Source organism: Topomyia yanbarensis, chromosome 1 (assembly GCF_030247195.1).
Source record: "Topomyia yanbarensis strain Yona2022 chromosome 1, ASM3024719v1, whole genome shotgun sequence".
In the NCBI taxonomy this organism is placed as follows: Eukaryota; Metazoa; Arthropoda; class Insecta; order Diptera; family Culicidae; genus Topomyia; species Topomyia yanbarensis.
This window is the reverse complement of record NC_080670.1, coordinates 181,585,584-181,843,197: the sequence shown is the minus strand read 5'-3', so window position 1 is coordinate 181,843,197 and position 257,614 is coordinate 181,585,584. Positions and strand designations below refer to the sequence as shown.

General features: G+C 40.1%; 5 protein-coding genes and 1 long non-coding RNA gene across 8 annotated transcripts; 3 read left to right on the top strand and 3 right to left on the bottom strand.

Moving 5' to 3' along the window:
* The first annotated feature begins 2,860 nt into the window (after nucleotides 1-2,860).
* Nucleotides 2,861-4,188, top strand: LOC131683649 (epimerase family protein SDR39U1). Its single transcript, XM_058965805.1, has 3 exons — nucleotides 2,861-3,097; nucleotides 3,166-3,842; nucleotides 3,910-4,188. The coding sequence occupies exons 1-3, from the start codon at nucleotides 3,073-3,075 to the stop codon at nucleotides 4,105-4,107; spliced, it is 900 nt and encodes a 299-aa protein (XP_058821788.1). The 5' UTR covers nucleotides 2,861-3,072; the 3' UTR covers nucleotides 4,108-4,188.
* On the bottom strand, nucleotides 4,178-5,981 carry LOC131683644 (nudC domain-containing protein 1). The gene has a single exon (XM_058965791.1). The coding sequence runs from the start codon at nucleotides 5,897-5,899 to the stop codon at nucleotides 4,211-4,213; it is 1,689 nt and encodes a 562-aa protein (XP_058821774.1). The 5' UTR covers nucleotides 5,900-5,981; the 3' UTR covers nucleotides 4,178-4,210.
* Nucleotides 5,982-16,137: 10,156 nt separating this feature from the next.
* On the bottom strand, nucleotides 16,138-20,844 carry LOC131683639 (NCK-interacting protein with SH3 domain). The gene is made up of 8 exons (XM_058965776.1): nucleotides 20,561-20,844; nucleotides 20,304-20,488; nucleotides 19,823-19,972; nucleotides 19,645-19,741; nucleotides 18,433-19,584; nucleotides 18,154-18,375; nucleotides 17,922-18,094; nucleotides 16,138-17,859 (listed from the first exon to the last, which is right to left on the bottom strand). The coding sequence occupies exons 1-8, from the start codon at nucleotides 20,586-20,588 to the stop codon at nucleotides 17,668-17,670; spliced, it is 2,199 nt and encodes a 732-aa protein (XP_058821759.1). The 5' UTR covers nucleotides 20,589-20,844; the 3' UTR covers nucleotides 16,138-17,667.
* A 12,105-nt stretch (nucleotides 20,845-32,949) lies between these two features.
* On the bottom strand, nucleotides 32,950-241,944 carry LOC131683611 (netrin-B-like). Of its 2 annotated transcripts, none has more exons than XM_058965732.1 (7): nucleotides 239,871-241,943; nucleotides 155,644-155,832; nucleotides 74,067-74,216; nucleotides 73,707-73,808; nucleotides 54,185-54,250; nucleotides 33,810-34,047; nucleotides 32,950-33,732 (listed from the first exon to the last, which is right to left on the bottom strand). In XM_058965732.1, exons 1-7 carry the CDS (start codon nucleotides 241,015-241,017, stop codon nucleotides 33,588-33,590), a joined length of 2,037 nt encoding a protein of 678 aa, XP_058821715.1. In that variant the 5' UTR covers nucleotides 241,018-241,943; the 3' UTR covers nucleotides 32,950-33,587. The 2 variants fall into 2 exon arrangements, with proteins under 2 accessions (XP_058821715.1, XP_058821724.1); XM_058965741.1 differs by having other exon boundaries at nucleotides 33,595-33,732; nucleotides 73,703-73,808; nucleotides 239,871-241,944.
* Nucleotides 178,244-180,120, top strand: LOC131683629 (uncharacterized). 2 transcript variants are annotated; one of them, XR_009304543.1, is made up of 3 exons: nucleotides 178,244-178,337; nucleotides 178,391-178,650; nucleotides 179,580-180,120. It is a non-coding gene; the product is annotated as an uncharacterized LOC131683629 (long non-coding RNA). The 2 variants fall into 2 exon arrangements; XR_009304541.1 differs by having other exon boundaries at nucleotides 178,391-179,519.
* On the top strand, nucleotides 196,209-197,233 carry LOC131683623 (uncharacterized). Its single transcript, XM_058965755.1, has 2 exons — nucleotides 196,209-196,410; nucleotides 196,469-197,233. The coding sequence occupies exons 1-2, from the start codon at nucleotides 196,317-196,319 to the stop codon at nucleotides 197,164-197,166; spliced, it is 792 nt and encodes a 263-aa protein (XP_058821738.1). The 5' UTR covers nucleotides 196,209-196,316; the 3' UTR covers nucleotides 197,167-197,233.
* Nucleotides 241,945-257,614: the final 15,670 nt, after the last annotated feature.

Genomic DNA, 257,614 nt, shown 5'->3' with positions numbered 1-257,614 from the left:
CGATACCGGTGAACGTAACAGCTAGCTAGTCGATTTGTTCTTACAGCAGTTTTGCGACCCCTTGGCAGTCGACGGCAGATGAATTAACGAATACATTTGATGCAGGATTTTGTAGATAGTGGTGAGTGACTTCAACGCGTGAACTGACCATTGATCATTTCTCCTTGCTCCTGTTAGCAGCCTAAAGGAACTAATGTGAACGGCCGCGCGAAGGATACCATCTTATCGTGTGGTAGCGGCACTATTCTGGGAACCTTTGGTGAAGCTTTATATATTCGATACTATTTACAAGCATTTGTTGGTCTTTTTACCGCTATCCCAAGTATCGGAATGTACTACCATCACTGGCCCATCTTGTTAACGATGGTTTCCGGGGTACAGTGTTCTTCGGGGGTAGCAGAACAGTAAACGGATTCTTACTCGGGAGGATCACTGGGAACTTCGCCTCATTCGTCACGTTTGGAGCTTCTCCGATCCTACCGTCAACAGGAAGAATGCCGTTTTCGTCCAAGGTTAAACATAACTAATAAATGTTGCTACTATTTCCAGTAGAAATCTGCTTGTCCAGCGGCATTGACTTGTTACGAAAAAACACCATCTCGACCGAAAAGCTTTGCCACTGTGTCTGTTGGATAAGGTTCAACTTTCTGTAATTCCGCAGACATCAAGAGTAGACCTCTCCACGGTTTGAAAAGGTTTTAAAATATACATGGGTCAGCTCAAATATTTGTTCTAGGCGTGAATTTAAAAACTATCAAAAATGACTTAATTTGGACGTGATTTAGAGGTATCTCCAATCAAAAATCGTGTTTTTACTATGTTTCCATGGTAAGATCATTTACACTCTGATTTAATAGGCCCTACATGTCTACAAATCATAAAAGGTTGTTCCTTACACATACCTTAAGAAGTTTTAACATGTGAACATAGCTCAAGTCGCAATAGAAAATTTATTAACTGGATTTTTATGTAGAAAAATCAAACCCAAGGAAAATTAGAAGTATTTTTTCCTGCTTTTGATAACTAACGTAGCGCGATGGGCACAACCCTTTTGTTGATAGTTTTCGATTTGCTTGTGTAAAGTTTGCTTCAACTCTGGATTACGGCTGATTTATCTTATCGAGCATTTAAGTCGTGGAAGAACCATATCGTGGCTATCAGGAAGCTCTACGTAATCATGCTTCTATGAATGACCGATTTAATACTGAGCACCGACACGGAAAACTGTTTCTTTTCTTTCAGTATGCCAACAGTGCGCTTCTCTTGATCCGAAATTAGCGACCTAATTACTTGCACCCGACATCCTCCCTAATGAAAAAATACCCATGAAGAGCTTAATCTAATGCGCAGCCACGATCAGCACAGTTGATTGAAGAATGCAGACCACAGGCTTTCGCTCCTCCGTAGATGTACAAGTGCAGTGATTTTCACGTTTGAGAACCTTCTTTATTTTCAGAGGCAGCATCAAACTCCAATTGTTGACTCCTATCAGTATCTTCGGAACCGCATTCATATAACTCGTAATTGAAAGTACTTTCGGAAAGCGTACCGCTCAGTCCGAATGACAGCGTCAGCTCCTTCGCAGTTTGCACTTCCTCTAATGAATACTTTTTTCTCTCAGCTGCTGAAACGACTAAAGAAAGCTGTTTAGAATCTTTCACTACTCTTGTTACGTTCACAGTCACAGTAAACACAACGGTTTATGTATTCCATGAACACCTAGCTGCTCGACTGAACTGAAGCAATGCGACAAATGCAAAAGTTAAAGAGCATTCACTTTAGACACGATATTTACAACAGCCTGTAAAGTCGTGTCGGTATTGGTACGCGATGAATATAGGAGCGGATGACGACGGAATTGTCAGCCATTCGTTCCGCAGTAGCTAATTTTAATTTGCTGTCCTTGTTTCACTGCCGAAAAACAAGCCCGGTCAGCGTGGCAAGCAGAAAGTTAGCAAAAGTTGAGCAAAGCGAAATTGATACTGGCAGAGTTTCTGCCAAACCAAGACTTACAGAAATCTAGCAGAGCGGTCTCTGTAAGAAAATTTGCTCACTGGGAGGGAGAGGGTATGATTTTTTTTTACTTAAAATTAATGGGATGAAGTTTAGTCAGCTTTGGGCTACCCACTGAAACGTCCAAAAAATTGTTTCAAAATCGTTCAACACGGGTCCAACGATGGACGTTCGTTGAACGGTTATTTGGACGTTGTCCAAATTGGTCCAACGAACGTCCGTCATTGGACGATTTTGAAACCAACCGTTCTTAGAGGGTAGGGGCAGATCACTTGTGATGCATTTTTAAAAATCAGCGAAATTAAATGCATTTATTTCCATCAAAATAGAAATTCATAATGTATTTTGCGTTGCGTGCAATGTTTTTGCGTGTCGTGCAATGTTGTTTGCGTTGCGTGTAAGACGTCAAAACCATGCAGAAAAACCAGCCCTACATTTAACAAAACATCGAAAAAAGTGGATCAGCATAGGATGTTTGTTAAACAAACTTTTCTGCGGGGCAGTGCAAAGCTGATGCAAAAATGGAAATTAAATGCATTTTTTCAATTTGATGCAAATTTGTTATACATTCGTAGAGTGATCTGCCCGTAAGCTTTGGGGAATATTTCATTATTTTTGGATAAATTTGGACTCCCTCTCTTTCGTTTTCTTTGGAGGAAGTAGGATGCACAGATTTAAGATTACCTACTGCTAGGTAATGCAAGTTTTCTGTGTACACGAACAGATAGAAAAATGAACCATTGCGCCATCTGCGCGCCAATATGTGCGGGGTTCCTTCAACAATATCCTCTACTGTACTGGAGAGGCAGTTGGGTAACTTTTCTTTCGAAAATGTCGATCCCAGTATAAGCGTGTACTAGTCAAAACCGGGATATTTGCAGCAAAACAAACAAAAATTTAAAATTATTTATAAATCTAATACAAGTCTACCTGTGCGACGAATCGTAGTGAGTTTCAAGTTAGTAATTCAAGACAATTTGTTTTATTCGTTGCCGTTTTCAAGGCAAGTGTAAATCTTGTTATTTATCGTGTGTTTACTGGATAAGCTTTTGAATCTCGATGGCGCATAAGCATGTTGTGCTAGGTAAGTATTTTCTCGCCAAACATTTTATCGAAATCGGTTAAGTTATATAACGTGCATACACATTTCAGGCGGCGGTACCGGTTTTATTGGCAAACGACTGTGCAAAACTCTTCTCGCCGATGGTTACGAGGTCACCACAATCTCGCGAATGCCTGCTGTGAAAAGTATGACCTGGCATGATCTCGAGAAAGATGGTCTCCCGGAGGGTACTACTGCCGTTGTGAACATAGCAGGACAGAACGTACTGGATCCAACGAGACGATGGACACCGGGTTTTAAGCAAAATGTATGGAACTCTCGAATAAACACAACCGCCGCCTGTGTGCGCGCGATTGAAAGGGCAACGGTGAGACCACGCGTTTTAGTCAGTATTTCCGGTGTTAGTCACTACGCAATGGGGATGAAGCCTAACACGGAAGATTCAAAAACGATTGAATTTGATTTTATGTCCCGGTTGTGCCATGAGTGGGAAAAGGCGGCAAATTTGTCGGACAATTCAATATGTCGATCGGTGAAAATTCGAAGTGGAGTGGTGATCGGGCGGAACGGTGGCATGATTCAGTCGTTAATTTTGCCATTCTGGCTTGGACTCGGTGGTCCCATCGGCGATGGGAAACATGATTTGCCGTGGATACACATTGACGATCTTTGCAACCTAATAAAGTTTGCTATCGAGAAACCGGAGGTCACTGGAGTGCTGAATGGAGTTGCTCCCGAGCTGATAACGAATTATGATTTTACGAAGGTAATACTTGACATATTCGCGACCTGCGTCAGACGTTTGTCACTAAAAATATGATTGTATATTTCAGGCATTCGCATCCGCTCTGGTGCGCCCGGCAATCTTTCCGCTACCCGAATTTGTACTTAATCTTATCTTTGGCAACGAACGCGCCGTTCTGCTAACGAAAGGTGCAAAGGTGATCCCGAAGCGAACGATGGAGGTTGGTTTTCAGTATCAGTATCCAGACATCCGATCTGCATGCAAAAATGTCGCTAGGCTGTTTTAGTAAGTAACGCACATTAGCACTTATAATTAATTATTCGTTTCACAATATACAGGAATAATACAGCGTTAAATAATTGTAAAAGTCGTCAATAATAGTTTTGTATTTATTCTTCGATTCGCAACTGTAACACCAGAATTTGTTTCTCCGTTAGCAAAACGGTATAATCATTCTCACAACAGATACCCAGTATCTCACCGCTTCCCTCAAGGGCGACCAGTTGTTGCTGGCCAATTGTAACTTGAGGACCGTTGCGATTCCGCAAGCCGCTGGCCGTTCCGTAACTAGCTTTATAAATGAAAACATGTCGCTCGGCTTCACAGATCACCGCATAATCTAAATCCGGCGAACAAGTTAAAAATTTTCTTTGCTGTTTAGAAGCTTGAACATAACCAAATGCGTGTAGGGTCCCTTCGTGCCGCAAGGACCAATCTGTTCCCGCTTGCTGCAACCAGAGACACGCATCTACGTCGTGACGCAAAGCCAATGCCGCAGGGAATCCCGGTCTTAGACACACCGTGAAAAGAGGTGCGTTGCTGCCGAGGAAAACTTTGTGAGTTGTTTCATGGCTGGCAAGACTTAATCTTTCAATTGTGTATTCCGCATCCTGACCAGTAATACCAAAATCGCAATCTTCTAATTGAGAAGCAAGATTCGAAACCGGAGGCATCTCATCGACTGCGCCATCACGAGTTTCTTCGGCGCTTCCGGGAAACAGAAAGGGCCACATAACTCCGGATTGTTGCTTGAACAAGGAAACTACAAGTTCGCTAGATTCATTAGTCCAGGATGTCAATTCCGAATCAACAAGTGCGAAAAAACATTCTCCATCAATTACCAGTTCCTCATTGCGGAAAATCTTCAATTTGCCGTCATCATTTGTTATCTTATAGTTAACGCCTTCCTCTTTCGGGATTTTAATGGTAATATCATCCATAGTTTGTGTCCAATCGAACGGGAATGTTTCGTTATTTGTGTCTGATTCTCCGTTAACTTCAGCTGTGACAATTTCTGGTTCAATCGGGTTTTCAGTGTCCAAGATAAATTTAAATGGGTTATCACTAACCAACACTAGGGATCCACCCTTTGGTTCCAATGCGCAATAACTTGGAAATCCTTTTCCACTTAAAACCCGCTGAGAATGATATTTCCATTCTTGACTAGGTTCAACTTGAACCGCCTTTAGCCAATGAATAACAATTTCAAAAGCAGGTTCTTTATGCTGGACACAAACACAAATTGCATGAATTTGACGCTCGCCACTAATTATTTCGAATCTGCCATCCGCCAGAACAAACCCTCCATCCAATCCATCAACATCCGGAAAAGAAAATTTTCCCTTCCATTCATCACCTCTCTGGCGGTCCCCTGTTTCTACCAGCAGTAATCCACCTTGACCATCCGCAATCAAGGCAAACTTTTCCGACAAAAATACCAACGAGCAATTATAATCACCGTCGCGACGAGCTCCTCGATTCCGACCGATCTTAAACACCGAACTGACCGGTTTCAATCGACCGCTTGCCTCGTCGTACTGAACTCGCCGGACAATCCAGGACTGATCGACGAAATAACTGCTTCCGGCAGCCCACGGGTCTCGAACCAGATGGTTCTGCAGTCCGAAAAGTTGCGCATGTAAACACGAATACTGCTGCTCACCCGGTCGTACATGATCCGGTCGAGATGGTTCGGTTAGCTCCGTTCGAAGTACCGGAATGGGTTCCAGCGATAGCTTGTACCCATCGAAGTTGGGTTTAAGCAGGGCGCGGTCCGGTCGTAGTTCTAATAGTTTCATTTTTCGACGTGAATGAGCGATTGAATAAAAACACCGGGTTCGAAAGAAAGCTGTTGTTGGGGGAGTTTTGACGTTTGTTTGTTTTGTGTGCACGGTTTTTCAAAACTATTCATCCACGGGTAGCAGAATTTACTCAAATGCAGGTATAGAGAAAAACAGGGCTGGGCAGTGGGCATTAATCCCGGTCAGCGTGGCAAGCAGAAAGTTAGCAAAAGTTGAGCAAATCGAAATCGATGCTGGCAGAGTTTCTGTGAGCATTTTGCGCGATTTGTGCGAGAATTCTGGCAACGAATTCGCTCAAATGCAACAACCGTTTCTGACAGAAGCGGTTAAACCAACCGATGCTGCTCACTTTTATCCAGAATTCAGCCAGAAATGTACGGCCAAGATCTCTGCACACTTCCTGCAACATCTTTGTCAGATGTTTTGCTCGCTTCGTGCTAAATTCTATCAGGTAGGAATTGCCAGGATCTTTGCACAGTTTATGTCCGAATCATACCAGGGGTTTGCTCGGTTCCTGTCAAAATTTGCCAGAAAACGCGAGCGAAACTGAGTTCGCCCTAGCTCAACTAACCCGACAGGATACGCGCAGAAATCTGACAGGGCTGCCAAACCAAGACTTACAGAAATCTAGCAGAGCGAATTTGCTCACTGGGTTGGATGGTGTTTATGTCAAATAAAAATAACCCTGCGGGAAAACCGAGAAAACATGTATTTATTTTTTCTGACAGGGCATCATTTGTCGTGGAATTCGATATGTCAAATGCTGTCAACATATTTCTTTATTTTAAATTTAAATTTTATTTTCACGTTTCCTGAGTTGGAAAAAACATTGTTGTGATCACGAAAATCAGTTTTATCGATGTATGTAATAAAAAAAGATTTTTTTTTCTCGTTTAATGACCCAATTGGCTTTACACGATCAATATATTGTTCAATAATTGATTTATTGACAATATTTCTACTCGCGTAGGGTACGCTTTACACGTTCAATATTCTTGCCAATAACAGAGAGTATTGACGAAAGTATTGTACGTGTGAAGCGGACCCTACAAGAGATAGAAATATTGTCAATAAATATAGTGACAAGACTGCTTCAATCCATCAATCCCATTTAAATTCTACAGAATCAATATTTTCAAGAGACCTTACACCATCAATATATTGATCAATATATGATTTATTGTCAATATTTATGCTCGTGTAAGGTCCGCTTGTAAGCGGCTGCGAATGTTGGCGTTTCCGACCTTGATGAGTGTGTTGGGTTTGGAGCTGTTGCTTCGCCTCCCGGACATCTTGATTATGTTTAGTTTCGCTGCAGCCAGGGTTGCCAAAATTAAATATGTATTTTTTACCTAAAAATCTTTTCATCTGTATTTACTTTTCGAAAAATCTGTGTCAATATCTGTAGCGAATCAGTTGAGTCGTTTAACCTTTTGATGGATTATCTATCGAAGATATTAATTCCTGTTGTTTAAGTCAGTCAAGCAAGGACCTGTTTATATTTTCGTAAAAAAACACTACAAATCGTTCTGATACTTTACATCCAGAAACTTGAACTTTATCGATGTACACAATGGAAAAATAATTTTCTTCTTCAGTAAATGACATTTGTTGATATATAATGTTATATACATTAAGTTGACCAATGTAGCAGTCGAATTTTGAAACAAAAGATTGAGAATTAACAAAGTCACAGAACTTTACAATTAACGTTTCTGGAAGTAGCCTTCAGCAAGGCGTTTGCTGAGTGCTAACCTGAGAGTATTCAAACCTTTTGATTTCAGAGTGAGCGACCATATTTTAATATAGAGGGCTAAGCTGAAAGAGACAGAGAGGAAGTATTGCGGAAACTGAAAAAAATATTTCTAAAAATAGTTTTTCTAACATCATTTCACAAAAATCTGTATATCTGTAGATACATGCAAAAATCTGTTTATCTGTACATACAGATTCTTGATCTGAATATAGCCAAAAAATCTGTATAAACACAGATTATTCTGTATTTTTGGCTATATTTGGCTAGTACCAATCACCATCACGGCAATGTCGTTAGCAAACTGGACGAGTTAGAATCTATCGAAAATGATCTGAAGTAGATTAGAGGTGTAGAAGTTGAAAAGTATTGGAGATAGTGGGCATCCTTGGCTGATCTCTCTATAGGAGACTTCTTGTGTTTTGAGGATGACTCGTCGATCGTTGAGGTAGGTGTGGAGCCAGGAAATAAGCTTATTTGGAATCTGCAGGGATTGCAGGTTGACACAGTCGAAAGCCTGCGAGAGATCTAGGAATGGTATGGTATGCTTCTTTTCTAGTTGGGCGTCTTTTACTTTGTTGATGACATAGTTGACACAGCGCTGAGCTGAGCATTGTTTCTGAAAGCCGAACGATCGGGCGGAGTGCAGGTTTCCTATTTCTGCTATCTCATTCAGCCTGCTGTTGATCACCGAGTTGATGAGCTTGAGGTTGACATTCATGAGGGCGATGGGCCGGCTAGATCCTGGGCTTAGTGGATCACCGTTGTTTTTGGGGATTTGTTTTATTTGGGTGGTTCTCTATCTTTCGGGAATATCTTCGAAAACAAAGACTTCGTGTAGCATCTCGCATACTTTTAGCAGCATGCCGTAGAACATTCCGTCTTCTCCTGGAGCAGAGTGGGCCTTCTTTTTTTTAGTGCACCTAGCATTCCCTCGGCCTGTAGTGCTATTTCGTATCCATTCCAGTCAAAGAGGGTCTCTGAGGTAGGTTTCCGGACCGCTCTGAGTTTGCCATCGTAGTAGTGTATAAGAAACTGTTCAGCCTCCTCCAGAGTTGTTTCCGGTATCCTGTTTACTGGTTGTGTGAGCGCTGTGTCCAGGCCCTTGATCATGTTCCTTAGCTGCCTTGGGGAAGTGTTTTCGTCCACGGCCTCGGAGAGTTCCTGACAGTACGCTCGCGTTACCCTTCTGATGAGTCTCTAGTATTACTCTTGCTTTTTGCAGCCTAATGTGATTTGTCATAGTTTTGAGTTGGTTGTAGTTTCGCAACATTTCTCGTGTGGTCTTATAGGCGTGGCTTATTTCCTCGGACCATCAGTGCTTGAGGTAGTTCCCCTCTTTGTCATTGACAATGAAGCTAGCTTTATTGATGCTCTTTTCGAAGATTGTTTGCATTTCCGCCGGCTTGTGGATATATTGCGGTTTTAGCTGATTGATCAGATCCGCTGCTTTGTTTTTGTTCACACGTTTTACTGTTCCTGGTACCAGCGGGATGTCGTGGGATCACTTCCCAGGATGTTTTTGATGCAAAGACTCCTGTCGCTAGTGTGAGGTCGATTGCTGTGCTATTTCTGCTGATCGTGGACATTCACGTTGGCGTGCCATCGTTGAGCGGTACGAGTTAGGAGGGTTCCAGGACGCTGTTGAGCAGGTTTCCTTTGGGGTAGTTGGACGAACTAGGCTCTTAGCTTTGGTGATGGCTATTGAAGTCGCCCCCGATGAGGATTTCTCCTTGTGTGTTTTGAAGAGTCGCGAAGAACTCCAGAAATTTCCTTCCGATTGCTCCGCAAAGGTTTGGCCGCGGAGTTATGTACACCGAGATAAAAGATGGAACCTTTTGTAAGCTTTCATAGTCTAGATTCTCGTGTACCAGAATGCCTACTCCCCCGTAGCCTTGATTCCATCTGGCGGATACCAGGCTAAAGTGTGCCAATCTGAACGGTTTCCTGCAGCAGTGCCACGGTTACTGGTCCGATTCCACCTGTTGTATCCTTTGTGCAATCTTTGCTGAAGGTTTCTTAGGTCGCTTACCCAGTGTTTGGCTCTCATTTCTGTGAGGTTTTCTCGCAGCCATGCTATGAACCATTCACAATCGGTTGCTCTGAATGGGTTCTCTTAGCATCTCGGGCAAGCTGTGCTGGGTTGTCTCTCTCTCTCTCATTGTTTTCCGTATTTAAATGTGTCTTTATCTCTCCGGGCACTTGGGCTGCTTTGCTTTGTGTTGGAGCTTGCAGTTCGGGAACTTGGTGTCTGCGCTGCAATCCACGGTAGAGTGGTTGCCTCCACATGTGGCACATCTTGTTCGGGCTGTGCAGAACTTGGACATTGGCCATGGCCGAATCTCCAGCAGTTTTTGCATTGGCGTAAAGATGGTCGGGTCTGAAGTAGCAGCCGGAAATCCTGACGGATTTTGGTATCTGTGCTTCTTCGCGAGTCATCTTGATGTTCATGGTGTTCTGCAGTTCTCCATTGCTCTCTCGTCTCTTGATTCGCTGAATCTTCATTATCCGTTGCTCTGCTTCTGTGTTCTGTAACATTTCCTCTTCCTCGAAGTTGGTGTGGATCCCCCTAATGAATATTATTGTGTTGTTTTTGGGATCATACAGTCTCATGTTGGCTTCTGTCAGCTTATAAAGTCTTAGTTCTGTCTCGAACTCAGTATCAACTATGAAACGGAACTTCCCCAGTTTGGTGATTTCTGAGAATTCGGAAAAACCTTTCCCTTTCAAAAACTTCCCAAGCAGAGTCGGGTGGCTTGGGACGTTCTTCTCCGTGTCGATCATCTCTAGGATCAGCGTGCTTTCGTTTGGCCATCCTCTAGTTCCGAGATGTTTACTGCTTTCTTTTTTGTTTGTTGCCCGGTGACACGGCCGCTTCCTGTTCTCTACAATTCATTTGATCCTTTCGGCAGCCTCCGCACTCGCTACCGCCATGTCCAAGCCGGGTGCAGATTTTCACCCGAACCCTTCTTTTTCGACCGACGAAAGATTCTCGGTAGTTTCCGTGGGTACGAGGGTTGTCCGCACTTTTGTTTTTTATCCTGACCGGACTCTCCGCGACATGGTTTCGAATCCGAATTTTTCGCGTGGTTTAATACACTGTCGATTTAACCGGGACATTCGATCGACGATTCGTGTCCGACTTGTTCGTGACGGGAGCTGTATGCACTTTTTCCGATTCCCCCCTATTGCACCGACACCATGTGAAGGGATTCTACCTAATAGGACTTCCTGGGAAATTGTAATTTTGCACTCATATTCGCGCTCGTTACTAAACGGTGTAGGGTTGCTTCTTGTTGCCACTGTTTTGCCTTTCCGTCTGAGTTTTAAGTTATGGCACTCCATCACCATAATTTGACATTTTTGGGCTCCGTTCCTTTACACATCAGCTCTTCACATTGTACCTTGAAATAAATTAATACATTTGAAAGTACATCTCCCTGCTTCTCATACAGCGTCATGCGAATTAGCTTAATCAGTTTTGTCGGAAATCCAACCACACTACTTTTACAGTAAACGGCAAGTTACGGCGGGTAGCTTAGAACAAAGTTTAAATAGCCTAGCGATCGCCAGCATCTAGTCCTCGCTGTCTTCGGGTATTCTCAAGTATCATCTGGCAGGTGGCCAGAGTTCGTTGCGTTTCACAAAATTGTACACTGCCTTGAAATCTACAAACAGATGATGAATTCACAAGTTGTATTCCCGGAGCTTATCCATGATTTGTCGCAGGGTAAATATCTGATCAGTTGTTGATCATCTCGAAACCTGCTTTAATATTCGCCGGTAAAGGAACGGGCGCAGTCTGCTAAACAGAACACGGAAGAGCATTTTATATGCGTCTTTCAGGATTCTTATCTAGATCCTTGATGATTTGGGACACTTCAAAGAAATGACTAAAAAGACAAATGAAACTTTAGTTGGAGCGAAAGAATAATGCTACTGTCCTATCTGCTTCACTCTTTTTGGCTGTTAACTGGAGAAGAGAGCAATGCTCAATCGGCTTATCTTCCACAGCAAGGGTGGCGGGTATTTTTGGATTTCTTGTGATAAGCCGGGGAAACAGAAATCTGAAACTAATTCAACAGAGGAAACGCGAAAACGAAAACAAACAAAATTTACAGCTAAATGTTGACGGAAGGGAACAGTAATGAGCGTTGTTCGCTTCGCTAAAACATTGCGCTGTACGGTGAACGTAAACAAAATTGGGTAATTTTCTACCCTGTGCTAAAATGTTATTCTGGCGGGATTCAGGAATTATGAAACAGAATAAAATTGTTTCTTTTTAACTCTAATGTAATAAATGCCAAGTAATTGGAGTATCTTCGTCGCGAGCGGTTGACTCTCGTAGAGCTCCCTTCGAGTTGGTTAATTTTCTTTATTTTCGACACAGTGTACTGCCTCCTGCTTATCGAAAGTGTGAATAACGGTGTAATTTAACGATTATACAAATTGAAGTGGTTGACAAACGCATTTTTCGGTATATTTTTGACTGACGTGAGTGGTGATAGTTTGTGAAAATCGAATTTCGGCAAATGAAAAAAAAATCTTTTCGCATTACGGGCCGTCGATTCCCGATGCAAGGACAATAAAAGTGCACAGAAAACATCTAGAAACACAGTGTACATTCTAAAAATAGTGGAAAATGGTTTTTCAAAGAAAAAAATTCGATCCGAAAAGTGAAAAAATACGACGCTAAGAAAAATTGGCACATTCAAATAATTGGCGTTTTACCGGCAACTAGCGACTACCAGGTGTCGCCCCAAAATTCTTCGCCCGAAAAATAGCTGGCAAACCAGCCGGTCGGTGCTCAGCTATTTTCGTCCGCGTCCCATGTCACCTATTTTTTATTGGGTGTTTCATCGGCGGTGCTATCTTTGAAAATAAGCGGCCTTGGATATTCAACTTTTTTTGCTTATTTTATTGCAAATGAGTAGAGGTTTTGATTCTTTTATATTCGGGATTGCAGATATTTTGTCGCATACAAATTTTGGGTGTTCGTTGGTGTGATGGCACTGTAAGGGAACACGTATCCGCCGGTCGGCCAACTTTTCTTTGGACTGAGCAAACTAAATTCTATGTTTGGGGTTTGTTTTACCAACGGGGGAACTGATCCATGGAACATTCAATGTGCATAGGGAAAACGCATGGCCTTATTTGAGTGGAATGATGACTTCAATCTTTATAAGGTTTGAGAATTGACAATTCGCGAGAGGGATCGGGGACCGGTTGGCAATTACCTTCAGTTATGTCAGCACGAAGAATAAGTGTGTTGCTGTCATGTTCATTGGTTAGCTTTCAATTCTATCTCATGCCCTCACGCGAGTCTAGGTCACAGACTAACAGACATAACACTCAAAAACAAAACTTCGTCCGCTGCAACGGTCATTTCAAATATATTCGTAGTTGGGACTGTGGCCACATTTGAAATTATGGCGCCACTGACATATGAACAAGCATATGGGGGATAGACCACTAGTGAAAAATTGTTCCCAAACCTGAGGGGTAACCCACCAGTAACTGAGTGTTTGGGACCGTGAATAAAAGGTGGAGCTAGTGTTCTGGGAAAATTGTCGGATCGATGTTTTTTGAGGGAATTTCCTCATAGTGTTATGTCTGTTAGTCTGTGTCTAGGTCTATTGATGACATTTGGTCCTTAGACCGGCGGCGACAGGGTGCTGTCGGCCTTCTGTCGATAGTGGCAGAATGAGAGGGTGCGAACAGATCTAGCCGAGAAGACAATACCTTAAAAATGATTAGTTGTTCGGAGGTTTGCTCCAATGGTACTTTGATTTGACTGGTATCGATGATCGCGGGTCAATACGTACTGAAAATTCGCAGCGTCTGTTTTAGTGAATCTAATTTCAAGTTCCGTTATTGGTAACAAGCCCGTGCATCAGTTTAACGATCCTTTGTATTTCCCTTCAATGTTCGATATAATCGTTCATATACGCGTATTCCACAAACAATCCGATATGGAAAATAGGAAATACTTTCGTTGCTTTATAACATCTCGAGCTATCATAACTCTTTGTCTGTATAACGTGTTATTACTCGGTAGTATGCCAAATATATCGTAGACAAGGAATAGCGAAATTAGTCTAAATAATGTCGAAATAAATAGTGATCCGGCCTAGGAACAGATCACTCTAGGAATGTATAAAAAATTTGCATCAAATTAGAAGAAATGCATTTAATTTCCATTTTTGCATCAACTTTGCACTAACTTTCCCTCGCAGAAAAGTTTGTCCAAAAAACGTCCTACGCTGATCCACTTTATTCGACGTTTTGTGGAATGTAGGGCTAGTTTTTTCGTAGGGTTTTGACGTCTTACACGCAACTCAAAAGACATTGCACGCAACGCAAAATGCATTATGAATTTCTGTTTTGATGGAAATAAATGCATTTAATTTCGCTAATTTTTAAAAATGCATCACAAGTGATCTGCCCCTAGGATCTGGCCTTTTACGCAGATAAGATTAGCTTGAAATTGCTTTTGTTTAGAAAACATAGGATACTCTCGTTAGCCGGTACCCAGAGTTTAAAAAGAACCAAAAACTAAACAAGATCTTTTTCGAGCGATCGTGTTCTTGAAACATGATGAAGTCAGTGTGCATTCGCCAAAATCATCTTCACAGCGCAACCCAACGCAACGCAACAACGGAAATAGCTCAGTTTGCATTCTTGTTTTCACACTTCTTAATAAAGTTTAACCTTTTCATGCCCAACTTTTTTCTAGTACATGTAGGGTTTCAAAACAAATTTTCCTTGAAAACAGTGAGATTAAGAATCACGAAAAGTTTTTTTTTCATAAAAATAGGTGCTTCCCTTGCAGTGCTAGGAGCTGCTCAATACAGTTCTCCTAGAATATTTGCAATAGTCCAATAGGGATCTTTAATTTGGAAAAATTGTGCCAGTTTTTCATATGTATTGGTAGCGGGTGTCCTTACGAGTACACTCATATCATTCTTAAACCTTAATTATTCTTTTATGATTTTTAAATTTAAAAAAACCAAATTAAACTCAACCAGCAAACTGACAGTTGTCCTACTAAATGACGTATCTGCAAATATCTCGTTCGCCTCATTGTTAACCGGGACAGCACCCCACACAGCATGATCTGGTACTTTGTCAATCCGCTAGCAACCTGCCATCTCAAGTTTCATCTGCAAACTATGGTAGATCTGATAAGGCAACCTATAGGGTCGTGCAAGTCGCATGGGTTTGGATGTGTTATTGTCCTAAAAGGAAACAAACTAAAAAATGTTTTTTTCAATAGTTTCGGGCCAAAAAATTGAAAAAGGACTGAGATATTAACTCACGGTACTAATCTGCATCAGAATATGCCTTAACCCGCACACCCCTAAAGATCCCTATTGAATGGAAAACGTAGCCAACGACAGTCAAAATTGATGAATTTAATCAGCTTTCAAAAATATTGCACTATAACGAAGATATATGAAAAATTCATTTTCCGTCGTAAACGTGAACTGTTCCTGGCAGCACTGCTCCATTGGAGTCCAATCAGTTTAATGACAATAACTTCAGTTCTAGAGCTGATTCTTGTAATTGTTAATGCTCAAATGAAAGGCAATAGTCACATTTATTAGCCTTACTTGTTTTTGTGAGCAAATTTTGCTTCAATCAAAAGTTATATCTGTTGAAAAACGTTGTTGTCCACAAACAACATGGGCATGAATGGGTTAATAAAAGCCCCTCTTACTACGAAATCATTATACATGTGCAATTCCAACTATCTACAAGAATAGTACTCGACACAAGAAAAAAAAATCGTAGCTAAATACCTTCTGCATAAGATTCCACATTTTATTCAAACGATCGCCGGGTAGAATCAGCACCGACACGATAGAAACCACGAGAAAATTCGTCGCGTGATTGAATATTATTAAAAAAATATTAGCAGTGCTCCCAATAGCCGGCTATCCGGAGTTCAAGTTGCTTATTTTGCTAATCGTATTAATACAACAAATGATAAATTTCCCAAATTCTCGGCAGCCGGCTGCTCAGAGCAATTATTATATGATAACGCTACTGGCACACTTACTAACAACTCTCCCTTTCCCGTGATACATGTGGAGATGCAGAGGATTCCTCGGTTTCTAGTAGCAACAAGTATCGGACTAACATTCCTTCCTTTCCCAGAAGATCTGCATTCGGATGTGGCCGGCGTCGGTATTGATCAGCATGCAGGGATCAATGTAGATTGCACAATGTGGCTCATCATGTTATTCCCAAGCATGTTGTTCCAATCAACATTTTGCAACCTAATTTGGTTCTGGTCAATAACGGAGTAGCAACTACGGGCGATCTCTTATGCTTACTAGTGTAATAAATACCAAGTAATTGCTTTGATTAGAAATCTCTTATCTGGTGTCAGTGCATTTGTCATGAATGTTCTTGAAGTCAGTAAAAAATTTCGTGTCAAAGTCTGAATAACGATGAGTAAAAGACAACGACCTGGTGTTTGAAGATTATATTATTTATTTCGCAACTAGTCTTATTCACTTAGTTCACAATTTATCTGTGCCAACATACCAATCAGCCGTTAGTAGGTATCTAGCATAACAGAAGGAAACGTTTCTGTTTCCTAAAAAATCTAAGCCACATGTTGCACGTGTTGTGTGTTCAACATTCGATCGATTAGTATTATTCGTTATTCTGCTTTTAATTTTTTTTTTCTTCAATCTGGGTTTTGTTGTTCTGCTTCATAAACTTTAAATGCAATTTTAACCTACCAAAATATAACTAGCCTGTCTATCTTCTTCCATCATTTAAATATCTATTTTTTAATCAGTTTGTTCGGTTTGTAGGTTTGAGTTTCATTAAAAATGTTTTTCTTGTTGTAACGTTTTACACTTGCTTGTTTGTGTGCTGCTCGGCCAGTGCTTGTTTTGCATCTGAAGGTGTTTGTTTTAATATTCGTGTTTCTGATCTAGGTCAAGTAGTGGTAGAAAATCTTGGATTAAATTTGGCATTTTGGGATGTCCGATCTCAATGTTTGGCATGGTTTGGAAATTTACCAAAAATCTAATCTAAACACTGGCTTCGCCTTTTTCTCCATCAAGTAAAAACACAAAAGTTAAAGATTTAAACGTCTATGAGTCGTTTATCATAATATTTGGTTTTTGATTAGTGTTTTCTTAGGTACTAATTCAACGACACTACGGTTGGGATAAAATTGCCAATTTGAGTTTTTTTTCTTCTTGTTCAAACGAGTATTATAAACTATGATTCAATTATTAACGAGCCAATAATTTATATGAATAACACATTTTTGACGCCACACAAATTTAATACAATTAATAAGCTCTGCGTAATTTTCGAGTTTAATTATTGTTTACTTTAGAAAAACGGTCGCAAATTATCGGGAATAATTGCATGGAGGCTGGGGTTTGTTTGTTTGTCTAACTGCAAGAATCTGTCTTGAATCGAATACCCGACTGTTTGTCGTATACTTGAGTGTTAGAGAGAATAAGTTTGAAAGTTGTGACAATTTGTTTACTGCTTTGTAGAAATATTTTGCTTTACTGTATTTCCGTTCTGACCGCTTAGATTCAGACTATCTACATCTGCTTGGTATTTACTGAAAGTTTTGTATTTCAAAATGGCTATTATTTTTAAAATAATTTGTTATCTCTAAGGGTAAAAATGCGCACTGTTTAATTGCTATGACAAACTTTTTTCTTTGTAGATAAAATTGAACTGACTCTGTCATGCCGCTTTGTGGAAAAACATTTTTGAAAACGTTTTTGTTGTTATTTTTGTATTCGATACTGTTTTTCCTACTGTTGTTATTGACACACTGGATTTAGCGGCGATAAAAAGCCAAGGATTGATGTAAGAGTTTTCCGACTGTTTAAATTTTGGTTATTTTTGTCAACAATAACATAGGTAAAAACTTGAACGAATGGCATTGGAAAGAAATTGCACCGCGTTGCTGCTTCCTTCGATTTGAAGTGCTATTGCTGAGGTGATTTCTGCTTCCGGAAACTGTTCACGCTTTGAAGATCTGCGGAAACTCGTTTGCGATTTCCCGCACTACCTGCTGATCTCCGGCACTGCACTCAGTTTCTTCGCAGAAAATTCGCGTGAATATCTTCATCAAATCTTGCTTCCGGTGTTGGTGTTCCGCGTAGCCGGTGTTCCGAACAATCCGGCGGCACAGTTCCAAGTACCATTTGCGGATCTGTAAGTGCGAAAGCGTGCTGAGCACATAAATCTTCCGAGAAATAGATTGAGTGTACTTACAGGTTCTCCCGCGGAGAGATCCGACAACTGTCGTACTAGAATGTCAATCAGCACGCTTTGATCGTTTGTGTAAAAAATGGAAGCTGTTTCCGGCCTACTAAACAAATCAACCAACATTTTTAGAACCGGATTAATGTGCGCTGGAGTGTGTTTTAGCGTGTGAACTGGATCTTCTGCAAAAAATAGTATTTCTTTTAAATGTTTTACTCATTTTTCGCGTTTGGTACTTCACCTTCACGATTTATTAGAACTAGAATCTTCTCGGTGAAGGTTTTTGCGGTCCGAATTTGTTCCATCGCTTCCAGCACAATGTTGTCGGTAAAGTTCTCGAACTGCAAATTGAACGAAAGAATCAAATTGATCATGGTGTCCGGAAGGACATTGTGCACATCAGTTTCCGGTGGAGTTTCTATTAGATTTAACAGGAAGATAACGAAATCCGCACGAAGATGCTCTGAAAAGGAAATGGGTTAATTTCTCGGCTAATAATTCGAAACAAAAATCGTTCTACCTTGCTGGTTGATGGGCATCTTTCTGCCGATGGAAAACACAATGATCAACATATTCGCCAGCTCCTGTAGCTTCTCGACGTTCCTCGCATTGGAAATCATATCCTGAACTATTTCCAAAGGAAGAACCGACCCAAGCAAAATGTCTACCGTAGTGTAATCGAGGTGACACATCGCTTTAAAGGCCTTCAACAGCAGCTTTCGTATGGACCAGCGAGTTTCCATCTGATAATACAAGACTAGATTAATGACACTCTGATAGTGATCGACGGCCATTTCGTTGCGACAGATCTTCGGATCCGCATCGGTGAGAATACCGATCAGTTCGCTCAGATAGCGACTGATGTCCGCTTCGTCCTCGTGCAACATCCAGGTGCGTTGTTCGGAATCGTTTTTACACTCCGACAAACCGGCAAAGATGACGCGTAACCGTTGCGCATCGTGCGTTTGAGCTAGAAACGCATCCGCTACATCCAGAGGGGTCGTTAGATGTAACGCGACCGGTTCCAGATGTTTCACCACCGGCGGAGGCAGTAGCGGTTCCAGTTCACTGAGCATTACGCGAAACGCCACACATGCCATCTCGTGACTTAGATTCGTGTTGGTGCGGATTGCGTCTACCACCTGATAGACGTCCTGGGGTTCGATGTTCATTAGAGGGATTTCGTTTAAATTTTGGCTCTCAGCGATCGTTTCCGGATCACTGGTTGGTTCTTTGGCAGAGGACTCCTTCGGCTGTGGCTCATTTTCACTGGCAGTCATATCGTCGTTGTTGGTGGTTTCCAGCTCCATCTCGTGATCGGTTTGAGCTTCCGGTTCTGCTGTTGGCTCTGTTTTTGGGATTTCTTCGTCACCTCGAGAGATTGCGGTAATGTCGTCACTCGTGGTGGTAGTTGTAGTGGTTGTAGCCGTGTTCGTCGTCTCCGTTTCGGATACCTCCGACACGATACTATTTTCTTGAGCGGTCGGTGTTAGTGGCTCTTCTTGGTTTAGCTTCGAAGAAAGCACGCTCATACTAGGACTTTCCTGGACAAATTGGGGAACACTGGCAGCTGTGCACACGGCTGAACTAGATAGCGATTTTTTGGTAAGTTTCTCGTGCTTCGCTGGCACCGGAGATCGACGGTGTTCGCCTTTGTGTTTGGGGGTCGAATCTGAAATGTAATGATAAAGTAAGCTTCACACTAATCAAATTGCATAATTCAAGGATTTACCTATACAATTGTTATAAGCATATTTCTCCATCGTTGGAATACTTCCGTTGCCGATTCTCGCCGGTGGTTCTTCTTCATCATCATCGGAGAAATCACTCTACGAATAAACGCACATGTTAACTTCACAATTAGGTCAATAGTCCTACTTTTGCTTCCCACAGAACTCGAACATAATTACCTTCAGTATTTTCTCGATTTTATTTTGCTTCTCCACCAACCGATCGATGAGTTCATCTCGGTTAATGATGCCGTTTATTTCCTTCTCCGTCGACATTCGCAACGATTCAATGCTGGATTCGAGAAATCCATTCAGGAAGTTTGGATCGACCTGCAATGCAGCGTAACACAAGTGAATGAAAGGAGTGGAAAAGTAGACGAAATATAAGTATGTGACAAGCCAATGAAAGAGCGCTTGCAAATATATGTACACATGCCGGCTACATGAGGCAATTATATGCACTGTCATTACGATACAGGAAGCAGGTTCGGTAACAGAATAGAGTGCATGCTTCAAACAGCCTATCATCACTGCTCATCGTCCTATCTGAAGATGCTGAAGCTTATTTAAAATGCAGTAAAATATCGATTTTTCTTTCGCCATGCAAGTATCCTTACGGCCTTGTACGTACGTGCTGTCACAAACACTCATCGGTTCCTACCTTCAGTTTCATGACATAATTCGACGGAACGAAACCGATATTGCCCTTCATGCTAACCACTTGCCACCAGTTCCGCTGCCGGGCACTGGTCTGATGCAGAATAAAGTATTCGCCCTCGTCGAAGCTGATGGTTTTCGGGTAAACAGCCGTGAAATCGTACAATGCTTTCAGCATCTCGAAACTCTCTGCGGAAGGATGCAAAAGAAATAATTGATTTTTCCGATCAACTCGGTTTTTCCCCGGACTACGAAACTTACCCGAATCGTTCAGCAAATGTTCCCCCATTGTTTAGTCCAAGCCAGAATTAACTGCCTGCAGCCAGATGAGCACTACAAATTATCTCTATTCACATTTGTCGCAGCAATTTCTTCAATTTAAAATCTTTTTCACGCAAAAAAAGGTAGGGTGCAAGGAAAACTCACACACCCTCTTCACGGGTGATCCATTGGCAGAAAAATCGTCCGTACTCTTTGGAGGTCTCACATACATTGTAGCGCGAATGTCGCTCTCGCGCTGTCGTGGAAAGTATATTATGTTGTGTTGTTATGGTTCATCCCGCGTCGAATACAACACAGCATCCATGCTCTCTCTCTCTGTCATCTCTCACCTCGTTGTTTTGATGTTGCGAGAGAATAGTATGCTCTCTGTTTATTTTTGTACCTAGAAAACGAGCATAAAACGTGCGAATACCGCAAGTACCCATATGTTCTGAGAGAGGAATGGCAAATGTCAACGTGATTTTGTTGCATTCCACATTCATTCTCTTCTCTTTTGGATTCGAATAGTGTTGTCCCTGTTGTTCTGCTGGGTCTGAGAAGGGTAGGGAATAGATTTTCTTGAAAACAGCCAAGTTAATTTTAATTTTCTTCTATTGGAGTTGTACTGACATCTAGCAGCGAGCTTTTGGTAGAGAAACAAAACGACGGTTGCCTTGAAAAAAAGAGGAACATACATTACAAGTTTAGAAGTCGTCAAATCGCCAGCATACATATTTGTTATGAAATCTGTCTCTGGACATTGCAATCCGATAAAAGTCAACACGCCATGTTTTGTCGGATGTCCTTGCCCACACATTGATGTTCAAGCGGTTTTGCTTATTTCTTCCAGAAGCAATAAGAACTGCTATGAAGTTCCTCATTTCGGATATGGTGGCAGGTTTCCATTTTTTATATTTTTTGCGAATAAGCGTAACTGTAGATATTCATGCCCTGAACTATCTATTCGAAAATTTCATTGGCGAAAAACGCGAAAAAACATCACAAAGCGTTGATATATTTCGACACTGCTCTGAAACTCCGTAGTTTTGTCGAAATTTATCACATGATACTCGAGTTGATGTATTTAATCAACGCATATCGGATAACTAATACAGAAAAGATGAAGAATAATCGTCATCAGATTCGATGTTACTTGTGCAGTCGTCACCTTCAGATGAAAGATCAAAACTCACATCACTATTTGTATCGTTATCACTCAATTCTTATTTATAAAACGATTGTTGAAATATCTCGATTCAAATTTGAAATGAAAATTGACTTCCAGCTCAGAGATGCCAGGTACTTTTTTCAAATGTCTCCAATAATAATTTTAAAAGTCTGGGAAGAACAAAAAATGTCAGGAAAGCTAGTGTAACCAAAAGCCTTTATATTCAAAAATCTGTAAATATCTGCAACCAAACTAAAAAATCTGCAAATATCTGCGTCATCGAAAAAATCTGCAGCTTAAATTAAAAGTCTACGAATTTGCAGACTTGTCTGCAAATCTGGCATCTCTGTTCCAGCTTGAAATAAACAGGATCTACACGCTAATACGAAAATATGCACAATATATGAACAATGCGCCAACTCAAAATTAGAATTTTACACAAAATTACACTATTGTATTTGTAAACATTTTGTTACCCACACTCAAAAAAATCGTCACGTTCATTTTACGTGAAAAGTCCTGTAGATTGATCATAAATGTCAACTTCAATGTTTCATATGACAACGATGAGTATTATTTGAATATGCTCTGAAATTAATTAGATCCACACTTACGATTTACGTGATTTTTGCAAACGTCAAACAGACGTAAATGTCCGGTGTAAAAAATTTATGACGGTGGATACCGCGAGTCATAATGTAAGTAACGTAAGAAATTGCATCAAATTGTTTTAACAATTCGAAGGTTCATTTAGAGCAGCGGTTCTCAACCTTTTTCGTACCACGGACCCCCGCGGATCAACATCGATTTTTGCATGCTATAAATATGTTATTTTCAGTTTGTTAGGAAACAAGACTTGAAATTTCAATATGCACTCGGAAAATATATTTTCCTTCGCAACATGGCTTGTTTCGTATTGGTTGCAAATAGTCAGGGTAATGAAAGCACTAATTCTGTATTCTGCTATGGTGTACTTTTTTCAGACTTGCAACAGGTGTTCATTATTTCCAGTGCTTCGCCGGAGTTGTCATTTCTAATCCTAGACCACCCTCGACAGATGACAGTGCAACTTTTCTTTAAACATACTTGGCAGCGAGTGAAATCTCCATTCAGCGTTTGGATCTTATGGTATTAAAAAATCAACTCCCATGGTGTTAATTTAGAATACAATTCACCGAAGAAAACAGTTAATAAATCGGCTAATCTGCAGGTAAAATGATCGGTATTAAGTCAGACTGGACTTAGTGACAATATATTGATTTCGAGAAAAACGCGTTTAAAGTTTGAATCGCAGCAAAGAATCTGTTTTACGGACCGTTATTCAAATGTGTTTATAGCATGATGATACGTAAAAGTTTTTCTCCGTTTGCTCCGAGGACCGAGTATTTTATGTTTCCCCTGGTAGTCTAAAAATGCTCTGTAAACTCGTAAATAAACTTTCCGAAGTAACTCGTATCATATCATCAACAAAAATCATAATGTTAGAATCCAATAAGCCAACACCATCTCCTTTACACAACCAAAGAACCAGTACGCACTACGGCTGGCCAGAGGAAACACACAGATAAATTCACCACGATGCACTCTGGAACGCGCGCCGTGGTGAATTTATCTGTACGCGTACCTGACGCCACATATAATTTAAAGAAGAGAGCGCGGTTCTCGCACTAAACCACCCCATCGCCAACCCATTTATTCAGCTCTGCAAAAAAGCTTTCTGCTTAATCTGTGATGTGTCATCATTGTATCTTTCGTGTATGCATAAAACTGGGTCGTCATTTCATGATGAGAATGAAATGCTATCAGCGCCTGGCGGCAGTCATGGTATCTATTACCTACCATCGAAGAATGCGAGCTGACATGGAACGCAGCAGCTGCTATGCTTACAACGTCAGAACACAAACTAACCAATTTTTCTTGTGTTCCCTTTTTATACGCGCCGCAGTTCATTCGATGAAAAAGAGGTAGTCTCAGCAACGCTTGCTTTTTGAGCGAATTGTACCGACCAGATGGATCAGATAATTACTACTTTCATAAAATCCATTATTTCCGCTATTTTTAGTAATTGTACATACTACCGAATTGGATACAAAATAACAATACAATTGGATACAACGGCTGGTATTACCTTTTAAAAAATCGGGTCAATTTCCGGCAGAAAATTTTGAAACGGGACCCCTATATTGAAACCAAATACAAATTAAATACGCCAAGGTCCCATACAAAAGGGTCATCATTTTTTGACTCTCTGAAAACTAGATTTAAAGAACCCTATGCATGAATTTTGTTTGACAAGTAACAAATACTGAAAAGTAATATGAAATGGCAACGCGTTTCGATAGATCTGATCCAAGCATGTCGTGCTTAGATCAGTTTTTTCGACATTTGTTTGTTTTCGTCGTCAATTTTTGTAGGCTCGGCATTAGGTTTTACACCAACCGACATAACCCAACAAAATGAGCCGGATGAACTTCGTTTGACAATTCTCGGTGGTTTGTTTACATGGGAGTTACGTGAGTGCAAATGCAACAGATGAGCACCCGTTGCACTCGAACTCACGCAACTGACAGAGTAAACAAACCACCGAGAATTGTCAAACATGAACTTCATTCATCATGAGTTCATTCGTGTCGTCATCTTGTAGAACTTAATAGGTAAGGAAACATTACCTCACTAACTTATCTTAACGGTAATATTTTTTATTTACAGCAGAGCAAAATTAAATAGAGAAGAAATTCATCGGTAGCTTTACTACCCAAAGTAGCACTTATTTGTACGACAGGTGCTGATTCTAACTTGCGTATATTGAACAGTGATCTGAGGTAATAATACGGATCAAATGCTGCAGGGTCATCGCAGCTACATACATCATGTCAGCTGGGATGGTGAATACCTGGAATCTTGTGGAAAATTATTAGAATTTAATCTTTTTAGTCGTGTTGGCTGTATAGTGTCCGCGAAGTAGCACTCGGACGAGACAGATAAGGTGATTAATTCTAAGAAGTCCAGAATAGTGCACTCGTACAATGTGGATCAAAAAACTTTCGTGACGATTGAGAGTAACAAATATCCGCACAATAACACGGGCGCCTAAAGCTCGATTCAGACGATTGATTGAGTTGAAACATCAGCTCCCGTCAACAACAAAGAACATCATCACGCCACCGCTTCGTAAAGAGAAGTTAACTGCTTTTCTCGTGCATCCGTTCACACGTTCCCTACGTCAAAACGTACCGTGCCGTTGATGTTGTGTGTGACTGCCTCCATTTAACTGTAGTTAAAGGGAGTAGCATTAGGGGATGGCGAGGTGGCGTTGATACTTATTTGACAAATAATAATCCGGCAGAGCCTACGTCCAACACGAATGTTCAGGATAGCGGTATGTAATCAGGATCGATGACAAACACTGTAAATTGACAATGAGATCAAAGAAAATATATAACCAATGCTCATCTATAGCGGGTCGATCTGCTGATGAAAGTTTGAATCGAAGTGATGCTTTATTATGCGCAACACCTATATGGTCCATCTAATATGCATGCTGCAAAGATCGGATATCGTTACGGCATGACCCATAGTATGACGATGGGTTCAGGGACGGGGTTCCTGTGGACATTTTCCGGCTGCCCATGGGAAAATCATTACACCTGATTAATGTTTCTTCAACTGTGCCTCCAAAAGTGGAATGAAAATAGTCCGTAATCAGGACCAACCTGCAAAATTCTACAATTGTATCATTCCATTGTTAGCAGTTAGTCGAACAGTTCCTGACGTGAAGAGTTTCAAGCTTTTAATCAGAAAAAATGCATTCCGTTTTTTTGGATTTATTGACAATTATTTGCAGTATCATGGTTAACCAGTCTACAAAATAATACTTTTTTATGACTTAACCTACGTATTATTTGAATTTTTGTTAGATATCTTGCACATTAATGCTACCTCAACGCGCACGATACTTTGTATATTTCAAGCATAATTTTCGAAAACAGCGTAGCTAACAAAAGTAAACAAACTGAGATTATTACTTTTCCGCATTCTAAGCCTCTTAATGGGCATATTAACAAACTTTTGTTTCATTATTCGGTAATGCTGTTGAAAAATGCACGTTCGAAATAATAACGAACAAGCAACTGACACACCAGCAGTGCATAAATACTGTTTCGTCATATTAGTTTCGTTAGTTTTGGTACTGCTGAAACAATTACGTTATTTTAATTTAATCTATTTTTGCAACTAAATTTTTAAATTATGCTACAATTATTCTACTAAAATTCTCAATATGCGTAATGTTTCTATGAGGGGATAAAGAGCGCGCAGTTTCGTAATCCAACAACAATAAAATATAGAAAAAGAGTACAAGTTACCTTAGTCTAAGTACCACTGACACATTTTCAGCACATTTTCTTTTCAGTTCTTAAAATCTATCCTACAGTAGATCAAACCTAAATACTTGTGACAATGAGATTACAATTGAGATACTAAAATCGATTAATTGAAAAATGTCGAAAGTGTAAGAATGGTGATTAGAATAACGTAACACAGATTCTTCAAGGTTTTTCGGAATGAAAATTCACCTTTTTATTGGACACGCTGGGAAAAGATATGTCCTCAAGCAGGAATCGATTGATTTGAATCGAGCGATTTCCCAGTCTCTAGTTGGGTGCGTTAACTACTCCGCCATCGAGGAACTGTGATGATGTCATCACAGATTCCCAACAGTGGAGATTCTAACTCCAATGCCTCTCATGAGCCTCGCTGTTTTCAAAAATTTTGCTTGATTTTTTCGTTCCTTGGCACACTGCTTGTCTGCTCCTCGACTTAGAGAATCCTAGGATACTCTTTATTTACGCAGTTTATAATGCAAACCGAAATTTTTCCTTATTTGTGCGAAGGTCGCTGTGCTGGAACAGGCAACAATGAACGCTTGAAAGGCTTTCTTTTGAGGCCATGCAACGAGGCTCATCATGAGATAAAAAAACAGAGGAGCACCAAGTGAGGCTTAGCTGATTCTTTGCAAATATGGCAAACCAAAGTATAAAATTTTGTATCGTTTTGTCCCCTTTCGATATTTTTAAGCATCCGTGGCACGAATCTATTGCACTTTTGTTGATAACAGGATGTATAATATTCGTGTTTTTGTGTGTTCCTCCAAGCTCAAATCGCATAAAAACATCTATTTGAAAATTTTTGATTGAGTTGAAACTGAAACGTTAATCCGTTAGTAAAAACAAATAGATTTTTTCAGTTCTATTGTAACTTACATCTGAGGGAATAAACTTCATGAATACTATTATTCGGTTCTTTTAAACAGATGCAAGCACATTTCAAAAAATATAACTGATATTTTCTTAGCTCTTTCATAAGTAATAAATAGTTTCTATGGATACAATTTTTTAAATGTCTAGCTCCAGCAATGCCAGTTTTAGCAAAATTTCATCAAAGTACACTGTCACTTTGACAGTGTACCTTTTCCAGGTACAGGGTAGCGTAAAACGCGTCCTCGAAAAATCATGAGAGCATTCCGTATTAACATATTTGTATTTGATTGAAACGTTAGAAATATTCTACTTCAAAAATTACATATGTGCTCAAGAGTTGTATCTTCATCACAGCACAAACCGGTTTTCAAAAAGTCTAACCAGAATGAGTACAGAAATTCCGAATGCAAAACTCGACTAACCAGCCCCGGTCTCCCCTACTGTTAATATTTCAATACATTTAAAAAAATATCACATTAATCCTTATAACATATCAATTTATGTAAATATTAGCAAGTAATCCGAAAAAAAAAACTCATTCACTGAAATGTAGGCACTAGAAAAACTCTAGAAAGACAACTGCGGAGACTCCATTTTGGATCGATTGGATTCGGGTTTAGCTTTCAGAAAACGAATCCAATCGAACATTGCCTATCCTTATAACATTGGATATGTTGCTGAGGCATACGTTGCCAAAAACGCCGTTTTCTGTAGTTTCTCTAGTAGACATTAACAGATATTTCAATTATAATTACCTAAAAGCTAGGTGAATTTTACGTGAAACTCCACTGATTATTTTATACACCGTTAAGTAAATTGTAACAAGATAACCAATTGGAATTGAGTGACAGAATACCTCAATATAGAATCAATCAGACTTTCCAACTATAACCACCTATTCATCAGGTGACAGTTACATAAAAACCCGATGTAAATTATATTAAAATACACATATTTTGCATGATTACGTATTAGATACAGATTATATGGTTGTCATGTATAATTTACGGGAAAAGTAGGGTGGAAAATATTCACATTACTTTTTACGTAATTTCAACGTAAAATATTTTTGAGTGCACCACACCACCCAGTCAAGCTATAGTAGAAAAACTCTAGAAAGAGAACTTCGAAGAGAAAAACAGCATTTTTGGCAACGTATGCCCCGGCATTGTACGGCAACACGTCTAATGTTATAAGGATAGGCAATGCACAATTGGATTCGTTTTTTGACAGCTGAATGCGAATCCAATCGATCCGAAATGGAATCTCCGCAGTTCTCTTTCTAGAGTTTTTCTAGGCTATAGTTGCTGGCTAACGGGGGGTTATTAGCTAACTCGGATGCGCTACTTGCCCTTCAATTTGCCAGCAAATTGAGGGCAAATAGGGGGCGATCCGAGGGACAAGCACTAAATCTTCAATACGACGCAGTGCCAAAAATCTTACATAATTAGTTACTTTAATTACCATTAAGTACCATAAAGTACATTAAGTACCGCAAAGATTCCAAAAAGTACGTGTCATATTCATTGTACTTGAATTACTGAAACGATTTTAAGTACAGCACCTTCGTACTTTAAATACGCAAAATATTTTAATTACCATCAACATGTACTTTAAATACTTTAAGTACGTACACATCGATATTAATTACATTAAGTACCTTATTAAGTACAGCAGCAGAATTTTTAAATACTTTCATTATTTTCATTAATTATATTCAATATGCGCTGGTATTTTCAATACGACGCACTCAAACCAGCTAGTGCTTGCCCCTCGGGGCGATCTCAATTGCAACAATTGGGCGATTTACCGCAGTCATTTTTTGCCGCCCTACTCGCCCAAAAAATGACGGCGAAACATGGTCAGGCGATTTAAAAAGTTTGACGTTTGACTCAACTCGCCTGTGCTAATTGCCCCTAGGAACAAATGCAATTTGCGAATGCGATTTAAAGGCAATTTCAATACTTAGACAAATTTTCTGGCGGCTGAAATGGACTTGGTTGTTTTTCGCGTTTTGCAAACATGGCGGTTCATGTTTGGCTTAAGTTTACAATAGTTTTTTAAACAATAGGCGTGTTCTCGCTTGTATTTTGTTTGTCTAGTGCACTGAATTTAGCCAACGAATGTGGGAAATTATGGAATCGTGTGTAAGTATTGTGGAACAAGATCTCTGACCTAAAGTCTAAATGAAAGTCAGATTGTGGTAAGTTTTGGTGTGCAATACGAATTTCACCATCGATTCTTCCTATTGTTTGGTGGTGATTACCTAGTGTAGTGATAAGTTTATGTGAGTACATAATGAATCCGAAAATAAGTATTATTTGTAATTTTAATATTAGGCAATTAAGGGCGATTAAATGGCGCGTTCCGTGGACGATTTAAGGGCGGGTTGGGCGGCAAAAATATGACGGCGGCAAATCGCCCAAATGTTGCATTTGAAATAGCCCCCTAATTGCCAGCAATTTGCTGGCAAATTGAAGGGCAATTAGCGCGTCCGAGTTGGCAAATAGCCCCGCGTTAGCCAGCAACTTGCCCTTTTTGACTGGGAATAGCCTACCGCTCGCCGACATGTATTTTGCTTTACATACTAAATTTTGATTTTGATTGCCCAATATCAGTAAAATTTTGCTGAATTTTCACGAGCTCAAATATCAGCAATACTGACAATAAAAAATATTTCGTTGAAATTACTACAATTCAAAGCTGTCAAAATTTGCAAAACTTTCAGTTTAATATTCAACCAAATTGCCATTCTTTCAGTGATTGTTTCAGCAATCAAATTCTATAGATTTGCTAATGTTCGGCAAATAATGGGCTTTACAGAAAATCGGCGAAAAAAAATTTGCGAAGGTGAACTCTTAGCAAATCCTGTTTTGCTTGAAAAGTTTCAGCAAAATATTTTGTTGAAACGAAATATAAAAATGTGTGTGTAGTTTCAGGCAGATGAGCAAAACATATTTGCGTAGGTTAGATTTCAGGAACGCCGAATCGGCTGTCCGTCAACCATGCTACTGGTGTGTGGGCATTTACGTAAAAATCACGGCAGGTCGAGCGATATTCCCATAAGCGAGAATTATTGTAGCGTCGAATTGGGGTAATGCGATGCCTATGCCTGCGTCCGGTGTCCTTTGCCAGTCACTCGATTACTTTTCCCGCGGATAGATGTGACAGTGTATAGTTGTCATCAACCAGCGATTGATCACGACACAAGGCTCTTTCAGTTTCACCAGCTTCGGAACATCGCGAGGAAAACTGTTGACGTAGCTAAATCGGCCAGACGAAACTTTGGCCTGTACATTAAACCTTTATTTTTCTGAAACCGCATGTTGTGGGTCTGAGTCGGTGGTAGTCGGTTTTTGCGATCACCCTGTTCTCCTTAAGTATGGAATCAACCATCTCCACTCTTCCCAAGAGGATCTACAACTTCGTGTACGCTGACGACATTAAGCTCGCTGTAATGGGGAAGACAAAGAGCTGGACTCGGATCAAACTCCAAGCAGCAGTCAATACCGTCTTCAAGTAACGGTTAACAAAAGCTTCTATTTCCACTCCTGCTCTTCCCTGCATCGAACAACCGACACGGATCAACAGTACGCCAATAGCAAACAGCAAAGAACTCAAAATTGTCGGCATCACGATGAAACTACCTTTGTTCCCCGCTTTCAAAAACTCAAAACTGAATGTACCAACGGAAAAAAGGATAGTTTACACGGTATGCGCTCGGCACGTCAAGTGCATCCGAAACGTCGCACTTAACAGTGTTGATCCATAGCATATCGACCGAAAGTGCCAGTTTTGAAGCCGGTTCACTCCCGTTCCAATGGATAATCGCCCTAGTGACCTTTCGGTGTAGATTAAGTGTTCTCGAATGGACAACCGTGTAGAATCGGTTGGGGATCGAAAGGTGGGTTCTATTCGGCCAGATTAAAGAACTTCAAACACCACTCTTAATATACTAACACTGTTGGCTCGCTTGTTCTCTATCGTGTGATGTGTCTCCCCGTTAGCTCGACACGGTTGGCATGTGAGGTTAAATAGTTCGACTCTACAAACTGGAGATGAAGAATCGGTAGCAATGGAAATCGCCAAGGCTATTCAATCTCCTCTACATCCACTTTATCGTCTCCAACAAGTATGGCCCCACTCCAGAAAGCAAGCGCACCTCGATTCGTCACATCTTTCTCCCAGATGATTCGGGCGGGAGTAATCTTCGGAATCACATTAATAGCATACGCATCTATAAAAGACTCATCGAAGTCGGGATTGAGGTAAGCTGTAGCGGGATAGACTACCCTCTCTGTGTTCCCTCCAGTTTCTATCTACGAATCCCGCAGACACAGAAACAGTCATTGTCTCTGATTCGCTTTCCGCGTTCCTAGCACTAGAAGCTGGCCAGTTTCGGCATCCATTCGAACGAAACCTCGAGGTATACGACAATCCTCTTGCTGAATCCCCAGGGCATTGTACTATCTCGGGAAACGTCAACGTAAATTGTCTTGCGGCGCAGGGAGGTTCCATCAGCGGACATCATCTGAGTATTCTCGCAGCAACTGGCCGAAAATTTTACCTTCCACTGGTAATCCTCCCAAGGCCACCCCTACAAAATTAACAGTCACACTGACATGAGGGTGGACCATGGAGATTGGAAGGTATCGAAAAGACTTGGTGATCGAGTATATTCAAGTCTCCCAAACCCATTCCATCTCCAGTGTCCAACCAGCAGTATGCACAATCCGTCGCACGGTTGAACACATATTGTCTAACTGTCGGAAGTGCGAGGATCTTCAGAAAAGACATTATTTAGCGTACTCCATCGGGGACAATTTTGGACCTCATAAAGATGCAGACCTCAACGGTTTTTACCGTGTTTATTGTCCTTTACTTCTTTCCAACTGCTGCTGCTGCTTGATGCTGTCGCTGGTGGAAAGACGGGTGGTCTCTACTGCATCCGACCGACCGTGATTCGAGAAGGACAGCAAGGCTCGTTCGGCTTATCGTCCCCAGCGAGGGCGGATCGGTGCGTCTGGACCATTGGCGGTTAGCTGGGGAAGCGAAAGCTCTTTGGTAATTAACTACCCCCAAAAAGGCGATCCGGCACTGCACGAATTTGTCAAGAACCACGAATGGCACTAGTAGGTGTACTTTCTTCCGTTCGACAGAATGCGTGCCTTCGCGGGAGGAATTGTCTTTAAGAAGACGCTTCCTAAAAGAAACGGGTCACGATGAACACAACACGCCGCACCGGTGGTCTCACACTATCTAAAAAACAAATCGATGACTGCCTTCCACGAGGTTCCAACAAACCGCCTGCCTATCGCCACTGACGTCGCTGTCCTCCACCGTTCTGCGAATTCAGCACACTTTTCGGCAGCACAAGAGAATTGTGGTCTACCTTACCCTATGTTAATTATTCACAAACATTATACAAAAATTTTCTAACCTAGCTGCACGAACAAAACCGTCCACAAACCCGAAAATGAATAAAAATGTACAACTAAATGTGAACGGTTCAGAACTGCGGTGAACATAATGTTGTCAAAACAAATACACTCTTCGGAGAGAGTACGCAAAAAGAGGTAAATCCCCATCCAAGCGGGTTAAAAATGTGTACTTTTAATGAACGTGTAAGGCGAGTAATGACTTTACTTAGTAACGGTTAAAGCTGTAAACTTAGCTTAGCTGACGAACTCGTGATGCTGAATTGTATTTTTCATCTATATTTATTCTCTATTTTATGCGACGAGATGATGGTTAGTGCTCCACTTTGGAAGCCATATTTTCTTACTAATATTTCTTCTCTAATTGAATAATGTAAGAATTGTATTAGCCCGTCTTTCACTGACAGTGATTATCCATCGCGTTCGGAAATAGGTTGATGATTAATTTCTTCAGAGATTATATGACAATTTACGGGAAACCTTTTTAAGGATGGTCATCATGTTAATAGCATATTTACGGTACCATCAGCTCAAAATTATTTATTTTCGTCACATGTGGTTTCTACCAGTTAGTTTGTCTCACCAGTTGAGTTCATTTTTAAGTAGGTTTGATGATCACACGAATTACATAACTGTTTAAAATACTGCTTTGATATGGCGACACTTGAGTCAGGAATAGGAGCTAGAGTAGCATCTACGATCTAAGGAACTTTCAACGATCAACAAATTACATAAATATGCAATGATATAGGGTACTAACTTACATCTACTGGTAGGAGTAACGATTTGCAAAGATATACATGCATAGATGTGTAGATTTACAACGTCATGATTGCTTGTGGTGCTGCATATAGCTAGACTGGACTGTTCTTGGGATATGAAAATATGCATGAAGGTATGTATCACGTCGGAAAACAGAGTTAATGCATAAATCTTGCGTACGTCTTGTCATAAATCTATACGAGGAAACCCGACTGTTATTAGCATTGCGCGATGGATTGCCCCACTGTATCATGCAAACGGTAGCGTCTTCAATCCCAGAATGATCGAACCGATCATACAATAATTTAGCGATAATTTATGACTTTAATCAATAAATATATATCTTAATCGGCTATTGTTACAAAATCTCGTTGTTGCCAGTCGAACCGAACCGAGACTGATCAGTGGCATGTGCGTGCAGCTTGTCGTTGAAACTTCCTTAACCGTCGATGCCATTCGTCGCGCCATTCGATGACGATCGATCGAGGTCCGATACCAAGCGCTCCTGGTGGTCCCTCGGTATCCCGTCCGAGGATCAGATAGGATCTGAGAGCAAAAAGAAAACAAACAGTGCGTGCGGTAAACATCAATACCCGCCGGCATCGAACAGAGGACAGATTTACCTATTGACTTTGACTCGCGGGCAGCGACACTCGAGATCTTTGACGTCCACGACGAGTGCTATGTGGCTGGACCTTCTCAGTGCTACCGCCAGGGGGCTGCTTGGGCTGGGACTCTTTTTGAACACCTTTTGGACGCTTAGTGTGAACTTGGCCACGTCGCTGTTGTTTTGATTGGCGGTGTTTTTTAGGTTTCCGTTGTCGGTCTTCGTGTCCTTTGCTATCACTTTCGCCATTATTACTGAAAAGCGATAAAAACAAATATACGAATAATGTAGTGTTTATATACGTCAATATATGAGAGCGTAAAGTCACGACAATGACACTTTTACGTAAAACTTTATTCCAGCCTTCGGAAGTCTGTTTCCACTGTTCCCAAGGATACCATTAATAATCATAATCCTTCCAGCATCCGCCTACTCTGACTGACAGCGACGTTAAATTCAAGCATTTCTATTGAGAAAGCACAGAGAGAGCTACTGAATGATGGATGCTGGTACGAATGAACATTTTATTAAATTTTAACCCATCCGCATAAGTAGCTATATGTTCCGTTAACGAATTGCTTTCACAGATCCCCATCGGATGTCTCACTCCCAGCTCTTCATTTGCCACAGCCGCTTGGGATATAGTCAAGTGGGCGGTGGAGCTTGAAACTGAAATTAATTTTTGATGCTGCCTGCCTGCGGACTTTCGATACTCGTCGTAGAAAGCTCGGAATTCCAAAACGGACCCCCGTCCGACGGATGGCATCAGGACATCCATGAAAACGGGATCAGAAAACCAACCAGCACCGCAGTGTAGTTGGATGGCCGGAAAATGAACGCTTAGGGACGTTTTGGTTGTTTACACGATGGAAAGTGGAGGACAAAGTCGAGACTAGGCAGCACTCTACATTTTTAACTATGGCAACATGTGAAAATGAAATGAAAAATGAATTTTCCTTGCCTTCCGTGTATGCCTGTGCCGGTGGCGAAACGGCGAGGATTCAGAGTAAATTAAGGCTAAGAAGCGTTTCTGTTTAGAAATGTGTGTTCAGGCTTCTAGCTTCTAGTTTGGATATCTATTCGTGAAATAGAGATGTGTTCTAGTTCATAAACTAATGAAAAAATATATGCTAGAACAATATGGGTTTTACAAACAAGGCTGCCAGTGTCATGCAGGATGATGATCCAAATTTCGTTATTTTCCTATTTTCATTCTATCAATTTGAATATGTGAGTTAGAGCAATCGCCCTTCTGACTATCCTCGAAATCGCATCGGTTTCGATTGAAGATGTTATTCGATAACATTCGATATTTTCCCTGAAGCATCTACAGTTAGCTTTTCAAATGAAGCGAGTGAATTAAACCCATTAAATAAACTGGTATAGGTGGCGCATCGATCGACACTGTGCAGCTGTCAAACTACGTGAAACCTACACGCCACCGAAAAACTACCCAAAAATTCAGTACTTTTGACTCAATCTCGTGGTATCGTGCAGGAAGGTAAAATTAGGTAAATCGTGTTGAAGGTAGTTTCCATTTAACTACGGCAAAAATAATAACTCAACCTTGAGTTTAATTTACTTAAATATAAGTTGAATTTACCAAATTTTGAGTATACTTCAAACAACTCAAAAGTACCTTACTACACGGAAGACCTCTACTGAGTCGAATCTCTCGTTTTGTTTTTGACAACACTAATAAGTGCGAAAGTGACGCCGCATAGTTCAAAAGTACCTAAATTTAAGTTAAACGAACTTATTCTGTAGGTTATTTTATTGTTGCGTGTACAGTATAGTAGAGTCGAAAGTTTTAACAGGTTTTTACTAGAGTTTTTAAATAAATTTTATTCTTTCCTGGATGTATGATACATGGAGTTCTCACCAGTCCCTTTAAAAACAATTTTTGGTTTTTGTCTTCCAGATTATTATTCCAGATTCAATGCAATACATTCCACTCATTAAAATTATACCCCAGCGTATACGTATAGAACAAACCTACAAATTTGACAGAATCCGTGTGCAAATAATATTAAAAAGCATTAAATCATGTTACACTTCCCGGTTCTCCGTTAAACTCAAACGACACCGTAAATCGATTAGGACAGAACGTGTGCTATAAATTAAGCTCAGTGATAGATAGTGCAGTGCAGCAAGTCTTGGGCCAACGTGTGACCAACGCAACAACAACAACAACAACTGAATGGGAGTTGTAGAGGCGCGCATTGATGTGATTGAGAAATGAAAAGTTGCTTATTTATTCGATTAAGCCGCTTTGCAAAATAGCCCGTGACTAATATGCACCGTCGTCGTTTCTCAGCAGGCATCGATTATTATTGCGGCGGTTTAGAGTGGGAGACGGGAAGTGAATGAATCCTTTTGAGTAATGGGAGGCTAACGCAAATTAGTTAAATTCATAATGGTTTGTATGTCTAGATACATTGTGGTAGTGAGGTGCGAATCGATAGTTAGTAGCGGCTTAGTAGGAGAGAACTAGTGTGATCGCATTTGCATCTGTTTACCGGGTGATAATATATATGTAATGTTTTTCAAACAAAAATATCTGTGAATAAATTTACACCATGACTGCAACTATTGTTTATATTGTCCGGGCTTTTCCAAAGGAGACGTGTCGATTATTTTTTGTCGCAGCCTAAAAGAAGAGCCTAACCTCAATATTGAACCAGCTCCTGATTGTTTGTTTTGCCAACCGAGGGCGTTTACAATGAATAGCAATATCCTTATATGTTTATGTAAAGTAGGGTGACCATACGTCCTGGTTTTCCAGGACATGTCCTGGTTTTTCAATGACTGTCCTGGTGTCCTGGGAAGTCGAGGAAAACGGTTGAATTGTCCTGGTTTTTGCCCTGTAAGCCTAAAATATTTTTCTTTATTGAGTCTTCGCTTTATTTGCTCAGGTTCAGATCGCAGTCTTTTTTAATCTCACAACTTTCTTCTCTTACGTGGAAATTGAAAAGGAAAAGATCAAGCCGTTACATAGCATATTAATGACCTGTAGTCCGTTTACAAGGAAACTTGACAGTCGAACAAATCGAATTGATTCCAGTTGTGGACCAAACTGGCCGCTATCAATGGCGAAGAAACAGTTTGTCTTCACATCCCGCACAAGTGAAACAGTCAAATCTACCTACAAGCCGATTGGTGCCTATCGCACAATCAGTCCATATCGTATCAGTGCACAAACAATACTGTATTGTTGCGGAGTGAAATGAGTTTGCCAAATGAAACAAAAGTGCCCGTGCTACGGGATAACACGATTTCGATCAACTTTAATAAAACTCGTGTTAGACCCACAGTTCAGGAAGTGGAGCAATTAGTAAAAGTGTAAATGAAGCCTAATCTCGCTGAAGTTACGTACATTCAGCTACATCACGTAATAAACTGTGTTTCGATCACGTTTAGAAGCTTAGCACAGGCCGAAAACTTAATTACAAAGAACAACATGCAACACGAGGTCAAATTTAATAACACAAGAATAAAGATCCCCGTGCATATGGAAAACGGCATGGTGGACGTGCGTATCCATCATTTCTCCCCGCGCACTAAGAAAGATGACATCAAACAAATCATGTCGCAATGTGGAGAAGTAGAATCTATTACGATTTTCACCGGCATTCCAAACGCCGTTCGTATTGTGAGGATGCGAGTGACTAAACCAATACCTTCTTACATGACTATCGAATGCAAATCACCGAGGGACGGCGTTACCTATAAGCAAACAACGCTAATCACATATCCCAGGCAGACCCCAATATGCCAATTCTGTAACCATACAGCCCACTACGGAAAAACATGCGCCGAAGCAACTAGTCAAAACTCCTCTACTACAGCCAACTCTAACAAGCAGCCACCGACACCTTCAGATAAACCAAAAACAACGATCCAATTAACCAATAATGCAGGTATAACGACCACGACAACCGCTCCCAAACCAACAACTAACATCGCCAATAAAGAAGAAAATACCGATGAAGACGGATTTACAACAGCGAGCCGCAAGAACAAGAAACAAATAAGCACCTCTGATCGTGAACAGCAACAAAGCAGTACCGATGATGACATGGACGGGAACGATAACGCGAGAGAAGGCAGACTGAATGACCCCCAAGCGGCTTCACCGCCAAGGAAAAGGATCTCAACACGCAGCAGCAAACTGCGTTAACAAGATCTGAAAGACCGACATTCTTAGCATTTTATTTTTTTATTTTTACTTATTGTAAAAAATTGAAAGACCCGCGGCTTTTAAAATGCACTGGTGAACATGGCTTAAAAGTTAAGCGAGGGTGAACAAATCGGTCCCAAGTGCTCTCTCTCTCTCTCTCTCTCTCTCTCTCTCTCTCTAACTGGTGATTGAGGAACCAATTCAGGGTCAATGGAAACAGTACCTAAACCACGATTAACATGGCTTCACGCCTGGACGCTGAACGGCGACTAACCTGCTGAATTTAGCATCATACATAACAGGGAGTATGGAAGGTCGCGCTCAAACTGATATTATTTACACCAGCCGATCCGCTGTTTTTTCTTATAATAAGTGATAAAATGGAGAAATTTGTAATCAACGGTAGTTTTTGCAGATGTTTCGATCCTTAATTTCAAATCGAGATATAATGATTGTCAATGGAGATTGCCATGTACTTATTTTTAAATCAGGAATAGCGTAGGGAGTTATCTGGGACCGTTTACGTTTCTAGCTTACTTCAATGACGTGTGTTTAGTGCTGATAACTCCTCGCCTGTCATGCACAGATGATTTCGTTTCATCCGCTAAATTCATAATTGCCGATTTCCCCAACAACATCATGTGGCCTTCACTGATGGCTATGAAGCAAAAACTGTGTGCGTACAAATCTGAAGAAAAGAGCTCGGTGATCGAATTCTCATGAGACTTTTTGGCTGAGCTATGCCTGCCCGACCCCAGAAATGTATTACTGCAGTAGCTCTGCCTGCCAGAACCTGGAACTTTTTACCTGTCGAAAATCTAGGGAGCAGGCACAATCGACTAAGAGGTGATGGATATAGGTAGTTCCCTTTGAACTGTCCTGGTTTTTTACTCGCTTGATATGGTCACCCTATGTAAAGAATCTAGAATAAATCTAGCTATACTTTTATATCTGAGTGTATACAGTCGTGATTCGTTGGTTGCACCACTGACAAATGTCAAAAACTATCCAAAGAAGACATTAGTAGTGTAAAAGATTGTTAGATAGATTGTCAAAGCCAATTTGACATGAGAATTTGACGTTCAGATGCTTATTATTTGGACAATGGTCCAACTAGCAGAGGTCCAACTAAAAAGCGGTCCACCCTCTAAGAACGGTTGGTTTCAAAATTGTCCAATGAAGGACGTTCGTTGGACCAATTTGGACAACGTACAAATAACCGTTCAACAAACGTCCATCGTTGGACCCGTGTTGAACGATTTTGAAACAATTTTTTGGACGTCTCAGTGGGCAGTAAAAGAGTTCAATCAGCGAATCACAACTGTATAAGGAGAGTGACGACAATTGTCAAAAATGTTGACGGCAGGATTGCAGAGTCAGTGAAATCAGCGTATGGATTCGGATCAGTTATAAAGAAAGGACACACGCGGTTATTCACTTTACAGGTCAGGTCAAGTAAGCTGGCAATATGAACGCGGTAGCGGTACTTACACGAGTGATGATTCGAACTATTTGTTTCTCTCTTATACCGTATTGTTCACGCTAGGTAGGTGGTCCTTGCACACGGGGGGCTACTAAAGTGGTAAACGCTGCACTGTTCCACACTCCTCAACGTTTTGCCACCTCATCACAACTACTCTAGACCCAAAAACATGCAGAAACGTTCATGTTTCTCCGGACCCAGCGGCTTCGTCATGACGTTAGCAATCGCAATGTCAGTAGGACAGCATTCCAAAATAATATCACCTTTTTCACTTAGCTCTTGAATGAAGTTCTCTTTTTCGTACTGATATGTTTGGAACGCCGGCTTGATCTCTCCGTTTTGACGAAAGCCAAACATCCTTGGTTGTCCTCTTGACAAGCCTCTGATAGCGCAACATATTCAGCCTCCATAGATGATAGTGTTACACATTGTTGTTGGCGGCTAGCCCACGAGATTAAAGCACAACGGTAGAAAACACGGATGCCGAAGTTGATTTCCTGCTAACATGATCACCTGCCCAATCAGCGCCGGAGTACCGCCTAAGCAAAGATAATAATCTTTTGATGCCTTTCAATATCTTAAAACTCGTTTGGCAGCTGTCCAATCTGCTTCGAGGAGAGCCGAAATACTTCAACCCAAAACCGCCGTAGAGATAGCCACATCCGGTTGGGACCGCCAGCAAGGCTCCTATATTCAGTTGCATCTGTAAACACTGCACTGTTGTCTTTCACTTTTAGGAATCCATACTCCATTGGCGATCTGGCGGTTTTAACTTCTTCCATTCCGTTTTTCGTCAGCAATTTTTCGATATAATTCTTTAAGTGGACCTTATAACACTTTTCTTCAACTTGTTACTTCTAGTCCCAAAAAATGACGAACTTCTCGGCAACTGACGGTTGCCGCATAAAAATCTCTTCTTTTAGAACGCCGTTGAGATACACGGTCTTAACGTCGAGGTGCCTCACGACGAGACTCTAACTTGCAGCAATGGCCAGAATCAATCTCAGGCTAGTCACCGGGGCAAAAATCAAGAATCTTTCGCATCGTCATCTGATGCATCGAAATACTCGTTATTGATATGAGTTTCGTTTTCCACATCTTCGTCGCTGTCTTCTTTGGACGGCCGTAATTCAATCACGTCTTCAGGTTCTTTCTGTTTTACAGACACCGGAAATTCCAATGATGATGTTCCATTCTGGAGTTCAATAAATCGGGCGTCCCGACTGTAGAGTTGCAGAGAGCAAGGTCAAAATATTATATGTAAAATAAAAGAAACAATAATTATACGAAATAAAAAATAATTCGTTGTACTGGTCGCACTGGAAATCTTGCTTATATATCACACATTCCTCTCCCTACTCAGTGAAAATAAGATCGAAGAAACTAAAGTGGCCAGCTATGAAACAGTGAGTCTCTGTGTAAGCATAGCAGAGGAAACGAACGGATTCGCAATGCTATCTCGTCAGTCGTATGGTCTAAGCTTGAAACGGAAGGTTTGCTCATCACTTTGCGAACCCAGCAAGATGGCTGAGGAAGGCAAGAGAAATCACGACACCGACTAATAGTGATAACATCACGAATGTGAGCCTATGTGCCTTTCCGTCCAGTTTGCTTCTCTTTACATCGGGCACATGAACATACGCAACGCTTCCAAATATTCTCAGGTGTCCTGGATCAGGTTTTCGTCCCCACCAAAGTTCATAGGGATTCTTCTGCACTGACCAAAATGGTAATCTATTCTGAAGATACGTGGCGGTAAGAACAGCTTCATCCCAGTATCGTTTTTCCAAACCAACATCAAGAAGACATGCATGATTGCTATTTCTGTGATCGACCTATTCTTTCTTTCTACAACGCCGTTGGATTGAGCGGTAGTGAACTGCGAAGTGATACCTTCTTCCTAATAAAATATCCGCATTATTGGCGAACGATAGGCAGAGAAACAAACTACCGGTATTCGGATAAAACGCGAAGAGAAAACCGCGCCGGAGAAGAATGTTTTACAACACGTTTATTCGGTTCAATGTTAGGTTAGTTATATATTGCGTAGTAACGAAAAAAATAGAAATGTCACTTGCAGACATCGACGATGATGGTCTACGTGCACAAAGGGTGTAATCGCGCATTAAGTATGACGTAATGTAATGATGACGTCAACACTCCTCCTCGCGAATTCAACCTTTACCTCCTACAGTCAGGCCCAAATCCATAGCGAACCTCTTGACCTTCGTTGCACCGAGCGGTTTTGTCAAGACATCCGCCACCATCTCCTCCGACGGACAGTACCTTAACTCGATAACTCCAGATGACGAAAGTTCACGAGTATAGTGATAACGCGTATCAATATGCTTCGTTTTCTTCTTTTGTTGATCTAGTGCCACAAAGTCTAGGCAGCTTCTATTGTCCTCGAACACTACAGTCGGCTTGACCTGTTCCTCATTCAGCTCTTTCAACAAATTACGCAACCAGACCACTTCATGTGCTGCCTCCGAGAGCGCGACGTACTCCGCCTCCATTGTTGACAGAGTCACGCAACCTTGCTTCCTGCTGGCCCAGCTGACGGTAGCTCCTCCTATACGAAACACATAGCCACTACAAGACTTTCTGTCGCTAGCATCACCTGCCCAGTCGGCGTCACAGTAACCAACCAGCTCAAATTCCTCATCTGTTTTACCCAACTTCAATCTATACTCCACTGTATGAACCAGGTAGCGTATTACCCTTTGACTCTCAGTCCAATCAACCTCCGATGGACAACTAATCTTACGGCTCAAGATTCCGACGCAAGCCGCAATGTCTGGTCGACTGTTCGTTGCGAGATATAACAAAGAACCAATCACACTACGGTATTCTTCATTGTCTTCAAGGTTGTTTCCGTCCTTGCTCAGCTTGAAATAACCCGGGTCCATTGGATACTTGCATCCCTTTGCTCTGTCCTTTCCGAGGCGCTTCGCTAGTTTTCTAATGAAACTCTCCTGGCTGAGACTGTAGAAGCCACTCTCATCCTTTTGGACGCGAATTCCTAAAAAACAAGATATTTCACCCAGTGTCGTAATTTGTATCTTCTCTTGCAGTGCTCTTTCGATATTATTGATTTCAGTTTCCTGCACACAAACCACCAAAATATCGTCTACGTACAACAACAGATATATCCATTCTCCATTTGATAGCTGCTTCCGGTACAGACACGAATCACTTTTACATTGACGAAATCCTAGCTCAATCAGGATTTGGGTTATGGTTTGATGCCAAATCCTGGCCGCCTGCTTCAGGCCATATATGCTCTTCCGCAATCTACAAACTTGATGAGCCTTCTTCTGTATAATAAATCCCGGTGGTTGCCGCATGTAGATTTCCTCGCTTAGTTTCCCATAAAGGTACGCCGACTTTACGTCTAGGTGCTTGACTGTCATTTTTTGCCTTCCTGCAACAGCCAACAACACGCGAAACGTCGACTGCATAGCAACCGGGGCGAAGATTTCGTCGTAATCTGAACCGAAGCGCTGTGTGAACCCCTGCGCAACGAGCCGTGCTTTGAACCTCTCAACATCGCCCTCGGCGTTCAACTTCTTTCGATAGACCCATTTGCTACCAATAATGTTGCGATTGGCCGGTGGATCTACTAGCTCCCACGTACCGTTCGAGATCAAGGATTGATACTCTTCCCTCATGGCTTTCAACCACTCCTCCTTTTCTGGTCCACCAACTGCTTCTTTGAAGGTGGCGGGCTCGTTATGTTCCATCGCAACGAGTCCCAATTCATAATCCCTGAAACGAACTGGTAATACATTCCGCGTCGACCTTTGGCGCTCTTCCGTACGCTCGCCGCTCATCACTTCACTTTCTTGCACTGTTCCCCTTTCAGCGGGTTCTTCTTCTTCGGAATACATTTCTTCAGCACTTTCGTATTCGAACATATCGTTTTCTTGATCAGGTGCTTCGTCGTTCTTAATCATCGGTAAAAGTTCCACATTGGGTTCAACAGGCCCAACGATAGCTTCATGGTTCACTTTTTCGTTCGGATTTTTATTCATTTGCAAGTCCTCCACAAATTTCACATCACGACTAATTGTAATACGTTCACTTCCCGTATCAAGAAAACGATACGCTTTATGCTGGTTTGAGTAACCAATAAAAACCATTTTTCGAGATTTCACTTCCATTTTCTTTCTTTTCTCCGCTGGGATCTGCACCCACGCTTCGCACCCGAAGATTCTGAAATGCTCTAATGACGGTTTCCTTTCGTACCAACGCTCGAACGGACTCATGCCAATGGACCTAGACGGCAAGCGGTTCTGGATATAGGTTGCCGTCAAAACTGCTTCACCCCAGAAGCGTTCGTCTAAGCCTGCCTCTAGCAACATACACATCGTCATCTCCTTCAGAGAACGATTTTTCCTCTCTGCCACCCCGTTTTGTTTGGGTGAATACGGGGCTGTAAATTGACTCACGATACCCTCACCCCGAAGAAAAGACTGTAGTTCTTTCCCGGTGTACTCGCCACCCCCATCAGACTGCAAAATGCGCGGGGTCTTCCCGATCTGCGTCTTGCAAAAATACACGAACTGTTTAATCTTCTCCGCAGCTTCGGATTTGCATCGCAGAAGATACACGAAAGTCATACGAGTGTGATCATCGATCAAAGAGAGAAAATACTTATTTCCGCTAGGCGTACTGATCATTGGCCCACTCAGATCGGTATGCACTAGATCAAGCTTATCTTTAGCACCGCGGTCGACTTGCTTAGGGAACGGAATACGTGCCATTTTTCCTTCCAAACAGCATTTGCAAATCGACTTGTCACCACAATCAACCAACTTCATTCCTTTCGCATAACCGTTCGTTGGAATCGCTCGCACTACATCGAGATCGCGATGGCCTAGCCGACGATGCCAGGTGTGCTGGCAGTTCGTAGTATGGGGTGATTGAACACTCAGCAACGCTTGCTCTGAGGTGAACAACCTGTACAGGCTACCATGGCGTAGCGCTATCACCACAATTTTTCCTTGCTGGTTTCGAACCTCACAACGATTATCACAAAAAACCACATTGAAACCTTTGCTTGCAAGAATACTTACAGAGATTAAACCACTTGCCAATTTCGGTACATATAGCACATCGTGCAGTACAATATCGATAAGCTCGTTATCGCTATTCATACCAACGATTTTTCCTTGGCCGATTCCGGATGCTTCGACCCTTTCTCCATCGGCCAACATCACGCTTACTCCCTTGGTCTCATTAAATACCTCAAAGAATTTCCTGTCGCCAGTCATGTGGCGAGATGCTCCGCTGTCAATAAACCACCATGACGGCTCGCCGTGACCAACCATCCAAGCAAGGGGTCCATCCGTAACACTTGCTTTCTTCGCTTTAGCCACGTCGTCTTTCTTTGGTTGATTTGATCCATCCTGCTTGCTTCCGGAACTCTCAGAAACCTCTTTCTTCCAAGCGCGACAGTTTCGCTTCAAGTGACCGCTCTTTTTGCAGTGAAAACAGGCGCGGATCTCTTTATTTCCGTTACTCGAACCACCGCGTTGCTTTCGGAAATCCGCCCTCAAAGCTTTGTCGGTACCTCCACTACCTGCAGCAGATCCGCTTCTTTCTCGCCGTTTTTCAGCCTCGGCGAGCAGTTTCGACTTTACTAAATCGATGGTCAATTCATCAGCCGGCCGCTGCTCCAGCGCAGTCGCTAGTGGGTCATAAGAATCGGGCAGCGAACATAATAACATCGCCACCTGCCATTTCTTCGGGATCTCTTCCCCGGCATCCGCAATACGCTGGAGCAAATCAGTGAATTGCTGCAGATGTTGCTCCATATCGCCGTCTTCTCTGAGCTCCAAACGCGTCAGTTTCTTGAGAAGGTACACTTCCGATCCCTTGTCGTGGTAATCTTTTAATGCTTGCCATACATCCTTTGCGCTAACGCAGTTCCGGACGATACTCGTTTGGCTATCGTCAACACACAAACAAATCGTGGCTCGGGCTTTCATGTCTGCTTTAGTCCACTCAGGCGTCACGGGTTCCGGTTTCTGGTCCATAATCACGTTCCATAGCTCATCTCGAATCAGCATCATTTCGATCTTGAATTTCCATGACTGGTAATTCTGGTTGTTCAGTCTCGGAAGCGAGAAACGAGGGTGCTCCGCCATCTTTCTAAGATGCTCTTTTGTTCACGGGATAATGCTGAACGCAATTGAATAACCACTACTTTCCGACGAATTCAAAAAAACTCTTTCTTCGCGACGACCACCCTGGGCCCATAACCTATTGGCGAACGATAGGCAGAGAAACAAACTACCGGTATTCGGATAAAACGCGAAGAGAAAACCGCGCCGGAGAAGAATGTTTTACAACACGTTTATTCGGTTCAATGTTAGGTTAGTTATATATTGCGTAGTAACGAAAAAAATAGAAATGTCACTTGCAGACATCGACGATGATGGTCTACGTGCACAAAGGGTGTAATCGCGCATTAAGTATGACGTAATGTAATGATGACGTCAACACGCATTCCCTTGTCGAACTCTCCTCCTCCATCGGAGCGCACAATCCGTGGCCACTGTCAATCATCCAATGTTGACCTTTTATACTCGAAACAACAAACGCAATTGCTTTGTTGTCAGTTTGTGCCGTTTTAGCTTTCACATTTTCACTGTATGTACTCCTTCTTGAAGGTGCTTTCTTCTTCTTTCTTCAACAACCGACAATTTCTTCGGAGATGCTCTGCCTTTTTGCAGTGATGGCAAGTTCGGGTCTCCTTGGCACTAAACTTGTGCTCGGTGGAACGCACAGCCTTCTCTGATTTCACAGAACTTTTTCTCGCTCTAAGCGACGGTGAAATTCATCCATAATTTTCGATTCGTCAATCGTATCATCGCCCCCAGCGCGACTATCAAGAGCGGTAACCAGCCCATCAAAGGCTGGCGGGAGAATACGTAAAAGCAAACAAATCTTTGTGTCTGTGTCAAGCGTCGCTTTGCTTTCCGATCACTCGTCTGCCACACGGCGAATAGCGAAGCGGGTTTCTATGTTCACGCTGTGACTAGATATACTATCTGTGTATTTCAAGGCTATGTACGGTTCAGTGAAGCGAAATCTATAGTGAGCTGAACAAAAAAAAAACATTGTATCCATTCTTCCAATCGTGAATGAAGTTTACAAAAAAGCCTTACTACAACTGAGCGATCATAGACTTCAAATTTTGTTATAACGCTTGCATTAAAAAAATAAAACGATTTTTCATGTGATTATATCACTGAAAAACATGTGAGCAGCTGTTCAGCTAAGTAAACAAAGAGCGCAGCAAATGCTCGCAAACGCCATTCCATCCCAATGTAGTATATACAGGTGGGGCGAAGATGGCGCTTTGGTATTCGTAGGATGAACCTTACATGAGTGGTTATATGTTGTTTATTACCTTCACCAACAGGCCCCTTGGCCCCAATGGTGGTTGCTTAAACTAATTACATTTTAGTATTGACAACATTTTCACTTTTATCGCATTCCGCGTCCTGTTGAAGTCAAAGGCCGTCGCCACACTGTTAAAAATTCGTTGGAGTCCGGTAACAGCGCTCTGGTAACCATAGTTGGTTCTCCTGAACGGAACTCACAGAAGGGAGTTATTGCGTAGAGCTCTAACGCGGGCTTGAAGATCCAGACGTCCGAGGATTGTAGGGCAATCCACTCTGGCAGAGAGTAAGTCCGAGACGAACAGGGCTCGAGAGCAGTCCCTCCGAATGCTGAGTTTATCGAGGTGTATTAGCTGGCAACGGTTTTCATAGCTCGGCAGCTGAAATCTGTTTCGCCATGGGAGATGACGAAGGGCGAAGCGTATGAACCTGCGTTGGACAGCCTCGATTCTGTCAATCCCGTTCTGGTAGTACGGATTCCAAACAGCTGAACAATATTTTAACGTTGAGCGGACCAACGCGCAGTAAAGCGATGTAAGACAATATACGTCCCTGAAGTTTTTCGCTATTCGGAAAATGAACCCAAGCTGTCGTGATGCCTTATCCACGATGTATGAAGTATGTGGTTTGAATGTTAGTGCCGAATCCATGATGACTCCGAGATCTTTGATGTGAGCGTGTCTTCGAATGCTCGAGCCGAAGAAATGGTAGTTAAACTGAGTCGGATGGCGTTTCCGCGTGAACGTGACGATTGAGCATTTGCGGGTTCAAAACCATTCTGTTTAGATCACAACACGTACTAAAGCTGTCCAGTTCCCTCTGAAAAAGCTCGGCATCGGTTTTATCCCGTATTTGTTGAAAAAATTTCATGTCGTCGGCGAAAGAAAGGCGGGGTCCTTGTAATGTGAAATTGACGTCATTAAAGTAGAGGAGGAATATTACTGGACCGAGATGGCTTCCTTGTGGTATGCCGGATGTAGCGAAGAATGGTGCAGATAGATAGTCCTTAATGCTGATTTGGAGTTGCCTTCCATCGAGGTAGGAACGAAACCAGCGCAGAAGTTGTCCATGAATGCCGAGTTTGTCCAATTTCGCTATTGCGATATCATGGTTGATTTTGTCGAAGGCCGCAGATAGATCCATATAAATAGCATCGGTTTGCAATCCGTCAGCGAATCCATCCATTACATATGTTGTGAACGAGAGCAGTTTTGTCGTTGTCGATCGTTTAGGCATGAAACCGTGTTGGTCATCTGCAATGTAGTGTTTGCAGTGAAAGAAAATAGGATCTAACACAACCAACTCGAACAGTTTTGATACAGCACTTAAACACGAGATTCCCCGATAATTGTTAATGTTCGATTTGTTTCCTTTTTTATGAACTGGAAACATGTGCGCTGCTTTCCGGCAGGAAGGGAATGTACCAGTAGTGAGTGATAGCTCGAAGACTCGCCGAAGTGGTTCAAGAAGCCCGCTGATGCACTTTTTGACAAAAATCGAGGGAACACCATCTGGACCCGGGGAACAAGATGCTTTCAGTTTGGCATTTGCTGCAAGAATGGCAGCATTATCGACACAAATACGGTTGATGGTGTGAGTATTATCAGAATAAATCTTCTTGCTTACGTCATTACGTCGTTTGTTCAGCTCCCATTGAACCGTATGAACGCTATCACGTCGACCGGTTGTGCTTCTGGATTGTTTGCATATTTTTGGTTGCCAAAATTAAATAAACCGTGTGTTCTGCTATACCTTTATATTCTAAATTGATCACGGCCGAGCTTGGGCTCGAGCTCGAAACATAACGCTAGGTAACACAGCGTATTTTGCTGCATGTCAAGCCATTAGAGCGAATCATTCGAATGCGTTTCTGTTGGTCGAATCATTGTTTCTCTCGCTTGTATATTTTCGGATCAAATTTAAAACGATACAGCTCAGTTGAGTTGTAAATGTGATCGCGGTTGATTGTTATTTTCGTACTGCCGAGTAAAACTTTCTAGAGGCCAGGCAGTATTTTAAAATCTTCGGGAATTCGGCAAATCATATACAGAAATTATTTAAGATGTTCCTAAAGGAAGCCACTAAGGACTACTCGTATCTGTGTTGTTCATTAATGATATTCTGGTTGCGGTTGAAAATCGAAATAGTATACTTGCACCTTTCGATTTTTCTCCTATTTTCAGCGTTCCGAACTAAAGCGCAACTGGTGCAGATGATGCGCAAGTTGATTCTCTACAGCCCGGGGACAACTTGACAGTTCCCATATATTGAACTCATAAGCAAATTTTGTAGTGATTTGGTGATGTCATGGCGGCTCGAATGGAGCAAAATTTGAAAAAGGCGCATCCCATTTACTATTTTCCATATCTAAAAACTAAACAATTTAAGCATTTCTATCATCAAATTTATTTCGCTGTTCATATTAGAAACTGTCCTTATTCCCCCATACTTAAACAGAAACATAGATTCCATTTGAAGTTTGAAAAATCCAAAAGAAAATGAATCGATTTTCGGAATTACAAGAAGATGACTTTCAAAATCAAGCCACAACCACTTATATTGGAATTTCCGAAAATCTTCCGAAACTAACCAAGTCATGAAATCCTCCGGTAGAGCCGTGTAACATGCCAGAATAATTCTGAAGGGATCCATACCAAAACCATCGCAACATCTTCCGGACAAAATTATTGCCAAAGTTGAACAAGCCTGACAGGAGCTGAACAAAATTATACATTCCTGGCAGCATTTTTGACGTTCTTTATGAACTTGAAACAAGATGTCGCAGGTTCACGAATTGTTAAGCTTGGTGATTTATTTTCATTGGCCAAAATGTTTTTCATTTATAGCACCAATGATTTACCGATTACAAACTTCACACAAGAAAACCAAAAACTTTTTAGAAAGGAAGAAAGCCGGTTGTTAAAAACAACGACTGCCAGCTAAATTTATAATAAGATTTATGTAACTTTGCTGACGGTTTCCAATCAGAGATAAATTTATTCTCTTATAATAGTTTTCTTTATCCACATTTTGGAATACGCTTTTTCTAAATGTTGTTCTAGCCGCATTGTCGGCGTTCATAACACACGTAACGGAGCACGCTTTTCTCTTGAAACTTTTTCGTTTCGTTGTTTGTGGTACTCGTACAGAGAAGGCATACTAGCGCCACCATCACATCGGCGGCACATATATGAAACAAGCACTATCTGTCAAGTTGTCCCTGGGTTGATTCTCTAACATGTACACAAGATGCGCTTTAGTTGCCCACTCTGCAAATAGGGAAAAACTAAAGGCTCAAGTCAATTTTAAGATTTTCAACTGCAATCAGAATATTGATTCAATGAGCTACAATGTACAGTGTCTCAAAAAATTGTCCGTACAGGGATTGCTCGCATGCGCAGTTGTACATTAAACACATTAAGTTAAAAACCTTAAATTTGTTTATTTATGAACTAAAATAACTCCTTAATTCTATCAAGACATAAATATAAGAGAAATTCATTCAACTGTAAAAAAATGAATAAAATAAACATCTCTTCCAAAATCAATGTCAAAGAATTGTCCGTACACGATAAGAAATGTTATTGAACTGACTTAAAATACAAAATTAATACTTTGTATGACCACCTTTTGCTGCATTTACGCTCTGCAAACGTCTTTTCATCGAGGAAGCCAGTTTTTGGGTTGTTTCAGGTGAAATTTTCTGCCATTCTTCAACTAGAACCTTCTTCAGCTGGTTCTTATTTTGAATCGGATGTTCCCGGATTTTTCATTCAAGATGATCCCACAAATTTTCTATGGGATTTAGGTCCGGTTATTGGGGAGGATGTGGGAGCGTCGATTTTACATTGTAGATCAACCATTCCTTGACAATCTTCGAGGAATGCTTGGGGTCATTATCCTGAACAAAGCGAAAATTATCTCCATGGCCCAATTTCCGCGCGCTTGCTTTTAAATTATTTTTTAAAATGTCAAGATACATGAATCTATCCATGGTAGATTCGATAAATGTCAAGTTTCCTGGACCACTTGCACTGAAGGCACCCCACACCATAACATGACCACCGCCGTGCTTTACTGTCGGCCGCAGATTTTTCGGATTTAACTCAGTATTCGGTTTACGCCACACTCTAACCAATCCGTCAGTCCCGAAAATATTAAATTTGCTCTCATCCGTGAATAGAACGTTGTTCCAAAAATCCTCTGGTTCTACTACATATTTTTGAGCGTATTCCAACCGCTTTTTGATATTTTTAGCAGAAATGAACGGTTTTTTACGCGCTACGCATCCTCGATATCCTTTATCGTGGAGGGCATTGCGTATTGTTTGTGGGTTAACTTTAATGTTGTCGTACTGCAACAGGCTATCTGCTTAGGAGCACTCTGTTTAGGATGTTCCTTGATTTCACGTAAAAGTATGCGAACGTGACGATCTGTAAGCTTCGGTTTGCGACCTCTTCCCGGAGGCAGTCTCAAGAGATTTTGTTTTCTTGAAGCTCTGAAGTACATACTGCACCGAACATCGTGGGCGATTCACAGTTCCTGCAATTTCGGACAGGCTTTTACCATCTTCCTTCAAATCAACGATCAATTTTCGGATGGCCAGCGGAATTTTAGTGCGAGAATCGGCCATTATACGGACAAAATTATCTAACACCTTTAAATTGCACGAAAAAACTAAAAAAAAAAAATTGATTTTATCGAATATGCTGTAAAAATCACCAGAAACTTATTCTACAGGACACGACGCGGGTGCTTGTTTCTACCTATTTGACACATACTTGTTTACTTCACAAAGTTTTGAAACGGTCGTAAGTGTACGGGCAATTTTTTGACGTCGGTTTCGTTGCTTTTTTGAAACTCGCAAATATTTTAACAAAGTTATTGGTTTTCAGCATAATTTGACATGGCCTAAACTATCAATTGAGGAGAGTCCTCTTAATACATTTTTCTAATGATTTATTATTGGAGTAAATGCTGTACGGGCAATTTTTTGATACAGTGTACTACATAAACAGCTTAACACTTCATAATGATTTACAAAAACAAACACACATTGTTACGCCGTTCTGCTAGATGCTAGCACAGAGAACAGACGTCCATCTTCAGCATTCAACTTGTGTAAAATCTCTAACGGTTTCGAAGGTAGTTTGGATATCTAAACCAGGTGCGCTACTGTCGTCATGTTTTTTGTGGCTGAGTTCGACAGAATTGACAGCGGTTATTCCTCTACCCAGTCAAACTAGTCCGGAACCGATTCGGACTTCCAGCCTGAATTCCAGCTCAAATGCGTCAACCGATAGAGTCGGAATCGGTTGTTTTCTTTGAGCTAGATTCCATGCTGAATCCATCCAGGATTTCGAACCGGTTCCGGAATGGATTTGACGGATGGTTGGGATAGGTTGGTGTGGCGGCGCTAGTGTTTATCGTATATTAATTCAAATGTTTACACACGTTTTTTAAATATTTTTGTTCGATCATGGATGTCTGTTCTCTGTGATGCTAGCAGAGATGCCAGATTTGTAGACAAGTCTGCAAATTCGCAGACTTTTAATTTAAGCTGCAGATTTTTTCGATGATGCAGATATTTGCAGATTTTCTAGTTTGGTTGCAGATATTTGCAGATTTTTTAGTTTTGTTGCAGATATTTGCAGATTTTTGAACATAAAGGCTTTTGGTTACACTAGCTTTCCTGACATTTTTTGTTCTTCCCAGACTTTAAAAATTATTATTGCAGACATTTGAAAAAAGTACCTGGCATCTCTGGATGCTAGTGATGAGACGAAATCCAACTTTATTATAAGTAGGTATGTATTGTGACCTTCGTGCACACATTGAATTTACCCTATTTTTTTCCTTTGGGCGAAATTTGCATAGTCATCCTAAATAATCATTTTTGAAAAAAATAAATCATTAGCGAAACATCTAAGCCCCATTGATAAGGTCGTACTACTAGCTCTTAGCCTGTGCCGTTCAGTGACCTCAAATTTGACTATAAAACAACTTTATTGCATCGGCGAGACGACACGACACGACGATAATAGCATTAAACTATGAACTGAGTGCTGGATTGCAGTTTCATCGGTTACGGCGGCGGCGGTGGCGCAGCGGCAGAGTCGGTGTCGACGGGAGCAAGCTTTTCTCAATTACCGAGTAAAAGAGCCAAGCCAAAACTTACCGACGCTGTTAACCTCGTCCTAATAGGATTAAGCGCGGCATGAAGCTCAACTAACCTCCGACCCTAATTGAATAAGGATGTTCGGCTGGATAGGTGAGATTACTTTTACTCGTACACGCATAGGTCGGCGAATGGTGGTGCGTACTGAACGTTGCTGAAACACTTGATTGTAATCTGTGTTTAAGATCGAAATCAGAAAGGTAAACTCTTCATGCTCATGACGTTTACGATCAACATCGTTTGAATTGTGCTAGCCTTGCTCACAAAAACTATCAAGACTAATACTTGGGACCATTACCTTTCCTTTGAGCGTTAACAGTTATTGATATTATACGTAGAACTAAGATATTTGCATTTAATCTGATTGGATTCCACTGTACCAGTGCTGCCAGAAACAGTTTCAGCTAACGATGAAAATCAAGACTGGGATATAGCTTCGTAAAAATATTATTACTTGAACTTAGTCTAACTTCGAGTACCTTTTTCATGCCACAGGACTTGTTACGTTTTCATTTCTACTGAGTTCTCTCTGAATGGTTTTCTTGGTTATTTTGCTGTCTTTTGATAATGTGTAAATATGATGTGCACCTTGCATCAAAATCAACATAATTATTGATAATTTTTGTTTGAGAATCTAATTAAAATTAAAACTAATGCATATTTTATCTTTCTATTAAAATTCACTAAATAGCAAAATAAGAATTTATGTTATTTTTTTGGCTTTGATTGTGTGACAATCTGAGATTCAGACTGATTTGCTAAATTAGAACGGATTCCCATTAAAAAAAAGCTCCAAAAATCGCTAGTACGTTTCATTTTAAGAGGCAACACTGCCATAAAAAAAATCAATCCTCTACAAACCCTTACCGAAGATTATAATCGACGGCTCAATCCGTGAAATCACACAGAAAATTGCATTCATAAAAAGTTGATCTTCCGCGAAATGACATAGAGTGGCAGGAATAAAAGTGGTAAAGTCATCCCGAGGAAGGAGTGGTGTTGTGGAAGGGGCGGAATGTAAGCAACTCTTCCTATCATCGCGGGCGGGTGTATCAATCTCTAGTCGCAGGTCGTATAAGAGGCAAATGTACGTAAATATCTATATCCAATACTATATAGGACCGAGTCAGGCACTTACCGTAATCTCTTTTGCAGAACTTGTTTAGATTTAGCCGTTTGGTGCCGATCTTGCACTTTCCGCATTCTGGAACGAAAAAAAGAGAGGAAAACAAAGTTTACTGATTTGACTTTTTAATCGTACATGGCAGTTTCTCCGTGATTTATCTGTTTGAATGTATTGGCGACGAAGAAGGAAATAATACGCTGCAGTCCCATCTAAATGCCTTTTTATGTTGATTGAATGCTTAAGCAGAATTAATTTAAGGGGGAGGGAGCAAAGTTAATTCGATAAAAAAGACACATGGCGATACAGAAAGTGCTAGCATATTCACTCAATTTCCATGTAATAATGACACATTTGAACAATATTTTCTCAAATTTTCATGGCAAAGTACTGAAAATTGAGTGAGTGACAGTGAATCTCCAGAGACTCTTCTTCGAAAACTTGTTTTGCGGTGTACATCATAACTCAAAATCAACTGGACTAATCGTCTTGCAATTTGGCACAGTTCTTCTTCACATCATTCCGCAGGTAGTGACAGAAACATTCAACATTTTTTCTCGATTATTTAAATTTTTTAGCACTTTGAAGTCAAACATACGATTTTCGATAAAAAAAACACGGAAAACATGTTTTTGTAAAAAAATGATAAGAATTTTATAAAACGCTTCTTTAGTTAACTGGGCAACGATGTGAAGAAGAACTATGCGAAATTTCAAAACTATTGGTCCAAATACCTCCTGAAGATTCACCGTCACTCGCCCAATTTTCAAATATTTTGCAATACAAATTTGGGACAATATTGCTCAAATAATACAATATTACGCATAGAAATTGACCGAATAGACTAACTTTTCTGTAAAGCCAAAGAAAAATTGTAAAAGGTATTGATTTTCTTTTCTTTTACGATTTTGATGTTTTTGTGGTGTTGAAGACAGTTTATTAAGGGGGCCCTCAACTCTCGAGACCTGAAAATGAGCTGTTTTTTTTGGGGAATAAATTGCAAGGTATCCTCGGAATAGATTTTAATTTTTTTATTTTGAAGCTATAAGCGTTGATTTTTAAATTAGAATTTTGAAGACCAGAAAAAAACATTAGCACGAAAATTAAAAAAAATGATGAGTTGATGCATAAATTTTACAAACTTGCAAAATAAAAAAAACCCTCCACGAGAAAACACAGCAATATGTTTATTGAATAATTTTTAAAAAGTATTGAAATTATACCAATACTTTTACGAAAAGTACTACTCGGCATCAGTTTCAATAGCAATGTAATCGATGACGTTTCAAGGTCGCCAATGTTTTGCCTTTCTCATATAAAGAAAGACTGTGCAATCACTCTTAAAACGAACTTCTTAACAGCGTCGTGCAGGACCGAGTCTCATATACTTTTCGACTCAGGTCGTCGAGATCGGAAAATGTCGGTGTGTATGTGCCAAATAATGCCTTTTTTCTCATAGATGACTGCGTCGATGTAAACAAATTTATACTCAAATAAAAGGTTTAGTCTCACCATAGGCTGCCATTAAATATTATTTGGATCGGTGTTCTGGTTCCGGAGTTGCGGGTGGAAGAGTGCGATCACACATTAAATCCACATATGAACCAGTTTTTCCTTGGCTGATTCGATTTTGACAAACTCGATTTCAAATGAAAGGAATAGTATGTTTATTAACTGCTGTCGCATTTATTTTGGATCGGAGTTCTGGTTATGAGTTAAAGATTATTGACTAGAATATATCTTCTAGATTTTGACAGGGGCGTAACTATGGGTGTCCGGCGTGGGATCCCCTCGCGTATCACACCCCCCCTACAATTCGCATCAGATCGAACAATCGAAGGCACCCACTCACATACAAAACAATCGAAGGTCACATACAAAAAGACTTTGTTAGACTTTGCTGTATCAATTTGCTGCTTCCGAAGCTCACAAAGATTTTCTTTCTTCACTCCTTACATTTCCACCCACCCTAGTCACGAAATCTTTTAATTGCTGCACAGCCTTTTTGTTTTGCTTAATTTTCTTCACCGCTGCTATAAATTTAAACACTATCCGTGCTAAGACGACACACACTCGTAAAGTCGAAAAATGGCATGTATAAGCTTCATACTCATGAGTGTGATGATTTCATTTGCCTCTCTGCTGCCGGGTTTTCAACATCGTCATTGACGCATTGTGCTTTGTACCATTTTCCTACTGTGCTTAATATCCCTTTTGTTTGTGTTGGTACTAAACCTAGAAAAACAAGACTAGTGGGTAGCATCAGAACTAGAACCGACAAATATCTACTAGTTAAAACGTCTCTTCACTCACGAGGTTATAAAGACACATGATTACTAGCTTTTCGGATGAGCTGTATAAATTTCTCATCTTTACAACAGCGATTTCAAGTAGACCAGCATGGAGACGTTGGTATGTGTTATTAATGTTATGTCTGCACTGTATAGCTATGAGGTTCAATATTGTATTGTACAAGTATGAGGTTGGGCCAACACTAATGAATCCTTTGGGAACTTTTTGCTTACAGTTCGAGACCGAGAAAAAAAATATATGCATTTACGCTCCCGATGATTCATTTTTGGGGTGCAAAAGATTTAAAATACCATGTCATTGTACATATACCTACTTTATGAGCTAGAAATATTTTAAGACAAACAAGTTATTCACAGAAACAGTTCAATAATTCTACATCGGTTGAGATGGTATGTGTTGAACGATTTTCCCCTAATTTGATCGTCTATCACCCCTTCGAGAGGATCTTAACCATGAACCAAACACCCTTTATATGAGGAATTCCAGGGGGAATCTGACAGAAATTGCAAAAATTAGGCATGATCCTTTTCGATTTAGACCAAATTTGGCACATGTATTGGATATGGAACAACATGTACATTGCCGTAAGACAAGCTTTTGAAGAGGGTGTTTGAACAAAATCGTAACTCGAAATACGTTGGCTGAATTGAAATTATGTCTGAGAAGTAGTTGATGAAACTTTATAAAGAAAATATACAAATCTTTTCTCAACAATCTTGTATCCTGACATTGGAATGAAGTAGTGTAATGTTTGTGAGCCCGGAATCATTTTTGCTTTTTGATGAACGTCTTCCCATTTTGCAGCAACCCTCTTCATATTCCTTCTATGACATATTTCAAAATGAAATTGATATACATATATTCCTTGTTTTGACATGGGTATTGTTTTTCCTTTTGTCAAGGTTTTTAGGAACGTGTCCAATGGAAGTTCAAGTTAAAGTTAAAAATAATCGAAGCTCTTTTTGAGCATAATACGACGCGTGGTGAATAGAAAAAATATTCATTCAAAAATCCATGTTATTCATTCAGTTGAATATTGAATATTTTACACTGACGTCACGAATGAACTGAGTGTTCATTTTTGACAGTTCGCTTGTACTGCTTACACGGACTTAGAAAAATTCTTTACGATTTGCGAACGAATCTAGTCGTCCACAAATTTTTCTAAGTCCATGTGAACAGTACAAGTGAACTGTCAAGAAAAGTGAGGTCAGCTGTGTCAGTAAAGAACCTAGTTGTACAATAATATTCATTACGTTAATTATCTAGGCAAATGTTTTCAAATGTCGGTAAAGCATGTAAAATAACAGTTATCATCGCTTGCATTGTGGCAGGGCCTGCTTTGTTGCGTTTGATTCGATGCTGCTCGTTCGCTTCGTGTAATACTCGAAGACGAATGCATGGATGAATGGGCGATTTGTTCTTTCGACGTTTTCAGCTGCGTCACTGAACATGTCACTATACATTACGCGGACACGTCTGAATAGGTTGATCGTCAATTTATTACTAATTACTATTCTATGTACAAAGCCTGATCGACACTAGAGTAGGGTGACCATACGTCCTGGTTTCCCAGGACATGTCCTGGTTTTTAAATGACTGTCCTGGTGTCCTGGTAAGTCGAGGAAAAAGCTTGATTTGCCCTGGCTTTTCTCCTGTAAGCCTAATAACAGGTGTTCAATAAAAATGAGAGTTTTTTCAGTCATGTAGTTGAAAAACAAAAAAAAAATCTTCAACGAATTCAGTATTTTTTATTAAAAACATAATGTTTATTCTACAAAAAAAAAATGTCAATTAATATTAGAGAAGGGGCCCTGGTCAGCAGTACGACGCAACTTAGTCGTGATGTTCTCGCAAGAGCACTGGACGGCACTGACGTCCTTCTTCCGGATACAATTCCAGATCCTGGTGGTCAACTGCTTCGTATCCTTGACTCGTCAATTATTTTTATACACTAAAGCACTTAGGGAGCCGAAAAAACCCCAATGGGACGGCACTGGGGCAAGTTAGTGGGGTTTCTTTCTTTCGGCACGTAACGCATCATTTTCTGCTCAAGATACTACAGCGTCTTCTTGGCGTAATGGGAAGACGTCTTGTCCGGCCAGAAGACGTACTTCCCAACCGCATGATGCTCCTTTAAAAACGGCAGAAGAATAAACTCAAGACTTCCTCCGCTGTCATTTCCTGGAATGTGGGTGTTCAAGAGCAGCAATGTCTCGCGGTAGTTGTTCGTCATCCACCGGCACTGCGATTTCCCGATCGCTATCTACTCGTCCGTGTCGTCGGGGGACCGAGTCTTCTTCCGAAAGATGATGTCCTCCATCTTGAGGGCCGGCATCACGCAAACTCGTTTCGTCCTTGTTATCGAACAGCTTTTTCAACGCTTCCTTCTTCTTCTTCGTCATCATCTTCGCCGGCGGCCGATATCGGCCTTCCGCTCCACGCTCATGGATGCCAGGATTTGGTAAACTGTGCTCACGGGCACGTTTTCGTCTCGAAAGTGGTTTACCGTAAACTTTTTTCCACAATGGCCAAGTGTTTCGTAAAATCGCACAACACGCTCGCAGAGTACTTGCTGTTTCGACGCCATCTTTGATTCAACTGACAGCACCTGAGCGAAATGAACCATGTCTCCCATTTATACGAAGTTCAGAGAGCAATTGTGTTGGAGAGAAAAAAAATTACGCTCTTTTCATTAATTACAGAAAGGTATTGAAGTCATTCTCATTTTTTATTGAACACCCGTTATGTTTCTAATTGTTGAGTTTTCGCTTTATTCACTCTGCTCCAGAGTACGACAAACAAAACTTAATACACTCGAATCTCTCAATTGTACCATCCGATGCATTTTTGAAGCTCTCGATAGTACCTCGTTATTTCTTTTTCCAACTTACCTTTTTACATGGAAATTGAAAAGAGAAAAAGGCGTTCGTATGTACGTACCATATGAATGAGCTGTAGTCTGTCTGCAACAACATTTGGCAATCGAACAAATCGAACCGATTCCAGTTGTGGACTAAACTCTGGCCGCTAACAATGTCGATGAAACAATGATTCCGGGATCCGAAAAATTTCATCTAGTGCCTACCTCTAAGAAGACACATCGAAGTTTTGGCGATTCTCCTTCTTCTAGAGTTCTCTTGCAAGTGGCTGTTTTTCGTTTTACTGGAAATCCATTTCATAAAAAGGAAAATGGCGAAACAACAATAACTGTCGTGGAATAACCTTATTGAGCGCTCTCTCGAGCTGGTAATTATGGAATCCCTTTAGGATCAATACCATTTCCTAATCAGTCTACTTTTCCATCTCAATCGGATGGGAAGCTACAATCGCGCTAACAGTGCAGTGAATCAAACGAACGCTTCTACATAGAGTCTGCCGTCTATATGTACCGCGCCAGCAAAGCAATCGAAAAATAACAGTTGTCCCAGTGTGGAAAATAATGCACCGTTACTTTTATTGATGCGGTATCGATCGTTTATTTAAAAAAAATGTTTGAAACTCATCAGCAAAATTTGAACAATCTTCGATCCAATACAGTGGTCGTTTGTCCAATCCGCCCATGTGTTCGCGAAATGGAACAATTAATAAAGGCGCATACTCGAAATGCGGTACTGATAGCATTTAAAACTTTGGCCATGGCGAAAAGTTTGGCTATGGGAAACAACATGCAACACGTCGTTGCGCATGTCAATGTTAGAATCAAGATACCCGTTTAGATTGACGAAGATAAGACTGGTGTGAGTCTGCACGATCTATCCCCGCGTATAACCAATAAATTCACTATTGATGTCGAAGTACGTAACGGTGAAACCTGGAGAAACTTTTTTCCAGGTATATCCAATGGTGTTCGTATCGTGAGAAGCAAATCTCAAATCACGCTGCGCACATATGAAGAACAGATCCCTATGTGCCAAACCATGTGTGAAAGCCTTTAATGAAACAACATCAACTGCGAGCAAACCCAACAACATTAACTAAATCACCAACAACCGGAGTTGCAACTCAGCCACCGACGAATGCTGGAACAACAGAATCTACGCACAGCGTGTCCGATCATTGTGATACTGCTTACCAATGGTTGTCATTCGAGATTGCCAGATATAGCGCAGGGAAGCTACTTGGGACCGTTGATGTTTTTGCTTTGCTTCAATGACGTGTATTTAGTTCTGAAAATTTCGCCTGTTCCTGCACAGACTATCTCATAATAATTCGTCTCATTTGCTCAATTCAGGATTTCCGATTTCTCCAACAACAGCATGAAACTTTCGCTGGTGGTGGTGTAGCAAGAACTTCGCATGTGTGCGTGTATAAATCCTAAAAAGCACGGTGATCGAATTCCCACAAAAAAATTCTGGTAGAGCTCTTCCTTTCAGACCCATAGGACTTTTTTACTGACGAAGCTGCCTGCCCGACCTAAGATCTTTGTAACTGCCGAAAACCTGTGGAGAAAGGATAGTCGATTGATAGGTAACGGGGGAGGTAGTCCCCTTTCGACTGTCCTGGTTTTTTACTCGCCTCATATGGTCACCCTACACTAGAGTGTATGGGAATGAGTGACCCAGCAAATCATCATACGTATAGCGATGTAAAGATATCTACAAAAAGTAAAAATCGTTATGAAAGTCGATTTTAGCCTGCAGAAATTTATTTATAATGGCATATTACTAGAAACATGATTGAAATACGACCTTTGATTCGAAGTCCCATTGATGTTCTAGTTAAATCGTGTTCGGTCGGAGTTTGTCGTAGAGCACTGACAACCGATTTTCATATAGCTACAAATATTGAAATTATTGAAAATCGTATTTTTGCTCACAGTTGATCATATTTTACTACGATCAATGTCAGATTAACAACTTAATGAAGTCATTGTGGTCGTTCCTATGTGTGGGAATAGTCAATCAGCAACATGAACATATGTACGACTTCAACATAAATCGCAATGACTCCAAAAAGTTAGATACGACTTAATATATCACAACATAATAAAACCGCTTTCGCGAAAGTACTTATGACTTATCTCATATCTTTGAAATGAGATTGTTGCATATATGGTGAATGTTAATCGGAAGTGCTTGCTTACTTGAAGATAAGATATCATTAAGAAGTCACACTAATTATAATTAAAATAGTTCTGATCAGTCAGCAATGTTCGACAATCCAAACGTCGCCGGTTCGAATCCGATCTTAATAATAGGTACCTGTGGATTGTTTGGCATCGGTTCACAATCAGCATATGCGCGTTTTCTCCCACAGACCCCGCTTTTTACGTATTTTGTTATGCAGGAGATGATTGATGTGTCAATTACTGTTTTTTTTATAATTTGATCATATTTACCGACCAATCAGTGTTGATCGTATATAGTGTTTCGGAATCGTATACTAGTTATGGATATCGTATATAATCTGAGATTCTTTCGCATATCCAATCGTACATACATCCTCTAAAATCCCTTTCATACTAGAAATGATCGCACTTAACGTATATATTGTTGTCAGAAATCGTCAATTTCAATAGCGATGTATGTATATCACCTCCAGCACAGAGAACAGACGTCCATCTTCAGCATTACACTTGTGTAAAAATCCCTAACGTTTTCGAAGATAGTTTGGATATCTCCACCAAGTGCGCTACTATCGTCCCGTTTTTTGTGGCTGATTTCGACTGAATTGACCGGCGGTTATACCTCTACCCAGTCAAACCATTCCAGAACCGGTCAGTATGGATTCCAGCACAAATGCATCAACCGATTGAGTCGGAATTGGTTGTTTCCTTTGAGCCAGATTCCATACTGAATCCATTCAGGATTTCGAACCGGTTCCGGAATGGATTTGACTGACAGTTGGGATAAGTTCATGTGGCGGCACTAGTGTTTTAACGGATATTCGTTCAAAAATTTACACTAATTTTATTAATATATTTGTTCGATCTTGGATGTCTGTTCTCTGTGCCTCCAGTTTGGTACGCATATGCCGATTTTTTGCATTTAGTGTGACTTTTTTGGTGGTATATAAACACGTAGTATTCAGTTGCAACTTGGATATTCGATCGAAAAAGCTGGCTGGGGAATGCGATATAATATCGCGTGTGTGATCGGATGATTCCGTAGGTACATTTGGATGATCAAGTGTGTGTTTGGTATGTAGGTACAATTAGGTGATACGTATGGATTACAGTGTGTGTATTAATTAGGGTAAGTTAACTGTTGTCGCCATAATGTCATTACAGATTTCCAACAGCATCGTGATCCCCGCCACAGTCCCCATACCTTCCAGTCGACCCATTCAAAAGTGTAAATTGTGGAAGGGATTGGTTGCTCCTCGGATTTGTGCATTATTATTAGTATGGGAAAATGCACTTTTTAGCATATCCACGCATACATTATTTCACTCAAATTGAAAAACCTATGCAATAAAAGAGTAGGGTCATATGAGCAAGCATAGAGTTTCTCGGCTACTTAACTGCTTGTCTTTTGCAACGCAGGGTTTCAGATTTTTTGGCATTAAATGCGAATCACCTGGGTCTGCGGCATGGCCGGACAAGCGTAAAGTCACTTAATGACTTATGTTGTCGGAATCTTTTTGTATAGGATTCTAGCCGCCATTTCAAATCGAAATGTTCATAACAAAAATTTCGTGAAATGTAGCATTTCTCAAGATAATATAAATTTTGTTTTAACAACCCAATTATTTTGTTTTTCTCTTTAGGTTTACAAAAATTTAAAAAATAGGTTTTTTAAATTTGTTGTTCCTTTCACCACAAGCAACACATTTTTACCTTAATATCCTCTGATTCGTTTGTCAATTTCCCATATTTCCTGTATTTTTTGTCGTTTCCTTAGTATTTTTAATGTTTTTATTTTGCGCTCAAGTGATGGCAATATGAATGAACAAAAATCGTTTAAAATTATACTCATTGATCTAAGTTGGGCCATATATTCTTTTCTATCTGATCGCAGTATTCTAAAGATTTCGGAAAAACTGACGCAGAGATATTCAACCGTAACAGATATCTCGAAAGACCGCCCAGATAAGCTAGAATTGTTAGATCCTGTCTAAAGCAAGCAAATGACATTACTGGCGACAAGTGTTCAATGAAGGGCTACGGCGTCTACATGCTCATTCCACAAAGTTGAGATAGATGGTGTGGTCACCGAGTCGAGTTTGTCATGCGCGGATCTACTGGAGATAGGAGTTGGGTATTTCAACAACTCCTTGCTTCAGTGAGTTGCGATTTTGAATGGAAATCGCACAGGATGGGTCAAAATAAGCCTCTTCAAACCCATATTTGTGCCGCGCAAATTGTAGCAATAAGACACGATGTGTCAAGTGCGCAAAGATTTATTAGGATGACTCTTGGGTTGTGGATGCTGAAAAGCGTGCTTTTATTGTGGGTAGAGTTCATATGACAAGAAGAGTGCGACTCTGACGATCCCCTTGTTGAGACATCTGTTACTGCTTCATAGGGTCACGATTCGCTGCCTGTATCATTGGGTATTTCGCCAAGGTGTAACCGAAGTTAGTTGTAGTTAGAAACTGCAGTGTGCTATATATCTCCTCATCGGAGAAAAATTTTGGTAAAAACTAATTTTTCTCAACTAAGGAGATAATTGCTGTTGTGAAGCCGAAATAAGAACAATTCAAATTTAATAAAATGTTTTATTTGTGAAATGAATTTTGATATAGCCAGTTAGAAATAAGAGTGTAAATAAAATAGGAATATGCGATTTGGTTGGTAGCAGGAAATGGCAAACGCAGGTTTCTACCTATACACTCAAATGCTACGAAGGCAAGCAAATGAATTGTATTGTTTAGTCTAAATATAAATGCGTAAGAGACATCACGTTTTTTTTCTTCCCATCAAGAATTCGAAGGCCCATTAGTACATGCGAACCTCTCGAAATCCCGCGAACAAGCCTCTCGAATTCCCGCGAACAAAATCGACACCGTAAGCTAACGTCGCGAGTGTTGGATTTGTTGCAAGTGCAACCCATCAAGGATTTAGTTCACAACACCACATTTGCGCGTGAAGAGATCAAAATCTATAACTAAATTAGTTATTTTGCGGTTCGATTTCTTCTCATCAGAATGCGACACTAACTTCGTGACAGTACTAAGCTAGGGCCGGATAGACGCTAGCTCCAAAAACAAATACACGATTTGTGTTTCTGAGCAATACAACACACAATTTGTGAACATAATTAGTGTCTCCGTTTTTGGAGCTAGCGTTAATCCGGCGCTAGCTTAGTAAGTACTGTCACTAAGTTAGTGTCAAATTCTGATGAGACGAAGTTGAAACGCAAATTCCACAACTAATTTAATTAAAAACATGGAGAACATCTCGTGGTCGGACGAGATGAAGGTGTAGCATGATTAGTTTTTATGGGAAACGATTGGTTCGTAGTCGAGAAAATTGTTACGACATGCAAACATGAAAGAGATAATATAATGGTCGATAATTGATTTTCTTGGTACGAATTTGGTCCAATTTGCCGGATCAAGGATATCATGAGCCAATATCTTTATGGAGAGATCTTTGAGATTTCGTATTTCCTTATGCTGATAAATATTATTTCCAAACATGCAAGCTCTAGAAGGACCCAACGCAAGCCGCAGAACAATAAACCCTCAGATTTTACGACTGCTGCAGAGCATCCAATCCAACGCGACGCACCAGCTAATTGTAACACTCCATCATCAAACTAAACTGCCGATGCTGCCGCTACCACTTTAAGGCCCATTTCTGGCGGATTCGGCAAACAAGTGATAAAATTGTCAACCCGTATTAGCTGTTGTGATTCGGTGGTACCCTTTTGTTTTATATCTCTGTCCCTTTATTGTTTGTTTTGGTTTTATCTGGTCACATGGGGAAGGAAGAATCGCACCCAAAGGAACCAATTATATCGCTGTAACAAATCGTGCCCGTACGGGGTTGTTTCGTTGGATCATTGAATTTTAAGTAGCCCGGATATGTTGTAGTGTTTTATGTGATGTATTTTGCTGCATAGCTTGAGGAGGAATTATGTGCTTGTTTGTTGAATTCAATTATGAACACCTTTTTAGGATATTTTTGCTAAATCATGCACTCGTTATTAAAAATACCATCTTAGAATCAACGCAGAATAGAACGGAACAAAGTATCACAAAGAAACGTAGGATACTCGATTCCCAAACTATCTACCCTTATCATCAACCTTTTTCGGAAAGTGGGTCAGCGCCAGAGCTTGAAATGTTTGTTCTTTGATGTTTGTACAACGAGCTGATGAATGATCATTAACGTGTAGCAAATACAAACGTTTCGTGAGTTGTCAGCTTCAACCGATCTAGTTTACAACCTCTAAAATCACGTACATCATGGTCGTTCCGAACAAAACAAACATGTAGCACTAATTCTTGTAGCTCAAAATCACCCCACAAGATCTTTTACTATTCAGCATTTCTTCTCATAGAGACAAAAACCTTTTGCACTTTTCCCACCGACTCTGGTACATTTGAAGTACTTTCCTAGAGAAGATATAATCAACGTTTTGCCTCCCAAGCGTCCCCTCGTCGGAGACCCATACGCGGAAGAACTCTTGCCTGCTTTAGAATTTATAGGCCACAACCATCAACATATTAGTGCTAGATAATCGTGAAGCGATTATAAACTTCCATTCCTCCCTGCGCCCCCTCCCCCCTTGCTTAACCATACGACTTTTACGAGAAAAGTCAGACCGAAAAACTTGTTTCATTATCTCAACTATGTGCCTGGTGCACTCTGAAATCTTCGGCAACGACGACGACGGCGGCACCACCATCATCCTCGTGTATGGTCCATTTTCGCAATGCATTGCATTGGCTGGGGCTTTCGCTCGCTCGCTCTCTCTCTCCCCGGGAGGTACCTCGTGTGTGTTACCGTTTTCCTTTCCAAAGTGGAGCTAGATTTGGATCTTACCAGCGCTTACCAGCACCGCCCTTTGCTGATAGTGTGTTGGAGCGTGCGAAGTCACCGTGTCTTACTTACATTTTTAGGGGTAGGATGGGGTGTAATGCTCAGCGGGAGTGAAAGATGTTACGTTTTTAAAAGTGATAATTAAAATAAAAAGCTTGTTTTTGAATCGTTCATATTGTTTCAACTACTTAACCACAGAGAACAGATCCATGATCGAACAAAAATATTTTAAAAACGTGTGTAAACATTTGAATTAATATAGGATAAACACTAGCGCCGCCAAACCAACTTATCCCAACTATCCGTCAAATCCATTCCGGAACCGGTTCGAAATTCTGCATGAATTCAATATGGAATCTTGCTCAAAGAAAACCGATTCCGACTCTATCGGTTCATGCATTTGAGCTGGAATTCATACTGGAAGTCCGAACCGCTTCCGGACTAGTTTGACTGAGTAGAGGAATAACCGCTGTGAATTCAGTCGAACTCAGCCACAAAAAACATGACGACAGTAGCGCTCCTGGTTTGGATATCCCAACTTCTTTCGAAACCGTTAGAAATTTTTACACAAGTTGAATGCTGAAGATGGACGTCTGTTCTCTGTGACTTAACTATCAAAATTTTGTTACTATTCTCATATCATTACCTATTTTGACAATTTTTTTTACTTCTTTATTGGAGGCTAGGTGTCATTCCAAAATCTAAAATATGTAACGAAACTATGTAAGATTTGTGCGCCTAAATTTTTTTTTATTACTAGAAGGATTGTAATCATTCCTACACCAGCCTATTCAGAAATGCCTAACTTGAATATTGGTAATAATTTAATACCAGCGCATCTAGTGAGAACCGGTAAAATTGAAAAGTGCACGAAAAAGGGGAAAAAATTCCATCAGCTAGGCAAGATTTTTTAAGTAGAGCCGTCAATAGGAGGCACCTAAGTGGTCCAAACAAATACGGAGAGGTTACAAATAGAGGTGCCACGTGTCCGTTTGAATATTTACTCCAAACTGGTAAGCAGTTAAGCAATTTTAAGCAAACCATTCTAAACTAAAAAACATAAATAGGCAGATAAAAATTAAAGATGAAAAGCATGTAGATACTGTATCAATAAAACTTGAACGTCAAACATCTGTTTGTATCATTCGATACTCGCATGCTAAATGAGCAACACCATGGCTATAGCGTCCGGACGCTACAATAGGCAGTAGACGCCATGGGTTTTCGCACACAGTTAAATCGTGTACGAATTTTTCTGGTGCCAGACTCACACTACCAGCACGGCGTATACACGATGATTTGCAAAGTAGGCGGCCAGGGTGGTTTTGGATTAAGTTCAATATTCCAGGATGTAATGTGTGTCTGCTGCTTGTGAGTTAGCGTTTGAAAAAAATAATTTATTTTTATGATTTCCTGTTGCGTTGGCACACATGTTTCATGTGATGTTTTTTTTATAACTAAGATATCTGACAACAAGCTTCTGTAGTTATTTCTAAAGCACGGGCGGACTCAATTAGATTTGCGCTTACAGAATGGCGGGGGTTGGTTTGAGATTTTGTTGAACGAAGGGACTGAGTTATGTTAGAGCAGTTTTACTTTTGATTTGTTTTCAAAAAGTTAATCTATGGCGATACTTGGTAGTCAACCCAAAAGTAATACCATCTGCAACCCAAAAGTAATGCCATCTGACCAAGACAAAGCACTGATTGGATGTTATCACAGATACACGTTAGTATTTTATATCGTTCGAATTCCTTAGGGCATGTTCAGCAGTACAATATTCTAGATGGCAGTTTCAAAGTGGAATTGGAACGGAAACAATCACATTCCCAGCAAAGAACCATCGCCAAATTCTGACTATTGGCAGCGCTGTTAATGTTACGCATTTCGATGTGTAGCAATGTTCGAGGGCAAAGAACTCGGGTTGGGGCGTAGAGGTCGATTTGTCCAAGGAATTCATGCCAGTTGCTTATGCATGCAAGACGTATGACTTTTTGGATTTGGGATTGAGCGTCTAACTAGTGCTAATTTTGGTGCTCGTTTAGATTTATCATTTAATTGGCACCAAGATGGGGCTAGTTACTGATGAGGAATATCCGAAACGCTAAAAACTATTCTTTTGGATATTTTGGCTAACTAGATTTGTCTCAACTGATCGACCCGGGAAGAAACCGTACTGGCAAGTACTTACTTACATACGACGAGTTAGTTTTCCGTATTGCAGAAAGAACCGATTGTTCTGAAATGGGAATACATCCATATCCACCGCATCAATGAGAATATCGCGGGCCACGTTTCGTGCTCAATAGCAGTTGTGAAGAATCTCGAGAAGTAGCTGGCAAATAGGGAGCATTTTGCTGCCGTCGTAGTCGCTACCTCGCTATTGTTAACCATCCTAGACGGATGTCCCGTTTCCTTTCTCTTGGTACTAACAAAAGTGCAGAAGCCCTTGTGGGATGAATGGTTTTCTTGACGTCGAAAAAAGGGATTAGCTAGCATATTAAATTTAAACTAATAATTCATTTATTTGGTTTTTCACGTAAGTGTTAATGCCTTATTTAAGACTTTTTGATATCCAACGGAAAAACGAACGAAATGGTGAGTGAAGCGAAAGCACTTATGTAAAAAAAAATCCCCCAAAGGCGAGATTCGAACCCGCAACCTTCGAGACTCCGGCCCAATGCACTAACCCTTATGCTATCCCTGGGGATAATGACGTCCCAGAAAGAACACATGATTATCGCATTGGCGACGGTGATCGTATCCTGTCTGCCAATGCGAGAGCACACACAACATTTGATCTATTTAATTCCCCGCTAGATAGGAAGGCACGGATTTTTTATTATCGTCTGGTGTCTAATTTTTAGTTCATTGCCCATCGTACTTCGGTGGGTGACAGCTAATGAAGTCTGTCAATTTCTGGTCCCTTGCCCAGTTACTAAATTTAGATTTAGATTCACCAAAAGAACGTTTTCGAATATTTTGCGCTGTCAGTACCAGAGTTAAAAATATTCAAAAGAGTTAAAAATATTCAGTCGCGCAGCTGAAAACGTCAAACGAATAAACCGCCCATTCATCCATGCAGATTTTCATTCGTCTCCGATTATTACACGAAGCGACCGTGCAGCCACGAATCAAACGCATAAAAGAAGGCCCTGGCACAATGTAAGCGATGATGATTGTTGTTTCATATGCTTTACAGGCATTTAAAAACATTTTCCTAAATAATTGTACGATATTCAACGCAATAAATAACATGGATATTTGAATGAATATTTTTTTCTATTCACCGCGAGTCGCACTAGGTTCATTTTCAGCCGTCAAAAAAGAACTTCGATTATTTTTTGTCAGTACCACCCTATAGACAATTTGACAGTTGTAATATTTTCCAGTCGACCGATGAAATCGGGGGTGGACAATTTTCGTCTCTGTATTAATCACAAAATTTAATCTCTGTAAATCCGGTTCCAGTTTTAAAGACCGACTAAAGGGTGATCAGAATCAAATTGCATCACCTTCAAATTGTTGTAACTTTGATTCCATTGGGTATTATCTATTGAAATTTTAGGTGAATTTAGTTCAGTGCGTATTGTTTATATTCTGAAAGTAGCTTTTGTGCAACCGTTGCGAAAATAGAGTCGGAAAAACATCAGCGGCGTAAACAATGTTTACGCAGGAACCTAGAAAATCCAAATCTCTTTCACCGTACTGTTAGAAAGAAGCTGGGACTGGTCAAATCTAGGGTAAGTCGTATTTAAAACGACGCAACGAACATATGACCGTCGATAGACCAAAATAAATATCCGTAGAGTTTGTAACCCGCCAGGGTAACAATTTAGTGGAAATATACCCTTTTTTGCGTATACACTCCGTAGAGTGTATTGTTTACGTAAAATTATGCTCACCGCTGTTCGGTACCGTTCACATTTAGTTGTAAATTTTTGTTCATTTTCGCGTTTGTGAACGGTTTTATTCGTACAGATAGGTTAGATAATTTTTGTTTTATGTTTGTGAATTAGTAACATAGATTTTAGGTAGGCTACCGCACTTCTCTTGCGAAAATTCGTGTGCACTGGTTATGCTGCTCATCGTTGACAGCTGTGCGACAAGGCGGTTGGCAGTTTGTTTTGTTTGAGTGAGGAAGGCGGCCATCGGAAAAAAGCAGAAAGTGACGGACCACAGCCAGGAACAGACGTTCCAGATTTATTCCTTTTTTTCGGGACAGTTTCCCGCCACCGTAACAAAAGTTCAGTGCGCGCGTGTGACGGCAAGTGAAATCCGCCAGTGTATCGGTGTGTGGTCCGGGCATACGAAAAAGTCCTGGTGTAGGGTCGCCGAGACGGGAAGCTAATCGCTAAGGAGCTACTCGCTTCCCCGGCTAAATAAAAAGGACCCAAGTGACACCAGTGCCGTTCTCACTGTGGAGGATCAGTCGAACGAGCCAAGCTCTCCTCCACAGTTAATTGCCAAGGAGAACGAAGCAGAGCGGACAAAGGTTCCCCCTGGGAAGTTTACTGCGGTAACTTCCGGGATCGTTTACGGCGAGTAGACGATCCGGCGATTCGTCGCTAGGGAGGTTCCAACAAGGGAGCCAAGCTCACCTCCCTAGCTAAAAGCCAAGGACCGCTGCCGGAGCAGCCAACGACACCAGCAGGAGAACGCGGCCGTTGTGTTCCCGGCCGGTCGGAAGAAACCGCCCGCCTTCCCGCCATCGTCAGAAGCAGCTAATCCACTTCATTGACAGAGTGCAGCAAAGAGGAGATTTGGTGGAATAAAAGTCGGCAAATCTATTAATTTATTTGTTTGTTTACACTTTTTTCTTGTGAAACGAAAATCCGAAATTCTGTAGAAGCACCTAGGCCGCCCTGAAAAGAAGGGTACGCCGGGCAAATAAGAACCCGAGTAGCGGGCAAACCCCTACTTACAAGTTGGAAGGATCAGAAGCGGGTAGTCGAAGCTTTCAAGAGACGTCCAAATAGTTCAGTGAGAACTACGTGGAGATAAAACTGCATAACAAAACTTTTGCGCAAAACGAAAAAAAAGGTGAAAGACTTTACACATACAGCGTCCAAAAGACGCCAAATCGCGATAAATGGCAGAAAACAGTAGGGAAATCACATACGCAGAAGCTTTACACTCCACAGTTGACGAAACCGCATTTTTTCGTAAGCGATGACGAAACTCATGGGAAAGTAGCTTGCAAGCACCTTTCAGGGCTCCTTTGCTTCACTCTCTTAAGTCAGCATCCCTGAGAAGGTTAGAAAGGTTAGTTAGAAGTTTTCCAAAAAATACATGATTTGGCAAGCAAGCTGTTCGTATGGCCTGCGTTAAGTCAAACCGAACTGAGTGCCATATTTTTTTTCTATTATTGTTCATGTTCAAATGCATTTTTAGATATTTTTTACCATTGACATAGCATGTTAAGAAACATTTATTTGCTTTCGTCTATTATTTGTGTTCCCAAAAATAAATAGATGTGGGTGTTGATAGTACTATGTTGGATGCGATAGTGTTTTTAGAGCATTTATCTCAAAATGGCGCTTGGTTCTCTATGGCTTAACACAGGTTATATGAAAGACAGAGCACCCGGTTCGTGACAACTGGAACGGTCAATGGGATGGGGCACTTTAATGAATGCCTTAAAAAGCGTCTACTTCTGAGGTCTCACGATGGCCCTACGCTTTTCTGGCTAGATTCAGTCTGGTGCCATTAGTTGGAATATGTTCTGAAATGGTAAAAGATTAAACAGGTCAATTTCTTGCCGAAGCATCTTAATCCCCCGAACTTAAACTTCCATAAGCGATCGTTTTACACCGTTGTACCATCGCAACATTTCCAAGGAGCTCCACAAGAAAGGGCTATTAATGTTGCTCCGAAATGTTCCGGGCTGATGATAGTGGTGAACGTGATGCCGAAATGCAATAAAATTTCATCTTATTCCCGCAAACCCTGTGTAGTGGTAGCGGGTGAAGTACGGGCTAAACTTTTCGTGAATGATTGCGGAAATTTATTGTAGTAGTTTGGCGAACATTTTCCAATGGGTATTCGCTGTTCTGTTTGAATGGAACAATTTAAGTGTAATTTTATTGTTGAATGAGTTACAATCAGTACATGATAGGATGGAAATCGGGCATCAATTATTTGTATTTGATGCAACTTCTCTCTTGTATTAGGTTCTTTACTGGCACAGTTAACCTCACTTTTCTTGACAGTTCGCTTGTACTGTTTACATGGACTTGGAAAAATTTGTGAACGACTAGATTCGTTCGAAGAAAATCGTAAATAATTTTTCTAAGTCCATGTAAACAGTACAAGCGAACTGTCAAAAATGAACACTCAGTTCATTTGTGAAGTCAGCGTAAATTATTCAATTGAGTTCTACAAGATGACGACACGAATGAACTCAAGATGAATACAGTTCATGTTTGACAATTCTCGGTGGTTTGTTTACTTTGTCAGTTGCATGAGAGTGAGTGCAACGGGTGCTCATCCGTTACATTCGAACTCACGTAACCCACATGCAAACAAACCACCGAGAATTGTCAAACGAAGTTCATCCGGCTCAATTTGCGGGGTTATGTCGGTTGGTGTAAAACCTTATTGTCAATCTCTAGGTAAATGAAAAGGTAGCTATTTGAGATTTCAACTAGAATTCCGAAATAAACACAGCAACCGAGGTTGGCTTCAAAGTCGTCCAATAGAGGACGCTCGTTGCACCAACGTTGGACGACTTCCAAATAATCGTTTAACAGACGTCCATCGTTAGACCCCCGTGGAACGATTTTGAAACAATTTTTTTGATCTCAGTGCCCAGTAAAGTTCAGAACGGAAATGAACTGGACTTCTGGCTGGTTCCAGTTCGTTCACGGGCTCCAGTGACACAACCGATTCTAACTAGAATCGGTTATGTCACTGGAGCCGGAATACGGGCTGGAACCAGCCAGAATTCCGGTTCGTTTCCGGCTGAGCTTAACTGGGTGGGAGTACGGGCGAACTTCGCTCTAAACCGGTTGCGCCTGAATGCAGTCCGGATCCTGACACTGTTACTAAAATCAAATGAGATACACGCTATACACGGGTAGGTGGCTTTAGTGTGCCTCAATTTTTTTCGATTTTGTTCGTTGTAGAAATCATTTTCAATCTAGATTTTAGTAAAAGCCCTGGAATCCTGGGCTGGAATGTTGAGCATGCAGTACAACAACGGTAGGGGTAGTTAATTTCGGACACCATTGCATAAACGTAGTGTTAGCCACATCCGGTAAAATAAAAAGCAAAAGGGCACTTACTTACCCCTTCCGGCGTCCGTCCGATAGGAAGGCGCCTCCGGATCATGTCGCTGCGGATCGGGTGCCGTGTTCTGGGGATGAACGATGCTGATGACGCGTGGGATCTCTGTGAAAAAATAGAACAAATGTTAAAGTTACTGAATGTTTAAATATCGATATTAACTTTTCAAAAGATTTGTAAACAAACTAAATTGAAAGAAATAAAGAAATTGCTTCTATGAAGGGTAAAGAAGTGGATTAACGTGATATTTTTCTTAACATTCAACTCTGCAGCGGAATAATGACTGAAACAAGCTTGCTTACAACCATTTTGAAGAATTAATATTGATATGTTGTCTACAAAATGCGTAAGTGTACAACTTACTTATGCAGGGAGCAATGTGCGACCGACTCTGCTGGTAACCACGGGCGCAGCGATTGCAGGTTAATCCCGTAACCCCATCCTTACAGGGGCACTGTCCTGTTGTATGGTTGCAAGTTTTGCCGGATGAACCGATCGGATGACAGTCGCATGCTGGAAGAGATAAGAGAAATATATCAGATGCAACAGTAATTATTGGGGGCATCAAAACATATGTTATTCTTGGTCTTTTCCAACGCAGCCAGGGATGCCAACCTTCCAGATTTCTCTGGATTCCTCCAGATTTTTAAGCGTCGTCTAGACATACAGATTTATTTTTGTCTGATCCAGATTTCAGAGATTTTGTCCAGATTTATCCAGACAATATGAAAAATAACTAAATAAAATACAAGAAGGCTTCGTTGATTCTTAAACCACTATTTGAAAATAGTTGGGAACAGTTTTTTCGCTGAAAGTCACCTAAATTTTCCGAATTTTCGTCAACTGGAAGTTCCGGCAATCCACAATGCTGAATCCCTAGAAATTCAAATTTAATCTATTTCACGGATTCTCTATGTTGAAAATTAAGCATTTGAAATATAAAAGCGAGCGCAACTATAGAATTTTCAGTATGTCGAGACATATTTGTTTGACAACCAAGCATATTCCATCAATAAAATGTACAAATACAGCTCATAGATGGAGCTTCCTAAAAAATAGCCCATCCAGACAATTCCAGACTTTTTCAAAAAATATTACAGATTTTTTGGAAAAACACTTGGCATCCCTGAACGCAGCTGGCGTTAAAGATGCGCTGTCGAGCTTTTTGTATTTTAAAGGTGTACGCACACGAGGCGACAGGACACACGCTTCAAAAAATATTCACTATGGATGTGGTTCTATCTATATTCTTACGCTATTGCTGTCGCTACGTGCGAAAAGGTAGAACAAAATCCATGGAGAAATTTTTTGTGGTGTGTCCTGTTGCCTCGTGTGTGGGCAATATAAATGATAAATAAAAACTATTTAGAGAAATAGATGAACAGATCAGCATCCTTCTATTCAACCATCTTGATCCCTACTATCACTTTGCTTGGTTAACTGTCAAAAATGTTAACCCATGTGGCGGAAACTATTTTACAACCGATAGTGTCAAACAAAGAACCATTTACATTTTCGTCCGACATCAATTTAAATCATTCTTTAAGTTTTAATAATCCAGCTCTGAATTATCTGTTTGGATAAAACAACACTAATATTTGTACAAAAAATAATTTGAACACTGTTTTAATCTTAAGTTGATTACGTATTATTTTAAAACCTCTTAAGTGCTTACCTATAAACACTTAAATTATCTACATCTAAACAATGGAACCGCATGCCAAGTGCAATCTTATTTCCATTTTCTTGGAAATCCGAATTGAGATTGCCTTCGGGCAAAATTCAACGAAAGCAAATTTGAAAATTGAAAAAAAAATGTTAGCCTTTTACACCGACCTTGCGAACGAGATCCATCGAACGAGTATAGCAATTTTCCACTAAGGCCATATCTTTTTCGGCCAGATTTTTGAATAAATTATTAATAAATAGTTTGTTAATTTCAATCTGCTTGAAGCCTCCGGATGGTGTCCACAAAACACGAACATTCAACAACGCAAGTGATGTTTTTTGGCAAATCTTCATTTAATGGGTGCTACAGCATTCACTCCACATAACCTTATATTATTAATTTTATCAACATGCGAAAATCACCAGCCTTCGAGGCTGCGAGAAAAGTCACGGCGAGAAAAAAAAGCATAAAAATATGCATGGCACATCGGAAAGCAGAATGTGAACATGATTTCCCGGGAGGGATTTTCTTCGGCTGAAGCGAACAGAACAAAATCTCGTTCCAGTGACTTGCGATGATTGAGGACATATTTTGCGCGATCCGAGCAGGCGGAGAAAAAATTGCACACACCAGCAGGTGCAAACATTCGCATGATGCTTTTCCCTCGGTGCTACTTGAGGGAGGTATCAAATTTCAGACATAAACGCATTATTAAATTATAGCAGGCAGTGGAGATCACTCAACGTGAATAGCGTGCCGTTTGCGAACATTCCAATCTAATAAGCTGTGTTTGTGTGTATTAGGGTGGTGGTTATTTTTTGCAAATTTGGCATTTTGTCCATCGCCGGCAATAAAACCACTGAGAACTGACATCCAAGTCAAGTTTTCAATGGGTGTGAAAAATAAAACTCACTTTGAAATGCTATCGGCAAGTAGAAACTTGTCACTGGCCGGCGCTACGATCGCCCAGCAATCGTTATGCGGACCTTGCATGCAAACTTTGGTACAGTGGTGGTTCATACACGTAAACCTGTGTGCGATGGTGACTTTCAACGTATTTTCAATCAAATGTTTATACAGGTTTTTTGGAAAAAATGTTCTAGCTTCTATTACTGAGAACTGACTCTCTGTGATTAAATTAATCAAGGTAAGTGTAATTAAAATCATTGTGTAAAATTTTAGTGAAATTGGACGAATTAATAGGTGAAATTAGGCATATGCTGTAATATTGCACGTCCATCGTCAGCATTCAACTTGTGTAAAATCTCTAACGGTTTCGAAGGTAGTTGGGATATCCAAACCAGGCGCTACTGTCGTCGTGTTTTTTTTTGTGGCAGAGTTCGACAGAATTGACAGCAGTTATTCCTCTACCCAGTCAAACTAGTCCGGAACCGGTTCGGACTTCCAGCATGAATCCCAGCTCAAACGCATCAACCGATAGAGTCGGAATCGGTTGTTTTCTTTGAGCAAGATTCCATACTGAATCCATTCAGGATTTTGAACCGGTTCCGGAATTGATTTGACGGATAGTTGGGATAGGTTGGTGTGGCGGCGCTAGTGTTTATCGTATATTAATTCAAATGTTTACACACGTTTTTTAAATATTTTTCTTCGATCATGGATGTCTGTTCTCTGGGCTATTGATTTAAATCGTAATAAGTCGCAATTGAAATCCGTAACAAAGTTACTCTGGCATTTAAAACCGTTTGGCGTACTGTGTACATCATATCGGAAGCATTGTTCCGAATATCAAAAAGAAAATCAAGCTAACGCCACCACCGCGATTCTAGCAACCAATTCATCCATCAAAACGTGGCTGCTTCCGCGGCGCCTCTGGATTCTTTCTGCCGCCCCCCCCCCGGTGCATGCTGTGATAGTCTGCTTGGTAAATAACACCTATCTTTCACTTTGTTTTCCTTTCGGTTTGACGTTCGTCAGTTCAGGAACTACAGGCCCTGAAATACGGGATGATTTATGGGTTCTAAAGCTTGTGTACATCTACATGTAGTAGAACCAACGGGCAGCCGCGGGAATTGGTCTGACAGACAGTATGTTGCGCATTGCCCGGGAGAACTCAACATCCTGCTGACTGACGATATTGTTCTGTGCCCAGACGGCAGCCCGGCGATGGTAGTCAGCGAAAAAATGATTTAATGATAATTTGATAGTAAACGACGTGTTATGATTAATGTTATACGGTTCGTAGTGGTCATGAATTTAGTGATTTATCACGAGCTGTTACAGTAGTGCGTAGGTGATCGTGTAGAATGATAAGAGGCAGCATCTGACACGTTGTTGAGATGCTAGGGATACTCTTTTCTGTAATTTCGTTGCTTAAGAATCCCAGACATTCGCAACATTGCTAATATCAAAAAAGATTTCCTTCTAGGTATCTCTTGTACTTTGCCTTGGCCGAGTTTATAGTCGGTGGTTATTCCCGTTTTAGTCGATCGACTGGGAAATTTCACAACTGTCAAATTTTCTATTAGCATGTGCACGCAGACGAAGTCGACCAGCAAGTCGACATAAATTGACTTTTACTGTGAGCCGTGTTTACAAACATTGCTTCACAGCTTAATGACAGTGTTGCTAAACATGTCGCACAGTAAACGTTATTTTTATGTCGACTTCGTCGGCGTGCACAGCCTAATGGGGTAAGTCCATATAAAATTTGACAGTTCATAAATTTGCCAGTCGACCGACGAAATCGGGCGCTTCGAGGTCGACAGATTAATTAACCGACTAAGCTGTATTTCGTCACCATATTAATCGCCAGATTTAATCTGTGTGAATCTGGTTCCAGTTTTAAACTGCCAACTAATCGATCGATTTAATTGGTTGAAATACACCGATTGCAACAGACCTCGTCGGTCATATTTAATCGGTTGTCACGTCGGCAGACGTCCATGTCCAACACCTATAACAGTTGGTGCAACAACCGACCGATTAATTGGTGGCATATTCGGCCGATTGTACCGACGCAAGCCGATTTTGTCGGTGGGAAAATCGGGAGGATTTTCTATGGGGATCTTATTATTACACGCAAAACTAAAACAACCCAAAGAATAAGTTCTTTTAACTTACCCCATAGAAAATCCTCCCGATTTTCCCACCGACTCCATCGGCTTGCGTCTGCACAATCGGCCGACTATGCCAGCTATTAATCGGTCGATTGTTGCACCGACTCTTATGGTGGTTTAACATGGACGTCTGCCGACGCGACAACCGATTAAATATGACCGACGAGATCTGTTGCAATCGGTGTATTTCAACCAATTAAATCGATCGATTAGTTGGCAGTTTAAAACTGGAACCAGATTCACACATATTAAATCTGGCGGGTAATATTCGCGCGTGTTTTCTCCGAGAAACTGGCACCGACCCAGGTGTCACGCACGGGGCACTCAATGTACCTCAATCATACCAATCTTTGAGCTCTATCAATATCGACAATAATATGGTACAACTTGCGATTGGCAAAATGAAGGCTTGAACCTCGGCAGGCCCAGATGGTATACCAACTATTATTCTTAAAACATGCTCTGCCGATCCAATTGCACAACCGGAGTATTTCCCGGAACTCTGGAAATCCTCCTTCATGTTTCCAGTTCACAAAAAAGGTGATAAAAAGGAAGTTGACAACTACCGCGGTATTACAATGCTAGGCGCAGTTCCTAAGCTTCCTTTGAAATGACTGTATTGGAACCCATCCTCAGCCACTGCAAACGGTATATCTCCGAGACTCAGCATGGATTTATGCCGAAACGTTCAACATCTACGAATCTTCTGTCACAGAGAACAGACATCCATGATCGAACAAAAATATTTAAAAAACGTGTGTAAACATTTGAATTAATATACTAAAAACACTAGCGCCGCCACACCAACCTATCCCAACTATCCGTCAAATCGATTCCGGAACCGGTTCGAAATCCTGGATGGATTCTGCATGGAATCTAGCTCAAAGAAAACAACCGATTCCGACTCTATCGGTTGACGCATTTGAGCTGGAATTCATGCTGGAAGTCCGAATCGGTTCCGGACTAGTTTGACTGGGTAGAGGAATAACCGCTGTCAATTCTGTCGAACTCAGCCACAAAAAAACATGACGACAGTAGCGCACCTGGTTTAGATATCCAAACTACCTTCGAAACCGTTAGAGATTTTACACAAGTTGAATGCTGAAGATGGACGTCTGTTCTCTGTGCTTCTGTTGTTCACAACATGTGTTGCTCCTGACGGCCTTCAAACTAACGTTATTTACACGACACCTTTCAGCTGCATTTGACAAGATTAATCACGCTATTGCAGTGGCAAAGTTGGATAGACTTGGCCTTGGTACTAATATTCTCCGTTGGATGCAATCGTATCTCAGTAATCGTCGTCTAGCAGTCAAGATAGGTGATTGTGTATCCGAAGAGTTCTTCACTTTATCTGGAATTCCGCAAGGCAGCCATCTCGGTCCATTGATTTTTCTTCTGTCTTTCAACGACGTCAACTTTTGTTTAGAAGGACCACGGTTGTTTTTCTCTGACCTGGAAATCTTTGCGGAATCAACGGAATGACCCTAAATCCCATGAAATGCACGGACATTACGTTCTCGAGGAAAATAAACGCCATTTCGTTTCGAATACTGTCTAGCAGAATCCACGACTGACAGAGCAAATTGTGTTAAAGATCTTGGAGTTTTTCCCGATGAGCAACTGACGTTTAAGCAGCATATCAGCTATATCGTCGCAAAGGCATCACGCTACTTGGGGTTCATTATGAGAATATCTAAGCACTTTTCAGATATTTACTGCTTGAAATCTCTTTCCCAGTCACCAAATTTTTTGGCAGAGACCGCTCTGATAGATTTCTGTCAGTCTTGGTTTGGCAGCCCTGTCAGATTTCTGCACGTATCCTGTCGGGTTAGTTAAACTAGGGCGAGCTCGGTTTCGCTCGCGTTTTCTGGCAAATTTTGACAGGAACCGAGAAAGACCCAGACATACCATACATTCCTGGCTGGATTCTGGATAAAAGTGAACAGCATCGGTTGGTTTAACCGCTTCTGTCAGAAACGGTTGTTGCATTTGAGCGAATTCTTTGCCAGAATTCTCACACAAATCGCGCAAAATGCTCGCAGAAACTCTGCCAGCATCAATTTCGCTCAAAGTTTGCTAACATTCTGCTTGCCACGGTTACTGGGTTACTGCTCACTCGTTCGTTCAACACTGGAATATTGTTCAGTTGTGTGGAATCCTCATTATCTCAACGGTGTCCATCGAATTGAAATATGAACGTTCGCCCTCGTTCTCTTCGCAATAATATATTCCACCTCTTCGCCAGACTAACTATGGAGTAAATGGTGCCATCATTCGTTTGCAGCGGACTTTCAACAGTGTCATCCGAATTTGACCTTCACATTCCACGTTGCAGATTACAATCTGATTTTTTAAATATATTAAGAAATTATCATTATCAAATCATCACACTGTGTCTGTTGACATTAACTATAAATAAATAGATAACTTTCATTTATAAAATGTTACGAAATCAAAGAATATACGCTTTTAGCACAGAGAACAGACGTCCATCTTCAGGATTCAACTTGTGTAAAATCTCTAACGGTTTCGAAGGTAGTTGGGATATCCAAACCAGGTGCGCTACTGTCGTCATGTTTTTTGTGGCTGAGTTCGACAGAATTGACAGCGGTTATTCCTCTACCCAGTCAAACTTGTCCGGAACCGGTTCGGGCTTCTAGCATGAATTCCAGCTCAACCCTATCAACCGATAGAGTCGGAATCGGTTGTTTTCTTTGAGCAAGATTCCATACTGAATCCATTCAGGATTTCGAACCGTTCCGGAATGGATTTGACGGATAGTTGGGATAGGTTGGTGTGGTGGCGCCAGTGTTTATCGTATATTAATTCAAATGTTTTCACACGTTTTTTAAATATTTTTGTTCGATCATGGATGTCTATTCTCTGTGCTTTTAGAGTGGAATATAGGCTCGACGAATATTTTCTAGTGTTCACAAGCTCTTATCTCATGCTTCTCTGTGCGTCTATTGAAGACATTTAATCCGTAGACCGGCATCGACTAGATATTACCGTCTTCTGCAGTAGAAGTGAAATGAGAAGGTGCGAGCGCACATGGGTGCTATAGCCCTACCGTATACAGAACTGAATACGTAAGGTAGCAAAGAAATCCCGCACGGATGTCCTTCGACGTGACGGAAGGTTGAGTCCAGCTCAACAAGCCGCCCAGAAAATACCACGTTACAAAGAATCGGTGAAAGCCCACGTAACGAAAAAGGGACTACGATGGGAAACATGGCACATCGAACTGCAAGTTACTTTGCTTCCCTGGATTCGAACGAATTCTACAAGATGAACTGAAAACTCACAATTTCAAAGCCGGAGCATTGTATAGGAACTTTGCGGGACAGAACGCGTGGAAAAGCGGGCATCTGGCGGTTATATTCTACTAGACCGACGGCACAACAAATGAGTTGGGATTCAGCTTTGTAGTACTGGGCAAGATGCGTCAACGCGTAATCAAGTAGCAGACGATCAGCGAAAGGATTTGGGTGTGGATCAAATGCCTTTTCTACAACTACAGCATCGTCAACGTGCACGCATTTGGAGCCTGCGGCAGAATGTGAAGCTCATCATCAGCGACATAAGCGCCACTCTTGAGATCACCTGATTAATAAACCGAGAACCAAATCGGCCACGTTCTAATGAACGGAAATTTCTTCTCCGCTATCACAGAGTTAGAGCACTTTACTGAGTGGTTTTGAAGATCTGGGAGGAACAGATTTTACCGGAGGAATGGATAGAGAAAGTAGTGTTCCATATTTCATCCATAAAAAGGGTGTTAAGCGAGATCACATTGCTGAAGGTGTTCTCTCAAATTCATTGCCACCACCAATCACCGTTAGCAAGCGAGTTCATTGAGTAAATTAGCATATAATGGCCAAATACGGATTTCCGGACAAATTCCGGAGCGAATTGAACTGGTCACAAATGCGTCATACCTAGTATTTTTTGCTTATTGGGGCTTTAACCAATTGGTCATTCATCCGTGAGGCAGACATAGTACATGAGAATAAAAACTCGGTAAAATGGTTTTAGAAACTAATCCGCCAGCTACAAGGAGGAGAGAACGGCCAAGATGAAGGAGACCTGAGGAGTCTTCGTGCCCTGTGAGGTGACAAACAGCCATGGACAGAGTGAACTGGAGACGACCTCTTGATACAGCAAATGACAACATGGCCTTAGACTGATTGGTAAGTAAGGTATTTAATCGAAAGTTTAGCAACAAGTTTCCCAACATAAAAAAACATCTTCTGATATAATAATTTTAGTGACAAATTCTCCTTGAAATCACAGAGAACAGACATCCATGATCGAACAAAAATATTTAAAAAACGTGTGTAAACATTTGAATTAATATACGAAAAACACTAGCGCCGCCACACCAACCTATCCCAACTATCCGTCAAATCCATTCCGGAACCGGTTCGAAATCCTGAATGGATTCAGTATGGAATCTTGCTCAGAGAAAACAACCGATTCCGACTGTATCGGTTGATGAATTTGAGCTGGAAGTCCGAACCGGTTCCGGACTAGTTTGACTGGGTAGAGGAATAACCGCTGTCAATTTGGTAGAACTCAGCCACAAAAAAAACAGTAGCGCACCTGGTTTAGATATCCAAACTACCTTCGAAACCGTTAGAGATTTTACACAAGTTGAATCCTGAAGATGGACGTCTGTTCTCTGTGTTGAAATAATCATGGAAAATCAACTCTTCAAAAAGTAGTAAGAGACTTGGTGTCTTCAGCAAAGTTGTTCGGAATTTAATTTGAAACATATCTATTGAAGACATGAAAGCTCTATGTATGTACGACAAAAACAGCTTCCTCTTGTCCTCTTTGAAACCCTCATACTCATTTGGCTGCACTTTTTGACACTTCGCTAGTCTGTGTATAAAGTGCCTGTAGCCTGTAGCGTCCCTCTAAGAACGGTTGGTTTCAAAATTGTCCAATGAAGGACGTTCGTTGGGCCAATTTTGACAACGTCCAAATAACCGTGCAACAAACGTCCATCGTTGGACCCGTGTTGAACGATTTTGAAACAATTTTTTGGACGTCTCAGTGGGGTTTTTTTTTATTCATTTCGTTTATTTGATAGGCACAAATGCGTTAGCTTGGCGGTGCCAAATGCTTATGTTTTTACATTTTGGATATCTTAAAACTAGGAGGTTACAATGTTGAAATATTTTTTTTACAAAGGAAAAAAAAATTTACAGCTATCTTAAGACTAGAAATAAGATTCAATATACAAGAGAGGGCCAAAAGATTTTTTTATGAAAAAATTTAAAACAAGGGATTCACTTTGATATACAAGAGAGGGAGTAATAGTATTTTACGAAATATTTTACGGTTATCTTAAGACTAACAATATAGTTTAGTACACAAAAGGGGGAACAAATATTTATGAGAAGTTTCACAGAAATTTTAAAACTAGGGATTCAATTCTATTTACAAAATGGAGGACAAGAGTTTCAATAAAGAGTAAAAATTATAGCTATCTTAAAACTAGGAATACAGAATACTAATTTGAATTTTTTAACTAAAACTTATGCTTGGTCAAGATATTCAGAGGGTGGCTTATTTCCGCATCAGTGTAGCAGCAGTTGTATCAAGGACAGGGGAGAGACAGGGAAAGAAGAGCAAAACTTGCAACTTTCGCTCGAAGGGGGGGGGGAGGGGGATCAGCGAAATAAATTTGCACCTCAGTCTAGTAAGTCGTCGAGTACCGGATTGGCGGATGGTATTCTTCGGACCCGCGGGGAATCCTTCAAAAGTCATTGGACCTCGAGTCGCTCTCGCTTCAGTTTCCTTCTATGCAGGCGTAGTGGTAAGGGCGACGGCGGTTACATAGTGGCACTCTGGAGCTGATCGGTTCCACAAGGCAGGAGGAAACTCTAAAAACGAGAAATAAAAGAGAGGGGCTAAATTGGGATATTTATCGTTTTTATGAAGGTATAAATAAGGGACATATAGGGGAAATCACGAGTTGCCAGCATATCTCGGACTGGTACATTGGGTGGTCTACCTCGGGCCCGAAGGGATTCCTTTAACTGAGACCTGGCGTCACAATACCCGGCGCATACCCAGACAACGTGTTCGATGTCGTGATAGCCCTCGTCACAAGCGCACAGACTACTCTCCGCAAGCCCAATACGCCGCAAATGCGCATCCATGGTGTAGTGATTGAACATAAGTCGGGACATTACGCGAATAAAATCCCGACCCACATCCATCCCCCCGAACCAAGGCTTCGTTGATACCTTTGGGATAATCGAATGTAGCCAGTAAAATATATTGGGGATCACCTGCGGGCGTATATGGTCCGGGATTCCACGAATCTCTTCCTTCATGGATGTGTCGAAGAATACAGTAGAATCAGAAGTATCTAGGAAACGGACACGGTTGGGATTGTACGAAGAAGGATTGATGCTCTGTGCCATGTAGTCGAAGTACAAGGACATAAAACGGGTTTGAGAATTAAGCTCGACGAGCCTCTCGAAATTTTGAATTACCAACGGGTTCAGAATGTCGCATCGGATGAGCAATCGATATGAGAGTTCCCAAAATCGATTTTTTAGCGGAAGAACGCCCGCCAGCACTTCGAGACTCGTCGTATGGGTCGAGTGCATGCAACCCAAGGCAATGCGCAAGCAACGATACTGGATTCTCTCCAGTTTGATGAAGTGTATGTTCGCAGCGGAGCGGAAACAGAAACACCCGTACTCCATCACCGACAATATCGTTGTTTGGTACAACCTGATCAGGTCTCCTGGGTGAGCACCCCACCATGTTCCAGTTATTGTTCGGAGAAAATTGATCCTTTGTTGGCATTTCTGTTTCAGATACCTAATGTGACATCCCCAGGTACCTTTAGAGTCGAACCAGACCCCGAGATATTTAAATGTGAAAACCTGGTTGATCGTTGCACCCATTAATAGAAGCTGGAGTTGCGCCGGCTCACGCTTCCTAGAAAAAACAACCAACTCAGTTTTCTCCGTGGAGAACTCAATACCCAGCTGAAGAGCCCAAGCAGACAAATTGTCCAAGGTATTTTGTAATGGTCCTTGCAAGTCGGCAGCTTTGGGCCCTGTAACAGAGACCACCCCGTCGTCTGCAAGTTGCCTTAGGGTGCATGAATTGGCAAGACAATCGTCAATGTCATTCACGTAGAAATTGTAGAGCAGGGGACTTAGACATGAGCCCTGGGGAAGACCCATGTAGCTAAATCGCGATGTTGTTAAATCGCCATGCGAAAAATGCATGTGCTTTTCAGACAACAGGTTTAGCAAAAAGTTATTTAAAATTGGCGAAAGACCATGCTGGTGCAGCTTCTCTGACAGAATGTTGATAGAAACTGAGTCAAAAGCCCCCTTAATATCCAAGAAGACTGATGCCATCTGCTCTTTGTTAGCATAGGCCATTTGGATTTCTGTAGAAAGCAACGCAAGGCAATCGTTCGTCCTTTTACCTTTGCGGAAGCCAAATTGTGTATCTGACAGTAAGCCATTTGCTTCAACCCAATTGTCGAGGCGAAACAAGATCATTTTCTCGAATAACTTCCGAATACAGGACAGCATTGCAATCGGCCGATACGAGTTGTGGTCGGAGGCTGGTTTTCCTGGTTTTTGGATGGCGATGACCTTCACTTGCCTCCATTCATAAGGGACAATGTTACCCTCAAGAAACTTGTTAAATAAATTCAACAGGCGCCTTTTTGCAGTGTCAGGCAGATTCTTCAGCAAGTTGAATTTGATTCTGTCTAACCCTGGGGCGTTATTGTTGCACGATAAGAGAGCAAGTGAGAACTCCACCATCGAAAACGGTGTTTCGTTCGCGGTATCGTGAGAAGACGCGGCGCGGTACGTTTTCTGTACCGGGACAGAGTCCGGACAGATCTTCTTGGCGAAAGCGAATATCCAACGGTTTGAATATTCCACGTTCTCGTTGGTACTATTATGATTACGCATACGTCGAGCCGTACCCCAAAGAGTGCTCATCGCTGTTTCTCTCGTTAACCCGTCGACGAACCGGCGCCAATAACTGCGTTTTTTGGCTTTCATTAGACTCTTCATTCGCCTTTCTAACGACGCGTACTGTTGATAGCTAGCGGGTAACCCGTCTTCCCGGAAGGCCTTATATGCAGTGGACTTTTCCGCGTACAGCTCTGAGCACTCTTTATCCCACCACAGGGTGGGAGACCGTCCATGGGTATTCGCGCTGGGTACTGGTTTAGTCTGAGCTTGATTCGCAATGTCGAGAATCAAGCCAGCCAAAAACCTGTACTCTTCCTCCGGAGGAAGTTCTTGAGTGGATTCGATTTTAACGGATATCGCGGTCGCGTAACTCTTCCAATCAATGTTCCGTGTGAGGTCATATGAGACATTGATTGTTTCTGATGGTCTTGAACCGTTGGCAATTGAAATTACGATAGGCAAATGGTCGCTACCGTGGGGATCAGGGATCACCTTCCACGTGCAATCTAACTGTAGCGAAGTCGAGCATAGAGATAAATCCAACGCGCTTGCGCGTGCTGGTGGTGTAGGAATCCGCGTCATTTCTCCCGTGTTTAAGATGGTCATGTTGAAATTATCGCAAAGATCTTGGATTAATGTTGATCTATTATCATCATGAAGACAGCCCCATACCGTACCGTGCGAGTTAAAGTCTCCCAGAACTAGCCGCGGTGCCGGTAAGGATTCCGTGATATTACAAAGCGTTCGGTGCCCTACCGAGGCTCTAGGAGGAATGTAGATGGAAGCAATGCAAAGGTCTTTACCTTTGATTAAAACTTGACAAGCGACAATTTCAATGCCTGGTGTCGAAGTGAGGTTAATTCGGTTGAAAGAATAGCATTTTTTGATCCCCAAAAGTACTCCTCCATAGGGGTTTTCTCGATCCAGACGAATTATATTAAAGTCGTGGAAGTTGAGATTTATATCGGAAGTTAACCAAGTTTCACATAATGCGAAAACATCACATTTTAAACTATTTAGTAAAAATTTAAAGGAATCAATTTTCGGGAGGATACTTCTGCTGTTCCACTGTAGAACAGTGATCGAATCAGTGACCTCGTTCGATGACTTAGCCATCGAAGGATACGATCGCTGCAAGGAGGGGCCATTTAGTAGTCAACTGCTTCAAAAATGTTTGCACTATAGGGAGAAAACGTATCAGAAGGCTTTTAAGAGGATCAGTAACATTGAAAGCTGTGAAAATTAAGTCCACTATGTCAGAAAATTTCATTAGTCCGCTACTGGACTGAGTATCTGTTTGAAAAAAGGGGACACTTGGGGTTTTGGATGTCCCTGGAAGTGGTGGGTACTCCTTGTTAGAATTAATATTTCCAAGTCCTGGAGCAAATTGCTTCGGCTTTTGTGCATCACTTCCGTTGGATTTATTGGTTGTAGATGGCGCACTCTGAGTGGACGACACCTTGGCACCCTTACGAGGCAATGTAGGGGAGGCTGGATTTCTCCTCTTCCTGGATTCCCCTGGGTTAACCAAAGATGTTCCCTCTCGTGGGTCGTCAGATTCTTGCTCAACGTTAGCCAAACCAGCATAGGGATTTTCGGACAGGACAGATGGCGAAGCATTCTTTAGCATTTCTGCATAAGAACGCCTTGAGCGTTCCTTAAGGGAGCGCTTAATTTTATCCCCGCGCTGCTTGTACGCAGGACATGATTTAAGAGCATGTGAAGGGCCCCCGCAGCAAATACACTTTTCAGTTTCTTTGTCGCAAGAGTCATCCTCATGCTCTCCTTCGCATTTGCCGCATCGTTTCTTATTTCCACAATATGTGGCTGTGTGGCCCAACTGCTTGCAATTGCTGCAGTTCATGACCCGCGGTACGAACAGGCGAACTGGTAGGCGAACCTTGTCAAGGAGGATGTAGTTGGGAAGAGAGGACCCGGCGAATGTCACCCGAATCGAGCCTGATAGAGAGTAGGTAGTCTTACCTCCCTCGGTGTTTGCGGTATATAATTGTTTGCATTCCAAGATCTTAATCTGTTCAAGTGAGGGGTCCTTAAAGCAGCCAACCCCGTGCTCCAACAGTTCTTCGCATTTCAGGCCCGGTTCGGACACTACCCCATCAATTTCACAGGCCACACAAGGCACGTACGCTTTAAATTCCCGCGTAAAGCGCTCACAGCAAGCAATCGCGTTTGCCTGGCCGAGATCACTCACTAGAACACGTATCTTGTTTGCCCGAACACGTGTTATCTGAGTTACGGCCGGGTAATTAGCAGTCAGATCTCGAGAAAGTTTTAATATATTAACCGGTTTCTCTCCGGTCCGAAAATATACCACCCATGGCCCAGAGGAACCTTCTGGGTACTGCTTTATACGGGGAGCAATGCGAGTATTAGGGGGATCAGGGACTTCCATGATTACATCAGATGGTATTTCGCCCTCGGCCATTTAAGCACGAGGGCAGAGCGTTATATACACGGGATTGTGTCTTATTATTTGATTACAAGGTAGAGTAAAAGTAGGGAAAAGGAAAGAAAGCAAACGAGGAAAAAAAATAAAGCAAAACTTATCTGCAAACAACGTCGATTGTTCCGCACCAGCGAAAACAATGTACTGGATTTACTGCCGGCACCAGCAGAATGGCAGCTAACGAACGAACAAAGGATGACCTTGAATCACTGAAATTTACACACCGAACACCACTGTGAAATATAACGATCCGTTCCGTTCAAAGGTTGGGAGACGTATGACCCATCTCAGTGGGGTTGACCCGGTGTTCGCGAATAAATATAAACAAACAACCCAAAAACGAATCAACGGTATGTACAAACGGAGAAAGAATCTGAATCCCATCATATTGAATAAACTGGCCTGAATAGAGATAAAAGAAGGAATAATGGTACACGTATACAGGGCAAACAACGCTCGGTGAAATTGATAGGTAATGAAGAATTATTGAAAAACCCGTAATTTTTGCAAATGACTGTACTTGACATATATTCCTTGTTATTTTCCTTTTTCGAAGGTTTTAGGAACGTGTCCAATGGGAAAAAGGCAGAGAAAGAAAGAATGACCGGAACGGCGAGAATGACGATATGGTGAAATTTCACCTTTCTATTGGACACACTGAGAAAAGATATGTTCTCAAGGAGGTATCGAACCTGTGATCTCCCAGTCTCTAGATGGGTGCGTTAACCACACCGCTATCGAGGAACTGTGATGTCATCACAAATTTCTGCTTGAGTTTTTGGAAGCGAAGCAAAAAATTGGGCAGTAGACTGACTGCGGGACGCTTATTTTCCTGTGGCCTCTGTCCACACTAATTGCCTATGCTGACGTCAGAGAGGTGACTCCACCATCTTGACCCTGCATATCGGCCCACCAACACACCAACACGGTACCAAAGGCATTACTTCCGAAAGAAGTCGTGACCACAGATTTTCACCTCAGAAAATCTTAACGACCTTGGCTGGGATTGAGCCCAGACCCAATGGGTTAAGAAACGGTTACACTTATTACTCAACCACCGGCGCCGTCTCCGCACGTTTGGTATATTTCTTTATGATAAATATTAAATTATTAGCAAGCCTTTTCCTGGCTTCGATTCGCATAATACCATTCAATTAATAGCCATTGCCATATAACGATCAAAATAATCCGTGAAAATATGTATCGCACAACAATGTATCAAAGCGTGGACTATTCATCCAACCACTCGTCGCAACTTTCAAACCAATTGACTTCCCACTACCGGGCTTAACATTGTTCAATTACCCCGTTTTAAAGCAACGAGATTTTCGCTGAGACCCCCACGCCCTCCCCGCAGGACATCCTCCAGAAGCCAATATCCGATCGATTCGAACCATAAATCGAACGACCAAGCAGAAGACTCCGAGAGCTGTCCGTTAATGTCGCCCATAAAAATGACCATTAAGTTGAAAAATTTATCGGTCTGTTTGTTTTTCCTCGGCTTGAGTCGATACGCTCTCGTGCAGTTTATTTGCATCTTGCTTGGTAAAGTTTCAACGAGTTCGCGGCGCGAGAAAAAAAAATGGGTGGGTGTCTCCGCTGAACGTCTTTCCGCGAGGTATCAAGATCTGCCGGATCAAAACGAAAGAAAAAAACCGAGCAGAAACTTACGTCCCACATTTCACTGTTCGCCGTCGATTTTTTTTTATCTGGAATCTGTCAGCCGGCATCACCATTCGAAAGATATCAGGACTTCTGTTGAATGGGACGGGGATCAGTTCGGTTAAGCGCCAATTTGGTGAAATTCTGTTTTTGCTTTCAACTCAAACCGACACTTTCGGAACGGGTTGAACACGTGCTTCGGGGAGATTGCCTTCGAGATACGATTGGTTGGGGATGGTTGTATGGCCGAGTGATGGGGACAGTACGAAACGTAACGAGTCAAAGATTAATCTTTTCGATATGTATGGACGAGCAAATTTGTCACATGATTTTACTGTCCGACGGAAAAGAGAAATAACTGAATTTAGAGTTCTTGCGCAAGTTTTATTTCCATTTCGACTTGAGGTAAACGATTTAGCGTGTGCGAAGCGGTGCTGCCGTGTGGGAGTTTGCTAAATTTGGAATCTTTTATGTGGATTGACCTTAAGAAAGATGAGAATTGTGGAGAAGCTTCATTAATATGTTGGTGAAAATGGATGATAAATACTTAAAAAAGTAAACGGATTTTCTCATTTGAAAATTCGTTGTCGCAACTGCTCGTTGCATTGCACCGTACGTACACACAGAATAATTAGGTTCTTTACTGACACATTTAACCTCACTTTACTTGACAGTTCAATAGTACTGTTTACATCGATTTGCTCGAAGCAAAACGCAAAAATTTTTCAAGTTCATGTAAACAGTAAAAGCGAACTGTCAAAAATGAACACGAGCTCATTTGTGACGTCAGCGTGAAGTATTGAATACTTTAAGGTGACGTCACAAATGAACTCAGTGTTCATTTTTGACAGTTCGCTTGTACTGTTTACATGGACTAAGAAGAATCAGGTTACCTGTGTCAATAAAGAACCCTATTCTAAATTAATCAAATGGAGGATTCTCCTCTGTCTCTGTTAGGTGCCCTGCTTGTATAGCCTTGCACCATTTTCACACTCATATCAGAAAACTCATCGATACTTTGCAAGTCAAAAAATAATGCTTCGAACATCGTCCCTTCCACCGCACTCATTTGGCTCTACACACCAAGTTTTTGTATTTTGTTTCAGAAAAATATTTTTCTGAAACTTTTCAGCAAAACTGGATTTGCTAAGAGTTCAGCTTTGCAATTTTTGTTTCGCTGATTTTTAGTAAAACCCATTATTTTGACGAAAACCAGCAAATCTATAGAATTTGATTGCTGAAACAATCAGTGAAAGAATGGTAATTTTGCTGAGTTCCAGCAAATCAAACTGACAGTTCAGCGAATTTTGACAGTTTTGAATTGCTGTAATTTCAGCGCACTATTTTTTGCTGGAATTATTGCTGGTATTTCAGCAAGGCAAAATTCAGCAAAATTTTGCTGATATTGGGCAATCAAAATTTAGTGTGTATCATTCAGATCTGCACTCAGGTAGGAAGACGGTTCAATTCCCTAGCATCTGTCCAGACATTTACACCCGCCTCCACGCTGCCACAAAACGGAAGACTAACTGGCGGTTCTGAGTCGGCCAAGTGGAACCATTTTTCACAACATTCAAACACCAGACATTCTGCTGGTGTTTTTCCGTCTCCTGTGGCCGTCTAGAGTGCATTCGAGCATTTTTGTTATGCTCTGGCTGGTACATGAGCGCTTACGAGAGTGTTCCACTCGACTGAAAGGACGAACAATTTATTGATGCCGGAGATATTCCGATAATTGGTGTAATTTATCATCTGGCGAGGGGGCTGCCCACTTTATTCCGATGGTAGCCGGAAGACGGACGAGAAATCCCGGACCAACCTGATATGGCTGTTTGATTGTGATAATACACCAGCTGAGACATATCAAACATTGGATGTGCTATTTTGTGGTTTATCTTCGTCAGTGTTTGAGACTGATCGGAATAGATTTATTTTAGATTTTATTCAAACAGTTTATATTTGGCCAAGTCGACTGCCGGATACTGATGAGACGAAGTCGAAACATTAATCTATGTCTTACAAACATTATTGGTATTGTACCTCTCATGCATAAAATTATTTCAAACCAATTGGCTTAAAAGAATCAATCCATTGTTCAATTTCGATTTTACAAACAACATGTTCTCACGGAACATCATTTGTATCTAGATGTTAGCTTGTGAACACAAATAGTACTGTTTTTTATGTTTAGCTTATATCTGTGTTGCCAAGTCACCGGTCAGATACTAACGAGACGACACCTTAAATCTTTAATTTATAACTTACTAAAAATAGTTCACATAGAACAAAACTTTTTATAACTAACTTTAAAATCTTATGGAAGTATATAAAGCATAAGGATACAACTTCCCGTTGGAATCGTTAATCCAGTGCCAATAATCCACAGCGTAAATGAAAACATAACCACCCCTCAAATCGTCAGCAAAACCGAAGTTCAAATAGAATCAAACTTCAAATGAAATCCCGACTGTGACGGGGACAGAGCAAACAACTGCGGACGATGCGTGTTGTTTTTTTTCGTTTTTTTTTTTGCGAAAACATGCACGCTGTACAGAGACCACACTTCAGGATACGTTTCCGAGCTTTGATATGCTCACTTGAAATTAAAATGTTTCAATTCCGTTTTCGGTTTTGATTCGGAACGTTTCAATCTGTGTTGAGTAAGCTGTCAACGTGAACAAATGGCCAACTGGTACGGCCTATCGGTCGTTTTAGTTCAAACCGAATGGTACGTGTGAATTTATAGCATGAATCAAATGCTGTTCTTGCTGAAACCGAGTAGGCATTGGAAAAAACACGATATGTTGCCCCTGCGAAATGGTTCTAACAATCGGCATGACATTTTCCTAACTATGTGCTGCGAATGGTTTTTAGTGTAGCGATGGTCCGGTTTAATGGTGGCACATTTGCAGCTATGCCGAAAGTCTTTTCCGTATATTGTTTTGCAAAAAAAAGACACTGCGCTTCAATCCGCATTATCATCATCGTCATCGTTACTTCACGGCTGTCAAGATGGCGTAAGTAATTATAGTCAAAATGGAGGGTTAGCTATTTCTAACCCAAGAGGGATGTAAAGGGCAAAACCTCCACAATTTAAAAAAAAATGTTGTCATAAAAACGTATTACAAACAAGATAATGCAGGCCGCTAGTATGAAACGTAAGTAGCTGGATATTCACTACACTACAGAAAAACAACAAATGTAATCATGACAACGCCGAAGTTTAGAAACCACAAATCTGGAGTAGGACGTAAGTAACATTGAGAGCCTCTCTTTGTTGACTTTCTCTTTCGATTATTCCAACGTTACTATAACACTTTGCGCTAATTTTACAGTGGCTGGTTCCAGTTCGTATTAGGTTCTTTACTGAATCAGTTAACCTCACTTTTCTTGACAGTTCACTTGTACTGTTTACATGGACTTAGAAAATTTTTGTGGACGACTATATTCACTCCAAGCAAATCTCAAAGCATTTTTCCTTAGACAAGACATGACAGTAGAGGGGGTCGTTTGTGTTCCAATTTTGTCAGAATGTTCCAGCTCCTGATTGGTTGATTCTGACTTTTTGCACCGTACGCAATGTTACTGCAGGGATAGCAAAATGATGTCTGGCAGTGTTGCTATATTTATAGGAAAATAATGTAATTACTTTTCACAAATAATATTATTATCGTTAAAAGAATAAAAATGAATAAATGAAGCAGAAATTTTGCGACAAACTAGAACAAGTATCTACCACACGTTTGCCGTATACGTGGTTAATTATTTTAAACAAAAATAAGACAGCAACCAAACCGTAATCTAAAATTTGTCAGAGAATGGTTTCATCAAACCTTACTAAACACCCATGACATGGAAAAACGGTGCCCTTTATTAATATAATGGATTCAAGATACAAAATATTGCAGGCATAAAATAAATTAACACGGATCCATTTTCATTTTAAAAAATAGCAACACTGTTCGGAAGATTTCGGCAGGGTGAAAATCTGCGAAAAGAAGAATGGCGAATGAAAAATAAGAAGCCGATTGTCACCAAGATGGGAGAAAGGTGGGAACATTTGACACTTTTGAGTGTATTGGTTCAATACTTGCAAAATTAAGCATGGCGGCCGGGGCCCTTAAAGTGAACGAACGAGCATTCTGATTCGCATGGCGCACGACGAAAAGTGAGAAAAGGCTGAGCTTCACCTAGGATCTACCTATTAGAACACTTAGGGACACTTTTTACTTCGAAAAAAAAACCGATTAAATTAACTATGACCGAACCGAAAGAAAACTTATGGCAACAGAAAGGCCCACTACGTCATTTGTTTGTGCTTTTCTTCTTCATATCCTCTTGTTTTTCGGCTTCATCAAAGAAAAATGACAACCGCACTCACACACAGAAAAAATGTGCGCACCTGTATCCGTCTTGGATTGTCACGTCTTGTCTTAGTCCATGTAAACAGTACAAGGGAACTGTCAAAAACGAGTACCCGAGTTCATTTGTTACGTCAGCGTAAAGTATTCAAAACCGGTTCCAGTGACACAACCGATTCTAGTTAGAACCGGTAGTGTCACTGGAGGCGGAATACGAACTGGATCCAGTTAGAATTCCAATTCATTTCCGGCTGAACTTTACTGGGCTTCTTTGGCCCATTATTGGCTCGAATCAAAACTCGTCGAAATGTCAATTGACGATAGGTTCACCTGTAGTGTTCATTTGTGTTTACATTTTGCTAGCGTAGCCAATTTTTGACATTAAAAATGTCTTACTCCACTATCTGGGGCTAGGTGTCATTCTAAAATCTAAACTATCTCCCATGTAACGAAACTATGTAAGATTTGCACGCTTATAACTCCGATATTACTAGATGGATTTTAATCATTCATACACCAACCGATTCAGAAACACCTAACTTAAAGTAAATAATAATTTAATATCTCCCCAATAAAAGTAGACTTTTGGAAATTGGTAAAATTAAAAAGTTCACGAAAAACGGGAAAAATACCATTCGTGAGGCAGATTTCTCAGACACAGCCGTCAAAAGAGGGCAGCTTAGTTGCTCAATGAAACACGAAAAGTCATAAATAGAAGCAACGCATGTCTGTTTAAATCAGTTGTTGCTCTTATCCCATAGGAGCAACATCGTCTCCGGGCGATGCAATAAGCGCTATCGATTTTCGGTAACGTTGGCATTCGCACACACTCGCACCTAAGTCACTAAATCATATACGGTTAGTTTATAAATAGAGGTGACGCGTACCCGTTTGAATCAGTTTTTGTTCTTATGTCGAACGGGTAAGATCATGGCTGCAGCGTCTGGGCACTACAATAAGCGGTAGACGCTATGCATTTTCGGCAGCGGTGGCCGTGTGCGGATTTGTCGGGTACCAGCATGGTGTCACAGAATGATTTGCAAAGTGGGTGGGCGGGGTGGTTTGGATTTAATTCAATACGGTGTGTGCTGCTTAAGAGTGTTGCGTTTGAAAAAAATATATTTATTTTTATGCATGCGTGTGCGTTGTAACTTGTTAATCCATGTTTACGGCGCTTTGTAGCTGCGTAGGGTAAAGAGCCAATTGGCTTTCATGTTTCATATTTCGGTTATATGTTTTTTATCAGTAAGGCATCTGACAACGTGCTTCTGTAGTTATTGCACTGTTCAGCAGCGTAGTATTTTATATAGGAGAGTACACTCAGGTTTTTTACGCGGATTTTGAAATTTACGCGGTTTTCATTAACGCGTTTTTTTAAATTTACGCGGTTTTCATTTACACGGCCTGTATCCCCTGCGTGAAAAATCTGAGTGTAATTGCATCGGAAACAATCACATTCCCAGCAGAACTTTTTGTTTTCTAATTTCAAACACTTTTGTTTCGTACTGCACACAACGGAAAATTTTAAAACAGAACTTACCGTCCCAGCAGCAGTTGAAGCGGGTGTTCTTTTTCGATTCAAATTCAAGCCATGTCTTAAGCGTTACTGGACTTAAAATTGTTTTCCCAGTTTAACCAGTCAGAATATCTGTCCTACCCTATGTATTTAAAACACAGTTCTAATTGCGTTTTAAGGTATACAACAAATACGGTTGGGTATACTAATTTAAATTTTAAAATAAATCTGTTTTAAATTATGAAACAAACCGCTGTACTGAAGATATAATTATGTCAGTCCTATTACCACATAAAACACCTATATAACATAAAACGCTGCAGAATTGGTTTAATAATACAATGTTTACACTACAGAGTTATAACACGTTTTAATAATTAGCAACAAGAAAAATGTCACCAATATAGCATAAAAACCCGTTTTAACTGGTAGTGCGAACGTTGCATAACAATGTAATTTATCAAATAATTTCATTTTTCCACCACTAATCGATCAAGAAATACTTACACTTAAGATTGTTTACTTAAGTTCATTAGTACATTATTGAAAATTTAAATGGAAAATGAAATTTCATATTTTATGGAGAATCTGTATATTTCCGTTGGCGGGCGTGGGTTTCCTCATCACACCTCTCAATATGGAACTTTTCTTTTGAATATATTTTCTGGACAGACCAGCCTATTTTTACTAGATGGATCAGCCAAATAATGCCAATCACCTAGTGAGATACTTGATTAATTAATAGATTACCGTTAAAAGACCTTCAATAAATTATGTTTTAATGGGGAGGGTATATAGCAAATTGTAACATATGAAAACAGGCGAGTGAACAAGAACGTGTGTCGATATGTGTGATAGATAAAAAAGCTATATTTTTAATGTCACCGTGGTCGTGTCCTGTACACAACCCTTTAATTTTTTGAAGTAGAATACTTCTAACGTTTCAATATGGGGTCCCGTTTCAAAAATTTCAGTTGAGAAATTTTCCCAGGTTTGAAATGCGAGTATCTTCCGTTCTACTGGACGAAATCGCAATATTTTTGCACTATCTGATCGGCAATTTGTGCACGTATTTCGTATTAAATTTCGGAATTACTGCGACTACTATAAATAAACCAAAACAAGGATTTTCAGAAAATCCTTCGGAAACAGCGAGGAAAATGCGCAATTTGTCAGCATATCCCACGCAGAGCCGTCAAAAAGGAGCATGTAAGCGTTTCATTACATACGGGAATGTTATATATACAGGTCACGCGAGCTTGTTTTGTATCAGTGGGTGCTCGCTTACCACACGAGCAACATGCTCGTCCGGACGGTACAATGAGCGGTATCATGTTTGCGTTCCCGTACCAAGCGTCATCGCCAGGTTCTTCGTGATAAAATCCAGGGAATCACCAAATCTGCCAGTCGGCGTCTGGCTCGTCGTGGTGATGTAAAATGCATCTCCAATTTAATCTACGAATGCTGATGGTGTGCAGAAAAATGTCATCCGAGATGCCGTGACCTACACTGAACACGCCAAGCGCAAAACCGCAATGAATGTCGTCTATACTCTGAAGCGGCAGGGACGCACTTTGTATGGATTTGGAAGTTGAAAAGGTAGAACTCACTTGTATCATTATAAAAAGGCCCTTTTCAGGGCCACCAAAATCATTTCAAAGAATGAGTTTGCATTTTCTGTTTCATGGACTGTTTCTCCCTGGAGAGCTATTTGGGTTAAACCCTAAATTATGATTTATTTCAGTACGCAAATTGCAAATAATATCAAAAATATGTGGTCGACCAACCAAGGGGTGGAGCTACGACGAACACATATTGAGGACAACACAAAAAAGGACGAGCTTACGTTGTGCTGTAGTCAGGTATAAAAACTCAGCATGCTGTTGCTCACGCTCAGTTAGGGACGTTTCGATATTAAAATACATCGATACTTAGAATCGATACTGGTATCGAATGCAGGTACTGATACTTTCGATATAATCGTAGTCGTAGTATCGATACTTGAAAGTATCGCCATTCGATTCCAAACTTTTACAGTAGCTTTTCCTGAATTAGGTAATCTACAAACCGTTGTTTGGCAATTCAGCAGTGGGTTTTGTCAGTCAACGTTTTACTCTGCTCCTGCAAAAAGAAAAAATCTTTCGACAATTCGACGATTCTGTCAGACGTCGAATGTCAGAAAAGATAGACAATAAATAGTTGGCTGATCAGAAAGTCTCATGGACTGTCAAATAATGGGCAATATTCGGAATCGATTTTTTTTTTATCAAGCGCGATCGGTGCTCCAGTTATTTAGCAACTCAAATACAACAACCGATTCCGTAACGGTTCAGCCTGAATAGGTAATTACATTTCACACGGAAATCATTTCAAAATCGTTCAGAATTCCGAATCGAATACTTCCAACTACTGGTTCCTTCGATTCTTTTCGATATCGTAAAGATTGTATCGATATCAGTAAAGTATCGTGCTTGAAGTATCGATACCAAAAAATCGAGTATCGAAAACAGAAGTATCGATTCCGTACTAGTATCGAAAATATCGCAACGTCCCTACGCTCAGTTCGTTTTCAGCATCAGCGTGCAGCAGTTCGTTTGCAGCATGTTCCGCGAAATTCAAACCGCCGTCCATTTGCTGCTGTCACAGAAGAGTTGGCCAAGCACGCCGTCTTCGATGGCACCAAAACTGTTACCATATACACCAGCACCAAGTAAATTTCGAAAACTGCCCAAAGAAAAGGCCCTTTTCAGGGCCATCAATTTATCGACAAAGAATGAAATTGAAGTTTTGTTATTACAAGCATCAGCTTGTCAAGAGCGTTGGATGGTAAGTGAGCCACTTGTGAACAATACCGTCGCTTTCACGAGAATGGCACAAAATGAAAAGTTATTTGTGACAGTTTAGTGTAATGATTCAATTTACAAAAATCGAACGTTTCGATATAGGGGCTCCGTTTCAAAATTTTCGGCCAGAATGCTGCCTGTTTTTTCAAACGTGAAAATCTGCTGTTGTATTGAATGAAAACCTTCGATTTTTGCGCTGATTGGAAATAGTTGTGACTAATTCTGTAGAATGTACAATTACTGAAAATAACGGATTTTGTGAAAGCATACAATTCGATTCCAAGCCAGACTAGTTTTCGTTGGAAGGTCCACCTCTGACAATAGAAGTAAACTTTTTTACTATGAATTCAACTACAACTTCCTTGAAAACAGCACAGCTAAAAAACTTTTGGGAAAAACGCGCAAACCTAAATTTTTCACTATAATGGAAACTGCCTGTGCCCAGCCGAACAGCATCATCAAGATTGATAGTAATTCAAGCCGGGAGGAAAGAGGTTGTAAGGCAATGGAAAACGAAAATTTCATTTATATCTTACTGGAATATAATTGGCTGGTCCTGAAAAGAACTTGTTGGTTTGTGGTTTATATTGGGTCACAATTTAGGCCTGCTCGATTGCTGATAGCTGTGAATTTCTCGCAGGGCGACAGTTTCTGTTCAGTAGTGATGAGGCTTCCTAACGCCAACCGTGACTGGGGTACTTTTACACGACCTTCGTTGCTTACTGCTTGCGGGGAGGCTTTCCTCTGGTGGACTTACGAGCGGTATGTTTGGTACGGGCCATTTATCAACAAAGAATCGAATTAAAGTTTTGTTATTACAAGCATCCGAAAGTAGCTTGCCAAGAGCGTTCGATGGCAAGTGAGCTACTTGTGAACAATATCGTCGATTTCACGTAGAATGACACAAACGAAAAAGTTATCTTTTGTTTGTTTGTTTACAGTTTCGTGTTTACTAGGCGCATTCAAAAAAGGTTTCAATTCTCAAACATTTTACCAAGGTGCCGTATTACATTACTCTTTTTACCCTGAGTGTTCGATAACCTCCGTATTGGAAACACAATTTCAATTTTGTTCTTTATCAAAAATATGTGGTCGACCAACGAAGGGGTGGAGCTACGACGAACACATATTGAGGACAACACAAAAAAGGACGAGCTTACATTATTGTGCTGTAGTCAGGTATAAAAACTCAGCATGCTGTTGTTCACGATCAGTTCGTTTGCAGCATCAGCATGCAGCAGTTCGTTTGCAGCATTTCCCGCAAAATTCGAACCACCGTCCATTTGCTGCTGTCAGAAGAGTTGGCCAAGCACGCCGTCTTCGATGGCACCAAAACTGTTACCATATACACCAGCACCAAGTAAATTTCGAAAACTGCCCAAAGAAAAGGCCCTTTTCAGGGCCATCAATTTATCGACAATGAATCGAATTGAAATTTTATTACAAGCATCAGAAAGTGGCTTGCCAAGAGCGTTGGATGATAAGTGAGCCACTTGTGAACAATATCGTCGCTTTCAAGTAGAATGGCACAAAATAAAAAAGTTATTTGTGTGATTTGTAGACAGGTTAGTGTAATGATTCAATTTACAAAAATCGAACGTTTTCTAACATTTCGATATAGGTGCTCCGTTTCAAAATTTTCGGCCAGAATGTTGCCTGTTTTTCTAAAAGTGAAAATCTGCTATTGTACTGAATGAATATCTTCGATTTTTGCGCTGATTGAAAATAGTTGTGACTAGTTGTGTAGAATGTTCAATTACTGAAAATAACAGATTTTGTGAAAGCAGTGGTTGGTCCATACAATTCGATTCCAAGCGAGCCAGACTAGTTTTCGTTGGAAGGTCCATCTCTGACAACAGAAATAAACTATTTTATTTTGAATTCAACTACAACTTCCTTGAAAACAGCACAGCTAAAAAACTTTAGGGAAAAACGCGTAAACCTAAATTTTCCACTATAATAAAAACTAGTGCCCCCGCCGCACAGCATCATCAAGATTGATAGTTATTCAAGCCGGGTGGAAAGGGGGTGGGAGGTTTTAAGGCAATGGAAAATTTCATTTATAATAATAATACTTTATAATTGGCTGGTCCTGAAAACAACTTGTTGGTTTGTGGTTTATTTTGGGTCACAATTTAGGCCCGCTCGATTTCTGATAGCTGTGAATTTTTCGCAGGGCGACTGTTTCTGTTCGGTAGCGATGAGGCTTCTTAACGCTAACCGTGACTGGGGCACTTTTACATGGCCTTCGTTGCCAACCAGCCCCTGTCAAGGACGACGTCTCTGTACAGCCAGCATCACTGCCATGAAAGGCAAAACATTGATTTTGAGCCGAATGATTAGAAGCTGTATTTAGTTACAAAATGTCGATTAAATTAAATTATTAAATCATCCCACAAGATGCAAAACGTCGTGTGAAATGCTTGAATATCGAGCATAGTGCCGAACATAATTCTTTGTTTGGGGCTTTATAGCTATAACGCCCCATATATGTCGGTCGCTGTCAAACTCCATATGATGGTATAGGGTTGCCAGGGAGTTGTTGCCAACTGCTTGCGGGGAGCCTTTCCTCCGGTGGACTTACGAGCGGTTTGTTTGGTACAGGCCATGTAGCGAAAAATGCTGATCTGCTACTTCTCTGATGCTGGTAGTAGGACGACGGTCAAACGCTCGTTTGCGTGCCTTCATTCATAAAAGTTCAACAATATTTTCAAAGAATGTTGCAAATTGTCAACTTGATAATTCCAAAAATACTCCAAATAAACTATGAATGTGCTAAAGTCGACAAAATCGCATAGAAATTGCTTATTCCAGAGCAGAATTTACCGGTCTAAAGTGTATTCTACTTCACTCCGGTTATGTCTCTGACATTACCCACCCATCTTTTTTAAGAAACATTCCATGATACTGGAAAGCTTGAAAGTTGGTGAAAATATGCATTCATAGATATTATTCCAAAATTATGCTGTGCATGTTTGGCTTCGTACCAGAATTTCGCGACACGTAAGTTTAAACCGAAACGATACTAGGTCTTCGTGAGACTTCAAGATAGGCTGGAACAACTTCTGGATGCATTCCTCCTAGCAGATTTGTTGTGTGCTCATTTAACCAGGTCCACAAATCGCTTGCCAGACTAGAGATTTTTTTGAAAATGTTTATGGTAAATTGTGAGAATTACAGTTCATATTTCAACCTCTCCTTTCTCTATTACCAGAGCAATACGAATTTTCAAACGTCTTTGTTCCAGAGTACATTGCCTTTCGATAGCAGAAAAAAAGTTTAAATTAAATTCTAAATATAGTAGAACTTTGAGAGAAAAAAAAACCCTTTCCTATTGTATCCATTTTTCAGCTTCGCTCCCGTTGGGGCCCGTCAGTGTAGCAGCGCAACAAAGAACGATGCCCATTTCCACTACACAATATCAAAACCAAGCATCTCCATATGCATCCATTTGGGTACAATAACATTAGCCAGAACCAGACAATTGGTTCTATCATCTGTCGGTCGTTTGTATCCGGGTTTTTCGCCATTTCCTCGCCTCCGCAATTTCGACACTGCTCCCAGGGTACACATAACCGAACTGTTTGGTATTGTTTTTTTTTCATCCCTGCCACATGCTGAACGGGGGAAACTTCAAAAAAAAGGAAGATATGTAGCACCAATTTTCAAACGTACCGATAAGTGTCCGAGAAAAAAAAACTGCTGACTTGATATGTATGCACGTTTCCAGTCCAGCCCGGGCAGCAGCACGAGCGACGACGCCACGCTCTCGAACCGAGCAGATCAAAACATTCGACCAGACAGGGGTGGGGCACAGACTGACAGACGTGCTCGTAGCAAAGTTGAAGATAAATTTTTGTTTATTTGAGACATTATTTATCACCCGAGTGCTGCATTCTTCAATTACTTTGATAAGCGTTTCCATGTATCGCTGTCAAAATGATCGACGCTTTGTGCACCGTTGGTCGAACGAAGCGTTGCGTTTCGAGTGTTACGTTTGTTATGCTGTGAAATTCGGTTGGAGCACAGAGCGCAGAGAAAAATATTATTCTAATCGGGGAATCGATTAAAATTTATTGTCAGCGCCGTGCGCCGGATGTTTCTAACTGCTATCGAGAGGTGAAGTTGGTTCGGAAGTTTTCGGATGTAATATACGAATGCAACTAACACAAATTGTTTTTTTTGCGGCATATTCATACTATCTTTGTTTTGTTAGAAGAACAAATTAAATAGGTTTGTCACAGTACTTGAAACAAATCTTAAAGCACAGGATAGTGAAGATTCGTTTTATGCAGTTGGATTTTTGTATTTGGAACTCCTCTCTTCAGACACTTCACACTTCACATACCTACTGGGCCAATTCGTTGGACGAATTTTTGCGTGTACAGCTAGATGCTGGCAGAAATTTCCCAGTAAAGTTCAGCCGGAAATGAACTGGAATTCTGGCTGGTTTCAGTTCGCATTCCGGCTCCAGTGACACAACCGATTCTAACTAGAATCGGTTGTGTCACTGGAGCCGGAATGCGAACTGGAACCAGCAAGAATTCCGGTTAATTTCAGGCTGAGCTTAACTGGGATTTTGACATTTTACACGCAACGCAAAATAGATACGGTTTTGATGGATAGGAATGCATTTAATTTTGTTGATTAAAAAAATGCATTACAAGTGAGCACCCCCTAGGCCAATGCCTACTATGATTATGTGCTAAAGGCAGGAACGTTTATCCGCTTATTCGTGGTCTCATTTCCAAACCAATTTGTCACCAGATAGCGCTTTAAGTGCCTTGGTTCTTTAGCCTACATTTTCGCAGACCCCAATTGTGGAACCATTTAATAAAGCAACAAAACTTGCAAACGTTTCGAAGCAACTTTTTCCCCGCTGCGGTTTCCAGTATTCCACTTCACCGGTGCGTTAGTAATCGGAATGGAAAGAAAAAATATCCTTGCTGACATTTTTATAACTCGATTATTATTTCCTTTTCCTTTTTTTCCGGGCATTGTCTGCGTCCTACAGATTTATATGTGGAGTTGTCCATTCCCAAGTCATTCTGGATCCTCTCCGGAATTTTTTATTTCTATTTTCACCCCCGCACTCTCCTCGAGTGGTCTGAGCAACCTGAACGAGAAACCAGGCCGACATGATGATGTGCACATAGTATAAATCTTCCATGTGCCAGTCCCTTGGAGTCGTCCAATTACTCGCCCTTGGCACCGTCATCATTCAGAATCAGTCTCCACTGAACCCATCCTAATCCAGCGCAACAGTCTTGTTATCCTTTTATCCCTTTTTGTTTATTCACTTTCGTCGTTCTGTCCCCGCCCGTGTCCCGCCATGCCTGACCAGGAGAAGATAGCGCGTTATGTATGGAAGCTACACACGCGTATCCCGTTTGCGAAAATAAGCCTACGGCTTGGTATCCTCTTGTCCAAAGTCCCTCGTGAATTGTAAGTGAGTTCTCCCCTTATGCTTCGAGTGAGTGGATGTTTCCTATTTTTCAACATATGCCAACATGCTCTTCAGCCAAGCACTCTGCAAGCCAGGGAAGTACAGTTGTACACCGTAAGTACATATATCACGAGGTCAATCTCTTTAAATTGTCGGATTTATGGTCCCTCGTTAGAAATATGCACCCCGAAATAGATTGGCATAATTTTTTTACGGGTTTGATGTTGGCACTATAATTGGCTATAGAGGAATAACTTTTTTACCGAGAAAGAAGGATAATCTAAAAAAGTAACTTTACTGCAAATAGAAAAAAAATCTTCTTGATGTGAGATGTGAAAATCCTTCCGGGAAATTCTCAAACAGCTTAAGGTTGAGAACGTAAAAGGCACCTCTCGTTGCTTCCCGTTTTTGTTTACCACTTCCCCGCTCCGGTTTTTTGGGGGAGTAAAACCCATAGAATAATAAAAGAATAAACCCTAGGTGATATAAACATATCACACAATTTCACCGGAGGCTGCATACCGAACCGACGGGTGATGATGCCAGCACACGGAACCGATAAGAAAATCCTAAACAAAGCAAGACGAGAGGGAACGGATTGTCCCGCCTGCAGGCCAATGTTGCATGGAACAAAGGAAAATGATTGTGCAATATGTATATGTAGGTATGGTATTACTTCTTCCGGATGTTGCCACAGGAGCCAAAATATTCTGCTCTTTCAAGGGTTTTCTCGTATATTAAAATGGCTACACATGGTCTTTCATTCAGTGGACTATATTGATTTTATCGATTTGAAAAAAAAAATTCTTTGGAACTGTTGTGAGTCAACAACACAGAAATTAATAATGTAAAAGCAAGGCCTACTGTTAGTTTATTTATTCGCGGTTGGTGCATTTGCCGATGGAATTGCATTCTACAAGATGACGACATGAACGAACTCATGATGACCGAAGAAATGAACTCAAGTGTTCAGTTTTGACAGTTCGCTTGTACTGTTTACATGGAATTAGGCTGTGAACCATTTGGCGATTTTTTTAACCTTTAGTTAAAATTTGACAGTTCGAAAGTTATTTTCGCTTGAATGGAAAAATTTAACCGAGAGAGCGAACCAACATAACATATAACATTTTTCATACATTACTTTATATTAAATTTGACGAGATCTACAACCTATCCAGCTTTTTACGTGCCATAATGGCGGTCTAAATTGTTCATTTCGTAATACGTTTAATTGTCCTTTTTTGACAATAATTGTTTACGCCAGCTTGACAGCAATGCCTAGTTGAAGATATCGGGCGTTCATTGAATAAACATCCGACGCATTGGACTAACGTAGGATTACTTAATCTCACTGGGCGGTTGACGTAAACGTTTATTGTCAAAAAAGGGCCATTAAACGTATTGCGAACTGAACAATTTAGACCGCCATTATGACACGTAAAAAGCTGGATACTTAGAGCCATTGCGTGCGATTGGCCCCCGCCAAGAGCGCCAAGCTGAGGGGGCGCTGAAATCGTGATCTATTTTATAAAATAAGTGAGGATAAGTCATAAGATAAGGCATGAAATGGAATGCCATTTCCAAGCACACACTAACTTATTATTCGAAAGTCGAACTGAAAAAGAAAGCCAACGTAAAGTAGTGCACAACTGGGACCTCACCAAAGGCGCTAAAAGATTACGCTACGCTGAAGTCTTCCTGATGCTAGGAAGAGTTCCGCAATATCACAAAGTTTGCACTAAGTTGAATTTCTGGTTGGAATTGCATGAGACTTTTGGATTTTCTAGAAGCGTTAGAAATTCCTTGTTTTATTTCCAAGACTTTGTGTCAGCGCCTCCTCGAGCTGATATATTTGACGGCCTCTCAAGAGAAAAATTTAAACCTTTATAAGAAATATCACCTGACTATAGTTTTCGGAGTAGTAAAAGATGCCCACACATGGAGATAATCAGAGTCAAGCTCCTCCCAAGTAGCATTTAAAGTTTTATAGTATTATTATTATTATTCAGATCCTATAATTTATCTTAAATGTAAACGTCGAATTCATCGAGCACCGCTGAATATACCTGAAAATGCAATGCATCTACTTTTGAATTAATTGGCATTGAATAAATTCTCCTTATATAAATCATAAATTGTTTTTATAGCCAAATTATTTTTAATGAACACATTTTGTATTGTTGATATGTAAGCAAAACAGAAAAGGAAATACAAAGGCTTTAGGCAATTTCTTTTATGTCGCTATGCGACAAAATTTAAAACTTTAGTAAATAAATTTAAAATTACATGTTTAAAAAAATAATATTTTCCAATTTTTGCTCAAATATACTTAAAAGTATGTTCTTTTCTATGGTTCAATCCGAACTTACTTGTATTTGCCCCAATCAGAGATAATAACATTTGAAAAAGGGCTATTTAAGTTTCCATAACTTTTAAAGTATAAAGTTAGACTTTCAGAGTTATGAAAAAACGTGGATTGAAGTTTTCTAAAAGCTGTTCACAGGTTGTTTTAACAAAATGTAAAATTTCTGTCGAACATTAACAAGTCTCAATTTTACATTTGTATTACTACTTGTAATGAACTTAAGCAGTTCATCTGTCTTTTTACCAGTGATAAGCAAATTCGCCAACTCTCTTCGACTAATATCCATATTTACTAGTTTTATTTAAAACGAATAAAATCAGAAACCTTTTTTTGACAGTCGTTTCACTTATGCAAAGCTTGCTGCGATGAGAGAATGACATTTGAAAGTGGCTTTTTTTCGTAATACAACGATATGTGTGTAAACGCGTTAATGCGTTGAACCTGCAAAACTACAAACTTTAAATCTAAATTGCAAATTTTAAATAAATAACGTATTCGCCAATTTTTGCTCAAATATACTAAAAAGTATGGTCTTTCATGTGGTTGGCAGTATTCAATTTTAGGTGCCCGCATCAGCGATATTGAGCCTTGAAATAGGCTATTTTTTAACGAAAAGTATCCATAACTTTTTAAAGAAAAAAGTTAGACCTTCGGTGTCTTGGAGAAAAATACTCGGCTTGAAGTTTTCAATAAGCTGTTCAAAGGTTGTGTTAACAAAAAGTGAAAGATACGAAAGTTATACTAAAAAAAACCTTTTTTTCAGGAACACTCTAATGTTTTTTTTAAATTTCTTGTATAACAAAAACTAAAAGAGATAGAGCTTTAATATATTCAACAAATTTATTCAAAATAAGCTACTTTACAACTTTGTGCAAGACTGTGGAGCTCTATCTTTCATCAGTAAAAAGTTTATTTTCGTATTTTAGATAAATTAGAACAACCCTAATAACTATTCCAATAAAAAGAAGCATCTTCTGATGCACACAAATTCATCCTAAGACATGATACGGCTAAATTATACAGGTTTATCAGAAAGTAAAAATTCTTCCTAAATTAGCGATCTGGACCACTGTGGAATGGTCTCTCACGAATGAAAAAAGCGCATACCTTGCACCTTCATATGCGCTCTCTTTCTTTCTCGTCATATACCTATATCAAACAGGCTTCATCTCACTCTATCCACTCTTTTTTCCGGAAATAGTTCTTTTCTCCATTTCACTTTTTTTCGACTTCCGTAACTTGTCCCTTTTCATTCATCGACCATAGCGTTTAGTCAAGACTTCAACCAAATAGTCCACTGTGACATATTTTCCATCTGGCATATATTTTTTTCAGTGGGACGAGAAACGTCAGTGGTTTGTTTTTCACTTTGGTCAGTTAGAACCGGTCAGGGATGCCAGATATACTTATTTATCTGTATTTCTCGACAAACATATGATTACGGCCTAAAAGCCAACTGTCAAAATCCACTTTGAATGGAAATTCCAGACAAACCGTTACCAGTCGAACACAGTTCACAACGGTTTATGAAAGAGAAAACTTTTCTCTTTCGTTTACTACTAACATCTGTAATTGGCGTGTAACGGTTTGTCCGGAATTTCCATTCAAAGTGGATTTTGACAGGTGGCTTTTAGGCCGTAATCATATGTTTGTCGAGATTTATTCTAATTTTTTATTCAATTATCGACAAAGCCTAAAGAATACCGTTTTTTGTACCGATAAAGAATTGAGTTCTAATTCTGCCCGGCCTTATCGCTAATAACTTGCACATTATAGTTTGCATACAAAATCTGAGAATTAAAACAATCGGTATTTATCTACCGATTGTTTTAATTCAAGTTTTACCGATTTCATATGAAAGCATCTGACAACGCTGGAGCCAATTTTCTTGGTTCCATTCGTAAACAAATGTATTCGTACGGTAATGATATAATCACAGAAAGGTTAAATTTATATTTTATATTCTGTTTGAAATCAAATGTGAGTATTTATTTTTTTGTAGTCGTAGTTTATTTTATCTATTTTTACAGTCTCTACACTTATCTGGTACCAGCTTGGGTTTTCACGTCATTTGCAGTTCGACAAGACTAAAATTGACAAGACCATAATTTGATATTGGAACGCTCTATCCCTAAGAGTGATAATACGAAGGGCAATCCCTCGGTGCCGACACAAGCCGATTTAGTCGGTGTGAAAGTCGGAAGATTTTTATAGGGTAAATGTACCGCGTAAGCGGATCAGTTTGGTAAAATCTAACTATGATGGATCATTTGAGTCTCGACGTGTACGGGACAGCGTAAGTAAAGATCGGGAATGCTACTTCTAAAACAGAAACCCCGAAAACAGAGAAAACCCTGTTTTACGAGAAACGACGGTTCGCCTGTTACATAAACTGTATCCCAGTGAAAAGACACGGACTCCTCCCTACCAGCACGCGCAAGCGCATTGGAATAAGGCCTACCGTGACGACGGGTTAGCCGCTAGCTATCGACAGTACGCGACGCTAGAAATGCGAATGAGCCAAGAAATGTGGTTACTGGTACCGGTTCGTTGACGAACTAACTAAGGAAGCATCGATGACCACTCTTTGGGACACAGCCCGACGTATGCGAAACCGAAGTGGTACTAATGACAGCGTGGAATATTCAAGCCATTTGATATTTGATTTCGCTAAGAAAGTATGTCCGAATTTAACCTCGGCAGAGAGGATCTACTGCAACGCGTTTCCTCACGATGCCACGAACGCAACACTTTTTTGATGGTGGCGTTCTCACTCTCTTATCATGTAAAATTATAGCACCAGGGTAAGACAGAATCAAATTTAGCTTGTAGAAGAATCTACCAGACTGCCCACTGAGACGTCCAAAAAATTGTTTCAAAATCGTTCAACACGGGTCCAACGATGGACGTTTGTTGAGCGGTTATTTGGACGTTGACCAAATTGGTCCAACGAACGTCCTTTATTGGACTATTTTGAAACCAACCGTTCTTAGAGGGTGCCAGAAGACTATAGTTGTGTTTATTTAAGGGGGGCGTCTGGTGTAGTGGGTAAAAAATCGACTTCTTTTTTATCCGCTTAATTGTTAGTTTGAATCTCTAGAATAATCTCCCGCAATCTCGGTGGCGACGCTGAATATATTTTGTTTTAAACAGCCATGCATTCCTCGCTCGTATTTGCTATAACACTCGCAGATTTCAATCTATAGGCAAAAATTTTCGAAAAACTTACTGGGATAAAAATACAGTGTAAACAATACACCCTAAACTAGTTCTACCCAAATTTTCAAGAGAAATCTCGAGTACTTTTTCAAATGGACGTAAGTAACATTGAGAGCCTCTCTTTGTTTACTTTCTCTTTCGTTTATTACGACGTCATTACAACACTTTGTACTAATTTTCCAGTACATATCGAAAGCCGACGGTTTTTACTACAGTATTATGCAAAGAGTAGAGTAGTAAATGTTGAAATGGCCAAGTAATGAACAGAAGAGAAAGACCTCAAAGAGAATCTCTCATTGTTACTTACGTCCATTTGAAAAAGTACTCGAGAAATATCCAATGAGTCATTTTCTACAGCATTTTTTCCGTGAATCAATTTAAATAGCGTTTTTCTCGAAACCGAGTTTTTCAAATTGGCGTACACGATAACTCAGAAACTAATCAACGAATTGACTTAATTTTTTTTATGGGAATGCACAATATGTGTAGCCCATCGATGAACCACAGAAAGCTGAATAAATTTTTTTCTTCCTATTATTTTTGAGAAAAGTAAGCAAATGTTACAATAGAATATGAGATTTTTCGGTTTTCATGAAGTTTTTTTTTTCTAATTTTTTGGTTCAGCGAGCAACTACAAGCCTGAGCTTTACAATTATTATTGAATTTCCTGTGTCAGCCAATTTTATCAAGAGTTATCGGGTTCGCCGCGACGCTCCTTGAAATGGAACTGGTAGGACGTCTACTCTTGGAACGCTCGAACGTGTAGCTCTGCATGACTGAAAATATTCTTTTTTCGTGCACTATGAATGTATAAATATATTTTAACATTGCCTTGCCTTCAAAATCGTACGATAAAATAACTTTCGCTTTGAACACTTTACACCAGACGTCCCCACACAATTGGAGATTGAATGTCATCGTCATCCAAAAACTAGGAAAATCAGCCTCCGATCACAACTCGTATCGGCCGATTGTATTGCTGTATCCGAAAGTTGTTCGAGAAAGTGATCGTGCTCCATCTCGACATTTGAACCGAAGCAAAAACGTTGTTGTCCACTAACAACATGGGCATGAATGGGTTAAACTAACGCAAAGCTGCCTTGCCAAATAAACGAATTGAATAAAAATATATGAATTAAATGAGAAATCTAATATCTCACTACTAGATGGATTACTTGGTGATCTGTGAATTCATATACCATCCAACATCTACCTCACGGCTAAGTGCAACGCTTAATCCAAGGGGTAAATACATCAACTTTGGAAAATTGGCACTTTGAACTGAACTTGCACATTATTTTGTCTTTGAAGTGAACTTACATATTATTTTTGAGAAATTTGTTTTTTCTTCTTCAAATAAATTGACAAAATGTTTTCGGTATTGAGTTTCTCGAATTACGTAATGGCAAGATGCCATTTCCAAATGTTCTTTCCAGGTTCTCTTGTACATAAATTACTTAGTTGATGGGTGTTAATGTCGCTCTATAAGCCACAAGAACAGATGACCCGCCACACGAGATATTTCTTTGCGAATTTCGATGGCTTAATGTGTTTGCTAATCTACGTATAATATTACCGTTCGGGAAACTATTTAAAGTCTGCATTTGCATTTTCAGCTTCCGCGGCTTGGATTTTAGCTGGATTTCACAGTTTTAGACGACACTCTCAGCTTGCTGGCGACATCTAGGACGGAGAGGTTGGTTGGCATTCCGCTTGAAACAGCTGGCCTCTCCCTTTATCATTTTTAACGGCCCCATCAAACAAATTGAAAACAGTTAGAGATGTGAAGAGATGGATTTAACACTACTAACATCCTCTTTGGCTAGTTTTTAACGTCTGTTCCAGCAAACGAATCAAATTCAACTGTTGGACCGAGGTGTTGGTCTAACCAGCGAATAACGACTGTAGTAACTGAACCCCCGTCATCAAGGATTCCCCCTTTTCACGACTGCGGTCACTCATCGACGCTTTTGCACTTTGCCGCCGCGCTTTGCTTTTTTGTAGCCGGTGGGTCAGCAGCCCACGACGGACCTACTACTATAATGAGTGAACCCTCGTAAAAATAGAGCCGGTGCGTTGCCCTGTGGTTAGTAGTGTGAAACTGCCATTTGGACGATCTTTACGACTCAATAATATTATCACCCTCCCCATTTTTTTTCGGGGTCGCCCGCGATGCACGATGGCGCGCAGATCGGAGATGTGAAGGGCTTTCGTTTTCCACCAGCTCGTGTGAAAAGAAGCTGACCCGCAGCTACAGTAAAACCAGACAAATAACGGGCACTGATTTATGGCCGAAAGCTAATCGCTCTGCCGCGAAATTGAGTACTGAATGAACATGATGCACCTTATGCACGGTTCGCGAAGCGTATAATTGCAAACGACTCGTCGTCGACGGGATCGTAAAATTTGTCTTTGGCTCAGCTGATGGGTTGGGTGTGTGTGAGTGTGTGGTTTCGGTGGAAAATTGACGAGGTATTGCGGCGATGCGAAACAATGTTACTTTAGTAATGCGCAGCTCATGGTGCGTCACCTGTTACGTGATGACGATAATTCTTTGTGATGGTCCCTGGATCCTGTATGCCAAAGAATGCCTCGTAAGTTCCGCAGCGTCATGCCGAAATTGATAAATTGCCCATGGATGCATATTCTCAGAAAAGTGAGATCATAAAGAATTCGTTGCAGCCCTGTTTAATTCAGTTGGCTGGTTCTGTCCAAAAATTTATTTAATGTGACAACCATATAGAAAACAATTCCTCTTAAATTAAATTTTCCCCTATTTTTCAATCGCGCTTCCACTCTTCCCATCAGATCCCGCAGATATATCTATCATTTGTGGAAATTAGCCGCATTCATCGCACACATTTTGGAACCCCTCTCAAACCAGGTCACCGCCGACCCTGTTGCACACCGATCAACCACCCCCGCCCGCAGCTCTCGTCGCAGTGCATGGTGATGATGGCAACTGGCGGCAGCACGGATTCAAATCGAAAATTTAATCATCGGCAAGCCAGCCTGTATTTTATTTATCGTCGACACATGTACCGAACTACCTCTCCCCCCGTGTGCAAACGTGATCTGCGAAAAACAAACCAAGGGAGAGAGAGAGAGAGCGAGAGGGTGAAGGTTCCCTGACGTCAAAGGCCACGGCTTTTATTAGCTCCGCAGGCTGTTTGCGATTATTGAATTTTAATTGTTTACCTTGGTTCAATTAATCCGAAGGGCTCGTCTAGGCTTCCCAAATATTGTGCAGATCTGCAGAATGAGATGGGGTGGTGTCCAGCGAACCGTACGCGTGCCGGGCTGTCTGCTGAAATTTAGGAGGCATACGAGAAGAGTGAGTTTTGACCGGTTTCGTTTGATTAGCCGAATCTTTGTTCTGAATTTCTCTAACTCAATCCTGTTAGAAGCGATTGTTTCTTTATGTTCAGGGGCCTTTTGAATTTGCATAAACCGAGAGCTTCACGAAATCGTAGTTAATTAGCAAATATGTTTTGATCTCGTCTCATCAGTATCTGGCACTAACTTAGCACTAGATTGACGTTAGATTCAAAACGAAACACTACTGGTGTTCCAACATAAAAAAAACTGGTCACGTGTGATAGTCCGCTGAAACAGAAGCTTTGATTTGGTGATTGGATCAGCTCCTTAGGACATAATATAGCATATTTACTAAATCTTTTGTTCAAAAACAGTTTTTAAGCAGAATAATAATTTGGACTTGTCAGGCTGACGATTCATCCACATTAAAAATACATACGAGCAGCTGTTAAAGATATGCTAAATAGTTGGGCCCGGATAGAGCCCCAATCAATCTTAAAAAATCGGGAGTGACTGGTTGACCAAAGCAATATACCACGCAAATTTGATTATTGGATAAAATACATACCAGACCCAATAAACAACAAAAGCTGAACAAGCATTTGGAACGAGAAAATAAGCTGAACAAGAACTGTTCAAGCTATTGTCCAGCTAAATTGTTTGTTGGCTTGACTGTAATAATTATCAAACCATAGAACCGTCTACCAAACAGAAGGTACTCTACTGTCACGTTTAAACTTAACTTGCCCTAAAAATAAATTGGCTTGTAAGGGTTAATTAAAACGACCGAAACGTATCGTCGCGTCGTCAGGCTTACTGTCAACACCGAAACATCTGCACTCTGCATCGGCTTGACGAAGGAACATATACACATAATGGCATCAATACGAGCGGACGAGATTATCCGTGGCAAACGAGTGCAGCAGTGATTAATTCCTTTCATCGCCTCACCCACGACTCTGTTTCCGTTTTTTTCTATTCTCTCTATACATATTCCGCCTTGTATTTACTTTCCATTCTCTTTCGCCCAGGGTTCGGTATAAGTACCTACACCGATTCTGGCGCGATGCCTTCTAATGATCCAAATTCGTAATGCATACAGCCAATTAAACGGATTAAATTTAATTCAATTTGATCCCCAACACCTCTGCGCTATTGCTTCACTCTCTATACGGTGGACAGACGTAGGACGGTTCGGTTTCAGTTCGTTTTCTTTCATTTGTTATGAATGGATTTATCTTTTGTTCCAACTGGCAGTAGCTACACCCAAAACAGCAAGCTCTTGCATAATGTAAACAATCAATCTCTGCAAGCGTCTCTTGCATTATTCTGTGCCACAGCACTTTGCATTTTTGCAGTTGTGTTTTTAATCCACTTCTGACCAATATCATACATTTTGGTCCGACGACGTTGGCTTTTGTTCGATATTTTTATATTTTCTTTCGATATTTTATTTGCTTACATTTCATGAAAGGAAAAAGTCTCATTTTTCTTGAATTTGTAGCGCATTCAGGGGGTGTCACTCCTGTCATCCACTATGGAGATATACAGACTTTGACAGTAGTCATCATATGATGGGCCTTGCCGCTCTAGGTCCATCCCGGTCAAAAAAATGCGGGCGAACATGGTCAGGCGATTTAAACAGTTTAACGTTTAACTCAACTCGCCTGTGCTAATTGCCCCTACGAACAAATGGAATTTGCGAATGCGATTTATGGGCGATTTCAACACTTAGACAAATTTTCTTGCGGCTGAAAAGGACTTGGTTGTTTTTGCGTTTTTCAAACATGGCGGTTCATGTTTGGCTTAAGCTTAAAATAGTTTTTTAAACAATTGGCGTGTTCTCGCTTGTATTTTGTTTGTCTAGTGCACTTCATTTAACTAACGAATGTGAGAAATTGTGGAATCGTGTGTAAATATAGTGGATCAAGATCTCTGACCTAAACTCTTAATAATAGTCAGATTGTGGTAAGTTTTGATGTGCAATTCCAATTTCACCTTTGATTCTTCCTATAATTTGGTGGTGATTACCTAGTTTAGTGATAAGTTTATGTGAGTACATAATGAATCCGAAAATAAGTATTATTTGTAATTTTCATAGTAGGCAATTAAGGGCGATTTAATGGCGCGTTCCCTGGGCGATTTGGGGGCGATTTAACGGCGGGTAGCGCGGCTTAAAAATGACGGCGGCAAATCGCCCAAATGTTGCATTTGAAATAGCCCCCTAATTGCCAGCAATTTGCTGGCAAAAAGAGGGGCAATTAGCGCATCCGAGTTGGCAAATAGCCCCCCGTTAGCCAGCAACTTGCCCTTTTTGACTGGGATGTCGCTCGTGCAATAGCATTGGGTTGCTTTGATTTTAATAAAGGCAGATGTTGGCTAGGACAAAATGGCTGCCAAGCAGGGGCCTGAGCGCATCACACGAAAACTTTTTGTAGTTTTTTAAAGAGACTGTTACGCTACTGCAAGCAATTCTTGCAATAACGCACGTTGTTCTTACTGAGCTAGTTTATGGGTGTACATTCTCAAAGCAGTAACCTTGTATTACTAACCGTGGATCGCTTCCCACTAATCCGAACTTCGAATGCTTTTGGTAGTCCTACAGAAGATAATCTTCTTTTCTTTTGCCGTTGATGTGTTTATTAAATACCAACATATTCATTAGACAGATGGTGAGAGAGAGAGAGAGACGGAGCTACCTGATCAATTTGACCAAAATGTTAGTTTTTTGACTGGAATATTATAAATTGGGTCATTAAATGAGAAAAAATCTTGTTTTATTACATACATCGATAAAGCTGATTTTCGTGATTGCAACAATGTTTTTTTCCAATTTCCAACTGAAAATAAGATTTAAATTTAAAATAAAGAAATATGTTGACAGTCTGGATTTGACACTATCAGAATCATTTGACATATCGAATTTCACGACAAATGATGCCCTGTCAGAAAAAATGAATGCATGTTTTCCCGGTTTTCCCGCAGGGTTATTTTAATTTGACATAAACTCCATTCAATCTAAATCAACGCTTTTTCTTGAAAAGGGCGATACTAGCAGTGATACCATTCAAAGAAAATCAACAGTGAATATTTCCAGACTTGGTTTTATTTCCTATTTAAGAACTATTGTGTTTTTTACATCCTAGATTGCATGATTCAGTGATAGAAACCCAAAACTTCATAAAGTATTTGAAATTATTAAATTAAAATTTGTTTTTGCTATTGAAATTGACAAAATGATAGTATCGCCCCTTTGGCGATTGTTTACTTTTTCGGTCCCACCTATCAGCATTGAAGTATCGCCCTTACGTTTTTTTACAATAACTACCGTTCTACACCACCGATTTCGTCCGTATTTTTTCAATAGCGATCATTGTTACTATTTACAGCTGGTATTAGCTTGATAATCCTAAAAAAATACGAAAATAACAGTTTCGCCTCAAAACTGCTAGCAAAGAAAGTATCGCCCTGTTTGTTTGCATGGAGCGTGGAGGGCGAAACTTTAAATAAACAAACAAAAATACAGTTTCGCCCGTTGTATTTTTTGCTGTAGTTTAAGAAAGCAATATCGTAGAATCAAAATTTTTAGGTTAATTTGTTGCGTTTAAAAGCCCTCATTCGCATGTATGAAAAAAAAACCTTATGTTTACATTTGTAAGTATCGCCCTTTTCACAAAAAAGCGTTGAAATAGTTTTTTTTTTCATTTTGGGTGTTGTCTTGATAGGCCAGATGTAAACAATCGCAGTTTTCCTATGTATGGTTGCCAAGTTTACATAAGATTTATTTTAAAAAACAAAAAAAATCGTTTTTACGTATAATAACGAATTTTTTTTTGAAGTAATGTTATATTATGTATATTGGACCTAAAATTTATCGAATGGAACTGAAAACTATATATAGCTTAATGACCCAATTAGGAATATTAGGGATATTAAAGAACCTTACTCTTTGTGTCGTTTCAATTTACTGTGTAGTGTATGATCTGTGCACTTTCATGGCACATACTGTAACACATAAGACGAATTTCGTGCCAACTCGAACAAATGTTGGCTGCACCCTCTCCGATTTTAATGAAACTTTCTGTACATGAGAACTTTGTCACAAAAAGCCACTTTGCATACTTTGTTTTTCCAAAAATGATCTAGACTGTCTTTTGAAAAGAGTTAAACTTTTTTTCCATTTTTTTTTTCAAATGGCTTTAGTCTAAAAATGACAAATCCTACAAAAAAAATATTGTAGGAAATGATTTTCACAAAATTAATCAAATCGTTGATTAAAAATATTGAAAAAAATCGTCATTGACTTCTACACTGAAAAAAATCGATTTCAAAAATTTAAATTACAAAGAAACCCATCTTTGATTTGGATGAAATTTTGTTCCGAGATGGGTAATTATGTTCCCTACCTATCGTCAAAAAATCCAGTTGGGCACTTTTAAGCAAAAAATGTTGTTTGAAAAAAACTTTTCCTTGCTCAAACTGATTTTTTTCAGTGTATTTTTATCGAAAACTAAACCAATGAAAGTCATAATCATCTCAGAATCCAATTTACCAACTGATAGTTGCCTGTTACATGCAAAAAGTATCAGTAACGAATTTGGTAGGGCATCGCGGACTGGACTGAAACGAAGCCGAAGGGATTCGTTCAACGGAGATCTGGTACTAGAACACTTAGCGCACGACCAGACAACATGTTTAATATTGCGATAACCGCCACCACAAGCGCAGAGACCGCTCTCCACGACCTCAATACGCCGGAGATGGCCCTTCTACGTATAGTGATTGTACATGACCCGAGATATCACCCGAATGATGTCATGACCTTCATCCATTCTCTTGGACCAAGGTTTGTTGATACCTTTGGGATGCCAATTTTCGAGCGTCCTCTGAGAAGAAATATTTAAAAACTTCTAATTCCAAAATGTGCACCTTCTCGTTAGCATTCTAATCCAAGTGCCCCCTTCTCATTACCTGGAATGGAGCACTGCGAAAAAATTCAATTTTTCAGATAAAGTATTCAAAAACTCCCATGTTTTCCCTAGGAAATAAACAGAGTGCTTTCCATGCTCCATCAAACGGAGAGCCTCCTGCAATTGTAACGATGTGGGCATGGTCGTTGGTAGGTAAATAAAAAACATCAATTTTGTGGGGAGAATGTTGGCAGCATAGCCTCTTATATGATTGCACTCACCACTACTGTCATAGTAGTTAGCATAAAAGCGATGCATAGTTCGTCATCATATGACGAACGTTCCGTGTATTCCAATCACAGGATGATTACACGAATACACAACGTAGGCCCTAGCCGCCAGACGAAACATTGTTTCTCTGATGATCTGTCTGTTAATTCGTCGACGAACCGGTGCCAATAATAGCGTTTTTCAGCTTTCATCAAGTTTTTCATTTGCATTTGTAGCGTCGCGTATATTGGGAAAAATTCTGACGTTCAAAAGTCCCTTTCGCGTATAATTCTAAGCAATCTCTGCCCATCACGAGGTAGGAGACTGTTCACGGTTGTTCGCGTCGGATACTCGTGTCGTCTGACCTTTAATCGTAGTGTATTAAATGCATTGTGTAAAACCTGGGAGAAAATGTAGGGACTGAAATATAAGGACAGTTTTTGAAGTCCCATGTAGAAAACTAGCATCTAAGATTACCGAGACCAGGAACCACTTACTTCGGTTTTGTAACAGCACCCTTCAAGGGAAACTCTCAGGCCTTTGCGAGGAAGCTTAGGAAAGAAAACCGATTTTCCTTTTTCGGAAATTCATAGGCACATTAGAAGATGTTCCCACAATAGGATGGTTAGACTCTCGCTCTTTAGTGTGCAAAGAAACGTAGAAATTAGTCGTTGTCGGTAGCGTAGCGCTCTTTTGCATTATCGGAGCGTTCCTTAAAAGAATGTTTCATTTTGTTCCCACATAATTTATATGAATTTTCCCAACTGTTTGCAACAACGGAAGTTCATGCCTCGTGGCACAAAAAGGCGAACAGGTAGACTAGCCCAGCCCAAAAGAACAATGTTTGGAAGAGCAGATTCGGCGAAAGATACGACATGAGGCTGATGGAAAATAAGTTGTTTTCAAATACTCCTTGATTTTTTCTTGAACGCAATTCCTTGCGAACCAGAATTTTCACTGGCTGAAAAAAAGGGTTCTTGAAGGAGTGAACCCCATACTTCGCAATTAAGGCCCTGTTGGAGACTACACCATCAATCTCTACTTCCCGGGCGGGTACATAGACAAGATACTAATTCGTACACGACCAAGTGGTATTTAGATAAATCGCATATATCGATGATGTTAAATTGCTTATATTTGCCCTCATTCAAGTTTGTTATGAATATATAGGGGAGCCCGGGGCTATTCGGACCTACTTAAGCAAATCGGCCTTTTAGGTGGATAGATGTGAAAAAAATCCGGTTAAAAGTCCTAATTGTTAGTTTGAAACCTAAACTACATTTTGGTGCCATAAAAAGTTCACTTGCACCACTCAATGGCAGCGCTAGGCGACAATTTGCAAATTTCTTCGTTTTCCCATCCTTTTATAATATCGTCGCTGTTGTGCTATCTTATGACAAACGCCATTTTGGGGTAAACTGAGTTAGATATGCCACATTACTTGTTTGAAAAATTTCTACAAAGTGGCGTTTTCAGAATTTAGAAATTCTACTTGGTTACTTAGATATAGCTAGAAACATGATGAGAAATTGTGAGTTTTTTGCTTCAAATCACTATATCTAGGGATTGGCTCAAGTTATATTGAAGTTTTAGACGGTTTTATGTGTGAAAATGTCTGAGGAACACAATGGCATAAACATTTTTGAAAGAAAATTATACGAGTGAGAAAAAAACAGTTTTAGTTTTGAACTGGAAATAAAAGATATTTGGCAACACTGTAATCAATAATAACAATTTTTTCTAGATTCCCTGACTCATTTCCTTTAAAATGCATTTCACCGAATGTTCATAGACCATATGAATCCAAAGATATGAATAAAAGTTAAAAAGTGATGATTTTTTCTATGGAAAATTTTCCATGCACGATTATGACACGTCATACAAATTTTGTCATCAATACACGCCTATGACACGTGTGAGTGCGACTTTTGTTTACATTCATAGTAAAAACTCGCAACATAGTCAACCGATCTTCGTAATATTTGAGAGATTAATGCAGAATAGATAGAAGCATCAATTGTCTTCTTTGGATTGATTATACCATTTATAAGTTTCAAGATATTCAATCTCAAACTTTCAAAATCGTTTTTCTCGAAATGTGCTAAATGGCGCTTGTCATAAGATAGCACAACAGCGACGATATAGGGGTAATTCGGATCTCCCTACGGGGTAATTCAGATCGTCATTTTTTTTTAATTTTTTCCAAATGGAATAATGTTTACCTATGAAATATTTATAAGAGACGCTACTTAAGAAGCAAAAAAAAATTGCTTTACAAAAACTTAATCTGGTAAGTCACAGCTTTCGATTGGCGGCCCATGTATTTTCTTTGCTGCGGCGTGTGCAATGGTGTGCGCAGCCGCAAGCCGCTGAACGGTGGTTGACGGTATAGGGGGTCCGAATAGCCCCGTGCGCTCATTTCGCACAAAAGTGGTGCGCTTCTCTAAAGCATCTGTGTATTCACCCAAACGAAAATCATTCCATAAAATAGGAGCCTCAAGCTTTCCAAAACACTTACTTTTTATTTTTTCCCATTTTGTTTGTTGCTTTAATCACGGTTTTTTCCATTATGATGATTTTTGTTTTGAGAATGCCAAAAAAAACGAAGCACGTTTTATCTCATTTCTACAAAGATCAAAAAATCAAATTCAGCTATTAAAATTAATGTTGCAGAATAGCGGTTTCACGAATATATACGATAGTCAGAAAGTCTTGCTATTTTCTGAGAAATTGAGGTGGTCTGAATTACCCTCACTGTCTTAATAGTCCCGGGTCCCCCTACCAAATTCGTTACTAATATTTTTTGCATGTATCAGTTGGGAAATTGAATTCTGAGATGATTGTGACTTTCATTGGTTCAGTTTTAGATAAAAATACACTGAAAAAATTCAGCTTAGATAAGGAAAAGTTTTTTTTTAATAACTTTTTTTCTTGAAAGTGCCTAACTTGAATTTTTGACGGTAGGTAGGGAACATAATTGCCTATTTTGGAACAAAATTTCGTCCAAATCAAAGGTAGTTTTTTTGTAAATCGACTTTAAATTTTCAAAATCGATTTTTTTTCAGTGTCGATGAAGAATTTTTTCAATATTTTTATTCAAAAATTTTACTAATTTTGTAAAAATCAGTTTTACAACATTTTTGTAGGATTTATCACTTTCGGACTAAAGCCATTTGAAAAAAAAATGGTTAAAAAAGTTTGGCCCTTTTCAAAAGACAGTCTAGATCATTTTTGAAAAAAAAAAACGAAATATGCAAAGTGGATTTTTGTGACAAAGTTCTCACGTACAGAAAATTTCATTTAAATCTGAGAGGGTGCTGCCAACTCTGAATACGATTTGGCGCGAAATTCGTCCTTAATAAATAACTCAAAATCATCATGGCTGGATACATGTGAATTTTTTCTCATTTATAATGTTAGCTTTTTATAACATCTATCTTCGGTGAAAAGATAAAAGTGGTTTGAATAACGAGCAATTTTTGTAGAAATGTTTTAAGCACACAAGATAGTGTTAAAATGAAATGGAAACATAGAGCCTAGTAGACAACGTCTGTGTTAAACCACCGATTTCCAAAGATTTCATTCAATACACTAAGTATATATGAATATGATGCAACTTTAAAAGGCAGGGTTCAGTTTCGAAACTAGTAAAAACTAAATGCTTATCTTACAGGACATTAAATTTTCGCAAAAAAAGCAAAATTAGCTGCCAGAAAACCTTTTCCATACCGACACATCAGAAATACTCAGCGGTTAGGCCACACTCGTTGAAAGACATATCTCTTTTCGACTATAAATCTATAAGCGACCTCAAGGTACCCTCGCCAGCACTCGGTTTCTGCGGATTCCGCGCTTCAGGTCGTTATTTTTCGTCGTCCGGCAATTAGAGATGAAAAAGCTGCGCGCTGGCAATAATTATTACTCAGGTTTGGAAAAATAACCGACTGATTTATTGACTAGAATAATTAGCCTCTTTGCTGCGCTCCTTTGAACTTGGAGACTCTAGCTAGGGTTGGCACGATACCTACCTATGCATATTATCTCGCTCGGTATAACGAGTGAGTACGCGGGAATCAGCATTGCAACGGCTATGACGACATAATCGCGCAAGGTGTGGAGTCCCAAATGGTTTGCCCCGAAGCGATACGGGCCATGGTGTTGTGGTTTGACTTCAGTCTGTTAGACGTTGCGTGGCATTATGACTAATTTAGTAATTGTAGAATGCGATCGATTTATTATCGGAAATTACAGGACAATTATTCCGATGACAGTTATGAACGTGTTGAACTACATTCTGAATGCAGATTTTTCAAGCATCTAACACAAAGAACCATTCGAATTGTAATGCCGACTGAATTTACGACCTGCACTGTACCGACCTTGCCAATACGTTCTTGCCGTTAGACGGAATTGTACGTGACTAGAGAGAGTCATCGAACAGGATTATGTGCCAAACGTTTGCCGAAATGGTACACCATCCTTTACAGTATCTATCTTACTGCTGATCGGAGTAGGCGAGGTTCCTTACTCGAGGGCAGACAGACAGACAGACAGTTGCCGAAAAACGGAGAAAATTTAGTTACAGAGCTTGCAACAACAGTACCTACCCACCGACAACGGTTCATTATTTGATAGATTTGCTCGAGGAAGATAAACTATTTTCGTTTCCGGTGAAATCGTCCTTCGCTTTTCCAACCTCCGTTGCCAGTCATGTACGTACATTGATTCAGTTGTAATTCCAGACGACCGCGGCGGTTGATTGAAAACGTGGCTGGAATGACAATGGGAGCGTCTTCGGCAGGACGTGATGCTTCAAGGTCCTTTTTCCCGTTTCCATTCGAATCAGACGCTGTCCTCTCTGGGTAGCACCGTATATCAACGAGTTCCATCTATTTGGTTCATGAATAAATAATACCGTTCAAGTTCGATTAATTTCGACTGGTGGGACGGTTTCCAATCACAACATCGAATCAACAACTCATAGGAGATGATATTGAGTTATAAATAATGAAGAATGTCACATCATCTGCTCCGGCTCTGCTGTAAGCTAAACGGGTTGATTTCAGTGTAGAACTCATGCTGTTTCCGAAAATCCTCATATGTCAACCACTGAATGGTTGCATTATGCAACACGCGGCCGCTTATTGATTTCAACCTGTTGACGGGCGCCGTCCCCTTCTCCCGGTTCAAAAATGTGTGTGTGTACTTCATTTAAATGATGCTGGAGGAGACGTGTTTAATGGCTTCACCAAATGTCTTTCCGATGCTAACGAGCATCATCAGGCTGTCGAGCCTCATCTAGCCGCAGCGTATTTATCGTTTCGTAGAGAACCCGCGGTTATTTGCCTTGCCTTTGCTGTTGGTGACATGTCTGTTTGTGGAGTGACGGTTATTGAAAAAGCGCAGTTTGTGTTTGATATTGGATGGGGCTAGCTATTCTGACGGGACGACGGGTTGTAGTTGAGGTGTTCGTCGATAGAGCGAGTTTGTGAATTACAGGGTGTGCGATTAATTTTTGTGGTAGTTTTTTAAAAGTAAGTTATCATGCTTGTCGAACATAATTCAAAAAAAATTTGGTAGCACTGGATCTGTCAGGTATCACAGGTAAACGAACAGTGTAAGATGTCGAAAAAAGTATTGCGCACTTCCCACCAACCTGGACTCCGCACTTTCGAAGTGCAAGTGATCAAACTGCTACTGAAAACTGCGAGCTGTCAAATCACATGTATTTCAAGTGATAGAGATGGTACTTTCATAGACAGACCAGTCGAACTAACCAGTCTATGAGAAGAATTCAATAGAAGAATAGTAAGTACGCAGTGTGGTTAGAATCCAGTTTTTAGTGCCACAAGCAATAATTAGTCGGTCAGTCGTTGTCGTTTTATTGCGTGCCGGATGAATTGGAATACTAAAAAAATAATGTTCGTTAGGCACACGATGTAATTTTGGAATAAATAAACTTTAGCCCTTGATGTGATGGAATATTTTTAAATCATTTTAAAATGAGTCAAAATTTGAACATGCGTTTATAATTTAAGCTTTACACATTTAATAATGTATTAGCACATCATGTGATTAGAACCATCTCTTGAAGAATTGACCAAAATATCTGGATTTCCCATCGGTGGGCTAAAAAACAAGTCGCACTGTCGACTTATAAGAAGGTAGTGACTTTAAATCCTGACGATATGCAAAACAAGCTATGCAGCTATACGGGCAGCAAATTTTGACAACAACCGATAGAGGAAAGAGGGGAAACATTTCAAGCATATGAAGCAGTCGAAGTTCACTAAAAATATATTTGGTTTAGCAACCTATCTGTAGCTATGACTTGTGAAGTGACATTTTCATTGCAACTGGATTGTCAACGCAGAAATTTGCGTGAATGCGTCTCTGAAAAAAAAGCTACTGCCTTTTTTGAAGTAAACCAATAGTTATAAGCTGTGGGCTGAGTGTTCGTAGGGACATTTGCCATATGAAAAATTAGGAGAGACTGTTTTTCAAAAACTAGATCACTATCAATTGTGACGATGAAATGTACAGTGCTCTAATCGAAATGGTTAAATCTGCCAGCATTTGCACAATCTAGAAAAAAGAGGTGTTCGACATAACTTTCTGCTCCGACACTATAACACATGACTTGGCGAGCTGGTTATTGCTTAAGAGGCTAGTTAGTTGTCGTTGTTTGGTCATTACAACATTTTGCTAGATATCGGTACAAATGTACGAAGCAAAGCCTCTACAGAGAGCATTTGACTATTGAGGTCTATGGGCTTTTTCCAACTTTTTGGTAGAGATTGTGGATATGATTAATAGTAGTATACGAAGAGGTTTATCTACTTCATACTATGCCCCATATAACCATAATAACATTATTGTTAGCTTTATAACCGTATATAAAACATACAAGCCGCAAGGACCTTTGAAATATACATGCTTTACATATGCATTTAGTGCTACTGCAGGGCAAATATAAGGCCAACATAATGCTAATGTGATGCGGTTTTCTGCCGCTATGCCATTTCCTCTTGATAATTATACACCAAACATGCAATAGAGCCTAGGAAGCATTGAGTGATTGACGTGGAAAGGAACCTCTGTTCGAGACACACTTAAGGTAATTTTCGTAAAACAATATTCATACTACGTGCGAACCATATTCCGTTGGGATTAAATATTCATCAAATATCATAAGAGGGCCAAATTAGTTCTGTTAGTAGCGCGAAGATAAAAAAAACACAATTATCAGATAACCAATAAATTCAGCTCGTGCGATTACTCCGGGTTGCAACTGCGTTATTGATCGAGACTAACTGAAATTGCACAAAAAATCAACAGACGATAATACCTAGGAGTAACAAATCATCATTCAATGTGCAACTCCTGGTAATCCAAAGTTCAATACCGGCGCCTGTGAAGCCCGTACATAGATCGCAGCAGGAAAGAGAAGGAATGTTAGTTCGACACGTGTTATAACTAGAGTCTTACTACATAAGTGTCATGGAAAAAGGGAGATTGTAAGTAGGGATAGGTATTCGATAAAAAATTCTGCCGGAATGCGGAGACTCATTAGTTGCCTAACAATAGGTTTTGGGAATATAACGACAAATAGCGAGAAAATGTCTAAGAATATACTAGTTCAAATATTTTTCTTATAGAAGACAAACAAGCAAAAAGAGAAGCTTTGATTACTCTAAAAAAATTAAAAAATAGTAATCAAACTGAGCCCACAATTTAAAAGGTAATTGTATTCGCGACAAGAATATGAAATAATTTTGAGCGGCCCAAAATAAGCATAACTGTTAGTGAAAACCTTACTTTGCATGACGGACATACTAGCAATTTCACGCGAGCGTTGTTTTATTATTATAGAAATAGAAAAAAAGTAAGTAATTTACTAATTTAATACACAAAATAGAAAAGTCTAAAAGATGCAAGAAATGAAGAAAAGGTTTCTGTTTTGTCGCTTCTTACGACATCGGAGTAGGAACCCAGTTGATCAACTCTTTGTTTCTGCAGCCGGATGCTACTATTATCGGATATCTAATAAAAGATAAATAGTTATCGAAGTACCCAACAAACAACGAAAGCTGAAAAAGCCTTTGATCCGAGAGAATAAGCTGAACAAGAGCTGTTTAAGCCAATATCCAGCTAAATTGTTACTTGGGTATTTATTGCATCGTGGAAAAATGATTTCAAAAATAGAATTGTTTGGTGACAACCCGACGCAAACCACGAGCCATTCGAAAAGATCCATCCATGCTGGAAGGGGATGGAACAAAAAAGCAATTGATTTGCTTCCTTATTTGTTGCTGCAGCTTCAGCTCGGGTGCGTTTACTGCGCCAGGCTGCTTTGCTTCATTTTCTCTGTAAGCAGAATACTTGTGAAGGGTGAACGAACGGTTCGGGATGCGATTTTCCCCATCCTTGCAAGCAACAAAATTGTTCCGTTCGTTCTCGAGTGAGCATGTGAAGAAAGTACTGGATTATTCAGAAGTCAGAAAGCGTACCGCTTGTTAACAGTAAACAAACTAATTACCCGTGCCGCTATGCTATGTATACACTTCGGAAACAGCAAAGACCTCCATTTGTGAGTGAACTGAGTAATTTACAAAATAAATTGCGTTCATTACTGGTCGCCAGTAATCCAATCACCAATCAGGATTAGTTTTACGCAGACCCTTCTTAGATCAACAGTGTGCGGTGTAGTTGATAATGGTGTAAAAGGAGCTTGTGTTGTTTACAAAAGTGTTACGCATACAACTACATCATACAAGGATCGTAGTACTGATAAGGTTAAATTCTTAAGCCGATGCAGGAAGCAAGCTACGTAGCATGCAACAATAAAAATCTCAAAACCAAAATCCAATTTAAATGGACACTGATATGACGGAAATTCGCTTCCACGATTTGGCACCGTGACCTGGCACAGATTACATTAAAAGATTCATGTCGATGAATAGAGAAGTGGAATCTGTTATAAACGATACTTGGACATATTTTTCTGTGAGATACTCAACGGTATCCGGATGGTGCAAATGCGACTGGAACAACCTATACCTTCTTGATACTTGATTTCGAGGGCAGATTATCTCAAGGTATTAACTACATCCAAAGAATTCTCTGCACATACTCTGAATAGACGCCCACAAGCTAGTTCTGTAAACAGACGGTACAATACGGTAAGCCATGTGCCAAAACAAATAAAGAAAATTTATCTACTACAAGCAACTCTAACATACAGCCTTTGACATCTGGGGATACACAAGAACTGGCCAAAAAATAATTTCCGAGCAAACAATATTCTACGGTGTCCCCAAACTAATAATTAACATACCTAGGGAAGCTTTAAACGATAAAGAAGCAGACTTCCCAAATGAACATCGAACACCATGTTCGCTCTAGTTGTGCTCATCTTAAACCCACATTTCGTGTGCAAACTCGAACGCGCTAATGCGTAGCAAAACATGTACATATGTTCGTCTGTACAACCGAACCCCATGTACGTACGCGGTGTTCGTACACACAGTTTCTTGACACTAGTTTTCTCTTTCTATCACTCATCATCACTAGTGTTGACTCATTCTGTTTTGTGTGTGCCTTTCTTGTGTACGCACACGGTGTACGTACACGGTGTTTAGGCCTAAGTTTGCACATCGTTCGCTTGGATTCGGTGTTCGAGGCGAACCTGTACACAAATGCAGTGAAAGTTTGAGGTTGAGCGCGTGCACGAAATTTTGTACACAGCTGCAAACTTATCGATGTTCATGGGAAGACTGTAAAGGAGACGGCTATACCAAAGCCACTCGAAAACACAAAAAGCTCAATGGAGGTCGATGTGAATATTTCTCCGGATGGCAACCATAATGCTGATAAGTGTTTTTTTTTCGATACCATCCATCTAACACAACCGGACGCTGGATGATTTATTTCTGCACCAAGGATGCGCCATTTAAAATCATCGATGTATCGCGTGATCTAACTAAACAATGCTGAGCTTTTTGCAAATAAGTAGCTTGTCTGCGTCCCCGCCCGGGAAGTAAAGATTGATGGTGTAGTCTCCGACGTGGGTCTTAGTTGTGGAAATCCTCTGAAGTATGGGGTTTACTCCGTCAAGAACCCTTTGCTTCAGTTAGTGAAAAATTCTGGATTGTAAGCGTTCAGCAGAAATCGAAGAGTATAAGAGCACTTAATAACTTATTTTCCTTCAGCCTCATTTCGAGCCTTTTGCCGGATCTGCTCTTCGAAACTTTGTTCTTTTGAACTGAGCTCGTCTACCGGTTCACCTTTTTGGGCCGCGGGGCATGAGCTAACGTCACTGCAAATAATCGGGCCGTACAGTTATCCGTTGTAGAAGCAATGCACGGTGTGGAAAATATGGAGAGCATCATGAAAATGATTCTTGCAAATGGGGATGCTGAAAAGTTTTTCTACTGTGGGGAGACTCCGCATGATCTCTCAACATATCCCGCGAGCAAATTATGCGGAGAAAAACCGAAGCATTATTTTAAGGAACGCTCAGAAAAGAAATGCTAAAGATGTTAAAGGGCGAACACGAAATTATTGCGACACCGAAAATGTCATGCCAATTTTCTTATAATGTTTAAAATCAAACCAAAATTTTAGGGTAGTTTTATACATATATTTACTTCAAAAATCAAAAGAAAAGTTAATCGATGGAGCCTTGAGTGTAAAATTGAACGCATTTTCGCTTGATGCCCTCCATCAAAGTCTATACACTGTCATCCGGTACCAGTTTCTCAGTTTTTTTTCCATTTTCTTAACATGTCCTTCTCGTCTTTGACTGTCTTCTTGCTCTTCCGAAGTTCCCGCTTCATTATTGCCCAGTACTGCTCCACCGGGCGCAGCTCCGGACAGTTTGACGGATTCATGTCCTTTGGAATAAAATGGACAGAATTGGCCTCACACCACTCCAGGACACTTTTAGAATAGTGGCATGATGCCAAATCTGGTCAAAATAGCGGAGCTTCGTCGTGCTGCTGCAAGAACGGCAAAGGCGCTTCTCGAGGCACTCAGATTTGCAGATCTCGCCATTTACTGTGCCCTTTGTCACGAAAGGCTCACTCCTCAGTCCGCAAGAGCAGATGACCTGCCAAATGAGATGTTTGGAGGCGAACTTTGACATTTTCTTCTTCTTAAATTTGTCGTCCACATAGAACTTGCTCTTGCCGGTGATAAACTCCAACCGCGGAATTTGCTTAAAGTCGGCTTTTATATACGTTTCGTCGTCCATCACACAGCAGCCATATTTTGTCAGCATCTTCTCGTAGAGCTTCCGTGTCCGAGTTTTAGCCGTCGATTGTTGCCGCTCATCGCGGTTTGGGAAATTCTGTACCTTGTATGTATGTAGTCCAGCTCTCTTCTTTGCATTTGGGACGTAGCTCTGCGACATGCCGATCTTTTTAGCCAAATCACGGATTGAGACGTTGGGATTTGCTTTAGTCATCCGCTTCACCTTTCCCTCCGTCTTTTTGTTCTCCGGTCCCGGTTTTCCTCCAGCTCCTTTGCCGTGGTCCAACGTCAACTGCTCCTGGAACCGCTTCAACACTCTGGAGACGGTTGAATGGTGAATGTTCAACATTTTTCCCAACTGCCGGTGCGACAGGTCAGGAAATTCCAGGTGTTTGGAAAGAATTTGTTCTCTCGACTCGCGTTGGTTCACCTCCATTTTCGTTGAATCGAAAAACACGACTTCGAGTTTGACAGCATGTAAACAATACACATCAATGAGAAAGTGTGCAAAATTTGGTTGATTTTAACCCAATGGTAAAAAAGTTATGCCCTGTTGAATGTGTCGCAATAATTTCGTGTTCGCCCTTTACGCTACCAGCTACGACTAGTGTCTACGATCCCTTGTTCACTAGACGCTAAAATCTGACAATCCGATTGATGGAACATCTTCTAACGAGCCAAAAGAGGACAAAACCGAAGCAAGTAGTTTCTGTACTCGGAAACCTTAGAAACTAGCATGGTATTAGAAATTAGGAAATCTTATAAAATGCATGATATGATATGATGACAATTCCAATATGACCATTTTGAGTACGATAAAAATGACATGAATTCCTACTCCACCAGCGCACCCAAGCGTGTTTTTTTTATCAATGTGCTGACCTCGCTACAATTTGAGTGTATCCATCGATTGAAAGAGCTACACATCCGCTATATCCGTTGATGGTCTTCCACTCTGTTGTGGGATAGAACAAGCTCAAAATCGCAAAAAACAATCTTTAAAACGTGAGATCGCCCGAATATTCCTGAATATACACGACGTTTGAAACGTAAATGGAAAGCTTAATGAAAGCTGAAAAACGCGAATATTGGCACCGATTTGTCGACAGATTAACGAAAGAAACAATGTTTCATCTGGTGACTGGCTCTATGTTGTTTATTCGATTTAACTTTCGATTGGAATACACGGAACCAAGGCTCCTTTATCGGTGGCAGCATCATTCCCAATGAGTACTAGTCGGCAATCCGGTTCCTGATATCAAATCATTTTTCGGTATTGACGCAGGTCTATAAACACCGAATTTTAGTACAAATTTCGATAATCCAAAATGATTAAATATATTCCTTTCCTTCTCGTTTTTCTAATCAGGAAAGAATCTTTCATCGATTCCTTGATTTAAGAAACGCTGCACTCTTTCTGCACTCCAATTTTTTATCAGTTATCACCGGCAAATTAATTGTGCTCCATAACAGCAAGCAATCCAACTCCGATCAAAGCTTTAATCAGTTAGATGGTAGAAGTTTTGTAATACAGACAATCGCTTGGTCTAAAATAAGTCCGACGGCTAAGAGCACCTTTCAGAATGTAGATAAAATTAACTTTCGCGTAAGTCACACCCATGTTCACTTTGTTGCTAACAAGGCGTCCGCGCCATGCGATCTTCCGTAGCACCTCTGTTATGATCAAAACACAAGTAAAGCAAAACGAGCCAAAATCGAATTGAATGTAGGTGTAGTTTGCGTGATGAGATCATTTCATCGACTAAACCGTCGATATTGTTCGGAAATAAATAATCGCATAATACGTTTGCGATGTATACTCGAAGGATCTCCAGGGTGCTGTTGTACTGTGAATGAAGAAGGTTGTTAATGGCCGCTGTTATCTTCCATCAAGGCGTATTACCTGCTTATAATGGTAAGAAAACGTAAAAATGGCTTTCGGAAAATTTAACCCTTCGGACTGGTTTGTGTGAGGCATCGTCGATACCCATTAAAACTTTTCATCCCACACTTAGATCGCTGTGATGTAAAATCAAAACAATTCCGAATGAAAATACCGACAGAAAATAAACCACAAAATGTTATTTGCAAATATGATTAACTGGTTTAATTTTTATAAAACATGTCATTTAGTACCATAATTCACCACGCACCCTGTATTCTAAAGTAGTGTCGCACGGATTGAAGCGATTTCATGATGGGGTCATTAGTGAAATGCTAATTTTCTAACGCAGTCAATCAAATCGATGAAGCGTTCTAGTTTCATAAGTTTAATTACTTTTCAGGTTTTTGTGCTGGTCAGCTTCAAAAGGTCATTTCAGATTTAATATTTATGGCTGACCGACGTGAAATGTCTCATCCAATCCTAGGGTTGCGATCCCATTTTCGCATTATATCTGTCGTTATCCTAACCATTTGAAGCAGCGTTACAATTCTGCAGAGTTAAGCTTGACTGGTTTGTTTTGCTTACTCACTTTAGAAACTAAACCATAAATTTTACTTATCATCAACCCATACATGTAAGAGCAAAACACAAAATAAAACACACGAACGACAAACTTTCATCGCAAAAATTCACACAATAGACCACAGCGCACAAACGCCAGTAAACAGGATGTTAGCACATTAGGAAACTTTCGCAACTTCAGGACGAAGAATTTTATTTCTCTTCTAGGACAAACTCTGCTAACATTTCAGACAAAGAAGTGCTGCTGGGGAACAACGGCCAAAAAAAAAAGTTCCAAATTAAATCACGTCCCAAATCCCAGAGAGCACCGGATCGAGGGGTCGAACCGAAAACTTTCGCCGAGAACACGAAAATGGCGTTTTTTGCTCAACTTAGTTACGGGAACATGATATAATGCATTTGACTCCGTCGTCGTCCTCGCTGCACTTGGAGTAATTGATGTTGTTTTTTTTTCTCCACAAACTATCACTTTGATGCCGCACAATTTACTAAATTATTGGGGGCGGCCCCGTGCGTCGTTCGTGGTAGTAGGTAGTAGGCCAACCGAAACTAATTTGTTCACACTTGAATTATTTATATTTAATTAAAATCACCGCACACTAGTATTAAAAATTCATCGCATTTTCCACACCATATAGCATCAGTTTCGATTGTAACTTTGCCGGGGCACGCCTCTACCGAGTCCTCGCGCAAACCGCTTCGGAATCCAAGCAAGCGTGCAACATTTATCCATGGCTATGCCTAGATGTGTATGTGTATAGCGACAAATATACGAGCGGTGTGGGAAACAAATCATTCCATAATTAATAGGTGATTTAAGTGTGAATAAAATTTGTGCTATTTGCCTGCTTTGAATGACTATTGGTCAGCGTGAGCGAACGTTGGACCACCTGGCGCGAGTGGTAGGTACTAAAACCCGAGGCATGGTTGGTTGGTTGGTAGGTACAGTTTGCTGGTTGGAAGTGTTAAATTATTCAATTCCAATTGTGCGATGAAAAGTTTGGTTGCGAAGAGGATTATTGGTATTTTCTGTTCTTGATGATTAAACATAACATTTATGCTGTTATGTATGTTTACACATATCAAATTTGTATGAAAATAAGCTTGCTATATATTCGAAAAAAAAAAAATTTACGTACGTAACGTGTTTTTTTTAAATTTTATTATTAAGTATAGTTTATCTATAACGCACTATTCTCATTTGCTTACAAACCGTATTTCACACTCCGAATTCATTATTTAACACGACTGATTTTTTTAAAGAAAAAATCATTAACTTCTATCAATTCACTAGACTTTGGTATTCATTTTGAATTTTGAATCTGCCACCTTATCCTGTTTACGCTATTTTTATGTAGATGTCGTAGCAGGTAAAGATGTATCTCAATACAGACACAGGCTTGTGGAGACAAAAGCAGTAAAACTAGCAACCATGAATGCAAACTGGCACCACGGAAGCTTCCATAAGCTTTGCATGGGCTTCCTCTTGTACTTCCCCTCTCAGAATCATCATGCTCGTTTGGCTACACTTTTTGACACTTCGCTAGTCTGTGTAAAGTGCATGTAGATCTCAATCAAGACGGATACAGGTGTGCACATATTTTTCTGTGTGTGGGCGAGGTTGTCATTTTTCTTTGATGAATCCGAAAAAAACAAGAGGATATGAAGAAGCAAAGCACAAACAAATGACGTAGTTGCCATAAGTTTTGTTTCGGTTCGGTCATAGTAAATTTAATCGTTTTTTTTCGAGGTAAAAAGTGTCGCTAAGTTTTCTAATCGGTAGATCCGAGGTGAAACTCGGCCTTTTTTTCACTTTTCATCGCCCGCCAAAAAATCCGGATGCTCGTTCGGATGTTTATGTTTACTTCAAGGGCCCCAGCCGCCATGCTTAATTCTTGAGCGTTTTTTCAAAACGTCATATCTGCAATGAGTTACTCTCTTACTCTTTGTTTACTTTCTCTTTCGATTTTTACGGTGTCACTATAACACTTTTCACTTATTTTACAGTACAGATCGAAAGACGGTGGTTTTAACTAGCTTATTATGCAAAGAGCTGAGGGATAAATGTTAAAGTGACCGAATTATTAACAGAAGAGAAAGTAAACAAAGAGAGTAACTCATTGCAGATATGACGTTTTGAAAAAACGCTCAAGAATTTTTCAAGTATAAAATTAATACACTCAAAAGTATCAAATGTTCCCAACTTTCTCTCCATCTTGGATCTCAATGATCTGCTGCGACATCTACAGCAAATAGCGTGAATTATAAGGTTGATGTTTATGTATTTTTCATATCTGCTCTAAGTGATTTGATATAAGATTTCGATTTTTTTTTTCTTAAAATACATGCTGTACAAAGGACTAGGAGCGGAAGAAAAACGATTTGGTAGTTAATGATAATTGTTTTCAAAAAGAACAAAAGAAATCTCCGAAAATGTGTATTAGACTGGCTCGAGGTTGAATGGAACAAATTAAAATGATCTTAATTAGGGAGCACAACACTTTTGAGTTATTTGTGTGGCCCCAATTACTGTGTACATTATGGAGGCGATTGCTCGCTCCCTGGTGTTACGCATTGTGTTTAAAGTTTGTATGGAAATTAGTATAGGAATCACTACCTTATTGCATCTCCGTACGTTCAGATCGCTATTTTACTTAAACCGAAAACCCAATCCTTGGAAAAGTTTGTCCGGAATCAGTGGCGGATCCAGGGGGAGGGTCCTGGAGGTCCAGATCCCCCCGCCCGAAATTTTGATTGAGAAATTTTAAAATAGTTTCTATTTTAAATTCATTCTAAATTCAACTTAATTCAAAACCAGATTGACCACCAAAACAAATTTTAAATAAATGAGGGTATTACATATTACGTATTGTACAATGAAAATTTCAAAATCGAAATTTTGGACCCTCTCCGAAATTTTTTTTTGGATCCGCTCCTGTACGGAATTTTTCTAAGAATATACAAATATAAAGTTGAATAAACTTTAACTTGTAAATATATTATTTGTTTACGATCCAAAAATGATATTTCCATGAAACGAATGCATTTCGTAACTCAATCTACAGAACTTACAATAGTTAAATTACTTGCTTCGTTCCGTTTTTTTCTCAATTTTTTGATGTTCCCAATATGATGCAACTGGACAAAGTCGATTTCTAACTTTGGAAAAAGCCAAATTTTTTGTTTCAAACGTTATTCCACTTCGTTTACAGATGGCCGAATATTGCAGTCTTTGAAATCAATCGATATTATGTTGAGTCTAAGCGCGGGAGTCGCCATGAGATTCGTTTTCGTTCTTTTACAACTAGAAATTCTTTGAAGTATTAGTGCGGTAGATATTTGTTATATATTCTGAAAGACGTTTTATGCATTCGTTTGTTGTGACCGGTTTGGTGAGACGTACAACGCAAACACATAGGATAAGGTGGGGCAAATCCGACCGTTGGGTAAACACGACCCCCCTCTGTTACCGAAAATCAGAAGCACTACGCGAACTAATGTTAATGTTGTCGTGTAGAGCATCGAAAATAATCATAATGGTGGTATGACAGCATTTTATTAGTCTACATTGAGATGCTCATACCACAAAAAGTGTGTTTTTACAACATTTGATTTGACTTTTGTGCATCATTGACTACAGGATACTTCTGATTGTTAAAGTGATTGCATAATAAATGTAAGTGGATTTAAATTCTTTGATTAAAGTCCTACAAAGTGCATAGAAGAATTTAATTCAACCTTTTTCATATTTTTTTTTAATTGCATCGTAATGAAAAATGACGCCATGGGGCAAATCCGACCACTAAATATTGGGGTAAATCCTTTTTTGCTATGAAAATTTTTATTTTTCAAATTAAAACATATTTTTATTTTTATTATTTTCTATTTTTATGCAAAATGGATCATAATTACAAACGCAAGACACAAAAACGTGATGATTATAGTATTGCTCCGATGCAAATGGAAATATCACAACGTGCTACTGCTTGTGATTTTAGCATTCCAAGATTGACATTGAACTCCATTTTCTGCATGGTGCAATTCAATAACACAACATTCATTGATTTATCATTGAAAAACCATAAAATTTGGATAATATATGCACTAAATCTACCAAAAACATAGGGGGTCGGGTTTACCCCACCATTTTTGAAAATAGCAAAAATGAACACTTTTGTAAAACGCTTGTATCACAGGATATTCCCAAGATTCAAATAATTTTCTATATATATATAGAAAGTTGCCCAGGAGTCTAACCTTTAATTTGGTATATAAAACGACTTGATCCGATGTAAAATGAGCATGTAACAGTAACTCCAGAAGCAAGTAAAATTGCTGTATTTAATAAAGGAATTTGAAAAGGATTAAATGGAATAATTCCTATAGGTGGTCAGTTTATACCTAGTTCAATAGTTGGTGATAGCCAAAACCATTTACTAGGTCGGATTTGCCCCACCTTACCCTACTTCTCAAGGTTGGGAGGGGGTGTATACAAGGTGAAAAATATCGCTTTTAAAAAGATTTTTTTAGCATATAGAGATTGATAGTCTATACAATCAATTTCCACAAAATAGTGCCCAAATTATCATTGCAAAATGTTGAAAATTGGTCGAACGACAATAAATCTTCAGCAGGCGCATCCCGTTGTTACCTGGGAACGATGTGAAGAAGAATTGTGCAAAATTTAAAAACACCTTAATTGTTACATTTACATCGTTCAAAAAATGCTTTCAAAATGAAACATCGAAATTACTCGAACCTATTAATATGAGCGACACCCCGACAATTTGTTTCAATGCCAGTCATGTAAAACAGTTGGAGTAGCAAACACATCAAGTGCTTTGGCATTCGTCATTTTGCTATAAACTGAGATTTTACATACAGCCAAGAAAAGCTGAATTTTAAAATTAAAACTATTTAATTTCAACAGCACAAGAATATTTTGCTTGTGCTAACAATACTTTGATTGGGGCCAATCGAAATAAAAATTGCTCACGCAATCCTCAAAGGTTAAAAGTGCATTTGCCGTAACTCTTTTTTATCAGATTCAGGATAAAAGCAGGGTCAAATGGACTGCTAAGTCATATGCTGTTTTTGGTTTTTTCTCGGTGCAGTTGACAATACAGATACGTAGTAATTTTTTCTTCATTTTATTGTACGCAAAATGATAAAAAATTAATTTCATCAATTTGAATTAATAGGACCACATTTTCCATTCATCTACTTTCATTCCTATTCTTTTGCTGGTATAACTGTCAAAAATACTAACCCATGTGGCTAAATTAACTGTCAAGGGAGACCAATAGTTCCAAACGAGGACGTGTTTACTTTTTCGTAGAAAATCAATAAAAAATTCTTTCTGAAGCTTTAAGGGTTTAGCATACATATATGTAGCTATAATTAGACAGTTGGTCGCCATCGGTTTATGTAATACAAGAAGAATTTTTTCTTCATTTAATGACCTTATTTAATCACAGTAACATTTGTAAACATTTAGGGACATTGCGAAAGTTTGCCTTCATGATGGTCTAAAATTTTTTCAATAGGACTGAAAGATACAAAAATGCCATCATTGGCTTTGTGCCAGTCTAAGACGGTATAATAAAAGATACCAAGTCGAAAGAAGAAAGTATCAAGCCTTCGTAAGATCTCAAGAAGTACAGAAACCAGCTTTTCCGCATATCCAATGCAAGAGTCATCCTAAAGATTCTCTGTGCACTTGCCGCACCCGGCCTTTACTATACAAAATATACGCCCACTGTGATCCTTGAAACAACTAACCCCGTGCTTCAGTAGATCTACTTCAAACATACTTGAGTCGATGAGCACACTGTTGATCTCAACTTTCTAGGTCGGCATGTATACCCGGTAGTCTTTTGTAAGATTCTTATCGCCAGTATTCTCCATGTCTCATGGAAAAATGATCTGTCCGTCACTTTCAACTGATATCACAAAGTCTCCCGAGAAAATTCTGCTCCCGTCTTCAAACACCGCAATTATAGCATTACGACAAATGTTACTTTTATTTCAAATTTTACAAAACTTAGTATTCATTTACTGCTTTGGATTGATGGTTTTGCCCGAAATGGGGTGGAAAAATATCGATTTTCCGCGTTATTTTCGAAAAATTATCTGAGAACTATTGCCCGAATATTATTTATTGCAGGTCAACAATAATGAAGATAACCCAAGTAAAAATTTAAATCACTGTGAGATCATACAGCAGGTGCATGGTTGCGATACAAGTTATGAGAAGATTCTCCACCCAATAATTAGTCGAGTGCTTCTTTGAAGGCTTCGTGAAATTAACGATGCATTTGTTATTAGTTGTTACGCAACGCCAAGTTGGACAAAAAAGGCAATGCTGGATGTATTAACCAGCTAGCTTATTGGACGATTTCCGATGATCATCGGAGGAGATATCAATGCGTGGTGACCGAGTGCTACTAATCGAGGAAAACGAGAGGTGGGAGCCCTAGTAACAATTGAGGTTTTATGACACTCTTGAAGACTTTCTTAAAACTTTGAATGCCCTTGTAGTGTGCTATAAAACTAAAAATGCTACTTGGGAGGAGTATGGCGAGAGATGACTCTATAGCCAAGCGGCAACAGGATTGGAATAATTGCAAAAAGAAGGCGAACCGGTTACGTCTGGAATATAGCATCCTAACCTATTTATGGCATTTGCGTTTCGACTTAGTCTCATCAGAATGCAACACCAACTTAGTGACCGGACTAGGCTAGCGCCAGATTGACACTAGCTCCAAGAACGAAAACACGATTTATGTTTCAGAGCAAACCCCTAATCCTGCGTACATTTGGCTCCCTTTTCTTGTGAGACATCACGCATGATTAGGAGTTTGCCCAAAACACAAATTGTGTTTTCGTTTTTGAAGGAGGGATTCCATGAGAAACCGGCCGACCGCAAAATATGACCATCGTCGATTCGAACGAAACTTTGCAGGTGTGTTCGCTGTATGAATCTCCATGATATTCTCTGGCAATTGGAATATTTTGATACAAGAGTAATTTTTCAAAAGGGCGTAAACGTTTCTACGTGCATGAATTTCATTTTTTTTTGTTCGATTACTGTATTTTATACAGCAAAACTATCTGTGAACAAGTTACAGGGAATGAATACTTCTGTCCGAAAAAAATATACACTGAAAAAAATGTGTCATTTTTCAAAAAAACAAAAATTTATGATAAAAATTTAAATTGCGAAAAAACCCATTTTTTAAAATTTTTTATATTTTTGTTACCAAAAACCTAAAGAGAAAAGAAACATTTTGATTGTGATTGCATGATTAAGATATTGTAAACCATTTGAAAGTTACATGAAAGCAACCAAAATATATTTCAACCATAGGGTCTGTTGATTAAACTATATAGCTGAATCATACGTTGGTTGTTTTCGTGTAACTTTAAAATGTTTCACAATATCGCCTTGATGTTAAAGAGAAAGTTGCAGGAAAGTTTACGAGCCTTTTGAAAAACCTATTATTGTTGATGGAGAAACGCGACTAACTTATGAAAAAGTCGTAATAAAACAAAATAATTGTGTTGTTAAAACAAAAGTTAATATATCTCGAGAACTACTACATTTCAGAAAATTTTGGCTAAGAGCATTTTGATTTAAAATGGCGTTTAGAATCATATTCAAAAAGAAAATTGTATTTTTGACTGCAAATAGTAAGAATTATAAAAAAATGTCAAAAGTTGTTGTTAGGAAAACTTTTTTATTGAAAGCTTCTCCAGGATCCAAATACACTAAAAAAGTTGCTTTTACGTCTTTAAAACGATAAACATTAAATTTTTGTCATTTTTTGATGCGGTAACGCAAATAATTTTTAAAAAGAGCATAAATACGAATTAATTGTTTTTGAAGGAGTAAAATTTCAAATATCTCGAAAACTATCGCATTTTGGAAGATTTTTGTTAAATGCATTTTGATTTTAAATGGTGCTTAGAATTATATTCTGTAATAGAATTACAATTTTGTATGTCTATTAGTATGAAATTTAAAAACATTCTCCATCATGCAATCACATTCAAAATGTTTCTTTTCTCTTTAGGTTTTTGGTAACAAAATATAAAAAATTTAAAAAATGGGTTTTTTCGCAATTTAAATTATCATAAATTTTTGTTTTTTTGAAAAATAACACAACATTTTTTTCAGTGTATATTTTTTTCAGACAGAAGTATTCATTCCCTGTAACTCGTTCTCAGATAGTTTTGCTGTATAAAATACAGTAATCGAACAAAAATTTTTTGAAATTCTTACACGTAGAAACGTTTACGCCCTTTTGAAAAGTTGCTCTTGAGTCAAAATAATCTTATTACCTGTGGAAAATATATAGTCTTGCATGACGGTGAAACGTGTAAAGTCACGATTTTAAAGATTTTCGGACGGATCTTCGTGGAATTTCTCAGCTAGCATCAATCCGGCGCTCAGTCCTGTCACTAAGTTAGTGTCAGATTCTGATGAGATGAATTTGAAACGCAAACTCCATAACTAATTTGGTTATAGATTATGTACCCTTAAAGCGCAAAAGTGTTTAAAACAATTTTCTCCCAAGTGGAGAACAATAGTGTTTCCCTAATTTTTCCTGCACTAAGTAGTAATATAACATAGTGTATAGAATCCTATTGAATGATATTGACATCAATTGCTTGTATTAGGCATAAAATCTTGACAAATATGGTTACTTTAAAAAAAGGGAGGATCACTTTGAGAATGTACGATGAATTTGCATCTAGTTTAAAGGAAATGCTTTTCTTCATTTTTACTTAAACTTCAAGTAGTTCGCAGCAAATGTAAAATTGGAAAATACTGGTTTTCCGGCCTGAAGATATTGCACAGTTATGTTTGCTTTTTGCAATGTGCAGTTCTTGCTGCTGTTAATTGGATGGGTCATGTTTTACGCTGAGCTATCGCGTCTACATACCCGCACGGGAAGTGAAGATTGATAGAGTAGTCATCGAACAGGATCTGATATGCGAAGAAATTTGGGTGTACGGGGTTGGCTATTTCAAGGACTTCTCATTTCAAGAGGTGAAGATTTTAGGTTGCAACCCAAAGGGTCTGTTAGGGGCCGTACACAAATGACGTAGCTTTTTTTCAGCGATTTTTGACCCCTCCCTCCCCCCTCGTAGCATTTGGTCACAAAATTCAAACCTCCCCCTCGTAAATAACGTAGCATTTACCTACCCCCTCCCCCTCGTCCCATGCACAGCGCCCGGGTGATGAAAAAAAATTACATGCTTTTCAATTATTTTAAATACATGTCCTTTCGAAATGTTTGACGACTTTTATCAACATTTTCATTATAACAGCAAATTGCGTGCAAAATAAACCCATTTCATGACAAATATAGTGTTGATAGTTTTGTTTTTAATTTTATATGTCAAGGAGAGCATGAAGACAAGTTCTCTCAATTCACAATCGTGCAGCTGCCAATGACTCTAAGAACCATACGTTCATCTAAATTACTAAATTTTGTTTGGCTGAATCCGAAGTGAAAATTTAATTCAGCTTCCAAACTAAGTCTACTAGTTAGCAACATTAGCTAACTAATGCAGCAAGTTGAATCCACATACAAAATTTGTTCGTACTATTGTAATTCCGCGAATCGTAAAATTTACCTCATGAAAAACCGCGTCAAAAGTAATTTGTTTGAATTTAAATTCATTTCTCTTGGGAATGGAGGATCATTAAATTGTTTTCTCTAAACAATGGGTTTTAAATTTAATGCTACGTCGCACAACTTCTGACTCTATCCTTACCCTCGTCACACTTCGTCACAAATTTGGTATACCCTCCATACCCCCCAAAATGCTACATCACTTATGCATGGCCCCTAACGGACGCCATTCGCTTCAGATCTTTCAAGGTCTGCACAAGATTTAGTTACATTGTCAGAACGTTGATTGATTCTGTAGAATTCAAATGGGGTTGACATATTGAAGTTTTCTTGTCAGTTCAGATGTTGGAGCGTGGACGCTCCATAATCGCGTTGGTAAGGTTTGTAGTAGCTTGCATTTGAGCGTTTGTATGTATGTGAACTCAGTCATAAAAAAATTGCAACTTGAAAAAATGCGTAAGAAGAATCTCGAAAACAAAAACCAGCACACCCAACGAAACAATGATCACGACTGCGTCCAGTACCTCGAAACCAACAGCCAATACCGCTAACAAAAACACGATCTTGACACGTTTGAACATAACATTTCGACCGCAAACACCAATACAGCAGTAACGATGACAACATAGACGTGTAGGACAACGGCAGAGAAAGTAGACTGACAGACCATCAAGCTGCAGCAGATGACGCCACAAAGGTTTCCCGTTTCGAAAAATAATCTACACGCGCAATAGTACGTTGCGCACACTAGATTCGTGAACCAGTTCATGCAAAAAAAACTAAAATCCATGAAAAAAAAATCAAATTTTGTGAAAAAGTTTATGTATAAATTTCAAGACTATGGACAGAGTTGCATGGACATGTTTAGGGGATCTGAATATTTGAAATTTTTTTGGCGCTGCAGAAATACTCTGAAAGCTGATCAAACTAGATCAACATTTTATTCTGCTGTATACACTTGAAAAAATCTTTGCTCAAATAAAAGAAGCAGATCGAATGTTTGGCATGCGGAAATTTAGTTTGTGGTCATCGCTCGACGTACAACCGACAAAATGCACATGACTAAAATAGGCTCAACACTCTTGTTTAAAATCAAGCTCATCTGAACTAAGATATGAATAACGCACTTTAACTTAGATTAATTCTTACATACATGTATGGTACAATCGGTCGGTGTTAAATAGGTCAGACCGGACTAAGTGACAGTGCATTGATTTCGAGAAAAACGCGTTTAAAGTTTGAATCGCAGCATCCTTTCTATTATAATTGGAAAATAATTTTTGCCATAATTCTTGTTTATTGTTTCATATTTCAAATCTGGTAAAAGTGGAACGTAGATGAAGAAATATCTAGTGCTAACTCATTTTTTTATGTTTTGCGACTCAGTCCGGTCTGACTTAACACCGACCAAATATTTGTCTTGAAGAACAGCTCATGAAAGAAAGAATGATGCATTTTATTATTCATTCAATGAATATACGAATTTTGCTGCTTCTATATTGATTATCTCCCACATTATTCAGTTCAATGATTACATTCTTGAGGCCATCAAAGATATAACTACTGAAACTGTCTGATACGAGGGAGAGTTTTTTCGTGTACTGTGACGAGTTACCGAATCGAAAAAGGTATTGTCACAAATGTTATAAAATTTTGCTTTATTTTTCAATATTTGATTGCAATTGTATTGGTAATACACATAATAGGCTTGAAATGTGCTTAAACCAAAACTGTTCACTTAACCCTTTCATGCCCAACTTTTTTCTAGTGCATGTAGTGTTTCAAAACTATTTTTCCTTGAAAACGGTGGGATCAAGAAACACGAAAACTCTTTTTTAAAAAAAAGATAGGTGCTTTCCTTGCAGTGCTAGAAGCTGCTGAATTTTTACCTTCTAATGCTCAATACAATTCTTCTAGAATATTTACAATAGTCCAATTGTGTGGAAAACGTAGCCAAAGACAGTCTAAATTGTTAAGTTTTATCAGTTTTCAAAAATATTGCAACATAACGAAGATATATGAAAAGTTCATTTACAGTCATCAACATAACCTGTCCCTGGCAGCACTGCAACATCGGAATTCAATCAGACTAATTGCAATAACTTCAGTTCTAGAGCTGGCTCTTGCAAGTGTTAATACTCAAATGAAAGGCAATAGTCACATTTATTAGCCTTACTTGTTTTTGTGAAGAAATCTTGCCTCAAACAAAAGTTACAGCTGTTTGAAAACGTTGTTGTCCACAAACAACATGGGCATGTATGGGTTAAATGAAGAAAGCACTCAGCTCCTCCACGGAAAATATACAAAATAAAACTCTACACTTGTAAGGTATAAATATCTTGAATGGTATTTTTCATTTTCAGTCTCTCGTTAAAGTTATAGTATAGAATAGAAAGCGTAGTTTTTGTCTAACCTGAAAAACGAGAGTAAGGTTGAAGTATCCACAAAAATATCCCAACCTCGCGCACCCTTGAAACACTGCCTTTGTGTCGGCATGTAGCCAAAGCGTCTTTTGTTTTTGTCCTGCATCGACTGTTCTGACTTACCCCGTCTTCGCACATTAACAAAAATAACATGTACAAAAAAAAATTGGGCGACGAAAATTCATCCTGCCTTCTCACCTCACCGTCTGATCGTGCAGCAACATGCTTCTCATTCGACTAACGAGCGATGACTGCAGCTCAAAAATACATGCGAGCCATAAATAGCTTTCCAACATTCGATTAGGTCTCTTATTGGTTTCTTATTGACGGATCTGTCTGAAATGGCCCGGAAAATTTCGGTTTTCAGCGTTGCTTCAGAAAGATTTTCTGAAATTCTATTTCCGACTGATTGGTGCAAACAATTTGTAATTCCGTTCAGTAGAATGAAAGTTACTAACGTTCAAAAACTCTACCTGATATTTATTTAGAAATTTGGACAAGGAATTGGCTGAGAAAAGGTATAGAATTAAAAAGTAATACGGACCGAACCCCGGATGTGGTATTTCAACGAGATGAAGCTTCATACGACACCTCGAGTCGCACTCAGAAGTGGCCAGAAAATTCAGAAACTGATACTGCAAAGTGACATTTGTTTACTGATTCTCAGTAAACGAAATGGCGACTTGGCGGGTTAAAATACATGCCGGCGAGCGGTAGGCTACTGAAGCATTGTTCTAGGTAACCCGCCGTAACTCGCCAACAACTCACTCTAATTCGTTGTCTAACGACAAAACGACACATAGAACTGCGCTGCAGTAAAAAAGGATCATGTTTGTTAATCGAGCTGTCAAAATATGTACAAGCAAAATAAAAAAAAAATTAATCGTAATTTAAAGATATTTGAAAAAATTTATTTATTTACAAAAAATAAGACTGGCATTTAAAGAAAATCAACTTTCTTCCCCGTGCCTTCAGATTTTGTTAAGAAATATTACGTTTTTACTGCGTATCTATTGATTTTGTTCGCGAGTAGTATGGTGCATGTCAAAATCAAAATCATTTTCTTGGTTCATGTCATGAGAGATAGGCGGCGCATGGCTATTTAAAGTTTAAAGGCGTTAGACAGCCTATAATGTGGGTGAGTGCTCGGCTGTGCAAATCTTGACAAAATTACCAAAAAGCTGATATTGGGTTAAATAATTTAAGTGTGTATTTTGTGTGAAGTAACCGAAAGATCTGCAAATGAAAATTTACAGAGATAATCAACAAGAGCTCTGCGGTTAGAATCATTTTGTAGTGAAAATGCTGGTATAAATAAAATTTCTTCGAACAAACGATGTTTACAAAGCTCAGGATTTGCATACCGAGCATCGATTCGAATAGTTCAAATGATATATAAAAACTGGTCCCCCATAATCTCAGTCCAATCGCATAGATCCAACAAATTCAAGATCTTAAATATACACTTCCCTGATGCATCCGTTATTCCCCAAAATATACACCCACAAACGGGAAATGGAAAATCCTTGTCCCGGAAGGGATTTTCGCTATCCTTCGCTTCATACCCTCGCACAGCAAGAACTCGGAGCCAGTCTCACCAAAGTTATTTCTTCCCTCTCATCTTTCCACAAAAGTGACACGAGTAGCACACCTTCAAAAGCTTGCAACGGAGAATTGGCACGGATATAGTTCCACCCAGGGGAGAACAAAAAAAAAGAGTCTTGAAAAATACCTGCAATAAATTATTAATCATCTTCCGTACTTTTGGCAGTATCGCACCCTTCCGTCACTCAGGGCGAATGAAAATGATTGAACTCATCCAATCCAAACCCTCTAAAAGAGCAACCGTATAAAACTGCTTGGAGTATAAATTCAACCAGACAACCATCAAAATGTAACCGCTAGCAGCCGTCAGGGCCGATAAGGAAGGGGGGAAGCAGTACTGCTTATCACTTGCTCCGGAGGCCGAAATTCCCCAGCGGATATCCTCGTCCCTATACCATCAATCCGGTCGCTCCTGCTGCTACTGCTGACTTTTGTGCAAACGTATAGGGCCCCAGCAGTTCAGCTGGGGGAAGGAATTCGCCACGATGATGACTCGTTTTATGGTGGCTGTGGTTGATCATTTGATATTTGCAAGCTCATTGCGGTTGATGAAATTTCATTTTCGCCCGGAGACAACTCAACACGAAGGAGCGGCTTTTGCGCCGAGCGAGGAGAAGGTCAAACATTTGATGGGCGTGTAGTAGTCGTAAAAGTATGCAATTGATACTGTACTGTATGGAGCTCAGAAGAAAGAAATTGTAAGCGCCTCAGAGGCTCCCCCGTAGGGAACAACACCGATGCGCACCGGTGACTTTGAGGATGATTGAGTTTCCTTAGAGTCGCTCATTTTTTTTCCCTTCTAATTTTCAAGTGAAGAAAGCGATACTTTAGAGTCATGGTACTTTACTTGAATGTAATAGTAGTCTTCAATTATAAAATCTCCTGAACCGCTATCCCACTAAACGGATAATAATAAACCACCAAGTTTTATGACCGTCCCATAGAACAGAGACATTAAGTATCGGACGTCTTCTGCGTGATTTATTTCAATTGGTTCTAATGGAGATGAATCATAAATTTTGCAAAGTGCAGTTGCAGTTCCATTTTGCGGCTGGTCTCTCTCTCTCGATCTCAATCACAGGCGGACACAGCCGCGGCTTGCAGTCATAATTCATCGGTATTAAGTGTGATATTATCTGCTCATCAGCATTTATTGACTGAACATTCCCGAGCTGGGCAGTTTTGCGGTTTGGCAAAGGATCTTAATGGAGAACGGCCGATCAGTTTCATCTTAAGCTAATGTCTTTGACCAGGTGATTTGGTATTTCAATTGATCCTTAATGCAAGGTTTTATATGGCCGGTTTTCCACTCACGCTTAACTTTTACACCAGGTTTAAGCGTGCGTTAAACCTTGTTTAACCTTCCGGAAGTCATACAGTGCACTGAGTGCACAACGTTCTGAACTTCAGGTGAAATCGTCTTAAAGCTTCAGGCGGACCGGTCGCCCTAATGTAGATAATAGCGCGACTGCCGGAAGGTTTAAAGTTAACCTTTTCATGCCCAACTTTTTTTTATAGCGCATGTAAGGTTTCAAAACATTTTTTCCTTGAAAACGATGGGGTCTGCTTCAAATTGCGTGAAAACTTAGCCAAAGATAGTCTAAATTGATAAGTTTTATCAATTTTTAATGATGGTGCCACATGACGAAGATATATGAAAAATTCTTTTTTCTTCGTCAACGTAAACTGCCCTTGGCAGCACTGCTCCACCAGAATCCAATCAGACTAATTGCAATAACTTCAGTTATAGAACTGATCCGTGTAACTGTTAATACTCAAATGAAAGGTAATAGTCCCATTTCTTAACCTTACTTGTTTTTGTGAGCAAATCTTGCCTCAATCAAAAGTTATAGCTGTTTAAAAACGATGTTGTCCGCAAACAACATGTACATGAAGGGGTTAAGCATGAGTGAAGGAATTGGCCCTATAAGTATTATTTCAAGGCAAATTCGACAAACTTTGAAACAATCTGAATTGTAATCCGCCAAGCTACAAAAGACACCTAGCCGGAACAGGAAGAAATATAAAATCTATGGAACCAAATACTGTTTTGAAGTAGCTTATGTTCAGCAACTCAATTATTTACTTTCAGGCACGTAATCGGGCTTTTGTTGCGTGTGAAAGTGAATGCATAAATGTATTAATTCTGGTTATCTACTTAAGATAGTCGGTACAAACTGTGTGAAATTGTGAAAACAATTCCAAACTACACGAAACTTTAGACACAATTGCTCATCATATCGTGTTTTACCGTGAATGAGGCCGACACCTATGCCAAAGTTATCTCCACGGATATGTATTAGTGTCAAGTTCAAAGTTCCAGAGAATGTTCGAGAGAGGATAATATTATTTCAAAAATTTCTGATTTGGCGGGCGATTTGTTGATGTGTAGAAATGGTTTGACTCTGATATTTTCAATCTAGCTGATAACCACTGCTATCAGTTCTGTGCTTTCACATGAATTTTACGATACCTCAATTTTATGATATTATTATTCTGAATGAAACTACATTCAAGACTTCTTCGTACTTTAACACAATGTTAACTGCAACTGTTTATCAACAAAAATAAGGTGGATATAGGATATAGCTAGTTTCCCAAAAAGTATAAGCACGATTTCTACACAAATCTGCAAGAAAGCTGACTGTGTCTTTGTTTACATTCTGAAAAACAAGTGTGTGTGTCGGAATTGAATTTTGGCAACAAAGTCTTCAAAATACTATGCATTTCTCATGAAATGCGTAATCATATTGTGCACAAATGGTGCTCTAATCCCAATATTTCACTAAGTCAACTGGTGAGGACACACCGAAATGTGGTCGAAAACCAGTATCAATGAAACGAAGGGTGGACTAGAAGATAATGATGGCTTTTTCGAATAAACAAGCAGTTCTGCTCGAAGTGTTGCCAAAAAACTGGGTACTTTTATGAGTAACATCCAACGTGTCAAGGTAACAATAGGTTTGTTCCAGTACCAGGAGAAACTGGAAGTATTCCGGAGAAAATCGTTCCTGTATTCTCTTCTTCTCTTTTTTCTTCGTCTGGTAGCAAACCCGGAGTAAAAAGGAGCAAGTATTTTTTGCTTCTGTTTACTCCGGAGTGACTTCCGTGTACTGGAGCAAACCTAATCTATCTAGAAGCATGAGATTGAGAATCCCAAAAAAAAAGTGAAAAGAAGGCTGCAGCTGTTAAACCGCGGGCTCGAAAGCTGTATGACGGTCTACTGCGTAGAAATCGGCGTGTATTGTCATGGACGATGAAACATATGTAGAATGCGACTCTAAGACACTCCCAGAAGATCTATATTACCCCATGCGTAACAGCCAGGACCGATGATGCCAATAAGTCCACATAAGTGTAACGTAAAGTACGATTCATGATTCAAAATGATAAATTTTGCATTCGCAAAATGTTTACGGTGAAGTGTACGGCAGCAAACCGGTATTTCATCGAGTTATTATGCTGTATATTTTGGGCCCTATTCTCACAGTCACGTCACCTAGTGACTAGAACAAAATTTCCTTCTAGTCACTAGGTGACGTGACTGTGAGAATAGGGCCCTTTGCTGCTCGCTTACGTTTATGATAGATAACGTTGCATTTCTTCAAAATACATTGGACAGTTGAACTTGAAATACCAAATTTTCGTGACAAGTTCCATGTATGACTGTTCAACCTAGTTTTTGGCACTTCGAGAGCACATTTTTTTCTAGTCTGGCACTTCAAAGCATTGATAATAGTTGTACGCGTGATTGGCTTATTTTTGAGTACTCGAAGAATTTCTTACATTTTACAGAGAAATTAAAGGGATACTTTCCTGTTTTCGATTACTATTTAAGGTCTTGAATTAATTTAATGTGGTAGAAATATAAATAAATAAATCTTAGAATGGCGCTTGGTCCTCTACCTTAGATAACAAACGCCATGCTCTCAACTTTAGAAAATAACACTGATAATTTTCTCAATCATGCAACTACGCTCATGATTTGGAAATTTACATGTGCAATATTCCATGAAATTTGGAATATAATTCATGGATGCATTTTTGTTCCATGAACTGGTTCATGATTCATAGTTCAGTGATCACGATTTATTGCGTGCTCTGATGGAATGAAATTTAACTTGTATCTTATTTCTCGGCAAAGTTGCGTTCGTTTACCTATTTTCAACTAGAGGTGTGCGCTGATAAAACAGGGTATACTACAGTGGGCTGGACATGTAGTGCGAATGCCGGAAGTAAAACTAGCTTAAATTATGATCAACAGAGAACCTGGATAGGTCGTCAACTTTGGAGCAGACCCCGCATTCACTGGCTGTGTACAATCGAAGAAAGTGCGCGTGCGCCGGGCGTTCTAAGAGGCCGGAGAATGGCGGCTCAGGATCGGGTAATCTGGAAATCTAAAATACATTCCATGATAGCGAGTCTACAGTGTGTTTGTACAGTGGATAAACAACGAAGTGGTACGTAGAATTGATTACTTGCTTTCGTGGATAGCATTTGTTGGGCGATATTTGCACCAAGCTATCGCATTTGAAACACAGGATCAATCTCAGTCATGTTGCTGCATTTGCAGTAGCACAAGAAGAGATAGGATGACTACCATGCTTTAAGGGGGTCTCCTCATCAGTGGAACATAAAAAGGAGGGGTTCTAGGATTTTTTTAAAGATGAAAACAGCAAGAAAAACAAATGATCTTTTGCGTATTTTTTAACATTTTTGAAACACATGGTTTCCATAAAATGGGCTTTAAACTTTTTAAAAGCAAAAAAATTAAATTAAAAAAAAAACTTACAGGGAGAGAATCAGCTGGAGTATAAAACTTTGCAAGGATATGCTCAGATAATAATTCTTACAATTGAAACAAAAAACATGATGAGGGGACCCCTTTAACCTTTTGGCAGTCGCGCTAGTGACTCCAGTGCAATCGTCTAAGGACACCAACGGCTGCTCGTTCAGTGGGCCATAAGCGCGACTTCCGGAGGGTTGAGGAAAGACATTATGCATTTCTCACATCCTAGTCTCTTGAGTTTCTCACCCGCACTTTCTGCACTGTGAGGATATAAATAACGGTTCCTCGATATAGTGTCTCTTTTTGTAAACATTGTTGTTGCAGTAAGTACATATTTCGATGTTATGATCCGATGACATCGTAGGACGTTCTGCTTTTCAAATTCCAAATCTTTCATCCAGCTTGGGAAATCTCAAATTCATGACAAGCACTGCAGTCTCAAAAATTTCTATTAAAGTGAAGCCATAACAATTTCTCGAAACTATAAATATGAGCGGTACAACTCATTTCAGCGTCAATAGTCGGTCATATACGGAATGGAAAGATGGCGAGTGCCTTGGTTCATTGTTTATCTCTGAGTTTGGCGGCGTTTTAGGTAAACTGGTAAACTATTTGTTAACAGCACAAGAATGTTCTGCTTGTTGTCGACATATTTTGATTGCAGATACCCGATAATCCTTAAACGCACACAATAACATTTGTAGTGAAAGAATAGTTATGACCGCACAGTTTTTTGTAGTTTTCTTGGCATCGCTAGTCCAGACTAGTGTTGTGATACAAGTGCCTTAAAGGCCGGAGGCCCTGGTCCTATCCCAGTGTGCATAAAGATGGTACAGAATATTGCTCTCAAGCTGGCTGCAAAAAAGTTGGGTACCAGAGACTATTAAACCACTGGCAAAAATAACTATTTTAGTAGTAATCGTCAACAGGCTAACCTGATTTTAACACAAACTTTCAGAGGGTACTCAAATTTTTACAGCAAAAGTGTATTGTACTTCACTCCGCAATGACACACATGCAATTCGTGTTATACCAATCAGTGAAGGTTTTAAACGGTTGATGGAGTTATCTACAATCTTCAGTAGAGCGGATGCAAAAAAAAAACACTTTGAAATCGTCTGCGAATGACGGTCTTTTGAACTAGATGGACATCGTTGAAGTAAAGCTGAAACATCATCGGTCCCAAATGACTTCCCTGGAGTATAAATAAATGTGGTTGTCTGACAATCTCCAATGACAACCACTATTGCTCGATCTGTAAGGTAGGATCTAAACAACTACAACAAACTACCGTTGATTCCAAATCTTTCCAGCAGTCTTCCCAAATTAACATTGTACACCATGTTCGCTCTGGTTCTGTGCTCATATTGAACCCACATTTTGTGTACACTATTTCGTACCTAAACACGTGCACATGTTCGCCTGCACAACCGAACCCTGTGTACGTACACGGTGTGCGTACACACAGGTTCGTGGTACCAGTTTTCTCTTTCTCACTCTCATAGTCACTAGCGTTGACTCTTTTTGCCTTGTGCGAATCGTTCTCGTGTTCGCACTCGGTGTACGTACACGGATGTTTGAACTAGAGTTTGCACATCGTTCGCTTGAGTTCGATGTTCGAGGCGAACCTGTACATCACGACGAAGCATGTTTGAGGTTGAACGCGTGCACGAAATTTTGTACAAACGTGACGATGTGCATGGGAAGTCTGCTTTCCATTTTAGCGATTTTTATATCAAGGTTCACTTTGTCAAAAATGGGGGTGGGCGTAGCGTAGTAGGTAAATGGATTGCCTTGTACGCAGCGCACCAGGGTTCGGATCCCGACCCCACACATAGGGTTAGAATTTTTTCATAAGAGATTTATCTAACCCGAAGAGGCGAATGACCTTAAGGTTAAAACCTCTATAATCGAACTAAGCAACTTTGTCAAAAGCAGCAGATAGGTCTGCAAAAATAACATCGATTTAAGCGCGACATTGTAGGATTTTAGAAATAGCAGGTTAGTCGCAGTTGAACGCCCGCATGCGAAACCCTGTTGATCGTCACTTAGGTACTATTTGCAGTGAGCCTTAAGAGGTTCCATAATTCACCAGCCCGAACAACTTCGAGACAGAGGTGCAGTAATTCCACGGTAATTGTTGACGTCTCGCTTATTTCACTTTTCATGGATTGGGAACATGTTCGAGAACTTCCAGCGGAAATCACCTTGCCTAGCTCGTCTATAGTCAGGGTTGAGACCGGCGTAATGATTTTTAAGTGGATTATATGATACTTAGTAAATCTCCACAGAGCAGCTCTCTTAATGGGCTTCAGCCTTCGCATCGCGCTCGTTAGCCAAGGAGGGCCGGTTTGTAGGTGATAAACTTTTTTCGGGCCGGCCTGTCAATCACTTAACCCAAAACGTTGGAAAATGTTTGAACTGCGTTATCAACAACATCGGGGTCCAGAATATTTAGCCAATCGAGAGTGGAGATAAGATCTGCGATATTGCGATGATCAGCTTTGTGGAAGTCGTTGGAGACGAGAACCGATGAGATCGTGCGCAAGGTTGCAATCGATGGTGGTGGAGGAGGATGATGTGGCGCTGGTTTCATTAGATGAGAGGGAGCCATCACTACAGATACAGCAGAAACCTGCTCGTTGACAAAACAAGCGTCCAGATGACAGTTATTCTCGTTTGCAATAGGATTAATTTGCAGTAACGTGTCTGAGCTTTCAAGAAGCCCCACCGTCTTTGAGTGAAGAACGGAGTAATCAGAATCCGGGATCTCATCAACCGATTTAGCATCTTCAACGATAGTTGAATTTGAGCTGCAGTGTACATCAACATACGCGATGTCATGGGCTCGGTCGTGTGGGACGTACAGCGCACACATGTATAACTTACGGTCATCAAGCGCGATTATCGTCCAAAACTTCGCGAGGCAATCCCACCAAATCTTCTCGACAACTCCAGCAAGTTGCGACTAACTGCTACTAATACACCACCTACAGTATTCTCCCGAAGTAATACTCAACGGTGGTCCCGAGAGGAAAAGGATACGAAGATACAGGAGGTTAAGGTTTGGTCGGTAAGCTTGCTGGAGAAAGAGCTGCAGCAAGAATATGACAGTACCACGGCCAAGTCAGTAGTGGTTTCTTTTGAAGATTCCCCCTCGATAAAAAAACAAAAAAACACCACCTACAGTAGATTTTCGGCTACTTCTAGGGTTCCAATCCATGAAAACACCATCACCATGGTCCGGTAGATCCCATATAAAATACCATATATTGGTGTATTTATGGGTTATTGAGACCATTTTATGGTGTCTTGATGGTTGTGAATTTTGGCACGTACCATGTATAAGGTCTTTTCAAGGGGCTATGTGGTGTTTGAACCCATGAGTATTTGCTCGGGTTGGGTGTGTCGCTTAATCCCAAGCAATCATGGGTCATTGCGACGATTGCCTTCACTGTATGGCTCGAGGATCGAGGCTGTTCAGATAGACGCAGAACTGTTCCCACTCATCTACGACTCTTTTGATTTCCCGGTGAATGCCATGAGTAATTTTCGCCACTTCTCTTCGGAGTGGATAGGTCACCCGGAAGTTGCTTGAGCTATAGAACCAGAATCAGCCGGAAAATGTGTCGCAATGCCGTTCGAGAGATTACGAATGAGTTCAAATTATCTGTTGCCTCGCAAAAGTTTTTGATTTCCACGATGAATACACCGGGATTGGTTTGCTCTGCCCACAATTATCGCACAGTCACAAAAGGTTTTTATTATAACCAGACAAGAAATCGACGACATTTAATTCTCTGGATCCCATTAACATGAGAGTCACATATCTTACAAGTAGAACTCATGATTACTTCCAATCCGCTTTTTTAAAGTGTGGGAAACACTTTCCGCTACTCGCCTGCAGATCCGGGATACCAGATATCTTTTTCAAATGTCTTCACATTTTATAAAACATGTCTTCATTTGTCTTCAACGGACAGAATTCTGAATCGGTTATTAATTTTGAGCCAGAATTCTGACAGAAATCAGTCAGACATCCCAATAAATTTGTCTTCAAAATGAAAAACACGTCTTCACAACATTTCATGTCTTCAAAATGAAGATAAATCTTCAAATCTGGCATCTCTGCTGCAGATGGCGAACTGGGTACGTCGTGTGTGAAATTGTGTGGTGAATTCGCAGTGATGTAAACAATATCACGAAATAAACGAACAATCGCAATGGTTTTCGCATCAATTTCACAATCTAACACAAAACTATGCAGGAGGCTGTCAAGGTGAACAAATATCTTCGACTTCGACGGTAATTTGATAAGTTAATCACACAAAAATAAAACACCGAAAAATCAAAACAAGGTCAGACCGTCGTTTAAACGGATAAAAATATCTACCCACCTTTATTCCCATTAAATAGGGATTTTACCTACAGACAGACTAGCGAAATGTCAAATATTCATGGTTGCCAGTTTTGTTTTTGTCTCCGCAAGTCTGCGAATAAAGTGTCTGTAATTTTACCCAATTTTTCCATGAAGATGCATATTACAAATATCGTTTTTATTGCGGTAAAAAATAATTTCTAGACCACGCTTCCCTAACAGTAAACGAATTCCCCAGCATAAACAATCCAGTAAGCAATTTTTACTGACCATACTACTTACGTTTGCACACCTTCCGGTGGGTGATCGGTTTCGTCGCATCCCGGTAGTATCCCTCGCGGCAATAGTGGCAGTGCCGTCCGGTGGTCGCGTGCCGACAGTTCAGGCACACACCACCCGAAATCCGGCCGGACATCTTAAACAGTTCCATGTTGAAGCGGCAGCGGCGCGCGTGTCCATTGCAGTTGCAGACTGTAAACAAACAATCAGAAACAGAACAGAGTGGTGACTGGTTAGTGAAACGCTGATCGTTTGATGGTTGATGAAGGAGGAGCAGCAGCGTAGGGTCGTACAGGGTTGCTTGCTGATAGAATCAAGCGGAAGGAAATGACGGAAATTGGACGCCTACTGCGTGCATCTTGAATCATCGTTACGAATGTTTCGTTAGAGAGCGGGTGACAGTGCCGTCCTGCGGCAGAAGCTCAGTGCGGCTTAAGGAAAATATTCTTTTTATTATTTTATTTTGTACTTCGACATTATTTTGCCCCAGTGTCAGTCGATCTTGAACAATGAAACAGGGCGAAGGAAGTTGGCGCTATACGAACGAGACAGGAAGAAGAAAAAAACAGAATAAAGATTGCGTTACCTATTTAATCTTTAATTTCCGGCTGAGAGACGAAATCTCTGTGGGATGACTGTTTTTTTGCGTGCGGAAGAGGCTGGAAACAAAGGCCGGATCTGGGAGTCAAGGGTGTTGTGAATTATTCATAAGCAGAAATATGTTTAGGGTAATGCCGCTGATTCTTGTTACTTCTGGAAAAGCATGGTTTGCTATTTTATTTTTAGACAGAAATTTTACTGTATCTAAATAAAACATTTAGAATTTTACAAACTGACAACAAGGTAGTTCCTAAATCGGCAACATTCTCAGGGGCCGCCCTCGCAGATGCACCGAACCGGTCCGTCCGATGGCATTCTACGCATATTATAGGAAGCACCATGCTGCTACATTCGCCTAGGCTGCTGAGCATGGAAACGAAGCAGCAGCAACAGCCGGGCCTGAGCATAGCTAATGCTTCACACAGTCTTGACTAATTGGCGTACACTCGGCAGCGAATGTGTTGTGATATTTTATGTATAAACACCACTCATTATTACTAACGACGCACATATTTTGCTTTGCAATGTTCCGCAGGCAGGCAGCCATGACACACAAAGTCATTCGGTATGCCCGAGCGGAAGTCGACTGTCGGGATTAGGGAGGCGGAAATGGTTTTGGTCGGTCGATGGTTTGCCACCGCATGGTTCCAACGAGTCTGATTAAATGGATGGAAGCAGTTTTCTTTTCCGTCGTTTGATAATGTTTTTGAGTTGAATGATTTAAAAGGCTGTTACTTTTATGGGTGACAGCAAGGATTGGATTGTTTAAGTTCATATCGAATGCAGTAATTAGTTTCGGTTATCCTTAAACGCGGTCGTAACTCTTCGAAATCTCCAGTTTAATTATTTACCAGATTCAATTTGAAGATTCATCACAGTAATTAAATATTTCGTTCAAAATGGGCGATTTACCTAATCTATGGGATTCGTAGAATAGAAAATCCGAATTTTAAACATCCTCTCAGAAGATTTATAGACTGAAACCTTCCTCCCAGTAGCAGCAATGGAATCCAATTGTTTACTGTTCGGAGCGCTGACTATGGATGCGATAGAATGGAACAAATGGATGGCTCGTTTAATCAATTTAATAGCGTGTTTAATTAACTTAATGAACGCACCCGGCATTCGTATCTTGGCTTCGAACGGGCGAATGGAAGGAGAAATTAAATCTATTACGAGAATGCTCTGATTAGAGTAGGTACGTCAGTGATGTTTGATGATTTTTGGGATGGAGGTTTACGATATTAAATTAGAGAAAGTGTTAAGTTATCAACCTGATTCTTGAATCGTTTACCAGACGATCAAGTAGGGGACTTCTATACCAACATCAGAAACTTAGTTCCAAGATTGACGATATTAAGTACATAAAAAATGATTTTTTATTTAAAATAGTAATCTGACAACAAGTGACCGTAACAGTTATGATTCCCATCCGTCAGGTGCTCCGCTTCCCTCTCACAAAAAGCAAACTTGCGAAGCAATAATGATAATTCAATTGTGTTTACCACTGCTACACCGTCGTACCTCGTCAGCTTTCGAAAGAACAGACAAGCTGGCTATCTTCTCGGAGTCACACATCCCTACAGGTATACCGATATACCGATGGATACGATGTTACATCGAATCTTGTTAGCGTTCCCCACCCAGGAACGGGGTAGGTAGGTCGGTGGTAGGTTGCGAAAGCTAGAATTAAATTGCTTCGTAACTTACTTACTTAGCTCAACGCCACCATCCGGGACCCGGGTCTTTCGTTCGGTGCTGTTTGAGCATGGTATCGTATCGTATCGTATAGGCATTCCGGCGTTCCGGAATGCTTTCGGTTCTTTGCGGTGATGGTGGCTTCTGCCCGCAACCAGGTGTTAGAATTTTCCACCCCAGAGAGAGAGAGGGAACCGAAACAGAACGGTGTGTGTGTTGTGGGGGCTGTGGTTCTTTAGATGATGTATCGCTGATTTTACCTGTGCCGAAAGTTTTCTCGAGCGTACGAAAGTGATACTAAAAGTTCTGGCCACAGTTTGAGGCTTCGGGTAACACGTGTGCAGTGCCGGCGCATCGTCTGCACCTGTGTCGGATGGCATGTAGAGTGAGTGCCCGAGAGATTTTGTGTCCATTTTTTGTAAATCAGCATTTGAAGCTAGAGTATTCACATTTGACTAAAATAATAATTTGGCGGAAATAACTGCCAACTAACATACTTTTAAGAAGACGGCTGTCATTCGAATTCAATATGAGATATGAAAAGTTAAAAAAAACGCACGTGAAATGTCTGTTTCAAAATTTTTATCTTTAAATAATCAAATTACTCCGTTAAGTCGATTGTTTTTCTGAGTTACCACAGGATTTCCTTAGTTATAGTATATATAAATACCAGGCACGTAGCTAGAGGGGGAACTAGGGGGATAAAGCCCCCCCCCCCCGACATGACTTAAAAATAAATATAAAAAACATTATTATCAGCAACTTTTAACAATTTTGTAGCTCGTTTGGTGTGAACAAATTATTGAGAAAAAGTTGTTTCCAATAACCAAAAACAATGGTCACGAAGCTCAGTGTGGTTTATGCTTCTGTCCGAGCCAGTGCGAAGCGAACGACAAATATAGTTACTTTTATATTGTGTGCCTTGTCTGATGCACAGAGGAAATTGCCATTATATTTCTTGCCCTAGTAATTTGTCGAGATGAGTGAGTCGTAGAAGCAAGAAGTGATGCTCTGGCCAAGTACTGCAATTATTGATGGCTTACATAAGACCGGATATTCGTGTTGAGGAACATTTTCTGAAGTTGAAAATGGAGCTTAGACTTACGATAGTCACCTTTATCGAGTTCTACCATGTCAGGTATTCAGCGTTCATAGTGTTCAACAAATTGGCTCAGACGAAACCATTTATTTTGAATAATTTGAACACATGGTTGTGTGACAAAGCTACAATTAAGAGTTTCATATATATGGACAGTGAGAAAATCAAAGTTCGGTTACAAGATCGTATACCGCTTACTTGCAGATACATGTCACCTTTGGAAGAAATGCAGTACAAAACATAATGCGATAGTACAATTACACATGGTCGGTGTTAAGTCAGACCGGACTAAGTCGCAAAACATCGAAAAATAAGATAATGATAGCTCTGGATAAAGAATATCGTCAGCTACATTCGACTTTTGCCAGATTTAAAATATGTAACAATAAACAAGAATTATGGCAAAAATAAATTTCCAATCATAATGAAAAGGATGCTGCGATTGAAACTTTAAACTCGTTTTTCTCGATATCAATATTTTGTCACTTAGTCCGGTCTGACTTAACACCGACCACATAGTACTCTTTGCACATATCAAATACAAACTAGTACGTTGCAGTTGTGTAAGAAAATGCATATTACGGTTTACCCTAATCAGCAATCGCTGGACACAAACAATTTCCAAACTTGTGGCTCCTGTTCAGGTAATACTGACAATGGCAAAAGCTGCGTCAAGTATCTCAAAATCTACAGCCAGTACAATCGTTCAAGAAATTCACACTCGTAAACGGCATCGATCGTCCGGTGCCATTGATACAGAACGAACCAGTGATGAGAAGCGGTGATGTCATCAATAATCTGTCGGACTCTCCGAGGGATTAGCAAGGGAAGGAGAATTCTGCTGATTACACTACCACATGCTGCCGCTTCGATCCCGAATGGACTGATAAAGATCGGTCTTGCGATGCTGTGAGTTAGTGTCCAGCTAAATCGCGCCGAAGTAGCATCGTGCGGCCCGCTCGTGGGCATTGAATTATCATTAGGATTAAGACATGTAGTTTAGAATAAATGTTCTTTTTCGGATAAGCTAAATTATAATTGTTGATGTGCAATAAACTATGGTGCGTATTAAGGTTTTGTGATTTACAATCGGAGATGTCCTGGCGTGTGCTGGCGTAACTGTGAAGCCGGTTGGATTCCATTGTTTCGGGGAAACATATTTATTCGATGTTGGGATGCTGAGTTTGGTCCACGCTATCGCTATCGAAGACACTGCTAAGCCGCAGACTCAGGAACCCATCAGGCAGCAACCTCGATTATAACACAGAAGTGTTCAATAGCGAGGGTTTTGAACATCCCCCTATACACAGTTGACGAGGAAAAAATATTTCTCCGCCTCGTGGATACGTGCAATGGCTAAGAGCTTGTGCGAGACCTGCTGGGCAACCATTAAAATTCGTTTTATTATTTTTATTGTTGGAAATAGATAAAAGAACCACTGCTCCAATTGGCTAAAGCATTGAACCGAGTCTACTAAACGAATTAGTTTAAGAAGTAGAAGTTTTATGGACGACTGAGCGCTAAAACTCTCCAAAAGTGAACGCTTCATCGCAAGTGATTGTCACGTTTAACAAAACTTAGATGAAATTCTCAATATTGGCAACTATATTGTAAATTTAACTGAGTTTTTGAATTGTACCCAATTTGAATTTATGTATTAGGTCTGTGCACTCTGTATTCTTAGTATAAATACTAGGCATCACATTCAAGCGTACTAGGCTAAAAAATATTTCGATTTGCTGAGAACGATATAGTCGAGGCGATAATTTTTGGTTTCGCGTCATTTTAATGCAATATTTTTATTGGCACATAAATTCATTTTCATGTGAGTTGTTCGTTCCGTATTAAAACACTGTTGCGACTAAAATGTTGTGACTGGTTGAATCTAATAGTTCAATAATTTCGATTTAATGTCTTCAGTATATGTCAGTCTCTTGGTCTGTTTTTTTGTTCGTTTTGGAATAAAATGAGAGAGATCACGATGGAGGAAAAAATAATTACCTAATCTAAGACGCCGCAAGAGCATATCTTCTTGTTTATTTTGTTTAATACATCAACAGACATATCAAAGCCACAATGATGTTGGCCTAATCTTATTTCTAATAATCAAGTCGCACATAAAGACAATATTCATACAATAATTACAAACAAAGAATAAAAAGTGTTGTTAACGAATTGATTTAGCAAGCTGGAGAAACGTATACGCAGAATTTGTCGAAAAACGTTGAAATCAAATGCTGAAGCTACCTGGTTAAAAATGCGTTGCAGACCAGTGATGGCTCCATACATACTACAATCTGTGCGTCGGAATGGCAATCGGAACATAATGTTGTTACGTAGTGCTCGAGGTGCGACGTTTATGTTGATTGGTTCCAAAATAGCTGGGGTATCTATACGGCCTTGCTGAGTGTCAGCGATGAACAAAGCTCTTGCGGTATTTCTTCGAACATGTAGGGGCTCCAGTTGAATCAGCTGACACCGGTTTTCATAGCTAGGTAGTCGGACAGGAATCTCTCCACGAAACGTAAAAAGCGACGCTGCACACTTTCAATTCTCTCAACGCCATTATTATAGTTCGGGCTCCACACTTCAGGGCAATATTCTAGAATTAATCGGGATAAAAAGCAGTACAGCGATTTGAGACAATAAACATCCGTAAAGTTTTTGGCTATCCTGAATATGCATCCCAGTGCTCGAGACGCTTTACCAATTTCATAGGAGACGTGTTGTTTAAACGTAAGTTGAGAATCCAGAATCACTTCCAGATCCTTCACGTGATTGACGCGTTCGATTTCTGTTTCTAGTAGACGTTAGTTAAAATAAATCGAATCCTTCTTCCGTGAAAACGATATCACCGAGCACTTCTTCGGGTTTACATACATGCGGTTCGTATTGCACCAATCAGCAAAGACTTGAAGCTGCTGTTGGAGGACTCTGCAATCTTCCATTGAACGAATTAGGCGAAAAATCTTGAGGTCATCCGCGAAGGATAATCGTGGAGTCTTCAAAATTAGATGTACATCATTGAAGTATATCAGAAACATCAACGGTCCCAAGTGGCTTCCTTGAGGTATTCCAGACGTAGAAGTGAATGTAGGGGCCTGGCATTCTACTATGACAACCGCTATCTCTCGGTCAGTGAGGTAGGATCGAAAACACTGCAAAATACTACCATTTATTCCCAAATCTCTCCCGATATCGTGGTTTATCTTGTCAAAATCGACAGATTAGTCGGTGTATACAACGTCGGTTTGAGCGCGATGTTCCATACTCTCTGTTATGTAGGATGTTAAACATAATAGGTTAGACACAGTTGAAGCCGTGTTGATCGTCACTTAGGTACTGCTTACAGTGAGCCTGAAGAGGTTCCATAATCACAAGCTCGAACAACTTCGAGACAGTACTCAATGAAGTTATTCCACGGTAGTTATTGACGTCGCGCCTATTGCCCTTTTTATGGACTGGGAACATGTTCGCTGATTTCCAGCAAGATGGAAAAATACCTCTAGTAATAGATGCTCTAAAGATCTGAAGAAGCGAAGCAACGAAAACTTCAATGTGCCTTTTCAGTATCGCGGAGGGGAGCCCGTCGGGTCCCGGATTGAGAGATGACTTAAGTCTAGAGGAAGCTCTGGTAATCATCGTTGCATTAACCCTTTCATGCCCAACTTTTTTCTAGTGCATGTAGGGTTTCAAAACTATTTTTCCTTGTAAACGGTGGGGTCAAAAAACACAAAAAGCCTATTTTCATAAAGATAGGTGCTTCCATGGCAGTGCTAGAAGCTGGTCCATTTTTACCTTCTGATGCTCAATACAATTCTCCTAGAATAATTACAATAGTCCAATTACGTGGAAAACGTAGCCAACGACAGTCTAAATTGGTAAGTTTTATCAGTTTTCAATAATATTGCACCATAACAAAGATATATGAAAAAATCCTTTTTCGTCGTCAACGTAAACTGTCCCTGGCAGCACTGCTCCATCGGAATCCAATCAGACTAATTGCAATAACTTCAGTTCTAGGGCTGATCCTTGTAACTTTTAATACTCAAATTAAAGGCAATAATGACATTAATGAGCCTTTCTTGTTTTTGTGAGCAAATCTCGCCACAATCAAAAGTTATAGCTGTTTAAAAACGTTGTTGTCCACAAACAACATGGGCATGAATGGGTTAAAATCGATAGCACTCAGAGTGTGACCCACAAGTGGAGCACTGCTAGCGACGAGTTTGATTTGCTCAGTAGTTAATGCCTCATCTGCGAACACATTCGCACACATCATTTGTTCGAGTTCCGTTTCTGGCCAGCGTTAATAAAGTGGTTTCAAGAAAAACGCATATATAGTTTTAAGTATGCTCAGAGTATGCATAAGAAGCGTTGCGGCAGAATTGAAAATTTGAGCATTTATATATTATTGTCACCTTCCATCTTTGACATATCATTTTTAAGACCCTAAAGCATTAGGCCTATCAAAAAATGGCCTATGGACGTAAGTTATTAGGATAGAGAGTAATGGTTTCCGGACGTGACCGATTCATGAGCGCGCGAAAACGGACGTTTGTAGGTTCGTGTTTGAGACAGCGTTTGAAACCTCGTGAGTGCTAAAACGTTCTCCTTACTACCGGGGTGTTAATAAAGTTTGCGCGATCGCGAACGTAGGTGTGCGTTGTTAATCGCGAAGGGCTTAAGTGTTCGTACGTTAACGTGTTTGTCACGTGTGCTCGCGTTCATGTGACTTCGCGTGTACAAGACTGGATTTTGTAACCGTGGCATTTCCTGCATACGCGTGCGTTTTTGGATGGTAACGGGGACCTTCATTCTGATAGTTAGTTTTTGGTGTACAATTCACATTCTGACAGCCCCGTCCACGAATACCACCAATAGAACAATATTTGTAAACACGGCACTCAGCAAAAGTCAATCTACGTCGATTCGCCAGTCGGCCACGACACCGCGCGTAGACCAGTGGTTTAGCGTTGGTATGCGCAGGTGCAGAGTATGAAAAAACATATAACATAAAAAAGGCGCATAAGCCCTCTCGGTCTTCTCGATGCACAACTATCGAGGCGTAATGCAATACCCATCTTAAAGCAATTGATGCTTAATGATGTTTGCAATACCGTCAAACCCAAGGGGTGAGTCGCTTAGCACAAATCGAATTATGCTCACAAACAAACAGCGTGGTAGCTCGTGCCGCAATGTACCAAGATGTGCCACGGTGTGCCACGATGTGCCATGGTGTTCAGTAAAACAAAAGCAATGGTTGCTATGATTATTCAACTACACTTTGTTGACAGTTTTCGAGTTGTCAGAAGTGTGCCTCAGTGTGCCACACATTGTGGTAACGAGTGAAATGATCGTGTATTACTGTGAATCGTAATCTTATATCGTGTTATCGTAGGTGATACAGTGTGCATAGCACATTGTTCTAAGCGACTCACCCCTTGGTCAAACCCCTAAACCTTGGGGAGGGAAGAATGGTAAAAAAAATATTGAAAGAAAAATAAAAAGCAAAACATATACAAAAATGTAAATGAAAAATACATGGAAAAAATGGAAAGATTGAAAAACTTTGATGAAATTGAAAAAAAAACACCAAAAAATGCAGCAAAAAAATATGAAACAATAGAACAAGAGAAAAAAATTGGAATGAATAGAAACTCTAGATTAAATGAAAGATATAAAACTTCTCTGGCGAAATGCCAAAAAAAGGAAAAAAAATCAATTGAGAAAGTTAGTTAAAGATGAAAAAACTTTCGGGTTCTCGCATTTAAATTTAAATTCTTATGAATCATGGTTCTATCTTAATTAGTAATAGAATTTTCGTTTCGACCTCGTCTCATCAGAATCCGATACTAACTAAGTGACAGGGCTAAGCTAGCGCCGGATTGACGCTAGCTCCAAGAAACGAAAACACTATTTGTGCTTCTGAGCAAACCCGTAGTCTCGCAAGAAAACGAATTCTGTTTAAGCTGATGACAAATAATTAAATAGAATCTTGGGTTGGCTTAGCAAGCCAATGCAATATGCACTATGCTGCATTCCCTGTCCCTGTCACTGAGTTAGTGTCCGATTCTGATGAGATGAAGTCGAAACGCATATTATATAACTAATTTAGTTGTACAGCAATTCTATGGAAAAAAAACCTATTTTAATCCACCTAGCGGTGCAATTGTGCCTTTCTCATTTATCCAAACTATGATTAAATGTCTGGTTACGTTCAATATAACATTGTGAAACCTTAGACTTGTTTAGTGAAAATTGATTCACTCATCACCGAAGTCGCTTTAGATCTGAAATATGCCCGGAACCCGGGACTTCCGGAATTATCGATAGTGGACAATATATTCCAATAATCTATGATTCGCCATCAGTGATCTAGGCATGCGAATCGAAGTAATTTGATGTTCATTTCAAAAGATTTTAAACCTATGAGGTATTACGATTGTACCGGTTCGTATGAGAAATTACTATGTGACCGCAATAACCAACTTTTAACTCCGGAACCAAAAGTTTGAACTGAATGAAATTCAATAGCACTCATTGGGGGCATTATATCTTTCATTTGAAATCAAGTTTGTCCAAATCGGTTAAGAGTTCGCTGGAAAATAGGTGTGATATTAGCTCGGGAACTTGGCGAGTTCCCCGGGGGCATGAAGACCAATGTGGTCAAAACTACTTTGATTGGTCATTAGTGGTCTAAACCCGCAAATCCAAGTAATGTTGAACGTATTTGAATATGTATTACATCATTCAGACATCATAGGGTTACCAGTTTATATGGGAATTTGCTGTGTGACCGCACTCTTCAATCCGTAACTCCGGAACCGAAAGTCCGATCAACTAAAAATTTAATAGCGTCTTATGGGAGCGTTATACCGTTCTAAGTTTGTGTAAATCGGTTCAGCCATCTCTGAGATAAATGAGTGAGATTATTTGACACACACATACATACACACATACATACACACAGACATTTGCCGATCTCGACGAACTGAATCGAATGGTATATATCACTCGGCCCTCCGGTCCTCGGTTGAAAAGTCGATTTTTACAGTGATTGTAAAGGCAAAAGGTTATACGATCTCTCAGAATTGTGCAATATTTGGTAGAATCGTGCCTTACCGAAAAATATTAGATACATTTTTTTATTTCGTCATTAGGGTGTCCCTTTCCACGTTAGACTGGTTCAAAAAATTGTGATTTTTCAAAAGATGAATTTTTTAAAAATTCATAACTTTTGACCCGCTGAATCGATTTTCATGGGTTATAGGTCAAATGAAAGGTATTTAAGTTTAGTTTCTTTATTATCATCATAATATTAAACAAAAAGATTTTGGCATTGATGCCGAATGGAATTTTTTCGCAACTTGTCATGGAAGGGATCCTTGTGATGCTTTGGGAGGAGTATTGAAACGAAACGCTGCGAAAGCGAGTTTGTAAGGTCATCATATTCCAACAGCACAAGAGCTTTACAGTTGGGCTATTTCTAAGCCAGATTCAAAAATACACTATCAGCTTTTTTTTCGGAATTCGAATACAATAAAATGGGAAAAAAATTAAAAAATCGTTATACACGTGTAAAGCAAATTTCGGAAACACAGTCATTCCATAGTTTTAAGCCTCAAAATTAAGACTATATTATTGTCAAACGGTATTCGTTATTTTCGACGGAAGAAATATCTGTGAAATTATAGCTAAAAAATAAACGAATAAAGCTATAAAGATGTTTTACTTATTTCTCTTCACGCTTCTTCTGGATTTTTTATACAAAAATAAATAATGCCGAAATATGACCCTTTCAAAACCACCAGGATTTTTATTGAAGTGGAATTTCTAACCAAAGATGACGCTCGGTAAAAATATTTTGAACGCAAGGGTCTGCATTGTCTAAATTTTTTTCTTAGTGGTTAATGGGCAGCCCCCAGGTTGAAACGAATGTTGCACCCAGCTTGTAAGTAAATCATCGATTTCTTTATTCGCAGCTGCTGTGACTCGCTCAACTACCATGCGGTTTCATCGTTTCCATGCATGCAGAAATTTTTTATTTTCAAAAAATTATATCTCCGAAACCTCTAGATCTGACTCAAAAACACGTTGAGAGATAGTGTGTAGAATTGAATGATCTTTCAATTAAAATATAAAAGTATGGAGTATTCAAGGACCCTCGCAATGAAATAAAATGAAAAACCATTTATGGCGTATTTTGTTCGTGCAAAGCATAATATTTTTCAAAGTTAATATTTTTTCTTGAAACTACACTTAAATACCTTTCATTTGACCTATAACCCATGAAAATCAGTTCAGCGGTTCAAAAGTTATTAATTTTTAAAAAAAATCAGCTTTCGAAAAATCACAATTTTTGAACCAGTCTAACGTGGAAAGGGACACCCTAATGATGGAATAAAAAAATATGTACCTAATATTTTTTGGTAAGAAACGATTCTAAAAAACGTATTGCGAGCTGAACAATTTAGACCGCCATTATGGCATGTAAAAAGCTGGATTGACAAAAGTATTGAACGTGCAACGGTCGCTTTAGAAAGTACTGATCGCTGGTGCAGCAACACAGCAGGCGACGCGACCCTTCGCACCGAAAGATGGTCCAGTTACCGGCCCAAATGACGAAGGTGGGAAGAAAAATTTAGTGGCAACAAAATAGTTTCGCTTTATTAGTTGGCCGTTTGTTTGTATACCTATGGCCAGCCAGAAAGTGCAAGTTTTTCTATAAACAAAATATGCGGTTTGGAAGCGTGCAAGAAACAACCGGATTGTTCACGAGCAAATGGAACTCGACCACCGTTGGCTAGCGAAGAAGAGTGCATCCATTCTCCGACGGAAGCACCCCGCTGGGCTGGTTTTCGGTTTTCAGATTTCTGTTCGGTAGGTGTGTTGTTCAATGTGAAACCACTCGCGTTCCTGGTAGTCATATTCTGCTCTGGTCGCATAAATATTGAACCAAAGGGGCCCCCAAGCGAAGTAGTAAACAAATATTTGCTGGAAAAAGGTCGGTACAAACACTCGGCGTTTGTTTTGTTTGATGATTTTTTTTTATTGGAGAAGAAGAAAAAAACGCATTCTCACTTCCCAAAAGTCATCCTATTAAGTCACGTTCTTTGGTAGCCAGTAGTAGGTAGGTAGCGTTCGTTGGTTGAGTAATCAGGTCAAGGTGCGAGAAGAGTCGAGGATGTTTATGGAAGCAGCAGCGGGCGGTCCAGAAGTGCACAAGTGCCCCGCTGAAGTGACGATGATGATGAGGTAATTATTGGGAATGGCTTGAAGTGGCGTTTACACAATTCTAATTTTTTGTACCCAGTTGCATTGCAGCATTGTATAAATTGTGTATGTGGGTAGATAGAAGTCGGAATATGAATTGAAAAACATTGATTTTCAATGCAATTTTATTTAAATAAGGAACTGTTACCATAAGTAGAATTTGACGATCCCTATTACTTTGCTTTCAGCCTGGAAATAAAACTCATTTCACACTCGCTTCTGAAATCTACAAAGGTCGCACCTGTCTAACCAAGCAGATATTGAAACACGAACTTCAACCGTATCTGCAGATTTTTATCGTGATCCTCAGATACTGGTTACAGAGTGCAGTGGACATCACCTTCAGCATGGTCAGCGCTGAATAAATCACCCGAGATTCCACGCTCAACCGTATAATGAAATCGTGTGCCCATATCTAATCAAAACCATGTTTGTAGCACCCGAGCAAGTCACGTTTCGTGTTAATTAGAGCCGTTCAATAGAGCGGGTAGACAAAATGGAAAATACACACCGAAAGTTGTCCTATATTTATATATATAAACACGATCAAAGCGGTAGACATTGTAGTTAACCCGCATTTTATGTGTGCCACCGTGCCACAATTCGAACCTTGCGCGTTCAGGCTCACGCCACACATGTACCATGGCCGGCGTGACTCAATCAGCCCGTGATTCGATTTATTGGTCCACTCAAATCTGGCACTCTCTCCGACATGCCCAGCGGCGGCGGTGGCGGCCAGTCAGCCAAATCTAATCAAGATAAATCACTGCACTTGGCAAAACTAATAATCCAGGGTGAGAGACACGCGCTTCGAGAATAGGCATGCAGCCTATCCACCGGGGCGATAGACGACGAAGATCTGATTTTAATTAAACATGTTTGTTTTCCACAGGTTTCGGAATGCACTTGAGCTGTACCGTTCGCTGGAAGTCCCCGGTCGGTCGGGTAGAAGTTACTATTTCCAGCCAATACGAAGAGAACTGTGATTCCGCAACACGAGTACAAGGAAAAGTGTTTCGGTTCATACGGTTTCCTTGCTCCATTCTATTGCTTTGGCAGACTGTCGAAACATTTTCCATCAGGAGGAAAACATTAAACCATTCGACTTACCAACCACAACCGCAGCCACGAGCAAAGCTTCTTTGATGTCTTTGGGGGTGCTTTTCCTGCTGAGTGACTGGCAGTTTCCGATTGAAGTCGTTGTTTAACGAGTTCTGTTGAATTGTAGGGTAAGGAAGAACGGATAAAAGTGAGATAACGATGTGAAATTTTCACGAAATTTTCTCATTTCTAGAGAAAACTTTAGTGATTTGTATATCCATAATACACTTTTTTGCATAAATCGTCAAAACATATAATTAAAGTAAACCAATCCGTTATCATAACGTTAACTCCCAGGTGTTATCCCTTTCGGCTACATATCGATGTTTACAGTTTTTCACTGATAGATGGCCGAGTGGGCCCTCAGATTGCTGGCTCGATCAGCCCTTTTCGTGTACAACTAATTTACAAGAATCAAGCGGAATCCACTTTCGCCACGGCTGGCTATCCTATCCGTGCAGCGGCGGCGCCTCGTTTGACAGCTGATTTCGTCGTTCTTCGAATCGATGGCTGAATCGGCGCGGCGGAAAGCTGAGATCCCCTGCCGGTTCACACAGAAACAAGCTGCTTCGTGGTGATGTTTTTGTTAGGGTGATACATTCACGATTGGATTACCTTCGCCTCCATCTCGATGATTCTAAAAATGAAACACCCTACGATCTACTCTGATGTGCTGCTCCAACCAGCCCAGCAGCAGTGCTAAGATGAGGTGATAACAATCAAAATGTAAACCAAGTGGGTTCATTGTGGCCTCACGGCGCGGCGGTGTCATGGTGTTTCTTTGCCTGCTCAGGCAATACCTGCTCTGTTACTGCGATTACTTGCATTCATTACGGGGCCCAGGTCAGAGAAGAACAAACCACCTCTCGCACCGACCTCCCTCCCCTTTTTTCCGATGTGCATATGATCAGTTCACTGTCCAGGAAGCAATGACCGGTGTTAAGTGGGAGTTATCGATGCGATTAACTTTTCAATTAAAGCACAATTTATGGGCATTCTTGTGGTTTTATGTAAACTTGGTCCCGGGCTGCATCTCTCCGCGTGTATCGCCGGCTAGAGCGGCAAGGTGTGGAAAACATGTGTCTCACCTTGTTGCACTTTGAAGATGTAGGAAAAAGTGTACTTATTGCTGGCAGAGTGCTTCAAGCGAATAAGTGCGATGAAGGATAAGGATATCCGAGATTAGTCTGATTAATTAGCGCAGCGGTAAATGGAACTTGTTCGAACGATACATAGACGATATGGGAATACTTGAATAACATGTTTAGATCGTTGAAGTAGGAGTAATAAAGTTTGTTCAAGTTACAAATTCATATTACGGCATAAGTTTTCATAAAAAATAGTTTTTGTTCCATAAATGACAGTATTTAATCTAGTTTTTTTAATCCCGGAATACATTACAAAAGTGCAACATTTTTTTTCAATAAATCAGTCTTACGGCATTTTCAATTTTGACAGTGCACTACACCGGTGTAGTCGATGCTACACTCATTCCAACTTGGGTGTAATCAGTCTATCTCTTTCTTTGCACTAAACCGGTGTACCTCCAAGAAAAAAGGAAAACGCTATAACAGCTAGCAAGCGATCTGCTCTATCAAATATTTGGCATAATGGATACAAAAGCAACCAACAGGGACCACGAGTTGAAAGTTACAGCTACAATAACAAAGACGCTTTCTCACATACCTCTTTCTTATTCCAATAGAACACAAAGCAAGTACTTATGTCTCAACACTAATTATTTTCATCAAGAGCAATTTCATTTTTTTTCTTTGACATTTCTTTCAACGCAAAATAGAAATCTTTTTTCAAAACGTCATATCTGCAATGAGTTACTCTCTTTGTTTACATTCTCTTTCGATTTTTACGGCGTCACTATAACACTTTTCACTTATTTTACAGTACAGATCGAAAGACGGTGGTTTTAACTAGCATATTATGCAAAGAGTTGAGGGATAAATGTTAAAGTGACCGAATTATTAACAGAAGAGAAAGTAAACAAAGCGAGTAACTCAATGCAGATATGACGTTTTGAAAAAACGCTCAAGAAATTTGCTATAGTTATTACGAAATCAAATTTCGCCACAGCCCACTGCGATGAAATCTATCATCGATGATTCACTCGAATACTGAATGGAACCTCGTCGCACTTTTTTTTCTTTTTGCTACCGTACACACAATGATCGCGATGAAACACGTCACGCGTACAAAATGGCTGTCGTATATCAGCGCTAATTTTTCGCAAGTTACGCTTGCATTAAACCATAACACTACTCTGCTTTCCCATTTTCCGATTATTTTTAGTGGAGAACCAGGTAGATATTTTTCCTACTATTCGCACTTTTTAATTGCATTACGACAAACCAACTGCCACGACTAACACACCGATCGAGTAGATCTCATAATACCGCAATCAAATTCTCCATTCAACCGGCGAAAGGTAAATGAAAATAAAACACTTTCGATTTGATTCGATTATAACTTTCCAACTGTGATAAGTTTTCTACAGACTAATAATTTATAAACCGGGCGGACGCGAATAAACTATAAACTGAAGATTTTGCGGTGCTCTCCAGTGTATCCAGGTGATGATGATGATGCGACTTTGAGAGCGAAGTGAGTGACCGGCGAATGTGAACAGGGTTGCCATATTGTAATCTGTATTTTTCTGAAAAAAAACTGTAAATCTGTATCGTAACCTAGTCAATCTGTAAAGGAAATCTGTGTTTGAATTTTACCTAGGAGTTGAGTTTTACTAAAATTAATATTTACTCAAAGGATATTTTTAAAGACGTCTCCATATATGAGAAAGGACAAATCATAACGGAATGGTAGGTAGAGAGATTTCGGTCTACATTTGAATACATGCGTTCCACGTAGCATAATGTCATATCTTGAGCGTTTTTTCAAAACGTCATATCTTCAATGAGTTACTCTCTGTTTATATTTTCTCTTTCGATTTTTACGGCGTCACTATAACACTTTTCACTTATTTTGCAGTACAGATCGAAAGACGGTGGTTTTAGCTAGCATATTATGTAAAGAGCTGAGGGATAAATGTTAAAGTGACCGAATTATTAACAGAAGATTAATTTTCAATGGCCAACAATTCCCCCTTCAAAATAAAACTCATTACTAAAAAGTTGAAAATATTTCCATTTTTACGCATCGGCGGACTCCCCTGCGCATTGTAAATGTACAAAACTATTGATTTTCAATGGCCAACAACTTCTCCTTCAATATAAAACTTGTTATCAAAAGATTGAAAAAAATTCACATGGTGCATCGGCGGACCCCCTGTGTATTGTAAATGTCCAAAACTATTGATTTTCAACGGCCAACAATTTCCCCTTCAATATTCTGGTTGCAGTTGAAAATCGAACTTCGAACTTGCGCTTTTTGTTTTTTGTGTACATGTTAGAGAATCAACTTGCCCATCATCTATACCAGATGCGCTTTAGTTGGGCAATAGCTAAACAGGAGAAAAATCGAAAGGCGCCAGTTCACTATTTCGATTTTCAACTGCAACCAGAATATAAAACGCAGTACAAAAAGGTGGAAATAATTCCATTATGACACATCGGCGGACCCCCTGCGCATTGTAAATGTACAAAACTATTGATTTTCAACGGACAACTTTTTCCTCATCATAGAAAAGTTGAAAACATTTCCATTTTGAGGCATCAGCGGACCCCCCAATGGCCAACAACTTTGTCTTCAACGATACTATGTGACAACTAATATTTTGCTTGCAGTCCTTTCCTATACTGCCGTTCTACGCCCAATTGTCCCATGTTACAAAACTGGCAACTGAGAAAAACGCGATTGAAGATGAAAATTGTATTAGCAATCTGGAGAGAAACGGTGTAACAAATAAAGCTTTATTGTCTAAAATTACGTTCATGGCAATCGTTTTCAATATAATCAGTCCAGTTTTTTATTATAGAGATTCAGTTTTTAGTTTTTTAGAAAAAATGTTAAGTGGGACTGTTATGCCGAGAAATCGAGCGGAAACCGGAAAGTTCTACGCATATCAGTCCCATAACGATCTTTGTAAATGATGCTCATAACTCATTTTTTTACAAAAGTGTACGTCGTAAGTTTTTCTGTTACTCGGGAGATTTGTTGCTTCATCAAAATTGGAAATAGGGTAAAGTACCTATTTTTACTGTATTTAGAAGGGTACCTCACAAGATCATTAATTACTCTGCCTACACTCGATGGAGTGCATTAATTTGGCATTCACAGCCTTGCTTCGTTCTTAAGAACAAATCTAATAACACAAATGGCCTGAAAACGATGAAATGCTAGTGTTTGATCGCAACTAAAGTTCCAATCGAGTGCCCCAATTGTCGCCCTACCATTTGATCCAATTTGTTGAACAAAGATAGCAAACGCTGAACTAACCAACGGCTTCAAATGGGTAGCGTGATAATAGAAACATTGCGAAAATAGGCTCATTATCCTAGATGCGTTCGCCATGTTATGTAAGCGATGATAGTAATGAAGAGCTTTACAGGATTGTTCTCACTGCTGTGATTAATATTGCCACTGCCATCTCTTTTTTAATGATCCTGTATTTTTCCATCAATTTTTTCAGTGCCCAACATCTAGCGTAATGTACTTCTTAACTAAACGCTACGTAATTATTTTTTATTGCTTGTGGCACTAAAAACTGGATTCTAACCGCACTGCGAACTTACCATTCTTCCATTAAATTCTTCTCATAGACCGGTTAGTTCGACTGGTCTGTCTATGAAAGTACCATCTCTATCACTTGAAATACATGTTTTTTGACAGCTCGCAGTTTTGAGATCACTCGCACTTTAAAAGTGCGGAGTCCAGGTTGATGGGAAGTGCGCAATATTGCGCACTTTTTTGGGATTTTTGTTAGTGAGACAATTATGCGTAGAATATCAACAATGGGACAAACAGACTTGGTATTTTTTCACGAAGTCTTCGAACAAACTTTATGATTTGGATGTGGTTTCTGAAAATATACATCAAAAAGGACTGTTTGATTAAAAAAAGTGAAAATGACCAAAAAGCAACATGGGACAATTATGCGTAGAACGGCAGTATAGCAAGCGAAAAAAAGACCTGCTGCACATTCCAATCTTGCAAATATAAGCCATGAATGTCGTTCACTACATTCATTTTGAACCGCTGCTATGAAATTTATTTGCAACAGTTTCAACGCAACGGATGATGAAAGTTAAACACACGGGCCATTCACATACATTCGCAACAGCTAGCGAACGAAACCCAACTACGGCAGCAAGCCGAATAACCGAACTTTCACGAACATGTAACAGGCACGCTCAGCAGCACGAACGTTTTTGCTTTTCTCTCGTCCGTTTACATGCACAGCAGCCGAAGTCAAACTAGCATCGGTGCTGTCGTATTGGTTTTTTCCCGAACTTTCGCATTGAAATGAAATTCGAAATGACTTCTTCCAGCCTTGGTGGTGGGAAACAAAACTGCTGTGTGGCGGCATTCACGCACACCAAAGAGATTACATTCATTGAACGACATTCATACGTACACCAACCATGAAATTCGTCTATGACTTTCCTGCTCGGGCAGCAGCGTGAAAGTTTGTAAGCTTATGGCTCAAGTTACCTCAAGGCTTGGTAGTATGCGTAAGAAAAATTGTGTTCAGCTTTGCCACCAGATTATCCATTTAAACCTTTTTAAAACTCTAAAAGAAGAATATCAGTCGATTTATTAGATCATCACGATTCAATTCATGCAAAATACCTGCTGGAAAAACCATCGGCTTAGCTGGATGGTGCTTTTGAAAAAGTGGCTGTGATTTTTTATCACACTACCACACCGAGCTGGGGTACGCACCACAACTGCGCAATGAAAAAATCACAGCCACTTTTTCAAAAGCACCATCCAGCTAAGCCGATGGTTTTTCCAGCAGGTATTTTGCATGAATTGAATCGTGATGATCTAATAAATCGACTGATATTCTTCTTTTAGAGTTTTAAAAAGGTTTAAATGGATAATCCGGTGGCAAAGCTGAACACAAATTTTCCTACCCACACTACCAAGCATTCAATTCTAACACATGCTTAAAAAAGGTAACTTGAACCTTATGACGTTCATAAAAAAAGTCACGTTTCCAGCCCTGCACACGTCACTCACGCATCTCGCGCTTTCTCTGCGATTTTTTTACCTACGCGCTGTTGGAACGGTTCCAGTGCTGGTGGTGATTCGTTTTGCACGCTACTCAGGCGAGTGTGCGGAAGGCGGTAGCGAGGGCTCGCGCCCAGCAGTGTTGGTGTTTGTGGCTGCCATCCAACGTCGAGTGCGGATTTGGACGGTGACGTAGTGTAGTGTTGGTGTTTTTCCCGCTCTTCGGTGCTGATTTTGTGCTGGACGCGGATCGTACACACGCATACAGCTCGGCAAGTGTGCGGCTGCGATGGGTGGTGACGGGTGCTCACTCCCAGCAGTGGTTTCGGTGGTCTTCGGTCGTCGTAGTGAGCGAAATTTCGACGGCGTCGCAGTTCAGCAGACAGTGTTGGTGGTGTTAATGGTTAGCGGTTGCCGCTGCGCGGCATTGAAATCGGTTTTGAGCGACGCTAATAGGGTGCTTTTGGCGGCAATTTAACGCACCATTCAGCCGGCGTTCCAGTAAGCAGCAGAGCAGTTAGGTTTTCCTTTTGTTATTGTATCTTATTTTTCTACATTTCGATTTTAATTTTTATTTGGTTAAAAAATATTTTTGGTGGTGATTCTTGCCGTCCCACTGTCGTTCCCAACTATAATGTTCTGCGTGTCCGGCAATACGATGACCGTCCAGGCGATCGATTTGTGGTCTTTTTTTTTGACTAAAACACAAGCCCGTAAGGGTATCGCAAATCAGCAAGAATCTGACTACCAATTTCGCTAGAGTACGCGAAATTATGAAAGTCAACACTAATAAACTTCGTTTCGTGCTCTCAGACCGGAAACAGGCCAACGCGATTGTAAATGATCCACGCTTTAACATCGAATATCTCGTGTACATTCCGGCTAACGTCGTGGAAATAGATGGCGTTGTAACGGAAGAGTCTTTGACTGTCGCTGACCTGAAGAATGGTGTGTGTAAGTCAAACAGCTGAACTCAGTATCAGCACTGAGAACTGACATACAAGTAAAGTTTTCAACTTGTGTAAGAAATTAAACTATCGCTTTGAAATGACAAATGCAAGTAGCAACTTGCCACTGGTCGGCGCTTCGATCAGCCAGCAATCGCTATACGGGACTTGTACGCAAACTTGGATACAACGATAACTCACGCATGCGAACCTGAATGAGATGGTGATTTTCAACGTATTTTCATTTAAATGTTTACACAGGTTTTTCGGGAAAGTTTGTTCTAGCTTATATGTCTGTTCTCTGTGGTATCAGGCACAGGGGATTCCAAAAATTTTACCCCTTCGAAACCATTTCGATTGGCATTCGAAGGTTCTACCTTACAGAACTACGTACTTTTGGACAATCTTTGACTCCCGGTACGCATGTGCGTCCTAAAAATCATGAGCTGCACTAAGTTTGAACAGCAGGCTCACACAATCACCTACTTCTGCAACAAAGTAAAGTGCTCAAAATGCGGAAAAGCACACAACGATGACACATGTACAAAGGAGGCTGAAAATGCCTTCTTTGTGGTGATGATGCTGACCCTGCACGTGATTGTCCAACTTACCAACTGCGTTCAGATAAGCTTAAGCTTTCCACGAAAGAGCGATCCGAACGCACTTTTGCGGAAATTCTGAAAGCATCGAATCACATACAATTGAAAAACACTTTTTTATATTTATCTGAAGATGATGGTAGTAGCTCGGAAGGGGACACTGATTATGTACCTACTCTTGGAGCCAAAAGGAAAAGAAGTGCTGCCTCGTCCCAGAAACTCCCACGTAGAAAAGAGACGGTACTGGCCAAGTCATCTAACTCAAAGAAACCATCGACTAAGAAACTAGTAGCCCCTGGTTATCAAATTCAAGCCTAGGGTCTGATCTCCTTTAAAACAATTGTGGAATGGATTTTCAACGTTTTTGAAGCTCTGGCGCAATTCAAGAGTATAATCTCTGCCTGGATCCCAACTATTAGCGAGTTAGCTAAACAACTAGTCGCTAAATGGCCCGTGCTATCTTCACTTCGGCCCGATCATACTTTGAGTTTTCGTGTCTTTAATATTATTAGACTAGACAGAGACGATCATCATGAAGGAATACTTTTGGGGATACGAAAATTTCACTCTTTTTACAGAGTCAACCCCCTGCCTTCACAGGTACTGAAGTAGTGGCCTGTCAAATCTAGAGAAAATTTTCAATAGGACGTAAGTAACATTAAGAGCCTCTCTTTGTTTACTTTCTCTTTCGTTTATTACGACGTCATTACAACACTTTGTATTAATTTTCCAGTACATATCGAAAGCCGATGGTTTTTACTACAATATTATGCAAAGAGTAGAGTCAACGACACGACATGAAACTTAGTGCAATATCTCTAAGAAAAAGTGTTCAAAACATTTTCCGCCGGTTACCACTATATTGAGTAGCCCCCCGATGCAAACCAAAAAATAATTTCTCCAGCAACTCTTCTTTGTTTATTAGGTTTTACACCAACCGACGTAACCCCACAAAATGAGCCGGATGAACTTCGTTTGACAATTCTCGGTGGTTTGTTTACATGGAAGTTACGTGAGTTCGAATGTAATAGATGAGCACCCGTTGCACTCGCACTCACGCAACTGACAAGGTAAACAAACCACCGAGAATTGTCAAACATGAACTTTATTCACCATGAGTTCATTCGTGTCGTCATCTTGTAGAACTCAATTTGGTATTCAGTTTCTGTTGCTGTAAGCAACCATGTTTACAGCATAGTAAATAAGAAAAAAATTATATTCAGCAACGGATTCGTAAGTTCTGTCTATTATTCTATATTTCTGGGGTAATTTGAAAACATTTCCAGGTTTCGACGCAGCTAGTTTTGATAGATTTATCAAAGGCCAAGTTGGCACTATCACCGAATAATTTTGCCTGGTGGAGCAGCAAGTTCGACGTGTCTTGGTAGAAGAGATTAGTGAAAAGTTTGCCCCGGATCGTCCATGACTATCTGGACATACACAGAGGTCAACTATTCGCAGCATGATAACGAGTCAGCGCAGAGCGAGACATATAAGGAGTTTTGTCTAATTGTTTTGTACAATTGTCGTACTTCATTTGTGGAAGGTACGTTAGACTACTGAGAGAGCGTGGTCGAAATGGTTAGTCAAGTTGAATGAATAGCGTGCATCAAACATTAAATGTCAGCAAGGAATAGAGACACCAAAACTGAACGTTAGATTGGAGGACCTAGACGGCTGAACCTACCGGCCCGAAGCTTAGCATGGAACGGCAATCCAACTCGTAGAAGAAGCACGTAAAATAGCTAAGAATGAGTGCAAAAATGCTAATCCCGCAGCGGCTTAGGCTGCGCTACTAGGTATACCAAGAATTGAGTTTTACATAAGCCTCGATGCAAGCCCAGGTTTACCGATATATTAATGCCATCAGAAAAAAAATCTGCTAAAGGATAAACGTAACCATGAAATAATTACATATACTGATTAATTAAAGAAAAATGATTTTGGAGCCGTCGTTTGTTCTTTTGAGCAGAGCTTTCTTTAATTTCATTAACAAGTACGCAACAATGAAGCCGGTAGTGGTCTTTCGCGAAAATTTCAGAATCGAGGCTAACTTGCGGCTAATATTTCACCCTAGAATCATGTGGAACTTTCTAGCCATGTATTAGGTTTTCAATGTACGGAAATAAAATGTGTATTTTGAGGAAGACAGCAGAGGTACCGGTATTATTTGAGATTCTAGATCGAAACAAGAAGCGAAATTACATGAGAATGGACTGACAAAGACGGCGTTATTGCTTGTGGTAGATGCGCTCGAATGATATATGTATGAAGGTTTTACCGCAGAGAACAGACATCCATTATCGAACAAATATGTTAATAAACTTTTGAATGAATATACATTAAAGCACTAGCGCCGCTACATTGGTGCAGATAACTTAACTACCATCGAAAACGTTAGGGATTTTTACATAAGTTGAATGCTGAAGATGGACGTCTGTTCTCTGTGGTTTTACTGTTCATTTTAAATTTCAGCTGTTAACAGCATGCAGTCGACCATCAAGGAAACACTAGACATAACCTTTTTTGGCGCAAAAGGTCGTGCGAGTATTATAAACAATAACAAAGGACTACCAGGATTGACGGATAGCGGTGTTCATCTGTCGTGGAAATTTACGTCCGTATAAGGCTCCCTCAGTTGTTAAGAACGAAGGGAATCAAGGGAGTTGATAAAACTAAGGCTTTTCCAATTGTTTCCTGATAGAAATTCTGATTATTAATGCTTCATCTTTTCGTTCACAGTATCGATCACTTGCTTGGGCCACATCAGGTAAAAATTAGTCGATCGATTGGAAGGAATCGGATTTCCGAAGACAGTGTATTTACTGTGTATAGTACTGTCGCGGAGCCACCATGCAGGACGTCAAGGGAAGTAACTGGACTCATCAATTTTACCCGTTTCAGGCAGATGAATACCAAGACCACCCGAAACCGTGTCATTTTATATTTCGGTGTTGAGCTTATGAAGAATATTGTACAGCGAAACAAACGAATTATTCACTGATAAATATTCTATAACGAAAACTAGATCTTTCTTCATATTTTATTGACATCATGTAGTGTAATAATATAGAGCAGATTATAATAATTTGATCTTATATATTTATCTTAATTTATTTTATTTCATACTTAGTCAAGCCAGGGAACTATTTGGCTGCCAGTTCGTTCGTCTGATAAATTTACGTATTAAACGCAGTCTGATCAGTATCGGTTTTCTCATTCGAATGTCGATATAGGTATATTCGATTTGCTTCACCTAAATTGAAATGTTTGTAATTGGGTTTTGACGTGAGTTTTTTAAATGGCGGAATTTACTTACATGAAACGATATCTGCCGGAATACTGAACCCTTTAGTGATTTCTTTACAGTGTTACTACAACCTTCGAAAATATGACGGTAATCTTTTCACTATCCTGGGCTGGTACTGTTCGACGGTCAAATCTCGACCGAGAGTCACTCTGCATAGATACATCCGATATGGATGTCGTAGGAGATGTGATACCAACTTCATCTTGTGTAATTGTATATTTTGATTTCCATGAAATTAGTTAAATTTTGCTGCTGTTGATTTATCTGTTGCCCTCCATTTCAAATATTATGACGGGGTGCTATTGTTAGACACTTTTTAGAAGCTGTGGTAATAAGTTCACGGTCACAAAACTGCTTGTAGCTAATTTCTTCGGTAATTTCTAAAATAGTGACGGATTATTACTAAACGACTTTTGAAAAGCTAACGAGTTGTTTTGTAATAAACTTGTTTTTTCCTGCGTAACCATGGATTGCAACGGTATCTAACCAATAAGTTATTTGAAATAAATGACAGATTATTAAGTGTTGCTGGTTTTATTCATTTACTATCAAAATGTCATATTTGACATTACCAGTTACCTGAGTCACTGAGGGGTAGTCATATTTGCGATACACTTTTAGAATGCAAGTGTCTAGTCGTGTCGTTGGTAGAGTAGTAAATGTTGAAATGGCCGAGTAATGAACAGAAGAGAAAGACTCCAAAGAGAATCTCTCATTATAACTTACGTCCTATTGAAAATTTTCTCTAGAAATACAGATACAGCGACCTATGCCTTGCATCAGTATATATCCCACCAAGAGCTCAGTTAAACTTCCAGCAGCTTAAAGGTATAACTGAGGTTCTCTCTGCGTCCCGTTTGATCTTAGGGGACTTCGACTTACATTGTCTTGCTTGAGGGGAGTCTTACGGTGATAATCGGGTCCCTTTCATTTCCGATCTGTGCGATGAGTTCAGCATGGCTATCCTGAATACTAAGGAAGTCACAAGAGTCCCAGCCCCTCCAGCTCGAGAAAGCAAATTGGATCTCTCCTTCTCTCTGTGTGCTCGAATTCACTGCCGCTCGATTGTACTTGGAAAGTCATTCGAGAGCCTCATGGTAGCGACCATTTGTCAATCGCTATTTCTATTTCCAATGGACCTAGTCCAGCGGTGCCAGTAGATATCTCGTATGATCTTATACGTACTATCGACTGGAAGAAATATCATAGTTCCCGGACAAGAATTTTTTCGGCGCACTGCAAATGATCCCGAACTCTCGTTCACGATGGTCAATTTCTCAATAGCTCTACTATCGTGCAACAACAATGCCCCGGGTCCGGATAAGATCAAGTTTGCCCTAGTTCAAAACTTACCGGACTCAGCAAAGAAACGTTTGTTGACTTTATTCAACTGTTTCCTTGAACAGCTTAACAGCTCAATAACTCGCAGATTATTTTTGATCTAACTATGAAATATCTTACGCGAAATATTCCAGATCATCTACGCTCGTATATTATACTAGCCCTTTTTCTGCTAACCACAATCTTATCGATCAAAACAAACAATTCTTCACAGATGGATGAATCAACAGTTTTCGGAGTATTTAACGTGAATCACAGTGTTTTTCATAAACTGCAAGAGGCATATAGCATGTACGTGGCGGAATCGGCAGCAATACATTGTGCTCTTGGCTTAGTGAAAGGTTCTGTCTTCTGCCAAATATTTCATTATTACGGACAGCTTCAGCTCTATTGAGGCTCTCCAATCAATGAAGCAGACCCGGTACCCTTCACATTTCCTGTTGGAAATACGAAGGATTCTTTGTGCTCTGGCCAACCAGTCATTCCACGCGACATTTGTGTGGGTCCCGGCCCATTGCTCAATTCGAAGATCCGCCACGGTGCGCCGCCAACGCCCCCGCCACCGGTCAAAGATTTCTTTTAAGCCGCCACCGATCAAAAATACATCGGCGCACTCATATGCTCGTTTGGCAGCAATTTTTGACACTTCGCTAGTATGTGTTTAAAGAGTTTGTACATAAAATTATTTTCAATTTCTAAAAAGAAAGATTCGTTTCAGTTAATATTGTTAAATTGAATGTGATGTAATGATAGTTCTACAAATAAGAATCACTAGCAATCATCAGATAGGTCAGATTAATTTCTGCGTATCTACTTTGAAACTCAAAATAAGTTAAAAACTTGCTACAAGTTATTATCCTTCACCAGCTCTTCCCAGCTCAGAAAGTTAGCAGCTTCCCTCGTTTTCTAATAAATTTAATCATAGCTCCCCCATATTCCGTTTTTAATTTGATTTCCTCTCTCCCCGTTCCCTGCTGAGCTGCATTCGTACTTTTCCGCTCGATTGCATGCTGTCGGGGTGGGGAGGAGGCAAGGTTCCCTCTGAATTTCGCAATCATCATCCAGGTTTTCTGCTGGGGTTTTTCTTTGCGGGTTCATCGCCACATTTCCGCACCCTGACGGTGCAAAAACGACCCGGACCTGACGATGGATGCGTATCCTGTCAAGGGGAGACGAGGGAAAGTAACCTTTGCACCCCACCACGTTTACTACTTTTTCCTGGTAGACTCCTCGGTTCCTGGCTCAACGCAAGGCCACGCCGGCCTGTATTGGTACTGACTGAGGTAAACGAGCAGGCAGAGTCAGTTTGGGATGCGGAAGTGAGATTTATCTTCCGGGTGCCGGTTGTTGTTATAATTTTCTTTTCGATTCGTCATCGCGAGGTCTGGATGATGGGGGGTGGTTTTTGCTGGATTTGAGTTCGCCGGGGTCTGCATCAATCAATGCGATTAGATTCGAATGAAATGATGTTTCATTTTTTTTCACTCTCTCTCTCTCTCTCTCTCTCTCTCGATCGGGAAGGGTGACCATGATGATGTTGGTCGGAGACGAGTTCACGTTCTATGTTTCAAACACAAACTGTAAAAGGTTTCTATCACAACTTAATTGACGGAAAGAGACCATCCTAATTAAATTCGATGTGCGATAATTAACAAAATCGAATTAGTCTTCTTCACCGGAATGGTGGTGAGTTGTGGTGTACTTTTTATGGGGAGGCTACACCGTTCAGAACTCAAACTTTCGTCAATCGCCATCTTAGCTATTGAAAGTAGGAAAAGAACGAAAGAAATTTAAACCAATTAATAACTTCATTCGATTCTTCCACCTGTTGCTGCTTGATGTAAAATTTGAGAGCTCCGCTGCTTTTTTAATCAAATTTGTTTAATTCCTATTACCGGAAAGGAGAAGTTGTGTAAAATCGTTCATAATTCACGATAGTCGATGAGTTTGGCAGAATATGCAATGAAATTTGGCTTAGTTCAAGTTTTGCGAAATTTATAAAAAGTCAGGCTGAAAGCAAACATAATTTGATTATTGATTTGGAATTTTCAAATCTGAAAACACGTAGTAAAACATGGTTTTGTGTATCGACTTCGTCTCATCAGTATCTGACATACCAACTTGGCTACTAGATTGACGCTTAATCCAAAACCACGAAACACGAGTTTTTGCCACGAGCAAAGAATTGATCGCAGATGACGTAACCTGAAAATTGTGTAGATGTGCTGTTTTTATAGCACCTCAAGCGAGGACAATACCGAAAGGACACTAATTCACTCGTTCAAAACGTAAAAATCCTACTTTATGAACTCCTGCAAGAATTCAAAGCCAGCTGCAAAAACTTGTTCCGAAACAATCTTTTCTCACTTATTGTTCCTTCTAGCTACAAGTTAGCACTTTCGTAGTAACGTCAAAAATCCATTTGCCCTTCTTCGCTTCTCATTCCCTGCCAATCCTCCGCACACCCCGGTACGGCGCGGGGCATTCAGTGTGGATGTTACTGGCCAGTGCGACCTTCCCGCTCACCTTACCCGCCGGGGTCGCACAATTTTCGCCGCCTGTGAAACGTAACCATCGTCATCCGCACCTCGACGACACCCGACTCGACTCGAGACTGGAGGTATTTAAAAATTCCATTTGGTGAGATTTCACACCGGACGCTATCATCAGCTCGTCTCGGCCCGGCTCGGCTCGGCATCCATCGTGGTCCACTCCCGGCCGCCCGTGTGGGAACGGTACTATGCGGTTCAGGTGCCAACAGATGGCGGTTGGTGGCTAATAGGGGTACGTACCTATGTACGTACTGTCCTGCCCCAGAGCCACACGACTACGACGGCGGCGACGACGACGATGATGTTAGGAAGCTAATGGCCGTCGCATGATTGACCCTCAACGAGCCAAGGGTAGCAAGCGGATGGATACAGCACAGAACTGGCTGCTGCGGCATCTGCTCGGTCGGGGTTGGATTGTGCATTTGGAAACCTACAGAACAACAAAAAAAAGAAGCGGATTGTGAAGGAAAGGAACTGCAAAAACGGACGGAGCACAGCAAATTGATTTGAGTGTGTCATCGGATGGTTGTCCACGGTAACCGAAATTGGCTTCCTTTGTACTCATCTAACCTCAACACCTGCAATGGTGCGTCCGTTCAAGCAACTGCTTCGAACGATTTCCGAATAAAAATTAACAACTATCTGCGATCTACGGTTTATTTTTTATGGTTAACAATGAATTTTTGGACTTGTAGAATATATAAATGATTTTCCATTACGTAGTGCACAAAATATTTTTTATCGATCCCTTGAATCAGTGACGATAATTGAATTACGATAAAGCATGTGATGGTATGGGTATGATGGATGGCTCAAACCGTAACAATAGCAACCCATCATGATCGATTTGCATCCTGTGCCGTGTCAGTCGATCTAACGTTGCCGGCTCAACTTCAATCGGTATTCTTCAATGACAAAAGGCGGTGAAATATTTTAATGTGCTGCCTACCGATAACCTTCCACGGCCAGAGACAGTTGCCAATATAAATTCCTGATATATCAAACCTATCTTAAATTCTAGAATCCTCGTATTCATCTGAAGAACAAGAAAATTGCTGCGAAAACTGCTTCTTCTTTTTCAAAATCGGTAGAGGCCTAAGTGACCCCTCGTCACATTGCAAAGGTATTAATTGGAAGTATAAGCAGGTACCTGGAAAACTGTCCTGCTCAGTTCATTTTGAAAATTATGTTGGTACATGTACTCGATACTGTATAGGTCTTAGGGTGGGCCAAAAATTATATTCCAGCTCCGAGCAACTTTTAGGTACTATTTTGGTCCTAGAACAAGTGTGCAAAATCTTAGCTCGATTGGTGAAACTATATTTTTGCGCCCACTGTTTAAAGTTCACATGGGATTTTGTATGGGAAAATTAACTTTTACAAAATAATTCCTCCAGGAGTCGCCCATTACTTTATAGGAAATTTAACAAAGAAACAAAGTCTCGAAAACCACTAAACGATCTGACGCTTGAGAAAAAAGTTATTAAGCGGAAACCGATTGATGCTCTGACGATTGAAAAAATATTTTTTTTTACATTTCTTATAAAAGAAATGTATAGAATTCGCTCAAACTTTCAAGATTTTTTGCGAGGCCCGGAGGGCCGAGTCTTATATACCAATCGACTCAGCTCGACGATTTGGGACAATGTCTGTGTGTGTGTGTGTGTGTCTGTGTGTGTGTGTATGTAACGGACAAATTCTCATTCGTGTTTCTCAGCAATGGTTGAACCGATCTTATCCAAACCAATTTTAAATGAAAGAACTAAAAAACAGTATGAACGCTATTAATTTGTTTTTGATTCTGATGTTTATTTTCCAAGATATGAATGCTTGAATGCGTAAAAATGGCGTTTTTTGCAATTTTTTTCAAATTATCTGCCGAAATTGACAATAAAGATTGAAGATTTATATGTTTTTAGACAGCTTTAACGAATACCTTTCAAACAAGCTATAGATTATTGAAATCGGTCTATTATTAAAAGAGATATTTAACGTTAAATGCGGACGAAAGATTTCTATCATTTCCCATTGCCAGAAATATGACCAAAAACATGTAATCTATTATTAACGCCAAAACGGCTTATTTTAGGTCAATAGTATCTTCGGAGAATTTAATGGAAATAATATGCCCTTTCTTTTGGTATTATGCTTTTGCTGATTAATCCCCCTATGAGTGAGATATTTTCACAAATTTTCTTGGAAGTGATTATATCGAAATGATGTCTTCAGCACATTTGTAGCTCTTACTTTTGCGAATAACTTTACTGAAGACTTCAAATATCTATTTTGAATACTTTAAAAGTTATGGCTTGTTGTTAGTGGATTACTCTTTGTCGCCTAACAATTGTTCAATATAGTAATAATCCATTGAAATAAGCTAAACATTATTTCGATAAAACGAATTTTGTATTTCATTTTACTATCTATAACCGCTAGAAATAATCACCGAACACTTCCAAGTTGTCTGGAAGGAACTTGATAACATATCAGTACAAAAATGTTCATTTGTGCGAACCTTCTGACTGCAATTTTTCTAACTTATAACCATCGGATCGATCTGAAACATATCGGAAAATAAAAAGCAAAATAAATAACTAAGCAACGGCGTAGCCAAGAGAAGGTTTTGGGGTTTAACACCATACAACCCCTCCCCCCCCCACCACACCCAAAAAAAAATATTGGATTGAAGTTGAAAATTTATTGATGCAGACTGATTTAATTCAATATTACAATAACAATTATCTGATCCGTAGATTGATAACCTGTTGTTGTAAACGTCATGAGGACTTTTGATAAATTGTCGGAATGGGGTTCTGATATGTAACTGATCTATTGGTCTTGTTTTCACAGTTGTCTAATTGCATCAATATCAAATTCCTGCCTGAAAACATTCCAATCGAAAATTCCAGAGTTCTGTAATCAATCATAATCCTCAGATTTATTTTCAAATTGAGCTCGCTTTTGTAGAGATGTACTGTAATAAGGGTTTTTATTTAATAGGAAGCGAAGTTAAAATTGATTTAATGTCTATGAAACATAGAACTGCTCACCAAAAAAATGCATAACTTTCAACATTTGCTAAAAATGTTTTTGCCTTTCTCATTCACTCTAAAATTCGTCAATCTAATCCCGACCCGGAGAGCCGAGTGTCATATGCCAATCGACTGAGTTCGTCAAGATCGGAAAATGTCTGTGTGTGTATATGTGTGTATGGGGAAAAATGTGACCTCTGTTTCTCAGAGATGGCTGGACCGATTTGCACAAAGTTAGTCTCAAATGAAAAGTACAACCTTCCCATCGGCTGCTATTGAATTTTTTATTCATTGGACTTCCGGTTGCGGAGTTACGAGTTGAAGAGTGCAATCACACAGCGAATTCCCATATAAACCGAAATGAAAAATTTTCAAAATCAAATTTGTATTTTTAATGCCAAATGACTTTAAAATGCATGAAACATTGAGATGTTTGACAAAAATTGACTTCTTTGGACTTTGGTACATTTTTGCCTTTCTCATATATGCAATCAATCTAAAAATCGACAATCATACCGGCCCGGAGGGAGTATGCAGTGAGGGGCTGCTACTTTAAAATTGAAACTAGTTTAAAATTTCTTAACAGGTTGAAAATTTTCGGCAGGACCTGGACCTCCCGGATCTTTCTCCATGATCCGCCGCATGTTTCAAGCGATGTTTCAGTATCACATAGTATCTCAAGATCGTGGCTGTCGATCCATTGTATGTATGTGCAAATCGTACTGAACATGTAATATTCATTTCCACCATTATATTGAACATAACCAGCCATGGAATCGTAGTCTGGACAAATGAGAAAAGCACAATTGAACCACTATGTGGATTAAAACAGGTTTTTATTTTGGGAATGCGTCGAGTTGAGACGAAAACTTAATATGATTAATAACGAGGATAACACTTTCCGAATGTAGAGAGAAATTTATGAAAAATGATGATTTCCATTCGACTCTAGCAGGTCCTGATCGATTTTGATGAGCATTTGATTTTTGTTGTATGACCAATTATATGTATAGGTCAAATGTTTAAAAACAGTAATTTAAGGTCAAGATAGCATCATTTTGAAACCGCCAATTTCGGAGGTTTAGTATCTTCGATGAGTTTTACAAACGTTAAACAGCGCATCATTTGATAAAATAATTTTGACGGTATATCGTCCAAGAAGTATTTATGGTGAATTTTCTCAGGTTAATATTCATGACTACAATAAAGTCTCAGCAAATTCGCTAGACACGAACTCTGTTACTATTTTCTGAAAAAATAATTCTGCATAATTTTAAAACTTCAAAAATTACGGTTTCGGAATTATGCCGTTTGGACAGTATGGTCGATTTTCACCGGACCCCCATCAAACCGAATTTCTGGCTACGCCGCTGATTTCAAGTAAGTAGAAACAAAGTCGTTCTACACTCGTTCACAAGAAACTTTTTCGAATGCTGAATATCTATTATAATACATTGAAACCTCGATTTTATCAGCCAAATATGAACATATGTTTGATGGGCTCTAGCAAACGAACAATACTGAATTCGAGTAAATCCTTTCTTGAGCATGTTTTCCTTATCATGAAGATGGAAATATGCAAAAATAAAAAGTTCATCATAATCAGAAATAGTTATCAGACTACATCAAGGGACGAGAAGAATATTTTAACAGCTTCAGTTTATTATAAAGAAAAAAAATTGCCCGCTTTAGTCAATGTCCCCATTTTGTCAGCCTAAAATACGCCATGAGACTGAGAAAAATGGGTCTTTATTGTATGTATTATTCACTGTGTTTCACATTAATAGGTACATTTCATTTTTGGGGATTTTTTATTGTATCGAACTACAACAATTTTTAGGTAATTTTCAAGGGGTTTTTTTTAAAACTTCTTGCAAAATTTGGCGAACCTATTCCAATTCGTATACCAATTATTTGGTATACTTAAGGGTTAATATGTTGCAGATAGAGAAAATACTGAAATTTTCAGCTTTTTTTTCTACACAATATTACGAAAGTTTATTAAACAGTTTTTCCTAATAAGTTTGTGAAAATTATAAACTATTTGAATTTTTTTAATAGTTTTATTTTTTATTTAACCGTGATTTTTTAATAAATAGTGACCATCGCTTCACAACGTAGTCTATTTTTCATGGGTTGCGGTGAGCACGATCTCTCGAATTGCTGAACTGAAAATTATGGAATAGAAATTAATTTTTAGTATTCTTTACAGATTTAACTCGCCGCGCAGATAGCTCTGAATTAGACCCGCTGGTGCCCTAAGACGATTTCGCTAGATTTTCAGAGCACTGTGCACCCAGTGCATTAACGCAAGTGACGGAAGGTTATCGAAAAGATTCGTGAAAATGAAAATTCCAGTAATGATGATGACTTTCCCAAACGGTTCATTTTCGAGAGGTTTTTATTTTTTCTTTGGCATTAGGATTAGCGATAATCATTTAAATCAAGGATACTACTGGGAAGTCACCTTTAGAAAAAAGTCGATGTCGAAGTAAAATTTGAACTATGCACGCATGCCCTTCAGCTGCGATTTCATTTCAACGCTTTTTTGTGAAAAGGGCGATACTTAAAAATGTAAACATAGGGCTTTTTTCATACATGCGAATGAGGGCTTTGAAACGCAAAAAATTAATCTAAAATTTTTGATTCTACGATATTACTTTCTTAAACTACAGCAAAAAATACAACAGGTGAAACTGTATTTTTGTTTGTTTATTTAAAGTTTCGCCCTTCACGCTCCATGCAAACAAGCAGGGCGATACTTTTTTTGCTAGCAGTGTCGTATTTTTTTTAGGATTATCAAGCTGATACCAGCTGAAAATAGTAACAATGATCGCTATTGAAAAAACCCGGACGAAATCGGTGGTGTAAAACGGTAGTTATTGTAAAAAAACGTAAGGGCGATACTTCAATGCTGATAGGTGGGACCGAAAAAGTAAACAATCGCCTAAGGGGCGATACTATCATTTTGTCAATTACAATAGCAAAAACAAATTTTAATTTAATAATTTCAAATACTTTATGAAGTTTTGGGTTTCGATCACTGAATCATGCAACCTAGGATGTAAAAAACACAACAGTTCTTAAATAGGAAATACAACCAGTCTGGAAATATTCACTGTCGAAGGGGAGTGGGCGTAGCTATTGGTAAATCAATTGCCTTGTACGCAGCGCACCTGGGTTCGAGTCCCGACCCCGCACATAGGGTTAGAAATTTTTCCTAAGAGATTTTTCTAACCCGAAGAGGCGAATGACCTTAAGGTTAAAACCTCTATAATTGAAATAAAAAAAAAAATTCACCGTCGTTTTTTTTTTGAATGGTATCACTGCTAGTATCGCCCTTTTCAAAAAAAGCGTTGATTTCTTAGTTCTCAGTCGCGTTGGAAATTTGAGTAAAGTATAAACTTCAAATCGATTCAAAAAAAAATTCGATTTTTTTGGCTCAGTACAATATATAACCCCTTTAGGAAAATTCTTCAGTTTTCCCACCACAATTTAGATATTTTATTAATAGAGCATTAGCAATAATTCGTTTGTATGTCTATTTTATAGGCAATTTTTTCGCTTTCCTATTGATTTGGTTTGATATTTCTAGCACTGATGTTGTCCAATGCTGATTTGAGCGATTCTCTGGGTCCTGCCACTATCCCATGCAGTATGTGTTATCAAAAACATCGCGAAGCATCAAGTTCTAAATGTTCTTAAACGATATAATATCCGAAGAGAGTGATAAGAGTTATAAGAAATGTCTCATCACACTGTTAGGTGGATTAAAAGCGTTTTTTCTAGCAACACTGCTGTTGGTTGTCCAATTCTACACAATTTTGTTTTAATCCTCTCTTAATGTGTCTAAATCGTTTATCCATACTATTTGGCCACTTCGCAAGGTTTTGAGGGATGAAGTGAGGCTTCTTTTGTACATAATAAGAGATAGTTAAAAATTTTGTATATAATTAGAACGTCAAAAGCAGTGATTCTATGAAAAGTGAAATTTTCATCAATCGGTTTTTGCTTAATAATTTTTTCCACAAGTATCAGATCGTTTTGCAGTCTTCTAGACTTTGTTTCCTTGACAAATTTCCTATAAAAATCAGACATCTATTTGTTTTTAGGAGGTAACGGGCGACTCTTGGAAGAATGAATTTGCAAAAGACAATTTCCCCATACGAAATCCCATGTAAACTTTAAACAGCGGGCGCAAAATTATAGTTTCACCGATCGAGTTAAAAATTTGCAGTGTTGTTCTGGGAGCTAAATGGGACCCAAAAAGTTACTCTGAGCCAAATTTTATTTTTGAAGTAGAATACTTCTAACGTTTCAATATGGGGGCCCGTTTCAAAATATCGGCTGTGGCAGTCGCAGTGAACGTTAATAACTTCCATCATACTTAATAGAATGATTTGAGGTTTAAGGCAATTTTATCGAAAATATGTTCCGCAATGTAGTATTAAAATTTGGAGTATGTATAACATGCATTAATACCGAAAATACTGTGTTTTAAAAAAATCCTTCAAAAACTGCCGAAAAAGGGGAAAATTTTCAGCTCATCTCGGCCAGCACCGTCAATATGGTGCACCAACCGAACACTTAAATGATGAAAAGTTTTAAATATAGGTTCGCTACAGATTCGTTTCTATCAACATTCGTATTTGGTTGCTTGGCGCGAATGGATGGCTGTACAATACCGACAAATATTTGTGAGCTCTACACGACTGATGAATAGATGAATCAGTTTGTGTTGAAACATGCTACTAGCAGTAGCCATCATTTTCATTTCTGATGGATATAAGATAGCATACACACACGAAAAAAAAATCGATTTCAAATCATCTGACTGAAGCTCGTTCCTGATTGGTTCCCGCTAATTTCATGAACCAAGCCGCAAATCTGGTCAGAAAGAATTGTCATTTCAGTCGGTTTCAGCAAGTCCACTTGTCAGATGTCAATACCGGTAGAGGTGATTATTAGGATTCATCTCCGTGGATTAATTTGTGCAGCTCCGTATTAGTAAGCAGGAACAATTGGAACAAAACTATTTTCTTCGGCAAACAAATTAGCCCTTATCAGCGCTATCATTCCATTAGAAAGAATTAAATTTGAAAATCTTTTCTTTCGCCAACCGCGCAAATAATTGACGTTGGAAAACAAATCGGCAACTTCAATTGCCAAACAATCGATCGAATCATTTTCCCGTCAATGTCACTTTTCTGATTCAAATTTTTGTAGGTATTTTCTTGCTTCCGTCAAATTGGTCAGTTCATTTGTTTTATCGCACATTTTTCGGATATTATTATAGAAAATAACTAACCCGATAAGAGGGAAGTTATTTTCCAAAGCACGAAATGGAAATTTCATTTGTAATTCTTCTGAGAACGATTTTGTGGTCCTAATAAGGACCGTTTGTTGTGATTATATCGCCGATTTCTTACAAAAACATTGCGACTTCTGTACACGTCTAGTGATGGAGGCAATTTTGAGAGCGCCTTTGTTTGCTGCTGCTAACGGGGAGTATTCCTTCCAGGAACTAACGATGCGGGTCCAGAGCGAAGTGTATACAGGTGTACACATTTTTTTCTATGTGTGCATCAGCTGTCACTTTTTTCGGGTAAACAAGAAGAAACAAAGAAGAAAACAGAAGCACGTGGTCCCATACTTCATTCTGATTGGTTAGTGATGTAAACATTTGCTCTTTTGCGGTCCCGGACGCCATACTTATTTTACCACGTGCTTACAAGCTTCGTTTCGATTGGTCGATTTGTTGATTATGTGCTTCGCGGTCCTGGGCCGCCATGATTAATTTCACTAGCAACAAACCAACACACTCAAACATGACGAATGTGAACACCTATACTATAATGCATCTCGGGTCCAGAGAGATGAGAGATGAGAAACCGACCGACCAATATTTACGCGCGAATACGCACTACTATCACTCTCTTGCAAGGATGCAAAATGTCTACCTTTTCCACGGCTGTAATTTTTCTGCCTACATTCTCATTTCTCTCTCGATGCTGCTGTCATTCGCTAGTGCAGGACGCCCAGCGCTGTACGGCTGCCTGTGTGTAAAGCAGTAACATGACAGAAAACTACTGTCCCCAGTACAGCCACCAGACGCGAGCGGTACAGCTTCTCTTTCCTTATTTTACATTTTTTAATATTTTCAATCTTTTTAATATTTTTATTCAAAAATGACTACAATGAATGCGGCTCATTTACGCCACGGCCGGCATCAACGCTTTCGTGTGCGGGACTCTCCCTTTGGCTATGCAGAGAAAAATGTACAAAGCGAGAGAACAAACTTTACTACGCCACACTCTCACCGAGCAGTCGGAGTACAGCAGCAAAACAAAAATGTATTCTACTGCTGTACGGCAAAATGTACTCGGTTTGGTTACTGTTCTGGCAAGAGCTGTAGTGATGCGTCGCTGTAGCGGTCTGTACGGCTTGTGCAAATGTAAATATATCGAAAAAATGTAGTTTATCGGTACCGTTGGCATCCCTGCTCTCTTGCTCGCTCGTTTTCGTGCCATGCACTTTTTCATTCCTTTCTGTTACTAATACTAGCATAACCTAAACGAATACGCGTCTTTCCCCCACCATCCATTTAGTGGGCAGTGTTGCCAAACGCATTTTCAGCGTTTCATCAATAAAATTTCAACAATATTTTCAAAGAATGTTGCAGATTTGAAAAGAAGAAAACTAGTTGACGATGGAAAACAATTCCCAATTTTAATTTTTTAATTTTAATTTCTTAACCATAATTATCACAACGAATCATTTGAAAATTTCCAAACGCCATCTTTCTTTAATTGATCCAGCAATTTAATATTTTCACCATACCATATGCGGTTTATAACGCTACAGCTACACCAATCATGTCAGTATCGCACCCATGGACAACAGTTCAATCCGGAAATAGAGAGCAGAAGTCAGCAGCATCCAACGAGAATCGAATCCACCGCAGCATTCGCCAAAGCGAACATAAACGGTCCTTTTCAGGACCACCATTATTTTAATGAAGAATTAATTAGAAGGCTTTCCCTTTTCCGCAAAATCCTGTTGATAACCTACATATCCATATAAATAATCCTTAGTGTATTCTACTTCACTCCGGTTATGTCTCTGACATTACCCACCCATTTTTTGCATATAACCATGTCCCACTCTAATAGATATGTTATTCTTATTAGAAGAGGCTTGCTTTACGCTTTTATGCCTCATTAGTTAAGTATGTAATTTATTCATAAAAGAAAGCTTGAATAACGCCTACTGGGCGGGTATGAAACAGATTTGGATTATATCATCATCTTCCGAATAACCTATGTTATACAGTGAAGACCCGTTTTATCAGCCGCTTGGTGAATTTTAGGCTGATAAAACGGAAACATTGACAAAATCGGGATATATATTTTTCTCTCTTTTTAAGAAACCGAAACTTTTAAAACATTCTTCATTAGTCCCTAGATATAGCCTCATCACCTTTCCTGATTATTTAGCTTAGACTTCTCTTAAAGGGGTCTGACAGTACCAAATTTAAAAAATAAATGATTTTCTTTGCATATTTCGGTTCTCTAAGAGAAGAAAAATATGCTCAAGGAAGAATTTACTCGAATTCAACTTGGTTTGTGTGCTGGAGCCCATCAGACCAGGGATGCCACATTAAAATCTGTGTTTCAGTAAAAAAAAACTTTTTACCATCTGTGATGACTAAAACAGGAAAAAATCTGTGAAAATCTGTGATAAATTTCCAAAAAATCTGTGAAAAATCACAATATTTCCAAAAATCTGTGAAAATCTGTGAAATTTTCATCAAAACGCCAAAAATCTGTCACCTGTGAAAAAGAATCTGTGATCAAAAATTGTGAAGAAAATCTGTGACATTACAGAAAAATCTGTGATCAGACTACTGTCAATTTTTATATGAAGCTGATAAAACCGGGGGTAGATAAAAGCGGGTCTTCACTGTAATTCAGCAAAATACCAACTAATCGTTTCCAACCAACTTAGTCCTTTCACGCGTAATCATGATTGGTGTCACTCATTTAGGTCTGTAAGTATACGATGCAGGATCATGATGCCGAAAGTCATTTGGCCGAAGGCGTTGTCAAACCGAATGAGCCATTAACCCGAATGTGTTATAAAGCCGGATATGTGTTTACAGTAGCGTCGAGTCTCCGCATCCCCGGCCAGAGCCTTAAATCTCCATATCTGATCAATGCACTATGACATTCATCAGATTCACCTTTGTTATTTTACCGCCTCCTTTGTTACTAAATGTATACAAAACAAAACAATAAACACAATGCCCCTATATTTTTTCTCCATTTCACAAAAACGAGTAGTAGACGTAGCGCCTATCGTTTTCCTATGACAATCCGAAAATTTAATCTTATTTTTATTTGCACTTGTTTCATTTTTTAAAAACCGAATTAAACCACTTAGCGGTGAGATGAGACATTTCTTACACTACACTATCACTGTTGGATCATTCATTATATGGCGGCCGTTCTCGTTTGTGAAATGAATAATAATGCGATGACTAATCGCCCTTCCGAGAATCCAGCTCTACAGCTCCAGTTGGAAAAAACTTGCCAGTACTTGCTTTTTGACGGGGACCTATTTGACCTCTGATCAAACCTTTTAATATAGGAGCCCATTTCAAATTATTGCCCGGCATGATGGCATTATGAGAATAATGGTTATTACTTTAATCATAGCAAACGGCATATTTTCACAATTTGGTCGAAAATAGTTACAAACGATCATGTATCAACTGTATCGATTTTGTTGGCTATTTTCGGCAAATTTGAGACTAATGGCGTTTTCGTTTTTGAATTGCACTACACCGGTGCAGTGCTACACCATTCACTGGAAAAACGAACGAAAACGGTGTAGTAGTATTGTGTCTGTATCGTTGCTATAGTGATCAAGGTGATTGTTATGTTCATTCTGTTTTGAAAAGTAGAAGGTGTGAAAAATGGATATCAATCCGGCAGAATATTATGTTGTACACATGGACGATGGGACGTTGGTGGAGATGAACGGATACGTCCATCTCTGCAACAAAGAATGTAAGTACGCACATTAATTAATTTAATATTTCTATAATTATATGATTATGTTTTCTAGCCCATCAAATGGTCGAGGTAAGGTACGAAGATGCTGCTAGATTCTATGGGTTACCTCCGCTGGTTGAAGAATCACCCGTAGCTGAAAAATCAGCCAAATCATGGACCGACGGACAGACGAAGTTGATGCTCTCGCTCTACCGCGACAAAATGGAGGAGGTGGGTCCACTAAAAAAATTTAAGTCCAAAAAACAGTTATGGACAAGTATTAAGCAAGGCATGGAAGAAAAAATTGGTCCGATGTTCAACGAGAGGCAGATTGAAAATAGATACAAAACTCTGACCCGGCGGCATCGAGCAACCGTCACACATAATAAAGTATCAGGAAACACACTCGAGAAGGCGGCCTATTTCGGTGAGTTATCCGACATAGCGGCCTTAGATGACTCGTTGGAGCCAGAAATCCTTATGGACACAAACTCTATCAGGCAGAAGACAACAAACGACACCATGTCCGAAACGATCACGATAGCGACAACAGCAGGAGGCAGCACTCCCTCGACGTCTCATGGTAATGGTTCCGCGGGTAGTAGTGGCAGAAAACGAAGCCAGCGTAACAACGTCCAGTGGCAGCTACTAGAGGCATATAAAGAGGCGCAGGAAGCCAAAAAACAACGCCACATCGAACGAATGGTGAAAATAGACAAACTGACTGATATACTTGGAGCAATGGCGCAAAGGAACGATTCATCTTTTTGAATTTAAAAAATGATTCTATAACAATTGACCGAACACTAGTAACTAAAAAATAAAACGCTTAAGCTTTTCCCTAGAAATACATTTTTCAGAAAGAACCAATTCCAAGCAAACCCTAGAAATTATGAAAGTACAAAATATACTAGAATGTATCAAAACCCAGAAAGATTAACTAACCACCATATTTATATTCTTCTATTTTTTCAAGCAAGGTCTTAACAATCCGCTACCTTTAAATTGTGTCCACTTAAACCATTCCTCACACCAGATTAATTTTATTGATTTTGTATAATTAGAATTAAATTTTTTGTTGGTTTTATGCGTGTAAATCTCGATACTGTGCTTACCATATCTCTAGTTAGGTGAGTACTTCACATGAGTTCTGCAAACTAATGAACCAGCAAACAGTTATATGTATAACAAAAGTCTCATCTCACTGAAAAGGGGATCAAATCGGTTTTTATGATTGTATGTGAATAGGACACAAAAATCATAAATTTAATCGCTGACAATAGGTTTAATCCAACTACTGCTACAGTTGTGTTTTTCTGAGTCATTGCATATTTTTAATGTTTATTACAATGTTAAATTACACATATAATGATTCAAAATCAATATTGGAGTTTTGAAAGAATTCTAAAAGTGAGACACTATTTTGGCAGAAGTAGTATTGAGTCCCTCTCGATAACGGGAACTGGGCGTGGGATAGCGTGCGCATGGCCTCGGTATAATTTATGGGCTTATTCCCCATCAATGAAGTAGTCGTCGCTCATTCAAAGACTTCGTGATCGCCATAATCAGCAAATTTTTCGTTGTAAATTGTTATGCACCTTTCATTTGAGCATAATGTTTTTAAAACCAACCAGCTATTTTTGAAAAGATGCACAAACACTCACAAACAATTACCGAACCCAGATGAATGGATTTCGAATTCAGAGTGATTGCATAGCCTTTCTATTTGAGAGCTTATTCAGCCAACATCGTTATTCTTTACCAATGACATCATCTATCAGGAATTAGGAATCATTAGCGGCTGGGTCAAATGGCACGTTCCCCACGTTGATCGGAGATTTTTGCCTTGCAAGTTTGTTTTATTATCATTTCCCTAATGGGAAGAATTGGGGAAGTGGTAAGGAAAATGACACAGAACGATTAAAATAGACCATTATGCTCCCCCAGAAGAATGCTGAACTATCTGCAGGTGCTACAATAGCAGGAATAAAACTTCCAACCCCGGAAGGATTTAGAAATTTTTATTTAAACAGTGAGTGGATATATCAACACCCTCGAGGGGTTATTGAGATAACAGAACAATAACATACTCGAAGAGATATTGTCATTCAAATACGCCTTAAACTATAGCTCTTTACAACACTGGGTTAGGAACGATAGCATATCCTTGAGTTTCAGCTCTCCGTACATAGATTCATCTATGTATGAAGAACCAAAAATTCGGATATGCAATCAAATGATATGAATTTCCGTAATCGGATTCACAAAGATCACACGAATAATACTCAGCACGCTGAATAGCAGCAGTGATAATTAGGTTTACAATGTCCAGTCAGTGCCCTAACTAGAATACTGCAATTGTGCTTGGAAAAATGCAACAAATTCTTTGACATTTTCGGACTCACATTTGGTAGCACAGTTTTTGTTTGAACGCAAGTTTGCAAGCTACGCCAATGGTTGGCATGTTAGGATGCTGCCCAAGAGTGAATCTTGTGCTTTATTCAACTTATCGTAAGTGTTAGAACTGGTTCTGGACCAACGAAGTCAGTCGCAGCACTCGTCACACATAATCGCGAAGATTTTTGCTTGGAATACAGTACCAAGAATCTACCAAGTGAATGAGACTGGTTTGATTTCATTTCACGACAATAGACTCCAGCACCGGCCCGGCCCTCCAACAAAGAACCGTCAGTATAACAAACTACATATTCTTCAAGTTGTCGCTCCATCCAACCAGACAGCCATTCCACGCGAGGAGGAATTCTCACATTGAAAGTTTTAAAAGGAAAACTACGAGTGAGTAAGTGTGGGAGCAAGTGTGTACTCCCCAAGTAACCATTTGGGGCCACAGTCTCGTCTGGCTAGTTGCACGATCTATTGGGTTACTATTCCAAAGCCCAGTAACTTTAAGACGGAATGCACAACAAAGTGCTTCTTGTTTCAGAAACACATACAGTGGTTTTATGTTCAAGAGTGCCTCTAGAGCAATTATATCATATATTATTATATTATATTATATTATATTATATTATATTATATTATATTATATTATATTATATTATATTATATTATATTATATTATATTATATTATATTATATTATATTATATTATATTATATTATATTATATTATATTATATTATATTATATTATATTATATTATATTATATTATATTATATTATATTATATTATATTATATTATATTATATTATATTATATTATATTATATTATATTATATTATATTATATTATATTATATTATATTATATTATATTATATTATATTATCAGCAATTCCAGGAAAAAAGTTATACGATTCCTCAGAGCTCTGTAATATTTGGTAGGATCCTTCCTTACCGAAAAATATTGGATACATACTTTTTTCTTTCGATTCCCGCCGATACTGAGTAAGAACATACATACATACATACATACATACATACATACATACATACATACATACATACATACATACATACATACATACATACATACATACATACATACATACATGCATACATACATACACACATACATACATACAGATATTTTGCGATCTCGGCGAACTGAGTCGAATGTTATATGAGACTCGGCCCTCCGGACCTCGGTTAAAGTCAGATTTTGGAGCAATTGCATAACCTTTCTATATGAGAAAGGCAAAAGAATAATATTTAATTAGCTTACTCAGCATGAGTTCAATGTTATCTTCATGTGATTTTATTTTGAAATGTTGGTGGAATGGGTTTGAAAGTGGAGGGAATGGGGGGTTAGTAGAGTGGGAGTGGAGGATGCGTCAGAAATCCTTCATCTTATTTCGGTATACGGGGTGGATGAAGGAAATGCGGGCGTGAGGGTGGTCCAAGGAGAGGGGAGTATGAAGGATCCTTGGTAACACCCCTGTAACTCCGGAAGCAAGAGTCAGAACCGAATGAAATTCAGCAGCAGTCAACGGTATTACTGTATCTTTCATTTAAAATCAAGTTTGTAAAAATCGGTAGAGAATTCGTTGGGGAATGGGTGTGATATTAGTTTAATAACTTGGCGGGTTCCCCGAGGGCGTCATGAGCCGTCATAGGTGGCCAATGTAGTCAAAGCTGCTTTGATTGATCATTAGTGATCCAGACCCGCAAACTAGAGTAATGTTACATCAATTTTAATATGTTTTACATCATTTGAACATCATGGTGGTACCAGTTTATATGGGAATTTGCTGTGTGACCGCACTCTTCAACCCGTAACTCCGGAACCGGAAGTCGGATCAACTAAAAATTCAATAGCAGCTTATGGGAACATAAGCAATAATATAATAATCATATGAAACTAAGTTTGCGAAAATCGGTTCAGCCATCTCTGAGAAAATTGTGTGAGTTTAAATGACACACACATACACACACATACATACACACACAGACATTTGCCGATCTCGACGAACTGAATCGAACGGTGTATGACACTCGGCCCTCCGGGCCTCGGTTAAAAAGTCGATTTTTACAGTGATTGCATAGCCTTTCTTTATATGAGAAAGGCAAAAATGTATTTAAAATAAACAAACTCTTAAAACTAAATTAATTAAACTAACTCCCGAGCCAAGTCAAATTCGCAATCGTATCGAGCAGCTAGAGGTATCTGTTGTGTAGAGTGTCAAACGACGTATGGTGTGAAGGTCGAGCAAGATATGGATTGGAACAATCGGTAGGCTTCGAAACAACAATTGCGATTGGCTTCGTATGTTGTGATCGAAAGTTGAATGACAAACAATAAACTCGAAAATTTAATTCAATTTATTTAAAAAGTGGACCTCGTGGCAGTAAATTAAATATAAAAAGCTAACGAATAAAGTTATCCGCTATGGAGTCCCGCTTGAGTTCTCCTAGCCGCCGAAGCGCTTCATTTCGCAATCCTGTGTCGATCCTTCGCGTCATTGATGCTACATCGGCAGAAACGTCTCCGTATACTGCTTCTTCATTAAAAGCGTCTAATGCATCGTTGCGCAAAATGCAAATATTGTGCAACACACAACATGCCATTATGAACTTCGATTGCCTCAGGGTTGTGTGAAAATCCAAGCGAGTTAGCTGCCGAAACCTCTGCTTTAACAGGCCAAAGCTGTTTTCTATCGTAACACGAGTTTGGCAATGATGTAAATTATATATTTTCTTTTTTATTGTCATATGGCCATTATCCCTAAACGGCGTCAGCAGAAATTCCCTAATCGAGTATGCGGAATCCCCTAACAGGTGAAATCTTTGTCGGCAAATTTCAGGGATCTTCTGGCTAATGCTTGACATTGAGAATATTCTTGCATCATGTATTTTACTGGGAGGGCCAACAAAAACATCTAAAAACCTCTTATCGGGACCACAGATACCCTGCAATGTTAAGGATAACATATCGTGCCTGTTTGAGTACGTTGATCGAATCTTGTGTTTGGGTTTTCGAATTGGAATATAGGTGCCGTCTATGCACCCGATTACATTCTTGAATTTTGATAGCTGTAGAATAAAAATTAATTGTACATCAAATAAAAGATAACGTAGAAATTGTCGCTCACATACTTTTTCAAAATCGTTCGCGATGTTTTCTTTTTCCGTTTCGTTTTCGGGGAATTTTATAAATTTGCTTGAAATGTCGTGGAAAAAATTCAATAAATTATCGAAATATTTCAAAAAAGTGGACTCTGTCATGTTGAAAAGATTTCCAACCTCTCTGTACGAATCTTTGTTCGCTGAAAACCTAAAAGTTAAGAAAAGTATATCTAATTCATTGAAGGACTTCCAGAATATTGTGATGGTTTATAGTTCGTATCCGAAAATCACGAACACTCTTTCATTGTATATGAAAGCTTTTTTTGTTAAAAGGAGGGGGAGGGAGGGGGTAAATGTTTCAGCGTGAAAAAAACACTTTTTTTGCGAATTTTTTTAGAACTTAGCGTGAAGCATCAGTGCATCATTTCAATAACACGCTGTTATTTTTTCAAAACGACTCGGTGACGAAGGTTTTGTAGAACGTCTCTGCAAAAAACCTGATTTGCGGTGTTACCTGCCATTCAAAAACTACTTAACCGATTTCTTTCAAACTTTGTATACACATTATATGTTAAAAATACCTAACCCCTACGTTGAGTTTTTGGAATATTTTTTCATTTACTCATAAAAGGTGGATTTTTTCGTGAAGAATAGCAATTTTTATTTAAAAGGAGTAAAAAATCCCCTTAACTGAAAATTTATCTCAAAAACTCAACGTAGGGGTTAGGTGTTTCTTACATAGAATATGTATGCAAAGTTTGAAAGAAATCGGTTGAGTAGTTTTGGAATGGCAGGTTACACCGCAAATCAGGTTTTTCCAGAGACGTTCTACAAAAAGCTTCGTCACCGAGTCGTTCGTCGATATTTTTCTATAGAAAAATTACAGCACGTTATTGAAATGCTATACTATAATGTACAAAAATTTTGATTAATTCGATTCACATAAAGCTCTACAAAAATTCGCCAAAAAGTGTTTTTTTACGTTGAAACCCTTACCCCCCCCCCCCCCCCCCCGCGTCCTTAATCTAATTATAAAATTTCATTTGTATGTTTCTGCTTTTGGTTTAATTATCATTACAGTGCAGTAAAATTTTAATATACATAAAAAAATTTAAAAAAAACTGCATCTATAGAAGCTACGTATAATTTCTTACCAAAGAAAAGGAAGAACTTGGCGATCTGCAGACACCTCTCGTCTACCTCGACCAGAATTGCTTTTAAAAAACTGTGTTGTTTCGTATCTATTAATTATAAACTGCGCAGTGCCTCTGGTAAGTCGAAAATTAGCACGAAACTACAAATTAAAAAAATGATAGCGGAATGTAAGTAGAGTATATTTGTATGCTCACTTGTTCTTCGGTATAGCTTTGCACTACTTCCGTTAAAAAGTCGTTGACTTTTTTCTTCTTCTGTCGATTCTGCTGCTGCAGAAAACACAAAATCAGATCATCAGAATCTGAACTTGAACTCTCGAATAAATTCAACAGGTCTTCCATTTTCGTAATAACAGTCCAATATTGACAATGGGATACAAGTAAACAGTAGCCCATGGCAACCCAAGCAATGCAGTAGTGCTACACTCGCTACACTCTACTTTTTATAGGTGCTACACCATCGGTATCGGTGTAGAAAAAGTGTAGCACCGGTGTAGTGGAATTTGCAAAAACGAACGGTTTCAGTGGAAACACCGCTACACCGGTGTAGTGCAATATAAAAACGAAAACGCCATAAGAGAAACGAACGCAATGAAATTGAAAGACCGCCGGCGTCGGCGGTAAAACATGATGATGAGTTATGTTCTACCATAGACCATGCGGTAGACTTGGGTGCAACGCCCAACTCCTACTCTGCAGAAGGCAAAGAATTCTTCACATTTCCTTTCGATCATGCCCATATGAGTCTGCCTAGTTCTAGTTTTCCGTTCTAAGTTTATAACTGATTCACTCTAGAATACCTATCCGTCTTTCAATTTCATTGCTTTCGGTTCTCTTAATCTCAAATTTGCCGAAAATAGCCAACAAAATCGATACAGTAGAACCTTGCGGCAATTAAAACATAGTAACAGATCATGTATCAAATTTTAAAGTATTTACAATGAACCAAAAGTTACGGAAAACATGATTTTTGGAATGTCCTGCTTAATTGCCATTATTTGCTGAGTGCCGACGTAACTAAATTGTGGTGCCACGTCTGTTTTTTTGTATGTTGTTCGGTCTTCATCTATAAAAGAACGTACACCGATTTAGTACGTTTGGTATATAATTAAAGAGCCATATAGTGCAAATGAAAGGAGCAGGCAAACAATTCTGTTGCATTAGGTCGCTGTGCAGTGAATTGCGCTGCATTATGTCGCTAAAAAGTAATAACCTTGGCTCATTAGCCAGGACAAGGCTACTACCTCTGTCCCATCCCAGGAGGATCAAAGGAGTGACAATAACCCTCTTAGCCAAGTCACTCCCAACGATTTATCAAACCTCCATCAAAATGAAACGGTCGGTACGGTTGTCCACGTTTCTTCCTTATTTAAGGTTCGAAATGATTCGTTGATTAAATTCTTCACTTAGCGAATTTGATTGCCGTATAATTTTGAATCATCTTCATTTTGTACGCTGCACAGTTGGCCTGGCTGTTTTAATCATTGCGTCACATACTATATGTGCTACAAACAATAATATTGGCAAGAAAAATTGTAGGTCAACGTCTGCAATTTTCCAGGATCCCTACATATATTGGTTGTGTATGTGTAGACTAAAAAGTAAAAAGTAAGAGAGAGCTTCTCGCATTCATCGAAAACAAGAATATTCGAGGATCGGTATTTCACTTAGGGCTTCAGTACCATGGCACCAGTTGCCACAAAAAGGATCGATGCTTTGAATCTCCGACTTTGTGCAATCTATCCAAATCCAGAAAATATAACCCAACTTGTGTGAATGGTTTAAATCACTGGTCGGGTCGAATAGTAACAGATAGCTGTTCGTTTGTTTATTTGTGTTAGGGAAAATTTTTAAAATTCACTTCATCCCAAAGCTGCACAAAATTCGATTTTTTTTTCTCTCGTTTACTGAATTCCAATTACCACTAAAATTGCATTTTAGATCCTGCAAAACTAGTTCGCAACGTTATTTGGTTGTTTGTGGAAGAATTTGTATTTTACCGGGAGTATATCTACTTCCGCTGAGCTCGTAAATTCCGTACAAATTCTGGACAAATCCGTACAGGAATTTTCTCCGGACATTCGTCAGAAAATCCGCACAGTCCTCTCCAATTCCGTACGGTAGGTCAGTTTATGTATAACAGTCCTTCGGATAAATATATTTTAATATTTCATAGACAGTTCGAGAATTAGTTAGTGAGTTTATCACCTTCTCCTTTCACGTCCTTGCACTAAAAAAGTCCATTGTTCTATATTTTTTGTTTCACTGCAATTGAAGTTTTATTTCCATGAAACAAACATTCTATCTCCCTCTCTTGTTATCAGTTATACCTGATCGAAAAGATATTCTTATTACGGAAACGAAATATTACGCGGCTGGACTTACCCGGAAAGGATAGATTAACCGACACTGGGATAATTATTATTCAAATCAATCAGGCCCGTGCGCAAGGGGAGGGATTTGGCGGTTTCCAAATTTGTTTGAAAAGGTGTTAACTTCCTGTTCAAGAAAAAATTATGCTGCGAGCCGTATTGACACATAAAATGTCATTTGAGTTCAGTCACGCTAGAAATAAGTCGTCGAAGGAACTTGCGAAGGTGGCTGAAAAAGGATGTAAGACAAGTTGGTCGGTTTCTCTGGATCGGGTCGACAAACTTCGATATTAGCAACAGCAACCAAAGATCGTTCAGGGGAAGTTAAAGAGAAAAAAACACGAAGTCGGAGAAAATCGGGATGTTGGGAGCCTGGAGAAATTTCACCACCGATGACCTCTCCGTCAGAGCGGGTAACAGTTAAATGGCTTGCGAAAACGGGTATCTGTATCGGGAGAAATACCGCCATCGAGAAACTCGCAGCACCAGCTAGCAGATAAATGGAAACGTGTAGCGCCAAGAAGGATAAGAAACCCGGCGAAGGTGGTTGTAAAGAGATGAAAATCATTATGATCGACACCTCCGAATCAGATCGTGTCCCAACAGATTTACAGCACACCTGCGCAAGTCAGATATACCACGAAGGTTGGACACCATGCAAGAAGAAGCAGCAATGGGAAACTATTAACCCAACATAAAAAAGCAAGAGCACAATCCCTAATGAAGTAGTGCCTAACAATTATTAGCCGTGTGGTATCCGGCGGACTGAAATCGCTCGAAGTATTTCAGCCAGGAATTGGCCCGCTGGTTTCTGTTCCCATGTCGTAAGAGGCGTCTAACAACGGATGTGGCTGTTTTCTTCAAACGGAAAACCAATGCACTTCAATGTATTTTTTACACGCTTATTGCTGTAAAATGAATGACATGTAATATTACACGAATGAAAGTGTAAAATCATATGCTTTTTGATGCTCCAATTGAGTGCATTAATTTGAACGTAATTTTCAATCAAAGTTTTGATTCAATCTTTGTATGTTTACATTCGTATTGATCTACATGTCGTTTAAATTTCATTATTTTTTTTGTGTGCATGGAGCCCCAAATTCTGATATAATGCTGGTATTATGCCAGAAAAGGCGAAATATAGTGCTATTACTGGGCAGAGATTGACAGTTCGTTTTTGCAGCACTAATGCTATTACATAGCACCAGCGTACAAATGTCAAATTTCAAAGCCTAATATTGGCACTACTAATGCTATTAGAAAGCTTCAGCTTATTTCTTATGTTTCCTTTCGATATGGTGAGCAAAAAGGAAAAATTTTAAAATAAAATGTTCTCTTTAAAACCGTAATTGACTCTATTCTAATGCATTGTAATGTATCCTTACTGGGTTTTCTTTCTCACATGATATGAATGTTTTACGAAAATTACCTTTAGTAAGTCTCGAACTGAGGTACCTTGCCTCGTCCCTGACGGTAAGTGCGCTGCGTTTGCTGCCTGGACTATATTGCATATGTTCGATTGAAATGAAATATGCTGAATATAATCTTCAAGAAGAGTGGCATAACAAATAAACCCATAGCATTACAATAGCATTATATAGGCTTTTTATTTGCTTTATAATGGTACTGAATGCACATGTAAAGCTTACATGCTTTAAAGATCCTTCCCGAGCAACACCTTGCAGTTGCAGCAACATAATTCGTTACATAAAGGTATATGGCAACCATTATTGCGCTGGTTAGCAACCCAAAAAGCGCACATGTAAAAGCCTTTGCTTATGCAACTAATCGCTGTCGTTGCTTGTTACAAGTGCTGCTTGGGTTGAATCATGTACGCGTTATATCAGGTTTATATGCGCATATAGAGCAAGCGATAATGCTATATTTCGGCTGCTCATTTATGCATTATTGATGCTAATATAGAGCTTTATTGCATTGTTAAAGCTGTAATGGAGTTTCAATGCAACATTAGTGCAAATGTATAGCCAATATAGTACAATGGCTTAATGCTTATGGTTACTTGGGTGTTTCTTCGCAAATCGTTGAATTCAAATGGTGGTCATGTCCCTAATACCCATTTCGGGGTTCGCTATAGGCGATTATAAGTCAAAGTGTTTGGTATCCTCTAGCTGCTATACAACAAATGCTGAGCATAAAAGTACAGCAACTATGAATCCATCCCGCCTTATGCAGACTGATTCCTGATTTATATTATTGTTGTTAGCGAAGCGCCAAAATAGGGTTGGGCGGACCCGTAAACAGAGGCGTTTACGTGCATTCCGCGGGAAATAAAGAATCTCCTTCCAACGCAGAATCTTGCAATATCAGCTTAAACCCGCCTGATGGTTTGTTTATTAGAAAGGCGCGTCTCACTCCTCTCAGACCTTCTGGAGGAAACGGGTTGGCAATCCACTCCATCATCCAGTCTTCCAATAGTAAGGTGCCCTGATGCTATCCCTCCCGCCCCATGAAATTTGATACAGTTTATTTAACCACAATTTGGTAAATGTACTGCATGCAATAAATTTAGCTAAAAATAATACATAGAAAAATAAGATCAATATCGTATTAACAAATTATTATGTGTATTAAGGGGGGATAAAGGTTTCAGCGTGAAAAAATCCCTTTTTTGCGATTTTTTTTGAACTTTACGTGAAGCAAATTTATCAACACTTTTGTATATTTTTGTATATCATTTCAATAACATGATGTAATTTTTCTATGCAAAAATACCGACAAATGACTCGGTGGCAAAGCTTTTTGTAGAACGTCTCTGGAAAAAACATGATTTGCGGTGTTACCTGCCATTCAAAAACTACTTAACCGATTTATTTCAAACTTTGCATACATATTCTATGTTAAAGATATCTAACCCCTACATTGAGTTTTTGAGATAATTTTTTAATATTTTTGCATAGAAAAATTACAGAATATTATTGAAATGATACACTATAATGCACGAGAGTTTTGAACAATTCGCTACACGCAATATTCTAAAAAAATTCGCAAAAAAAAATTGTCACGCTGAAACCCTCCCCCCGCCCTTAAGCTACCAAGTTCGCAAAAAAAAAAATTCGTGTGGAAGGCCATCTTTTCATGTGGCTTGAAAAGTGACATTTACATCGCAACCGGAACCATTAACCAGAAAATTTGTGTGCAGGAGCTTCTGGAAAAATGTCTGTTCCTTGGGTAACACAATTGATCTTTTCTGTTTTAGCTGGATTTACCACTTGCTATTACGGGAAAAAGGCCATGCCGCGAATTACGAAATATAAGTGCATATATTTCTTAATTATAACAATTGTTTTAAAAAATGGTAATTTACAAGACACAAAAATAGCTGCACTGCTAATCAAACTCTCTGAATGTCAAAAATATTTCAGTAGGGTACGTTACCAAAAGAAAAAAAATAATAAGAAGCCAATTGGCTCTTCTTGTCTCAGCTCCAAGGCAGCACTGCCAGTGAATAACATATACAAAATCTGAAATTCGAACCTGAAAAACTCGCAAAAATGTAGTATCGCTGCCATTTAGCAAGGGTATCAAAAACCACATTTTTTAGTGCCATATGAACTAGTGCAGGCAGCCAGTAGAGTAATGTCCTTTCCTAATAATTGATGCTTGCTAACAACACCGGGGTGGATTTGGACGAAAGCAAAACATACGAGGTACCGTATACGAATCAGAAAATTCCAGTTTCGGGAAAGATCCCCCAAATCATTCGTTGCCGAAGGGTTTTTGCAAAGTTCATTAACTTTTCCAACCGAATTAAGGGATACATTTCCATTCTTTAGGATTTTTTTCCTGCTTTTGTTCAACAACGTAAAATATATAGCGACACACAGTCTGTCCATCCCATTTCCGTGATTGATGATGATGACCAGGTCCGTTCGTTCGCCGTTCTGTCTGGGGGTGGTTTGGAATCTGTCGAAAAGGGTTCCGGAATTTGCTGATTTAAAAAGTATTCATGAGTAAGACTAACCTTTGGCGCAAATTGAATGAATTTTTTTTTCTAGCCGTCGTTAGTAAGTAACATCTGTTTGTCGTTGTTGATGATTAAGGCTGGAAAATTGTGTCTCGGCTAGAAAGTTGAGTTGTAGAGAAATTGCATAAACTTTCAGCATGACAAAGCCAAAACGATTACTGGCATTCTATGAAGTTTGATAAATTTCCTAATGTACCTCATAAAAATCATAAAATTAGTTATGGAATTTTCGTTTCGATTTCGTCTCATCAGAATCCGACACTAATTAGGTTACAGGACTAAGCTAGCGCCGGATTGACGCTAGCTCCAAAAAGACATATTCGACACAAATTTAGTCCTGTCATTAAGTTAGTGTCGGATTCTGATGAGACAAAGTTGAAACGCAAATTCCATAAATAGTTTAGTTATAGGTTTTATGCTCTTCCCGCCAAAGATGACTTTAAACAATTTTCTCTTTGATGGGAAATTTTTTTTCATCGCTAAGGAGAAATATAGCAACGTTTTTATTCTCGAAACCAAATTGTTAACCAAAGTTAACGACCCGGTAGCCTTGCTGTTTGTTGTTGTTATTCTATGTTATTCTATGTATCATTAGATGATTGTAATAGATTTTTTGTTGCTGTTTTGGATTTTTATATAGATTCCCTTCAAAAGAACTAATTTTTAGTCGTGTTTTACTGTCTACCGTTTTGTTCAAAATCGAGTAAATAAAAATAGTTTAGTGCATTATAGTATTTAATTTAATTATCTTTTAATGGTCGTAAACCATGACCTACGTTTCTACTTTGTTGCATCAGAATGTGACACTGACTTAGTGCCAGATTGACGCTAGATCAAAATCGTTCATCTTCCCCTAATAATCGTCCTTAATCCAATTTATTTGAAAATAGCACATAAAGGACATAAATATGCACAAGCTACCATACTGCACTTTCATGGTTCATTGAACAGCATCAAAACCGCCCGAAAAAACAAAGTAAACAATATCGAACCAAGAAAAGTAACTGTATCTCTTTTACGACTCTTATCTGGCTGGCATCATCTCTGAAAGGTAGGTACTTACTTCAAGAAAAAAAAAACAATGTTATGTCGCTGTATACTGTTACCCCTTGTTGTTTCATCTGTTTTGAGATTTGTTTGCGCACTTCTTCCTCATGATCCTGAATAAGCTCACCCGCCGTCTGTATCGGATATCGACAATTTGCGTCTCTGTCTGCTACTGTTATCGGTTCTTTTTTTTAGTTTCGGAGGGGTTCGGCCGGTTCTATCTTCAAACAAGGGGCCATTCTTCGAAGATCAAGCAATCGAGTTGAAGTACTTTACGACAGTTTGATGACTTTCGATTGTTCGCAAATATCCGGAGTACGTATCATTCTACTGGGATAATAGGGAAATGGAGTAAGTTTGCTTTGCAGTAGAGAATGTGACTGAATCATTTTGTTTTAAGAGAAACATTACAACTAATTTGTCCCCATCGCCGCAGACCTACCAAAACTGTATTTCCTGCATTTGCGAAGGCGAGAAACTAGTCAACTTCCATACAATACATTAATAAATATAACAAATAGTAGGATGTGCTTTACTAAATGCTTCAGCTATAACTTGGAATTCTCTCGCACAATTAAATCATTATACAATACATACGTCCGACTAATTCTGAAATATTGCAGCATGGTATGGAGTCCATACACTATCCAGCATGAAAAACGCATTGAAACAGTCCAAAAACAATTTCTCTTATATTCCCTTCATAAACTCAATTGAACCGCAGTTCCTCTTCCATCACATGAGGCACGCCGCATGCTGATTACCATACAAACACTTAAAGAACGCCGCGATTCTGCAATGATTTAACTTATTAACGACATTATTTCTCAACGTGTACAATCTGCATCATTACTTTCGCAATTAAAATTTTATACACCGAGCTGTCATTTAGGATCTCGTAAATCATATTCCTTTCTAACGAAAAAGTCATACAACTTTATGCGAAAGGGCACGCCACCTAACTTTAACAAAAGCAAGTAGTTTGCGTTTAGACTACGCCTCTCCAGAATATGACACTCGATCAAAGGAGCCGGCTGATGTTAGTCTAAAACTGGAAACACGAATTCTAACTTTCGACGTCCCCAAAGAGAAGGTATACATGAACCATCTAGTAAGCGAAAAAATGCTGCTAAATAGTAAAGAATCTGACCAGCGCCAGATTCTATAATATTTAGCAGTATTTTTTCACTTACTGGATGGTCCATGTATTGGAAATTATAGTAGAATGATCCGCCTTGGCTTACTCTATCTTAGGGGGGAGGTGTAAGGGACAATTTGAAGCCAACAACACTTTTTTAGCGGAGATGCACTTTAAGCAAATTTATTCAAACTTGTTTTAAATTAAATAGCATCATTTTTTTGTTCATTAATATGCAAAGGCATTGTGTAAAACCTAGGACATTAATAGGACTCAAACATAGAAACCTGGAGCTTTGGATATCCCATGTGGACTTTTAACTTACTTCGGTTTTGTAACAGCAGCCATCAAGGGACAATCCTCTTTTGAAAAGTCGTGGGCGCATTAAAAAATGTTCCTTCAATGAGATTGTCATAATTTCGCTTTTCAGTGAACAAAGGAGCGTAGAAATTAGTCCTGACCGGTGGCGTAGCTCTCTTTAGCATTTCTTCTCGGAGCGTTCTTCAAAAGAATGCTTCAGTTTTTCCCCGTATGAATTATATGCTGGATAAACTACACCATCAATCTCTACTTCCCGGGCGGGTACGTAGACAAAATACTTCTTTGTACGCGCCCGAGTGCTGTTCAGTTAGATCACGCGATTTATCGATGGTGTTAAATGGCTTATTTTTTGTCCGGAAGGCGCCAGGGTTGTATTAGATGGATATGGTTTATATTGAAATGGAGATCGGCACTATTTTTGCCTTCGGTATTCAAATCGACCTCCATTAGGCCTGAAAGGATGTAGCTCGTCGGAGATACCTTCTCATTAGTCTACACTGTCATGCGAGCTTCAGTACCCACCAAAGAAGGTTCTATCGCTGGCAATGGAAATGGCAATCAGCAATTACATTTTCGCTGAGCCGTCGGTCATACAGCCCGTTAACTAAAGGCGTTTTAAAGAATGATGCAAGTTATTATTCATTCAACGAATAAGCGAATATTGCTGCTTCTATATTAATTATCTCCGACATTATTAAGTTTAATGATTCGTGTATTCGTTTATTCGTGTACGGTGACGAGTTACCGAAACGAAAAAGGTATTGTCACCAGCCTAAAATCCATAGCTGATGCATGTAACGCTGAAAGTTTCCATAGGTTCCAAAACTTAATGTTTGTTCATTATTTTGTGTATTTCAATCATTGTATACAACTAGTTGTTTGTACTAAAACTGTCATTTCAATAAAGGGATATTTTCTTCATTTCGTCAACGGAAAAATCGAAAAAAACACTACCCATCACACACATATTTCGTTCGGTGTTTTATGTCATTTAGGAGTCTCTAGTTAGCAAAGTGTAATTTAATTTAGAACCTAAAAAACAAGTGTAAGGTTGTAATCTCTATAATAACGAAAGCCTTGTAAGTACTTTTATATTTTTGTGAATTATGCCTAGCGTACTTATACCAAACGTATTTATGCCTAACGTCGCGCACCCATTTTTGACAGTTCTAAATAGAGCACTTCATGGAAATGTTTTACTTTGTATAAATTCTAACATATTGTAAACAAGCTTATTGATTTTTTTTTTGATCACACAATCATGCAATGTTCTTTTTTTCGACTACTTGTGTGAGTGTGATTTGTCCATGTGTTTGTAGTTAATCGAAAAGTACTTTTTGGACGGTGTCAAGCCATTAGACCGACAGCCATTAGTTCAAATGCTGTTAGGGCGAACGGCATGCCGAATCGATCATAAGTCAGAAAGTCATTAGGCCGAATGGGTCTGTGAGCCAAATGGGTTGTTAAAAGCTGAGTGTCATGAGATTTAAGACCTTATTAGCTAGCCTGACAAACGAGAGCAGCTGTTATATTTTGCCTGTTTTGACGGCCTGTAACAGTTAGAAGAATTGACGAACCATCATGGAAACCACTTCGTACCACGACGTACAGTAATGCTTATCACATGAGTCATGTGTCCCATTATAAAACTGGGAAGAAATAGATTGTCTATTTTTCCTTCTTTAAAACATGAGCTGTTCTTTTCAATTTCTACAAAACTGTTATTGCTGCATTTGTCCGACCTACTCGCAGCTAGAGTACAAAGATGCGATAGCGACACCAGAAGGGTGTCTGGCTATTAGGACGAATGTTTCTATGCTGAAGGTCATTTGGCCGAATAGATAATAGACCGAATGGGCATTAAACCGAATTTGTGCAAATTTGACGCGAAAGCTAGGTGACTTGTACCATACAAAGGCTACGGTTTTATTTGATTCCTTTCCTTCGCAATAGTGGCGGATCCAGACGAGGGTCCTGGGGGTCTGATCACCTCCGAAGATTTTTAACTTGTTGGGAAATTTTAAATTAGTTTCTATTTTGAGTTCGTTCTAAACACGCAATCATTCCAAACTAGATTCGACCACCAAAACTGGTTTTAATTAAATGAGGTTATTACAGATTGTACAATAAACATTTCAAAATCGAAATTTTGGACCCCCCCCAATTTTTTTCTGAATCCGCCCCTACTCCATAACTGCATAGTGTATAACTCAAATGCCGGAAAAAGACCAGTCAAAGTAAACAGAGAAACTGGGAGTGGTCAAAGGCGACTTGGGGACAGACCCTGGACTCGTTGGCTGTGTGCAATTGCGTACAAGAAAACTAAAGAGCCCAATATCAAGCAATTTGGCAGTCTACAATACGCTCTGTTATGAATGGGAACAAGCGAGTTGTTCGGCAACGATGGTCATGTTTCTGAGCAAAAAGCTCAGACACGATACAGTCCCTTAACAAGATTATAAATATGGTCCTTGTCAAATCTCACAACTATCAGAACACCATAAAATGGTCTCAATAACTCATAGATACACCAAAATATCCCATTTAAAACAGTATCAATACGAGGGTGAAATTGGACCTTGACTATGGGGGAGGTATTATGGGCTTTTCGTTTGCTCGGGTTGCCTTTTTGGAAGACTCCATCCATTTTGTTTAAAGAATTGACAGGCAGACTTCCCATGAACGTCGACAAGTTTGTATCTGTGTACAAAATTTCGTGCACGCATTTAACCTTAAACATGCTTCGTCTCGATGTACAGGTTCACCTCGAACATCGAATCCAAGCGAACGATGCGCACTCTAGTTCAAACATCCCTGTACGTACACCGGGTGCGTACACGAGAGCGACTTCCACAAAGCAATAAAAAAAAACTCAACGCTAGTGATGATGAGAGTGAGAAAAAGCAAACTGGTGCCACGAACCAGGTGTACGCGAGGTGTACGCACACCGTGTACGTACATGGGGTTCGGTTATGCAGGCGAACATGTGCACGTGTTTCGGTATGAAAAAGCGTGTTCGAGTTCGTACACAATATGTTGGTTTAATATGAGCATATAACCAGAGCCTGTCTACCCGAGCAGCACCGCTTGTTGATTAGCGGTTTCTACAACAAAACTTGTTGAAAAGAAGCCTACATAAACTATACCCGCGGTAGTTCTTCGCCATCCACCGGCACTGCGATTTCCCGATTACTATCTGCTCGTCCGTGTAGTCGGGGGACCGAGTCTTCTTCCGACAGATGATGTGCTCCATCTTGAGGGTTCGGTGAATCAAGGTATGGGAGCAGTGATATTTTCGGCCGGCGTAACGCAAACTCGTTCCGTTCTTGTTGTCGAACAACTTTTTCAACGCTTCCTTCTTCTTCTTCTTCGTCATTATTTACGCCGGACAGCCGCTACCGGCCTTCCGCTCCACGCTCAGAGATGCCAGGATCCGGTAAACTGTACTCACGGGCGCGTTTTCGTCTCGAAAGTGGTCTACGGTAAACTTTTTTTCCACCATGACCATGCGTTTCGTAAAACCATACAACACACTCGCGGAGTGCTTGCTATTTCGACGCCATCTTCGATTGAACTGAAAAATTAATTATTTATAATTTTTAAACGAGATTACAATAAAAAAAGAAACACATTTCACTTTTCTTCTTTAACGTCTATAAAATCGTTTTTTTATTAAAATTTGTTGAAATTAGTTATAAATCAATTGATTATCTATTTTAATAAATTATATTCGTTTCTTATTTCAGGTAACTATGAGAGGCCCTTCACTCGATAAATTGCGACAATGTTTCACGCACAGAGGCCGACAAGATCCACCATTTTGAAGTCGCCATTTTTGATTTTTGATTCGATAAATAACGAATAAAAGATCAAAAGTCGAAGTTCGTATGTCTTTTTGTTTTTTCAAAAGATATTCTCAAATATTGCTTGATTTTCCGCCGAACCCAGAAGAAGGTCCCCTTAAACGATCTTCATGTCCCCAAGTGTTCACGAAATCAACAACACTCGCACACTCTAATTTCCAACTTTCTTCGTCCTCAACCAGTCCAGATTCAAAACAAATCTTCACCCAGCAGATGCCGAGCAACAGTCAGCATCATTGCTCCAGGAAAAAACCCCTCCTCAGTCTTTTTTGGACAGCGCAATTCATCCACCCGCCGGCTGCTGGCGCTGAGTAGCTGCCGGCTGAGTGGTGCCATTTACATAATCTTTGATCCTGTTTATCTTCAATTTTCATAATGTTATTGTTGTTCAGCTCCGGCAGCATCAGCGCACTAGTCGCTAGTCCTGATACCCGCGGCGCGGGAACTTCAGGATCCTCCTTCTTCCACTTCCTGCAGACGATTGTACGTCGGTATACCTACTATCAATGTTCATTGCAGAAATGTAGAAATTCTCCACGAAACCAGCCAGCCAAACAAACATATACGGGATGGGACCTGTCTAGCGCTACGGCGGCGGGCGGGCGGCCGGTTTCGGCATGCTTTTGCGAAAGCCCGCGTGCCTTGCAAAGCGCGATGTTCAACCGAGTGTAAAGCGTGCCTTCGTGATTCATTTTTTGAGAAGTAGCAAAAACATAGCAAATCGCGGAATTAAAAGCTGAACATTGCGCTTGCCGAGTTCTCGCGAGAGGGGGCTCTTGCTGTTGAACGGGCTTAATGGTCGGCTTAGACAAAAGGGAAATTCTGACTGCTTGCCGGCGGTGGTGGTGATGGTGAGTGCAGGAGGAGCTAGGCTTCTGTAGACTCATTCATAATGAATAAAAAGTCATGCATAAATTATGCTACAAATGTTGGGATGCTGATGGCAGGCGGTTTTCTGGAGGAAAATGTTTGAATTCTGATCGCATAAATATGGATTACATTCCGGCTGGTTTGGAGCCGAGCTTTTGCCGAATGGCAAACTGATGAATAGAGAATAGCAGTTGTGGAAAGTTATGCAACGGGACAGGATTTGACTTAACAGTGAAATGAAATATGTTTTTTTTTACAAGTTCAAGAACTTACCTGATTGAAGCTGAGTCGATTTTAAGTCTTCGGTAAAGATTATTTATCAGAATCTAACTAATGATGTCACAGTCTTCTACCGGTAAAATAGTTTTTTCCGACACTGAGTAAAAACTTTTTGACAGTCCCCTAGCACTGTTCACAGGTACTTTGACTAAAATTGTCGACAATTTGGTTCGTTCATAACACTTTACAAAGATTTCAAGTTCATGTAAACAATGAACTGTCAAAAAAGCCAGGTTAACTATGCCGTTAGAGGAGGTGGCCTACTTGATTGCTTTTTAACAATATTTTAGACCTACGTGAGACTGATGAACACATGAGTATCAGTTCCTCGTAATTTGTTTTCCATTTAGCATCCATATCAGAAGAGTAACACAACCAGCCTCTCGAAGCTGACAACATAACCCCATTTTGCTTTGTTCCCCGATATGGATTTTCAAAGTTTCCATATGCAAACATTCCCCAAAGTGTGCCATCTTTACTTATCCGTAACATTTCCGGCAACCACTCAAAACATCATTTTTCTTTGTTGAAATCCCTCCCCCGCAAAATATGTAGGTAATCCATCAACCATTCATCTTGAACTCAAAATGAGTGGAAAGTTTTTGCCCGAGTAGGTTCCGTTGTACGGGGTAAATACGATATCATAATATGATTGAGGAAAAGGTCTTACACATGGATATGTCCCTTGGCAGAATTCTGTGCCAGTTTCATGGTTGCATGAAAATTTAAACTGTACCGATATGTGTTGTTTGTCTGAGGACGATGTTTCTGCCGACGATCGATGATAAATGGAAAATTTCCCGAAGATATTATGGCAACTATATGTCTCTGTTACTGTGGCTTGTTCTGAATCGAAAAATTTTTAATTTTCGCTTTCTCGGTAGATTATATTCTTGAATAACGTATGATTAGGGCATAATAGTCAACTGTCAAAACACGGTTTTGAGGGAAAACGCCGTATGAAGCGTTACTCGCTGAGCACACTAATTGACGACAGAAAAAAATGAGAGAAGTTCTCTTCTTCGCATACTGATGTGATTTAACGGGAACTGAATTCTTGAGCTTTTTTGTTAAAAAGACATATCTACAAAGAGTGATTCTCTTTGTTTACTTTCTCTTTCGATTTTTACGGCGTCACTATAACACTTTTCACTTATTTTATAGTACTGATCGATAGACGGTGGTTTTGACTAGCATATTATGCAAAAAGTTTAGGGATAAATGTTAAAGCGACCGAATTATTAACAGAAGAGAAAATAAACAAAGAGAGTCACTCATTGTAGATATGTCATTTTGAATAAAAGTTTTAGCGAAGTTTTATAGCTTGGCCGTTTTATAAATTCCTCCAAGAATCTATTTTCGAATTGACATAGACACAGTGCATTTTAAACGACACACTCAAAAAATAAATCACTTTAAATTCACGGGAATAATCACGTAAATGAACGCTTTTCAAATTTCAACATACATTACCTGATTCCTATATATGTCATGTGATAGCCCTGTACAAGCTATGTATTAGACACATAATCATTAAGTGATATGACGATTATCGTTTACATGAATTTCATATGTGAAAAAACTACACGAGATGACTGAGAACGTGTTCACTCATGCAGATATACCCCGGTGGAAGTTTGCAATGGCAAGTAAATATTCTTGCTACATAATTGCACTCCATTTGAAATGTTTTCAAACTGTTTATATTAATTCTAGAGAAATTACAAAAAGTGCATTTTATCGGCGAAACCATCGTGTCGTATCAGATAGTTCTGGATTGCTGCGGAGGAAGCTTATACTGTCGACTGACGATCGCCTACCTACGTGGTATGTTGTTTTTGACCTTAGTTACTGCATTTGATAACAATGGTATTTATGCTTCTAGCCAAATAATCCGTTCCTGGCCAAGCACGTGCCCGTTCCCCAGAAAATAAATTAATTGCAGCAGTGCGATGAGAATACGTGAGGACGAAAGTATGCTGCCTCCTTTTCCGTTACCCTGTGCATGATAGAGGTGATGGACATCATCAACTTTAGCTATTACAGAAATGTTTACCTGGTTTACACTTCATAGTAAACCTATGAAGCGATTAGAGAATTGATATTTGGGAGAAACGTCACACAACGTTACTAAGCAGTGATTCAGTACTGGCTGATTATGTCCTCGTTAACACTACTGTTCCTTGAGTTGAGTAGAGTATATAGTTCTTTTCCATAATTTCGATAATTTTGCATATAACTCTTTTTATCAATTCGTTTCAAATATCTGTCGACCCATCCATTATCATGGAGCATTGGAGTAGACAGATAATATCATTTCGTCATCACGTCATCAAATTGAGGTGCAACCCAATGTTTCTATGAACTGGAACCATCTCAATTATTTTTGGATTCAATTTATTGTTTATTTACCCTTTTAGGCTTTATGGTCATTCGCTGAATAGAATTAACATTTGCTTCATGACTAGTGTGTTTGAGAATCGAGTAACTTCACAAATTCGCATACAAATAATGGATTCTTGTATTTATTTGTAGCACATAATTGTTATTTTATAAAAATACTTCAATAAAGCCAATTTCTCTATGTTTATTAGATGCTGCTTTGTTTGTAATAAAAATAATTGAAAATCCCTAAATTAAAATAATACGCATGAAAATATATACGGTTTCCTGTAATTGTTACGTTTATCGTTACGTCTTGTTTCATGTAGTTGATACGTTTGGTGTCATGTAGTTGTTATGTTTGGTTTCGCATTACTCTTACGTGAATTTCTATTGCAAATTATATAAAAAACACTTAACCTTCACATGACGAATCACATATTGAAACAGACACTATTATATCGGTCGGCCCGATAGAGTTTACGTGAAAAGTGCGGTGGATGAGAACCACATATGTTATCACGTAAAAGTAATATGCTTTATTTTTTGAGTGCAAGGATATAATTGAAGCTTGTTTTGTGAGGACTACTCACAGTTCGGAGATGACATTTGTTGTTCAAGATCGGATTGACAAAGTAGTACTGTAACACAATTAGAGAACAAAACAATACATACAATGTAGGTATGCGTCTGTACGGTTGACCCTTCACCCAAATCCGTCTCTTCCTACTATAATATGTAACATAGTCAGTCACTCTGTCACGCTCATTTAGCTTTTCACTAAAGGATGCTAGGTTCTGGCTTCGTTGGAAGCCTCCAAGTATGTAAGTTTAACTGTGGTGTCATGTTAGCAATTCCAGCAGCCTAGTCACCATCATCATCCTCCTCGTCATCATCATCATCATCATCATCATCATTACACACGTTATTTGCCAACATCTATTTCCCCCTCTACAACAACGACCCTATTTCTAACTGCAGTGAACAGATCATATTCGGTCATATTCATGGAACTTGTGGTACTACTACAGAACCGGAGAATATTGTTGTCGAAGGGGATGGGGCGGGGGTGGCAGGAAATCAGAATGAAAGCGACTAATTAAATATGAATATAACAGGACTGTTATTTCCTTCCACCCGAACCATCCTCTTTGGCTGGCTGACTGGTGTGGGTGGGTTGGTTGGCTCTTGCTTTTGTAGGGAGAGAGAGGAGTCTTCTCGTTATTTTTCTCGTTTGGTCGTGAACAAATATTCATGGAATGGAGATTATTAGAGACAAGCGCCAGCCAGAAGCAGTTGATAAATACTATAGCTTGTCTATTAGCATTGTTGTGTTCATTGTAGTTGTACTTCTATAGGAATCATTTTTACAGCTTTGTTGTTGAAAGGACGGTATATTTAATGGTTTTAGAACGTTAAGATCGAATGTAATGTTTCTGCTGTTAAAAACGAAAACTTTAAATCCATTATTTTATGCAAAAAAGTAATGAATGACCGTAAGGTTAAATAAATTAAAATTACAGCAATGTAGCAAGTGTCGGACTCAACACATGACTCATGGCAAAATACGATCTAGGGTTTTTTTTAAATACAGAAGGTGTCAAGGTTACTTGATTTTTGCTTACATTAGTATTTATGAAGATTAGTGAAACTGCGAAAGTAGTTCAAATATGAATTAGGTTACTGGTAAATAGTGCAATTGAATTATTTTTGTTCAAATCAATCGATTTGAGGAATTAGTCAGCCTAGCAAATTCTTTGACTAACATATTCGGGTTTCCTGAGAAAAGGATCTTCTGTAGCTTTGGACTACGAACCGTATTTCTAAGCAGGAAACTTCTATATTGAAGTACTACTTAACCCCGTCTGCGTTGCTTGCAACAAAAATGGCGTGACAATTTCACGTAAAATGTCTCGTGCAAGCATATTTGCGAATGGTGCTATTGACACGTATGTCTCTTATCTCACAACTCGCAATTTTTCTGCTGTCACAGTCAATATGATTATTGAAAACATAGACAGGAAATACGTTGTTTTGTGTTATTTACAGTGAGTTTTATTCCATAAAATGAATGATTATATTTTTCGATGGTACATGATCTACGGAAGCAAAAGAGAGATTTGGCGAATGAGTTTTAACATTAAAACCCCAAATAAACAAACTCTATCAAAAGAGATAAGAAATTAAACACTAAGTCAAAGAGATAAAAATAGACACCGTTAACTAGCCGTGGACTCCCCTACCCTTTTGGATTCGGGTTGTGTACGGGTTTTAAGATGTTTAATGCGGGTGCGGATTGCGTTCGGTTTTTTTTCTTGTTCGGGTACGGGTCGGGTCCGGGTACGAAAATACCCATATCCGTTCGTCTCCATTAAGTACTCTTGTTTGCGGTTTCTGTTCGCTAAGAGAATGGACACAGTAGCGCAAATTCGAAGAAAGAAATTTTATTTTAATTAAATGTTAGTGTTTGTCGATCATTTTGAACAAATATTTTAATAATTAGAGTGGAAAGATTGTCTAATCACAACACATCTGTTTGGCCATTTTGAGATAATCATCATCTTATACTCTTCATTTGAAACCAAGAGATTCGATATAAGGTGAAAATAAGCTCTACTGCTATAATAGGCCTAACACCCTATGTGTTTTTCAAACAAGAACCCAGTAAAGTTCAGCCAGAAAATGAGCCGGAATGCTGGCTGGTTCTAATTCGTATTCCAGCTCCAGCGACACAACCCTTTTTTAGTTAGAATCGGTTGTGTCACTGAAACCGGAATACGAATTAGAACCAGCCAGCATTCCGGCTCATTTTTCGGCTGAGCTTTACTGGCAACACCTTTCTAGTATCGGGCACTTCAATAGGGAATTTGCGGAAAAAGAATCAACTTTTGCTCTGACAGTCAGGCTGTCCTAAAAGTACAGAGAACAGACGTCCATCTTCAGCATTCAATTTGTGTAAAATCTCTAACGGTTTCGAAGGTAGTTGGGATATCCAAACCAGGTGCGCTACTGTCGTCATGTTTTTTTGTGGCTGAGTTCGACAGAATTGACAGCGGTTATTCCTCTACCCAGTCATACTAGTCCGGAACCGGTTCGGACTTCCAGCATGAATCCCAGCTCAAATGCATCAACCGATAGAGTCGGAATCGGTTGTTTTCTTTGAGCAAGATTCCATACTGAATCCATTCAGGATTTCGAACCGGTTGGATTTGACGGATAGTTGGGATAGGTTGGTGTGGCGGCGCTAGTGTTTATCGTATATTAATTCAAATGTTTACACACGTTTTTTAAATATTTTTGTTCGATCATGGATGTCTGTTCTCTGTGCTAAAAGATTGTATTTCGGCAGATTCGAGATCGAAACTAGATATCGCTTATCGAACTCAAATTGAAGCATTTACCATTTCAAATCTAGGGGCAGATCACTCTAGAAATGTATAACAAATTTGCATCAAAGAAAAAACGCATTTAATTTCCATTTTTGCATCAACTTTGCACTCCCTCGCTGAAAAGTATGTTTAACAAACGTCCTACGCTGATTAACTTTGTTCGACGTTTTGTTGAATGTAGGGCTAGTTTTTGTAGGGTTTTGACGTCTTACACGCAACGCAAAATACATTATGAATTTCTATTTTGATGGAAAGAAATGCATTTAATTGAGCTGATTTTTAAAAATGCATTACAAGTGATCTGCCCCTAGTTTCAAATGCTATCCTAAGACTAAGTCTTAGATGCTATTTACCTTTCATGGGTTCCCGGTCACTGTGTATATCTATTTCTGACAGATGTGTTTGTCTGAAATTGTGATGTTGAAATAAAAATTGAACAATTCTTAATACGCAATAATCCTATTTAATTAAAATCAGATTTGGTGGTCATAGTTTGGAATGATTTTGAGTTTGAAACTAATATAAAATTGAAAATGATTTAAAATTTCACAAGTTGAAAAAAATCACGGGGCGTCTTGACCCAAAGGACCCCCTCCTCGGATCCGCCACTGATTACTGACAATGCATTCTTTGACTAAAATTCAACATTACAGTCAAATACAACAAAAACAGCAATTTAATGCCCTCAAAAGAACATTTTCAAGAACTTCGACTCTAAAAAAATAGTTTCACTGTAATTTTTCAGCTGATTTTCAAGTCTTCAATCGTTATGGATGGACAACAATAGATGAGGAAAACAATATAAAAATCACCACTGCGTTGAGATTTTATCAAGAAAAATATGCTAACTGCCCAACCTGTTTTTAAGTTGATGACACAGATGCACTCATGATGAATGAAGTTCATGTGGTTCGTTTACTTCGTTCACTGCTCGAGTTTGAGTGCAATGGATGCATTCGAACTCACGTAACTTCTATGTAAACAATTATTGTCAAACGAGGTTGAAGCGCCTCGTTTTGTGAGGTTATAGCGGTTGGTGTAAAACATAATGCCCTACGATTCTCACAGACAGCCTACTATACACAACTGAAAATGGATTCCGAAGCATGATATAGCTGTCAAATAGCCGCAGCCAGTGCTGCATTCGGTAACTGTAAACAGAAAACCTTCCTACACGGCCGCAAGCACTCATATTCGACTCTCTTTTCGTGTAAGTTCTCACACAGAGACAGCAACATATACTGTCAGTCATACTACGTGAGGGCCTTTGCGGAAAAAATGTTCTGTCTTTTTGCTCTTTTGCTCACTTGGTTTCGTTTCAGCTTGACTGAAACCTGTTGATGACAGTTTCGAAAATGATTGTCATTAAGTTTGGCAAGGGAAGTTTTAAATTCAATATTACAGTTCAAATATATTACCTATTTAAAATTGGTTTGGTTGCTAATCGAAGATTGTTCGAAATTGCATTTCAATTTCCTTCGCCGTTTGGATAAGAGTTTTTTTTTTTTTTATTCAATTCGTTTATTTGATAGGCACAAATGCGTTAGCTTGGCGGTGCCAAATTCTTTTGTTTTTACATTTTGGATATCTTAAAACTAGGAGGTTACAATGTTGAAATATTTTTTTTATACAAGAAAAAAAAGTTTACAGCTATCTTAAGACTAGAAATAAGATTCAATATACAAGAGAGGGCCAAAAGATTTTTTTATGAAAAATTTTAAAACAAGGGATTCAGTTTGATATACAAGAGGGGGAGTAATAGTATTTTACGAAATATTTTACAGTTATCTTAAAACTAACAAAAGGTGGAACAAATATTTATGAGAAATTTCACAGATATCTTAAAACTAGGGATACAATTCTATTTACAAGATGGAGGACAAGAGTTTCAATAAAGAGTAAAAATTACAGCTATCTTAAAACTAGGAATACAGAAATCAAATTTGATTTTTTAACGAAGACTTATGCTTGGTCAAGATATTTCAGAGGGGGGCCTATTTCCACATCAGTGTAGCAGCAGGTGTATCGAGGACAGGGGAGAGAAGACGTATATGGTGACAGGGAAAGAAGAGCAAAACTTGCAACTATCGCGCAAACGGGAGATCAGCGAAACAAATTTGCGCCTCAGTCTAGTAAGTCGTCGAGTACCGGGTTGGCGGATGGTATTATTCGGACCCGCGGGGAATCCTTAAAAAGTCATCGGACATCAAGTCGCTCTCGCTTCAGTTTCCTTCTATGCAGGCGTAGTGGTAAAGGCGACGGCGGTTACATAGTGGCACTCTGCAGCTGATCGGTTCCACAAGCAAGAGGAAATTTCTAAAAACAAGAAATAAAAGAGAGGGGCTAAATTGGGATATTTATCGTTTTAATGAAATTGTAAATAAGGGACATATAGGGGAGATCGCGATTTGCTAGCATATCCCGGACTGGGACATTGGGTGGTCTACCTCGGGCCCGAAGGGAATCCTTTAACAGAGACCTGGCGTCACAATACTCGGCACAAACCCAGACAACGTGGTCGATGTCGTGATAACCCTCGTCACAAGCGCACAGACTACTCTCCGCAAGCCCAATACGCCGCAAATGTGTATGCAACGTGTAGTGGTTAGACATGAGCCGGGACATTACACGAATAAAATCCCGACCCACATCCATCCCCCTGAACCAAGGCTTCGTTGATACCTTCGGGATAATGGAATGTAGCCATCGTCCAAGTTCACCATTGCTCCATGAGGTTTGCCAACTGTTGAGTGTCCTCTGACGACAAATACTAAAAAATTCGTTGAAGCAGATTGGTCTTTCGTATATGTCACCATTTAATGCGCCCACCTTTGCTAATGAGTCGGCCTTTTCATTGCCCGGGATAGAGCAATGAGAGGGGACCCAAACAAAGGTAATCTGGTAAGATTTTTCAGATAACGTATACAAGGACTCCCGTATCTTCCCCAGAAAATACGGGAATTGTTTTTTGGGCTTCATCGCACGAAGAGCCTCGATAGAGCTGAGGCTGTCCGAGATGATGAAGTAGTGATCTGTGGGCAGAGTGTCGATGATCCCAAGGGTGTACTGAATAGCAGCTAATTCTGCGACGTAAACTGAAGCGGGATCATTGAGCTTGAATGAAGCGGTGATAGTATTATTGAAGATACCGAAGCCAGTGGACCCATCGAGATTCGATCCGTCAGTGTAGAACATTTTGTCACAGTCGACTTCACGGAATTTATTATAAAATATATTGGGGATCACTTGTGGGAGTATATGGTCCGGTATTCCACGAATCTCTTCCTTCATGGATGTGTCGAAGAATACAGTAGAATCAGAAGTATCTAGAAAACGGGCATGGTTGGGATTATACGAAGAAGGATTGATGCTCTGTGCCATGTAGTCGAAGTACAAGGACATAAAACGGGTTTGAGAATTAAGCTCGACGAGTCTTTCGAAGTTTTCAATCACCAACGGGTTCAAGATATCGCATCGAATGAGCAATCGATATGAGAGTTCCCAAAATCGATTTTTCAACGGGAGAACGCCCGACAGCACTTCGAGACTCATCGTATGGGTCGACTGCATGCACCCTAAGGCGATACGCAAACAACGATACTGAATTCTTTCGAGTTTGATGAAATGTATGTTCGCCGCGGAGCGAAAGCAGAAGCATCCGTATTCCATTACCGACAGTATCGTTGTTTGATACAACCTAATTAGGTCTCCTGGGTGGGCACCCCACCATGTTCCAGTTATTGTCCGGAGAAAATTGATCCTTTGTTGGCATTTTTGTTTCAGATACCTAATGTGACATCCCCAGGTACCTTTCGAGTCGAACCAGACCCCGAGATATTTAAATGTGAAAACCTGGTTGATCGTTGCACCCATTAATAAAAGCTGGAGTTGCGCCGGCTCACGCTTCCTAGAAAAAACAACCAACTCAGTTTTCTCCGTGGAGAACTCAATACCCAGCTGAAGAGCCCAAGCAGACAAATTGTCCAAGGTATTTTGTAATGGTCCTTGCAAGTCGGCAGCTTTGGGCCCTGTAACAGAGACCACCCCGTCGTCTGCAAGTTGCCTTAGCGTGCATGAATTGACAAGACAATCGTCAATGTCATTCACGTAGAAATTGTAGAGCAGGGGACTTAGACATGAGCCCTGGGGAAGACCCATGTAGCTAAATCGCGATGTTGTTAAGTCGCCATGCGAAAAATGCATATGCTTCTCAGACAACAGGTTTAGCAAAAAGTTATTTAAAATCGGCGAAAGACCATGCTGATGCAGCTTCTCTGAAAGAACATTGATAGAAACTGAGTCAAAAGCCCCCTTAATATCCAAGAAGACTGATGCCATCTGCTCTTTGTTAGCATAGGCCATTTGGATTTCTGTAGAAAGCAACGCAAGGCAATCGTTCGTCCCTTTGCCTTTGCGGAAGCCAAATTGTGTATCTGACAGTAAGCCATTTGCTTCGACCCAATTGTCGAGGCGAAACAAGATCATTTTCTCGAACAACTTCCGGATACAGGAAAGCATTGCAATCGGTCGGTACGAGTTGTGGTCGGAGGCTGGTTTTCCCGGTTTTGCGATAGCGATGACCTTCACTTGCCTCCAGTCGTGAGGAACAATGTTACCCTCAAGGAACTTGTTAAATAAATTCAGCAAACGCCTTTTAGCAGAATCAGGCAGATTCTTCAACAAGTTGAATTTGATTCTGTCTAACCCCGGGGCGTTATTGTTGCACGATAAGAGGGCAAGTGAGAACTCCACCATCGAAAACGGTGTTTCGTTCGCGGTATCGTGAGGAGACGCGGCGTGGTATGTTTTCTGTACCGGGACAGAGTCCGGACAGATCTTCTTGGCGAAGGCGAATATCCAGCGGTTTGAATATTCCACGTTCTCGTTAATACTATTTCGGTTACGCATACGTCGAGCCGTACCCCAAAGAGTGCTCATCGCTGTTTCTCTCGTTAACCCGTCGACGAACCGGCGCCAATAACTGCGTTTCTTGGCTTTCATCAAACACTTCATTCGCTTTTCTAGCGACGCGTACTGTCGATAGCTATCGGGTAACCCGTCGTCCCGAAAGGCTTTATACGCAGTGGACTTTTCCGCGTACAGTTCTGAGCACTCTTTGTCCCACCACAGGGTGGGAGATCGTCCGTGGGTGTTCGCGCCCGGTACTGGTTTAGTCTGAGCTTGATTCGCACTGTCGAGAATCAAGCCAGCCAAAAACCTGTACTCTTCCTCCGGAGGAAGTTCTTGAATGGATTCGATTTTAGCGGATATCGCGGTCGCGTAACTCTTCCAATCAATGTTCCGTGTGAGGTCATATGAGACATTGATTGTTTCTGATGGTCTTGAACCGTTGGCAATTGAAATTACGATAGGCAAATGGTCGCTACCGTGGGGATCAGGGATCACCTTCCACGTGCAATCTAACTGTAGCGAAGTCGAGCATAGAGATAAATCCAACGCGCTTGCGCGTGTTGGTGGTGTAGGAATCCGTGTCATTTCTCCCGTGTTTAAGATGGTCATGTTGAAATTGTCGCAAAGATCTTGGATTAATGTTGATCTGTTATCATCGTGAAGACCACCCCATACCGTACCGTGCGAGTTAAAGTCTCCTAGAACTAGCCGCGGTGCCGGTAGGAATTCCGTGATATTACAAAGCGTTCGGTTCCCTACCGACGCTCTAGGGGGAATGTAGATGGAAGCAATGCTAAGGTATTTGCTTTTGATCCTTATTTCACAAGCGACAACTTCAATGCCTGGTGTCGAAGGGAGGTTAATTCGGTTGAAAGAATAGCACTTTTTAATCCCCAAAAGTACTCCTCCATAGGGGTTTTCTCGATCCAGACGAATTATATTAAAGTCGTGGAAGTTGAGATTTATATCGGAAGTTAACCAAGTTTCACATAATGCGAAAACATCACATTTTAAACTATTTAGTAAAAATTTAAAGGAATCAATTTTCGGGAGGATACTTCTGCTGTTCCACTGTAGAACAGTGATCGAATCAGTGACCTCGTTCGATGACTTAGCCATCGAAGGATACGATCGCTGCAAGGAGGGGCCATTTAGTAGTCAACTGCTTCAAAAATGTTTGCACTATAGGGAGAAAACGTATCAGAAGGCTTTTAAGAGGATCGGTAACATTGAAAGCTGTGAAAATTAAGTCCACGATGTCAGAAAATTTCATTAGTCCATTACTGGACTGAGTGTCTGTTTGAAAAAGAGGGACACTTGGGGTTTCTGGTGTCCCTGGAAGTGGTGGGTACTCCTTGTTTGAATTAAAATTTCCAAATCCAGGAGCAGATTGCTTCGGCATTAGTGCAGCACTTCCGTTGGATTTATTAGATGTGGTTGGCGCACTCTCAGAGGAGGACACCTTGGGACCCTTACGGGGCAGTCTAGGGGAGGCAGGATTTCTCCGCTTCCTGGACTCCCCCGGGTTAACAAAAGATGTTCCCTCTTGTGGATTATCAGATTCTTGCTCAACAGGAGCCAAAAGAGCAAAGGAGTTTTCGGAAAGGACAGATGGCGAAGCATTCTTTAACATTTCTGCATAAGAGCGCTTCGAGCGTTCCTTGAGGGAGCGCTTAATTTTATCCCCGCGCTGTTTGTACGCAGGGCATGATTTAAGAGCATGCGGAGGGCCCCCGCAGTAAACACACTTTTCAGTGTCTTTGTCACAAGAGTCATCCTCATGCTCTCCACCGCACTTGCCACATCGTTTTTTATTGCCACAAAAGGTGGCTGTGTGGCCCAACTGTTTGCAGTTGCTGCAGTTCATTACCCGCGGTACAAACAGGCGTACAGGCAGGCGAACCCTATCCAGAAGGACATAATTTGGAAGAGACGATCCGGCGAAAGTCACCCGAAGCGAGGCTGATGGTATATAGGATTCTTTATCTCCAGCGAGCGTGTGCAATTTCTTGCAGTCTAATATTTTCACCGGCTTTAGTAGGGGGTTTTTAAAACAGCCAGCCCCATACTTCAGCACGTCCTCGCATGTCAAACTCGCCTCGGTTATGACCCCGTCGACCTCTACATCTACACACGGTACATACACCCTATAATGCTGCGTAAAGCGGGTACAGGAAGCAATCCCGTTTGCCTGTGCGAGGTCGCTAACAACAATTTTTAACTTATTCGCGCGAACCTTTGTAATCTGGGTCACGGCCGAGTAATGCTCTGTCAGATCACGTGATATTTTCAAAATATCAAATGATTTATTGGTGGTCCGGAAGTAAACCACAAATGGCCCAGTCGAGTTCTCTGGGTATGCTTTTAGGCGAGGGGGTTTGGTAGGAGGCTTATCAGGGGATGTTTCATCATCCATATTATCATCGGTGGGCTGACCGTCGAGGGACATTTTAGCGCGAGATCAGCACTTCGCGCAAAGAACGATAAAAAGAGCAGTAACGGAATGTATCAAGGGCAAAACAGAAAATAATAGTAGAAGGGAAACAGGTACTTATCTTTTCGATGCCGATGACCTTTGCTGGGACTGGCTGACAATACCAGCACGACACACTTTGTTTTCGAAACAAAGGCCTAGCAATCACAACTGGCTTTGACACTGCACTGAGCACTGGACACAATAAAAACTGAGCCGGGGAAGGCAACTGCAAAAGCACTAGCACACGTCTTATCCGAGCGCAAGTCGAACAACGAATGAGGATAAGAGTTGTAATAGAATTACGCGCATTCATAAATTCATTCGATGTATGACTATGGAACATGCTCAAGCAATTTAATATTAAATATTATTAAATTTTAATAATATAATATTCGTGTTGTATTCAATGGGCTTCCCTAATAATATGAAACTGACTTTTGTTCATTCGCAGTCTAGAGTATAGAGAAGATAGAAAACCTAACCTAATCCCAGTCGCAGTAGGCAGAATTAAAATGCAAAGAAATCAAAACAAATAGATTTACAGTAAACCGCGTCAAAAAGTATCTTTCGAGTTTAAATATCAGTATACTACTGATTCCGTTCGAATTTAAGGCAAGTGCGAAGGGTCCATAAATACTGGCTAGTAATTGAATCATATGTTGATAATTCAATGAATAAAAACTACGCTTGTTGAATTTGCGAGGTGAACAAAAAGGAATGAGGAGAATTTGCATTGTGTTCTCGCTTGACTCTGCTGTCTGCACTGCGTGCCGTCATCCTTTTCTCACTCTCCCTCGTCACTGTTGTTGGCACTCACTATGCTCAGTTTTGGTTGCTCAAGTTCTCTCAACTGAAAAAGACGATCATTTTGATTTGTGACCGAAGTTTTACGTACATTTGGACGAAAAAGTGATAGTCATGATTTCGTGCAACTCTGGCCGCAGCATGAATTCGTAGACGAATGTACAAAAAAGTCACAAATAAGCAGATAATAAAACACAATCGTTTCTGTTGAACATAAAGTCAACTCGAGTTATTTTTTACTGCGTGCAAGTCCAAGTTCTTCGTGAGCCCGTTCAAGTCATAAGCGGTATTCGTACCGTAACTCTTAGACAGTTCGGCTGTGTTTTAATTTCTGTACGGTATGTGATTGTATACACTTTGTATCGGTATTGGTTCGTTTTTTTCCCTCAAGGTCACATTCCTCAGTCTTTTGTTCGCGGATTGAGGATTGGTCAGCTACATAAGCTGGAACAGTGCGACGTTGGAAACCAGTTAAAAGATAAGCGGTTTTTTATCTATCTTAACACATTTATTGCTTTTACGCCGTCTGCGCGGGTGCTGGAATCAGGAATCAGAATATATTTGCTTAAATGGCTCGTTCCCCGTATGTACGCAGAGCTCTAACCATTTGTCCATTTGTGGTCTTTTTCGGCCCAAAAGTAAATCTCTGAATCTTTTACCGATGTCCAAAGATCAGGTCGGTTGTCGGCTGTGTGTGTGTGTGTGTGTGTTTATACATCGTTCTCCCACTAACCAGTAGTGCTTTTATGGAAGAAACTTCTCTGCGTCTATGTAATGATATATTTAGTTTTATCGATAGATGTACCCATGTTTAGCCCTGGAGATGAAAGGCGATAGCTCTACTGTGCATCAAACGACCCACATCGAGAATGCCTGTTCATACACGTGCAATCGGAGGCCGCCTTTATATACAATAAATCTCGCATGAATACATACATCAATTCGATATTTGCAATAAAATTGCACTTCCAGATAAAACATAATATTTTGATTCTGGTACGTATTAACAAAAAGGAAAATATTTGGGAAAAATATATGAGCATTGAAAATTAACATGAAACGATCTCTCCAGCGCATCGTGTTGCTCTGAATAAATTAATGCATGGGATTTTTGTGAAGAATTCTCCTCCATCCATGGGATTATTGCATCATCTAATCAGGTCCAGATGGCGCACCAAACGGAACGGAGTAGGCTTATTTTTTGGCACATTGCTTCACACACGTCAATGTCACAGTTATTAGGAAGTGCCCATAAATCTCTAAATAAAATCACCCTTTTCTCGCAATATTTCCGTCTACTAACACATTACTCAACAGGAAAAACGACCTACTGAACGACTGACTGCAATTTCCTGTTGGATATACTGGATATATCACTGGAAAACTGAAAAAAAAATTAACGAGCACAACGACACGTCCGAGCGATTCGCCAGTATGAGATCTGACGGTTGTCGGCTGTGACCAAAAAACAAAGGTTCCCTTAGACAAGGTTAGAGTCGTGTTAGCGAACGTAAGGCAGGCAAACGATAGTGCTTGCTGTTAGTACTTCAAGGGGCTATAATGTGGATATTCCAGCGGTAAAGGTAGAAATTGAAGGTGTTGTCAATGATGAGAGTTTGTCATGCGGCGATTTTCTGATGTACGAGGTTGGCTGTTTTAGAGACCGCATACTTCAGCCGGTGAAAATACTGGCCTGCAAGCGTTTCCATGCACTATTAGTCGCAGAGGGTTTCTTATATTGCTGGAACCGCTTTACCGAAGTACAGAGTGAATTATCATGATTTTTTTCAACCTAGCAAAAACATTAAAAAATGAATTAACTCGTGAAATCTTTATTGTGGCTCGAAAGGACATTATTTGCCATTTATTGTTTACAAACAATTTCTTTTAAATGTCGACCATACCAGTGAGGTGGTCCAATTTTTGAAGACACGTTCAAGCATTGTGCCATCTGGCTAATTACTCGATTAATGTTGGCTTCCAATGCGTCAATCGTTACCGGCTTATCCACATAAACTTTTGACTTCACAGTCCCCTAAAAAAAGTCTATAGATGTGATATCGTCCGATCTTGGCGGCCAACTGATATGTCCACGTTCACCGAATTTCGCACGCAATCATTCCACTGTTGCAATACTAGAGTGGCACGTGGCGCCGTCTAATTGGAACCAAATGTTGTCCAGACGGCTTCAAGTTCGGGCAGTATACAGTCTGTTAACTTGCTTTTAAACCAAGACTCTTCCGCTCTTGGCTTATCTCGTGTATTTCTAAAGTAATTTGGAAATTTTTGAAAAAATAAATTATTTCAATTGGTGGTAATGGCGAATGGTTATTAACGGCTGAGTTTACGTCAATAGTGTTTTCGAACTACTTATCAAAAATAGCAAGGTTTGTTAATTGCTACTATGATTTTTGTGATTAATCCTCCTATAAGTGAGATTTTCCAACTAAACTCTTGTTTTGGTAAAAGAAATGAGCTAACGTTTCATATATTCTACAAAGTTATTTCAATCGTTCAAATACCCAATTTTTATTAACGCATAATTTTTCTTATCTCGAGTATTATTGGCCATTTTTTGAAAAAAAAAATATCTTTTTTTCAAATCTACTAACTCTACTGGAGACAACGAGAGACAGTGAACTCTATTGAGTTTTATAGTGTTGATGTAGCATTTCTAATTGCAACTAGAGCAGGCTGCCAGGGCCGGCGGAACACTTTTTTCCCGAGTGGGTACTCAGATTCGGAGTGATTTCTACCCATGGTGACGAAAGTTCAGATCTGGCGTGTGTAGGTGAACAGGAAAATTCCCGGATAATATCTGGTGGTTATTTGGAAACACCCTTTGTTAACGGGTTTTATGGCGGACGGCTCAGAGAAAATGTGTTCGTCGATTGCTGATACTTCAAAAGTTCCACAGCTAACTACCAATTACTCCATTCTTTTAAATTTCTTTGCTTAATTTTCCGTTCCCACCGATAGAACCTTTCGCAGGTACTGAAGCCTGCAGGGTAGTGTTGGCTAACGGCAAGGTATCTCCAACGACCGATATCTCCTCAGGCTCAATTGATGTCGGGATATTTCTGCGGTGGCAAAAATAAAGCCGATAAGTCCACTTTTCGATACAAATTATATCCATCTAATACAACTGGCACCAGGGATGTCTTCTTCCGAACCAAACATAAGCCATTTAACATCATCGATATATGCGGGATCTAACTAAACACTCGGCCATGTAGGAAGAAGACTTGTCTACGTACCCGCCTGGGAAGTCGAGATATATGGTGTAGTCTCCTACGTGGGGTTGGATTCTTTAAGAACCCTTTGCTATAGTCAGTGAAAATTCTGGTTTGCAAGTAATTGCGTTCGGTAAAAATCGAGGAATATAAAAAACACTAATTTTCCATAAGCCTCATATCGAGTCTTTCGCAGGGTCTGCTCTTCTACACTTTGTTCTTTTAAACGGGGCATGCCATGGGATTGTCTTCACGATGATAATGATATATCTAACTGCGTGATATTTGCGACAATTTCAATATGACCATCTTGAATACGGTGAAAATTGCACAAATTCCTACTCCACCTGCACGGCCAAATGCTTTAGAATTATTATTGTACTGGACCTTGCTGCAATTAGTGAGCCCATTGATTGAAAGAGTTACGCGTCCACTATATCCGAAACAATCGAATTAAAACAAGAAATTCTTTCGGTGTCAGACGAAACGAGTACCCGGTGCGAGCAACAGTGAACGGTTCCCCACTCCGTGGTGACCAGAGAGTGTTCAGAATTTTACGCGAAAAGGCCTTATAAGGACTCGAATCGAAGCGCCCGAGTTATTCCGAATATACGTGACGTTAGAAACACAAATGAAAAAACATGACGAAAGCTGAAAAACGCGGTTATTGGCACCGGTTCGTCGACGGATTAAGGAGAGAAAAACTGTTTCAACTGGTGGCTAGGCCGATTCAACCGTTGATCGAAATACACGCAACCAATAATCTTTCGGTGACAACAGCATTCCATGTAGATCCACATTCAAATCGACGTTTCACGATGAAATGATAATGCTGTATATAAACGAAATGATTATTTTTTAAACACACAAATTTATCTGACAGCACAAATGCTCGCGCTAAGCATTGCAGTGCGCATATAACCGTAACGTTCATCAGAAGATGACAGCTATGCATAGCTCCTATGCTATTTATTATGACAATAGTGGAGTGGCGAGAGCGACCACATCGTTACAGTTTCTGGGGATAATATGAGAGTTTCTGAGTGCTTTATCTGAAAAATCATGCCAGATTACCAGATACAAATACTAGTTTGTGTTCCTTCGCACTGCTCTATTGCGGGTAATGAGAAGGCAGAAAGCATTAGAACGTAATTTTTGTGAAAGATCGCGTAATTTCAACGAGTTTTTCAGTATTTTTTAAATTGGCGAATTTCATGGAACCATGGAGGTTTAGAGATCCTAAAGGTATCAACAAACAATGGCTAAAGGGGATTGATGAGGGTCGTGACTTTCTTCGAGTGATATCTAGGTCATGTCCATTAACTATACGTTGAATGCGTAACTCCGGGATACTGCAGTCGTGGAGAGAGGTTATCACGACATAAAATATGTTGTCTGGTCGTGCGCCTAGTGTTCTAACGCCAGATCGCTGCTAACCGAATACATTCGACCTCATTCCACTGCAAGATGTGCTGGCTATCCTCGATCTCCCCTATATGGCTCTCATATAATTATTTTTAACCACCATAGACATCCAAATTTAGTTATCTCTTCTCTCTTGGTAGCTATGTTAGCATCTACCTGGTAATCTGGTCCCAAAAGAGTTCCCAGCGGATCCAAGGAGGTCAGTCGGCGATCCGGTTCATGGTGTCCTGACAGAGATCTTCTGATTGCCAAAAAGCTGCAAATTAAATGTCTTCTTTTGCCTGCCATTGTTGTCCGCCCTCTTTTGACTTCCCCTGACGCGGTCTCTGCCACTTTGGTGTTGAAATCCATCCTTCTTGTGTACGTCTTTTGCCTTCCTTATAAAAGTGTTGCTCTTTGTTTCAATTTTTAATCAAATAATAATTCTTTTTGAAAAATTGCGAATTATATATTTAGTCTTTTAACATATTTCTAACTGCATCCTTTATTCCGAATATTTTTTTTGTATATCGATCAGACTTCCTTGTTTTAAGAAATAAAAAATAATTTCAAATTACTATCGAATCCTGATTATTATCCCAAATTTTGAAGAAATTGAAAATGTAAAGGAGTGGAATTTGTATCTGAATTAAAATATAAAATTGTCTTACGTCGAGAGTTTCGGACGCATTCATGTTGTGCGCGAGACACATACAGGGTTAATCTCAGGTTTGGGTTTGTTCCAAACTTTCGAGTGGGTAATTCCCCCCTCGGTTATTTTCGAGTGGGTAGTACTACCCATACTGCCCACGTATTCCGCCGGCCCTGCACTAAGTGTAAACAATTGGGCCACACAGACACTCATTGTAGCTATTCCTTACAAAGACTTCGGGTGCGATTTTCGACGTGTCGGGTTCCCCTGGTGCCGATGGAATTGATTTTTTTTTCCGTGGAAGGAACAATTCCATATTAAATTTGCAAAAGGGCGAATAAGATTTGTAAACAAACTTTTTTTTTGATGATTTCTCTTAATTTACTATAATTTCAAAGCAGAAAACAATTGAAATTACTTCTACGAAGGGTAAAAATTTACATTAACGCATATTTTTCATGAAATTCCACTCTGCAGCAGACTAATGAGCGAAACAAGTTTGTTTACAAAAAGCACTTTCGCCCTTTTGACGAATTAATATTGAATTGTTTCGTGTTTGCTGTGTTCGGCCGGTGTGGCGGCGTTACGGGTTTCTTACCGGTAGTCCACAGACTTCTTTTCGCAAAGAGTCAACGAGAACCAGAAGAAGAAGAAGAATTCTTGCAAAGAACGTGGTGTAACCGCGAACGCGACTGGTAACCCTACATCGAACGATCATGCTGCGGGGGAATAAACATGACAGAAGGGAAACAAATGATAATTGTGAGGAAAAGAAGAAGATAGAGGGAAAAAACAAAAGCTAAGATCAGCGTGGTTAATTTCTATTGTGACTTTTTATGAAAATTATTAATTTTATGATTATTTGCCATCTTATTCGCTATCTATTGGAACTACTAACTACAATAGGTAATGCATCAACATATCATATCTAAATACAACTAAATTAAATCAGTGTTTACCACAGTCGCACTTAGGATCACCCAATTGAATTGTATTGAACCATATTCGGGTTTAATTAAATTATCAATAAGAGTAAGTACTCCTCTCTTATAAACATATAAACTGTCAATTAGAATCCTGATAATCTCGCAGGTGCAATAAATTTTCGAGATAGAACAACATAGTGCTGAGGGCGATTTGGATTCGCACTGAAAAATTGTAAGTCATGTGAGGTTATGGTAGGCTCAATTCACGGAAACTAATATATTCCAGCTGAAGCTGATCACTATACGGAACACTGGTCTGCTTTCGAAATTGAAGAATCCAGTAGTGGGGATAAACTAAAACGTTTCCTTGCAGAACGTTCCTAGCGTCCTTTCACCGAAATGTTAAAGAAAGCTTCGCCGCCACCTTTATCTAACTGTTTCATTCTCTTGACTTATAACAAGGGTAAACCTGATAACTCACAAGAGGGTTCATCTACTGGGGCGCCTAGGAGTTATAGGAAGCGGAGGAACAATTCCTCTCCCAAACCTCCTTGTGAAGGACAGAAAGTGTCCCTTGACGGAGCACCGAAAGTGACTCCACGTGGAAATACTGTAACCAAACCGAAATAACTAGCTCCTCGTCTCGGAGGAATAAGATCAAAGGAGTTCCCACCACTTCCCGAAACACCAAAAACCCCAAGTGTTCCTTTGTTTCAGTCTGAGAGTGATCCTGGAACTGTCATCATCGTGGCACTACTGTCACAGACTAACAGACATAACACTATGAGGGAATTTCCTAAAAAAATATCGATCCGGAAATTTTCCTAGTGCGCTAGCTCCACCTTTTATTCACAGTCCAAAACACTCATTTGCTGGTGGGTTACTCCTCAGGCTTGGGAACAATTTTTCGATAGTAGTCTATCCCCCATATGCTTGTTCATATGTCAGTGGCGCCATAATTTCAAAAGCGGCCACAGTCCCAACTACAAATATATTTAAAATGACCGTTAAAGTAGGCGAAGCATTATTTTCGAGTGTTATGTCTGTTAGTCTGTGCTAGTGTGATGTTTTCTATGAAATGCAGGAGTAGATTACATTGTTATTATGACATATTTTGCAAGCGCTAAGTTATGTGTATTTGCTAAAAACGAAAAGATGTTATTTGTGTGTAAATATTTTCAACACAAAAATGATGTCTCTTTGCTTTTAGCTAATACACTGCCACCTATTGATAATTACACCAAGTATCTCGAAGCACACGATAAATTACGCTATCAAATTGGTAAATTCATTTACACTCTGGATTAGTTTGCTGAATTTAATAGCCTCCTGGTGGATTTATCCGAATATGATTGTTAATTCGACAATCCACAGGGGTTTCATTCAAAAATTAATTTCGTTGATTCAACTGTGCTAAATTTTTGTGCGTGTAGTGTAGTTATAAATAATAAAGGATAATGCCAACCGACAACTTATTTTGTTTCAAAACCCTTAAGAACAATAAGATCCCTAAACGTTACAAGCAGAGCCTGCGCTAGCAAAATAAAGCAGATCAAACAGAGCACTCCACCCAAGCAGAACTGGATCCTCCAGTAGGAGTATTCAATATGCCAATTCAATTTGACCCGCTCTCAGGGCGTTCCGTAAACTCAATAGAAGTTTATCTCTCAATCGTAATTCATCCGCCTCGTTGTGATTTCAAACAAACTTTGTTCTCCGCGAGGGAGCAGCATATTCGATCCTTCCTTACGTCAAGATTGATTTTACTCTTTATTTTGCGGGCGGAAGCCACGAATCGGGATAGGGGTCCAGATCCAGGCAGGAACCTCGTCTGGACGGAACATTATCCATTAAATGGATTTTTTTTCGTGATGCCGATTAGTCTGCTTTTGGCAGCACGAGAACGGACACGCTTAGATGCGCCCCTTCTTGCCAAAGATATGGTTCGATAATAAAGTTATTAGTTTGGACCACCTTCTCGGCCGTTGTTTTGGGGTTTTTTTTGTTTGTTTAATCAAGAGCTAGAGGCTGAACTTTGAATCTGATCACATGAACACAATGAGGGGAAGTTATTTGTTGAGGTTCCCATATTATCAAGTCACGTTTAAACGTTTAATTATGATGTTCCCTGACGATTGATTTTTGCAGGGTTAGAGGGAATCGAATGAAAAATATTTCTGTTGTTGACAATAGAACTCTTTTCGAACAAATAAGTTGCGTGAACGATAACGAGAACAAAAAAGCAGGCACAGGATCAACACTTGGACCGGGGAACAACGGCTTTAATTCCCTTCCAAAGGAAGATGTTACCAGAATGATTTTTCGTCTTAGAAAATCCCAAAGATCTCGGCTGGGATTGAACCCAGACCCACTTGCTCTTGGGTGAGAAGCAGTAACGCTTGCCACTCAACCACCGGCACCGTTTTGAAAAGGCTTTCAAAATGAATTTTTTTCTAAACTACCTTACAAATTCTTTTTCCAACAATGCCTATTTTGTTGGAGTTGTAAGGAATTTTGAAGCAAAAAAAAATAAATCTTTTAAAGTATTAACTGAGACCCTTCTCCGATTTTGCCGTTTTTTTCTGTGAACCTAGCTAAGGTTATACTTTTGTTTGAAACAAAATTAAAATGTAGTTTTTACTAAGTGTTAAGCCGAGACTATCAAATCAAATGGGTTCATCTAAGAAGAATAACTCAATGATGATCTGTTTCTAAATAAAGAACAATAACAAAAGCACTTACTTTTACACTCGTTGGACTCCCTCGCATTAGCTCGTCCCCAAGGCCGATCAAAGTGAAACGCCTTGCACCGTTCGCAGTCCCGTCCGGCCGTATTGTGCTTGCAGTCACACGTTAACTCTTCCTCACGCCCAAGAACACAACGCGATGCATGTCCATTGCACTTACAGCGTCCTCCAACGGCAAAATCGGACACGGCATAGTGATGTGTTACAAGCGGAACGGTAACGGTTGCTAACGTTGAACTAGCTTCATCGGAACTATCGATACCGTTGAAACCGAACGGATCCTTTTTCTGCCGATACGAAACCGGAACCTGAGGCGACCCAAGTAAAAGCAAATCCTCCATCGATTCCTGTGGCATTTGAAGCCGATGGAAGACGACGCGAATGTCCGTCGCAGTGACCCAGTCTTGCAGCACCGGCGAAGAGTCAAAATCCGAAGCGGAGGGACGACCTTCCAGGGTACTAAACGCTATTCGAGAACCCTGTATTCCTGTCGATTCACCCATGTGTCTGTGGGCATCCGTACAACGAGCCTCCTGCTCGTTACCTTTAGTGATAGTCGCACGATTAGGACGCCCGTATACTCTCCGGCATTGGGAACTATAGAACTGGAACGGTTGCCAGGATTTCCCGAAATCCGCGCTCTTGTAGATGGCGATTGAATCGGGCTTGACGGCTGCCGGACAAAAGGTCATACTCACGTAAGTCAGTTCATACTTTTTACCCAGCGACAACGTCAGAGTAACATTGTCCGGAGGAGCATTCATCCCGATAGGGGTCACTAGTGGTTCGGATCGCCAGCAGGTTACATTATTAGAGTTATTCACATCAGTCAGCGCGGAAGCCGGGTGTCTCTTTCGCGGATTAGAGTCATCACATTGATGGCACGGTCCGCGTAGCTCGTGACTATCGCATACCTCTACCGGTCCGCGCAATCCGCACGTGGAGGACGCCTCGATGGGCATTCCGAATGCAGCATTCACAAAATCCGGGACGCAACGCCGCGGTCGGTCTTCATCGTAGCACGGGTCGAACTGGGACTGGACTGGAAACATTTTTAAATAACCATCCGGCGTTGTGGTCACTAACAAGGGCAGGAGCAGGCCGGACCAGCAAACAATACCGAAAACCGTGTACCGGTTCATTGTTCCACAAATTACCTCTACACAATGCTGTGGCGGCAAAAATCTGTTTTTCTCATGAAATTTTAATTAATCGCTACGGTTGCATACATTACAGCGGGCCGGTCGACAAACGAGGGGGAAATCGGCCGGAACACGGAATTTTAATTAACACACTATCCGTGCGTGGGCGGCGGCATCATTCCATTACCGACCGAAGGACGCACATATTGTATTGCACCTCGCCTAGCCGACACACACACGCTTAATCAATTAATCACCAATTTCTCGTAGATTGCAGCAATTTTCCGGCTGCATTCACTCCAGAAAAGCCAAATGACAACATTCAATCATCCTATTATCACATTCTAAAATGCACACCGAAGACATATGTTTCGCATTAGCCCGGGTGTCTCACTTCCAACTGGGACCGGCACCGCACCCGACCCAAAACCGTCGGTAGAATTCTCTTTTGAACGACTATTCGCCTACTATGCGGTAACAACTACGCGAGAAGACCGGGCCGGGGCACCGAAACAGGCGATCAAAACAAACACGCAACAAGAACACCGTCGCAGCAAGCGGGAAACTTGCGAGAAGGCGAATGACGATGATGGGTGACGACACTTTGTCTACGCGCGACGCGGCGACATAACGAGACCGGTCATCCCACACGCCGAATGAAACGACGCGAAAGGACTCGAACTGACTGCCAGACGAATATTATTGTGCGGGAGGATCGGATGACTCGCAATTTTTTGTTCCCTTTCGTTTCGCGCGTACTAACCGCAATCAACGGCGATGATATTCTGATTCTGCGGGCTTACGACAACGACGGCGACGACTGCGAACAAGACTGTTAGCTGGATGGATACTGACTGAATGGCGTTTATTCCTGTTCACGGCAGATTCGGGATCAAAACGCGCCGCGCGCACACACATTGCAAGCAAGAAAGCATCTGCCAGCACCACGAACGAACAAACGGACGGACGGAAAAACTCGGAGAGATGAGCTCTACAGGTCGGAAAGGGAAATTTGCGTGGAATGTCGAAAGGATCGCTGCTGGTCGCTGGTCGGGACCTGATTGGTGGGTCGGCGGCAGAGGTGGTGGTAGCAGACGAACAATCGGATGGGTTGGAGTGGTCAGAGTTTTCCCGCAGCTTCTTCACTGGTTGGGCTGCTGCTAACAGCGTGATGATGATGAAGGCGACGAGCAATTGAGTGTGAGAGCGGTTGCTCTCCCGCTGACGGAGCATAAACGGTCGGAATCGGAGCCGAACAGGCTGCTTTTTATGAAAATGTTAAAGGGCTATTTGGATTTGTTTTTGTTGTCCACTCTTATGTTGAACCATTCGCTCGAGAGGAGATTGCTAAAAGTCGAGAGAATGGGGAGAGTGAGTTCCGTGAGATTAAATTAGAATCGTGCTAATGGAGAGAAGAGAGTTTTTCTCAAGCCCTACTTCTCAGTGAGTGAGTTGCGTTCAGTACCGGCAGGTGAGAGACACTTGTTCACGTCTCACTGGAATCGTGGGAAACGAGTGACAGAGATAAAGCGTGCGAAAGAGACCAAAAGGGTCAATAATTTTTAATAAACGGTACACACGACGTGATTGGGATAACGCCGATGAGGGTGACATATTGAGCCAAAAATCACCGTTTTCATTAAGACCAAAGGATTTTGGTTTGTTTGCCTCACAAAATATCTAACCTCAATCAGTTTTTGCAGTGCATTTTTTTTGTTTCCTTACGAAATAATTCGGCACCGTTTATTTATTAACGGGAGTAGAAAGGTCAATTCTTGAGCGTTTTTTCAAAACGTCATATCTGCAATGAGTTACTCTCTTTGTTTACTTTCTCTTCTGTTAATAATTCGGTCACTTTAACATTTATCCCTCAGCTCTTTGCATAATATGCTAGTTAAAACCACCGTGTTTCGATCTGTACTGTAAAATAAGTGAAAAGTGTTATAGTGACGCCGTAAAAATCGAAAGAGAAAGTATAAACAGAGAGTAACTCATTGCAGATATGACGTTTTGAAAAAACGCTCAAGAATTCTTGAGCGTTTTTTCAAAACGTCATATCTGCAATGAGTTACTCTCTTTGTTTACTTTCTCTTCTGTTAATAATTCGGTCACTTTAGCATTTATCCCTCAGCTCTTTGCATAATATGCTAACTAAAACCACCGTCTTTCGATCTGTACTGTAAAATAAGTGAAAAGTGTTATAGTGACGCCGTAAAAATCGAAAGAGAAAGTAAACAAAGAGAGTAACTCATTGTAGATATGTCGTTTTGAATAAAAGCTCTAGAATTAAGCTGACTGGTATTACCACGATACTTCAGATCTGGCGGTACCGAGGGTAACGCATTTGTACCAGTTGTTGCATGTTTGATTCCCAATTAGGAATAATTCTAGAGAAAATTTTCAATAGGACGTAAGTAACAATGAGAGATTCTCTATGAGGTCTTTCTCTTCTGTTCATTACTCGGCCATTTCAACATTTACTACTCTACTCTTTGCATACCCGGATAGAATTTTACAACAGCATTTACCCTACAAACAATCATAAAACAATAAATATTATAGTTATTACTGTTTCAACATTGTTCGATCCCAAGTTCTCACAGTAGATTTACAATAAAATTTCATGTAACAATAAATTTCACTGTTCAGCAAAAAAACTGATACAGTGCATTCACATTAAATTTTACTGTTTTCGAGAAAAAAATGTATGGAGGAAAATTGATTTTTTTTAATGTTAAGATACATAACCACCCCCCTTTTTCACTGCAAAAGTCTATTTTACATTGAAATTTACTGTAAAAACGTTAAAGTTTATTGTTTTTGTATTGTAGCATAACACTAAAACTTACTGTAAATTATTGTAAAATTACTATACTGTCACAGTGAAAATCATGGTTTTGTTACTGTACATTTCTATTCGGGTAATATTGTAGTAAAAACCGTCGGCTTTCGATATGTACTGGGAAATAAGTACAAAGTGTTGTAATGACGTCGTAATAAACGAAAGAGAAAGTAAACAAAGAGAGATTCTCAATGTTACTTACGTCCTATTGAAATTTTTTTCTAGAACTCTCTGGCAATAGTATCGTAGGGTTTTAAGGTGCGGAAGCCAGGAACGCACGCCTGTTGCTAGGCACCGACTAGCTTGCTTACATCGAGAAAAAATGTAATTCGAAGTGAAAATTCAAACGCACAAATGAGAATTTTCGGACATTATCCTTCGGCCATCTGCACAGTGGCAGCAAATTTGAAGTTTTGTTAGTAAACGATTAAAGTGAAGGGTATTTTGCAGTGGTGGATTAAAGTGTATTTGAAAAAGTACAATAAAAATGACAAGAAAAATAAGAGTGTTTCGGAAAGAAACCCCAAGTGAAGGCGTGAAATATTATCGAACAAAATAAGAACTACAGATGGCATTTCGTCAAAAACTCTGGTTGATTATAGAAAAATTACATTTATGAGATAGAACGGAGAGCCGAAAATATGCAAACAATGCCACTTTCAAACTCAACTTTTTAATAATCTGCGCTCGGCCTTTTTCGCTCCAACTAACCAATCACTAGTTAGTCGTGCCCCTCGTCTGTTGCTCGGTGCGCCAGATTCTCTGTAGCCTGCAGGCAATCTGGGTGGTTACAGTCCAGACTGCGTTCCACTTCTTCACCGATTGACACATCTGCTGAATAATGGTATGAGGGGTTGTATCCCAGCTGCAGACGTCAAGCATTGCTCTTCTTTCGACGGCGAAATGAGGACATACGAACAGTATGTGTTCGGCAGTTTCGTCTACACCTGGGCAATCAGAGCAGACGGGGACCTCCGCGTGTCCGAACCTGTGAAGGTACTGTCGGAAGCAGCCATGGTCTGACAGGAATTGTGTCAGATGGAAGTAAACTTCCCCATGGGGTTTGCACATCCAGCTCGATATGTTAGGTATCAGCCTGTGGGTCCACCTACCTTTCAAGGAGTTATCCCACTCACGCTGCCATCTGGCGACCGAAGTCACCCTGGTGCGCTCGCGGGCTCCTCTATTTTCACGTAGCTCGAAACACTCCTCATCTTCCCGAATGACTAGCCCGACCGGCATCATGCTTGCTATCACGCAGGATGCATCGTGTGATACCGTGCGGTAGGCAGATATCACTCTGAGGCACATCACGCGGTAGGTGCTCTCCAGTTTCTGTAGGTAACTGGTTACCCTCAGTGCTCTTGACAATGACGGGCCGCCGTACCTGAGGATAGATACGGCAACGCCTGCCAGTAACCTACGTCTACTGGCGCACACCTTTGAGCTGTTGGACATCATCCTCGATAGGGCCGCAACAGCAGTCGACGCTCTGTTGCATGTATATTCGACGTGGCTGCCGAAGGTCAGCTTGTCGTCTATAATGACTCCGAGAGACTTCAGACTCCGCTGTGAAGTGATCGCGACTTCCCCCACATGGATAACTGCATGTTGTGCCGACTTGCGGTTGTTGACGATAACTACCTCCGTCTTATGATGAGCGAGCTCCAGGCCTCTCGCGCTCATCCATTCCTCCACCGTGCTAATCGCGTGTTCTGCGGTTATTTCCACCTCAGGAATTGACTTCCCGTAGACCTCCAAGGTTACGTCGTCGGCAAAGCCGACGATCTTGACCTCAGTCTCAGAACCCCGTCATACATGAGGTTCCATAGCACCGAGCCTAGGATCGAGCCCTGTGGGACTCCAGCGGTAATCGGAACCCTTTTCTGACCGGCATCGGTCTCGTATAGCAGTACACGGTTCTGGAAGTAACTTTCCAGGATCCGGTACAGACCCACCGGTAGGCTAAGCCGGTGTAACGAGAGCGCGATGGCATCTCAGCTTGCGCTGTTGAATGCGTTCTTCACGTCAAGTGTCACTAACGCACAGTATCGCATGCCTCGCCTTTTCCGTTGGATCGCTATCTCGGCAGTATTTATCACTGAGTTGAGAGCGTCCACTGTGGACTTACCCTTCAGAAAGCCAAACTAGTTGCTAGACAGACCGTCCGTACTTTCTGCGTACGGGGTTAGCCTGTTGAGGATAATCCTCTCAAGCAATTTGCCAGTCGCGTCGATCAGATAGATTGGTCTGTACGCCGATGGGTCGCCTGGCGGCTTCCCGGGCTTCGGCAACAGCACCAATTTCTGCCTTTGCCATCTATCGGGGTAACGGCACTCGTCAAGGCACCTCTGCATAGCTAGCCTGAACATGTTCGGGTTCGCTATGATCGCTGCCTTGAGAGCGCTGTTTGGAACTCCATCCGGCCCTGGAGCTTTGTTCATTACTAGGGAATTAGCCACTGCGAGTAGTTCGTCATTCGTCACCGGAGCCACCGTTTCGGCCGTGCCCGCACTATCTCGTAGTACAGGTGGCCAGGGGCTTGTGGCTCGAGACGGGAAGAGTACTTCGATAATCTTCGCCAACCGGTCCGGAGACCGTTCTGGGGGTGAAAAGCCTCCTTTGGTCTTGGCCATCACGATCCTGTAGGCGTCACCCCACGGATTCGCGTTGGCACTCTCGCACAGGTTGTCGAAACATGATCTCTTGCTGCTTTTAATGGCCTTGTTAAGGGCCAATTTCGCAGCTCGAAACACTTCACGGCGGTTCTCTCTTGAATCCTCGGTGCGAGCTCTTTGCATCCTACGTCCAGCTCTGAGACAGGCTGATCGTAGAGCTGCAATCTCGGCACTCCACCAGTATACCGGGCATCTGCCGTTTCTTGGCAGGGTTTTTCTCGGCATAGTGGCGTCGCACGCGCGTTATAGAACAGCTACCAGCGCATCCCCGCTTAGACTGTCGGTGTTGGCCTCCAGTCCCAGGGCCGCGTTGAAAGCTGAAAGTGATTGGACTTCCACCCGCGTATCTGACAGGGATCTCCCGCCCTCGGATGCTGCACACCATAGTTGATCCTAAATCGGATCGCTAAATGATCGCTATGGGTGTAGCCTTCGTCTACCCTCCATTCCATGCCTGGAGCCAGACTCGGGCTGGCAAATGTAACGTCAATCCATGCCTCCACCCCGTTTCTATGGAATGTGCTAGTGGACCCATTGTTAGCTAGCACAGTATCGAGTTTCGCAAGCGCCTCCATTAGCGCTTGACCCCTGCTAATTGTACAGCGGCTGCCCCACTCTACTGCCCAAGCGTTAAAATCTCCCGCAATAACTACCGGATTCCGGCCCACTAGGTCTGACGAGAGCCTGTCGATTATTTGGTTGAACTGTTCTATGGGCCACCTTGGTGGAGCGTAGCAGCTGCAATAGAACACACCATTGATCTTGGCAATCGCCACTCGGCGGAGTGTATTACCTCTTGAACCGGGAACCGTCCCGTTGTACAGATTGCCACCATTCCAGACCCGTCCGACACCCAATTGCCGTTGCCGACAGGGATGCTGTACGGGTCTGATAAGAGGGCGACATCTGTCCTCGACTCCGAGACCGACTGCCACAGCAGCTGTTGGGCTGCTGCACAATGGTTAAGATTTAGCTGTGTGACGTTCACGGTTTCTTCTTATTTGCCTCATCGAAGGGACACGAAGGTCCGCCCATAGCATGATTACGGGTTTGCTTCTTAGCGGTGCAGAAACGGCCTTTATGCGCCTTAGTGCAGACCCGCTCCTTATGCCCCTCCTCGCCGCAGCGACGACATAGTTTGCTCCTGTCTATGCCCTTGCACTCGTAGGATTTGTGGCCGGACTCAAGGCACCGATAGCACCTATCCACTGAATGCGGCTGGGGTATGCTAATTGGGCATACCGACCAGCCGATCTTCAGCTTACCTTTCTCGGTTACCTTTTTGGCATCCGCCTTCAGTAGCCTGTGGTAGGCTACTTGGGTGCCGGAGGGTCCCCTTCTAAAACGCACAGAGGCCCGCTCGATTGCTACGTCGCATTGTTCCTTAACGGCTGCGACGACATCATCTGCGGTCGTGAACTCGTCCAGATGCTTGCACTGGAGTCATTTCCGCCCCTAGCGACCTGACTTGGGCGCCTTCACCAAGGACCTCTTGGGCCAAGGCCTTGTACACTGCACTAGATTGTGCGCCTCGCTTCAGCACCAGAAGCATTTCTCCTATGTTGGTGCGTTTCACGCTACGTACGTCTTGCCCAAGGGCCGAGAGGCTTTCGGCCGCCTTCATCGACTTTAGGACGTCGGCGTATTTGTCCTTGTCGGTCTTTAATCGCAAGGCCTCGCCTCTGTCCTTGGCCTTCTTCGCGGGCCGCGGTACCTCCGGTGTCGGTGCCGGCTTCTTCTTGGTGACCAGCGTCCAGGGGTTTACGCCCCCCTGCCCCGGTTGCGCCGGGTTGCTGGTACCAACGCTCTGTTCAGCGAGGTCACTCTCGCCCTCGCTTACCTCGGCCAGACGGCGTTTGGCCTTAACGGTTGCATGCCGTGTGGTGTCGGTTTTTGCACCCTCGCCTGGTGACTTCCTAGGGCGCTTCACGTTCGACGCCGTCTTGCGCTTGCCCTTGCCTTTACCCTTCGGGGAGAACTCAGCCGCCGCTTCAAGCAACATGGCTGCTCCATAGAAGGTGAAGGCCACTGTCTGGGTACCTATCTTGCGACACGAACAGCTTTCCGGAGCACCAGGAGGCTCTGCTTCAGCTCCTTGCTTATGTTTTGCTTTGCGCTAGTGAACTCGATTATTGAATCGAGCTGCTCCACCACTTTGCGCATCGCGGATAGTGGCCCGTCCAGCGCGTTGGTAGGGCAATTTTCTACCACTGCTGGGGGGTCACTGGTGCTATCAGATGCAGCACTCGTCGCTTCACTACTCTCCCCACGGGGGGGGGGGGTGGAAACCTCGCCAAACCACCTCTAGCAAAGGGGTTCGGCACCTCCGTTTGTTTGTTGTTTTTGTTTTTATTCACTTCCATGTAGATACCCACGAGTTGAGCGAGAAGAAATGTCCACCACGCCAGAGCTCCGCATTAACGTGGTAAGGGACGCTTACTGTGGGGGTTGCCCAGGTACCCCACAGGCTCCGTTAACGATCGAGCACCTTTTTCACCCCCTCGATCACTCATCCCTCGGCACGGGTCGCTTCACGCCTTGGAATAGGGGTTATGACCTATCTTGCTTTACGTGGTGACCGCGGCCCAGATCATCACAACCATCCTCCTTTGCCAGGGCTTTGGACCTGTAGCTCTGGTTCTCAATAGTTCCAGGTACGTATGTTATGACAGCCATGCTACTATTGAGATCCGTCATTCGCTAGCGGAGTCAGGCACGTTGGTCTGGCAGCTAGAATTGTCCGATTTGCTTCAAATTTGGAGCAAGTACTCCTAGTGGGACTAGGAATCGACTCTGGGGTGGGACAAAAGGGGTCATTTTTTCTTGACACTCTACTCTTCATGCCCAGGTTTTCTTATAAACAAGAACGTCTTAAAATGACTGAAACTTTTGGTTTAGACAGGATTTTCTCACAAACACAAGTAAGGTTAATAACTGGGACTATTACCTTTCATTTGAGTACTAACAGTTACAAGTAAAGGGCGAACACGAAATTATTGCGACGCCGAAAATGTCATGCCAATTTTCTTATAATGTTTAAAATCAAACCAAAATTTTAGGGTAGTTTTATACATATATTTACTTCAAAAATCAAAAGAAAAGTTAATCGATGGAGCCTTGAGTGTAAAGTTGAACGCATTTTCGCTTGATGCCCTCCAACAAAGTCTTTACAGTGTCATCCGGTACCAGTTTCTCAGTTTTTTCCATTTTCTTAGCATGTCCTTCTCATCTTTGACTGTCTTCTTGCTCTTCCGAAGTTCCCGCTTCATCATTGCCCAGTACTGCTCCACCGGGCGCAGCTCCGGACAGTTTGGCGGATTCATGTCCTTTGGAACAAAATGGACAGAATTGCCCCCATACCACTCCAGGACACTTTTAGAATAGTGGCATGATGCCAAATCTGGCCAAAACAGCGCTTCTCGAGGCACTCAGATTTGTAGATCTCGCCATTTACTGTGCCCTTTGTCACGAAAGGCTCACTCCCCAAGAGCAGATGGCCTTCCAAATGAGATATTTGGAGGCAAACTTCGACATTTTCTTCTTCTTAAATTTGTCGTTCACATAGAACTTGCTCTTGCCGGTGAAAAACTCCAACCCCGGAATTTGCTTTAAATCGGCTTTTATATACGTTTCGTCGTTCATCATACAGCAGCCATATTTTGTCAGCATCTTCTCGTAGAGCTTCCGTGCCCGAGTTTTAGCCGTCGCTTGTTGCCGCTCATCGCGGTTTGGGAAGTTCTGTACCTTGTATGTATGTAGTCCAGCTCTCTTCTTTGCATCGTGGACGTAGCTCTGCGACATGCCGATCTTTTTAGCCAAATCACGGCTTTGAGACGTTGGGATTTGCTTTAATCATCCGCTTCACCTTTCCCTCCGTCTTTTTGTTCTCCGGTCCCAGTTTTCTTCCAGCTCCTTTGCCGTGGTCCAACGTCAACCGCTCCTGGAACCGCTTCAACACTCTGGAGACGGTTGAATGGTGAATGTTCAACAGTTTTCCCAACTGCCGGTGCGACAGGTCAGGAAATTCCAGGTGTTTGGAAAGAATTTGTTCTCTCGACTCGCGTTGGTTCACCTCCATTTTCGTTGAATCGAAAAACACGACTTCGAGTTTGACAGCATGTAAACAATACACATCAATGAGAAAGTGTGCAAAATTTGGTTGATTTTGGTAAATGGTAAAAAGGTTATGCCCTGTTGAATGTGTCGCAATAATTTCGTGTTCGTAGAACTGAAGCTATTGTAATTTAACCGATTGAAATCCACTACAGCAGTGCTACCATTTTACATGTTTAGTTCAAGATGAAAAATTAAATTTTGGTAGAACTTTGTTGTCGTACAATATTATCGAAAACTGTTAAAACCTATCAATTTAGATTGTCTTCGGCTATCTCTTTCATGCAATTTGATTATCGTGAATATTCTAGGAGAACTGTATTGAGCATCGGAAGGTAGAACTTGATCAGTTTCTAGCACTGCGAGGGAAATTCATATCTTGATCAAATTAGGTTCGTCTTTTTGGAGCTCAACATCCTTATGGAAAAAAATTTAAAACTCTATATGCGATAGAAAAAAATTGGACATGAAATGGTTTAAAAGTGTCAGATTTTAAATCAGCGAATCAGAATTATAGTACAAATCAGTGGGTTATCTAGGAATGGTTGGTACCGGAGCTCAGTTGTTGGATATGATGGAATACAAATCCATATTCCTGGCTAGTTCAGACGCGAAACCTGGAACCAGTTTCCCGTACTCTTGAATCCAGGTTCGAAGCACTGAATCTTACAAAATTTACATAAATTATTAATGACTGAAAATACAATACGGACAATTGGGAAGCACGGACATTTCTCGGTCGGGAAAGTTCTCAAATTTGAAGAGTAATTTGCACTTGGAATGTACAAATTTTTCATAGAATTTTCTTTTTAATTCCGGTGGCTCCTGACTCACATCAAGATTCTAATAGCACTATTCCACAAACCAACCCAAGAGCGCATACCACAAATCATTTCAGTTGACAAAACATGCCATTTGAATTAATCGTTACCTCGAAACTGCACTCCGCTCGCGTCCAACTCCTAATCGGTGTTTGTTGTGGCGTTTACGAGCGAGCATGCGCGAGCGAGGCTTAGCATGATCACATTCATGCTCAACTACTGCAGCTAATCGATGACTAAATGTGCCTGTTCCTCCGTGTCTTTTTTATTTTGTGTGCAATACCAAATCTGGCTGCAAACTGGTGGTGTTTACCGACAAACCGAATACCACGACAATTTGCATTGAACCAAGGTACGCCGCATAATCTGGTGTTGACGATCGCGGGAGATAAAGTACGGCTTTGGTCGGTCGGTCGGCAGGCACGACTCCGTCACGAAAAAAATACGGAGGTGATCGAGACAGTGTGAAAATACGGAGAGCCTTACGGTTTTGAACATCTGGTTTTCTGCGGCAAGTGACAAATCTCCGCTGTTGAAGTCGTGTCTAGCTTATTTTATTGTACATATATGAATTTGTTCATGGCCAATTCCTAAAATCTTATCGCGGTTAATAAAAAAAATTAACAACACATATTTTCGTCGCAAATGGATCATTTAGAACCCATGTTTGAAGAGTGACCGTCACTTCTCGCAACATTAAATCTTCCATCGGACTTAAATCACGCCTTGTCCGGTTCCACGTGGTAAACCGAATGCAGTGGACAACGTTTAAGTAAATTTGAGCATTTCGCCATCAACAGCGATTACGATCAACATTGTTGTGTTTTCTCATCGTGCTAAGCCGTACGCACCCTTTTTCGCGACTGCCCGGCTCGGATCGTAATTTGTTTCCTCCGAGATCGCAAACCGGAGGACAGGAGACATTTGAGCGAGAGAGAGAAAACAAAACCTGTCCCAATTTGGCATGTTACAAGACACTTGTTAGTTTTTGGGGTTCGAAAATTGCTGTTAGTTTCCCCCCTTGAAAAAAAAATAATGACTCTTCGGTTCGTTCGCTTCTTCGGTGCATGTTTGTTTTTTTTTCACCTCAGTTGGTTATGCCCATCGTGAAAAGGGCAATTTGTAATCCAATCTTCCGAGTCGCGACCAGAAAGCTAAACAACCGCGGGACGATGACAGCTTGCTGCGAAGGAACTCTAAGGTGGGAGTGGGAAGGGGTAAAAAATTGAACAGATTAAATTTCGTCAAAGTGAATCGTTTTTTTTTTTTGGTAATCGGAAATTGCATACCACCAGCCAAGCCATTGTGAGCCAACTGGTGGCAGCACGGCGGATGTGCAATGCGAGGCTCGGCCCGAACAAGATTCAAGGTCTTGTAGGTCGTTAGGTATTTTTTTTACCAACATCCGATCATCGGAATTGGATCCCCGTGCGAATATTCTTTTACATTTTGCCCGCAATGTTCTTCTCTACTAACAGATAAAAACTGGCGCCTACTTGGTGCTATTTTGGACTTATTTAACTAGCATTAAGTTGGTGTTAGTTACTGACAAGGAGAATCCAAAATACTAAAAACCAAAACTGTTACCTAATCTGTTTCAAGAATTCTTGATATGATTATCCAATTTGGAGTATTACTTTTAAATCAACAATGCTGAAGCTTGAAATTCGCCCTGGAAAGAATTTTAACTAACGTCGAGTAAAAGCCTTCACTCCAACGCAGCTCCAATTCCCGCCAGATCAAATCAACTGTCGCCTTTCTTCAGCCTCCCCAAACAATAAATTCTGAATTGGGGTTGACTGACATTGACGGGGGATCTAATTGGCTTGGCACTGTTTGCCCACACTGCCCCGTATTGTTTGCGGTACTCTTCAGCCAAAGATTGTCATGTATCTCAACTTTCTCAGCAGCAGCAGCAGGAACATCACTGCAAGAAAGTAGATCTGAGGATATGTCGGAAAAGGGGGACATACGAGTAGTCGTGTCAATGCATTAATTTGTCTTTGCCTACCAGCTTTCCTTGTTCGCCAATCTGACAGGAAGTTACGGGGCGTCTTTCTTCATATTGTTGACGATGAGTTGGAAATGTATACTGGGAAATAAATGCGTGGGAGAAGAGTAACGTGAGCCTCGATGCAATTCACTGAGATTTAATGAGTCAGAGTAGCAGTTTAAACGAAAACAGTTTATTTAACAGCCTTAAATATTGTTTTTATTAAAAACGTGATAACATTTACCTGTTTCTATATCAGAACAATTTTATTGCATAGAGCAGAATGGGGTCAATTAGGTATGGAGGTACAATAGGTATAGGGCATTATCTTTGCTATGTTATTGCAGAGGTCGCCTGTGTTGTGTGAATTAGATAGGGTGATGTGCCTATTATGGCAGTAGAGCCTATTGTGACCCTATTTCGTACCCCTTGGTTTCGAACCAAGCATATGAGATAATGACACTATCGATTTGGCTAAAACAGGTGAGAAAAAATAAGCTCAAGTTTTATTCTTTATTTGTTGTGCACATATGTATTTAGAATTATCCTCTAAATCCAACTTTTAATTAAATCAAAATCACCTTATTGAAATATCTACTAATCCGCCTCACTCACGTAGTGAACCGAAACTGGATGCAACGGCGCTTAGCAAAATAAACTTTTACGAGCCAGCATTTGCCGCCTCATATCTCGTTGTTCCAGCACAAATATACTAAACATTGCACTGATACATACCTTTATTTTAGCTGGAGAACCTTTTTGCGATAATTTCACTTTAAAATCACTCGTCAAACACTAGAATAGGCCTAGTGTTATAATAGGATAAAACCTAATACGGGGGTTCCTATTATTGGCATGTTTTGCTGATACACTACCACAATCAAAACCAACTTTTTGTATTCATCATACAGAAAAGAATCACCAGTGCGGCCAAACCAAAACATGAACTTGTAAATATAATGTAATGCAATTTCAGGTATGAGTAATCAATTACTTCAAGTTATTCAACTAATTGTTGATTGCAGATATTTTATTTTCATCTGCACATACAATTCGGATTGGGAGAAAGCAATGTATGATGTGAAACTTGTCATTCCAGTTGCTAACCTTCGAATGGTTTTTTTCTGCGTGCGCAATTCTGGGCGCTCTTCTACTAACAGCTGATGAGTTTCATTGATGTGCGTGATGTTTACGTTTGTTTTGATCGGCTGAAAAAAGCAGAATGATTCGTTTTACAAATCACACGTTGGCGTCCATGATCTGGATACCTAGTTAGAATCGACGCAAATGGAATATGAGGTATTGCGTTTCAACTAGATTGTTTTTCGATGAGGTGGAAATTGGCACACCCATGAGGCGATAATTGGATCGTTGAGATGGGAATAGATGCACAGAATGGAACATTTATTTTCATTTATGCTGAAAATTGTGGCAATTCTGCTAAATAAGTATTATATAGATGTTTAAGAAACAGTACACTGATACTTTATTCTGAGAAAGGTTATAGATAATATGGCTTCTTTTAAAGTTGTTCAAAAAATAGTGCGACCCTCTCCCTAATGGTGCCAAAATAGGCTCATCTTCCTATACGGTAGAGAACATCGTTGACGACTGTCATTTCGGCTGTTACCATGCATGAGCTGTATTAGTGACGGCTTTGTTTATATTTTCGTGTGTTGTTATGCGAAAACGCATTGTTGTCAATGTAAAATAATGTCAAATGAGTTCTTTCTTACGTTAAAATTAATGCTGAACACGAGTATCGTGTTGGTTTTCGATATTTTTGTTTTTGAAAAAAAAAAAAGATGGGTGGGTAATGTCTAGGACATAACCGGAGTGTCGTGACAACTCGTTTGACTTGTAATTCAAATCGAATGATACTCAATGAAATATGTGGGAATGTTTAAAGTTAATCTTTATAATAATTATGGTGGTTCTGAAAAGAACCTTTGTTGTTGGCGTCTGCGTTGATAGGGGATGCGCTGGATTCTAAGCTCGCTGAGACATTCATTCATGAAATTAACAAATTTCATATTTTCTTGCTTTGAAATATCAATGTAAAAATCTCTCGAGACGACCATCGGAATCTTTTTCCTAGCGCAGTGGCGGATCCAAGGGGAGGGTCTTGGGGGTCTGGACCCCCCTCGAAATTTTTTAACTTCTTGAGAAATTTTGAAATAGTTTCTATTTTAAATTCATTCTAAGTTCAAAATCATTCCAAACCAGATTCGATAACCAGAACCGATTTTAATTGAATGAGGCTATTACATATTACGTATTGTACAATGAGCATTTCAAAGTCGAAATTTTGGACCCCCTCCGAAATTTTTTTCTGGATCCGCTCCTGTTCTAGCGTACTGAAATGAACACGCTTAGCGAAAAACTAGGGGCGGGTAATGTCCGGGACATAACCACGATGATCATATTCTTAAAATTCTGCTTGTATCTCTTTCAAATGGCCAAATTTTACGCATTATGTTCGATTCACCGGGCTCAGCGAAATTTTCCTGGGGATCCCGTTCGTTAGTATATTCAGCAAAACAATTTTATTACCGAGTTCTCCGCATTGAATACAGATCAATAATTTCATATAATGATTTCAACAAGCAGACAATGTACATGTATGACAGGTGGGAGTGTTCTGAACTGTTTTAGTGGAGGTAACAACATAAAATCGTGTATTGGACGTTTTACAATGATTCTCCTTAACCCTGCAAAACCACGGGGTTGGCAGCAGACGGTTAAGTTGTTTAGAAGAGATGACAGTTAAAATATGATAACTTAAAATATAAAATTGTTCTATAAATTGCAAAGCTATTGACGCGTTGACCTGAAAATTTGTCATTTCATTCATATAGGAACAATCATTGAAATTATGTCAATTTATGCTTTGCAAGATTTGAAATAACTTCGAAGTGTGGTCACGACACCCCTGTTATGTCATATACATTACCAACCCATCTTTTTCCATTTTTCATTCCTCCTAATAAGGACGGTTTGTAGATAACTATGTTGATACAAGACGAGAATCTGTTGAAACAATTCAAACCTTGCCGACGATTGTTTTTACTGCGTACATACATATGATCTTTCCCCTTTCGCAGCTCACACCGAATGAGCACGCTTTGTATCAAGGCGTTCCTATTTATTGACTTTTCAATGCAGATGGAAGGTCATCCTTTTGTGCGACAAATGAAAATATTTTCATCATTCGTTTTGGTGTAGGTTTCGCTTAGTGGCAGAGTTACCACATTTACTGATTTTCTTGGAAGGATTTTCAAAAACCTTCGAGTTTGTAGATTAATTTGAAAAATATTTTCTTATATAATTATTTTTAATTATACAAATTAATAAAAGGAACTTCCTAATAAAATCCTAAGAACGGTTTGCATACAACTATGACACAAATCCATCTACATTTAACAGCGCTAACGGAAAATAAGCACCACTAATTCTTTACAAGTATTTTGTTAGTCCGGAAAAGGACTGTTGGCAACATTAGAGACGCGTAAATTTACTTATCTTCTTCAGGCAGCTTTCTTGGCAGGTTTGGCGGCCTTCTTTGGCTTGTTCGCTGCAGCCTTCGATGTTTTGGTGGCATTTTTAGTGGCAGTTACTACCGCCTTTTCAGTGATTGCGTTTCTTGGCCTTTGGCTTTTTGGCCTTCTCACCGCCAACACCTCCACCAACGTTTTTCTTCTCTCCGGTGGTAGCCGATTTGATTGGTCGTCCGATGCAGCTTTTCACGATCACGCACGTCTGTTATGCACTGCGGCTTACACACGTCTTGATTTGAGAAAAGCTGCGACACCCCTATTTATAGGTTTTATCATTAATGTTGATTCTCATTTAAAGTAGTTTTTGAACTATTTCAACAAATTTTTTATAGCAAACAACGTATCGGTAGCAAGCGTTGAACGTTTTCCTTCCGATTTATGAAACAAGATTGGCAATCCGTTTAGTAGAAGAAACGCTTTCTCGCTCGTTCTCGTGCCGTGCATGAGTCTTTCCTTTCCGTCCGGCTTCTAATGGCCCAACCAAAGGAATATGCCGTCTTTCCCCCACCAACTGCTCTCGTCAAGCAATCCAATGCGAATAATCATAGGAACAAACATGTAGTGGACCTATATATAAACTTTTCATTATTTTA

What these genes read in the sequence shown, in the direction of transcription:
- LOC131683623 (XM_058965755.1), top strand. Translation starts at nt 196,317, where the DNA reads ATGGATATCAATCCGGCAGAATATTATGTTGTACACATGGACGATGGG. An exon ending in CCATCTCTGCAACAAAGAAT is followed by an intron (nt 196,411 to 196,468) that starts GTAAGTACGCAC and finishes TATGTTTTCTAG; the next exon opens with CCCATCAAATGGTCGAGGTA.
- LOC131683611 (XM_058965732.1), bottom strand. Translation starts at nt 241,017, where the DNA reads ATGAACCGGTACACGGTTTTCGGTATTGTTTGCTGGTCCGGCCTGCTC. An exon ending in GGAGTCCAACGAGTGTAAAA is followed by an intron (nt 155,833 to 239,870) that starts GTAAGTGCTTTT and finishes GTTTGTTTACAG; the next exon opens with TCTGCAACTGCAATGGACAC. An exon ending in GCACATTGCTCCCTGCATAA is followed by an intron (nt 73,809 to 74,066) that starts GTAAGTTGTACA and finishes ATTTTTTCACAG; the next exon opens with AGATCCCACGCGTCATCAGC.
- LOC131683639 (XM_058965776.1), bottom strand. Translation starts at nt 20,588, where the DNA reads ATGGGGGAACATTTGCTGAACGATTCGG. An exon ending in ACATTTGCTGAACGATTCGG is followed by an intron (nt 20,489 to 20,560) that starts GTAAGTTTCGTA and finishes ATCCTTCCGCAG; the next exon opens with AGAGTTTCGAGATGCTGAAA. An exon ending in AAATCGAGAAAATACTGAAG is followed by an intron (nt 19,742 to 19,822) that starts GTAATTATGTTC and finishes GTTTATTCGTAG; the next exon opens with AGTGATTTCTCCGATGATGA.
- LOC131683649 (XM_058965805.1), top strand. Translation starts at nt 3,073, where the DNA reads ATGGCGCATAAGCATGTTGTGCTAG. An exon ending in GCATAAGCATGTTGTGCTAG is followed by an intron (nt 3,098 to 3,165) that starts GTAAGTATTTTC and finishes TACACATTTCAG; the next exon opens with GCGGCGGTACCGGTTTTATT. An exon ending in CGAATTATGATTTTACGAAG is followed by an intron (nt 3,843 to 3,909) that starts GTAATACTTGAC and finishes TGTATATTTCAG; the next exon opens with GCATTCGCATCCGCTCTGGT.
- LOC131683644 (XM_058965791.1), bottom strand. Translation starts at nt 5,899, where the DNA reads ATGAAACTATTAGAACTACGACCGGACCGCGCCCTGCTTAAACCCAAC.